Here is a 288,358-nt window from a genome sequence, read left to right on the forward strand (position 1 = left end):
GGTCTTATCGTTTGTGGGCGTGGGTTCTCGGCCTTCAGCCACCCCGTGGGTTCATGTGTACATTCCTGTGGTATAGCTTCGTCCTGTGGTTTCAACAAAAACATTAAACTGTAACTTAGAACTTGTTGCCCATCGGTGTTGATCCATAGAGGCATCTCCACCATCTTCCCGCTGGTCCGCAGGAAGCCGGTGGATGAGCACACTAAGCAGTCTTAGTCCATTTTGATTCGGTGGAGAATTCGACTCCTTTTGGCCTAGAAGCGCTACAGGGCCATCCAGGTGCAGAAGCCCTTCTATTCCCCTGTTTTCCAAGTATTATTTGGTCAGGGTTTAATTGAGTTTGAAGGTTTGAGTTCCTGCTTCTAATGCCCATTTCCTGTGATGCCAGTGACTATACAGGCACCATGAGGGCTGGAGCTTACTCTGTTACATTATGTTTTCTGCTGAGGCGTTTCTCTTGGAGCTGGCCCAGGCTGTGTTCGTCCATCCAGGAGTTCACGTCTTCCGGAGTCTCAAAAAACAAGGCCTCCCATTATACATTATTTTCATTGTTGCTGGGTAGAGGAGCATATATTTAATTCCTTGAGATTGCAGCCTTTCTTTCGTCGGTACATATTGCGCCCGCCGCCTTTGTACTTGTATCATGTAATCTGGGTATATCGCCAGGGTCGCTGAGTTTCTCCGAATCACCCCTCCTAGTCTTGAGAAGGTAAGTATCTTCTCTTGGTCTCGATGATTTAGTATTTTCGCTATGATAAGCCTTGGCGGGGTTCTTGGCAGAGGTTTCTTAATGGGAGCTCGGTGGGCTCTTTCTATTGTGAACCCCTTAAACAGTTCTCTGGGTCCTATTTCCTGGAGTGGTAGAATTTTGACATACTCTGTTGGGTCTTTTCCCTCCGTTCACTCTGGATGGCCGAGTATCCTGATGTTACTGCAGCGCGCTCTCCATTCTGCATCCTCCGTGCAGTCTTGAAATGTTTTTAATTGGGTGGTGAGCTCCTGGACAGCATTTTCCAGTATCTTCGTTTTGGAGGCCGTTTGCTTGAGAGACTGCTCTGTCTCTCCAACTCTGCCAGCAAGGTTATGAAGGTCTTGGTGCAGGAGACCCATGTCACTTCTCATTTCCCCTATGTGTGTTTCCATCGAGTTGCGCATGGCTGCAATTGCTGGGGTTCTGTCACTGTGCCAGCTTGGTGCTCTTCTTGTCGTGGAGGGTCTGTTGTAAGATCGGCTTTTTTCGCATAGGTAGCCATTGTTACTTGTCTAGGTTGTGCTGGCATTTGTTTCAGGTGTGCCAGCGTTTTTTTCTTCCTCCCCTTGGGCATTTGGGAGCTGTTATCTGGTCCATTCCGGGAGCGTGTCTTGGCTAAGTGGTCACTATCCTCTAGGGTTATGTGCTACTTGGATACCCCATTGTATACAGTCCACGGAATGGTGGCTTTTAATAGTCTCGGCACTAGAGTGTCAGGTCAACTCACTCCTTCCCAATGCTACGATTTCTGCGCAGGCCAATGTAGGGCTCTATTCCAGAAGTTGCTAGTTTCAGTTAGTGGGCCTGTGATGCCCTATTTGTTGCTTGGGGTTATGTTATGCTACTGTGCATGGGTTCTGCACCGGTGCAAACTCGGTGGTGTAAGAACTTCTGTGATTCTGCAGCGTGCCTGTGATGCCCTTCTGATGTTGGTTTTACTAGGCACAGCCAGCATTGTTGGAGGCCTTTGTGAGCTGCGTGTTGTCTGATTATACTTTATTTGATGTCACATAATCTGGCATGTCTATTGTCCATGGGGCCCCCAACAGCTGTCTCTGTGGTCACGACGCAGTTCTGAGTTCTGCCATGCTATATCTGCACCTTCAATGCCAGCTTGGGCAGTGGTGGGTGTGGGACACTCTGATCTCGACCTGGCCCGTGTCTGATAAATTGTTCTTAGCCATGATTTAAAGCTGTTGTTTGGCGCCTGCTTCTTATTGCAGCTGGGTTTGGTGCGCTCAGCTCTACTTACTGCTTGGTGTATACGGCATTCAGTTAAGTGGCCTGACTCGGTGCAACGGTTGTAAGGGTTCATGGAATTCTCTGGTTGTTGCGCAGTGGGTCTAGAAAGCCGCCGGGGTGTCACAACCTGTGCCACAGAACCCCACTGGCATGGTCACATGCCAGGTAGGGTTAACACTCGGGGTTCATTTAGGGCCCCAAGGGCATTACATTATCATCACAGACTCTCCTGGAGTCAGTCCTGGCGCCTTTGGCGCCAGGCTCATGTTCAGATTGGGACTTTTACTTGCAGGGAATACTTTTTCTGTGGAGGCCTGCAGCCAACATGGAGGCACCCACACAGTCTAGTTCCTAAGAACCAGACTATGCGGTGCAGTGTTTTAAGGTGTGGTAGCCCGGACTACTTTACTGGGACTACTTTACAGGGGGGCTATATAAACCACACCCAAGCTACAGAACGTGCTTCGCGTTATTCTGCAGCCAGCAGCCTGACGCTCATCGTGTTCGGAGACCAGGACCCGGCGATACTGAAATAGCGGACCTGCAGAGGAGACAAAAGAACATCATTAGCAGTCTCAGCTTACCTGCAACTTTCCATCCGTCGATTACTGCTGCTCACGGTCTTCCATCTAGTTGGCAACATCTTCAGGACATCACGCACGCACCAGAACAAAGCACCTGGAGGGAGAGAGAAAGAAGGACAACGTTAAACAGGTTACTCACGGCATTCACAGCAGTAACCATAAAGTCTTCAATCCGGAAATCTTTGCACGCCCAGAAAGACCATCGCGACCTGAAAAGGAATAAAGAACACAGGTTAGCCCAAAAAGACATTAGCGCACCGCACTTCACGCTTAACCTACCATCCATCATATTTGCACCAAGCGGCGCAACCTTCGAACCTCCGTACACCCAAGGGGGAAACAAATAAGGAAAGACATTAATAGCAAGAAAGAAAAGCAAAGACCTTTAGAGACTGCTATGATCAGACTTACCTCCTTTAAGACACTTGAATGGTTGGCACCAGTGAAGTTAACTCGGTCCCTTCAACCCGCAGAAAAACTACGCGCCCCTGTGCAGAAAGCAGGACGGAGAGCACACCAGACATCATAACAAGGTGAGGAGGGGGCCATCAGGTCGAGTCCAAGGGGCTGGTGGGAGGAAACGAAATCAAGTCCAGTCCTCCTGTATTTTCAGGCCCATCTGCCATAGAAGACATCACCCCGAATTGGGCACGTCCAGGGTGAATCCGGCAACCAGGGCATACGGGCGTCCCCGTGGATACCAGGTGAGCGTAACACAGGGCCCCACAGAGACTGTCCCAGCGAGCTCTCCCTCGAGACTATGCCGATCAGCTCTCAGACCTGGGGGCAGGGGGAACCATTGTTGCTGGTCCCCCTCTACTCCAAGGGGTTGCGTTGTGTTTGATAAGGCTGCTGGGGCTGGGCTGTGTTCAATGGGGGCTTGGGTCACCCCGTCGGTTTCAGCTGCACTTCTCTGCTGCTCGCTCTGGTGCTTACGGCTCTGTTGAGTCACACTAGTTACCAGTTTCCTCTGGTGTACAGTCCGCCCTACGCAGCGGTGCCACCCCCTTACCAGTCCTCCCTCAGCCAGGGGGGGTTACTTAGCACCGATCAGCCTCTCTTCGGCCTCCCGAACCGAATCGCTGGGTTGCAGCACTCCGGGGACAGAGTCCCGGGGTGCTCACTGACTTTCAGCTTGGCAACATTGCATGCCATTTTGCAAGTTCCTCAACAAATTCTTCCCCAGCCATTATTTTCTGTCAGCAAGCTCTGTTTCGGAGCGGGATTAAAACCTCAGCAGGCAGTCGGTCTGATGTACCCTCGGCAGGTGTTTTCACCTCAAGATATCATCAAATACACTGTTAAAAGGATCAATTTAGGGGATCTTGCAGGAGAGCTCAGAGAGGCATGTCTTCTCTACATGCCTGTTGGCCACGCCCCCCTGTTTGCTCATCCTTTAGCTTCAAACAATGTACCTTTCACAGAGGCTTTTGAATGGGCTACCGGACCATTCTGTTACTTAGTATCGCTGATCTTGCAGCTGTATTTTACTGTAAAGTTCATTTACGTGTGTGCCTTTCTTTGCGTCTCATCCACAAGGGTGCAGCCTTCGCTTGTGATATGATTTTGCTACTTCATTCACTTTAACACACACTGGTCTCTCGGGTTGCTTGCCAACTCACAGGTTGTGTGAGCTTCTTTCTTGTTTTGCATTTTCTGATTTCTGAGTCAAGGTTAGTAACACTGGTTTGACCTCGCTCCCCCCCACCTCTGACGTTCGCCCAGGAGGGTCGCTGGCCTTCTTCAAACAAAATGCAATATTCACTTGCGGGATCTGACCTTCTCCACGTGTCTTTTACAGTCTTTTGGAGGCAACAACCTCCAGTAGGGAAGCCTTGGGGTTTTCGGCCCGATGCTCTCGTCCCTTGGTCCGTTGCTCTGATCCAGTAGGTGTGCCTTCATCTCGGAGGTTCTGCTCGTTCTCATGTGCCGCATTGCTCAGATTGAGTCTCTAGGTGTTGCCTTTTATTCGTGTGAGGAGAGCTAATTGGTATCAGGTGTTTGCACTTAGGGCAAAGTGCCTGACTTGGCCTGATCCGATTAACAGGACATGTCCATTATGATGTGAAAGAGTTAGTCTGGTTACGCTCAGTCACCTTCTTCCTCGCCCCAGTGTTTGTGCAAAAAGAGGGGGGGAGTTGGGACTTCGGAAAATCCTAAAAAATAAAATGGGGTAGATTACCAAAAAAGGGGGGAATACCGGGTCTCACCAGCAGCTATCTCACCCCCACTCCCTAAAAACCCCTCACCCATGTTATCCTCCCACACTGGTCTACCGTCAGGAACTGGATCCAAAAGGAATGGCTGTGTCCTGGCCACCTGGATGACAAGTCCCCGAGGACTAGTGGGTGAGATACAATTTGGTTTCTCACAGTAGTCAATAAAGTAGATATAAAGGGATTTACTCTTATTGTTAAGGGTTGTTCTGAAGAAATACATTAGCGTCTAAAGACTTGTAACTGTTCCACATCCTTTTCTAAGACCTAGTTGCTGGTTTTTCAATATATTGTATTCTTTCACACTCTTATTAATAAAATATTAGCTGTGAAAAGATCTTTACACTTGCATCTAGCAAAGCTAGCAAGCGATAATTAGTTGGGGGGTCCCAAGAGATCCTGTTTTAAAAAATCAGTTCCAATATCACACTATTCCATCTTTTAGGTATTAACCCTGTTCTAATAATTTCAGAGTAGATCACCATTAACACGCAGGCCCATTTTGTAGGATGTTTTTTAAACAAGGCATTCTTAAATGTACAATTGTCTTCTCTATCTCATACTCTGTAATTACAAAAAAAAGATTTATCTTTAATTGCCTGATAATCCAATTTAACTTCAGGTAAGTAATTGATAATATATTTCCAAGATATAATCTTCCAATTCATCATTTTGAATAAGGTTAATTTCTCTTTTTGCCCGCTTTAAAGTGTTATATTTTTTTTAATATATGCCACCATTTGCGGGAATCCTTTTCCCTAAGGGCTCTGCGCATAGTCTTTCACTGATTGGAAGTTGTGGATCCTCTATGCAATCTATACCAATTTTTGAATTTCAATTTTTGTTTCTTAATATGATTTAGCCGCTGCGGTTTATCTCTGAGGCCTTTCTTTGTTACCCTTCTGTTTGCTCTTAGTTCTTTTCTCAAAAGGACTACAACTGGATCATACATTTTTGTCTGACTGCTGCCTTTTATTACCATTCTTTTCAGTTGTCTGCTTACAAACTGGTCATAATGCAAAGCCACAATATTATTATACTGTGCCCAATTAGTGAAATTAAGTGACTCATTATTAATTAGTAGTAGCAGAATGCTTTCACTAAATTTCTGCAGGCTGCTCTCAGACCATATCAAACAAATCCCTGCATTATTAACCCATAAATCGCCAGTCAAACATTCCTTCTGGTCCTGGGTGACTTTGGCTATACTAAATTCTAGTACTACATGATTGCTTAACCCATTTGAAATTGGGCTACATTTATTGCAACATGCAAAACCCGCAGAGTTGGTAAACACATAGTCGATCCATGAACACCTAATGCCATTAGACCAAGTATGCAAAATCCCCTCTTTATCTGTCACAATCAACTTGAACAATTGATAAGAATGAACAAAACTCAGCCAGGAATTTCTTATTTGTCATTAATTCAGATTCTTTTCAAACGAAAGCCCGGAAACCAAATATATATTTTTCCACGCAAACATCTTTAAAACATTTCATCTTGCTACCAACACCTGTGAATCTATGAAAATTAAGGTCTCCTATAATAGAAAACTGGTCACTGTCATGTTTAATAGACCAAGCCTCGACCAGTACTTCCACATGGCTAATAATCACCTCTGTTTTTACATCACAAGGCAGGTCGTAAATATTTACAAAATGTGAGGTGCAATCAGTATTCGCAGTGCTCCACTGAACACAAATTGCCTGGAACAAACTGGCTTTGCAGATGGCTCATTAATTTAGTGGATTTTAGATGTGAAGCAATTCCCATAATTAGACCGCTATAAGGTCAGCCAGTTGGATTTCTTTGAGCACGAATCTGATGTACTTCAGAGCCATCCAGATGAAAGTCATTAATTAACCATCTTTCCTGAAGAAGAAATATAGCTGCCAACATTAAATAGTTTATACCCTTAGGATTTTCCACGAAGGACCTAAAGCTCCCTGTATTCCAAGATCTAATAATCAGGTAGGTATCTTCCTTGTCCAGTCACTCAATTTCATCAATATCTGATTGAGCCATATTATGAACATTGCTTTTATGCAGTATTTCAGAGCCCAGACGCAGCGATGCACAAACCTTTGCCACAATATTATTAACCAATTCATCCGTAACAAGCAACACTGCAGGCCTAGATTTAATTTGACGAGTTTGCATCACCTAATCACCTGGACCTACAGATTTAATAAATTGGTAGCCCATATTTAGGAATCCACCAGATGGAGACATGATATCTTCTGTGAGTATTGGTGAAACTAAATGTAGCATAACCCAATTTGAATCACAGCGGTCATGCAGTAATTCAACCACCTCCCGGGAGGTGATTATTTCTAGGCACGGTACTTGATGTTACAATTCCAGTACATTACTGCGGTTCAGGTAACGGCTAGCCATGGTGGAATAGAGGTCCTGAATCCTTATACTTTTAGAAACTCCCCAGGGCAGTTTTAGCGAGCCTAAATCAAATGACACCTTATTCTCACTTCCCAATGGTGCATTTGGTAGTTGTAAGTCAAAGGGAAGGGGCACTTGATCATAATCTTTGTTTTCAATAGTTCTACTATTCGGGACTTCAACACGAACCAACTCCGTCCTAATTGTTTCTTGACTTTCTGGTCTTTTCATTATACTTTGTAGGCACAACTTCTATTCCTTGCATTACAGTTGGTATTTTCATGCATATTTGTAATGCTATGTTGCTTATCCTTTGACTTTTTACTATTACCATTCTGCTGCTTTTTCTTGTTTTTTGCAATCTGAGCAGTGGTTGTTATTATTTCAAAACCTTTCATTGTTTCCCGACAGGACATGTTTTTGGGAAAAGAAGACCCCAATGCCTGTGAGAGATGATCATATCCCTGCCACCTTTCCCTTCACTTCGTTTGGTGTTAAGACATTTTGTTTTCTGATTTTTTTTCATATACTGCACAGGTTTAATAGTTGGGACTAGCTTCCCCCTTTGGGTAGAACGGTACGGCAACATGGTGGCAATACTCACTGGGATCCCATCAGGCTGTTGATTTCTATTGGCACCATCCACCATCAATGAAACGTATGAAGGAAGAACAACAACAATCAGTTTGTTCTCGGTACAGCATATTACAGAGTGAGAATAGGGCCTTAAGTATGGTCAAACTTTCCGAATCAGGACAGAGACAGACATATGAAATCTCAGCATTAGTCAATGTGGAATTACGTCAAGGCGAGGACGCATAGACATTCTCCAAAATCTGCGTAAGCTCTGGTGTTTCGGTTCGGTTGGTGAACAGGATAGTGATTACATTTCTATTAGGTGTTACACCTTCCAAGGTCTTGTGTTGAACATTACCTGTAGAGGCTTCCTTATGCAAACTTAACAATAGTTTCGAAAGTGAGTTGTTTCCAACTCCAGGTCTGTAGGATCCAGGGGCACCGGCACTGCATTGGATGTTGATGGCACAGCATCTACAATATCCCTAGAGGCGCCCTTCAAAGTAGATTTTAGGAAGGCAGTTATCTTTCCTCTCACTGAGTTTTCTGGCTTATTAAGGTTACTATCGCGTTTCGTAGTTTCAGCCACCAGAAATTTGGTAGCGTGAGAGACTTTCTTGGCACTTTTTTTTCAGAGTGCGAGAACCCACAATCGACCGCAGGCCAACTGAGTGATCTTTACTGCGCAGTGAATATTTTCAGCAAACTGTTGGTATGGCCTTACACTCCTACCCAGTGGAAGCAGGTCAGAATTAAGCCGTGTACGATAATCAACAAACCGCCTCAGCCGTGAAATGATCAGGATCAGTTCCCATTCAACAGAGCATTTCAAAATTAAATATTAGTACCTTGTGACCGCAGCAGACCATAGCAGACAACGCTCCACTTGAACCCACTCTACTCCGCTCTGCGCTATTATGAGACTAATAAGAGTTGCAACAGCAGTGATCTGCAATGGGCTCTGCCTCCAGAAAATAGGGCAGAAGAGTTACTGCAGCAAAGATTCACCATGGCAGACGACGCTCCACTCGACCCCACTCCACTCCGCAGTATTATGAGGCTGGTAATGGTTCCAACAGCAGTGCCCTGCATTGGGCTCTGCGTCCAGCAAATAGGCAGACAAGTTACTGCAGCAAAGATTCACCACGGCAGACCACGCTCCCTCCGCTTTTAGTAGGCACACTATATCCATTGTTAATGTCATGTTTGCACCAAGGTGTCAAATCTGGATTAAGCGAAAATAAGGGGGACAATTGCCTTAGGAACGTTCTCACCTCTACCTGCTGCTGAGGAGACAGTTGAGCCACTTTGACATCCTCAACAGAGCCATCTGAACAACTGCCTTGGAAGAGATCAGGGAGGTGTTCAGATTCCTCTCCCCATGTTGCCTAGAGCAGAGCAGTCATTCCAATCCTAGGAATAAATGCCTTCAGCCTATTTACATGGAACACGTTAGGGGCTTGAACAGGCCTCCCAAAGTCCACTAAATTGTTTACCTCAACAAGTTGCTCCACAACTTTGTAAGGACTTTACCTTTTATCCTGCAGGGCCCTATGCCCAGTGGGATTCATGATTATGACTTCTTGGCCTGGGGGAAAATGTACAGGTGAAGCTTTCTGGTCATACCAATGTTTGACCAATGCCTGACCAGCCTTCAACATGTCACTGGCCTTAGCCATCAGTAAGGCCATCTTCTTTCTCAAATCCAGCACATAGTCCATCACATTTGTAGTGTCAGGAGGAGTGGGGAGCTCCCATCCTTATTTGATTGTAGCCAATGGTCTCCTGCTAGGGTGACCAAAGAGAATCTCAAAGGGATTGTAACCACCCCTTGTTGAGGGACCTCTCTGTAGGCAAAGAGTAAGCATGGTAGAAGGAGATTCGACTTTCTCCTCTGTAGCTCCTCAAGAGCTCCAATCATGTTTTTTACGCCTCTCAACTAGGCCATTTGTCTGTGGATGATAAGCTGAAGAAAACACAGAGCCCCCACACTCCTTCCACATGGTATGCATGTACGTGGACATAAAGTTGCTGCCTCTGTCAGACACAACCTCTTTAGGGAAGCCAACCCTGGTGAAAATGCCAAGCAATGCTTTAGCAACAGACCTGGCAGTTACTGTCTTAAGTGGGATGGCTTCAGGATATCTGTTGGCATGGTCAACTAACACCAAAATAAACCCGTTGCCAGAGGATATTGTAGGGTCAAGGGGACCAACAATTTCAATCTCTTCCTCCAAATGGTACACCTTCCACAGGGAGTGGTACCTATGGAGCCTGAATTGTTGCACCACGTTTCCAAGATGTCTGGCTAGTACCACAACTCCTGCAGTGACTTTCTATCTGGAGCCCCATCTTGGGCCAGTAGAAGTACATGGATAACTTCTCCTTGGTCTTCTTGATGTGCAAGGGGGACGGACCTAATGCTCCAGCTGCAGGAGGAAGGGTCTCACTAGAAGGGGACCACTAACCTCCTATGGTCTCCTTCAGTGTGCACTGTGGGCTCTTTATATAGGAGTCCACTTTCCCAATAAATTCTATATTTCCCAGAAGGTTCACCCTCAAGCTGGAAACAGGCCTGTCTCCTGAGGCCATCTAAAGAATGGCACTCACGTTGGCCCTTACTAAACTCAGCCCTGTCAAGACCACCTTCAGCAAGCAAGCTCTGCGGATCAGGATGGTCATGGGGTCCAGAATTTCAAGCAGTCCCTCTTCCTCGTCAGGTTCAGGGGCTTGGCCAACTGCCTCAGTGGTAGATGGGGGAATATTCTCTTTTGCCCTCTTTTTGATTTCCTTACTCCCTTAGCTTTGGGTTTCCCCTTTAGCTTTGGCTCAGCCTTGGAGTTGACCAGGGCAGGCTTCGTCTTAGACCTAGCACAGGCTCGTTCTGCTGTTTCTCCCACAAGACCGAAGTCTCTGAGATCTTTTTTTTAAATGTATTTATCTATTGCGTTTTAGTACACAAAATAGTTCTGCACAATACATTCTCAAACACTCACATTAAAGACCCATTTGAAAAATAAGTTTAAGGAAAGGTTAGCTAAAAAGGAACTATTCCTGTCAGGGCCCGTCCACTACACGTTCAAAATTCATCAATTCACATTTTTACATACACAACATAAAAACACACATTTGATCCATTGCATTATTACATGATCAGCCCATCATAAAAACATACACACTAAAAATGAAAGCTGTCATTTCATTACAAATGCTCATATTAGAACTATATCATGGTATCAAATCTAAATCCTCTGTGACACCAATCATCACCTCCTCGATTTCATCAAATACTAGCACCAAAAATGGCACCAAAGCTAAGGTGGGTGACAAGCGGGCAGTCGTCATAAGTCTGTGCCATACGTTTTTTACTATGATCACAGAGGAAGAACGTATTTATTTATGTATATGTTTATATAGCGCCGCCGCCCACGAGCATCAGAGCACATTCCATGTAGACAGGGACATAGAGACGAGACAACATAAATGGGGGGGGGGTGTCAGAAGCCAAGGATGGGTTAAGGAGGTGCTTTTATTTAAAAAGCAGAGTCTTGAGTTTTTTTCTGAAACATGAGTGGTTCATTTCTGATCTGAAGGTCATAGGTATTTCGTTCCATTTGGCGATGGCATTGGCTGAGAAAGCCTAGTCCCTTTGTCCTTTTGGCTGGAATGACATGTAGTAAACCTTTGTTTATTGATCTAAGGTTTCGGCTTGGTTCATACCACTTGAATTGTTTCCTAAGGTATGCTGGGGCATTTCCATATAGACAGTGGTGAACTAATGTCAGTGATTTGAATGTGATTCGATCTTCTATGGAATTAATAAAAGGTTGAACGGTTAATAGCCTTTTGTTCAGTGTCGACAGACACGACAGAACCAAATGCTCCAATGATTCCAGCACAGTGCTACACAATCTACATAGACATAGTCCCGTAGGAATGCCCACTTTTGGTCCCAGCACCTCCAGCGTAGGTAACAATCTCTCAGTTTAGCCGAGGGAAATGTTTTCAGATACAAACTTACCTCTGTCAAGGGTAGATACAGTATCTCATGCCCTTTGTACAGTTTCAGACGTCCGAGATTCTGGATGTCTGCTGATTGATCCCACCTTCTTTTCCACTAATTCATCAGAGTCGGAACTGTACAGGTTTAGCAAGCTCATGAACAGCTTGCATCTTTTCTTGAATCAACGTAGGAAGGGGATAGTTTCTCCTACCATCATGGCATTAAAGTAAAAGTCAATGGTCCTCATTATGGGTTTGGCGGCAGCCATGCCGCTATTGGCGGCATGGCTGCCTCCAAACCCGGGTCTGAGTTCCCTGAATGGGGAATTACCGGGCCATTCTGAGTTTGGAGGGCCCAGTAATTACTCCCTCAGGGAACCCGGGCCCGGACCTTCCCCAATCCCATTCGAGCCCCCATAGGGCTCAATGGAAATGGGAATGGGAGAGGGAGCTAACAACGGACCGTTGTTAGCTCCCTGGTCCCCTCGCGGGACTCGGTAACAACGCCTTGTTTTACCAGACGTCCTTACTGGGTCCCGCGAGGGGACCTCGTAATCAGGCAGAATGGGAATAACGGGTCCGCATCCATTAGCGGACCCCGTTAACCCATTACGCCTGACTCGTAATGAGGTCCAATGTGTGGTTTCTCCACCCTAATTAGTTTGAAGACGAGAGAAAGACTGCTCTTCATGAATTGTGCCCACCAAAACACTAAACCCAACTCAAATCTTATAACGCTCACTGGGACTGATCGAGGGAGGCCAGAACTTGTTTCAGCAACCTGCCTTCCAAAATGTCAAAAAATGTCCTATTCCGTATTATCATTAGTTCGCACCCATTCAAAATGGTAGCAGAGATCTTAGACCTGAACTCGATTAAGGGTAAGAACGCAGAGGTGCAAATTCTACTCTTGACAGATTTTGCCAGAGAAGACAAGCTCCCACGTTCTCTTCCATTTTCCATTCCTGTATTATTTGTTTTTGTTTAAAAGATATGGGAAAGCCCAGATATCGAATACAGTCCACCTTCGCCACTCTGTTACTTCATTGTACTGTCATTACATTGGATTTGGCAGGGTTTATTGTTAGCTGGTTCTGGAACAGATATTTCATTGCCCCAGACAAACACCTCTAAAGTCATGCGTGGGTGTAATCCATGAGGAGGAGGAGGTCGTCTTCATCCCAGCCGACGTTCCTTCCACCGTGGGGCATATCTCCCCCACCCCCCAGGTGTTATATGCCTCCCACAGATCCTCCAGGTACCAGTTGGAAAGGGTTGGAGCAACCACACACCCCTATCGACTCCCCTTTGATACCCCAATTCCCCTGGAGAAGTCTCTGAGATCATTTCCCAACACAACTCTCACCGGGACGTGCCTCTGAACACTCAAGGGTCTCCTAACTACTCCACCATTCACAGCTAGAGTTACTTGCATAACTTGGTACTTAGGAGGGGCTCCAACAGCCACCTTAGTGGGCATCAGAGGAGCTCTGTTGAGCTCCTCCGGGTTTACCAAAGTGGAATCCACTACAGTTCTGCTGGTCCCTAATGTCAGAGGTTTCTACACCATCTACCATGACACTATCCTTCTGATCCTATCTCATAGGTAAGGAATCAGAACAGAATGGTGCCCCTGTGAGTACTTCTTCCTCATCATGAGAGAAGGCTAGATTCATGGAGTGGACCCCCAAAGTTTTGCCCTTACATCGGGGGTCACCCTTGACATGACATGGTTAGTTGCTCCATAAGCCAAGCATGATCCACTTGGTTTTGGGACATATGGAGGGTTAGAATAACCAGAGTTATGCTTCGGATGATTAGTCCCACTAACATGTGCATGGTCATGTGACTTACCTTTAATAAACTTGCTGTGGCCCTGTTGGGAGGAAGATTTTTCAAATGACTCACCTTCTTTCTCTTTTTGCTTCGTTCTCTCTTCCTTCTTCCCAGAAGCAGGCTTGCCTTTATGGGACACCTTGTGGAACACCCTTAAATCTGCTGCATTGGCCAACTTCTTAGGATCTATCTCCTTATAGTCAGCCAAATGATGCTTAAGCTCAGGGGAATATGAGGCACAAATGTGTTCCAGGATAACCAAATTAATCATGCCTTCAAAAGGGTGACCTTATAACCTTCGACCCAACCAGTCAAGTTATTAAAAGATTCAGTAATATATGTGACCAAAGTACTACCTACTCTTTTCTTGTACTTCCTGAACCTTTTCAGGCATTGGGCAGAAGTGTTTCCAAACTTTAAGGTTAGGGTTTGCTTCAATGTTTCAAAATCTTTTCTGTCAGCCTCTGACATTTTCATAATGGCACTGCAGCCAGAGTGGGGTAATCGACTGAGCAACCATGCAATCTTATCAGCACCTACTACGTCTTGCACTTCACACGCATACTCAAACGCAGTCAGCCAGTTCATGATGTCATTTCTTCTCACCATATACACTGAGAAGATATTTAGGAAATCTAGTATGTGAGGAAGAACCATAAACATTCTCAGACCCTCTTAGGAGATGCTGGCACTTTAACTTGCAAAGCTCCAACGGATGTTCATATCTTTCTGTTTCTCCACCTTTTCGATCTACAATTTAGCCATGTTAAACTCAAGTTATTTTTCTCTCAGCCGAAGCTTTTGTCTCGAGCTCCAAAACAACCTGAGCCTCAGAGGAAACAGATGACACATTGGATTGAACATCATCCTCCTCATCCTCTCTCTCTATGATGGCAGCAACCGTCATATCATGACTGTTACTGGGAGCAGACCCAGTAACTTCTGCACTATCATAGGAGGGAAGAGGCACAATTCTACTGCCTTGCCAATCTACAGTCTTTCAGATCAATTCAGTTTTTGTACCAGAGTTAGGGATGCCTCTCTCAGTACACAGCCCTCTTAACATTTCTGATTTAGAAGCACCTAAAGAAATAGCAGTGATTGATTCAATTTTATAAGTTTAGCATGTGGTTTAAAATTACGAGCTAACAAAAGTCACTGTGTTACTGTGTAACTGAATTCCAGGTTCTACAACAGTATGCAACACCAAATTACCTCAGTTCTTATCCCACTGCTGTACACTAATATGTTAGACTGGATTTCTCAACTCTGCTCTGGTGAACAGATGTTTAGGAGGCCACCGTAGTTAGTTAAACACAGGACACTTCTGGGGAGATAGCCACACCAATTCACGCTAGCTTGGATAGCAGTCAAGGCTAGGTCTCAAGAGGAGTGACGGTGATCAGAGGTTTCTGATGAGCACACACAGTAAGACACCAAGGATTACTATGAGACTGAAGTATATGAAAATATACAATTTATTAGGCCCAAGAATAAACACAAGAGAAAAATGAACGCAAAGTAAAAACACCACTCATGTACACTTTGTAAAATATGTAGTCACTGGTGTCAATGCGGTAAAGTGCTAATCTCCGCAAATACCTGTAAGGGAAAAGGGCAGGAAATCTTTATAGCATAGACAATCTTCAGACACAGACAACCCTAACTTTATAAGTCCAGCCCTACGATGAATGGAGCCTTGTGCTCACTGTTCCATGCACGCGTAAAAGCACTTGGTCGTGCATAAAGCCACAGCGTACTTTCTCTATGGAGCTGGCAAAGTTAGAGACAGGATTATGAAGGGTGAAAACAGCTTTCAAGAGCAGGGGAGTATCTGCTGCTATGGACAAAGGTTTTCCCAAATTTCCAAGGATTTTATGAAGCGGGGGCTACCAAAGCCAAAGAGAGCATCACAAGGGATCCTCTGTGCATAAAATGCAATGGATCAACAAGGGGCCACCGGTAAGTGGTTTCAGTAGTCACCGCCCTTAGCTCTGTTTGGGTCCAAACTTGGCAGGTCTGGAGAGGGCCATCAGAGGTTTGGTTTCCTGCCCTCGGTTCGGCTTCAAAGTGCACAGGTACTGCGGGTACAGATGCAGGTCGGGTTTGCAGCTGGAGCTATATCTCTAATCTCGTTTGAAGAACGAAGAAAGCACTGATGCAGCTGGTCGCAGGGCACAAGATGGAATGACGGAAAACCACCTTCAGCGACCATCACTGATACAATTAGGTGAAAAAGGTGCTTTGCAGTGCAAGCTAGGATTCCCCAAAGTTTCGATGCAAACTCAATGCAACGACGCTGTTGGACAGCTGGACAGTCCACTGGATGGTCCAGGAAGGATCTATGTGATTATTGCGATGGCCGAAAATGTCGACTTTTTTTAAAACCCTTTACACCAGATATATATGTGGGGGGAGACCACCCGCAGCACCCCCATATTAATATTATATTCTATACCCCCCACATATATATGTGGTGTAAGGGGGGTAAAAAAAAGTCTGCATTTTCGGCCATCAGAATTTTGAGGGCGACATGTTGGTACGATTCCTCCAGGAACACCTTCGAACAAGGTCTTTTGCAGGGCAACCAGGAGGTGTCGAGAGTGATTATTCCCACCACTCTAAAGGTTTAAAGCACCTTCGCAGGTCTTATGAGATTGAGCACAAAGCAGGGCCGTACCGGGACAACAGCAGGATCAGGGTGCCAACCTTCTTCATCACGTTTCGGGATAGTCCTTTGTTCTGCTCGGCTCTTCCAGATACTTGGCTCTGTCCACAGGTCGATTGGGACCTTTTGCTGATCTGCTGATCTGCATTCAGGACCCATCCTCATATCCACAAGTCTGGCGAGTGAGAAGATCTGCCCGACTCATGTACTTCAGCAGTGGTCCAATCAGGGACCACTGCGGCTCTCATGCTCTCATGCACTCCAGACTTTCTGGCTTCCAGTCAACAAAAATCAGTGGATTTCTAGAACACGAGAACACAAGGACCCCATTTTGCGGTACTGTAAAGTGTTTTGTGTAAATGATAAAATGTTACCAAAAGTGGCAACAAAGTCTTAAGACTAAGAGAAACTGACAGCCAGAAGGACGTGTCAATTTCCCCGTAACAATGAGCAAAAGCCCAGTGGAGCATAGCTGAGGGCTGTGCTCCACTGGCAAAAATCAGGTCAGGATGCTGAAACAAAAGCAAAACGTTTGCACGGTCCACAAACATAGAGGGAAAGTTGCCTTTAGAGAAATCTTACGTAACAAGAGGTCAACCTGTAAATCCTTTGTTTTTTTTTAATTCCTTCTATACAATATGCTCTAAAAGGCACAATTTCCACCTGGGAATGGGTCGAGCCTGGTTGCTTGCTCATATTAGCAGAGAGGGGTGTCATTTTTGCCGCTTTTGTGAAACTCATAAGTTTGTTTGTTTATTTTATTTAGTATAGCGCTCCAGACCCAGGGGTATACGGGCGCTTTAAGGACAGGTTACATAGTTACAGTAAATGAGCAGTTATACAATTGTGGCGTTAAAATGCCAAAATATAATATGTACAGGCAGGTAGTAGTAAGCATTTCAAAGTATGTACAATATATACAATATATACAGTAGGTACTAAGCTTAGTCTATCTATTCACAGTATGTACAATATATGCGGATAGGACTGAGCTTATTTTATCTGAGGGTTGCCTTCTCCAGAGGCCAGCTAATGACTAATCTTCTGAACAATTGGAAGGATTTAGTCAATTTAATACTCAGTGGTAGGGTGTTCCAGAGTTGAGGGGCGAGGACGGAAAAGCTCGTGCCCCCCGCTCTTTTGGCAGAGAATCTGGGCACGGTGAGGCATTGAGTATTGGATGATCTGGTGCATCTTGTGTTGGGCTTAAGGGAGAGTTTATTGGTGAGGTACTGGGGGGCTAGGTGATTTAAGGCTTTATAGGTGAGGCAGAGGGTTTTCAGGTCGATTTTTTGTTGAATAGTTAACCATTTACAAGATAATCTTATGTGGGCGATGTGCTCTCTCCTGGGAATATTTAGTGCTGTTCTCAGCACATTATTCTGGAGGATCTGAAGTTTCTAGATTACAGCTTGGTTGGCACCAAGGTAGAGGCAGTTGCAATAGTCAAGCTTCAATTGTATGAGGGCCCTCGCCAGAATGAGGCAGCTGTTTGTGGACAGAAAAGGTCTGCAGGCCCTGATTAATTTCCCTGTGTAGGCGGTAGCTGAGGCAGTCATATTAACTTGTTTGGAGAGGTTAGTATTGGCGTCAAGGTAGAAGCCTAAGGTTTTCACATTATTCACAACTGGAATGATGTTGCCATCTATGAGGAATTTGGAGTAGTCAGGGCTGAGTTTCTGTAGGTTATTGGGGGACCCGACCAGAAGGAGCTCGGTCTTCTCATCATTCAGGCAGAGGCTGCGTGTGGCCATCCACGCCTGAATGATGGCAAAGATTTTGTTGATCCTGGTGGCGTTAGTGATGTAGTTGCCAGTGATGGTGAGGAGTATCTGGGTGTCATCTGCGTAGTTGGTGTAGGTGACACCCAGATGGTCCAGTTTGTCAAAGAGGGGTTTTGTAAAGATATTTTAGAGGGTAGGGGAGACGCAGGACCCTTGTGGGACACCGCATGTGTTGGGGATAGGGTCTGCTGCAGCCACAGATGAGAAAACCCTCATGGTTCTGTTGGCTAGGAAGGATTGTATCCATGTGACAGCAGAGGGTGAGAAGTGGGCAGCAGAAGAGAGGTGGTTGCAGAGTATTTTGTGGTCAACCAAGTCGAAGGCTGCTGAGAGGTCTAGGAGGAGTAGGATAGCTGCTTTGTTTTTGTCCTTGATGTCATCAATCTAACTTTTGAGGTCAACAAGGGCCGTTTCTGTTCCGTGTTGAGGACGAAAGCCAGATTGACGCAGGCCTAACAGTTGATTGGTCTCCAAGTAATCTTGGATTTGCAGGTAGGCGAATCTGTCGAGGATTTTTAACAGGAACGGGACAGTAGTGATGGGCCTGTAATTGGTAGGTATGGCCGGGTCGGGAGATTGTTTTTTTAGGAGGGGGAGGACCCAGGACTGTTTCAGGTTGTCAGGTACAGAATTGGTCGAGAAGGATAGGTTTACTAGTTTGGAGATGAAGGGGGCTAGGTCTCGTGCAGCATCTTTGATGATCTGGATGGGGCAGCTGTCCCCTTTACAATTATATGGTTTAAGGGAAGCTATAATTTTTTGGATTTCAGGTATAGTAACCGGTTTGAATGCTAAGCCGGAAGTGTTGTTGGTCGGACTAGTTGGTGTCGGAGTAGGTGTGCTAGGTATGAAGGCATTGTTGTTAGAGAGTTGTAGTCTTTTAGCCTCAATTTTGTTTTGGAGACCAGTAATTTTGTTGGCCAGGGTATTTTGGATACTGGTGCACCATGGCTTGTCCTTCACGCAGGTATCGGTAGGTGGGTTCGGGTTTTCTAATTCTTTCAGGATGGTGAATAGTTCTTTAGCAGAAGATTGGGCATTATCTATTCAAGTGTTATAGGCTTCTTTTTTAGTGTGGATTATCTCTTTCTTATAGAAGGAGGAAATGTTTTTAGATTGGATTTATTTTCTGCAGTGGGGTTAGTTTTCCATAAGGTTTCCATCTTGGCTTTCTTTTTTCTTATAATTTTAAGTTCTGGTGTGAACCAAGGGTTCAAGTGAGCTATGGATTTGCCTTTGCGTTCCTTTAGGGGTGCCACAGCATCAATGGCGCTGGTGAGGGCTTCATTGTACGAGTTGACTAGAAGGTTAAGGTCGGCAGTGGCAGGGAGTGTGTTTAGAAAGGGGAGGATCAGAGGCGTGAGGGTCTCCGCAGAGATATTGCGCTTGTTTCTAGTCCGGCAGGCTGGTGCATAGGGGCGCTGCTTGAGGTTAGGGTTTTTTAGGTGAATGTCGAAAGATATGAGGGAGTGGTCAGTCCATACAAGAGGTTTTGGGGCTTTTCAGGTGATATTGCAGTTGTGGGCTGTGACCCAGTCAATGGTTCTACCTTTCTGGTGGGTAGGTAGTGTAACGACTTGAGTGAAGTCGTGCTCGGATAAGGCGTTGGCCAAGGAGGCAGCTGGAAGGTCGTTCGGGTCATTAAATCCTAAATTGAAATCTCCTAGAATAATATTTTGGGAGTGGGGTTTGGAGTTCTCTGCTATGAGAGTTGTAATGTCTTCCTCGAAGGAGCCTGTGGAGCCTGGGGGCCTATATATTAGTTGCAAGGTAATGGTACTCCTAGGGGTGGTTTGTGCTTTGAGGGTAATGTGCTCGCAGGACTTTAGCGGGGGGGAGGTGATAGGTCTGAAGTCGAGTGAGGATTTGAAAATGATAACTACACCTCCACCACGAGCATTAGGTCTGTCTGCTCTGAAGATAGAATAGTTGTCAGGGATGGCAAGAGTGAGGTAGGGTCCTGCTGCTTCGTGTAACCAAGTTTCTGTGCTAGCAAGGAAATCGAGGTCTCTTGAGAGGATAATGTCAGCAATTTCGGTGGGGTGGGCTACTAGAGATCTAACATTGAGTAGTGCACCTTTTAGAGAAGTCGTGTTAGTAGTCTTAGCGCTATCCTTAGTGGTCTTAGTCATAGGTGTGGTGGGCAATTTGCTAGATGTGAAGGGGAGTCTGGCGCTGAGTCTGTTATTGCGGTCCTGGAGGGTGGGGTAGATTGTTGGGCAGTGATCTAATGGATTAGGGAGGAGAGGGTTGGAGGCAGTGTGGTCGGCATTAGTTGAGTTGGTACTGTTAGGTAGGTTGTTGGCTGGTCTGGCCTTGCTTTTAGCGATAAGTTGTTGGTGAGTGGTGTGTGTGAAAGGTGGAAGGGATGGGAGGAAGGGTGTGGGGCAGGGGAAGGGGTGGTGCCTAAGGCAGCCTAGTTTGGCTAGCCCATTGTTGCATGGTATGTAGCTATTATTGCTACAAGGAGTGTTACTGTTTATGATGCAGAAGGGGAACATGGTGAGTATGAGCCAAAGGAACATAATTGGATTTGAGCAAAGAGTGGGCAGTTTGGTTGTGGACACAGCAAGGTGGGCAGGGACTAGGTTCGAGCTATCTAGTGTGGTGCTAGTGGGGTACGGAGGAGGGCAGCTTCGATTAGAGTACAGCCATGGCTACAAACTAAGATCGCTGTTACAATGCAAGAAGGGCAGTTTTAGTAGTACAACCACAGGTAGGCACATGCTAAATGCAAGATTGTAGCTAGAGTGCAAAGGGCAATTCAAAGGATGCAGTCACAGGTAGGCTCAGGCTAAATGCGCAATTATGGCTAAGGGTGTAAAGGGCAATTCAAAGGATGCAGTCACAGGTAGGCACAAGCTAAATGCGAGATTATAGCTAGGGTTCGAAATGGCGGTGCAATGATGCAGCAGCAGACTTCAGTGTTTCAGTTAAGTGAGCTAATTCCAGGGGGTATGGACAAGTTGAGGCAGCGAGCAGGTTGGTATAGTATGGGTGTGAGATAGCACTGCTAGATACAGGCCAGTGGGCGGTGTGCGTATACAGGTGTCATGACAACAAAGTTTTGTGCAAGAAGCAAGGCTGTATGCGACGTGGGGATACAGGTGTACATAATAGTGGGTACTTGGGAGTCTCACCGTGCAAACGTTGGTACAGTCAGTGGAGGGTCATGCAGACGTAGGTGCTGTAAACTGGACGGAAGACAGAGCTTGGAGACCAAGGAGCAGCCCGCAGCATGGCACGCTCGGTCAGCTCAGTCAGCACCTGAGCCTTTCCACGATGCCTTCACACAGAGGCCGGCTCACACCTTCCCGGTTCCCTGATTGGCTATTTAGCAGTAGATGGAGCCAATCGGGGCTGGGAGGAGTGAGCTGAGATGAATGGGAGAGATGCAGGCATTCGAGGCGGCCATCTTGGAATGGCAAAGAGCCTCGTGTGTATGGCCAGGGCCAAATGCCTTTGGATGCTCAAAAAATAAAGATAGTAGCCTTTTTCTGATTAAGGTTGCTGGATTGCTGGATACTCCACGCGGATGTTCGGGATGATTTATTCCGAATAAATTGGCGCTTTCTCAGCACGCTGGCACTCACGATGGGAGAGGGTCCTGCCTTTTCAGATTGTGTCGGCCGTTGGGAGGTGCTCCAGGAGTATGGCCCAGAGCTTGCCGAGCTGACTCTGATGAGCAAGATAAAGTTGTGCCTGCTCAGTTATTGTAGCGGAGGAGGAGGAGGAAATCCAGCCTTCTTTCTCATGGCCAGAAGGAGGAGAGGAGCTGTAGATGGTGTCGACTGAATGGCCATCGGAGAAAATGCACAGTGTAGAGGTGCAGAATAGGAAATTCCTTGATCCTTCACCATCACCACACACATCCAAAGCTGACTCCACACTGGGGCTCACTGACTTCTTATTCACGAAAAATGTATTGGGTCGAATCCCATTGCTATCTCAGGTATCTCCACAGGCCAGTTGGAAGGGGGGCGGAGCAGTGTCACAGCACTCCGGCGCTCCCGCGCTGACTTTGCTGGCTGTGAGAACAACTCGCACAACTCTGCTACACTCCACAAGTAACCTCCAAGCCCCCTTCGCCCATGGTTAAAACCACCTTATTAAGAGTTTGGCAGAAATTCCAGGGAAATTACCATCACCTTGTCACTGATACCACCGCGCCGGTCAGGCGGAATTCCCACAAGAGTATTGGTGGCAGTACAGAGGGTTCAGGAAATGAGATTTGCCAGATTTACTACAGATATTAACTACACCTGTGTTGAAGCTACAATTTTTGGAGGTAAAGTGGAGGATTTGCTTCACGCTGGAGGCAAATATTGGTACCCCAAAACATGAAATAAGGAGTTCAGATAAAACGGGAAGTATTTCCGTTACCACCAAAAAAGTGGTGGTCAAGTAATTACCGCTAGAAATGTGCCACCCTTCCAAACACTTAATAATCCCCACAGTGTCTGCGTTCCTGCTTGAGAACATGAGAAAATGGCACTGCCGTATAGACTCTGATCACTTGTAAATGGACGAAACCACATGGCAGGACTCCCATTGGTTGATTGCCCCGAGGAAGGTGCTTTGCTGACATTACTGTTTATTCTTCTCTGCTGAAGATGCCCGTAAGTATAAGAATACATGCCCGTATCTTGATCGCTCACTTAGAATAAATCACCCATTTTGATGAGAGCTAGAGAGGAAAGCCGAGGTTTAATAGAACGTTTCACCTTTAGCTCACGTAAAGAATCGCCACGCTAGAAAAAAAAAAAAAGCGTGATCTTGCACTTTCCTCCCGGAGCAGGGAGAATTCCGTCTTCACTGCCAGTATTGTTGTGCGACTTACGATAGTGAGTGACGTCTTGCAGTGGTGCGTGCGGGGGCGGGTGGGGAATCAAGTTCAACACGATATAAGGCCAAGAATGGAGGGTTTCATTCATTCTCACGAGGACTGGCAGCGAGGGAGCTCTGCATTTCTCAGGGGGAATCCTGCGCTGCAGTGCGGCGGAGCCACCAGCACACCATGCGCAGCTCGGCTCCAGGTGCCAGCTACGCAGTCACCTGCCTGGGCTGCCTGTTTCTCTGCACCGTGGTGGAGCTGCGACCCCTGGAGGAGCAGGAGAAGAGGTTACAGCTCGAGGCGGTGAAAAAGGAAATATTAGACCGTCTGGGACTTCACAGACCTCCCATCGTCTGGCAGCGGCTTCATAAAGAAAACCTGCAGAGGATGTACAGAGTTTATGAGGAGAAGCTGGGCGAACTGAAAGGGAACGTCAGTAGAGAAGAGAAAAGCCTGGAGGCAGCAACAGAGAAGACGGTGCACCGCCTCACTCCGAAAGGTAAGCGGAACACTCTGACATGCTCGTGCAGCCGTTGAAGGGGATTGTTTGGCGCTAAATCCCGCCAATTAGAATGGCCACGGGTTAAACCTAGCATTCAACACTGATGTGTGCCGTTCATCTGAGCGCTTCCAATTGTGTCATATGTGGTAGCTGAGGCTGTCACTTCCCCAGAATACACAATTTTGCACAGGCGAGGTAGACCGGCTTTTAACCAAGATATCTGCTCCAAGCTAACTTAGCCTCTAGACCATATATCGCCCTTCTTAGATAAACAGTTTATACATTTCATAAATAATTGTGCAGAATGATCTGGTGAGACAGCTCACTGGTTGCATCCATTCCTGCGGGTCGCTGGCTTGCATTTTAGTAAGGTTGAGACAGTGCATCATTTAGCTTGGTAATATGAACATGAGCTATTCACGCGCCAAAGGACACATATGTTACGGATACTTGCCACATACAGGAGCATCATTGTTATAGTTGCGAAAAGGACCGTAACATTCGGCCGCTGCAACTCGGTATTAGCATAATTGACCTAAAAACATTTGACCTAAAACATTTTGATCGATTTTTTTGTAACCTTTTTTCGGTCAAATTCAATTAAATATATATATATATATATGGGGTTGGGTTAAGGGTATATATTAGGTTAAGGGGAAGTGTGGGGGTGGGGAGCGGGCAGGGGTGGACTGCAGGGCTCCCCCCCGAATTTTGGACCGAAAAAACGGTCAAATAAATTTGAGCAAATGTGATTAGGTCACATATTTTAGGTCAAATAGACCGAAACCTTAACAACATGTCAATGTCTTTTGGTTTGTGCTAGCAGAATGGGACTCAACTCTGGCCACTGAGAGGCCTGTAAAAGGTAATGAGACCAATTCAGGCCTAGGTGGAGAGTGGTTATATTCAAAGGGGGGTCGGGAAGGTTATTGGAGGAATCGTGGTTTCGGAACTGAGCAAGCTTGTTCCTGGAAGAGATTCGTTTTAATTTCCTCCCTGCAAGGTAGGAGTGACGGGGCAAGTATGGTGCATTTGATCAGTGGTGGCTGGTTTATTGGGGTGGCTGGGGGCAGTGCCCTACTTTCTTCAGCAGCTCCTATCAATATTCATGACTGACTTGGCAAACTGGTTAGGCTTGCATCTATCCCTCGTGGGAATGGTTAGAAAAAGTTGCATGTGGAGCCCAGCCTGCTGGGAAAGAACACTGCGCTCATCTCACACAGTCCAAGCACGCGTGCACCGCGAGGAGGCCGGCTGGGTCTAGGCTGCAGGGGCTCCAAAGGTGCTGAATCCCTCAAACATATGGGGGCAGTTTTTATGAGGCATGGGAAAGTGGCACAGGGTGACTTTCTGGAGGCAAGGTGAAAGTGGCATGAGCTAGGGTTCAGGAAAAAGAGCATGGGGCAATTTCCTGATGGCGGCTGGAAACAGGCATGGGAACCTTTCTTCGAGCAACGAGAAAGTAGCATGAGACCTTTTTGAGGACAAAGGAACGTTATTTGGAATAGTTATCTGGGGCCTTGTGAAAGTGGCATGGGGATGTTTTTCTCGGTGCAAATTTAAAGATGGCTGTGATAATTGCCAGGGGTAATGGGAACGTTATGGGAATTTTTGTGTAGGCACTGTGGAAGCTTGCTTAACTAGGAACACACCGGCAAATCAATGTTGATATTGGCATGTGCAAATTAGCGTTGCAAAGGGTTTAGCGGAGAGATAACTTTTATGGTGCTGTTGAAACATGAGTGGAATTATTCCAATGGCTGATATAGCACTGGTATATTTTATAGTATAGAAGAAAACAGTTCAAATTCACATTTTAATGGGAAGGAAAGGTGTAACACACAAAAGCTATATCATTAAGAAAAATATTTCATTATAGAAAAAAGACATAATTCTCTTTAAAACTGTGTTAAATACTACACAGATTAAGGAACAACCCTAAAACAAGGTTATCAAAAACAGGACGATCACATACACAACATCAATATAAAAATAAAAAAACAACCATATCACATTAACTAAAAAAACATTTACCATACAAATATCAGTGAAAAATTCATTTGTTGCAATCTACATATAACCCAACATGTTTCTGTCTGTTGACTCTTAGATGTCTGACATTCATCAGGGGTAGCTTTTCTTAAATTTCTACAGTGATCGTCCCCTCCAGTCCTGGTGGGCATGGATCTGAACGTGATCCTTAATGCAATCTATAAAAACATACAACCATATTAAAAACATACAACCATATTAAAAAATTGTGTGTGCACCAACATTTCCCAAGATTTACCTACTTTTAATGTCATATGTCAACATTACACAAACACGGAAGCCTGAATTAATAAAGCCACCCGTAGCTAGTCCCCATTCGGGAACCCTTAGCACCAAAATCTGCTGTTAACATATATACCTTGGGATCTGTGTATTCCAAGGATCCAATGTTGCCAATAATACAGTCACATCCAGCCGGATATCAGCCGCTTATATTAATAATCCTTTTCAATGGATTTGTGTAAGAACACACTAGAGAAGAAAACATAACGACACACTGTGTCACACTATAATCATACCGGAGTATAAAAAGTCAAAACACCCCCTAAGGAACATGCTTGCACATACCTTGCAAAATGCGGTAGCCAAATGTGTTCCCAAAAGAGAATAAACCTTTGAGGAGAATGATCAGTCTTTATTGTAAAACGGCTAATGTGTCAAGTTCTAACTCTTCAAACACAATCTGTGGAGATTAAATAGCACTGCTAAAACGGCATGACATTATTCCAGTGGAATTATAGAATCTAGCAAAACAATGTGCTTAAATTAGCCAAAACTATGATGTCTCTGGTGACATGGCAGTACATAAGTGACTGGGGGAATTTGAAACTGGCTCGGCTGCCCAGAACGTATCTTAGCATGTTTAAAATGTATAGGCTGGCCCATTTGTTTTCCTCCCCTCCCTTTCTGCACCCCTCTCCCTCAACTTTTGTTTTCTCTGACTCTACCAGAAATGTCGTCAGGCCTAGTACGGTAGTCGCCTGTCTGTTTCCATTCCCTTCGCACTCTCCCCCTCCCTTCCTTATCTATGGCTTAGCTCTTGCACTATCTGAAATGTCATCAGGCCGAGTACGATAATTAATTTCACATGCTTACTGTTCATGGCCTGTAAGAATGTCATTGTTTTTTCCCTTGGTCCCTCCCTTGCCTTGAAGCACTTTGAAAACACAATGTGTATAGGCGCTATATAAATAAACTATCATATCATAGGACGGAACTCTGGAATGTGTAAAAGCACTGTTGCACGTTTTTATCATTATTATGGTATTAATACGCGTGGGGCTAGCTTCGAGAAGCAACCGAGCACTTTTCAGAGATATACACCAACACAGATACATAATGGAGCACTTTGGAGAGGTGTACAAGATTACAGATGCATAACAGAGAGCTTTTTAGGGGTAACAACAGAACAGATGTACGCGGGGCTAGCATAGAGAGGGGCACAGAGGAGGGGTACAGCTGTACTGGTGGGCAGGGAGGAAAGGTGGGCAGGGAGGAAAGGAGCGGCAGCGTCTAGTGAGTCAGGTGGCGCGAGGGGTGACGGGATGGCCGTTTAAAGAGCCCCATAGCGGCTTAGCACATTGATGGCCTTGTTTTTCTCTACATCTTGAAATATTTGAACAATACAATCACGTATTGACAGCACCCTCTGATATTTAAGCATCTCTCAAATATATTGTGGAAGTGGATTTTAACTGGCAAGTGCTGGTGCCATCCTTATAACAGAAGTCCTGGTTATATTTTATCACTGAGTACAGCGGTCCGAAACCCTTGACCCCTGAGATGATTTAGGCTACAACTCCCAGCAGCCTAAGCCGCATAGTTCATTATGATGGATCATGGGAGTGGCAGTCCATAACATACAGAGAGCTTCAGGTTGAAGACCCCTGAACAAGCACATTAACAATGCTCTGTAATATATATATATATATATATATATATATATATAGCCGGTCAAGTGGCACAGCGAGTAGAGCGCTCGCTTTGACATCCGTGCAGAGCCTGCTAACGCAGGTTCGAATCCTGGCGGGGCCAATCTCAGCCTTTCATCCTTCCGAGGTCGATAAATGAGCACCACACACCGTGGGTAATAATAAGCAGCGCTCAGATACCTGAGGGTTTGTAGCGCTATATAAAAGCCTAATTATTATTATATATATATATATATATATATATATATATATATATATATATATATATATATATATATATCGAGTCTTAGAATGTACAGTTAGCATATTTATTACGTGGCACAATAATTAAAAACATATTTCATTTATGCTCAGATAAGATTGAATTAGTTTGTCCAGGTGTGCGGCTGGCACAGTATATTACGTGGCTTCTTTAGTGTGATCTGCACTGCATTGTGACAGTCCCGATACCTGAAGTATTGGAATATAGAAACGCAGATGTATCTCATGTGGTCCCCTTCCGGCTGTCTCTAAATCACAGGCCACTGTATTACATTTCACGCAACCATTTTGCTGTAAAATGCCAATGTCAACCCTTTATTTCCAAAATGTTCCTGTGAGGAAAGCCACCATCCGCACCTCTCTGGAGTGAGGGGTGGAAGGTGAAAGCAGGGCAAGCTCACTTTTTCTGCCGACTGGCTCTCTCCTATCTGAGCCCAATATTCAGAAGCCAGCTCTTTTGGCGTGCACCAGCCGACAATGTGTGTGAGATGTGTTTTCTGGATTTTCGGGTGCATTGTAGGTGAAGATTTGTGGTTTGAAGTGTGGCAAGACCCTGGCTTCTTGGGCTGGCCCTCGCGATGGGAGATTTTCTGCCAGGGTGTTGCGTTCCATTTAACAGGTCTTGGATGTGGTGCAGGTGATTTGGGTGCAGCCGCCGCGTGGGAGTGGTGTGTTTGAACTTTTCTGGTTCTTTGAGCCAGCATAGTGGATGCTTTTTAGAGTGCAAGGGTGGAGTCACAACACTGGCAAGTAGGACACTGCCTATGTCCAGTTGGAAGCGCAAACTGCAACATTAAGGTTCATGGATTTCATTTGATTTGTGCAAATTCTTAATGTGCCGTTTTTTACCACGCATGACCATCTATAAAGTGTTACCAATGCCCCAAAAAGTCACCTTCATATTCAAGTTTGAAAAGTAGAAGAAAAAAGCCTTCACCTTTTTCCTCAGAATTAATATACTTTTCTCAGCACAACATAATCCCATATTTAATGAATCACTTTGGAATCCGTTTTTGGCATACAAATAGCGACCCCATGGGAGGGACCAAAGGAACCAGTAAGAGGAGCGAATATAATAGCCCCCCATTACAACATCCAAAGGTCCGGATTGAGGTAATAGAACTCCTAAGGAGACACATGGAAAATAGGCAGATTTGGCACACAACCAGCACTCTCTGTGACCTATCGGCTACTTTATTGGTATTGTTTATTTGTAAAGCGCCTATGCACAAAGCAAGTTTTTCAAAGCGCTCAAGGAGGGAGGGAACAAGGGGAAAAAACATCAGTCATTCAAAGCCTTTGAATTTCTGAACGATACAACCAGGCATACTGTTCCAATCAAATAGATAGATTACTGAAACAGTTTAATAAATTACACAATGATAAATAAAAGAGGCAACACAATCCGCTTCCTTTAATGCTATGGCCGACCTATTTCTAAAACACATTTTACACAAATAATGGTGTCTCCTGAAACAAACTGTACAATTAAACCATACTTTAAACTATATAACTTATACAACCTTTCCTTCTCTCTTACAGTGGCTCTCAAGATCAAGACTGCAAGCAAAAGTCAGCTTCATGAAAATTACAAACATACAATAAACCTTGTATTTTCCAGGACTGTGACACTCCACCAGGAAATGAGTGTTGTCAGGGCTGAGCTCCAGCTGTACAAGCACTTTTTTACTGCACAAAGTCAAACAGCTAACAGAATATTCTACAGACCATCACCTGTAGTGAACATTTATAAGGTAATGGAGTCCAGTGTTGTGAACGGAGAACCAAAACATACACTTCTTGATTCCAAACCACTGGACGCTAAATCCTTAACTCTCAATGTTGTGACAGCTGTCCAACAGTGGATAGCAAGCTCTGAGGAAAGTTTGCAGCTGGAGTTGATGCTGGTCTCTGATATTCCACTAGTGCATAGCCTGCATAAGAAGCGGGCCGAAGCTCTCATACTGGAGGTTGAAACCCAGGAGATCATTAAATCAGTGGTTAGGAAGACCAGGGAGCTCCCAACACAAGAACAAGAAGACTGCAAAAAGAATGAGAAGCATTGTTGCCGCAAATCCTTACATATCTCCTTTAAAGAGATTGGCTGGTCTGACTGGGTCATCGCACCAGAGAGTTACACCATGTTCTTCTGTGATGGGTCATGCCCTCACAACTACAAACCTGCAAGCATGCATGCACAGATCAAATCTCGAATGCACCACCTGTCCAAAGGGGCCACACCAGGCCCATGTTGTGTTCCTGCCAGCTATGAACCTTTGGTGCTCATGCATTATAACAGTGAGCAAACTTTGACTCTAACACCTTTTGAGGACATGCTCGTAAAGAAGTGTCACTGTGCTTAGTAATATTTCTATATTAATAGGGCAACATGTGCATACTAATGTACTGAACTGATAGCTGTCGAATAATTTAGTAACAAAACAGTTTAGTAGCCTTCCCGTAGGAATAGGTGAAGGAATGTAAGGCCGCCTTAAAAAAAAATGTACAAGCCAGATTACTTTTGACAATATTTTTCTGGGAATTTCAACAGGTGAAATGCACACACCCCTGGGCCTGCTTGCATATGCTGGGGGCCTTTCAACTTTAACTTGCAACCATTTTACCGATGTTCCTGACTTTTGTCTGCCTCATTACAATATGACATTCTATCAAGATCTTGGTCCGGCAAAATCGGTGTACATTCAAATTCTAAAGACGTTCCTTCTGATTTTAGAACGGGTAAGTTGATAGCAGTGAAAATAGCCACCAGTCTGCCCGTATTCTGATGGAATAACCTATAACAAAAAAATAACACTGTTGATCTTAAAACCACTACTGCAGTAACTACACAACCATGACATCACAATGTTACTTTTAACATTAACAGGGTAATTCATGGATTATTTGCGCCGAAAAAAACGGGATTTGTGCGCCATTCTGCCCGCAAATTCCCATTTGTTAAACATGGATTTGCAGGCAGAATGGCGCACAAATCCCGTTTTTTTATCAGCGCAAATAATCCATGAATTACCCCCTAAGACTTTTGCATTACTGTTCTAAATTGCAAGAGGTATGGTAACTTTACCATCAAGAGACAGTAAAGTGTACTAATTAGCAACAGAGCAAACGTGCATATGTAATCATTAAGACAACACATCTTCATATTTGTGTTCTCATGCACTGTAGTGTCATAGTTTTAATACTAGTCATGGTGTTTCTATTACTATGTCAATGGTGGAGTTGACAAGGTCGTGCACCTAAATGTATCAGAGGGTCCATTAGCAGTGCAGTGTGGTTCAAAAACTGCAAGGTATGAAAAAGTCAAAGATAGAATATTCAACTGAAAAGGCGTTTTCTTAGTATTGTTTTAAGATATTAACAAATGATAATAATGGCTGGTTTATTACCATTTTACACAATGAAAATAATCCAAGAAAATGAGATGATACAAGTCTCATCTATCAACAAACGGTGGACTAGAAATGTTACCCTTGTTCTTTGCTGATTCACATAAACGAATACATCAACATAAGTGAATTTTATAATTTTTTCAGTACCATTGATCCCTCCTCCGATAGTTTTTGAACGGATGATATTCTGCCACTTCACTTTATGGCCACTGTGAGAACCACGCAAAAAAAAGGCCTGGCAGTGCTTCTGATTTTGTCAACTGAGTTTAATTGTTACTGGTATGTGCTCTTTATTGGACACCAACTTGCCTCTATGTTGCATTACGGGGGGAAAAGAACATAGGCACACTGTTGCCTGTGCCCTTGCTATTTTGACCTATCCAAAACATGGAATGCATTTTACCATCTTCTTGGACTATGCACTGTTAATATGTAGCACATCTGACCTGTAAAAAATATCACTGAAACCTGGGTTCGTTTTTCTACTATTATGCCTAAGCAAAGGTAGTAGGACACTCACAATGGTTGTTTCCAGTAGACCACCTCCATTCATCTCAGATATCTGCCTTTTACCCATTCTGTTAGTAGACTACTGATTTGTTTTAAAATATGAGTTATACATTTTGTAGACCTTTTGCAAGAAAAAACCTCGACCAAACCTTGTTAGTACACACGCGTAAGTAACAGAAAGAAAAGCCTTTTTTTTGCCAATTGTTGTCAGGTAATTGAATCCATATAGTTTGAAATGAATTGCATTGTGTGTTTTCACATGGCATCATAGTGCATGCACCTCTGCTTCATGATCAAGGGATAATCTGGAATTCTGTAGGAAAAGGATTAGGTCAAATCAATTCCATGGTTTTGATACCACTTGTGTGTTCCTCAAATGGAAATTGTTAATGCTTTGAAAATGTTAATGGAATAAAAATCTAATAATTAATTTCCCTTTTACGTTTTAGAATTATGCAGTGGAGTATGTGTGTTACCCCTTTCCACGTGCAAATAGCTGGGCTCAATCTGAGACAGTCTGCTTGCTTTACTCCTTATTTATTAGTATGATAAATCACCTTTCCTCCATTTTGACACTGTAATTTGTTGTAGAGACTAGAAGGGCCATGTTATAACTGACCAAGTTTAAAATCACCTTGAGCTACAAATAGCAAGAATTCAAACATCTTATATACCATTCTGTAATTTTCAGCAAAACAAACTTTTTGTATACAAATGTAGTTAAAGTCATTAGGTTTGTTTTCCCCAAAGATGCACTGAAAGTTTTGTTTTTGTTTATTAGTATGATGTAAGTGAAATATATTTTTTATGATTAGGATTTTATTTATACAGCATTTTATATTTATTGATAACTTATTGATGTTTATTTTATACTGCTGATAACTCTATTTTTATATGTTATGAAAGCGTTGTATGTTTATGTATTTTATTTTAATATATTTAAAAAGAGCAATAATTTTCGATAGATTCTGAAACATGCAGTTTAAATAAACTATTTTTGAACAAAATAATCTGTCAATTTCTTCATTCATATTTAGGTAAAACCTCCCCTAAATGTCTTTACATTTGAAATCCTGGTTTCTAGTTGTTTGAGGAATTGGAAAGTGGCCATATGAATTTTATGTTGATGCTTGAAGTTTCCACCACACTAACTCCAACAGTTCTATTTTCAGAATGTTGTTTGTTAAATGCTTACTCTAAAGAGCTGAACTCCTTAATTGTCTTCATAAAGTCCAAACTACGTTACACAGCTTTCAATTAGGTCATTTATCTTTTAATATTTTACAAGGAAGTATTTTCTTACTTGATACAGAAAACCTCTTCTGATCTTCCTCTATTGTATTGTTAGTAATCGAGAGGAATATAGAACGTCTGAATTCGTTTTCCCCACAAATGTGTCTCCATGCTCAGAGTTTTAACCTTGCTTTAGGAGATGTCACAGGAATTCTTTTTGTGGTACTGAAAAATGCACTATAAGTGGCTAGACATTTTTTATGGTGGATGTTATTTATAGGAGTGGTCCTGAGATGGAGAAGGACTAGTCTTATTGGTAGGAGGTGAACCAGTCAGGGTAGAGTCCCAGATGTGAAAACAAAGAGGAAGAAGCTGAGGAACGTTTAGAGTGGTGTGCAGCAGTGATGAAAGGTGGAGGCACACGTGAGTGCTTTTTCCATGGAGTGCCTGCTGCAGAACGTAGATTGAAAGGGGCTGGTTGCAGATTAATAGAATCCCATGAAAGTATCGGGAGTCATCTATATATCTAACATGACCCAGGGTAGAAGGGCATCCCAAGGTTTCCCATACCTGTCAACCACCTTCCTCAGATTCTCTCTTTGCGTTTGTCAGTCTGCTGATAGCATTAGAAGGTCTGGAGAGACTTGACCTTTCACAGTTACTTCATTATCAACATGATGCAGGGTATACATTATGTAACGTGGTCTGTCAAAATGTTTCTCAGAAAAACCAACACCACTAAACCAGGGAATTAAGCCCTTTAGTATATTCTCTGGAGTATTGAAACACAAGGAGTATGCCAATGGCGAATGAGTTGTGCAGTCCAAAATTACCAATATACACTGGAACCCACTCCTGAAGGGTTTGAGGAGTCCTACGGGACCTATGGATATCTCCTGTAATGTGCCAACATGTGTGAGGCCCTCTACTGAGAGAACAAAAAGACCAAACAACTAGATATATGGGATGGTGGCCACTCAATAGTTCTACACTTCTGTTCTAGCTCCCTGTGTCATGCCAGAGGAGACATTTTCATCTTGATTTCAATCTGATCCCATCCACAAAGACAGTCTGAAGCAAAATGATAGGAAGCTCTCCTCTGATGAAGAGTATCAACAGTTCCAGACACAAATGCTTTTACCTTGATGGATGTCATTGCTGAGATATTGTGGGGTGTCTCTCTAGGCATAGGGAGCAGGGGTTGACATCTGGATTACCATTACTAACTTGAGTGAAATTCCAAGTGTTGTAACATTTGCCAAAAATGTGTGAGTTCCTCTACTGGGAAAAACAAGGCATGGCTTATTGATGGCACTCTTTCTCAAAGGAGAATTGTTTAGAATGTTTGTGCTGGGTAAAGAATTACGACTGCAGCAATTGTAAATGTGCCTTTAGAATATCCATACTGATGATCTTTGGGCAGGTCCAACACCCTATCTTGATAATGTTATATAATGCAGGCCAAAAGAGGCAGCTCAAGATTGTGTGTCTCAGCTTCTACTAAGTGCTATGAGGTTAGATGGGCATGAGCCAGGTTGATCACAGCCCTTTGAAACAAACTGAATGTTGTCAGCTTGGTTATTCATCTCATTTATGGTGTGGTTCAACTCTATATAGGAGTCCTCTCTTCTCTATAAAGAAAAGCCACATTTTCTCCATTCCTTTTGGGTAGTGGCAAAGCCAGAGTACAGGGGTAGCCTATCTTATTTTGTGTTATCTTTCGGGCCCATCTGATTCTTTTTAACAGGCGACTGGTGGTAGATTCTGAGGGGGTGTCTGTAAACCCAATCCTCATTGTTGAAGACACAGGCTGCTGCCAAATCAATGCAATTATTTTGGGTGCAACATAAACGGTCATAACAGATCTTTGGGATCATTATTTATAGATCTGTTTAAATAAGGCACCAGCTGACATATTCTATTCGTAGGCACTGCTTAAATCTAGACTAGCAATGTAGAAATAGCAAAGGGAGGTTTGGAAAAGTGTCAAGCCTCTTAGCCTTTCCGACAAGCTTACCCTTCCTTGGCTCTAAACAACTCTGCCTCCTCTGTTAGCTGCTAGCTGCCTTCAGAGATTACTGCTATTGTTTGTCGACTTCATTGACCACTTCACTGTTGTTTTGGCTGTTCACCCATTCAGCCTTTCACGGATCACCTGTTAGTTGGATTCACCTTTGCCTTTTGCTGCTGATTTCCCCAACCTAAGTTCATCCTCCACCAATGGTCTATCTCACTTTTGTACTCTGCTTCTGTCCTCTGTCTATTTTTATTTTTCTGCCTTCCATTTCCTGCCCCCATTGTTTAAGTTCCCTTCAATCCAATCCCCCCACATTTTTGTTCTTTAGGTATGGTGTAAGTCCAAAGGCCTCATTATGAGTGTGCCGGTCCGGAAACAACGGTGCCGGTAAGCCTACGTTTGAGACTCAATTAGAATGGGCAATTACCAAATACGGGCGCCTGACTTCCCGACCTCTGGACTTGGAATAGCCCAGTGGCACCGGGAAGTCAGGTGGCAGTAATATTTTAATGGTCCGACGGCAAGGCCGCCAGTATCACCAGCAGGCTTACCGCCAGACCCATGTCTTGTGGCACTCTGCCCCTCCTCATACTGTCTACTCTCACATTTGCCAGTTGCAGCCACTCCCTTAGTGCCACTCTCACATTCGATCTTCCCTCGACTCTGCTGCTATCCTTTACACTATTCATCTTTGTCTATCCTGCTGACACTTCCCCTTGCCTCTTCAAGCATTCGTATTCCAACGCAACCCCCATGCTACCCTCCACTACTTTGATCTCTCCCTCACTCTGGAGTGCATCTCCACCCTACATGCCTTCTCACTGCACTCGTGTTTGGCTACACTACTCTGCTTGTCCTCTTCCCACCCTCTTCCCCTCTCACTTCTCACTTAGTATCAAGTTTTTTTCTTGTTCGTCTGATTTACGTTTTTAACCTCTGCCATATATCGATTGATGCCTGTCTCCTTATAATTTACTTATTTATTCAACCCTCTCTACCCTCATTTCTATCTCCCCTACCCAATTCAAGCATACTGTCCCTTCTTCACATCTAGCCTTTTTCTTTTCTGCCATCCTGGTTATTTTCCTTTACAGGTCTTGTAAATGTCCTCCTCCCATCCTACCCTTATTACCTTGTCTCAGTTCTCTCAACCACAACTCTCCCTCCTTCTGACTTTAATTCCATGGGTTCACTGTCTTCCAAGCTCACAACTGTTTTCCCTGTTTTTATGCTTTTCTAATGGTTGCTCCATCTTTTGTTTTCTAGTTTTCATTGTTGGTAAGCTCACATTACCACTTCCTAGACACTACTACCTTTCAATCCCCCGCCACCATGACTCTCCACTTCTCATCTACTATACCTATCCTCCACTTGGCCTCTGCCTCTTTCCAATGTCACACTAATACTTTTTATCTACACCCTCACTTCCACCTTCCTTCACCCCCACACTTCTTTCTGATTTTTCCCATCTGTGATTCTGCTCCTCTGACCATATTTTTGTGCCATACCCCATTCTCACCCATCCCTATTCTCCATCCTTATTCTCCCAATGATACCCAAAAGTACAGCACTTATTATCTATCACCTTTGGTACTGTCTGCCCATTTTAGCAATCTGTGCATCATGTGTAACCGCCCATATTCTCTAAACCTTGTTGCCCAGCCTATTTTAACCTTTCTTGTATCTGACATCTCTAAGCGCTACTGCTTCTGTGCTGTCCTCACTCACACTGTGTGATGTCTACCAATGTTATATTGCTCTGCAGCCTCCTCCATTTAATAACTCCACTCCCTCTCTCAATATGCTGTGTCTGTCCCCCGTCCACTCACTCCTCTTCTGTTGGGATGTAGGCAATCCAAATCCCTACCTGCGGTTCTTTCACATTGCTTCCCCTCTCTCTTCTCTCATTTTACTGGGGTCATGCCCCTCTCTTTCATTTCCCTCCTCTTCAGCTTCTCCTTGTGAACTTGTCTTCTCCTACCACACCTTCCTCCTTCCACCTTCTTGGGACTGAACCCATTGCCCTTGTCTCTCTGCTCTCTAGCTCCTTTTCAATGTTCATTATTATTATTATTATTATTATTATTATTATTATTATTATTATTATTATTATTATTATTAAGGTATATATCGAGCACAGACCTAGCTTTGGGAAGCAATGGAGCGCTTTACAATCACCGGCTGAAGAGAAACAAGGGAATGGGGATGTAACAACAGGGGAGGCAGGCCAGTTGACAGCAATGGGATCTAGAAGTAACCAGGGAAGGAAACTGTGGGAATCTGATCATCCAATCTCCCCTGTAGTGGGGAGCGGTTGGTGCATGGACCTAGATGTTAGGAAGGAGCCATTTCTTGAAGAGGAGGGTATTGAACTCCTTCCTGAACTGTAGACCTGAGGGGGTGGAGAGCCAGATGTCAATGGGGAGGAGGTTCCAGAGTCTTGGGGCGTGGACAGAGAAGGCCTGTCTCCTGTTTTTTCCTTTCTGCGCCAGCGGAGTTCTCAGTCTGCACACGTCCTTGCTGCTGGTAAATCGTAGGCCTCCGGAGATGCTGGGTTTCTCAGTGAGGTAGCTTGTGTACCTGAGGGTAAAAGCCTTGCATTTTTATATTTTTTTATTGCTTATGGTTATACAAAACCGTTGCAATATACAAACAATCATAGAATCGACAGATACAACATTTTGTTACAATGCAAATACAAAAGAGAAAAAAAAATGCAACTCATCCATTTTAAAATCACAACACATACAATACTAAGAACAAGGCAAATCAGATTAAATCAAGTAATACACTACAGATATAGCAATTAGATAAATGCAATACGGTGGCAGTACATTTCTGAATAGAGATGTCCAACGGAAGTTCATTACTTTTAAGTATCTTTGCCCAAAACCACTCAGTATTTAAAAAGCAATTGTCATGCACAAAACGGCTGAAAAAGTGATGGCATAGATCTACCAAGGCAAAGCATTCGTAATTAGGTGGAATAAAGATTCAACACTCAATGCACAGTATCTACAATCTCTCTCTGACCAAGGAATGCCCTGTCTTGCGACAGCAACTTCCTTAGTCGGGAGAAGATTGAATTTAAAACCTAAAATATCGAATCTATGTTTTCTGGGTAGATGTTGTATGAGGTAGGAAGGCAGAATATTAAAGGCTCTTATTTCATATTTTAAATGATAAAAAAGGCGATTATTCATAGCTATAGTCTGTTCCTAAGCCAGTCAGATTTGAAAAGAAGAATTTGCTATTAATTGATGGGACCATCAGGGCCAATGGATCTAAATGGTAGACTCTCAGAATTTTCAAGGAGTCCTGCACCCAATCTCTCAAAACCTTGCAGGAGCTTGTGAACAATACTGTACGCAATTCAAACATTTAACAGCCTTATAGATTATGCAGCAGGCTTTGAAGATGATGTGTGCTTGCAGGGGGAGCCAGTGCATTTCGATGAGGGTCGGGATGATGTGGTTGAATTTGCTGAGTCCTTTGAGTTGTGCTGCAGCCACTGTTGCTTCTACTCTTTTCAGTACAAACATTCAAGTGCTCATTTGCAATTGAGGTTTGACAATAGCAGGTTCCTACACAAACATGTCCTCTAGGCAGACTGTCATGGACATCCTCATTTTTGTCCATGGTTCAGCTACATGGGAATCACATATGTAGGTAAAACTCTTATGCTTAGAATACTGGAAAAACACGTGAAAGGACATACTCTTGACTGGATATCGGCTAAAACATGAATTTCCAATTTTCAACTATGATGAATTAGGATTGGACAGATCATTTGGCAACTGATTTCTAAATAACACTGGGCCTCATTACGACCCTGGCTGAATGTGTTAACGGGTGCCACTAATGGTGGCGAACCCGTTAAACCCATTCCGCCTCATTACGAGGTTCCCTCGCGGGACCCGATGTGGATGTCTGGTTTTACCAGACGTCCTTACCGGGTCCCGCGAGGGGACGAGGGAGCAAACAACTGGCCGGTCGTAATCGGCCCGTTGTTAGCTCACTGCACCCATTCCCATTGAGCCCTATGGGGGCTCAAATGGGAATGGTGAAGGTCCAGGCCTGGGTTCCCTGAAGGAGGAATTACTGGGCCCTCCAAACTCAGAATGGCCTGGTAATTCCCCATTCAGGGAACCCGGACACGGTTTTGGAGACAGCCATGCCGCTAAGAACGGCATGGCTACCTCCAAAGTCGTAATGAGGCCCACTGTCTGTGCCGTTTAGACAAAATACTCCCAAACCAGTTAAAAAAACCTCAATCTTTTGATGACATTAAATCTCAGCTTTTTCAATATTTTATTCAAAAAGAAATTCCGAATTTAAAACTTCCTGCTGTACAGACTCTAAAGTGGGTTGATTTATCATCTTCTCTTGGGAATGACTGATTCCACTGATACAATTAAAACCATATTAGTTAGATCTAAACCTTTCGTACACATCTGCAATACGCACCCAAAGGAAAGGAGACAAAGCACAGTAGATAGATCTGCCCTCACATGAACAAGAAGGAATACAAAACCGCACCAGTCCAAGCCCGAAACATCTTTTTTGTAGTGTAATGAGGCTGTTAACAATTCGAACAAACAAATCTTTGAAAATGGAAAGACTGCTAGAAATCATACCATAATTGGTTTCTAAAATATATGATTTTTTCATAACAAATGTGGCACAATTAATCTGCCATTAATGTCTCTTAACCTTCCTTGTTAACTCTTAGAATCCCTTGATCCTCAGCCCAATAACCCTTTGTTTGTTTTTGATGTACATCCTGTGACCTTATAATGCCTGACCCACCAATATTATCACGTACTGAGTACTCACCTTTCTTTTTTTAAGATAACTTTATTATGTTTAAAAAGATACACACATCAGTACATTAGATCCGTGTAAACTAACAGACCCAAGTGACATTATTACCAACACCAGGCCTAAATAACAATAACAGTTCAACTAGCATAACTTTATATCCAAGCAGAAACATGTATCACACAGACACAAAGAGTGGGTAGGAGTGGGTAGGAGTTTGCTAGGAGAGGGTTGTTATAAAGAGAGCCAACTCAAGGAGATGCAAATGCCTGGGAGTGAAATCATACATCCAGATCATCAAAGGAGCACCAGATTGATACATAGCCATGCATTCTTTTCAAGCCAGAGACTTTTTCTTACGCTGATAATCATAATTGACTGCACCCAGTCAAGGGCATCAGGCCAATTGTTATTTATCAAGTTTCACTGGATGTTGTTGTAAGATCCAATTCTGTCAGCAAATAAACTAGTATTGGGGTATGCTGGATCTGACAGTTCATCACTCAGTCTATCCCTGTGAGCGGTTTATTCCAAAAAGGTTAATCTTTTTCACAGTCCCAAAACATGTGGAAGCTTGTACCTGTCTTTCTTTTACCAGAGCTGCATAGACTAGGTGAGACAAGATTAGACTTCCACATTTTCCAGGGCGACTAGGAACTGTATAGCTTTGTCATGCGCTGTTAAACTGTTACTCCACCAATGAACAATTTGAGAACAGCAGACATACCATAGCATACTGGATTTGCCTTTCCTCTGCTTTTGTTTAGCCTCTATTAAGAGCCTCCTTTGCCGAACAGCCTCTTTGGATCACCTCATACATTACTGAGTCAAGCAGGCGTGGATACCCTTTGCCCAAGAAACCAACACACGATCCTGAAGTTCCTAGTAGCTACACATTGCCAACAGTCCTTTCTAAAACCTTCATTGCAGTCAAAATGAAGATGGTTTTTGAGTCAAACATCCCTTTAGGTGAACAGCAATCTTGATTTCACCAGGCCACTGAGACTGCTCTAGTCCATGTCCATGAACAGCTCCTTTGGAACTTGGATGATCACTTTGACTGTTGCCATACTTGATATGCTTGTTACTTTTGACATCTTCTATTTTAAGCATCAACGGAATCTTAGTTTTGACAGGTCACGTGTGGAATCAATGTTCAGCTGCATTAAGTGCTGGATGAATGACATCTGTTTTAGTTTAAATAGCTTCAAGAATGAGTTATTTCAAATGAATGTACATTGGAAAGAGAGATCTAATCAATTATTGCTCTCTGCTTTACACATGGACTCCAAACTACATCCCTTAGTTCCCCAAGCTAAGACCCTTGCGTAACGACTAAATTTAGTTTTAGCATTGAGTACAGATATGGGAGGGGTGAAGTGGGAATGGATGTTAAGACTTGTATGTGCAAGGGACACACGAAGGGAGACCAGATGTTTTCTGAGGCACAATTGAATGCTGAGATGCTCATGCTCTTGATGTGGGGGAGGAGAGAGTTATACTTGAAAAGTGCAAGGAGGATGAAGGAGTATAAGCGTTAGGCAAAGAAGGGTATGTGGGAGACAGAGATATAAAGTAAAGCTGAGGAAAGAAGAGCGTGAACTGAGAGATATCAAGAAAAATAAGAAATCAAATAAATGGGTGTTCAAGACCGTGGATAGAGTAAAAGTTTAGTAGGAGAAGACTGAAAAATGGGCTAGCATACATAGCCATCCAGATTAGAGGCTATCGACAGAGGGAGGGGAGCAAGGGCGGTGTGAGTTGAAATATAAATATCGTTATAAGCGGGGCAAAGAGGAAGAGCATGGGGCCTAGTTGGCAGCTTGAATAGTAGTCAAGTCTGCTAAGTGCAAGAGTAGAGATGAGAGCATTTAGGTGAAAGCAGAACACATTTTCATTAGATCGAGCCTTGCAGAGGTGGCATTGGAGTTAATTCATTGGTGGCATTACATTTGCCTAAGGTTCTGAGCATTTGGGGCCGCTGTCAAGAGGTTGGGGGGAAGTATATAGATGTGGGGACATGATGGGGCTGTATTAGAGAACGGTAGAATCATTACTTAAGCCTTCAATGGATTGAGCATTAGACAGTGGAGTGCCATTCTGTGATATATTGCAGTGAGCTCAGCAGATATGCATGTGGATAGTTCAGGGATCAAGTATGGAAAAGAGTAGAAGCTCTAGGTGCCATCCAGAAGAAAGTGGTAGAGGAAGCCTTGGTAGCAGAAGGACGTACCAAGAGAGCTGTGTATGTTATGTTATCTGGATTTGTAAACGGCTGAAGGCAAGAAAGCATTAAAGTACCATGAAATAAAGGATACCAGCTTCAAATGAAAGTAGAAAACTAACCAAATTAAAATCAATTCTTAAAATTGGTCTTACAACTATGTTTTTCAATTGTGTCATAAACTGATGGAAATGTGGTTGCTTTCCAAGAGCAGGAGGAAGCCTATTCCAGATGTGGGTCCTTCATACCACATACATTCTTCCATCAGCTGATTTGGGGTTCAACCTTGGGACAACAAAAAGGTCAGTGTCCACCAATATCAGGGTTTTAGTGGGATGATATGGAATAACCACCTTATTCAAATACAGAGGGTAACATCTGAAAGACACTTGAAAGTGAGTGAAATAATTTTGGATTCAAATCGAACCTTTAAATGGGATCCAATGTAAACTCGTAAAAAGGCATTATGTGGGGAAATGGTGTGATGGCTATAGTACAAGCCACATGATTCTGTAGTATTTGAAGTCTAGAAATTGAATTTTGAGTACAACCCGTGAGTAACTCATTATAATAGTCTAATTTGAACAAGCACTTTTGCATAATCATGTGGTCTTTACACCAGTTTATCCCGAATTGAGCTTTCCCATTTTTCTTATTGTATCATGTTAGTCTCTTGTCTTTTGTCTTCCCCTGTTAGTCCATTTTAGATTTCCTTGAGGTTTGTAGTTCTGTTTTATTTGCAGCAATCAAATGTTACATTTTTTTAATACTATATCATTTATCCCATATATATCTGCATCATATTGAAGATTTCTTTGCTGATCGTTGCTTTTCCTAATGCTAAGCAAATATCGATTTTTCATACACTATGCTTTCTTTTTGTCATTGCTAGTATACCTCTTTGCCGTGATGTGATTGTGGTACTTATGCGTGATTGCATTGAATATATTCTGTATTGATGAACTACTGATATTTCACCTTTCTATATGCTCAAACTCTAATACTTTAATAAACATTGGCAAACAAAGAAATACAAATAAATACATAATAGTCTAATGTGGCACTGATGATTGCTCTAGCAATGTATCCAAGGTGGTATTCTAATAGAGAGAGGGATACATTTTCCAGAACAAATGTAAATAATGCTTTGAGTAACTTATGAACAATGAATACGTGCAGACATATCTACTGAGGTGTCAAAAAAACTGCCAGTGTTTTAATGGGGGACTTTGGAAAGACCATATTGCCTATACTAATCTTTGATTGGCAGCTATTATATTTGCTTAATTTACAGAGTTTACATTCATTGTAATGTATATTTTTGTGGAATTTGGACATAACATATTGGGCCTCATTACGATCCAGGCGTTAAGGGTTAACGCCGTCGTTAACCCTTAGCGCCTATTCTGATTTTAACGGCTGCTTTTAGCAGCCGTTAAAATCCATGGCGCTAACCTGCCATGATGCTAATTACGCCACCGTAATTTACGGTGGCGTAATTAGCGCCTTCCCCACTCCCATTATGCCCTATGGGGCAAAAATGGGAATGGGGAAGGGAAAATGGGAAATGGGGATTTACCGCCCCACTCACCTTGGAATGGGGCGGTAAATCCGCCCTCCACCATGGTGTAAACGTAGTTTACACCATGGTGGTAAAGTTGGCGCAATTAGCGCCTGGGTTGTTATGACCCCCATTGTGTCCAATTTGTGTTGGAGGCCACTGTATTTGTCTCAGGTTGTCATAATAATGTTCCAGAATATCTGCGTATCATCAGCATAGCGGTGCTAGGTAACCTCTTGGTCTGCCAAAAAGTCTTGCACAGATTTAATATAAATGCTAAAAAGAAGAGGGGAGAGTGAATATCTCTGACACTCCCGGACCAATCTAGTTGTACAGATACAAAGGTCATTTAAGGTGAAGCAATGGAATCTATTAGACAAAAGGAAGAAAACAATATCTGGGCTATATCAGACACCCTGGCCCTGAGGAGTGTCTTTCCAATAAGACCTTGTGGTCCAGGGTGCAAAATGCATCTGAAAGAACCAACATAACCAGTGTCCTGGTGGTTATTTTTGTTACAATGGAGATGTTCTCTTAAAACCAAAGGGCTCGTTCTGTTCCTTCATTAGGTCAAAAGCCTGGTTGTCTGTTTCTGAGAGGACCATGGGACTCTATCAACCTGTGGAGTTGTTTTGTGGCCACTTATTCTAAGCAGGAATGGGGCATTGGTTATGGGAAAATAGTTGACGGGCAAGTTGGGATCAGAACTGGATTTCTTCAAAAGTGGTGAGATACAAGAGATTTAAAGTATATCAGATCTCACACCTTGCATGGAGTTGCTAATGAATGTGGTCAAGAAAATTAGCAGGACATAATGTTAAATATTAGAGAGCCAAGAGGGGAGGCCTTGGGGACACCCTCTTGTGGGGAGCAGGGGGGAATGGAAGTGCTTTTATTCCAAGAAATAGAATGATCGATCAGACATGCAAGAGACTATCCAGGTAAAGGCAGAGTCGGAGATGCTGACATTGAAGAGAGGGGATTGACAGCATCAGAGGCTGTTGAGAGATAGAGAAGAATGAGAATTGAAGATAGGTTTGAATGATGAGCATTAATGAGAAGATCTGAGGCATGGCTTGGTGCTATTCCCATGGAGTGTAGGCAGATTAGCCCAGATTGGAGTGTATCTCTGAGTTCAGTTACCACCTGATAGCTCCTAATATGACAACACCTATTCCAGAAACATCAAAAGCAATTAGAGAGTTATGCCACTGATGTGACACCATGCTGCATTGATCCTTTACAGAAGAGTTTCTAATGTTCTAATGTGTATGAGGGAAATTGACCTCCAGAGAGGCAACAGGTACTGATACATGGGGCCTCATTACAAGTGAGGCGGAACGGGTTAACGGGACCCGCTAAAGGAGAGGGACCCATTAAACCCGTTCCACCTCATTACAAGCTCCCCTCGCAGGACCCGTTAAGTAACGCTTGGTCAAACCAGGCAAGCTTACCGGGACCCGCGAGGGGAAGAGGGAGCAAACAACGGGCCGCTTGTAATCGGCCCGTTGTTTTCTCCCTCCCCATTCCCATTCAGCCCTATGGGGGCTGAAATGGGAATGGGGAAGGTCCGGGCCCGGGTTCCTGGAGGGAGGAATTACCAGGCCCTCCGAACTCGGAATGGCCCGGTAATTCCCCATTCTGGGAACCCGGAGCCGATTTTGGCAACAGCCAAAATCGTAATGAGGCCCATTGTCTTTGCAAGCCTGGGCAAAGAAAGAGGATCTCATGGGTCGCAGATCAGTACCTCAGTCCATGTGATCCAGGATTACCTCCTGGCTCTCATTGCTTCAACATTTATTGCCTGATGAGATTTGTAGTTTTTACAAACAGTGTTTCTTTAACTCACTTTAAAATGTTGCCTGCTACTGTGTTTGCATGCAAAAAATATTAAAGAAAATGTAAACATAATGCCTGCCTCAAGGTAATGAATACAATTGTGATTGTACTATATGTGCTTATTTTCTTTTATTTGGTATGGATACATCCTATAAATATATATTCACTAAGAATGTCAAATACCCATTTAAGCGACAAACCTCTGGAAATTCATATATATTCTCCTCCAGGATTTCATTGAAACAAACCACCACCTGAATGATGCACAGCATGGAAGTAGACCTTCTAGGAGTACATAGTTGGCTCTATGATTCATATGGGATGCAATTAAAAACAATGCAGATGTAAACTCTGAGAATGTGCTCACACATCAGTCACGAGATCCTTTCAAAAATACTGGAAGATAATGTTATTAAAGAAGCAGCTTTACATTGGATCACCTCCGTCCTGTTGGGTAGAAAAGAAATCATTATCTTTGGCTGCTACAATTCCTGGCCTCACCCACTCACCTGTGTTGTACCCAAAGGATCCACACTCTCACCACTACTTTTCAACATCTATATGACACCCCTACTAGACATCATCAATAGATCTGGTATATCATGATACACTGATGACACAAAAGTAATCTACAAATTTGTAAACCACTGGTCACCAAACACTACACACAGACATTAAAAACTGCCTTGTGCAGGTGGCCGCGTGGATGACAGCAAACAGACTAAAACTCAACTCTTGCAAAACAGAACTGATGCTCTGAAATTCTACGTGTTCTACTACACCACAATCCTCTGGCTTGATAAGATGGATCATTGCCGCCTTCTGTCAACCACAGTAAGTAACATTGGAACCACAAAAGAGAACACCCTCACTCTTGATCCACAGATTAGAGCCATTGTTAGAAGCTGTGAATGCAAGGCCACATTTTACCTTACTTAACATTCACCCGCAGGGCCATGGCCAGCATTTCTCTAATACTATCCAAACTAGACTATGCCAACAGCCTCTATCTCATACTCCCAGACTGCGTAATGACGATATTTCAAAAGGTTCTAAATGCAGCGGCAAAACTACTTCTCAGAATGAAGCGATTTGAAAATATCATGACAGCATTATGCATTCTCCACTGGCTACCCATCAAAATAAAGGGTTATTTTCAAAACATTGTGCATCACCCATCATTCATACCATTAAGGGGATCCTTCCTCCTTCAGAAGTAAGTTTTAAAACTGCACCCCTGCCCCCTTAGAACTCTTAGGTCCAGCAAGCTGCACTCTTACTAGTCCCCAACATGAACAAGAAACAGCAAGGTGGATCCTCTTTTTCAGTTCTGGCCACAAAACTGTGAAACACTGCACCCAAACCCCTCCACCTGGAAGTGAAGCGTCTGATTTTCAGAACACAGCTCAAGACTTTAGTTGTCAACCGACCAGTTTGAAAAATGAAAAATAATTCCAACCGTCTAAAGACTGATTTTTTTTGTTGATTTTTTTTGTTGCAATATTTCCATTGTAGTCACGATGGCAGAAACTTGGACCTCTTCAACATGAACGATTGCGAAACTCTTCTCTTACATCTGTGGGGAACCAAATTGATTGATGGATACTCTGACGCTTGACACTGGTCTGGATCTTGAATCTCAGTGAAATCTACAACCAAGGATCTGGAAGCAACCCACTAACTCCCCTCTCCTGATTCCATCCCCTTTCATCCCTCAGCATACTCATCACTACCCAAATCTTGCATCCTTGCACTACCCACACTCCTTCAGATGACCAACTAGATCTATTGCACTTAACAGACTCAACCCTATCCATGTTCATTCAATAACCTTTCTGTCAAGTTTTGCACTTCACAGTCGTACCAACCACAAAGAACATAGAGCTGTTCATATTGGCACACAGGTAATGGGTACTTCAGAGCTGCATCCATCAACACCAAAGGTGTCTGCATCTGCCTTCCTGCTATCCGACTAACACACCCATACAGAGTGCAACGAGGCCAACATTATTTGCAGAAGGGCGCTGCATAACACCACTTTACATTACACATAGGTCTGCATTACAAGATTCTGTGAACGATTAGGCCAGCCTGTTGATCTTTTCCTTTCTGTTACCTGCAGGACACAGGGGACTATCTGCTCTGGATGCTTTCATGGATTACACTTTCTTAAGTAATTCTTCTTCTGCGATAGGATGCAGGATCTCTAGTGCGGATCTCTAGTGCCGGCAGATTGATCATTGTTATTTTGTTGTTGAAAAGGGTTGCTAAGCAGCCAGCATTTGGGAGGGGCAGATGCTACTGGTGGTTTGGTGATGGCATGTCCTTTCTTTGCATATTTTGAAGAGTTAGGCGGATATGTTCAGGGCTGCTGAGATGCCGATAAGATGCCTGTGCTGACAAAGGCCACCTACAAGTCCTATCATGATTGTTCAAAGTATATAAACAATGCTACTTTGACCAACCTCTTCATTTCAAGTGGTCCCTCTTTGATTCCTCTTTCGTTTGTATTGATCACCCAAATCTGACACATGGAATGTTCTATCAGTTATGAAAACGTGGCTATTTGTACAAGCCACTTTAAAATTCAGATTATTTTCAGAATGTCTCTGGGCCTTTACTGTCTTCTTATTTTTGCCTCCGCGCAGCCCATGAAGTCTCTTTAACTGTGAGTTTCCTAAAAGACATGGGATGCACAGTGAAGCCGCTGGTGGGTGAGGATATGGTGCTTGTGCTGTTTGAACAGCAAAGCAAACAGGTGTTTCCAGGTCATGTTGTGAAATGTTTAGTCATATAATTGGTGAGCTTAGAAGTGGACTGGAGTAGACCGTTTTTGTTTTTACACTATATCATCAGTATTTATGTCGACGAAGCTGGTGAACTTGACAAAGCCATAGGCGGGGCAAAACGCCTAGGTGTGCCTTTCGACGTCATTCCTGTGCTGATAGTTTAAAAAATAATTATGTTTAAGACCATTTTCTCCATTTTGTAACAGGTAGACACACCCAGAGTGTATTTCTTGCTTCTATAGATTCAGTATGTATGTCTCTGTGAAGGAGCCAAAAGTTCGTTTCTATAGACGCAGTGGCGTGGCAGCCCTATTGTTAACCAACCAGAGCGGACTTTGTTTCCATGCACGCGGAATGTTGCGGTCGGAATCTACGCAGTAACTAATAGCCTGTTGATTTTGAATGCAAAGCTCCGTGAGAGGACCTGTTTTTCAAGCACTTTAAGGTCAATGCATCGATAGCGCTGCACTAGTGTTGCAAGATGGATTGCCTGGCAAAGTTGCCCACTGTACGAGGTTTTTGTAGTGGCATAAAACCTGTGTAAAACGTACACATTTACATCCTATTTCAGTACCACAGGTCATTTTCAACCAGCACGTCTAATGCATGTCAGTGATCATCAGCTCACACACTATAAGACTTTTGAGTGAATACACCAAGGCATTAGCTAGGTAAATATTTACAAGTGTAATAATCGGTCCGGTTCGATATTGCAGTGAGTAGAGCGCTCGCTTAGACATTCGTGCAGAGCCTGCGGGGCCAAACTCACAGGGTAATTCATAGAATTTCGCAGAAAAGTGTCGCAAGCGGCTGGCGCAGAGTGTCCGCGTGCGATTGTCTGCGCCAGGCACGTGCGCTAAAACCGATTTCCGCGCACAGCGTATTCATGGATTTTAGGCTCCCAAACCAGCCGTGGCGCAGAGTATCGCAGCGACCCTGCAGCAGCGCCAGTAACGCCCCCAAGAACGCCCTCGCGCAAGGAAAAGCCATCAAAATCGCTAAATCATCGCAAAGGGCTGCGCTAACCCTGGACCAGTTTACAGGGCTGCCAAACAAGGAACGCAAAGCGGGTAACGTTCATATCAGGGGTACGCGGGAAGTTTTACACGCGATTAGCCAGGGTACGTGTATTACAGGGTACGCGGGAAGTTTAACACGCGATTGGCCAGGGTACGTGTATTAGAGGGGTACGCGTGAAGTTTTACAAGCGATTAGCCAGGGCACGTGTATTACAGGGGTACGCGGGAATTATCACACGCGATTTGGCTGGGTAGGTGTATTACAGGGGTACACGGGAAGTTTTACACGCGATTTGGCTGGGTACGTGTATTACAGGGGTGCGCTGGAATTATCACACGCGATTTGGCCAGGTACGTGTATTACAGGGGTGCGCAGGAATTATCACACGCGATTTGGCTGGGTACGTGTATTACAGGGGTGCGTGGGAAGTTACACACGCGATTAGGCTGGGTGGGTCCTCACAGGTGTTCCCTGTACACCCTCCACGGCCCCTGCAGGCAGCCCACAAAACAGGGGACTACCCTGCACACCTGCTCATGTCTACCACCACCCCCACCCCCCAGCCACCAGGGGCAGCCTCCACCAGGCCCCCACCCATGTCTACCACCACCCCCACCCCCCAGCCACCAGGGGCAGCCTCCACCAGGCCCCCACCCATGTCTACCACCACCCCCGCCCCCCAGCCACCAGGGGCACCCTCCACCAGGCCCCCACTCATGTCTCCCACCACCCCCACCCCCCAGCAGTGCAGGGGCAGCCTCCACCAGGCCCCCACTCATGTCCCCTATCACCCCCACCCCCCAGCCACCAGGGGCAGCCTCCACCAGGCCCCCACTCATGTCTACCACCCCACCCCCACCCCCCAGCCACCAGGGGAAGCCTCCACCAGGCCCCCACCCATGTCTACCACGCTTCCCACCCCCCAGCAGTGCAGGGGCACCCTCCACCAGGCCCCCACTCATGTCTCCCAGCGTGCTACGTGTATTTCAGGGGTGCGCGGGAAGTCCCACTCGCGAATAGCCTGGGCGCGTGTATTTCAGGGGTGCGCGGGAAGTTCCACACGCGAATAGCCTGGGCGCATGCATTTCAGGGGTGCGCGGGAAGTTTTACACGCGACTTCAGCAGGGTACGTGTATTTCAGGTATGCGCGGGAATTCTCACGCGCGATTTGGCTTGGTACGTGTATTACAGGGGTGCGTGGGAAGTTACACACGCGATTAGGCTGGGTGGGTCCTCACAGGTGTTCCCTGTACACCCTCCACGGCCCCTGCAGGCAGCCCACAAAACAGGGGACTACCCTGCACACCTGCTCATGTACCCCTGCACCCCCACCCCCCAGCCACCAGGGGCAGCCTCCACCAGGCCCCCACCCATGTCTACCACCACCCCCACCCCCCAGCCACCAGGGGCAGCCTCCACCAGGCCCCCACTCATGTCTACCACCACCCCCGCCCCCCAGCCACCAGGGGCACCCTCCACCAGGCCCCCACTCATGTCTCCCACCACCCCCACCCCCCAGCAGTGCAGGGGCAGCCTCCACCAGGCCCCCACTCATGTCCCCTATCACCCCCACCCCCCAGCCACCAGGGGCAGCCTCCACCAGGCCCCCACTCATGTCTACCACCCCACCCCCACCCCCCAGCCACCAGGGGAAGCCTCCACCAGGCCCCCACTCATGTCTCCCTGCACCCCCATCCCCCAGCCACCAGGGGCAGCCTCCACCAGGCCCCCACTCATGTCTACCACCCCACCCCCACCCCCCAGCCACCAGGGGCAGCCTCCACCAGGCCCCCACTCATGTCTCCCTGCACCCCCATCCCCCAGCCACCAGGGGCAGCCTCCACCAGGCCCCCACTCATGTCTTCCACCCCACCCCCACCCCCCAGCCACCAGGGGCAGCCTCCACCAGGCCCCCACTCATGTCTCCCACCACCCCCACACCTCAGCCACCAGGGGCAGCCTCCACCAGGCCCCCACTCATGTCTACCACCCCACCCCCACCCCCCAGCCACCAGGGGAAGCCTCCACCAGGCGCCCACCCATGTCCCCGTGCACCCCCACCCCCCAGCCACCAGGGGAAGCCTCCACCAGGCCCCCACCCATGTATACCACCCTTCCTACCCCCCAGCAGTGCAGGGGCACCCTCCACCAGGCCCCCACTCATGTCTCCCAGCGTGCTACGTGTATTTCAGGGGTGCACGGGAAGTCCCACTCGCGAATAGCCTGGGCGCGTGTATTTCAGGGGTGCGCGGGAAGTTCCACACGCGAATAGCCTGGGCGCATGCATTTCAGGGGTGCGCGGGAAGTTTTACACGCGACTTCAGCAGGGTACGTGTATTTCAGGTATGCGCGGGAATTCTCACACGCGATTTGGCTTGGTACGTGTATTGCAGGGGTGCGTGGGAAGTTACACACGCGATTAGGCTGGGTGGGTCCTCACAGGTGTTCCCTGTACACCCTCCACGGCCCCTGCAGGCAGCCCACAAAACAGGGGACTACCCTGCACACCTTCTCATGTCACCCACCACCCCCACCCCCCACCATCCAGGGGCACCCTCCACCAGGCCCCCACTCATGCCCGACTCATGTCTCCCACCACCCCCACCCCCCAGCACTGTGGGGCACCTGCCAGCAGGCCCCAACCCATGTCACCCACCACCCCCACCCCCCAGCAGTGCAGGGGCAGCCTCCACCAGGCCCCCACCCATGTCTACCACCACCCCCACCCCCCAGCAGTGCAGGGGCAGCCCCCACCAGGCCCCCACTCATGTCCCCTATCACCCCCACCCCCCAGCAGTGCAGGGGCAGCAGGCAGTCAGGCAGCAGCAGGTGGGAGCGTGCTCGGGCTCTGGGGGGCAGTAGTTCGGCCTTCCGGGCAGGAGCGTGGTATTCCGTGTGCGTACGCGTGGCCAGCTTGGTACGGAGTGATTTTACACGTGAAATTCCTGCACGTCAGCGTGAAAACTGAGGAAAGGCCCTCAGCGCGTAAGCGCGTCTGTGACGTGACCCGCACAGGTGTTTCCCACACAGCACGTGATGACAGAGCACACGTGGAAAGACACTACGTCAGAGTGTAATCGCGTGTGATTGGTGGAAATGGCCCTACACGCAGCAGTGACAAAGCGTGTGATTGGTGGAAATGGCCCTACACGCAGAAGTGACAAAGCGTGTGATTGGTGGAAATGGCCCTACACGCAGAAGTGACAAAGCGTGTAATTGGTGGAAATGGCCCTACAGGCAGAAGTGACAAAGCATGTAATAGGTGGAAATGGCCCTAGCGCGTACACGCCGCGTAAGTGACGCTGGACGTGTGGGCCTGTATAAAAGGTACGTGTAGAACACGTTTTCCTTGTACGTGCTTTTCGTGGAGAGCGAGTGGGTGAATTCTGTACTTCTTGTCGTTATACACGCGATTTACTTCACGGCGTTTCTAGTTCGTATTCCCTGTTACCTCTGACAGCTTTTTCTCTTTTTTCTCTTTTACTGGTTTACCTGGGCCTGTTCCCTCAAACAGTGTTCCCTTCTACTGTTGTCCTGTCTCCTCAGACAGCGGACAAATCTTCTTTTGGCGGGGGTGTTGCCAACCAAACGTGCTCCTTTTACACGCTCGTTTACCTGGCAGATGGTGAGTCACGCACGTATCTAACATCTGTGCTAGCCCCGTGTGTAGCCTACCCCTTCAGAGGTCATTCTAGGCTGCGTGTGACACGCATACGTTCATTCTTGTGTTTCTGGGTGCCACAGCGTAGTGCAGGTTTTTCTTTCTGCACACGTGGTCTAGGAGGGGTTGCGTGCACATCATCTCCCTTTTTTGGGCCTCCTGTGCGTTGCGTGACCCGTCATCTTTCCCCAGGGGTTACATTCAGCCTTGCTAGAGCACTAGGGTACAATTACCATCTGGTACCCAACCCCTTTGACCCCCAATTGCCCAGGACAATAGTCTACATCCACTCCCATACGCACATTAACATCAGTGCCATGGCTGGGAGGCGAGGATTCCGTAAGGGTGGCAAAGGTGGAAGAGCCACAAGTGGTGGCCGTGGTGGATCCGGTAGGGGACGTGGTCGTAACTTGCAGGGTGAGCCTGTCCCCCCATGTGTGGAGGACCAGTCACGGGCACCCATAATCCCCCCCCCCTCCCATTGAGGCTGATGTGGCTGACACCATCCATGCTCAGCCCTTGTTGGACCAGCCCATTGTGGCACCAGACCTGGCTGACTCCATGGCTGACTTCCAGGTCAGCAGGGCTACGACACATGCGCTGGTGCACGTTGATGCCATCATGCCACGTGGATCTGGGGCAGCAAGGTCATCTGCTGCACCAAGGAGGCAGGGCGGAGAGGCTGCAGGGGCAGCTGCGGCTCCATCCACCCCAGCCCTCACACACCCAGCCAGGACAGTGTCGGTCCTAGTCCATGCTGCTGACATTCCCCCTGACACCATCACACTAGAGCTAATGCCTGCACCAACTCCCATGCTGAGTGTGCAATCCCACACTCCTGATACAGAGTCCACCAGGGCTCCTGCCCCTAGTGTCCAGAGCGGGGCAGGACACTCAGGATCACCACCACCTTCCAAGCGGAAGAGGAAGAGTGCTCGTCCGGCACAGGCTGATGCCCCAGACACGGCTACACAGTCCGGCCCGTCCAGGAAGCCCAGCTTCACGGATGACGAACTGAATGCACTTGTCGAGTATGTGTCCGGACATGACAACGAGATGGTCATTGTTGCAGGATCCAAGACCACACCTGCACAACGCCAGGCACACTGGCAGACCGTTGCGGACATCGTAAGTGCCCTTGGAATTGTGAGGCGCACAGCCAATGATTGCTATAAGCGCTGGAATGACCTAAAGCGCAGGGCAAAGAGTAAGCTGGCCTCAAGTCATGCCGCAACTCTAGTGACTGGAGGTGGGTCTCCAGTAGTAGACATGGAACTCACTCCACATGAGTCAGTCGCTGGGACCTACGTCACGGAGGAACAGATCCAAGGCGTGGGAGATCTGGCTGATTACGAGGCATTGTCCGGTGAGTGCACATGCATGTGTGTGTCATCCATGTGCATGGTGTGTGTGTGAGGGCTTCTGTTCGGGTGCCAGGTGAGAGTGTGTGCGCCTGAGTCGTATGGGTCAGCCATGTGCTTCATGCAATCCTTCCTGCGCAGCTGCATTTGGCCATAGCAGTATCCCTTCTGCCAACAGTAGACATCTAGCCCAACTGCACGCCAGTTGCCCTTGAAGTGTCACCTTGCCACAACATATTTGCTTCTTTTTCACTGTTCATTCAGTCAGTTTGTTTGCATTCCACCACTTTCACTAGGCATGTCGCTGTCCACTAGTCACATGTCTGACATGGGTATGGTAAAGTGGAGTGACTTTGTTACCTGGATATCATTTGTACACACATGTCCCTGTGCAATTGGACCATTTCAGACTGGCAGCTCCAGGTGAAAAATCTGACCTGTTAGAATTAGAAAAGCTATTACATGCGGGAACTGGACTGAATGAATAGGTGCTGCCCTCCTCTCCATCTTCACTCAATAGCAATGGTACATGCCATCTGTGTGATGGCATGTGTGTTTCACCTGCCAATCACAGGCCAATGTGTGATGCCACTGCCAGGCAGCATGCAGAAAATGTGTTCATCTTCCATCTTGGTGTCATCAGTGTGTGCCATTTGCCTGGACTTCATACGCAGTGAGGGTGCATGCATGGGAGGGTTTTAGTCATGTGGGACATGTGTCAATCAAGTACTGGTTCTCTTGCTTCTCAGCCCTCAATGTGTGCCATGGTGCTAATGCCTGTTTCCATTTCTTTGTTTTCATGTCTTTGCAGGGGAAGACGCACCTGATACTGCTGGGGTTGTGGAGATGGTGCAGACCCAGGAGGGGTCCGAGGGCCGACCAACCACCAGTGAGGGACGTGGTGTGGTGGTGGGGGAGAACCCACAAGTGCTGCAGGTCGTGCTCTCAAGGGGTGTCTCTGGCTGCACCTCCCCCGAGCTGTACTCAGGTGTTGATTCGGATAAGACCTACGTGCCGTCGCAGGTGAGTGTTCCAGGGAGGGATTCTGTTCTGTCTCACCCACCTGCACCAGGGTCAGAACCCTCCATGGGGATGTCAGTGTTGGCAGCTACGCCTTCGGTGGTTACGGATGCAGGGTCACACTCCGCGACATCTGATCCTGTTCCTGGGCCAGCAGATCAGAGGGGGAATGCAGTCCTGCAGCCTCAGGCAGTGCCGGCACAGCAAGGCGCAGTTCGCCTTGCCCCAGACAGGTGTGGTGCCCGCCGACGTGGTGGCCGTACGCCACCCGGCAATACCGCATGGGAGCAATCCATTTACGGTATGGCAACCCAACAGGCTGCATCATCCTAGATGATGGCTCAGGCCATGGATAGGGTGGCCACTTCCATTGTCCCCCCAGAAAGGCTGATGGAGCGACTAGAGCAGGCAACCGACTCCATCTGCCAGTCACACATGGAGGACATGTTGGGGTCCAACAGGGACAGGCGGGCGGCACTGGCGACTCTGCAGGAGGCCATCTCCATTGAGTCCCAGGGCCACAGGGAAGCCCTGAGGCAGGAGCTCCTTCACCTCAGGACGACTCTTGTTGAGCTTGAGGCTTCAACACACCAAAGGACAGAACAGCAGCTGGAGCGTCTCACCCGTACGCTCTCAGCTGAGATGCAGGCAACGAGGGCGGAGGTCCGGGCATCCCGTGAGTTGTTGCATGGGGACCTCCGCACACTCATCCTCCAGAACCAGACCTACCACACCCGCATGCTTGCAGCCATGGAGGAGCAGACTAGGGCCTTGCGTGGGCTGCCTCCCATAGTGCAACCACCTCCGGATGCAGCTGCACAGGGTGATAATAGCGACAGCAGTGATACTCCCACAATAGGGTAGCCGTGTGGGCCATGAGCCCATGGAGGTGTTTTATCTTCCCAGGATCCACGCAGGTGGGTTCTGGTGTGCATCCTGTCCTCGGACCTCCTGGGTGGCCTCCCCAACCCCCCCGGGCCCATCAATGGCCATTTTTGATTGTTTCTTATTTTTATTTTTATTTTAATTTCTTTTATTCCCAATTTTTTTGGGACGATCTGTTGGCTTCCGTGGTTCCTGTGGGCATACGCTGCATTGTGGCTGGGCACATGCAGGCTTGTAATGTATTTGGTTCAGATGCTTGGGTTTGAGTCACACACACCCCTCCTGTTTCCCGTTTCCATGGGCTTGTAAAGGGTGTGCCCAAGTGACAGTGAATTACACAGTGACGTTGGACTCCCATGAGCTGTGTGGGCAGTCTGTAGTCAATACTGTGTATACATTCCTAGTGCATATTGCTGTTGTGTTGTACACTGCATGTTGCATTGATGTGTAACTCTTCTTCTGTGTCTACCTCCCAATTTGCAGGTCCCTTCCTCATGTCCACACAAGGACCTCTAGTCTGGAGATGGGGTCCATGTTGGCAGCAGTGCACCTACAACTCTACATGGCGACAACACTGCACAGTTGGTAGTGGTGGGAGTGCAGGCATTTCCAGGTGGTGAGACTACTAATATGTAACATTTGTGATGTCATGTTAATGGTACTACGTGCTCAAGTATGTTGTTGGTCCGGCATTGCTGTGAGCATTTCAGGTGTTGCAGGTTTCTAATAGTGCCACTGTACATAGTGAGACTGATGTCATGTTGTGGGGATTACTTTGTTTACCTGCAATTAGCATGACATGGCACGGTGTGTCGTGTGGCGGTGCTGGGGTTGGGTTGGCTGACATGGCACTGTCCTCTTGTTGCATTTTGCAAGTGGGTATTCATTTTAGCTGCTTCAATGTGTAACTTCACAAAACTGCATTGGTGGTGTCTGTGTGGCTAGGGATGCACACATTGTGACACTTCCAGGTGAACAATCTCAGGCTGATATGGTTTTGACGGTTCATTCTCCAGACATTCAGGATCAGTGTCAGGTTGAGTCATCATTGATTGTCAGATGGAATGTGCCAGGGCAGTGTGCACTCCACAGGGGTGTGATTTCTATGTGAAGTAATTAGCCACTAGCTGTGTACGGGCTGCCTCCCCCCGTGCCCTTTCCCCTCCCATGCGCAGCGGCTGTGCATGTGGTTGGGGATGTGGGGCCACCACTATGTCCACGGCCAGGCCCCGGCGTGTTGCAACGTTGTGCAGGACACATGCTGCCACTATGATCCTGCACACTACTGGGGGAGCGTATAACAGCTGCCCACCAGAACGGTCAAGGGAGCGAAAGCGTGACTTTAGCACTCCGAATGTGCGCTCCACTATGCCCCTGGTTGTAATGTGGGCTGTGTTATATCTTACCTGGGGTGGCGTGGTGGGGTTCCGAATTGGCGTCATCATGTGGGGGCTGAGAGGGTAGGCACTGTCCCCTGTGGAGGTGGTGATTGGTATCATTGGTGGGGTTGTGACCTTGCTCAGTATCCAACATGCATGCATGTGCAGTGGCATACATACTCACCAAGCAGCCATGTATCGCCATGCCGCCCAGCTTCTAGGTCCCGGCTTAGGGTGGACATTCGGTAAATGAAGCTGTCGTGGGTGGAGCCGGGATAGTTGGCATATACTGAGGTGATGATTCCCTTGGCATTACATGCTACCTGCACGTTGATGGAATGCCAGTGCTTGCGGTTCCTATAGATGTGCTCAGATGCCCTGGGGGGACGTAGAGCCACATGGGTGCAGTCGATGGCACCTAGCACTTTGGGGAATCGTGCCACAGCGTAAAAATCCAGGGCGGCAGCATGCCTTTCTGCAGGTGTTCTGGGCAGGTATATGTGCCTGCGGACTGATGGCCGTGCAGTGATGATGTTCAAGACCTGGTGTAGGCAGCGTGACTGGGTGGCCTGTGACACCCCACCCACTATGGCACTTGTCCGCTGAAAGATCCAGTGGCTAAGAAGTGCAGTACATTGAGGACCTTCTCCAGGGGGCTGAGTGCTTGGGAGCACAGGGTGGGTGATGTGAGGTCATCCTCCCACTCACTCACCAGGTCCAGTATAATGTGTGGTGGAAACCTGTACCTCCCATACACCTGGTCATCAGGCATCCCGAAAAGGCTGGTTCTGGGTGTGAATATTCTGGCCCTGACTATCCTCCTCCTCCTCCTTTGGTAGCCCACTGCCACTGCTGCTAGGAACGGTATGTTCATCCTGGCGTCTGAGCTTGTTATTGTTAAAGTCCGCAAATTTATGCTTTGCGCGTCTTCGAGGCGAGCGTGTGACCCGCGCACCCCTGGAATCCAGTTCCCAGTCCAATAGCGTGTGGAAATTCACACGCACCACGGGATACAGCGTGTAACCCGCGCACCCCTGGAATCCAGTTCCCAGTCCAATAGCGTGTGGAAATTCACACGCACCACGGGATACAGCGTGTGACCCGCGCACCCCTGGAATCCAGTTCCCAGTCCAATAGCGTGTGGAAATTCACACGCACCACGGGATACAGCGTGTGACCCGCGCACCCCTGGAATCCAGTTCCCAGTCCAATAGCGTGTGGAAATTCACATGCACCACGGGATACAGCGTGTGACCCGCGCACCCCTGGAATCCAGTTCCCAGTCCAATAGCGTGTGGAAATTCACACGCACGACGGGATACAGGTTCGCTGACGTACTTGCGTGTGTAAGTGCCCGCGCACCCATTAAATACACGTACATAGGCCAATCGCGTGTACGCGCACTTTTGTCCAATTACACGCGATGACACTCTGACGTGCAGTATCTCCACGTGTGCCCCGTCATCACGTGCTGAGTGGGGAACACCCGTGCGGGTCACGTCACAGACGCGCTTACGCGCTGAGGGACTCTGGTCCAATAGAATAGCGTATGCGTGCTGACGCGCTTACGCGCTAAGGGCCTTTCCTCGGATTTCACACTGACGTGCAGGATTTTCACGTGCCAAATCACTCCGTATCAAGCTGGCCACGCGAAAACACACGGAAGACCACGCTCCTGCCCAGAAGGCCGAGTTACTGCCCCCCCGTGCCCCGAGCAGCCTCCCACGTGCCATCTGCTGCTGCCTGCCTGCCTGCCTGCTGCCACCGTGCCCTGCCATTTGGTGCCTGCACATCAGCCATCTGCAGGGGTCCAGTTGCTGTGTCCACCCCTGCTGGAACTGAAGACTCCCGACTGGGATTACATCACTCCACAGCCCAGCCCCAGGACCCAGTTGCCCACCCACACCTGCCTCTGGGGTTGCCATGTCGGGCACTTCCACATCTGGCACTAGTGGCAACCCCAGGCCAGAGGGGCAGAGGGGCACCAGCTTCACTGTCACCGAAGTTGGTGTCCTGGTGGAGCATGTCCTGGGGCAGTATGATGCCCTCTTTGGATCGTCCCGCGCCAGCAAGGAAGTACGGCAGAGGATCTGGGCCGACTGTGTGGTTGCCATCAACGCGGAGGGGGTGGCAACCCGCGACGTCCTGAAGATCAAGAAGCGCTGGGAGGACTTGAGGTCCAGGACCCTTGTGAAGGCCCGGCGCACCGTGGAGGGGGGCCGGGGCCGCATGAGTTCCATCCAGATGAGGGTCCTGGAACGCGTACGCCCAGCGCTCCACGCCCAGATCCTTGAGAGGGAGGCCCGTCTGGAGTTGAGCGGTAAGTGTCCATGCATTACTGTGTGAGACAGGGCATGTTGCGGTGTGCTGGTTCTATGATACTTGCCTGTATGTGTGCCATAGGCCATGTATGCATGTATGTGTGCAGGGACATCATGGTAATGCATGTGCGACCAGTGATGTGTGACCCACATGGTTGTTGCATGTGTTGAAATGCTGCATGGGGAGCCCTATGCAGATTTAGAACATGAGAGCATGCCAGTCTCTGTACCTGGACATGGGTGGGGGTGAGGGATGGGTGCTGATGCCAGGTACATATATGGTAGCCATGTCTGTGTGCCTGACCTGCGTGTCTTTGACTTGTGCATGCCATGGATGCATGACACATGTGTGTGACAATGCACAGATTCAGTAAAGCAGCCAAATTACCCTTGTATCCGCTGTGTTTGGTGTGTTTGGGGCCAGATGGATGTGACTGAGGTGAAGTGTGTGCATGTGATAGGCATGAGCCATGATGCATGTGAGTTACATATCATTGAATGTTTCAAGAGTCCATTGGACATGCATGGAAATGTCCATGGCATGCACCATGCCTGTTACTGTGTGTGTTTTGCCTGGACTGACCCATGTGTTGTGGAGGGACATGATGGAAGTGTACTTTGACAGTGGTGCTCATCTGCTATTGCTTCCTGTCTAGGGGACCATTGTACAGTGCCCTGATGCTTGTGTTCTTTGTCTCCCTCTACACAGCGGCTAGTGAAGAGGAGGGCGGAGACGGCGCTGTGGAGCAAGGCGGCGGGGATGCCCCCACGGCTGCAGCGGAAGGGGTGGGTGAGCCCCCACAGGGGCCTGCTACGGTGGGAGACGGTGAGGAGCCATCCAGGTTGGTGGTTTGCACAGAGGAGGAGGAGGCCGCCACTGGGGCACACATGGGGCCTGGTGGGGGCATCCCTGCTGGTGCAAGTGGTGCAGTCCAGGGCCAGGGGCAGGAGGCAGCACAGGTCACCATGGAGGGGCCTGTGCATGTCGCTGTCCCTGACCCTGTGAGTGCACCACCATGCACCAGCAGGGATGCCCCGTCCCAGGCCTGTCCGCAGGTAGAGGGGATGTCCATGTCACCTGACTCCCCTCCACCTGCGGACGTGGGAACCCCTGGCCGTGCGGAGAAGGTCCTGATTGGGGTCGCGATGCGCACGGCTGTGATTCGTGATGCCGTGCGTGCTTCCCGGGAGGAGCACGCACGGCATCACGAAGTGCACCGTGCCGACGTGGCCCAATTGGGATCGGCCATGTTCGGGGGTTTCCTGCATGTGTTGGCCAATGTGGCGGCCCTCTCCTCCTCTGTGCAGGCTATCCACCAGTCGTTCTCCTTGCCGTCTTCCAGCCCAGATGCCACCAGGGCCCCCTGTGGACCTGCCCCGACCAATGCAGCCAGCTCGGTGGGGATCCCATCCCTGCCACAGTCGGGAGTCAGAGATCCAGCAGGGGTGGACACCAGAGCAACTGGACCCCAGCAGATGGAGGATGTGACGGCATCATCGGGCAGGGCACGTGCACGACGGCGTCGGTGGTTTCCATCAGCCTGGATGCCGTCGTGCTGGCACAGGCAGTTGCGTCGGAGGCAGCAGCAGGCTCAACGTGGGAGGCATCATGGCTCGGGGCCATCAACATCAGGGGTGCAGGCATCGGCCGGAGGGCAGGAGAACCCTGGAATGGGAGTGGCTTCCGTGTGGGAGCGGTTGTGCCAGCGGATAGGTGCGGAGCGGCAGCGGGCAGAGGAGGAACGGCTCACGATGGTCAGGGCGGAGGACTCCATGCGGAGGGCGCTGAGGCGGGCTGAGTGCCTCGAGGGTCTTCGCAGGGAGTTTGAGCTTGACACTGCGTTATCCCTGCGGGACCTCGGGGCCAGGGAACATGCCCGCCTCCAAGCCATTGACCAGGAGTTCGATGATGCCCTGGCCCATGACAACAACCAGTGAGCCGTCCGAATAGCCCGCTGCCTTTGTATATAGTTGTATAGTTAGGGTTAGGTTTCCTTTGTTTTTTTGAATTTTTTTGGTAGCGATTGGACAATGCACCACTTTTTTGTATATAGTTCAGTTTTTAGTTAGTAGTCATAGTTAGGTTTAATTTGGTTGGGCTCATGGACCCAGGATGATCTTCTTCATGGTTCTTCGTTGGCTTATTTTTATTTTTCAGATTATTTTCTTGGACATTCATCTTGTTTTGTTTGATTTGCTTTGTGTTTTTTCTTATTTCATTTCCATTCTACTTGCTGTTCAATACATTATTTTTTTTATTCTTCAATGTGTCGTATCATCTCATTGCTTTCAGGCATGTCATGTTGGGTGTTTTGTCATTCACTTGCAGCCATTGTGTGTGACAGACATGTGTTCAATTGCATTATTGAAATTGGGGGTGTAACATGTAATTGCCTTTGATATGTGGGTGGGTGTGATAGTTGGTTGGGCCTTTTGGCAGGGGAGGATGGGCATTACGGACATGATTGGGGAATGTTGGGACCCAGGTGCAGGGGGGCATGGATTGTACATGGGTGGGGGCCTGCTGGCAGGTGCCCCACAGTGCTGGGGGGTTGGGGGTGGTGGGAGACATGAGTGGGGGCCTGGTGGAGGGTGCCCCTGGTGGCTGGGGGGTGGGGGTGGTGGGAGACATGGGTGGGGGCCTGCTGGCAGGTGCCCCACAGTGCTGGGGGGTGGGGGTGGTGGGAGACATGAGTGGGGGCCTGGTGGAGGGTGCCCCTGGTGGCTGGGGGGTGGGGGTGGTGGGAGACATGAGTTGGACATGAGTGGGGGCCTGGTGGAGGGTGCCCCTGGTGGCTGGGGGGTGGGGGTGGTGGGAGACATGAGTGGGGGCCTGGTGGAGGGTGCCCCTGGTGGCTGGGGGGTGGGGGTGGTGGGAGACATGAGTGGGGGCCTGGTGGAGGGTGCCCCTGGTGGCTGGGGGGTGGGGGTGGTGGGAGACATGAGTTGGACATGGGTGGGGGCCTGCTGGCAGGTGCCCCACAGTGCTGGGGGGTGGGGGTGGTGGGAGACATGAGTGGGGGCCTGGTGGAGGGTGCCCCTGGTGGCTGGATGGTGGGGGTGGTGGGTGACATGAGTGGGGGCCTGGTGGAGGGTGCCCCTGGTGGCTGGGGTGTGGGGGTGGTGGGAGACATGAGTGGGGGCCTGGTGGAGGGTGCCCCTGGTGGCTGGGGGGTGGGGGTGGTGGGAGACATGAGTGGGGGCCTGGTGGAGGGTGCCCCTGGTGGCTGGGGGGTGGGGGTGGTGGGAGACATGAGTGGGGGCCTGGTGGAGGGTGCCCCTGGTGGCTGGGGGGTGGGGGTGGTGGGAGACATGAGTGGGGGCCTGGTGGAGGGTGCCCCTGGTGGCTGGGGGGTGGGGGTGGTGGGTGACATGAGTCGGGGCCTGGTGGAGGGTGACCCTGCACTGCTGGGGTTTGGGGGTGGTGGGAGACATGAGTGGGGGCCTGGTGGAGGGTGCCCCTGGTGGCTGGGGGGTGGGGGTGGTGGGAGACATGAGTGGGGGCCTGGTGGAGGGTGCCCCTGGTGGCTGGGGGGTGGGGGTGGTGGGAGACATGAGTTGGACATGGGTGGGGGCCTGCTGGCAGGTGCCCCACAGTGCTGGGGGGTGGGGGTGGTGGGAGACATGAGTGGGGGCCTGGTGGAGGCTGCCCCTGCACTGCTGGGGTGTGGGGGTGGTGGGTGACATGAGTGGGGGCCTGGTGGAGGGTGCCCCTGGTGGCTGGGGGGTGGGGGTGGTGGGAGACATGAGTGGGGGCCTGGTGGAGGGTGCCCCTGGTGGCTGGGGGGTGGGGGTGGTGGGAGACATGAGTGGGGGCCTGGTGGAGGGTGCCCCTGGTGGCTGGGGGGTGGGGGTGGTGGGAGACATGAGTGGGGGCCTGGTGGAGGGTGCCCCTGGTGGCTGGGGGGTGGGGGTGGTGGGAGACATGAGTGGGGGCCTGGTGGAGGGTGCCCCTGGGGGGTGGGGGTGGTGGGAGACATGAGTGGGGGCCTGGTGGAGGGTGCCCCTGGTGGCTGGGGGGTGGGGGTGGTGGGAGACATGAGTGGGGGCCTGGTGGAGGGTGCCCCTGGTGGCTGGGGGGTGGGGGTGGTGGGAGACATGAGTGGGGGCCTGGTGGAGGGTGCCCCTGGTGGCTGGGGGGTGGGGGTGGTGGGAGACATGAGTGGGGGCCTGGTGGAGGGTGCCCCTGGTGGCTGGGGGGTGGGGGTGGTGGGAGACATGAGTGGGGGCCTGGTGGAGGGTGCCCCTGGTGGCTGGGGGGTGGGGGTGGTGGCTGACATGAGTGGGGGCCTGGTGGAGGGTGACCCTGCACTGCTGGGGTTTGGGGGTGGTGGGAGACATGAGTGGGGGCCTGGTGGAGGGTGCCCCTGGTGGCTGGGGGGTGGGGGTGGTGGGAGACATGAGTGGGGGCCTGGTGGAGGCTGCCCCTGGTGGCTGGGGGGTGGGGGTGGTGGGAGACATGAGTGGGGGCCTGGTGGAGGCTGCCCCTGCACTGCCGGGGGGTGGGGGTGCAAGGGGACATGAGTTGGTGTTCATTAGTTCAAGGAGACATGTGCCTTTGCTGGGGGGCATGCCCATGGTGGGTGGGCTGCCTGCGGGACATGACCAGGGATGCAGGGTAGTCCCCTGTGGTGTGGGCTGCCTGCAGGGGCCGTGGAGGGTGTACAGGGTACACCTGGGAGGACCCACACTGTCAAATCACATGTGGAACTTCCCGCGCACCCCTGAAATACACGCGCCCAGGCTATTCGCGTGTGGAACTTCCCGCGCACCCCTGAAATACACGCGCCCCCAGGCTATTCGCGTGTGGAACTTCCCGCGCACCCCTGAAATACACGCGCCCAGGCTATTCGCGTGTGGAACTTCCCGCGCACCCCTGAAATACACGCGCCCAGGCTATTCGCGTGTGGAACTTCACGCGCACCCCTGAAATACACGCGCCCTGGCTATTCGCGTGTGGAACTTCCCGCGCACCCCTGAAATACACGCGCCCAGGCTATTCGCGTGTGGAACTTCCCACGCACCCCTGAAATACACGCGCCCAGGCTATTCGCGTGTGGAACTTCCCGTGCACCCCTGAAATACACGCGCCCCCAGGCTATTCGCGTGTGGAACTTCCCGCGCACCCCTGAAATACACGCGCCCAGGCTATTCGCGTGTGGAACTTCCCGCGCACCCCTGAAATACACGCGCCCAGGCTATTCGCGTGTGGAACTTCCCGCGCACCCCTGAAATACACGCGCCCAGGCTATTCGCGTGTGGAACTTCACTCGCACCCCTGGAATACACGCGCCCCCAGGCTATTCGCGTGTGGAACTTCCCGCGCACCCCTGAAATACACGCGCCCAGGCTATTCGCGTGTGGAACTTCACGCGCACCCCTGAAATACACGTAGCCCGCTCCCCCAGACCAGATCGCGTGTGAAACTTCACGCGAACCCCTGAAATACACGTAGCCCGCTCCCCCAGACCCGATCGCGTGTGAAACTTCATGTGAACCCCTGAAATACACGTAGCCTGCTCCCCCAGGCCCGATCGCGTGAGGAACTTCACGCGAACCCCTGTAATACACGTAGCCCGCTCCCCCAGACCCGATCGCGTGTGAAACTTCACGCGAACCCCTGAAATACACGTAGCCCGCTCCCCCAGGCCCGATCGCGTGAATAACTTCACGCGAACCCCTGTGATGCACGTACCCTGCTGAAATCACGTGTTAGACTTCCCGCGCACCCCGGTATACACGCACACGTATTTTTAGTCAGCGGGTGTCCGTGTTTGTGGGTACCCCTTTGCACGTCATTTTTCCTGGAGGGCCACAGTATGGGACATTCATCATGGCAGTATATAGGTGCTATTTGTTGGCGCACCTTTTGGCGCACATTTCTTACAGCCGCAGAGACGCTACCGCCTGCTTTCTTGTGGCGGTCGTGTTTGTGCCTGTGCGCTGGTTTGAGCGTGCGCTTTTTTGCACTATTCTATTCCATGAATACGTGTTGTAGGCGAGCGTGTGGGCGTTCCGCGCACTTGTGCCCTGTACTTCCCCCGTGACGCCCACGTTTTGGCAAGTTGTTCCCCATTCCGAGTGTTACGCCCGTGTTCCGCCTACTTTTGTTGCGTGCGCCGCGCTATGTGCGAATTTCGCTGTGGCCTGTGCGATTTTCGCTGTGACCTGGCGCACGCTGTTAGATGGCCAGTGCGCCAACGTGCGCCGCGCACTTTTTTATCGCACATCCGCTGGTTTTCTCGCGCACGGCCTTCCATGAATCGGCGTGCGCTGCTTTTCGTGCGATTTTCGCAATTGCACTGCGATTTTCGCTATTCCACTGCGATTCGCACGTTTTTGCCCACTTGCGCCGCGCTAATTATTCCATGAATCGGCCTGTCAGTCTTTCATCCTTCCGACAGTCTTTCATCCTTCCGAGATCGATAATTGAACACCACCCACCGTAGGCAATAAGCAACGCTTAGATGCCTGAGAGCTTGTAGCGCTATACAAATGCTAAACTGTTATAATTATATAGGTCGAGTCGAACAGTCTTGAAATAGAAAACCCTGTGTCATAAACCGTTGCTAGCAATCTTAAATATGTAACCTTTTTTTTTTAAAACCTTTATTTTTGGTTTTTTTTTTTGAAAAACAAAACAACAACACACCCACATTAGGGTGGATTTAACTCTGCGCCATGTCCCGCCTCCCCCCTCCCTCTCCCCACCCCCTGCTCTCCCGCTCAGTCTTGTGACTCCTATAGATGTGCTGCCTTGTTCTGGTTACTTGAGACATGTGGACGATGCTGCTAGCTCTGTGTCTAAATATGTAACCTTTTGAAGAATGGCCAAGGGTGGATAGCTAAAAGGGTAAAGCGCTGGGCTCTGATATGAGGACAGCCTACATTTTCCAAGTTCAAAGGCTGATCCTCCAGATGTCGAAAAAGCACGCACTAACCAACACATAGAAGCTGGAGGAGTCTGGATTCGAGCGCTGGATAAGAACACGATGTTCTTATTATTATAATGGCACTCTGTTTATAGCAGAGAAAATGCCATCAGTTCTACAGTTCCAACTTCTAAGGCATGGGCATTGCTTTTCCGAAAGGTCCTTCCAGTAGGAAATATCCTTCCAACTCGCTGTCTGTAATTGAGGTGATCATACTAATCCCTAAATCCCTACCATGATGGCAGCAATTCAAGTTTGGTGGAAGGGTGCTTGGTGTTTATAAATCAAAAAGACTACACTGAGGTTACATGTGTAACTATTGCAAACCACAATGGCGCTATTATTACATTTCCTTTAAAATAATTCCTGGCCAGGAAAGCGTGACATCCAAACAGCAACCTCTTGGTTCGATCTGCTGCTTTTTGTGTTTTTGCCATTGGCTTTGCCCTTCCCTCTACCCTTCTCCGACTCCCGAGTATTTCTATTCCTTTTCCCAGTGCAGATATTATTTTCCTTCTGCTCTTTCTCTAATCAGGTGCTGGCCCTTGAGTGTTGCAATCGCAGATTCTTTCCCTGTGCTCTGATCTTTGTTGCGTTCTTTCACTGATCTTCCATGGAAGTGAGGATTTTTCCCCTCCCATATATTTGGAGTTTATCTTGCCCTTCTGTTTTTAGCACCTCATTGTCCACCTCATTATTTGTTGAATGTGACCCTCATTACCTTATTGACCATGGGGCACCCATGACTTACCATGATTACGCGTCTGCAGTTTGGATCCCATGTGCTGCTGCCTCAGTTGTGGTTCTCCCTCTCTCCCAGTTTCCCTGTGCTCCCTTATTTCCTTAGTTCCCGAGCTGTTCCTAGTTACTCAGGTTGCCACAGTACCTATATGAAACAGAATCAGGGTGCCCTAACCCCCAGGGTATGTCACTTGAGCCTCTTTAATAACCTGCAGTGGCCCATACTAGAAGTGGCCAACGGGTGTGTAGCGGGGAGGGCAGAGTAAGGTGTGTGCGCATGCAGTTTTGCTGTGTTACCTTATTATTTGCTTATTGTGCTAAGATATGATGCTTTGGGTATGTAGCTTTGCTATGCTATCCTTTCTATGCTATGTCCTGGTTTAAAGCACTACCCTTGCTTAGGTTTAGCATGCTACTGTTAACATAACACATGCTAGCTGTGTTATGTTATGTTCCCCCTTTTATGTTTGTTTAAGCTGGCGAAACATGGCGTCCTACTTCACTGCATTATACCATCCTGATAACTTGTAACAAAATTACACGTTTTTTTCTTGTTTTCTTTCATTTGTATTTTATGGATTAATTCGCCACTGAGTGCAGGAGTGAAGCTGAGTGTTTCGGTGCGTAGAGGAGAGTTGTGCTGCTGACTGCTGAACACAGTCTTTTTACCATTTATGCTGTTACTTAAGGGGTGGACCTTAAATTCACAGCTACTGGTGGAGCCTCGGCGGAGTGCAGCTGAGTGTTTAGGTGCACAGAGTAGAGCCGTTCTGCTGACTGCTGATCGCAGTCTTTTTACTGTTTCTGCTGTTACTTTGGAGGCATACCTTAAATTCATCACTACTGGCAGAGCCTCAGCGGAGTGCAGCTGAGTGTTTAGGTGCACAGAGTAGAGCCGTTCTGCTGACTGCTGATCACAGTCTTTTTACCGTTTCTGCTGTTACTTTGGAGGCGTAACTTAAATTCACCACTACTGGCAGAGCCTCAGCGGAGTGCAGCTGAGTGTTTAGGTGCACAGAGTAGATCCGTTCTGCTGACTGCTGATCGCAGTCTTTTTACCGTTTCTGCTGTTACTTTGGAGGCGTACCTTAATCACACCACTACTGGCAGAGCCTTGGTGGTGTGCAGCTGATGTTTCAGTGTTTGGATGGATGGGTGACCTAACTGCATATTGTTACTAGCCCCCTATCTTCCAGGATAAGCTGGTGGCTGTTCTATCTTCTCCACTATTTTCCACAACTACATAATAGGCTTACCAGAATGACGTTGCAAAGGAGACAGAAATGATAGCGTCTGAGGAGTGAAATCACACGACCAGGTAAGAGGCTGCGGGGCCCAATTAAACCCCATGACAAACTAAAAACTGCCCAAGAGTTCAAAAGGGCAGACAGGACATTAAAGAAACAAAGAAAGGTATTGACAACCTTGCTCGTCCCATTACAGGTTTTTCCAGCACTAAAGCCCCATCAGTTACTGTCACTTCAGAGCATATGGGAATCAACATGCAGAATGTTACACCCAGCAAAGAAACCATGAGTGAGACTTTACACTCTTTTACCATCGACAATGATGGTTCACTACTTAGGGGGTCATTACAAGTCGGGCGGTAAGGGATACCGGGCACTGGTAAGGAGACCGGTGCCGGTAATCCCTTACCGCCTGACTCCGAGGTCCCTTGGAGGGAACCGTAAAGGACGTGTGGTTAGACCACACGTTCTTTATGGGACCCGTTAAGGGACCTTGGAGCTAATAACGGGCCCGCAATTAGCGGGCCCGTTATTAGCACCTTCCCATTGAGCCCTATGGGGGCTCAAATGGGAATGGGGAATGGCTTTTGGAATGGGGACTTACCGGGTCCGCCTAGGGCGGAATATCCCGGTAAGTCCCCCCTCCACCAGACCGGACCCGGACCGATTTTGGAGGCAGCCATGGCGCTAATGGCGCCATGGCTGCCTCCAAGCTCTGAATGAGGCCCTTAATCTCTGTAATAACCTAAAAAGTAAATCATTGAGCCTACCTTATACAGACTTGCACCATATAAAGCAAACAAATGTATTGGCTAGTTCCAATTTGATGGGCTTGATATCAGACTCAGAGGGAACTGAATAGGAAACAGACGAAGAGCAAAATGATCAGTCCCTGAAAGAACCAGATGTGAATGATAAAGATAAATGTATTAATATCCATTCAACCATGCTGATTATGGCTGCCAAATTGAAGCCTTGTTTCAACTTTGTACAAGGCTGGCCGAAGATCAACAAGATATAAAATCATTATTAATCAGAATGGTGGATGTACAGGACCTATCAACGGCTATGTTCCTTTAACTGTGAACCCTAGTAGTCCCATTAATACCCACCACAAAGAGTCTACCATAATTGGAGAATTACTTTTTACCCAGTCCACAGAAATAAACACAATGATTGATAAGATGAAATCGAGATCTCCGACTAGAATGACAAAAACTACTGATGAGCAGGTGGTAGTATATGCTGCCAACGAACCTGATGCCATTGACAATCTCTGTCAGGAAATCTCGATGATGGAAAAATCTACACTGCAAAAATCTCTGAATTTCATCGGGAAAAAATACAATTTATCCTTGATGTGTACACTCATACCAACTCTACAAAGAGTGGAGTATGCTAATAACAACCTTACTGCAGATGATTGTACTGATATAGCTGATTTGTGTACCCCATTGAGAACATCTAATACGACCATCACACGACTCATGAGAAATGAGAAAATCAGACAGGTTGACCTTGAAGGTCCCCTAGAGAAGTGGGTTAGTAATTATACTGTCTCCGGAAGATCAGCACAACCTCTGCAACAGTCAGTCAATAATCTCCTAAAACGGTTTCAATCTAATGCTGATCCTAATGTGACCACTACCTCTATGGAAACAACTTCTCTAAAAATAAAGAGCTCAATCGAATTGAGCTCTTTGGGTACATCGGATATCAGCACTGAAAGGGATGACACTATTTGGAACAATGTATGCTTTTTTTCTGAACTTGAGGAACTCAATCCAACTAATGATAGGCCATTTTTAAATAGAACTTGAATATTTACCTTATGGAATTACATCCCCTGCCTTTCCATAATTAGGAATAAGGATATTTTAAGATTAGAATTACCCAAATGGGGAAGTGCTACCAATTGGGCACTGATGGAAGGCTCTCCAGCAGTTACTGCATTATAATATTCCAGCTCTGAGTTATTATTAAAGCTTGGCTATAACCTTGTAACAAAGAATAAAGAAACTCGGGGTCATCTTTGCTTCTCCGCCCACATCTCCGAGGTCTCTAAAAAGTCAAACCTCCTACTGCACCTCCTCAGAGGTACTCTACCTTTCCTCTCCTTCCCATAGAAGCTCCTGGTATCCCAAGCTCTGGTTCTCTCTAGGCTGGACTACGGTAACGACCTCTTTCTAAATCTACCTTCCTATACTCTCCGCCCTCTGAAACTAATTCAGAACAGGACTGCGAGACTTGTCCTTGGCCTTAAGCCCTGGGATCGTATCTCTCCAGCCTTGAATCTCTTCATTGGCTCCCAGTGGATTCAAGGATTAAATTCAAAACCCTCTGCATTATCCACAAGGCTTACTGGGGCCTTGGTCTAAAATACCTTCAGCTATCCCTCTGCAAATACCTCCCCTCTCGATCTCTCCGCTCCTCTACCTCTAATTCCCTCAGGGTCAGTCGTTTTTCTAAGAAACGAGCTGGGGACCGATCTCTTTCTTCGGCTTGGGCCTCCCTCTCGAACAGCCTCCCTACGACCCTAAAACTTGAGGAGAACCACCTCTGGTTCCGAAAGCACCTTAAGACCATCCTCTTTGCTTCTGCTTTCGCCCCCCTTTCCTCCACTGACTCTGGTCTCTCTTGGTACTGTGCACCTGGCCACCCTCTGTCGACCGGGCCCAGGCTCCTGCTTATCTTTTACACCCTCGTGCACTGCCTCCCGGCCATCCTTTGCACTGGGGTCTGTATCTGTACCCACACAGTCCCCCCTCTTCATCCCGTGCACTTACCTGACCTACCCTGTCTGGTTCCCTCAATTTAGCACTTGCTGGATGCACTACATTTTTCTTTATTTGCTGTTTTTATCATGTATCTATCAGTATTTATTTCTGCACTGGCCACTTTCTCCTCCCTCCCTTGCACTTTTTCCCCGCACACTCTCCCAAGCACTTACGCGTTCTCAATGTCACTGGGCCTAGTAAGATCGTTGTTTTGTTTTCTCCCCTGTTCCCCTCCCTTGCCTGGTCACGCTCTGAAACACATGTGTATGAGCGCAATATAAATGAAATATCAATATGAATATCATCCACAGGGCAAAATGAGCAGCTTTATAATATTGAGCCTCCCATTGTAAAACAGAAGGGTATGAATCATAAGCAACATTCTATGCAGAATGTCAATGATAATGCTAATAGAGGCTGGCCCACCTCTTGCACCAACTGACCTTGCAGCAATATAACTTCAATTAATTGGCTATGTTGGAATACAGGAGGGTATAACTCATTCATTAATTATTTGGAAGGGCAGGCCCTTATTGAATCCAGGTATGTCTTTTTGGTACAAGAAACATGGGCAGTTAATGATTTTATTGTTGATGGTTATACTGTTATTTGTCGCCATGCAATCATTGTACCTCGAGGCAGACCAAGGGGTGGGTTAGACATAGGAGCTCAATCCTTTTTATCTATCATTCCCTATTGCTTGGAAGTAAATTCCCCATATGTATTATCTGTTTTGTTACATACTGACATTTTGTGTTATAAATGTATATTTCCCACCCAGTGGGGATGAAGTTAATGAAATCTTACTTGTCATGAGCAATATATTCAATGCCTGGTATTCTGACCATCCTCGAGATAATATACTAATTGTGGGTGATCTGAATGCCCCCAACTTGGAGAGATGCAACGTTATGCAGAATGAATGGTCTGACTCCATGAGATACTCGCATCAATGGCGAGGAAATCCTAATTTAAATAGGAAGACATGGACAAATTGTATTAGTGAATCCACCCTGGATTAAGTAATCATTCACTAGGATTTGAGGATCAGATGTTACCCTCTAAGGATTTCATTCAACACTTGAAGTGACCATGCAGCACTGACATGGACACTGGCAATATCTAAGTATATGGCATAGCTCATTATAACGAGATGATTCATGTCAATTTTGCAAGGAACTCTATTACATGAAATAACAAATATCTGGAGAAGTTGAATTTGTTTGTAAAGGCTAATAGCACTTGGCTTAATACCTGGCTGCAGGATAATCATTGGAATGATGATAATTAAGACCCACCTTAAATTAAACGTATTGCAGGGTATGGGGAGAAATCTACATGATGGATGTTTTGATGGAAAGATTAAGGAGACCAAGAAGTTAAGAAGTTCTATCGACGACAATGCAGATCAAATGATAAAGATTTGTCACGTTCTAGAGAAGTGAGGAAGCATTTTAAAACCTTGGCAACAACGAGATAGAAAAAAACGGCAAAAAATGTATAAATCATCAAACAATAATGCTAATTAGACATACATCTTCAAATTACTGAATACACGGGATGAAAAAAGATTTTGGACCATGATTAGAATGAATAGTCTTTTCCTAAACAAAATGAAGACTAATACAATTGGCTTCTTAATTCAAATGGCATCACTGTAAATAACACATATGGTTATTTACCAGCTGGTAGTTTTCTAGAAGGATTTGACACTGATGGCCTTTGACAGCATGGGGATTGATCATACATTATTACATTTTATAACTGCTTTGTATACTGATACTACGGTTAGGATCAAAGTTACCAGAGAAGGTGCTCTAACGCCTGATATTAACACCAATACAGCCATTAAGCAGGGATGCGTACTGGCTCCCACATTATATAATTTATATGTTTTGGATATTGGCAATCTTAAAGCCAAAATTATGCAAACTATACTGAGGGTCCCATAGACCGTCCCAGTGGCGGCACTCTGAATGAAGCTCAGTATTTCATTGATTAGATCCATGTGGTTGACACAAAAATGCACTTTATATTTTACTATTCTATAGATCCTGATAGATGAAAAATAGATTTACGGACTCTTGGAAGGACAATATAATAAAAACAGCAATAATTCCTTTCTAGTGCACTTGAAAGAAACTGTCAATGAGTATCTTGAGCACCTTAATCTGAACATGGATGAGATATTAATCCGAATAGAATGATTATCCTAAAGAAAAAAGCCAAAGAGTATGATTGGTGTACGAACATTATCTATCTAACCGGATAATGTATAAGGAATATAATACACAAGCTTTTAGACAGGGGGGTCTTTGTTCCTATACACAAAATGTTGCTCCAATGAAATTAGAAGGTTTATTATATATCTTCAATACCATATTTTACCAACATATGAGCATACAGGGCGCTGGGCACGTATTCGCAGAGAAGAAAGGCTCTGTCTCCTATGTTGGATCAAAATAGAAACCTCTCGGCATATTCGTACCCAACGCAGACAATTGGAAATGGAGTATAGCCAAGGTCATGGTAACTTTGTAGCCAACATCTTACAAATTGAAGAAAATCAGTTCTGGGCTGCAATTATCTCGGCGGAATTTATTGTCATCTCAGGTGCCGCCTTCCATGTATGGAAGAAGGCTAATTCTATGACAAGACCGGAGGCGAGCATTATGCTTAAACTTCTTTAATTACTGCTAACCACAGCTTTTTAAATCTTCTTTTGTTTCAATGTATTTTTTTTTATAACTCGTATAAACAACAGTAAAAAAATGAAACATCATAGCCTTAACGCGGCTAAACTACATCCCCCATGAGGCTCTTCAATATGGTTGTCCAGTAGCCTCTCTCTCACTGTCCAATCAGGCATTCCCTTCTACTATAGGTCACTGCCTCTCTGGGTCCCTTCCTCTTCTTTTTTGCTGCACCACAGATAAGTGACACCAATTCTAGCAGTACCTTGCTATGCTGTGTTTTTATATTAATTGTCAAAACGTTAGGTTTATATATTTGTAAAGCGCGCGCGTACCTTTAGCGCAAGCATATTAGCATTCGAGTTCGAAACGCACATGTTCATTTCGCGGACAAGTTGGACTTTCAGGACGGCTGACTGCCGAGCCCGCGAGTGATCTCACTTGCTCTAGGGCTCGGCCAGTCAGCCGCGAACGAACACCGACGGAGATAAAGAGTATCGCGGGCAACGCGTAGTACGCGGTAAGCCCCACTCCCTTTAGAAGCAAGGGAAGTGCGTGCATGCGCATTACTGTATTCCTCTCACAGAGTTTTGTTCTCACACGGAGAAAGCTAACGGCAATTCTACGCTCCTGTTCTTCGCTCCCAAACGCGCGAAACTCGTTAATTTGGTAGCGAGTCGCCTGCGCACATCAGAGGCATTCAAGGCAAAGAGAACATTTCAACAAAAAAAAAAGAAAAAAAACAAAAAAGAAAACTAAAATATATTTTTCTGTTGCCAGCAACAAAAGAGGAGCTACAGTTCTCAAGCTGATAGCCATCATCTGTAAGGCACACATAATACCATGGCGTACAGCATGGATAATGAGGCTTGGGGTGAAGGGAGTGACAGAGAACCAGAGCAAGAGGTAGAATACATAGGAGAAGATATAGACCTCTCCGATAGCTTCAAGAAAGTGCTAGGTGACTCATTGGTTCAAGCCGTAGCACTAGGAGTCAAGCCTCTTCAAGACAGGCTATTAGTCCTGGAAGAAATACTGGGCAAGTAAGCTGGCACGCTCGACGACCCCGGTGAGGGAACCTCCACACAAGAGCCTCTGAGACAAGGTGAGAAGGGGAAGAAAGTGGCCCGGAAGAGGAAACGCTCTTCTACTCCCCCGGGCTCAGATACAGGGAAGCATAAGTCTCTAGAGGTGGCTGATGCTTTCAATAGGCTAAAAAGCACCTTCCTTACAAAGACAGCATTACCTCATCATCCTCAGAGCATTCGGATCAGGAACGGGGCGAGGATGATGATCAGAGCATAAGCAAAGTGAGCGTAGTCTCGCAGAAGAGTACAAGCGAGCCTAAAGCCAGCAGTGTGGAGGACCCTCTGGATGAAGAAGACATGTCAGACATGTTTGAACCTGACACAATAAGGCACCCCAGATCAACGGACTTGACCCCATCACCAAGAGTAGCCCTGTATATGTCCCAGAAAATGAGAAAGCCTATGGAGAAAGATATTAGATTCAGACTTAAAGCTGAGTGTCCGAGACCAGAGCTGACAGGCAAAGTAGCAGATACACCCGAGCTTGACACAAAAATGCTAACCTTCATAACGAAGGCAGGGAAGGACACCAGAAAAGGCATGCATAGGGCGTGGAAGACGTGCCAGGATAAACTGTTGGACCTAGCTGGACCCATAGCGAAGATAATGGATTTAGCCGAGAGGGCTAAAGACACTGGAGAGCCAGTCGACCCACTTATATTAGCAGGATGGGCGCAAAGAGCAGTCTGCAGGCTGGGCAACGCAAACTGTGCAATATCTTCAGAGTGACGCAGATCGACTTTACTGAAGATTGATAACAAACTAGGAGACCTGGCGTCTTACGAAGCCGGGGAAAGCGCCCAAGGGCTCCTGTTCGGAGACACATTTGTGAAAGAGATGAACTGATTCGTCGGGACATACACAGCGCTGGAGAAAGCGCAAGCCTCTATTAGGAAGGTATTCCCAGGGAGAGTTTTTTCAGGGGCCGGTCGATATAGAGGCCGCTCGACCGGCCGATTCAATAACAGAAGATCACAAGGCCCCAGAGCCCAGTATTGGGAGACCCGACAACAAGACGTCTTTCTCCCGAATAGAGGAAGAGGTTCTCGGGGGACGCGGATACTACCGACACCAGAACAATAACACAGGTGAGAGAACGTACAGCAACCTATCCTCCTGTGGGGAGCAGGACAATGCTTTATTTGCACAACTGGCACGATCTATCGTCAGATGCATGGGTCATTCAGACCGTACAAGGCTTCATTCTAGAGTTCATAGATCATCCAGTGCAAGATCGCCCCCTCACAGAATTCAAATGACACAGGCCGAAGAAGATTTATTAGACGCAGAGATCCAGGATCTTGCGCGGAAAAACGCGATAGAGAGGGCTACAGGGAGCGGCCAATCCTTCCTGAGCAATATGTTCCTAGTCCGTTGCAAGGACAAAGTTCGTCCAGTAATCAATCTGAAAGAACTCAACAGCTGGTTAGTGTACAAGCACTTCAAGATGGAGGGAATCCATCTACTAGGAGACTTACTCAGAAAGGGGGATTGTCTTGCGCGCTTAGATCTGAAAGACGCTTACCTCACAGTTCCGATAGCATCCCACTGTTGACCCTTTCTAAGATTCAGGTGGAGAGACAAACTCTGGCAATTCAGATGCCTACCGTTCGGTTTGGCATCAGCACCATGGGCGTTCACCAAGATTATGAGGCCCATCGCGACAGCACTTCGGGAACAAGGGTGTCGGATGATTGTCTACCTGGACGACATCCTATTTATGGCCGAAAACAAAGATTGCTTACTGAAACAGATTCAATGGGCGATAGAGCTAATTTCCAGCCTAGGATTCCTAGTGAACAAAGAGAAATCAGAGCTTACGCCGACCAAGCGGCTAGAGTTCTTGGGTTTCACTATAGATACAGAGAAAGCTACCCTGAAATTACCAACTCAAAAAATGAGAGCTATCAAGAAAGATCTGAGAACAGCACTCAAGAAACCGCTGATCTCTCTTCGTTATCTAGCCAGGATAGTAGGTCTTTTAGCAGCATCCACACAAGCAATATTTCCCGGCCCGTTACATTATCGAGCTCTTCAGAGGCTGAAGATCAAGTATCTAAGGAAAGGCTGGAGATACCATCGACTAGTTCCCTAGACGAAGAAAGCAAATCAGAACTCACCTGGTGGCTCCACAATATGGAAGCATGGAACGGCCGCGCCATCTTCGGAGACATACCAGGGTTAGTTATAGAGTCAGACGCCAGCAGGTCCGGCTGGCGACATAGAAACAGGCGGAAAATGGTCAAAACAAGAGTTGGAACTACATATCAATTGCCTAGAATTACTAGCGGGGTCTTTAGCAGTAAAAGTGTTTACCAGAGACAAAGCGCACTGCAGCATCCTTCTCAAGATGGACAATATATCTGCAGTAAGGTATATAAACAAGCTGGGAGGTACCAGGTCCAGGATGTTAGCGGAATTGGCAAAGGATTTCTGGCACGACTGCCTACAGAAGAAGATTACAGTCAAAGCAGAGTATGTCCCAGGGGCCCTGAACTCAGTGGCGGACTGGAACTCCCGACACCTAGTAGATTACAGCGACTGAAAACTACACAGAGACATATTCAAGAAGTTGGAAGCAAGATGGGGGCCCTTGCAGATGGACCTGTTCGCCTCAAGGCTAAACACACAACTGCTGGATTACTTCAGCTGGAATCTGGACCTGGGAGCCCAGGGGACGGATGCATTCATGCATCATTGGGGGTCACAGAGACACTATGCCTTTCCCCCCTTTGCGATGCTGGTGAGGCAAAAGTGCACAGAGACGAAGCTCAGATAGTGATGGTGACGCCAGAGTGGAAGTCGCAAGCCTGGTTTCCAGTTCTGATGGAACTTTCTACGGATTTTCCACAGAAGATTGCATACAGACAAGACCTGCTGACAGATCCAGCAGGAGCCCCTCACCCTCTGATAGAGGATCAGTCCTTAACACTGATAGCGTGCAGAATTTCAGGCATAGATGGCGCTTGCCAGGCCTTTCAGAAGACGCTACAAGGCTTATCAATCTATCATGGGCCCCATCTACGATCAGGAGCTATAATTCCGCGTGGCAAGCCTGGGACTTATGGTGCAGGGGGAGGAGTATATCTCCCATTTCAGCACCTGTAGTCCAAGTGGTGAATTTCCTAGCCAGCCTCCCGTCTACAGGGAGGGCGTTCAGGACTGTAGGAGTATATAGGTCAGCGATCTCTGCTGGACACTAGCTAGTGGACGGAACACCAGTAGGGGAACACCCAGCAGTGTCCCGATTGCTAAAGGGTGTAAAGATGAGCAAACCTCCTATGCCCAAGTACTCATCGTTATGGGATGTCCAAAAAGTCATGCATCTGTTCGAGCAGTGGCCGAGTAACAGCTTTCTGTCAGATAAACAGCTTTCAGGCAAGCTAGCTACACTCCTTTGCTTAGTGTCCTGTAGAAGAGTTTCAGACGTTAATGCCCTAGAGATAGACAGGAAGATGTATTACCCGGAAGGGATAGCCTTTACCATAGCGCAGCATACAAAGACCAATTCTAAAGTGATCTCATACCCATACTGGCCGAATAACAAGAAATTCTGTGTGGTGAATTGTATAAAGTGTTATGAAGCAGCGACAGCAGCGGTTAGACCGAAGGGGGTTAGCCAGTTGCTTATAGCACGTATAAAACCATACAAAGCAGTTACGTCAGCTACTATTGCTAGATGGGTGAAGGAAGGGATGGAATTGGCAGGTATAGACACGTCTAAATTTGGAGCGCACTCTACCAGAGGTGCCATGGCTTCACAAGCTTTTGCAGTCAGAGTTCCGCTGCAAGAGATCATGAAAGCAGCTGACTGGTCGAGCGATTCAGTCTTTAAGACTTTTTACTTCAAACCAGTATCCAATATAGCAGCCGCTGTTGTAGAAAGCTTTGAACAAGCATAATGCTCGCCTCCGGTCTTGTCATAGAATAAAAATTGCCCATGGGACTAGCGCAGGAAGTCTTGATTCTATTAAAGACACGGAGGCGAGCATTATCCCATCCTAAGGGAATACGGCTGTAAGAGGCATAGTAGGAACTGTAATACATCTCACAGCAAATTTATGTAAATGCTTGATTATAACATGTGATGAATCGTATTCCCCTCCCTAACGTGCACATTTCTCTTTTTGCATAGGAGAGGAGCAAAAGAATCACCAAGATTAGAGTGGACGAAGGCAGCATTGCTGCGTAGTTAGAATATACGGAGAGCCTACCAAGAATAGAAAGGACAGACTCAGTTGGATTATGCGAGAGTGCAGTTGGATTTTAGACATTTGTTCAGTAAAGGCGAGCTGCAAAAGAAGAGGAAGGGACCCAGAGAGGCAGTGACTTATAGTAGAAGGGAATGCCTGATTGGACAGTGAGAGAGAGGCTAATGGACTACCATATTGAAGAGCCTCATGGGGGATGTAGTTTAGCCGCGTTAAGGCTATGATGTTTCATTTTTTTTCTCTTGTTTATACGAGTTATAAAAAAAAATACATTGAAACAAAAGAAGATTTAAAAAGCTGTGGTTAGCAGTAATTAAAGAAGTTTAAGCATAATGCTTGCCTCCGTGTCTTTAATAGAATCAAGACTTCCTGCGCTAGTCGCATGGGCAATCTTTATTCTTGCATAATTCGCCAGTAGCGGAATTACACAAGTGGACATTACTTCTTGTCTACTCCACACTTTTCTTTCTCTTATTTTGTTGTGTGTATTGATCAAACATCGTGACTTTATAGGTGGATATTTATCCCAATTTTATCTGACGGTAGTCATTGTTTTTATCTGTTTTTATACATCACATGATCTTGTCTATTTTACTGTATCGGAATTCTGTTTTAAATCTTTTGTATGTAATAAGTTTGTATTAATTATCTGCATTTGCATTTTAAACATTTTGTGTAAAGGTTTGTATCAACCATAAAGACAAATAAATAAACAATAAAGTAATTAATTCACCACTTCTTTTTTTGTTTTTATTTTTGGGAAGAGGATGCCATTTTCCATTTATACTAGCCAGATAGTTTGTGTTATTTCTTATTTGCATTTTTATGTATTTATTCACCACTTCCTTTTCATTTTTTGGGACATGATGCCATTTTATATTTATACTAGTTGGTTATCTCATGTTATGCGGGGATATGTTATGTAATGTTTGTTATGTTGTTTTGCATTAATGTCTAATGTTGAAGCACCATGCAGCAGCCATAAGGTGGCATGTAGCAATCTATAAAACACCCAAATAAAAATAAAATCATATGATCTGTACTCGGGTCATGAAAAGGCACATGGAAATGTAATATCTTTCTTTTTTATTTATTATATTTGTATAATAGTTCAGAAACTGAACTTTTACAATAATAACATTTATAAACACATTTTACAAATACTTAAAACACATTTTCACATATATCATATTCAAGTTTCATTAAAAAAACAAAAAAACAAAAAAGAAAACGTGTTTGACTAAAATAATAAAACATCACATTAAAAGAAGGAAAATCAAGTCATTTTCAAATAATCCCACATCTCACTTGAAGGCCACAATACATGCACGTAACAAATCTAGTATCCTGCCATAATCTTCATGTTCTTACTCTGTGTTAATGGCAGTCTACACCAGCATCATCACTACAGATCTCCAGACCCTATGAAGGGCCAACAAAATGGTTATTGATGTAGGTTTTACATATAGGGCCCAGAACTCTTTGCTTTTAATATTGTCTAAATTGTGGACTAGATGACCCAATGTCACCATATACAAAGAGCCAAGGCTAGGACATTCCTGGCTGTTTCAAGGTTGGTAGGGATTTGACAGATCCTACAAAATCTAGCCTCATGGGGGATCATATTCCATGTACCGTAGATGGCAAGCACCGGCAGTTGATTCATACAGAGCCTAAAATAAAAATCCCTAGCACTAGTGTCAGGGCATCATTTTAGGTAGCTTTCAGGCTTCAAGTATTGATGGATCACTGTGCCACCCTCAAGTAGCTTTTTAGGGAACTAAGGTGATCATAATTTGACACACAATCATATTTCAGGACCAATTGCTTAAGAGCTCCTTTCAACACAACGGTGGAGCAGCGATCATAATCAGGGATCCATCCTACTTCATCGCATGGCTCTTGAAATAGCTGAGCATGCCGACAGCCCTTACCTCCCTCCAGTGCTAACTCATACCTGGAGCCCAATATACTTAATAGCGGACAGGAAGGAGAGGTTCTATCTTTTAACATTAGACAACCTCTTCGTATTAGTAACTGTGCTCTGAGGGACACAAGTCCCAGTTGCAAATTAATATATTCTATAGAGGCTGCCCTAGGTAAATAGAGTACATCTCTCCAGAACCTCCAGAACCTAGCTTCCACCCGATTTAGCCATTTCGGGTCTTTCATAGTACCGTCGGGCATAACCATTGATTATACAGCATTAACACACCAGATAGTGTGAAACCAGAGTGATCCCTTACAAACTTTCAGCAAACCCCTGTGATCTGTCTTGCCTCAGTAACCTTGGTGTCAATAATGTCAGCATACCCTTGCGCTCTGTACATCGCCAACCCCAGATACTTGTAGCTGTCCACATACTCGATTGTCCCCAAAGAGGATTCAGCTTCACCTAACAGATTTTCCTGGAGGACACCAGCATCCCCTCGGTCTTACCAAGGCTAACCGATAATTTAAACTCATTTGTATATGAATCCAGTTCCGCCAGCATCGCCTTGACACCTGTCACCAAATGATCAAGTATAACCAGATCATCAGCATATAACATGCCTCCGATCCTAATGTTACCGATCTTCAGTGCACAACCCGCTCTTGCTAGCAGCCTTGCCAATAATTCTGCAATATAGATGTCAAAAAGTGAGGGGGCTAGCATACCCCCTTGCTCGCCCCCCTTATTAATAGATGTTTTATCTGATAAAGTCCCCTGGTCATTCAATCTAATCCGAGAAGAGGTGTCCTCATGTAGTGCCATAAAGACATAAGTTCCAAAATGGCCTCTTTCCAAGAGTCTGGGATATTTTTGCTTCTGCACACCTTGATAAACAATATATGTAAGACCTCAGCCCAAACTAGGGGGGTGCTCTTTAATACCACTGAAGAGAGGCCATTCGGCCCCATGCTCTAGAGTTTTTTTAGTGTACGTAAATGCTGGCTGATGTTATGCCTTGTAAAATAAATGGGCCAACTAGACTCATATTGCTCAACATGAAAGTTAGCCCCCATATCTATGAATGCTTTGTTTGGACAGTCCAAAAATTCCTATGTAATAGAACATCCGAACTACAAAAAATGGGATTTGGCATATTTGAAACAGGTTTGCATGACCATCTATCGCGCAGTGTGCGTAAATCTACCTGACAAATGTATAAAAGTTCACCTAGTATAAAAGAGAAATATGGTGCAAAGAACCAAAAGAAAACGTCAATGCACAAATCCACGTACGCAGAACCAAACAGAGAAGATCGGGATGAAAGTCTAAACACAGTGCATGAACAAAAACAAACAAGAAAAAATAGCACTTTGTCCATCAACAGGCGGGAGTCAGAGACTCTTGAAAATATACAAATCAACAGAGAAAAGAACCAGAAGATACCAATTGAAAAAGCACACACGACAACTAGAACTACCACTCAAGAAGTACAGAGTAATCAGTCATTGGTGGGAACAGTAAGTAAACCTGAAAACAAACACGGCATTTGGTCCAAAGGCGCTCTCCTCTCACTTGAATAAATAGCAATGCGAGGCTGAAGACCTCACCCACCCAATGGATCGGCAAGAGGAATGTCTTCAGTTAACTTTAAAACTCTGTTCGTGGAACACATAAGTTATTCCCATCTAACAGTCCCAGGTGATGTAAATTTAGGAGCATACGACATCATATGTCTGCAGGAGACATGGCTTGTATACCAACCATCCCTAGATGGGTACAAAATCATGATTGCTCCAGCAGTCAAAGGCCACCTAGGTCACTCTTCCTCAGGCATCTTGACAGCTTGCCGAAATGGCTGTGGTCTGTCCTTGGACAAAATCCTGATTGCCATTCCATCTGTATTGGCCGTTACAGCAACTTGGGAACAAAAGTCTGATCTGACTGAAATTACCACCAGAAAGACACTTGTGATTATCAACACGTATTGGAATCCTGCATCCATTGACGCAGCAAAATTCATCACAATGCTGGAGCAGCTCATCGATGAGACACTGGCAACACTCATGACGCCCTACCTACTAATCTGTGGCGATTTAAATGCATCATGTCAAACGGAAAAGCCTAAGCAGGCAAAATCCAAGATATCACCGGCGGAGTGCCGAGGGAAAGCATGGCTAGTGATGACACAGTGAAGAGAGCTTCATAATTTGGACACAGTCTTCATGCAACATAACAGGCTCCCGACATGGGAACGTGCTGATGCGAGCGCAACTATCGACTATATTTTCGTCTCGAAACCATTCTTGCAGCTGACAACAGCTTTTGAGGTGTTGCAAACTAGCGCCAGCGATCACAATCTGCAGGAAATGTGCTGGACGATCCCTTTAAGAAAAAGGAAAAGATGACCATGCAAATTGAGGCAAACAGACAAGGCACACAAATCAAATTAAGTGCAAACGCAATTAAAGAGCGGACCTCAAAATATAAGACAAATGGGCAGAATGATGAAGAGAAGATAGTCGACTATCAACCGCTGCTGAGGCACACAAACAGCAAGCGACAAGCAGGAAGTCCTCTCAAACACCTAAAAATCATGCCTACGACAAAGAACAGGTTGAAAAGAGACGGGAGATTAGAAAAGACAAAAGAATCGCTCAGTCCCTACCAACGTTAAAGGCCGCCATAAAAATCAAGGAACTAACAAAAGCATATAAGGCATGGGTCAGATTCCATTGCGAGAAGCTCTATCAACAAGATGCGGAAGCAACTACCAAAACCTTAAGCACACACAATGCAAGAGACTTCTGGGCCCTGCAAAGATCCATCGATAAACCAATGGCCGACTCAATACCTAACAACATCGGGCAACACAATTGGGAAACCCATTATAAGTCTGTATTCCGTTCAATCTGCGAGGTGCGTAAAGAGGTCGTTCTAAAAGACAGTCCCGAGTGGATTAAGCTTGGAGACACTGAAGATATTGTAGAAGTAATCAAAAAGCTCAAAAACTCTAGGGCAGCCGGGGCCATATGGAATCACAAACTTCAAGCTAAAAATGCATCCTTCAGAATGGACAGCTCTCCTCAGCATAATCTTTCAAAGATGTGCAGAAACGAAGACACTTCCACCATCATGGACGTCGGCGATTGTGATCCCAATCTATAAAAAAGGGAATAAGAGTGACCCCTACAACGGTTGCCTCATTGCATTGCTCGACGCCATCGGGAAAGTGTATGAAACTTTACTGATGAAAACATTCCAAACATGGGCAGCATCGGCAAAGTGTAACAATCCTCTTCAAGCCGGATTCTTAAAAAACACTGGAACAGCAGGTAACATTCTCTTGCTCAGCATCTTGAAGAGCAAAGCTCTACAATATGGCCATTGTCTTTGTGTTGTTTTCATCGACTTCACACAGGCATTTGACCAAGTGAAAAGACACCGCCTCTGGCAGAAACTTCTAGATTGGAACTGTCCAAAGGAAATCTAAGCACCCATACAAGCACTTCATACAAAAACAACAATGAGAGTTTGTCTGAACCGACAAGAAGATTTATCAGCCGAGATCCCGACTTCACGCGGGTTCAAGCAAGGATGCCCGCTTGCAGCATTTATTTATTTATTTTAAATTTATAAAGCGCTCACACAGCCCGCAGGCATCGAGGCGCTGTTACAGGAATTGTTTTTTTTTCTTAGTTGCTTAATTGTGTATTATTTTTTTTTGTCTTAGTTATGTACTTATAACGCACTTAAACACCCAGAGGTTTCTAAGCGCGGACCCGGGGATCGAACCTGTTGTTGCTTTGTGTCGTCTTGCTTCCAAGACGCGCACGCTGCCGCTGAGCTATCCTCCCGGGCATCTCTCTTCCTAGTTTACATAGGAGACTTCCAGACCACAGAAGTGGCAATACGAGCATTTCCTCCAAAAATGAAAGGCAAAACTATCTTGCACCTACTGTATGCCGATGATCTCACACTATTTGATCAAACGCCTATCGGCTTACAGTGGCAACTGAACTTTCTTCTTTTCTATACGCAAGAAAATCACCTTGATATTAACAAAGATAAAACAAAGGTTATGCTACTCCAGAAACTAACCAGAAAAAAGAAAAACAACATAAACAAATGGTATCTGGCTGAAACCGAAACAGAGACAGTCCAGAGCTTTAAATATCTAGGAGTCACACTGGACATCTCTAAATGTGATATGGCAATGCAAGTGACTCGACAAGGCAAAATAAAAAAGCTGGCGGTGCAGGAAAAATTGATAGACAAAATAATTAGACGATACTCATTAATTCCCACTATCAACTTTTATAAAATGAAGGTTGTGCCCTCCGTGACATACTGGGTAGAGGCTATGCCTGCAATCCCGAGCGATTTCTGGCCTAAACTTGAAGCTGCCTTTTGGAGATCTGTTTTAGGCCTCCCCAACGCTACATCAGGAGCAGCTATTAGACGGGAGCTGAGTCTTCAGTCACTTCAATGCACGGTAAGCTGCAATTCCTTAATGTTATATAGGAAATGCAGAATGACAGATTGTAACACCATCTACAAAATGATCAACAAAGAAATGCAAGAAAAGCGATGTGACTTATTAACAAACTGGAAAAAGGGAAATTAACTGCTACTAGACGCAATTGTTAGCCATGAAGAAGAGTTTATACAGAACCTCATAAGGAAATTTCCAAATAGGGTGGCACGTGATCTGATCCTAAGAGCCAGGCTAAACCTTCTCGAAACAAACGAGATTCTATACATCAGAGGCCTTTCAATGTCAGCGAACTGCCGATTCTGCCTGGACACAACTTCCCAGCAAAAAGAAACTATATGGCATTTGTTACTCTCATGTACAGGAACTCAATAGATCAGACTACAATACTTAAATAAGTTGCTGGAAAAAGACATGCAATCAAATGAGGAAACCGGGTGGCACAGGCTGATTGGCGGAGACAGAACCAGCTGGCAGATCGCAACGACAAAGATTCTTGAGTATATTCTCAACAACCTGCTACAACGGAAATCGCTCTGTGAACCCTATACTTGGACACATTTACGAAAAAAGTAAGAAATGTTGAATAGAAGATATACCTCAACTGCACCTGATGTCACTTACTTCACTGTTCTTCGTTTTTTAAAAATCTCTAGTTGATTAAACAAAAAATAAAAAAAATAAAAAAAGAATGCTTTGTTTTTCACATGAGCAATCCAATCCCCCTCAGCAATGGGGTTCAAGATTTGATGTTTGGCAGGTGTCCTTGCCCCCGTTAGTATCCTCCACATGGCCGCCACCTTACAGGTCCTCAAGGTCTGAATCAGATGTTCCCAATTCACCCTCTTCCCCTCCCAGGATCTTCTTCACACCCAATTATGAAATTTGGTCTTCAAACTAGTTATTTCATAGACAACCATATCAGTGGGTTGGGGGTGTATTTAGGGGATTGATAGCCCATAGTTTTATTATTAGTAATTTTTTTGCCCTATTTATCTCTGGGTCATAGCCATGTCTGTGTACTTTCCTGATCATGGCCAAACTCTTACCTTTACATTTACCTGTGGTATTAGTATTAGCCTGGCATCACCCAACTCCCTTTTTAACAAGTCACATGCCTTCATCGCATTTTTATCAGAGTATTGGAGTCAATGACCTGGTAATGAGACTCTCATGTTAGTAGGCCCTTTTTATCCATGACAGGTTAACTCCAACCCCCATTCAACAGCGAGAGTCACGTGATCACTCACTATTTGTGAAGACCCAGTCATCCCAGCACCCTCTCAGCCAAAGGGTGGTTACATGCAATATAATCTATTGTGGCACAACTACTTCCCATCTGCCATGTTTGTTTCCCAGGTATGTCTCCCTTTACTCTACCATTTAGAACCACCTTGTCCCAGTCATTCAGGAACTTAGCCATTTTTTCCCTTTATGATTAACAGCTTTGAGCTCCATAGAATTGACACCAGAACCACCTTGTCAATGGGATGCTCACCAAGTCTAGCATTTAAGTCCCCTCTCACAACTATGCCTTCATTCGCATTACCAGTCACCCATGCAGTCAATACCTCATCAATCTATGCAAAAATTGTCTCAGTCTGCTGCATACCTGACGGGTCATATTCATTAACAAAAAGCGCCTTTTTTTTCTCTCACTCCCCCTCCCAGGTACCCTCAACGGTCAGCACCATCCCCTCTTTCTCCACGGGGGGAATTTGCATAGATACCAATGTATTGTTAACCCCAATCAACAAACCACCATAGGGGCGCCCCACTGGACCCTTCCCAGCCTCCATTTGATATATCTGAAACCCATCCAGTAAAAATTGATCCACCAGCCAGGTTTCTGTAGCATAAACACATTGGCCCTCATTACGACCCTGGCGGAAATCGAAAAACAATGGCGGAAATGCAATACCGCCATCGAATAGCGCTCGGTGCGATTATGACCCGTCACCGTAAAGTACGATGCCATTAGCGACACCGTAGTGAACGCCAACGCTAACTGCACCAAGTACGCGCACGCGCGCCATGCCAAACCGTAATTACCACCATGGCGCAACGGTACGCGAATTCTGACCCTAGCGGACATGTACCTAACGCCATCAAGCATGGCGGAAAGTACCATTCCGCCATGGTGAGAGGTACGGCATCGCGAACCAACCGTAAACGGCCCTACTGAGTGCCTGTACACCACTCCCTGGCCACATTGCACAACTCCTCGTAGGTGCAATGAAGTCACACAATGCAACCAGTGAAATGTACAAGTCACCCATGCATGCCAACGAACAAATGAATCTAGGGGCTCCAAGTGCCTTGTGAGTGGCCATCCATATTTGCCATGGCACCATTGCCGCACTGATGCAGCACAGGCATGTGAAGGTTCAAGTCCAGCAACATGAACTGAAATATGAGACAAACAAAAACAGGCCCCCCCATCGACTGACACCAGTGTAAGGCAACATTCAAAGCAGTATCCTGAGTGAGACTGCACCAGCCCTGTACTCCTGCCAGTAAACAAACCAACCATCAGCATAAGCATGTACCACACAAGTTGGCAGAGTGACTGAGCAGCCAGGCTCATCTCAAGAGGGGCCAATGGGAGCTGCAGGGCACAGATGGCACGAATACAGAAGCTATTCCAATGGACATGACCTCAGTCTCCCTCCAAGAAACGCACACAAACACAGGCACCTGTGACCAGCCATATTCTGATAATCACATCATTCCACCAATCCACCTGGCTGACCGGCATCTGTTACACAAAAGCTAATCCCCCGCCCCTGAGCATGACATCATTAAAACAGTCAAAATGGTAGCCCCTATCCCTGACCACACTGGGCTTCGTAGGCAAACGCGGCCAGTACAGTACCACGCAACTATACTCAGAAGCCGGAACCCAATGCAGATCTTCTCACAATACATCGCTCCACAAATAGGAATATGCTATATTACTTGCAAAGAAGAACGCTACACGGTTAATATCAGTATAGAAATTTAATGCACAACAAAATCACCAAGCCCATACAGCCATTAGGTCATGAACTCCAAAATATATTTCATTATTGTGGGCTGCATCCGCAATAAATGACCAGCTTCTTCTTGTGTGACGCCCTGTTTCTTCATGGTACACAGGGGCTACATTCACGTTCAAAAAGGCAACATGGAAGCGCCTAGAACCGCAGGGCCGTCCCATTAGGTAGGCACTAGTCCAGCTGAAAGGTCGATATGTTGCTCCTAGCCACTAGTACTGCGTAAGGGCATGTGGCCCATTGGCGATCGTCCCATAAGATCGTAATGGTGCTCCACTGATTAACACGAAGCAGCAGGTGTCGGGAGTAAAAGCCATCTGCAGGAGTGGCATACAGATGGCAGCGGCAAAAGGGGAGGAGATACCTGTCACCCAAATGAAATGAAAAAGAATAGTATGGGCATCAGAACTTCATTTGAATTACTCACTTCAATGATCACACTAAATCCACAGCCATATGCATGCTAGGCCACTCAAAAGGATTATTCCCACCCAAAAATCACTTGCGAATCATAACTATAAAAATCGAGGTGAAAACACTATTACAAACGAGTGTTTGTGTGCATGCGTCTGTCAAAACAGAATCCATTAGATGGGATCAGTAACGTGCATAGACACAAGTGTTTGAAGGCGCGTCGAGACAGGGAGGGTTCAACAAGGGCAGATAGACGATGGTCCCACTATGGCAGCTCTGCATCACATAGCGCAGGGGAGGTGGATAGATTCCAAAAAGCCCTGTACATGGCAAACTCTCCATTAAATCATCTGTCCATGCATCCATACATCATTCCCTCATCCCGGAATGAAAACGCCTGATTATTTACTCACATAACATGTGAAATTTCCATTGAGTCTGTGCGTAATGCAGTCTGCAAAATCCACTGTGCTCCAGCCCGGAATTCCAGTGTTGTGAAGTAACATGTATTTGGGAACGTCCTGCCTTATCGTCCACTACGCTATTGCGCATCCCATACTATTCATATCAATCATTGCATTCTCGCCATGGCCCCTGTCCCAAGGACATTAAACAATAAAACGTTATATTTGCAGTCAGACCTGTGGGCGTCTCCTCGCCGCTAGCTGAAAACCGAAAGCGCCGTCCTTCGAATTCCTCATTTGCAACATCACGTCGAAAAGGCATCTGTGACCGCTTGAAATCACAAATTCATCCATGTAGTGCGGCAGTGTGTGAAAATGGCAACTGGCTTCACTCACAAATGGGACGCCCCGCCCGTCGGTGAACCTCGGTACAGTGCTGCATGAGAGTCCACCGTTAATCGAGTACTACATTCCACTGACCCTTCACAAGTTTGTTCGCGACTGCAAAGATAGTATGTGAAACAATGGGACCATAGCAGAATGAACATATGAACCAATATTTCACTGCCATCGGGATCAAATACATGATTGTAATAGCAAGATGCCATGCGTCGAATTGCAGCGTTGTGTGCGGGACGTGCTCGCCCAAAGGGGATTGCAGCTTGCACAGGTGGAATGAATCACCACAGGTGGAGGCTATACAGCCTGAAAACACATAAATTGCACACCCAACCCCCTCCCACAACCACACCCACTCCAAAATGCTACCGGCAGGACTAGCGATGTTGGCCCTGGGGGACCTGATAGCACTGCAAGTACTCCAACTTCAAGAAGAAGACGAACACCAACTACTACAACAACCGGCCGCACAGAGGAGACGCAGGAGGAGGAGGAGGGCAAGGCAGGGCCAGCAAGGCCCGCCAGCACAGCCACTACCACCACGCAGGCAGCCCGCAATCCCACGCCTCCGAGCACATCCGTTCAACCTCACGGATGAGCAGATCCACACCCTCTACCGTTTGGACCGGGACACCATAACCGCCATTGTGGACATGACACAGGCTGACCTTGTCAGCATGATAGATAGCCCAACCGCCATCCCACCCCTACTGAAGGTGGTGTCTGTACTCCACTTCCTGGCCACAGGCACCTACCAGCACACAGTCGGACAGTTGCATGGCATTTCACAGCCAGTGTTCTCACGGACACTATTGCAAGTGCTCGATGCCCTCCTGAAGCACGCAGATGACTACATCTCTCTACCACGCTCGGAGCAGGAAATTACGAACACAAAAGTGGGATTCCATGCACTTGCCGGCATACCGGGTTGCATTGGTGCCATCGACTGCACCCATGTGGAATTGGTCGTCCCACATGCCATGGAGGCCCAGTACCGCAACCGAAAACAATTTCATTCTCTTAATGTACAAATGGTGTGTGACTCCAACAGGATCATTACACATTGTTGTGCCCGATTTCCTGGATCAACCCATGATTCTATGGTCTTGAGGAACTCTACAATACCACGCTACATGGAGCGACACGCAGGGAACAGATCCTGGCTACTCGGTGAGTCTCATTTCATGCATGATAATGTGGGGTATGTGATGCGCCAATGACCTGGCAGGAAGGGGGGGGTGCGTACGTAGCAATGTCATTCCACAAACATCCTTTATTGTCCACATACAGGTGATGCCAGGTATCCACTGAAGAGATGGCTCCTTACACCACTCCGGAACCCACAGAACCAGCATGAGGAGGACTACAACCATGCCCACTCACGTACCCGTGAAGTCATAGAACAGGCATTCGGCCTACTGAAGACTCGTTTCCGCTGCCTCAGCAGGTCTGGCGGGGCACTCCTGTACCGCCATGAGAAGGTTGCAAAGATGGTCATGGCATGTGTCATGCTACACAGCATGTGCGTACGTAGAAATGTGCCCATGCCCCCTGACGCAGAACTGCAAGCACCTGAAGATGGTCATGATGAGGGTGGGGATGTGGCAGCACCTCAAGGAGTCCGCGAGGCACAGGAGGGCCGTGACATTCGACAGATTCTCATAGATTCATGCTTCTAGCACTCACGCCTGGTGGCTGATACATGGACACGGGACTTGTGGCACTGTGTGTGTCTGGAACATGCACAATATGGACTGTACGCCTATAAAGGCCTCGTACACAAAGATCAATGTCCACACATCTCATTGGATGATCGTGTATTGTTTATAGCATATGTGAAATTATGTTACACACCCCATCGACCCGCCACACAAGTGAGCCCAACACACCCCCTCCACCCTCCTACCTCCCCCCCGAACACCAGTGTCCAAAGATGCTCATTGTCAGTGGGCAGACGCTATTGCAAGCCCCCTCTCCGGGTATCAGGGGCACCCCTGCCTGTGGAGCGCAGGTTCCTCCCAGATCTACGTTGGGGGCTGCCCTGGACGGAACTTGCAACGGATGATGTCTCTGCCTGCTCACGTCCATGCATGTCCCTAAGGGTTTGTGAGAGCTCAGTGAGCACACGGCGCACAGCGGCAAGTTCAGCACATACGTCTTTGGACGTCGCATGCAGTTCCCCCCTCAGGCTCTCGGTGCTTCTCTCCATTTGTACTCTCAGGCTCTCGGTGCTTCTCTCCATTTGTGCCCTTAGTGTCTCTGTACTTCTCTCCATTTCTGCCCTAAGTGTCTCAGTTGATGTTTCTATGGCTGCCTTAGTACCCCCACATTCATCAGCATGGTCCTTGAGGAGCGTGGCCAGTTGCTGCTGTTGCACGATCACCTGGTCGAGGGACTGTTGCCTCTGCTGTGCCATGGCCATTTGCGGTGGTGTCACAGAGGGGCTGGTCACCTCATGTTGCCTTGCCACAGGGCTTGTGGGGGATGGCCAGTCGTCGTCTTGTGGGTGCCCCTGCGTGGTATCCTCATGGTGTACGGGATGAAACAAACAGGGGGATTGAGACAGGTCATGGATGGATCCTACATCGACATCCCCGTTTTCTGTGTCGGAGCATGCTGACATTAATGCAGTGTCACCTATGGTGCTGCTGCCACCAGAAGCAGTGCCTTCTTTGGCATCCATTGGGGGGACCTGTGGTGGTGCTGTTGTGGGCATGCTGGCTGCTGGGGTGCCTGTTGAAGTTCCCTCCTGTGTGCTGCCACTTGATTTGTGCTGCTGCCGTGTCTTGATCCGTGCAGCTGAGGTGGAGGGTCTTTGGCCGTTGGTCTTGGCCCTCTTTGCAGGTGTGCTGGTAGGGGTGTCCTGGAGCTCATCGTTTGAATCGGACCCTGTGGTGGAGTAAAGGAGGGCGAGCGTTATTCATGGGTCTGTGGAAATTGGAATGGCAATGTATCACATGCATTGGGGTGGTACCTGAGGGTGATTTGGGTCAGGGCCTTGGAGGTGGTTTCATTTTTGTGTGGATTGAGGATGCAGTTGTTTTGCAGCCTGCAGTTAGGGTGTGCCTGCTGCACGTGTAGAGGGTGTTTTTAGGATTTTTAATTATTTATGTATTTAATGTGAGTTTTAAAGTGCGCTATCAGGCCAATGTATGTGGACGTTCTCCTGGACATGTGTTACTGTTGCACTATGTGGACACATGGTACTTCACATGATTGGACATTGTGGATTTAGCATTGTTTTATTTGGCCCACCTACCTGATTCTTCGGATGTCTGCACTCCTTTCTCCATCCCTCCGACTCCCTCTATACTCTCCATTCCAATGGTGGAGGCACAGATTTCTTCCCAGGGGGTCAACTTGATGGGTGATTCCGATCCTCCCCCGGTAGCTGTGGCAATGTTACGGTTGGCGGATAGTATGCTCCGTACGCGTACCCGCAAGTCGTCCCATCGCTTTCTGCATTGCTGTGGGTTGCGGGGTGCGGTCCCCACCGCACTTACCCGCTGTGCCACCAGGGCCCATATGGCCTTCTTGTTCGCAAGTGCCGTCCTGGTCATTTGCGTCGAGAAGACGACGGCAGCATTCTCCTTGAGGGTCTCTGTGAGCACGGTGAGTTCCTCACGGGAGAAGTGGACCTGCTGCTTGCGGTCGCACACTTTTTTTGCTACTTTTCCCATTTTTATTGCTTTCACTAGGGTGGATGACGGGTTGGGATGTGTCTCAGGGTAGTATTTTTTATGGTTGTGTGGGAATTCTGATTTTATAGGTGTACGGCGTGCTGTTTCCCGTTCCGGGACCATGTTTTTACTTCCGTTTCCGTATATTTACGGTCACCGTACTTTCCGATTGCCGCTCATTACGGTGACCGCTAAAATGGGTGGCGGAATTGCACCTAGGGCGCCGTACGACGGCGGTGAGGGGCGTTTTGGGGACATTTCCGCCATCGCGGACTTTGCACTTCCGCCATGGCGTAGTGCTCGTGCCCGATGGGTCAGAATTAGCCGCACTTTGCTCCGTCGTGCAATAGCGGAAACGCTATTTACGCTATGGCGGTCAGGTCAGTCACTTTCCGCCAGGGTCGTAATGAGGGCCATTGTGTTGTTCCAAAACCTTTAGGGAAGGGCCAGATTGTAAGAAATGGGAATGCCCATGGTATTCCATACTACCATGCCCAGAGATCATTGAACTTGATTTTCACTCCCGCAGACATGGCTTTCAGCCAATGCTATCCCTGCACATTATCAAATTCTGCCCCCTTTTGTATTGGATGAACAAATCCTAAGAGGAGCATTCAAATTATTTTTACATCTACACAAAGGTGTAAGCTTTTCTGGGTTGTGGGTTTATCTAAGGTATAGCCTAACAAAGACAAAGAGTCAGTCTGTTTGCGCAGTAGAGCAGCAGTTACCGGTAGGCCACAGTGAATAGAGGACTCACCATATAGCCCTCCTCTTAATGGCGCCACATAATCAAAATCTGCAGTACTAAGAATCTGTAAAGCCGGGATTTTAATGCATATTTTAAGCAACTTGCTTCTATTGATGTGTCATTTCTGGGAGCTGTTGCTTCTCGCACTAGTTACTTTGCGTGAATCGGGGGTCACAGGCTTTGGGATGGAGGACTGTGTTGGAACCAAGTCTGCTTCCTTCAACCTCGGCAGAATCGCACTTCCTTTCCCAGGTTGAGAATTTGCTCTCACCTCACATGTGGAACTAGGAGTCAAAGGCAGACCATTTACACACACACTGTCTTGATGCCCTTGGCTAGGTATTGATTGCGAAAGTAATTCAACTTCTGCCTGTTCCTTAATGAGCCAACTTGACAGTGTTCCACCACCGAATGAGGCACGCTTCATCCGTCTTGCTGCACATTTACTTTTGCGCTTAGTCAATTTGCATAGGTCCTTGTTAGAAATTACCGTAGAGTTTGATAATACATCATCCTCTGATGGCTCACTTGCCTTATATTCCTGGGATTTTTGTTATTCTTTTTCTGTTTATTCAATTCTCGTTTCTGCTTATGTGTAAGGTCATTCTCAGGTGATTGAATTAAAGACGTTGTGCATTCTTTATCTTGATCTAGGCTTTGAGAGGGGATTGATATAGGGTCATCATTTGATGGTATGACATTTGACCCCTCTTGGGGACCCCGCTGTCTTGTTTCATATGGAGCATGGCCCCCATACATTTTGCAAATCCCTCATGGAATAGTGAAATTTGTTCTGTTTGTTTCAGAATTTCATTGTGGGTACTTCCACATAGTTTAAGCAGAATTTTAACAGCAAAATTCAACACATCCCATGATACACCTACTTCAAGTTGAGTCAATTGTGCTCCCAAGATCACACTCTTGTTACCAATTACCCTCTCATCCATGGGAATTTGTCCCACACCTCCAGGCACCTGTGTAGATTCCGGGTGTTTGGATTTGAAATAGGGAACAATATTGGAGTGGTGGATAGCCTATCGCCTCTACTTTTGTCAGACTCTACACCCTGTTTTGGTAGAGGAGAGACAGTCCTTCTGGGTCAAAAGATGGGATCAATAGACAGGACAATGGGGTTGAAGGGCACAGGGGGAGGGAGGTGAGATGAAATGTCAAACTGATCTCCATCCGCAGTGGAGTGTAACACAGTCCTTGGACCAATTTCAACTGTGCCACCAATCACTCCCACAGAACACATCTGATAGCATAAGCGTAGAAGGGAGTTGTTATCTACATTCCCAAAACTACAGTCAAAGGAAGCTCCATTAAAACCGGCTCTTGTAGATGTATTCAATCTTGTTGCATCCTGTAGTGGGTCTGACAGCATTCTGGTAATTATGGCACTTTTAGCAGGAAAATACTTGGTGATGGAGCCCTTTGGAAGCAAAGGAGTTGTCTCCACCCTCTCATCAATTGCCCCATTTTTAAGCTGGTTGTCCCCCCTAGTTGGAGAGCTTGTTGTCGCAGTTCTTATATTCCCATATGGTTTATTGGTTTTTGTTATTCTTGGATTTCCCAAGGTGCAGATACGCTGTTTGTAGAGGGTCTTTCCAGACATCACTGCTCTCTGGAGAACTTTGCTAAGTACTTATATTAGCCTTGCTCCTAAGCCCACTATTCAGAAGTTCACAGGGCTAAGAGCACACACCCTATTTCTGCTTCCCCCCCTCAATAGTCCAAGATTTTGTTAGTATTCAATTGATTTAGGCAGCTGATACTATAACCGCTATTTCTAACAAAGGCGATCACCAGCTCACAGTTCAATCTGCAGGCTCAAAGGGGGCCGACCCCCAACAGTCACCACAGTGGATTTGTAAGTTTCATCAGTAGCTCAATGTTGTCCTTCAAAATCTATCACCTGTTAGTTTATTTGAGTGATACTTGCGCACAGATTGATACTGCAGACTCAAAGAGGAATATCGCCAAGAGTTGTCACATGGCTTCCAAATCAATAAGTCAATGCCGTCTGTCCAAAGCCATCGTCAGAATACAATGAATTGAATTCACAATGCAAACTAGAAATGTCAACAGGGAGCACTTGCTTGTTTTGAGGTGTGAAATGTCACAGTTCGCTATGGAGCTCGAGGGAGAGGGACAGCCAACTCCAGCATCCACGCCACACGAAACACAAAACACTCCACTCACTTCATGGAAGTGAGGCTTAAAAGTGATTCCTGGACGTAGCAGTGGCTGCAAGCCATGCCTCCACAAGGAAGCAGCAAAGGAAATGAAGAAAATCCTTGTTCGTCTCAGCCCGTCAACATCAGCTTCAAAACACTCTGTTCACTTCGCTCGCTCCACGGAAGTGATGCTTAAGAGTGATTCCTGGCCGTAACAGTGGCTGCAAGCTATGCCTCCACAAGGAAGCAGCAAAAGAAATGAAGAAAATACAGTAGCTTCGGGAGGACCACCATCTTTAATATCGGGCCAACTGACCACACAAGGAAATTGGGAGCTTAGCTCAGAACTGTAACTTTGAGGTCAATTGTTGCAAGTAGGAGTCATAATTGTCCATCTACAGCGAGTGTCAGGTGGCCGATACCATGATACCCAGATATCTTAAGTGTACTGGAGATCTCCTGAATCCTATGGAATTCAGCGATTGAGTAGTGGCCAGTGTAATGGGGAAAAGTTATGCTTTAGCCTCATTCATTTTGTACTCTGAGTATCGGGAAACCTCATGGATATCCTCCTTTAATGGAGCTAGGATCACCTCAGGGTCACGTACATATAGGAGTATCGTCCGCATAGAGTGAGATTTTCTGTGGAGGGCCATTTATTCTTATTTCTCTGTGGCCATGTATCTTCCTGATCAGTGCTGCCATTGGCTCGACAGTGAGGGCAAACAGCAACGGAGAGAAGGGCAACCCTGTCTAGTGGCCCTTCCAAGGCGAAATAGTGCTGACAGTTTGATTTGTTAAGACTCTTGCCCCTGGACTGGAATACAATAACCGGACAGAGTTCAGAAAATATGGGCCTACCCCGAAGCGCCTCAGCACCGAGAATAAATAGCACCACGAGACAGAATCAACAGCCTTTTCCGTGTCTAATGCGGCCACTGCTGCTCTCGCCTGGAGTTTCACCTGCATCATAACACAGAACAGGCGGCGTAAATTCGGTTGTATACGAATTGTTCGTTTTACAACTGTTCGAATTACAATTGACCTTTTCACAATTGACCGAATTGTGAAGGTCAATTGTAACATATATGTGGGGGGAATCCCCCCACAACCCCGACCCATCGCCAAACCCCCCAAAACCCCTATATATATATATATACCGTCATTTGTGAAAAGGTCAATTGTGACCCTTTAAATTCGGTCAATTGTTCATTCGAACAATTGTAAACTAACAATTTGGGTAATACCGTTGACCCAGACTCAACATCGATCATGACCTTCATTCCAACTGCTTTCTTTGCTGTCTTCTTGCACTGCACAATTACTATCTTGATCACACATAATCCAAACATGATCATTACCCGTAGTGCTCGAAGAAACTTGAAAATATTTTCCATCCATTGTCAGACCCATGAGAAGATCGATGCAAACCAGCTATCATTTCCAATATCTTCTGTCTCATCTTCCAACTTGATGTGCAAATTCGTTAATAATGTCAAGGTCCCATTCAGGCCTCTGGCAAGGTCCCATTCTCGTCATCATGAGAAGGTATGCATGCGCAACATGACTTCCCAATTTTGGCACAAACACCTCCATCCATTGTCGTAATCATGTCTAGGGCATACCTATTCTGGAGAGTCATGAGTCTTATGGCTCTCAATTCTTCCTTGATTGCGTTGAATCCCTTTATGGTAGTGTTGATCTTCTGCAGGGGCTCCCAGTGTGTGATTTGCAATCACTTTGCATTTGCCATCATCTGGATCCCTGGAATGAAGATAGTCGTGAATTCTGCAGCAGTCTGACTAAAAAACCTATGTTCATATGGAATAGAATCGAAGGCTTCTATTGACTTAGCTGAAAAGTAATTCTCCCTTCTTGTCCGATTGAGAAATCCAAATGATCTCCTCTTCCTCATGTGAGCATCTGCTTTTGGAAACTCTCCAATGGTAGGTCACTCTTTGGAATCACCAATGCTGGAACATGAATAAGTACTATGGAACACAGCCCAACCCAGTCTTTGGGCAACTTCATATAAGCTCTGGATTCGCAGGCCCAGTAGTGGTCCATTAACACTACTGTTCCAGCCTTCATTCAAGAATTCAACCACACTGCTGATTCATTCGGACCTTTCTCGTGCCATTGTTTCTGAAACACAGTGATGCATTTGCTAGAGGTACTATCTGCAACGGTCCTCCTTTATCATCGACCCATGTCAGCAATTTCACAATTGTCGGCCAATGATGCTTGCATTCATTCTCTGCTTGTCACACAATTGCTCCAGGTCGTCCGGTTAGTGCTAATGCATTACATACAATCAGGCCTTACACCAATCCTTCCGGAGTCAGCACTGTTCCCTTGATTTGCAGCTGACCTCTCTCCTTGCATCTTCATATTTCTTCGTGATTCGTTCCTTGACAATTGAGCATTTTGTTTTCTACTCTTCTGATTCCTGCTCCAGCCATTCCAAGCTGTTCATATCTCATCACTTGATTCCTTGTCTCTGATTTCTCTCTTGTCTTTAAATCTTGCACATAGTCATCTCTTGGAGATATTCTCAGTCACCCATACCAAGGATGCTGTTCGACCCTGGAACTGACCTCTCGTCTGGCAGAGTGCAAGATGCATCAGGGAGTGAGCTTTCTGGACTGCTACTTCTATAGCTATGAATATCTTAGAAGTTCCCATAGCATAAGGTATGAGAGCACAAACATAGAAACTCTCTTTGGATTTACTCTCTCCTACCCTTTTCATGTGCTGATACCACATGCTATTACCCAGGTTTGCTGTGCTGTCTAGATCATTGTTTAATTCATTATTATCATCCCTTGTTCTTCTCTTGTGTCTCCCTCTCCCAAAGTGAGTGCTTGCATAATACTCAAGAAGCATATCATTAATAGTCCTTTTTAAAGGGGAAGTCATAGGAATATTTGTTTTAGCAATAGATAACCCAACTCGAGCTACTGGTGTGAGGAAAATCACAAATGGTCTCGGTCTTTCAGTAATAGACAATTCTGCGTGAGTCACTGTAGTGGGAAGAATCAAAGGGACTTCTACTTTGCTTGGACCAATGAAATAAACAGTATGGATCAAAAGAACCAGAAAGCCAAAGATGAATGCTGAGCATGCATATATTGTACACCAATACATGAATCCCCACTATTTACGATTCTCTGAACGTCATTGGGCTTGCTCACTTTCCAAAACTGTACCATTGTCAACGTTCCTCATTATGCCTGTATATTGCTTGAATGGAAGGAAAAAAACGTTTTAATCAGGCAATTCTGGTATATCAGGTAGCTGCAGGATCTGTTCAACTATTGCCAAAGGTAGCCTCCTTATCGCAGCGACATTTTTTCGCTGCGATAAAAGTAGGTATGTTCACACTATGCCCAACACGAGCAGGATAAGCTCTAAGAATAGATGTGAAAACATTGATAAAGATTCTATGGGCATCATCGTTTGACAAAACCATATATTAATTTTGTTATATGAAAAGAATCAGTGTATTGTTCACGCTTCCAATCACATATCAGGTGGCATCGCTCAACCATATCCACAGCATGTCAACAACTTTCTAAAGTTACATTTTCAAAGATTCCTGCGGCTCAAGAACTGAGTTTGCACTCCTGCTATAATATCTATGAACAGTGTCTGGGGTGAGTCACAGTGCATTTATTCAATCAGCAACCTTAGCATCTTTATTCCTAGGCATCGACCGGGTCTGCATCTGCTGAACTTCTTCTGCTTGTCTCGCTTCTGAAGTCTGTAAGCACTGAACTTCTCCTCCTTGTCTTGATTCTGAATCGATTGTTGGGGGTGCATCGACCTCACCAGCATATTGCTTTTTGTTGTTCAAATGGATCCAAGAATGTCTATCCTTGGACTTTCACTGCTGAGCGAGTAACGTTCTGCATTAAATAAGGTCCACTAAACTGTGGCTTGTGCCACTTTCTGGTAAAATTCCATATTATAATTGCATCTCCAATACAAAGTCTAGGTACAGGTAGTAATTCTGAAATTCCGGTTGCTGAATGGTCTTCATCTGTGTCCTGAGATTACCTCCCTGGTGCTTGAGGTGATCTGAAATGACAGAGATATTAGAGATCATACATGTCAAATACATACATATAATTTGCTAACATTTCTGCAGTCTTCTGGGCATCAATTCTGCTCTTCAATGGAGGAGACAAAGGCATTTTCCTTCACCTCCCTGTCACTAACATGTAGGGTGTGAGGTGGTGATCTGACCCAGGCTGATTCCTTAATGAATTTAAGGCTTGGGGAAGGCAATATAGCCATCCCTTCTTCAATGTCAATTTAAGTTTTGTGATCCTCTCTTTAAGAAGACCGTTGAGTCTCTCATATATTCCATTCGCTTGTGGGTGATAGGCAGAAGAAAACGTGTGCTTAATATTCAATAATAGAGTAATCTGTTTAAATACTTCATTAACAAAACGGGGCACATTATCGGACCGCAGCACCTCACACACTCCCCATCTTGAAAAGATTTCTCTTACTAAAAACTTTGCTGTGCAAGTGGCATCAGGGTATGTACAGGGACCTGCTTTGATCCACCTGGAGAAGAGACACACCACCACTATCATATACCTGTATCCACTACATACTTGCAGCATATCAACATAGTCAATATGTAAATGCTGTAAAGGACCATTCGGTCAAGGAATCACTCCTTTAATCGTTCGCAGTGTATGCCCAGCAGTAAACCTTTGAGATACGATGCAATTTACTACATAAAATGCAACGTGTTCTAACAGGTTCGGTAGGAATCAATCCTCCACAATAGTTGTTGCGAGGCTCTCCCTAGTTACATGCGCAGGGTAGTGCAGCTGTTCAAGAGCTACCTTTAACAATGCCACTGGCATCACCAGCTTCCCAGTTCTGTTTTGACGCCATAATGCTTTGGAGGGGGATAAAGAACACCCCCTTTGTTTCCATAACTCTTGCTATTCCTGTGGTGCACTGCCCTGAATTTCCATCAACTGTGTTCACGGTAAATGATTAAACCCTTCATTCACTACCATAATCGTGACTACTTTCTCTTTTACATCAGGAGTATCAAAACTTGAAATATCTGGTGATTATGCAGACCTTTTGGCCTCTGCATCCGCGGCTTCATTCCCTTGAGAAATAAAGTCAGTTTGCTTAATATGTGCTCTGCATTTAACTATCGCTCTGGCTACTAGGATGTGTAGTGCCTTAATAAGCCTATCCAGTAATGATGTGTGCTGCACTGGAGTGCCATCTGCTTGGAGGTAGCCCCTCCTTTTCCAATGTGCTAATCCTGCATGCACGGTTGATGTCACATAGGCAGAGTCACTGTACACTGTCACTTCCTGCCCTGCATGATTTTCGAGCGCAACAATAAGCGCCACCAATTCTACCGCTTGCCGCTGCCGCTTGCGCGGAAAATTCTTGAACTTGCTACAACCTCAAACTAGCCATTTGCTCTATTTCTCACCACAGCTGTTCCAGAATTCCTTTCCCCACTAGTTTGATCAATTTTCATAGAACCATCAATAAAGAGCATCTCCTTCCCTGCTAACGCATTTTCCTTCAAGCATGGGATTTCGTCGAAGAATTCTTTGTAGTTCGCACAATCATGCACATGCTTGCCCTCTGCCACAGGCTCAGCTACAAACCTGGCAGGGTTCACTATTTTACATCTGACTATTTTAATCGCTAGATTTGATATGGTCACCTCATATGCTGAAGCTCTCTGAGATGTCAATGTACCCTTAGGTTTCTCCAAAATGGCAAATAAAGCATGATCCACAAATAGTGTCATAGAACACCCCATCACAATACTGGTAGACTTCTCTATTGAGAAACCGGCTGCTGCCAGCAACTGTTGGCAAGGAAAGTGCTCCTTCATAACTGGATCCAGAGTCCCACTATAATATGTCAAATGTTTCTAACCTAATGTGGTCCTCTGTGTAAATACTGCTGTCATAACTGTCCCATTCGTGTGCGAAAATGAAAATAACTCCTCCCTCCATTTCTTCAGACCATTTAATTTTCTCATTGTTTACCTGTGCTTCCTTCAGAGCTTGCAAAAGAGGTCTTGTCTATGAACGATAAACAAACACCCATGCTCTGACATAATTACATAGTCTCAAAATAAAATCTGTTGCATTTGCTTTAACGTTTGCGGTTTTGCTGTTTTCATGATTTCCTCAGCTCTCTCAGGTGTAACCCTCTTTCCTTCATGTGAGATCAACTGGCCTTTATACAACACATCTTCTTGACAATACTGTAACTTTCCTTTATCTATCTTATATCCTTTGTCTGCCAGGATAGTCATTAACTAGATCGAGTCTTGCCTGCACTCATCTTCTGTAGTGCTACAAATCAGAATGGTATCTACGTACTTTATCACAGCGCTCTTCAAATCAATCTTGCTTAGGTCCATCTGGAGGACCCTATTAAAGATCAATGGAGACTCACAGTACCCTTGAGGCAGCCTAGTATGTTTCAGTCGAGTCTGGAGGAACAAAAAGGAAGTCAAGTCTTGTGAGTCCTTGTGCATCAGGATTGAGAAAAGTGAATGGGATACTGCATAGTATCATAGCTGGATTAGGAACTAAAGGCAACTCTGCATCTACAATCTGGTTAACCGGTCTCATATCTTGTATGAATCTCTACAACCCCCCTTTGATTTCTTGATAGGATACAGCACAGTATTGCACAATGATTCTGATGGACCTTGTTCCAGCAGTGCTGAAATAGTCTTAAAAATCCCTTCATCCACCTCTCGAGACATAGGCCCTCATTACAACCTTGGCGGAGGACCACGGTGCTAATAGCACCATGGTCCATGCCGCTAAGGTTACGATTCCGCCATGGTGGATGGCGGAATTACCACCCCATTCCAAGGTGAGTGGGGCAGTAATTCCCCATTCCCCATTTGCCCTTCCCCATTCCCATTTTTGCCCCCATAGGGCATAATGGGAATGGGGAAGGCGCTAATTACGGCACCGTAAATTACGGTGCCGTAATTAGCTCCAAAGTCCCTTTGCGGGTTGGATTTTTAACGCCTGCTAAAAGCAGGCATTAAACACCAACCCGCAAAGGGACACTTGTAATCAGGCGTTAAGGGTTAACGGCGCCGACTGCGCCGTTAAACCCTTAACGCCTGAGTTGTAATGAGGGCCATAGAGTACTGTCTTGCTGGAGGTAAAATTGCTCCTGGGTTCAACTTTATCTTAAACTCCCCTATTCCCTTTAAAAGGCCTACGTGTAATGGGGAAAAGTTATGCTTTAGCCTCATTCATTTTGTACTCTGAGTATCGGGAAACCTCATGGATATCCTCCTTTAATGGAGCTAGGATCACCTCAGGGTCATGTACATATAGGAGTATCGTCCGCATAGAGTGAGATTTTCTGTGGAGGGCCATTTATTCTTATTTCTCTGTGGCCATGTATCTTCCTGATCAGTGCTGCCATTGGCACGACAGTGAGGGCAAACAGCAACGAAGAGAAGGGCAACCCTGTCTAGTGGCCCTTCCAAGGCGAAATAGTGCTGACAGTTTGATTTGTTAAGACTCTTGCCCCTGGACTGGAATACAATAACCGGACAGAGTTCAGAAAATATGGGCCTACCCCGAAGCGCCTCAGCACCGAGAATAAATAGCACCACGAGACAGAATCAACAGCCTTTTCCGTGTCTAATGCGGCCACTGCTGCTCTCGCCTGGAGTTTCACCTGCATCATAACACAGAACAGGCGGCGTAAATTCGGTTGTATACGAATTGTTTGTTTTACAACTGTTCGAATTACAATTGACCTTTTCACAATTGACCGAATTGTGAAGGTCAATTGTAACATATATGTGCGGGGAAACCTCCCACAACCCCCGACCAATCGCCAAACCCCCCAAAACCCCTATATATATATATATATATATATGTGTATATATATATATATATATATATATATATATATATACCGCCATTTGTGAAAAGGTCAATTGTGACCCTTTAAATTCGGTCAATTGTTCATTCGAACAATTGTAAATGAACAATTTGGGTAATACCGTAGACCCAGACTCAACATCGATCATGACCTTCATTCCTACTGCTTTCTTTGCTGTCTTCTTGCACTGCACAATTTTTATCTTGATCACACATAATCCAAACATGATCATTACCCGTAGTGCTCGAAGAAACTTGAAAATATTTTCCATCCATTGTCAGACCCATGAGAAGATCGATGCAAACCAGCTATCATTTCCAATATCTTCTGTCTCATCTTCCATCTTGATGTGCAAATTCGTTAATAATGTCAAGGTCCCATTCAGGCCTCTGGCAAGGTCCCATTCTCGTCATCATGAGAAGGTATGCATGTGCAACATGACTTCCCAATTTTGGCACAAACACCTCCATCCATTGTCGTAATCATGTCTAGGACATACCTATTCTGGAGAGTCATGAGTCTTATGGCTCTCAATTCTTCCTTGATCGCGTTGAATCCCTTTATGGTAGTGTTGATCTTCTGCAGGGGCTCCCAGTGTGTGATTTGCAATCACTTCGCATTCGCCATCATCTGGATCCCTGGAATGAAGATAGTCGTGAATTCTGCAGCAGTCTGAATAAAAAACCTATGTTCATATGGAATAGAATCGAAGGCTTCTATTGACTTAGCTGAAAAGTAATTCTCCCTTCTTGTCCGATTGAGAAATCCAAATGATCTCCTCTTCCTCATGTGAGCATCTGCTTTTGGAAACTCTCCAATGTTCAGGTCACTCTTTGGAATCACCGATGCTGGAACATGAATAAGTACTATGGAACACAGCCCAACCCAGTCTTTGGGCAACTTCATATAAGCTCGGGATTCGCAGGCCCAGTAGTGGTCCATTAACACTACTGTTCCAGCCTTCATTCAAGAATTCAACCACACTGCTGATTCATTCTGACCTTTCTCGTGCCATTGTTTCTGAAACACAGTGATGCATTTGCTAGAGGTATTATCTCCAACGGTCCTCCTTTATCATCGACCCATGTCAGCAATTTCACAATTGTCGGCCAATGATGCTTGCATTCATTCTCTGCTTGTCACACAATTGCTTCAGGCCGTCTGGTTAGTGCTAATGCATTACATACAATCAGGCCTTACACCCATCCTTCCGGAGTCAGCACTGTTCCCTTGATTTGCAGCTGACCTCTCTCCTTGCATCTTCATATTTCTTCGTGATTCATTCCTTGACAATTGAGCATTTTGTTTTCTACTCTTCTGATTCCTGCTCCAGCCATTCCAGGCTGTTCATATCTCATCACTTGATTCCTTGTCTCTGATTTCTCTCTTGTCTTTAAATCTTGCACATAGTCATCTCTTGCAAGATGCAACAGGCAGTGAGCTTTCTGGACTGCTACTTCTATAGCTATGAATATCTTAGAAGTTCCCATAGCATAAGGTATGAGAGCACAAACATAAACTCTCTTTGGATTTACTCTCTCCTACCTTTTTCATGTGCTGATACCACATGCTATTACCCAGGTTTGCTGTGCTGTCTAGATCATTGTTTAATTCATTATTATCATCCCTTGTGCTTCTCTTGTGTCTCCCTCTCCCAAAGTGAGTGCTTGCATAATACTCAAGAAGCATATCAGTAATAGTCCTTCCTAAAGGGGAAGTCATAGGAATATTTGTTTTAGCAATAGACAACCCAACTCGAGTTACTGGTGTGGGCAAAATCACAAATGGTCTCTGTCTTTCAGTAATAGACAATTCTGCGTGAGTCACTGTAGTGGGAAGAATCAAAGGGACTTCTACTTTGCTTGGACCAATGAAATAAACAGTATGGATCAAAAGAACCAGGAAGCCAAAGATGAATGCTGAGCATGCATATATTGTACACCAATACATGAATCCCCACTATTTACGATTCTCTGAACGTCATTGGGCTTGCTCACTTTCCAAAACTGTACCATTGTCAAAGTTCCTCATTATGCCTGTATATTGCTTGAATGGAAGGAAAAAAACGTTTTAATCAGGCAATTCTGGTATATCAGGTAGCTGCAGGATCTGTTCAACTATTGCCAAAGGTAGCCTCCTTATCGCAGCGACATTTTTTCGCTGCGATAAAAGTAGGTATGTTCACACTATGCCCAACACGAGCAGGATAAGCTCTAAGAATAGGTGTGAAAACAGTGATAAAGATTCTATGGGCATCATCGTTTGACAAAACCATATATTAATTTCGTTATATGAAAAGAATCAGTGTATTGTTCATGCTTCCAATCACATATCAGGTGGCATCGCTCAACCATATCCACAGCATGTCAACAACTTTCTAAAGTTACATTTTCAAAGATTCCTGCGGCTCAAGAACTGAGTTTGCACTCCTGCTATAATATCTATAAACAGTGTCTTGGGTGAGTCACAGTCCATTTATTCAATCAGCAACCTTAGCATCTTTCTTCCTAGGCATCGACCGGGTCTGCATCTGCTGAACTTCTTCTGCTTGTCTCGCGTCTGAAGTCTGTAAGCACTGAACTTCTCCTCCTTGTCTTGATTCTGAATCGATTGTTGGGGGTGCATCGGCCTCACCAACATATTGCTTTTTGTTGTTCAAATGGATCCAAGAATGTCTATCCTTGGACTTTCACTGCTGAGCGACTAACGTTCTGCATTATAAGGTCCACTAAACTGTGGCTTGTGCCACTTTCTGGTAAAATTCCATATTAGAATTGCATCTCCAATACAAAGTCTAGGTACAGGTAGTAATTCTGAAATTCCGGTTGCTGAATGGTCTTCATCTGTGTCCTGAGATTACCTCCCTGGTGCTTGAGTTGATCTGAAATGACAGAGATATTAGAGGTCATACATGTCAAATACATACATATAATTTGCTAACATTTCTGCAGTCTTCTGGGCATCAATTCTGCTCTTCAATGGAGGAGACAAAGGCATTTTCCTTCACCTCCCTGTCACTAACATGTAGGGTGTGAGGTGGTGATCTGACCCAGGCTGATTCCTTAATGAATTTAAGGCTTGGGGAAGGCAATATAGCCATCCCTTCTTCAATGTCAATTTAAGTTTTGTGATCCTCTCTTTAAGGAGACCATTGAGTCCCTCATATATGCCATTCGCTTGCGGGTGATAGGCCGAAGAAAACTTGTGCTTAATATTCAATAATAGAGTAATCTGTTTAAATACTTCATTAACAAAATGGGGCACATTATCGGACCGCAGCACCTCACACACTCCCCATCTTGAAAAGATTTCTCTTACTAAAAACTTTGCTGCGCAAGTGACATCAGGGTATGTACAGGGACCTGCTTTGATCCACCTGGAGAAGAGACACATCACCACTATCATATACCTGTATCCACTACTTACTTGCAGCATATCAACATAGTCAATATGTAAATGCTGTAAAGGACCATTCGGTCAAGGAATCACTCCTTTAATCGTTCGCAGTGTATGCCCAGCAGTAAACTTTTGAGATACGATGCAATTTACTACATAAAATGCAACGTGTTCTAACAGGTTTGGTAGGAATCAATCCTCCACAATAGTTGTTGCGAGGCTCTCCCTAGTTACATGCGCAGGGTAGTGCAGCTGTTCAAGAGCTACCTTTAACAATGCCACTGGCATCACCAGCTTCCCAGTTCTGTTTTGACGCCATAATGCTTTGGAGGGGGATAAAGAACACCCCCTTTGTTTCCATAACTCTTGCTATTCCTGTGGTGCACTGCCCTGAATTTCCATCAACTGTGTTCACGGTAAATGATTAAACCCTTCATTCACTACCATAATCGTGACTACTTTCTCTTTTACATCAGGAGTATCAAAACTTGAAATATCTGGTGATTATGCAGACCTTTTGGCCTCTGCATCCGCTGCTTCATTCCCTTGAGAAATAAAGTCAGTTTGCTTAATATGTGCTCTGCATTTAACTATCGCTCTGGCTACTGGGATGTGTAGTGCCTTAATAAGCCTATCCAGTAATGCTGTGTGCTGCACTGGAGTTCCATCTGTTTGGAGGTAGCCCCTCCTTTTCCAATGTGCTAATCCTGCATGCACGGTTGATGTCACATAGGCAGAGTCACTGTACACTGTCACTTCCTGCCCTGCATGATTTTCGAGCGCAACAATAAGCGCCACCAATTCTACCGCTTGCCGCTGCCGCTTGCGCGGAAAATTCTTGAACTTGCTACAACCTCAAACTCGCCATTTGCTCTATTTCTCACCACAGCTGTTCCAGAATTCCTTTCCCCACTAGTTTGATCAATTTTCATAGAACCATCAATAAAGAGCATCTCCTTCCCTGCTAACACATTTTCCTTCAAGCATGGGATTTTGTCGAAGAATTCTTTGTAGTTCGCACAATCATGCACATGCTTGCCCTCTGCCACAGGCTCAGCTACAAACCTGGCAGGGTTCACTATTTTACATCTGACTATTTTAATCGCTAGATTTGATATGATCACCTCATATGCTGAAGCTCTCTGAGATGTCAATGTACCCTTAGGTTTCTCCAAAATGGCAAATAAAATATGATCCACAAATAGTGTCATAGAACACCCCATCACAATACTGGTAGACTTCTCTATTGAAAAACCGGCTGCTGCCAGCAACTGTTGGCAAGGAAAGTGCTCCTTCATAACTGGATCCAGAGTCCCACTATAATATGTCAAATGTTTCTAACCTAATGTAGTCCTCTGTGTAAATACTGCTGTCATAACTGTCCCATTCGTGTGCGAAAATGAAAATAACTCCTCCCTCCATTTCTTCAGACCATTTAATTTTCTCATTGTTTACCTGTGCTTCCTTCAGAGCTTGCAAAAGAGGTTTTGTCTATGAACGATAATCAAACACCCATGCTCTGACATAATTACATAGTCTCAAAATAAAATCTTTTGCATTTGCTTTAACGTTTGCGGTTTTGCTGTTTTCATGATTTCCTCAGCTCTCTCAGGTGTAACCCTCTTTCCTTCATGTGAGATCAACTGGCCTTTATACAACACATCTTCTTGACAATACTGTAACTTTCCTTTATCTATCTTATATCCTTTGTCTGCCAGGATAGTCATTAACTAGATCGAGTCTTGCCTGCACTCATCTTCTGTAGTGCTACAAATCAGAATGTTATCTACGTACTTTATCACAGCGCTCTTCAAATCAATCTTGCTTAGGTCCATCTGGAGGACCCTATTAAAGATCAATGGAGACTCACAGTACCCTTGAGGCAGCCTAGTATGTTTCAGTCGAGTCTGGAGGAACAAAAAGGAAGTCAAGTCTTGTGAGTCCTTGTGCATCAGGATTGAGAAAAGTGAATGGGATACTGCATAGTATCATAGCTGGATTAGGAACTAAAGGCAACTCTGCCTCTACAATCTGGTTAATCGGTCTCATATCTTGTATGAATCTCTACAACCCCCCTTTGATTTCTTGATAGGATACAGCACAGTATTGCACAATGATTCTGACGGACCTTGTTCCAGCAGTGCTGAAATAGTCTTAAAAATCCCTTCATCCACCTCTCGAGACATAGGCCCTCATTACAACCTTGGCGGAGGACCATGGTGCTATTAGCACCATGGTCCATGCCGCTAAGGTTGCTATTAGCACCATGGTCCATGCCGCTAAGGTTACGATTCCGCCATGGTGGATGGCGGAATTACCACCCCATTCCAAGGTGAGTGGGGCAGTAATTCCCCATTCCCCATTTGCCCTTCCCCATTCCCATTTTTGCCCCCATAGGGCATAATGGGAATGGGGAAGGCGCTAATTACGGCACCGTAAATTACGGTGCCGTAATTAGCTCCAAAGTCCCTTTGCGGGTTGGATTTTTAACGCCTGCTAAAAGCAGGCATTAAACACCAACCCGCAAAGGGACACTTGTAATCAGGCGTTAAGGGTTAACGGCGCCGACTGCGCCGTTAAACCCTTAACGCCTGAGTTGTAATGAGGGCCATAGAGTACTGTCTTGCTCGAGGTAAAATTGCTCCTGGCTTCAACTTTATCTTAAACTCCCCTATTCCCTTTAAAAGGCCTACGTCATAGGGGCCTGTAGTCCATAAAGTGCTTGGCACTTCTTCCAAGTCTTCATCATAAAATGCTGGATGCTGCCGCACTATCGCCATTCGCTGTGGGATATCTCTTTTCTCTATTCTGAGCAAATATGTAATTCTCATCTCGAATATTATACTTCATCATGTGTCGCATCATCTCTAAAAATATCATCCTCTTGACATCAGTCAGTCTACACTTCACCCTTTCCAGTATAAATCACTGTCCTGCATGGCCTACCCTCGTCATATGTTCCTTCGAGCATTGCCATTTCCCCTCGTACTATGGCTGGATTTGACTATAAGGGAATAATCTGTCCCCCCTTTTCGTCCGTGGGTATCTGTGGCTTGAACAAAAATTCATAAGGTATTCTCATAGTCTTTCCCACGAGGGCGAGTAACCATGTCAACAGAATGCGCACCCCATTAAGACAAACTTCTGGCTCTAGTGGCATTCCTCGCAGAGCCAATTTCCCTGTAAATGGCAATATAAATTTGCCCACGTTCATAAAATGGATCCCTGGAGTAGAGCACACTCACACTTCATCAGTAAAAGAAATAGTCATGTTAACCTTCGTCATTAGATCTTGTCCTAGAATATTAACTGGTGTCTGCCTTGAGTATAATAATGGGACGGACATGTCACATGGAGAATGGTAATTGGTCAGTAAAAGGAACTCGACTCCTAGCTCCAGAGAATCCCTGAGCTTTCATGGCAATCGCCGACATTGGGTATTTTCCCTCTCATATACATGAACGAGTAGCTCCAGTGTCTTCTAGAAAAGAAAAAGATTTGCCTCCTATCGTCACAATCCTTGGTTCCTCTTGGGGGTCAGGTGTCACTGATAGTACTGAACATATCAAGTCGCCCTTTGAGCTGTGCTATTGTGAATACATGCATACCTCTGTACCTGTGAAAGGACTTCCCCCCACCACAGTGACACCCCCGATTCTAGGTGTCAATAATTGTCTTGTGTTTGCGTTCTGCTGTATCTTTATGAGTGCATGCTGCGAATACCCTTGTGGTAGGTTCAATGGTGCTTGCTGTAGCTGCAATGCTTTTTGTATTTGCGGCACTTGTGCTTGATACACTGTCTGATCTTGGGAAAACCGATCCCTAGCTTGCAAGCTATATACTGGAGGATAAGCTGTCCGTCCTCTTTAGAATTGCCCATTCTGTACATACCTGTCATGCAGAGGTGTACTTTGCTGAACCTCCTCCTCAGCTTGCTCTTCCGAAGAACTGTCTCTGGCCTCTGTCAGCTTCTTGTTTTGGATTTGTCTGGAATCTGGGGTCTTCTTTTCCTTGGGCTTTTTCTCCCTCTTCTCGTGTAAATAGGGTCAAGCTCCCTCGGAGGCCACGTCGACTGGAATAAGCCCCAAGCCACCGAAAACCCCGAGGAACTATCCCCCCAATTCCAGGGAAAAAGCCAGTGGGCACCAAAAAAACCCTGGGAGGTGTTGCAGATGTAACTTCAGATGATTATGCAGTCCTGTTGATGAATAAGCATGTATCTTCTGAAACAACTTCTGTTGTCCTAGAGAGATGTCTTCCCCTTGGAGAGCTAAATCGTCTTCGAATCTTCTTGCCAGAAGGCACGAGTACCAAATAGGAAGGCAGGCAGACATAGGAAATAAAGTCTCTGGGCGTAATGGCGAGGAAATTCCTTGTGTAAGATACAGAGACCCAGGGAAGGTATTCTTTTCTATAGAACAGTCCTCTTCCTGGTGGTCCGTACCTGGCCAGGAAGCTTGTGGTCACAGGAGTAAGTCCAAGAGGGCACAAGATCCTTGCCCCAAATTGAGGAATGTCGGTTATACCAGAGGAGAAACAAAGAATAACTGGTTGTCCTGTATACAGCCTGGGACTTCCTGGACATGCCGTCAATGTTCCTCTAAGGTTGGAGAAAACACCAAGATGTCGTCTAAATAAAAACTATCGAAAGGTATGAAAGGTTTGTGAAGATCTTGTCCACGAATCGTTGGAACACTGCTGGTGCACGGCATTACTCGGTATTCATACAGACCTAGTGGAGTCCTGAAAGCCGTCTTCCACTCGTTGCCCTTTTTTATCCTCAGTAGGTGGTAGGCCCCCCTGAGGTCCAGCTTTGTGAAGATGTTGGAACCTTGTGCAGCTTCCAAAATGTCACTGATAAGGGGCATTGGGTACCGGTCTCGGACGATCACTTGGTTCAAGCCGCGATAGTCAATACACGGTCTGAGTTCAGCCGTTTCCTTTTTCGGTATGAAGAAGAGAGATGCACCTCCTGATGATTTGGATTCCTGGATGAGACCATTCTCTTTGTTAATCTCTAGGTCGTCCTTCAGTTCCTTGCGTTCTGGCAAAGAGAGGGGATACATGTGACCAAAAGGTACTACAGCATCCAGAACCACGTTGATCACGCAGTCCTCTGGTCGGTAAGGCAGCAGGAGTCGGGGTATCTTATCCTCGAACACTTCAGTAAAATCCTGATATGGAATGGGTACTGACAAGACAGTCTTATTGGGAAGAGATGAGGTCTCCCCAGCATGTACCACTTGACCGACACAACTCAAGCAGTGTTGTTGGCAATAGCTGGAATCAAAGCTGAACTTGTTGGATGTCCAGTTGATGTTGGGATTATGTTTGCATAGCCATGGTATCCTGAGAATGACTGGAAAATGGGCTGCCCGTATAATGTCAAATACCAAGGTCTCTTGGTGCTATCCCAACTGTACATGCATCAGAAGGGTTTCCATGACGATAGGTCCAGACGAGAGGGGCGTCCCATCCACACCTTGCACAGGAACTGGCCTCCGCTTGGCCTGAAGGGGCCGCTTGTGTGTTCCTTGGCCAATGCGATATCTGCAAAATTGCCAGTGGCCCCACAGTCCAGCATGGCAAGGGCTTCAATGGACTTGGAAGAAGAAAGTCACAAAAGAGCGCTGAACACCATCAGTCTGGTATCTTCGGCTACTTTTACTGGTCTGGTGTGGTTGCAAGGGTTGCCGTTGTTTCCTCTGAAATCTCCCTTGCATAAAACCGGGGCTGGCATTTCCCTTTTGCCTAGAAGGTGCCTCCGGGCAGTTTCTGAGGAGATGCTTCGAACAACCACAGTACACACATAAACCTAAATCCTTGCGCCTCTTGCGTTCTTCAGGCGTCAATGGTCCTCGGGTGGTTCCGACTTGAATCGGCTCATGAGAAGGTTGGACTTCCTTGGTGGATGGTGAGGGAATGCTCACAGATGGGTACATACGATTGCCTCTTCTTTCCTGATGTTGCTCACCCAAACGATATTCAATCTACAACGCTAAGGTTACCAGCTCTGAAAGAGATAGAGATGGGTTGGGCACAGGAAGAGAGGAGTTCCCGCCCGTGACCGGAACAACAGGACAGAACTGGCAGAGAGAGAGAGACAGAAGGAGTGCGAGGTTCATGGATATTAGAAAACAGGGACACAACGAGAAGAACAGTGCAGAGCCCACAGTAATATGCCTGGGTAAGATGGAAGGAAGCGGAGCGGGAAGTAAGCAGGAGTGGAGAGAGAGAGGATAGAAAGCAGCGGAAGCGCTGGGAACACAAAGGACTCAGCAGAAGCGGGAACCAAGAGGAAGGTTCTGCACAGAGTAAAGAAAGAAACGAGAGAGGAAATAAACGGGCGAGCAACAGGCTGACAAGGAAATCCCACGCCGGCCAGGAGGAAACACTGGGTACTGGTAGAGAGGAACTGTGTAGAGACACAGCAGCGAAGAACCTAAGGAAGTGATGGATACAACGCACCGTTCCTACAGAACTGGGTGCTCAGAAACAGGAGGTGGCCATCTCGGTTGAGGACTAGATCGAGTCCTAAGCAACGCAGAATGTGGAGTTAGAATCTCCACCTTTGCCAGAGTTTCCAGGGCCCAATCCTGACAGTATACCCCCTCTCCCTTGGCGGACCCCCAGGTTTACAAATGAAGTCTGTGGAATCGACTGATCAATTCAGGTGCATGGATGTGGCTTCTGGGTTCCCAGGTTCTCTCGGAGACAGAGTATCCCTTACAGTGCACTAAATGCTGTAATGTACCTCTTCCATACCTGGAATCCACTAGACAAGATACTTCATATTCCTCTGGTTCCTGTGGCTTAGACGTAACAAGCCTGCATACCTTTCTTTTGAAGGGATATTCTTTATGCTCCTTGAGGAGCGAGGAGTGAAAAACAGGATGCACTCCGCGGAGACTAGCGGGCAAGTGTACCAGACTGCCACTCAGGGTTTTGTTTGATTCTATCGTCCGCCCACCTCTTGTACCCTTGGCAGCTAGCCTCCAGTGATCGAATGGCCTCAGTATGCACCGTCTTCAGATTACTGAGGAGGCTATCAATCGCCGGGTTGCTGGTGGTCATGAAGTCTGCCCATGGAATGTGTTATGGGTGGTAACCATAGGTACAGAAAAAACAGGCTCATCCTGGTTGCGGTGTCCATAGAGTTTTTATAGGTGAATTCTGCCTCGGGCAGTAGGGTTGGCCAGTCATCCTGCTCCCAGTTGCAAAAACATCTGATATATTGTTCTAGGCTGGCATTGAGCTCTCGGTCTGTCCATTGCTTTGGGGATGATACCCCGACGAGAGTGCTCACTGTATGCCAAGTTGATGGCACAATGAAGACCAGAACTTAGACGTGAACTGGGTACCTCTATCGGAGACAAGCGTCTTCAGGAGCCCATGCAACCTAACAATGTCTCGTAAGAACACTGAGGCAGTTTCTGCGGCTGAAGGAAGACTGGGGAGTGCCGAGAAGTGCACCAGTTTGCTGTAGGTGCCTGTGGTCACCATTATGATCGTCATTCCACAGGAAGGAGGGAGGTCAACCACGAAATCAGTGGAGATGGGTTCCCAGGGATGAGATGGCAAGGCATCTTGTTGGAGCAGACCTGAGGGTTTGCCTGTTACCGATTTGTTCGCTGCGCAAACCGGGCATGATTCTACATATCGTTAGACATCTTTCTCCAATGACGGCCACCAAAAGTTTCGGGGCACCAAATCTTGAGCCTTCTTGAGTCCTTTATGACCCGCCAAGGGTAGGTAGTGACACCATGACATGACCCGAACCCGCAGAGGTTCTGTAGGAAGATACAAAGCGTTGCCATGGTAATACAGTCCATCCTTGCTGTTACATTGCTGTCTGGGATCGTTAGAGAATGAGGCCCCCAGGTTTTCCTCTAGGAGTTCTTGGAGAAAGGTCAGAGCACCCGAAACGATCTTGATCTTGGGTAGGAGTTTCTCCTTGCCTTGGTAGGCTCTGGTGTCTTCTCCGAGGCTTCTGGACAGAGCGTCGGCTACCAGGTTTTCAGACCCTGGTATGTATGTAATCTGTTAATCAAACTGGGAAAATAAATACGCCTGTCAGGCATGACGAGAATTAGTACATTCCATCTGTTGGAGCACTCGCAAGTTCAGATGATCAGTTCGAACTAGAAAGCTTTGGATGGCTCCTTGGAGTAGGTGTCTCCACTCCTCACAGGCCTGCTTTATGGCTAGGAGCTCCTTCTCAAGGCTGAGTAATTGCACTCGATAGCAGTTAAGGTCCTTGAATAATATGCCACTGGGTGTTCCAAACCATCCTTCGCTTTCTGGAGCAGTACAGCTCCTAAACCCCCACCAGAACCATCCTTCTCTACAATGAACTGCCGACCCTGGACGGGTTGGACTAATACAGGTGCCGTGGTGAACAACGTCTGGAGCTGTTGGAAAGCCTCACGTGCTGTTTGATCAAATTCGTACCTAACCCCCTTCTTTAACAGGGCGGTGATGGGTAGAACAATGTTGGAAAATCCAGCTATAAAGCGTCTGTAAAAATTGGCTAACCGCAGGAACCTCTGTATCTCTTTAACGTTCTGGGGTTCTCACCACTGCAGAATGGCCTTTACCTTTCCTGGATCCATGCGGATTCCTTCCCTGGACAATATGTAGCCCAAGTGGGAGACTGAGTTGGCCTCGATTTGACACTTTTCAGGCTTCACGAATAACTGGTTGTCCTGTAGAAGGCCTCGGACTTCCTGGACATGCCGTCAATGTTCCTCTAAGGTCGGAGAAAAAAACAAGATGTCGTCTAAATAAAAACTACTGAGAGGTATAAAAGGTCTGTGAAGATCTTGTCCACGAATCGTTGGAACATTGCTGGTGCATTAACCAACCCCGAACGGCATTACTCGGTATTCGTACAGACCTAGTGGAGTCCTGAAAGCCGTCTTCCACTCGTTGCCCTTTTTTATCGTCAGTAGGTGGAAGGCCCCCCTGAGGTCCAGCTTTGTGAAGATGTTGGAACCTTGCACAGCTTCCAAAATGTCACTGATAAGGGGCATTGGGTACCGGTCTCAGACGATCACTTGGTTCAAGCCGCGATAGTCAATACACGGTCTGAGTTCAGCCATGTCCTTCTTCGGTATGAAGAAGAGAGATGCACCTCCTGATGATTTGGATTCCTGGATGAGACCATTCTCCTTGTTAATCTCTAGGTAGTCCTTCAGTTCCTTGCGTTCTGGCAGAGAGACGGGATACATGTGACCAAAAGGTACTGCAGCATCCAGAACCACGTTGATCGTGCAGTCCTCTGGTCGGTGAGGCAGCAGGAGTCAGGGTATCTTATCCTCGAACACTTCAGTAAAATCCTGGTATGGAATGGGTACTGACAAGACAGTCTTATTGGGAAGAGATGAGGTCTCCCCAGCATCTACCACTTGACTGGCACAACTCAAGCAGTGTTGTTGGCAATAGCTGGAATCAAAGCAGAACTTATTGGATGCCCAGTTGATGTTGGGATTATGTTTGCGTAGCCAAGGTATCCTGAGAATGACTGGAAAATGGACTGCCCGTATAATGTCAAACACCAATGTCTCTTGGTGCTCTCCCAACTGTACATGCATCGGAAGGGTTTCCATGACGATAGGTCCGGACGAGAGGGGCGTCCCATCCACACCTTCCACAGGAACTGGCCTCCGCTTGGCCTGAAGGGGCCACTTGTGTGTTTCTTGGCCCATGCGATATCTGCAAAATTGCCAGTGGCCCCACAGTCCAGCATGGCAAGGGCTTCAATGGACTTGGAAGAAGAAAGTCGCAAAAGAGCGCTGAACACATTCAGTCTGGTATCTTCGGCTACTTTTACTGGTTTGGTGTGGTTGCAAGGGTTGCTGTTGTTTCCCCGAAATCTCCCTTGCATAAGACCAGGGGCTGGCATTTCCCTTACGCCTAGGAGGTGCCTCCGGGCAGTTTCTGAGGAGATGCTTCGAACAACCACAGTGCATACATAAACCTAAATCCTTGCGCCTCTTCAGGCGTCAATGGTCATAGGGTGGTTCCGACTTGGATCGGCTCATCAGAAGGTTGGACTTCCTTGGTGGATGGTGAGGGAATGCTCACAGGTGGGTACATACGATTGCCTCTTCTTTCCTGACGTTGCTCACCCAAACGGTATTCAATCTGCAACGCTAAGGTTACCAGGTCTGAAAGAGATAGAGATGGCTTGGGCACAGGAAGAGCGGAGTTCCTTCCTGTGACTGGAACAACAGGACAGAACAGGCAGAGGGAGGCAGAAGGAGCGCGAGGTTCGTGGATACGAGAAAACAGGAACAGAATGAGAACAGTGCAGAGCCAACAGTAATATGCCTGGGTAAGATGGAACGAAGCAGAGTGGGAAGTAAGTGGGAGTGGAGAGAAAGAGGATAGAAAGCAGCGGAAGCACTGGGAACACAAAGAACTCAGCGGAAGCGGGGACCAAGAGGAAGGTTCTGCACGGAGTAAACAAATAAACGAGAGAGGAAATAATCAGGCGAGCAACAGGCTGACAGGAAAACAAGGACATTCTGAGGAAACACTGGGTACTGGTAGAGAGGAACTCGGTAGCGACACAGCAGCGAAGAACCTAAGGAAGTGACGGATACAATGCACCGTTCCTTGGAATGGTGCATTGATAAACAGGAGGCGGCCATCTCGGTCGGTTGAGGACTAGACTGAGTCCTAAGCAAAGCAGAACGTGGAGTTAGAATTTCCACCTTTGCCAGAGTTTCCAGGGCTGAATCCTGACAATACCCTTGGCTTCCGCATGCGCGTGCAATGTGCCCTGTCATCCCACAAATCCAACATACAGGAGGAGCCCTTCTGACTATTCCCCCTTGGTTAAACCCTCCTTACGTATTCTGATTATCATTAGACATATTCCGAAAACTATCATGGTTATTCTGAAATCTACCCCTTCCTCTGTAGCCCATTCCTCTGCCTCATGGCACAAACCCATTACCTCCTTGATGCATTTTGTGCTGATTATTCGCCTGCTATGTGCCCTCTGTTTGCTATATTTCCAGTCCTTCACACTTGTCAATACTACCCCTTCTATGGCACACTTTGACAATGTCTTCTGAACTAACTTGGATTCCTCAGGTTTACTAGCATCTTCCTTCTTCCTATTCGTCTCTTGTAACAGCTGACAGTGATGCACTATAGTCAACTATATCTCTGCCCATGGCTTCACTTCCATTCCCACTAGTTTCTTGAGTTGCCGATGTACCTGATCGGGCAACCCCTGACATAAAATGTGGTAAAAAACTGCCATTGTTTTTCCCAACGGCTCTCGAGTTTCAAGGGTCCACTGTTCCTAAATGTCCTGAATGTAAGCAAGCAAATCCACATCTTCTTTCATTTTACGTGTCATAATATCACCGTATCTGATGTGTCAGGATACTGCACTCTGAGAGCTCTCCAGATGTCTGCCTACAATTATTGAATGGTGCGCCATTGTGCGCTGTGTTCTGTGCCGTGACACTTGAATAGCCTGCTCTGGTCCATATGTCCTTAGCTCTTTCTCCAAGAATGGCTGCTATGAGACCCTTAATGTCCCCTATTGCCCATGTATTTCCCCCCTGTCATTGTCTCCAATTCATAAATCCCTTTCCCTGCACCCGCCATTAAACTAGGCAGTTTGCACCTTAAATTATCTCTATCCATGTGTGGCCATGGATTATACTGTGGTCTGTCCCCTCCTTTCTCCAAAAAAGGGAACTGTGTGAATCCTAACCCGCAATCAAATCAGCTCCCATCGTCTGCTTAGCCATAGTGGGGACAATGGTCCTGATCTCCTTCTACCTGGCAATGACCTCTGCCTGCTCACATATGGCGGCGACTCTACTTTCTCGCTATACAATCGTCCTTTAGGACACTCTCAATATGCTACAGGATCTGGCGTCCTTTCCTTGGGTTGCTGTAAATCTGACCATCTGGATTCCTTGTCTGTCTGCAAACATCTATTGGGCTGCATGCACCTCCTCCCTCTTCCACTCGGAAGATTTCTCTCTCTTCGTCTGACATATCTAGTCCCCAGCTGGTATGGCTCTCGTCCCCTTCACCTTTGTCTAATGCCAGCCTGTCTAAGGACAAGGTTCTATGCTGAACACTAAACAGGCCTCTTTCTTCGCTTCATGATTGGAAGACCAGGGATCTATATCCTTTCCCTTGGTTTCCCGATTTGCTACCTTCTCTCAAGTCTTGATAGGCCTTATCAATCCTATCTCCAATGCTCCCTATGAGAAAATTGTTTTCTAGGGCTACTCTAGATGGCCCTGGCATTGCCTCCTTTAACAGAAGAAACGCCTCTATATTGCTCCATGATATTACTGGACTTGGGTCCATGAACTCCTTCTGAATGCAATCAATATCGCACTCCCGCTGTCTCCTTTTCCACTCCAATTCTTTATCTAATTCTCTTTACTTTCTCATTTCTCATCTAACTCTTTCCTCTTCTTGCCTTTTCTCCTCTCTTCTTTCATTCGCTCTATGCTCTTCCTCTTCCCTGTGTCTCTGCATCCTTACATCACTTAATTTCTACACTTCTTCCTCTTCTCTTTTCCTTTCCTACCTCTCTCGTTCTTTTGATTGCTCTCTGTCTGTTGTCATACATTCTTTGCTCCTCTGCCCTTTCTTCCTTCTTTTGCTGCTCTTCCTGATACATCTGTTCTTGCCTCTGTCTGCTCTTTCTTTTATGTAAATCCTCTTTCAATCTCTTTTCTCGCTCCCTGTCTTTCTTGTCTTGTTCGTCTTGATCTTCCCTTTGCCTGACTTCCTCGATACTTTTCCCATCGAGCATAAGCAATATCTGTCCTCCCATCCATTCGTTTTGTATGAGCATTGCCTTGTCTGCTTTATCCTTCTCTCCTTTCCATCTCTTAATCTCTCCGTCTATGTCTGTTGTCATATTCGATCACTCACTTTTCACCTCTTTGTTTTGCACAACCTTAATGATCTCCTCCTTTCTTTTGGTCTCTTCTGGTCTATCGTCACTGCTATAAGCAGGCAGTTTATATATCGGATTACTATACCCAATCGCCGCCTTCAGTTCCTTTAACAGATACAATCCTACGTCTTCTGTTGTTTCACCATTCACTTCAGGAAAGGTAAGGGGAGCAGAAGGCTCAACACCTTCCCCCCTACACTGAGTAAGCATCCACTCCTCTGGTGGTGGATCTTCTCTCTCCCCTTGGTACATTTTTTCAGAGCTCTAAAATAGCTAACCTCTTTTCCAATTGTTTTTCCCTGTGTACGCAGCGTGCACATATGTGGTAATGTGTTGCAATACCACTTTTGACAGCGATCCCCCTTGTGGCCATGACATAAAAATGTTGTCTGCTGTGTCCTTTACCCACTCTGCACTTTACTTCTTAAGCTTAGGCATGTGTTTTGGCAACCTTTTACACAGATGCATCAGTGGAGAATATCTTCCATTGTGACAAGTATCAATTGACTGTCAATACTTACCAGCGTTTACAAAGGTACGTTTATAAAAATAACAAATATGAGCGTGCTCCAACACTCGATGCTCAAATTCTCTGTTTCTCAATAACCTCAACCTACTTTTTGGTAGGCGCTGACAAAGTGCCTCATTACAAGTTTGGCAGTAGCCTTGCCGATAAAACCGCCAGGCTGCTGCCAAACTTGCAGTTTTTTCCAGCACCTTCAGGGCAGAAAGGCACCCGCGATCACAACTCATAGTTTGTCGGTCCGGGATTTACGGTGCCATCATGCTTACCGCTACCGTAGTTCCCGGACCGGCAAACTTATAATGAGGCCCAATGACTTTAAAATAGGCAATAACTTTTAATCTTAACTTCAACTTTACACAATTTATTCTTTTCGCTCTTTGACACCTTTTAAAAAAAAAACACATAGACAGACGACAAACTAGTCCACTCATTTACATTTACACCATGGTACTCCTTTTCTCCGTCTTGCCCCTAAAAATACTCTGGGCCTCATCACGACCTCGGCGGTAGTGGTGGCGCTATTAGCGCGGCGGCTATTAGCGCGACCGCCATAGCCCCCGGCACTAATAGCACGGGATCACGAGTTGGGCGGACGGGAAGTCCCCATTCCCCATTGATCCCATTCGGGAATGCCCCATTCCCCATTGGGCTCAATGGGGAAATTTTGCGCTCATACCGCCGGCAGATTTAAGGGTTACCGCCGAGGTCGTGATGAGGCCCTCTGACTAGAGTTAAACTCCTAACATAAACCTGTTTATGCGCAGCCTAGTTTGCCCCGACTGGAGTGTGAGACAAGTTCTTCTAAAACTCTTCGAGTTAGGAATCCTGGGCCTTAACTCTTAAAACGCTCCTGTTTCACTTTTAAAACACTCTTTGTTTACAAAAAAATGCACTTCGTTTACTCTTTTAAAATCAACCCCGTTACTTTTCATACTATCACAATCCCATCCCCACAGTTTGCCATTCCACTCAGTCTACTCACCATTCACTCGTTCTGCTTGAGGTCTTCGGTATTGGCTCCCCTCTCCAATCAACCACTTTTGCCTTCCGTCTGTGAAGCTCCTTTGAAAACCAGGAGGGATTTCATCAAAGATGGGCCCGTCCCAGTTATATGAATTTTTCTTGCAAGAATTCTATATCGGCCGCTCTCCACAGGAAGCCCTGTGATCTTCCGGCTAGATGGCAAAGGCTGCTCGATCGTCCGAAATTCTGGAGTTCTACTTAATCGATGGACTGTTAACCATCCTCTGCTACCACGTGAGCCGTCAGGTCCTTTTTAAATGAGGAAGCGTGTCACTACATGGATGGGGGTGCATAATAACTCTTACACCAATGACCAAATCGACTCAGGAAATTGGCAAACAAAAGCTGTTTTATTGTCATTTGTTTAAAACAGGTAGTACAACAGACATCAACAGATGTCTCACAGCATAATCTCAATGCATCACATGAAAAAACATCCTCATATAATAAAAAATTGTCATAAGTGACATCATACTACGTGGCAAACTAAGAAAACTCATTTGGGATTGTGATAGGTCTCCGGGGTACATCTAAGTATACTTTCTGTAGGGGATTGGATTGTGATTGGATTCTACAGTCAGGTGGACAATTTATGCCGACCCCTTGTGCAAGACATCTTCAATATTTGTTAGATAAAAGACACATCATTGGCTCTCAAACTATAGGGCTCTTTAAATCATGGCCCTCTATAATTGGTTGGCACGCTTGTACCCTTCTGAAATATTTGACTAGCTGGCAGCACGTAAAATGGTACCCCAGGTGCCGGTGGGTGGACTTGATCATGCCTCCCCACCCAATTAGCCCACCATCCATCATCACTCATGCCGTCTGCCATTCGAATTGTCTTTGAACTAGGCCTTGCAAAGTATCACTGCTCCTGAGAATAGAAGGGAGTGCGAAGAGTTTCTTATCTTCAAGTCTCGATGCAGCTTGCCCATTTTCAATTTCCATCCATCCCACGTGACAGGAGACAGCTTTTGAGCTCCTTTCTTCACATTTAATGATATTAGATTAATAAAACTTGGCACTCAAAGTGTTTCCGTCACACCTTAACAGGAGCTTGCCTTGTTTTTCAAGTTCTTTGTATCTCTTGAATATTACCACTTAATGTGCAGGAATGAAGATTAAACGTGCGAAGAGCACTGAAGAAAATGAAAATCGCTTTATACCTGTACTGATGCTGTACCACAAGTAGACTAAGTAATCATAAGGCTGGCTATACGTAGTGAATAGACTGCAGGCGGCGCCACCAATATATATATACTCACATTGTGGGAGAGCCTGATTTTTAACAGCTTACATTTGATTTTTTTGCAGCGTTGTTTACTATTAACAAGAATAATATATATATATATATATATATATATATATATATATATATATATGTATATATATATATATATGTATATATATATATATATATATATATATATATATATATATATATATATATATATATATATATGTGTAAGAAAGTGTGGCACAGCAAAGAAAGACGGCTGCCGATGAGGGAAGATTCGAGAAGGCTTGTCTGGCCCAGTGTCAAGGCTTGAGGCAGCCAAGAAACTGGTTATCTATTCAAGGAGATATAATGAGTGCCAAGTCTAATTCATTTAATAGTATTAAATGCGAGGAAGGAGCTAAAACACGGTCTCCTGTCAAATGGTGTCGATGGAAATAGACTTTGGGCAAGCCACATCGAGACTGGAGATAATACTGATCTCACACTCCCCTTTATTCTCAGGCACAGTGATACTTTGCAAGGCCGAGTTCAAAGACGATTCAAATGGCAGACAGCAGGAGTGATGATGGATGGTGGGCTAATTAGGTGGGAAGGCATGGTCAAGTCCACCCACACGCACCTGGGGTACCTGCTTCTGTGCTGCTAGCAAGTGGAATATTCCGAAAGGGTACAAGCGTGACAAGCAATTATAGAGGGCCACGTAGTAAAGAGCCCTATAGTTTGAAAGCCAATGAAATGTTGTGTATTTTATGACAGCGAAGATTACTTGCACTAGGGCTGGGCATAAGTTGTCCACCTGAAGCTAGAGATCCAATCACGATCCTATACCCCATAGAAAGATTATCTAGATGTTCCCCTTAAGCCTATCACAACCCCAAGTATGTTTTCTTATTTTGCCACGTAGTATGACATCAGTGATGATGGGATTTTGTTATAAATATGTGTTTTAATGTGAAATGTTGAGAGACTTGAGCGAAGGTCCCTTGATGTCCGTTGTACTCCCTGTTTTAGACAAGTCAAATAAAACATTTAAGTTTTGCCAACTTCCTGATTCGGTCTTATTATTGGTGTAAGAGTAACTTCTGCATCCCCATCAATCCAATAAATTGTTACCTCGCTTGAAGGGCCTATGGGTTCACGTGGTAGCAGAGGCTGATTAGAGTACTCATCGACCAGTAGGTTTCCAGTATTCTGGACGATGGGACACCTTCCACCATATAGCTGTAAGATCGCAAAGTTTCATGTGGAGAGTGGTCGATATAGAAAACTTGCAAGAAGATCAATATAGGTGAGACGGGTCCCTCTTTGACGAAATCCCTCCTGGTTTCCACAAGCGATGAGTGGACGGAAGGCGATGGTGGTCGGTTGGAGGACGGGACGATACGGAAGGCCTTGAGCTGAAGAGCGAATGGTGAGTAGATTGAGGGGATTGGTAAAATAAGGGATTGGATTGTGGTAATGTACAAAAGTAACGGGGGGTAGGTTAAAATAACGGGGCGCGTTATAGTAAAAACGAGGAGCGTTTGTAGACCCCGGGTTTCCTACCTGAAAGGCAATCTAGAAGGAGTAATTTCAAAACCCTAATCGGGGATAACTAGGCGGAACATAAACAGGTTTCAAAATCCAATGAGTGTATTTTAGGGGCTAGGGGAAAAGCAGTCAGTACAATGATATATATATATATACGGTAGTGGCTGTGTAGTTATGGTTAAGTTGCTGTTTCCATAGGAAGAGAACTTTTTGGGCGGCTTATAACTTCGCTCTCCCTGGACGAATACTCACCAAACTTTGCAAAAAAAGTATATGGGCCACTCTGAATTTATTTGCAAAATTTGGTGAGGATTCGTCCGGGGGAGAAAAGTTATAGGGGGGGGGGTCCCAAAACGTCTTTTTTCCCATAGTCTGAATGGGGGAAAAACTTTGCGCACGGCTACAGGCCAAACCGCTGGACGGATTTTCAGCAACTTTGCGGCACGGCCAGGGGCTTGGTCCTAAAAGCGTGCCTTTGCAATTTTGGTGACAATCCGTGCAGTACTTTTCTTTAAAATGACCAAACAATAGGTCTCAAAAAATTTGTGATATCTATGTCCGCTCCGCGGTCACACTTCCCTGTTCGCTCCACGGACAACATACCGATTGGCTAAGGAGTTGGAGTCATGACAGCGGACACACGACATCTCTGCCGATTGGCTGCAGTGAGCCGTGTTCTGCGTCAGATTGTTTGGATGCGCCCGACATCTTGGATCCGCCGACAGCGCAGCAGCGACCATCAGCAAAATGCTATTTGGAAAACTGTTTTGCTGTGTCAGAGTGCTTGGGGAGGTTCAGACAGTAAGATATGAATTAAAAAATGTATTTATTCAGGCGGTTGGTGTTAATGATGTATTCCCTATGCCCGCCTTGTTCGGGATGTTTGTAAGTACAGAAAATGAGGGGTCTCATAAGGGTAGTATTTCAGTCCGTGCTGTGCGCAGGCAACTTGAAACTGTTCTACGGACACTCGTGGTGTTAGCGAACATTGAAAATGCTGTAATTAAATTATTTTTTTCTATGGGTGTGCTATTGATTTGTACGCCGCCATGGGTGTGACGTGCTGCAGTGGTTGTGGCCAGGGCCTAGAGTCTTGGATGCATGGCCGTAGGCCGTAGGCCGAAGGCCATACTTCCAAGACTGTAGACCCTGGCCACAACCACTGCAGCATGTCACAGCAATGGATACACCTGTAGTATTGCTTATCGATCAGATGGTTGTGGGGAGTGTGTAGAGTCTTGGGTGGATGGCCGAAGACCATGCACCCAAGAACAAAGCACTGGAGGTATAAGCCACTGTACACCCATACATTGTAATATGTATGGACATACAGCTAGGAGTCTAGCCTGTGGCACAACCACAGAAGCATACCACACCTATAGATACACCCGTACTACCGCACATCACTCAAGTGGTTGTAGGGAGGGCCTGCAGTCTTGAATGAATGGCTGAAGGCCATGCACCCAAGAACAAACTTATAAGCTCTAAAGTTATAAGCCAACATGGGTTTTATATAGTGCGGTGGTTGTGGGCAGGAGGTAGACTTTTGGGTGCATGACTGCAGGCTGTAGGCCATACACCCAAGAGTGTAGTCCCTACCCACAAGCACTGCAGGATATCATATTCATACATCACACCCATACATTCGATTATGTATCTGGTAGGTGTGGGCAGGGGCTAGAGTCCTGGGTACAAATTGAGTACAGGCTACAGTTATAATGTTTCATTGTATGGGTGTGCTAATGATTTACAAGCGACCATGGGTGTAATATGCTGCGGTGGTTGTGGCTAGGGCCTAGAGTCTTGGATGCATGTCCGTAGGCCGTAGGCCATACTTCCAAAACTCTAGGCCCTGGCCACAACCACTTCAGCATGTCACAGCAATGGATACACCTGTAGTATTGCTTATGGATCAGATGGTTGTGGAGAGTGTGTAGAGACTTGGGTGGATGGCCAAAGGCCATGCACCCAAGATCAAAGTTATAAGCAATACAGTTATAAGCTACTGCACACCCATACATTGCAATATCTATGGACACATCCATTGCATCATACCACACCTATAGAAACACCCGTAGTATCGCACATCACTCAGGTGGTTGTGATGGAGGGCCTGCACTCTTGGGTGCCAATGGCCATGCACCCAAGAACAAAGTTAGAACTTCTTAACTTATAAGCCAGCATGGGTTTTATATAGTGCAGTGGTTGTGGGCAGGATGTAGACTTTTGGGTGCATGGCTGCAGGCTGTATGCCATACACCCAAGCGTGTACACCCTGCCCACAACCACTGCAGCATATCATATTCATACATCACACCTATACAATCGATTATGTATCTGGTAGGTGTGGGCAGGGCCTAGAGTCCTGGGTAGAAATTTAGTACATGCTACAGTTACAATGTTTCATTCTATGGGTGTGCTTCTGATTTATAAGTGACCATGGGTGTAATATGCTACGGTGGTTGTGGCCAGGGCCTGGAGTCTTGGGTACATGGCCGTACGCCGTAGGCCATACTTCCAAGACTCTAGGCCCTGGCCACAACCACTGCAGCATGTCACAGCAATGGATACACCTGTAGTATTGCTTATGGATCAGATGGTTGTGGAGAGTGTGTAGAGACTTGGGTGGATGGCCAAAGGCCATGCACCCAAGATCAAAGTTATAAGCAATACAGTTATAAGCTACTGCACACCCATACATTGCAATATCTATGGACATACAGCTAAGAGTCTAGACTCTGGCCACATCCACTGCAGCATACCACACCTATAGATACACCCGTAGTATCGCACATCACTCAGGTGGTTGTGGTGGAGGGCCTGCACTCTTGGGTGCATGGCCCATGGCCATGCACCCAAGAACAAAGTTAGAACCTCTTAACTTATAAGCCAACATGGGGTTTATATAGTGCAGTGGTTGTGGGCAGGATGTAGACTTTTGGGTGCATGGCTGCAGGCTGTATGCCATACACCCAAGCGTGTACACCCTGCCCACAACCACTGCAGCATATCACATTCATACATCACACCTATACAATCGATTATGTATCTGGTAGGTGTGGGCAAGGCCTAGAGTCCTGGGTAGAAATTGAGTACATGCCACAGTTCCAATGTTTCATTCTATGGGTGTGCTACTGAATAGTGACCATGGGTGTAATATGTTGCGGTGGTTGTGGCCAGGGCCTGGAGACTTGGGTGCATGGCCATACGCCGTAGGCCATACTTCCAAGACTCTAGGCCCTGGCCACAACCACTGCAGCATGTCACAGCAATGGATACAACTGTAGTATTCATTATCGACCAGATGGTTGTGGGGAGTGTGTAGGGTATTGGGTGCATGGCCGAAGGCCATGCACCCAAGAACAAAGTTATAAGCACTGGAGTTATAAGCCACTTCACACCCATACATTGAAATATGTATGGACATACACCTAAGACTTTAGGGCCTGGCCACAACCACTGCAGCATATCACAGCTATAGATACACCCGTAGTATTGAACATCACTCAGGTGGCTGTGGGGAGGGCCTGCAGTCCTGGGTGCATGGCCGAAGGCCATGCACCCAACAGCACATTTATACGTAGTGTAGTTACAAGCCACAATGTGTGTGATCTGGTGTGGTAGTTGTGGCCAGGACGTAGAGTCTTTGGTGCATGGCCAAAGGCCATGCACCCAAGAACAAAGTTATAAGTACTGCAGTTATAAGCCACTATGGATTTTATATACTGCATACCCATACATTGAAAGATCTATGGCCTTACACTCAAGACTGTAGCCTGTGGCCACAACTACTGCAGCATATTACAGGTATAGGTACACTCGTACTATCAAACATCATTCAGGTGGTTGTGGGGAGGGTGTAGCGTTTTGGGTGCAAGGCCAAAGGCCATGCTCCCAAAACCAACTTTATACATAGTGAAATTAGAAGCCACAATGGGTGCCATATGCTGTGGTGGTTCTGGCCAGGACCCAGAGTCTTGGAGTCATAAGCAGTGAGGTTATAAGTGAACATGGGTGTGCTGTGGTGTGGTGGTTGTGTGCACGACCTAGCGTCTTGGGTGCATGGCTGCAGATCGTGCACCCAAGAGGAAACTTATAAGTAGTGAAATTACAAGCACCATGGTTTTCATATGCTGCGATGGTTGTGGGTAGGACCTATAGTCTTGGTTGCTTGGCCGTAGGGTGTAGGTGGTAGGTTATACATCGAAGACGCTAGGCCCAGCCTATAGCCACTGCACCATATTACTGCCATAGATTAGATGTGTACATTCGAATATGTATGACATGACTGTAATTATACTTACTGTTTACTTTGTTCAGAATCCATATATGCCTTACATGACTTTAGTACTTGGCGGAAATATCCTTTTTTAATTTCTGTGATAAAAAGAAAAAAGCATGTTAGTGTTTGCATTTTATGAAGACTTATTACATTGTAAAATAGACGGTTTAGCTTTTTTTTTACCCTCATATTTAGTTTCCAAACCAGTGTACTGTGCATTTTGCTCAGTTTCTGTGTTTGTTTTTGAAATCCTTGGGTCTGGGGGAAAGAAATACTTGTTGGATTAAAAAAAAACCTTTATTTGCTATGCTAAAAACTATTTCTTTGTTTTCTTTGAGTGTTTCCTTGTTCTTTCTGATTAATGTTATGTCTGTTGCCTTGTTGGAGATTTTTAATAACAGTTAGATACCTGTTGGCATATTCTAACTGTGCATTTGTTGTTACGGATCTGTGGTATTCATTTATCTGTGTCGTTGTTGTACACTCTTGGGCAGTTAGATACCTGATAGCGTATTCTAACTGTTTATAGTCTTTTACTTGATTTTTTGGTAATGTTGAAGTACACATTAGTTATTCAATTTTGGCTTTAAGAAGATTAAATACGCATTTGTAAGATTAGCTGGCAATCTCTGCTTTAGAGTAATAGTGCTCTCATTACATTGCAACCATCCATGTTTCGTTTTAATGTATGCAGTGTAGTGACCTGCATTAGTTGTAGCTTCTGCGTGGTAGATTATACCTATTGTTGTAAAGGTTTTCTTTCCAAGTCACACTTGACCGTGTGTGAATCCAGTCAGCTTGCAGTTGTTTTTGGTATCATCTGTATTATAACGTAGAAGCATAAGTATTATGGAGTTACTATGTGTTTGTATCAGTAATGTGGAGCGATTGTCTAAATTGCACATAGTACATAATCTGCCATGGTTTGCATTCTGTACAAGTTGCGGAAAAATGGAACGGATTTGCAATTAGGTATGGATACATACACAAATCGCTCATTTGGGATTGGTTCCTGTATCACATTGTTACAGAGAGTGCATGTATGTTTCCACATGTATGAAATCTGTATGATTTCATTTATTGGTATGCTTTTGTTTTCCAGTACTTGTAGTAAATACATTAGACATTCTTGTGGATCTTCTTGTGAGTTTATAGTGAATCTCACCATTCCAGCACAGTAGTCCAATTCTTGTCTTATTCCGTGAACACTGTACGTGTTGTCAGGATTGTTGGTTGCGTTTCTATGAAGGACTAACATTTGAAAACACAATTGGTCTGTACTGTGTAAGTAAATATTGTTAACAATTGGTGGCAATTGAAATAGAATATTCATTGCTACATTTGCATAGCAACTTACACCACTTTCATTTTAAAATTTGAATGGAGCAGATAGTTCTGTATCTGAGTGCTTTTTTCAGAGTTTCAGTTCCTTCTTTGAAGAAGTACCTGGTTTAATTTCCCTAATAGGTTCTTCTTTGCTTGTGGTAATTGATGAATTTTTAGCTTCTTTTGTTTTCTTTGAAGGATTTGCCGTCAGATTCTGTTGCATTTCTGTTTGAATTAGTTTTCTTTTACCACGCTTTACTTTTTCTGGAACAGGATATTGTTTCAGATGGGGGGTGTACAGTGAAGGCAGTCTATTGTAGTCTACAATGCAAGGAATATCAGCGTTCAGTTTACTTGCATCAAAGTTGATTAAAAATAGACCATGGAGTGTACGTAAGCATGATAGTAGCTCATGCCTTCTTTAAAGACTGTGTTTCCTATATCTATCAATGCTTTTCTAGGGTAAGACCTTGGGATTTATGAATGGTGACTGCATATGCAAGAGTTACAGAAAATTGTTCTCTACGTACATACATGTCTTCGAAGAGAAGGAATCGAGCAGTTGAGCGCCATATACTTTTCACTTCTGAAAGTTTGTCAAAGCAAATACCGAAAAACTGAATGTTGTTGTCACGTGGGTATGTTTGAAAGCCAACAACTGTACCCAGTGCCCCATTAACTAGCCCTTGTTCCACGTCAAGGTTACGTGTTTGTGTCCTAAGGTTTTAAAAATAGGTTCACCTTTCACTGGTGTCAATTGTAGAAGATCTCCGAAAACGATAATGTGTTTCCCTTCAAAGAGTTCTTCGTAGTTTGTTTTAAGTACTTCTTGCAATCTGAGGTGAATCAAAGCCAACATTAGGTTGGAGACCATGCTCACTTCATCTATTAGTAGCATTTTCATTAGTTTTAATACTCTGCGTAGTTCCATTGCAGCTCCTGCAGAAAGGTTGTAATAGTCTAATTTGTTTTGGTGTTCTACTGGAAGGAGTAGTAATCGGTGTAACGTGACACTGCCTATGTTGTAGGCAGCTAAACCTGTGGGGGCAGTTACAACAGCTGACAGTTTGTTGTTTGTCAATTGTTGAAGGAACTTGCTGATGATTTTGATTAAGAATGTTTTTCCTGACCCAGCTTCAGAACTGACGTATAGCAGTATAGGTTTGTAATTTTGGCAGGTACATTCTTTATTTTCGTGCTGTACACCATGTGCAATTTTGTTAAAATGGTGCCCTGATCTTTGTTAAGTTTTGCTTGTTGTACAGTTAAGTCTTCTATATCTTCTTGATAGTGACATATGGTGTTTTCCACTTCTGTCATAGCTAATTCTGCCTCATTTGCTATTAGTGGCTGTCCTAGTGGTTCTTGGCTTCCAGTTACAGAAGGTTGACTACTGTCGGAAGAGTCCTTATCTAGTTGGCCTGAAGTTCTTCTTCGTGTTGATGTTCATTGTGCAACATTGTTTTGTAGTGCGTAAAGTTCACATCGGTGATAGCGCTTTCATTTGCTTTAAAAGCATCTTCATAGCAGTCATAATTATCTAGTATGTCTTCCTCTTTTATCCATGGTTTAAAAAGTTGTAGCAGAGACATGTAATATAGTTCTTTCTGTTGAGGAGTTTTTAATGACAATTTGACATGATTAATTAAGCTTAGTTTGTTAAGTTTGACTAAGCTGCCTTCACAATCTGTCACTCTATATCTAAATTCGCTTTCATTGGGTTTTATATTATTTTTGTATGCAAAGTTTTGAGCTATGTGGTATAGACAAATGCTTTCCAAAGTGCTACTCCTTTTTCGGATAGTATGTGTCCAGTAAATTGTTTTTTTTAAAAATGTCTTGGCTGTTGGGATCATTTCTGCCAATTGTTTCTATGTCCTCATATGATTTGAGAACTCTTTTTCTAGATTTAGCAGGACCACGACTTAGCCATACTATGTTGTCTGATTTTCCAAAACAAAGCAGTAACGGTTAAATGATCTGCCGCTTCGTAGGCGCCATATTTCTCTATGAGAGAGCATTTTTATGCCTAGGCTGTACAATTTCTGAGATAGTGTTTTGTCTGATGATAGGTCCTCCCAGAGGTCTTCAAGCTCTGTTTTTTCTGCTTTTGTTAAGTAGGCTGTAACATATCGTGCAACAGCAGTGGAATTGTCTGCAATGTACTGCACATCTATGTTTGCATTCCATGAGAGGGCAATGATCGCATTGTAATCATTGATATATTTTGATTCTTCTGTTCTTTTTATGTAATACGTGTTCTTAGGTGATTTACCTTTAACACTACGTTGAACTGAAAACATGAAGTTGTTCACTTAACCTGTTTCTGTAACTGGTCTATGGAAACCAAAGCAGCATTTGGTGTAGTATTATTTGCAATGACAATATTTGCCACATTTGTGTATTTGAAATTGTAAAATCTGCCCATGCAGGTCATTATGTGTCCGCTTTGAAGGGATTTCACAAGTGACATATTTTTGGATGAACTGCAAAACAGTGGCATCACTGTTGTGACCAAATTTAGGTGCACCTTTGATCCATAAAAGCATGTGAATATGTGGTGCTCCTCTCGATTGGTATTCTTTTCTCCAAAAGAAGTGTTGCACTTCTCCGAATGGGAGGAACAGTTTTATTGCAAATAAAGTGTAGGATGGCAATGAAACGATGATGGAAATATATTGACATATTAACTGGATATATAGAGCAAAGTTCTCCAGGTGTTAATATATCTATGTTGGTTTTGTTGTTGTTTGATATGCATAGGAACTCATGTAAATCTTCCCATGCATATTCTGCACAACTTAGTGTAACAAACCAAGTCGGTGGTCCAAGGTTTCTGATCATACAACGTATGTCTCCGTGCCGTCGGAACCAGTATTCTTTTGTACCACGCATGTTTGCAAACAGATTTGTTATACTTGATTGTAAAACCTCATCTTTTTCTTGTACTTTTTGTATTAATTGTGTAGCTGACATATTTTGAAAGTGGGTTTCAGACTTTGCCACAAATCCCTTTCACTAATTCAGAGAGAGGTAATTTTGCTGTTTTTGATTGAAGGCGTATTATTGCTTGAAATGGGTGAACTGTTTGAATTATGATTCTCTCATACAAATTGAGTTGCTGCAGGGGTTTTGGTAGTGGGAACCATTCCAAATGATTTGTGATAGCACGTCAAAGGGGTTTGGTTGTTGTCCGGTTTTGTACTGCAGTAACTGCAACATATTAGAGGTTCACTTATTTGGTATTTGTTTTCCGCTAAAAGGTAGAGAGCTAATTCAAACCATTTGGAATCTTCATTGTCTTCTATTTTGTATGCCATATCTATATTTTTTGTGTATCTTTTGTAAAACGTTCTGCAGCAACACACACACACATGGTTTGGTACTTCAGCCGATGACATTTAAATTTTAGTATTTCTTTTTTCTATGTGTGTAATAGAAGTTTGCTATGTGCAGAATTGTTGCTAGTCTGTTCAAAAACAATTGCATTTTGTAAGTGGCTTTCACTTCCAAAATATTTTCTCTGGATACGGTCGATTTCTTCTTGTAGGTATTTGGGTGTACCATGCAGAAGAGTGTTATTTAAATTGGCTAAATCTGAAGCTGGACTTTTAGCAAAGTATATTTTATACACTAGATTTCTTACATTTGAATGATGTATTTTTATCCTTTTGGAAGGTGCTTTTGCAAATAGGTCCTGAAATGCAGGCTAATGAATGTCCTTGTCATCCTGTGCATTTGTGCACTGGACAGATATCCATATTTTGCAGCACTTTCATTTTAATTTTGTCTTTACCTTTCACATACTGATTGTGGAACTGACATAAAGATTTGAAAGATTTGTTAGGAATGGCACACATTGACGTGCACGGCCATTTGTATACTGGACGGTCTGGTTCAGTCGATTCGAGAGGTAATTCTGAGTTTTCAGGGGATACTTTTCTAAGCAGTGTTTCTTGTTCCATGATGGTATTATTGATTTTTTCATACGCTCGTCCACTGCTATGGATGGCAATTGTGTTTGTTTGATTTTGTGTTTATGCTTCTTCATTAAAATATGGTTCTGTGGTTGTTGTGTGACTCCATTCACCTCTACAAATATGTAAGAAGTTATTTTTGTTGACATTCCGTTTATTGCTAAGTTTCTTTTGTAGTTTGGTACTTAGTTGTGTTAGTGGTTTCATCCTATTTAACACTAATATAAACAACTTCCTTTTGAGAAGGATTTGAGAAGGATTGCACTGTCCACAAGAGCTTGCAGGATTAATTTTCTACGGTAGGTTTAAAGGGTTGAGGATGATTTCGGTCCTCTTCTTAATAGATTCTGAAGGACACTGTGGTGAAACATTTTTCCTAAAATACTTTTTTTACTATGGGTTATTGTTACTATATCAGAATTAATAGGAGCATTGCTAGCAGTACCGGTAGCCAATTTTTTGTGAAGAGTTTTGTGATTCGTGCCACATTTTGATGGAGGAGGTAAAGTTTCGGTAGTTGAAGCTTCCTTTGTTTCGCTAAATGACTGTGTTAGCTGTTTTGTTCCAACGTTCTCTACAAAGTCTGCTACAGATGGATGCTTAGTTTGGACACTTTTATTTTTATTTGCTCTATTTCTGCGTTCCTTTCTACGGACCTGCTTTTTGGTATGCATTTTTTGGGAAATGTGGAAAAAAAGAAGGCATGGTTTGGTCTGTTGTACAATGTATGTGTGCTGTGTGCATGCGTGCATGAGTTTGATGGGGAAGCTCTTTGTGGTGGTGTGTGAATGTGCATTGGTCGATTACAATGATTTGGGAAGGCTATTTTTCTGTTTGTATACTACTACAATGTGCTTCAGATGAGAGTACAAAGTGAGCTAGTGGTGAGGAGAAGCATTAATAGTGAACGTAATGGTATAAAATTGAAACAGCTATTTGTTTTCTAGTACTAACATTCTAAGGCTTCTGTATGTTATTTGAGTTCCAAAAACACAGGGATTTGTGAGCCATGCTGCCTGTTATTCTTTGTTTAATAAATGGGGATTTGTGGGTAGAATGGTTCAGAAATCAATGTTTGTTTTGGTGCGCAAATTAAATAAATAACCAACACACACAGTCTCTTTGAGGAATAGTTAGAATATATAGGTAGTAGGGTACTTACTTTTTTTTGCAGAATGACCAGGTTTCTTCGGATATGTTGTTTGCAGTGTAGATGCTGTTGATTTTCAGGAGAGTAGTCTTCAATGCGATTGTAAAAAGAAGAAGTTAGTAACTTTGTGTGTTCAAAGCAGTGATGTTACTGTACACATTAATTTGCATCTTTCGTCGGAGTATTCGCCTTTGATATTTCAACACAGTGCATGTGTGCATTTCACTTTACTATGTACTGCCTTTGGATGTTATTTGCAGTATGTTTTTTTTAAACTCTGTTATCCATAGCAGATAGGTTTGTAAGTGATAGGTCATTATAGTAGATGGGAAAAATGTCCCTACTTTCATATTATAAGTACAAATCCAAAAAATCGGGAGACCCTCAGAGGGAGATGTCACCACAGCAATTGGGAGCGTTTTTTTTTCTCATACGATCGCATTGGAAGTAGCATTAATGTAGGCGGTACACAGTAAAAAATGGTGACATTTTCTAATGGAAAATCGAGTTTCGTGCTAAATAGGGAGGGTTGTAATGTATGTATAGGTTATGTGGGAGACAGTAAGAAGTAGTGCGGTTTGTCAATGAAAAATCGGACATCTTTCACTTAAAGGGGGAGCGTTGGTATGTATTGGCTATGCAGATTTAGTGGTATTAATTTGTTTAAATGAAATCATAATGGTTCCACATGTTCTTTGATTAAAATATGCATAGCTGTACTTTATACTCATGCATGTGCGCATACATGGAGATGTATGTAGAAATCTGCGACACTTGCACAGTGTTTTTCAAAGTAGGTGCTTTGCAATGATATGCAACTTGCATTCAGATTGATCAATAGTGTATTTGAAGTGCGAAATTTTGATGACAGAATTAGATGTAGCGATGTTGAATGTGATTGGTGGATGGTTGTGTGACTGCTTAGCTGTGTCCAATGGGGGAATGGATTTGCGAGTGATATGGAAAGGGTAGAAGGACTGGCTAAGAGTTATGTGCTGCAAGTAGACAACGCTTGTCTGTGGGTAGGGCGTGTCCCATATGGGGTTCTACAGCAAATCCAGTATGGAAAGGGGATTGTAGGCATAAGCCAATCAGATGTTCACATTGTTCTTTTATGTTGAAAGACAGTGTGTATAATGAAGATGGCAGGGGTGAAGCGGGACAGGGTTTTGGTGCTTGGAGATGTTTTTGTCCATGGTTTACATCACTATGCCGAAAGTATACATGTGGCACACAATTTTGATATGAGAGGAGTGGAGGTGGTGTGGAGCGCTGAGACCGATCGCAATGTTGCGGCAATTCTCCAAGTTTGCAGAGAAATGCGTAGAATGATCACTCCCCATGTGGTACTTTTGCACTACGGTGCTTGCCATTTGGGCTACGTGAGTTCACATACTTTGTTGGAAGATTTGGAACATTTGGTTCAAGCAGTCATGAACATCTTTCCAACTGCAAAAGTAATTTTTCCTGGGTTACTCGCTAGAGAGAAATGGGAGAACAGTTCTGTTTTCTGTCCTGATCAAAGTATTGGGAGGTGTAACATCAATCGTGGCATGCATGCTTTCATGTTACGAGCTGGTATGTTTTTCTGCAGCCACGAGAACATTGTTCCCAGTAATGCAGCTTATTTTGAAGCGGATGGTGTTGCATTATCTTCTTTGGGAAATGCCATGTTCTTTTGGAATGTACGGCTTGCTTTGGAGAAAGTTCTGTAATGGTTGTAGGAGTAAAGTAAGAAGAAATAATATAAAAAAAATACAAAATAACAGGTGTCTGTCAGGCATCTGCCCCCCAAAAAAAGGCTCTTTTCAGAGCCCACCTTAAACGGGAAAAGGGGAATAATATTATAATATTTAAATGTACAGTCGTCACGCTCTGATCATCTACGTGTCCGCGAAGATGGCGGTAGTTTGCAGGCAGCGCGTATTACCAAAGGGGATTCTGGGGTGGAGATGCATGCAAATGAGAATGTGCGAAGGTAGGAATTGGTCAGTAAAGTTCAGTGGGTGTGTTCTGAACAGAGAGATTTAGTGAGAACGTCTTTTTCCTGAAAGGAGAACAGACAGCTATGGCTCTGTGTGCTCGAAAACCGATTATCTGGATTTTGGGAGACTCGTGGATGCATTGGCTGAAGGTGCATGCAGAACGTTGTGGTACATCTGCAGATCTTGCATTTCCTCATGTGGAAGTGCACTGGCATGGCGTACGTGGAATGAGGTGGCTGGACTTGGTACCTCTCTGTGCTACTTTACAGACATAGCGTCATCCTGATATACTTATCATTCATTGCGGAGGAAACAGTTTAGGCCATGTCTCTGGAATTTCTTTGCAATTTGCAATGAAGGAAGGACTTGCGAATGTCACGGACATGTTTCCGAATTGCCAAATCGTTTTTTCCCTTATTGCACAAAGACAAATATGGCTGCGTTCTTCTGCATTTGGTCCACAAATAGAGAAAGTGAGGCGCAATGTCAATAAGGCTGTTTGTGCCTTTCTAAGAGATGTTGGCATGTCCTCATTCCACAATGAAAACATTTTGTTTCGCAGCACTTTTATTTTTCGCAGAGATGGAGTCCATCTCACATATGCTGGCAATCAGATTTTTCTTCGCAATGTACAAAATGCATTGCGATCTTTTTTGGATTCATAGTCACCTATTTGACAATCCATTTTTTCTAATGTACAGTTTTTGAAATACACAAAACACCACCGAAAGGCTCTTTTCAGAGCCACCACTTACTCCCAGCGAAAAGTGCATTGATTTTGCTCCACTTACACCCTCCATTTTTGTGCGTCCTATGACTGTCCGAAGAATTTTTGAAAAATGCACGGTAGCCTACAACGGTCACTTGATAGTTCTATTGTTAAATGAGAAAGGCGGCTCTGAAAAGAGCCTTTTTTGTAATTGTTGTTATTTTTCACTTTACTGCTTTTGAGCACACGACACACTAGGAGTGGAGGGCAAAGGAGGGTACGGAAGGTCACCACCCACGGGGATAAGAAAGGACAGGTGGAGAGAGAAAGATATAGGGTGGGCTTTACTGAGGTAGGGAGCAGTTCTTCTGGTGCTCTGTTACCGTAGCCTCAAAAGCACTTCCAAGACTCTCCCCCCTGCAGAGTACTGCATCGCAGTACATACACAATATTGTGACCCTCAAAAGGTAAGGGTCAACAGCATTGCGAATGGCTTGTGAGGCAGCTGGAGGGATGCACTCCCCCACAGGAGTGTCTCTTGTGGTGAGAGGATCGGGCACGGAGGATGCTGTGGAGGAGCTCAATCTACTACGTTCTTCACATGGCATCACCTTGCGAATGTCCGCACTGTGGAACGAAGTTAGGTGTCGCTTCATGGTTGTCGTACCAAAGCTGTATGTACCAGGTCTCCCGCGACTCAGCACCAACTGGCACTGGTTACACCTGACCAGGTTCGCACATGCTTTTGGTACGTTCCCAAAAACGGAAAACAACCGCCACACCCACGACTCCCGACGAGTGCTTGTAGTGCGGAGTTCCTCCACCTCATTCTCTTCTTCCTCTTCTTCCTCGATCTCTACATCCTCACCCGTATTTCCCTCAGCAGGCCCTTGGGGAGGTGGTGGCGGTGGAGGGTTTGGGGGTGGTGCTGAGGCTAATGAAGCAACAGTAGCCATGGATGCCATAAGGATTAGTTGGCTAATGGTCGCTACAGCAGTAAAGGCAGTACAACTCAATCTGCTATAGCCAGAAGCACAATGAAGATGAGCTCAGGGGTGTGGCCATTTATAAGGGTGGAGGGGTGTGGCTCATGACCATATTGATCCCTCAAAAGCATTCTAAACAATATGTTCAAAGGTAGAGCCATTGTATGGGACATGTGAAATAGTGATTTTATACTGTAAAATAATTTCCCATGTTTGCATAATTTCTTTTGCAATGTTGCGGAAGCAGACAAAGTGTGCAAATTAGTCCACATGCTCAGCATGGGTGCGGTCACATGATGACATCCTGAACACATCCGCGAGGGAAATGGGTGCCCGCTGGACAGCAAATGCAGAGTAACGGACGTGCGCATGCGCACAAGTGTTCTACAGACAGTGTTCGGGTCCTGAAACTAATTAAAAGTGCGACACAAGTGAGACGGACAGTTAGGGACAGGCACGATGTTTGCAGTACTTATGGGTGTAGTGCGCATGTGTGTACATGATCTGCTGACTGTATGTCCAGGTACAGTGTCCTTAGGACACCTCTATTTTGTTTGACTACGGACATGCCGGCCACCGCGCCTGTTCTACGGATGGTTCCATCTTGGCTGCGGACGGTACGGACAGGTATAGTGTCCTTAGGACACTCCCATTTTGCTCATTTGCAAACATCCCGGACACCTGGTGTGTTCTAAGAACATGTTTTATCTCGTTTGTGAGCGGTACGGAGAGGTATAATGTCCTTATGACGCCCCAATCTGTTCATTTACGCACAACTTGAAAAGATGGTGCGTTCTAAGATCAGTTCTATCTGGGTTGCCATTGGTACGGGTAGATGTATTGCCGTTAGAACATCCATATTCTATTGCTTACGGCTAGGTCGAACAGGCGCGCTGTCCGCGGACATTTTAACTCTTTTAAAAAAATGTTTTTTGCTCAAAGCCCTTCCACTACAACTAACAGAAAAAAATTTCAATACACACACACACACATCAATCAAGCGAAATACAGGGGGAAGCAGATACTGAAACAAATATAGGGGAATTATGGTTTAACACGGGCTGGTTGTGAGGGGATGATTTGTGAGGGGATGAAGGGATGGATGTTTCATCAAAACGTTTATTATCTTCTTGAAGGTTTGGGGATGGTTCACTGGGAAATGGAGAAGTGGGGCAGGTACAGATGGGACAGTGATATCGTATTTTTCCTCTCACAAATTCCTCCACAAATTCCCTTAAAATGTTAAAATTGTCATTTAGTATGTCCATTTTCAATTCTACCCTTTTTAGCCTGTCTCCCTCTGTGTCCTTTGTTGGCGTTTCTTCTTCTTTTACCTGGTCTGTTAAAAATAAATATATATATGTTAAATGCCCATAACATACTGACCATTAATTTGCTTATGCAGAATACTTTGTACCATTATTATTGCTATCCCCGGACATTTCCCCATGCAGATAATTCTCCTCCAGCCACTCCAAAGTACTGCACATTTCTGTGTCAAAACAACAGAAAGAAATTTTTTTTTCTGCCCCACATACAAAAAAAGTACACACACACATATAAGAAACATGAAGTTCACTTACTATTTTGTTGTAATTTCTCTTTGTTGTACTGTGTGTGTCTACTGTCGCTCCTGGCTGCACAGTTTCTGTGAGGTAATTACGCTGGAGGCATACCTTTTTTTGTTATGGTATAATACATTTCATTCTACATGGTCATTAAATGCATGGTTATTGTTTCAGACGTTTAGGTTTATCTATTTACTTATTAGTACTTATAATGTCTTTATGTGTCCTTTTTCAAAGTTGTACATTTTTTATATAACACAATAGTACAATTTCTGATACCCCCCCGACTGTTTGGGTACTGTTGACCTTGTCCGTGCCCGTCCACAGACAGGCGCTAAGTCCGTGCCTTTCAAATATCATTAGCGAGGGGGTTCAGTATGTTCTATGTTACATGTATATAAAGTAAGGACATTATACTACATATCTCCCAAAATCACATGATGAAAGTGTATATTTAGCAAAAAACCTTTATTAACGAGATGTTATGATTAAGTTCCTCTTCAAAAAACCTGTGAAATTCAGTTAAAAAAAAACTTTGTTAAAGGGATGTTTTGGTTAATTTGCCCTACTAAAAACCTGTAAAATTCACTAAAAAAAACTTTGTTAAGGGGACGTTATGGTTAAGTTGCCCTACTAAAAACCTGTGTAATTCACTAAAAAAACTTTACACACGTGACATTATGGTTCAAAGTAAAACCGAAAAAACCCTGAAATTGCAACCATAACTCGCGCCACCACCTTGCACTGCTAAAACTAACACCCAGGACATCAAAGATGACATCACAAATATCATTGATGACATCACTGATGACATCACATGTCCAGCCCCTTCTTTTTTGTTCACTGCCATATCTAGGCCAGGTGATTTTATTTACTGGCAGTCAGAAACTTAACATTCAAAAGGTATTACATTTATAGATGTTGCTATTCTCACATGTTCTTACACTACTTTCCTTAGAATTTACTCGCATCTTATGATGTACATATATAGGGGAAGAAGCAGGCCTGAAACACAGCAATAATTTTTATGCGTGAATACAATCATGTAGATTATACACAGTTGCTAATGATACTGCCTCTTGTTTGCTTACGTTACTCTCCACATATAAGCCCCATATGTGTATGCATTGTAGTCTATTCATGTTTTGTGTGTATGAGTAGAAATATGTAGTAAGTGATGCATTATTACCTACTTGTTTCACAGTACGGAAAAGTCTGATACAGAACCATTCACCATTTCATTATATAGCTTTGGAAAATTACAAATATTGCACCTCTATGGTGTATGCTGCAGCCAATACCTACATTTCTGTATGAGTAGGTTCCTGTACTAGAAAGAACACTGCAATGGAATGTTCTTTAGAACACTACATTGCGTAATGAATTATGTAGTTTATTACATATCTCCTGATAATCCCTAATACATTTTGCCAACATTACATTCACAAACCCTTGTATGAAAAGTAAATGCAAATGTGATGTCATCAGTGATGTCATCAAAGATATTTGTGATGTCATCTTTGATGTCCTGAGTGTTAGTTTTAGCAGTGCAAGGTGGTGGCGCGAGTTATGGTTGCTTAGCCTACCATAACTGGTGAATTTCAGGGGGTTTTCGGTTTTACTTTGAACCATAATGTCACGTGTGTAAAGGTTTTTTTGTGAATTGCACAGGTTTTTATTTTTAGTAGGGCAAATTAACCATAACGTCCCCTTAACAAAGTTTTTTTTAGTGATATATATATATATATATATATATATATATATATATATATATATATATATATATATATATGTGAAATATTGTAATTTAAAAAATGTGTCGAAGAGCACCAGGAATACACTGTGTAAAGTGAAATAGAGATAAAAGTTATTACTTTTTTTAGTCATTATTGGTGCCGACAGAAAAGTAAGTTGAGTTAATTGAGAAATAAAGACTTTGAGTGGCCAAAGTTGAAGCACGCTCATATTTGTTGTTTTTCTGAAATGTATCTGTGTAAACAATGGTAATTATTGATAGTCAATTGAGACTCGTCACAATGGGAGCTATTACTCCACTGGTGCACCTGTGCAAGATGCTGTCAAACAATATAGTGCGGAATGGGTAAAAGGCACATCAGATACAATGTTCATGCCATGGGCACAAGGGGGATCACTATCAAAAGCGGTATTGTAACACATGATCACATACTTGCACGCTGAGTACACAGGGAAGAAATTGGAAAAGAGGTAAGCTATTTTAGAGCTGTGAAAGATGTATCAGGAAGAGAGAGAGGATCTGCCACCTGATTGGATGCTTAATCAGTGTAAGGAGGAAGGTGTTGAGCCTTCTCCCCTTACCTCGCCAGAGTTAAATGACGATAGTGCAGAAAACCCAGGATTGTATCCGTTAATGGAACTAAAAGCAGTGACATGTTATAGTAACCTGATACATAAACCGCCTGCTTACAGCAGTGACAATAGTCAAGAAGAGACTAGAAGAAAGGAGGAGATCTTTAACATCTTACAGAATAAAGAGGAGAAAAGTGAGCGACAAAATGTAACCACAGAAATAGAATGAGAGATTAAGAGATCGAAAGGAGAAAAAGATAAAGCTGACGAGGTAACGCTCATACAGAAGGAATGGATGAGAGGACAGATATTGGCAAATTTGATGGGAAAGGTATTGATGAAGTTAGGCAAAGGTAAGAAAAAGATGAGAAGGATATAAAAGACAAGGAACGAGAATAGCGATTGAAAGAGGATGAACATAAGAGAAAGAGCAGGCAGAGGCGAGAACAGATGTATCAGGAAGAACATCAAAAGAAGGAAGAAAGGGCAGAGGAGCCAAGGAAATATGAGAACAGAAAGAGAACAATCGAAGAACGCAATAGGCAAGAAAGGAAGAGAGAAAAGCGGAAGCACAGAGATTAAGTGATAAAAGAATACAAAGACGGAAGGAAGAAAAAGAGCGTAGAACGAATGAAAAAAGGGAAGAGAAAAGACAAGAAGCGGAAAGAGTTAGATGGGAAGCAAGAAAGTGAAGAGAATTAGGTGAAGAAAAGGAGCGAAAAAGGAGACAAAGGGAGCGCGATATTGTTCGCATTCAGAAAGAGTTAATGGAACCAAGTCCAGTAATATCATGGGGCAATATAGAGTAGTTCCTTCCGCCACAGGCAGCAGCGTCAGGGCGGTCTAGGGTAACCCTAGAGGAAAATGTTGACGTAGGGAGCATCGGAGATAGGATTGAAAAAGCCTATCAAGACTTGAGAGATGGAAGCAAATCGGGAAGCTGAGGGAAGGGAGAGCAGTACCTGGTCTTCCAATCTTGAAGCGAAGAAAGAGACCCATTAAGTCTCAAGCATAGAGCCTTGTCCTTAGACAGACTGACTTTAGATAAGGGTGAAAGAGAAGACAACCATACTAGTTGGGGACTAGATTGTCAGACAAAGTACAAGAAACCCTCCATGGGGAAGAGGGAGGGGGTGGATGAGGTTCTGAGGGATGTATGCAGACAGACAAGGAATTAGGTAGTCTGGTCGAGAGCAGCCTAAAGATAGGATACCTGATCCTATAACGTATCCAGAGCAACCTAAAGGACGATTGCATTGCGAGAAGGGAGAGTCACCACCATATGGGAGCAGGCTGAGGTCTTCGCCAGGTAGAAGGCGATCAGGAACCATTGTCCCCACTATGGATAGGCAGATGATGGGAGCCAATTGCGGGTTGGGATTCACACAGCTCCCTTTATTTGAGAAAGGAGGGGCCAAACCACAGTATATTCCTTGACCACAGATGGATAAGGATAATTTGAGGTGTAAACTTCCCAGTTCAACAGCGTGTGTGGGAAAATGTATCTATGAGTTAGAGAAAATGACACGGGGAAATACGTTAGCAATAGGGGGCATTACGGGTCTCCTAGCAGCCATTCTTGCAGAAAGGGCTGATGACATTTGGACGATAGCAGGATACTCATATGTCACGACACAGAACACAGCGCACGATGGAGCACCATTTAACAATTGTAGAGCAGATGTCTGGAGAGCTCTCAGTGTACAGTATCCTGATATGTCAGATATGGGTGCAATTATGGCACATAAAATGAAAGATGACAAAGATCTGCTTGCTTACATTCAAAGTATTCAGGAACAGTGGACGCTTCAACCACGTTAGCCGTGGGGAAAATCATTGGCAGTATTTTACCACATTTTATGTCAGGGATTTCCAGAACAGGTACAGAGACACAAGAAATTAGTGGGAATGAAAGTGAAGCCATGGGCAGACATACAGTTGACTATAGTTCATCACTGTCGACTTTTGCAAGAGAAAAATAGGAAGAAAGCAGATGCTAAAAAGCTTGAGGAAGCCAAGTTAGTTCAGAAGAAATTGTCAAAGTATGCCATAGAAGGGGCGGTGTTGACAAGCAAGGAAGGAATGGGAATGCCACACACAGTGGGTGCATCACAGGTGAATAATCAAACCCAAATGGATCTAGGAGGGAATGGGTTTATGCCACAAAGCAGAGGAATAGACTACAGAAGAAGGGGTGGTTTTCAGAATAACCAAGGCGTTTTTCAGAACATGCAGAGTGATAATCAGAATGTGCAAGGAGGATTTAATCAAGGGGGACAAATCAGAAGAGCTCCTCCTTTATGTTGGATATGTGGGGTGGCAGGGCACATTGTGCGCACATGTGGAAATGCAAGGGTATGTACAGAATGGGCAATTTTCAAGAGGGGGACAGCTTATACTCCAGCATATAGCTCACAAGCTAGGGATAGATGGGTTTGCCAAGGATTAAACAGAGTATCAAGCACAAGCTACGCAAATGCAACATGCATTGCAGCCACAGAAAGCACCGTTGAATCCCCCACAAGGGCAGTCACAGCACGCAGCGATGCAGATGCAGCAAAAAGCAAACACGGGACAGCTACTGACACCTAGAGTAGGGGGGGTGTCACTGTGGTAGGAGGAAGCCCTTTCACGGGTACAGGGATCAGTATGTATCCACAATAGGACAGCTCACAGGACGCCTTGATGTGTACAGTACTATCGGTGACACCAGAATGGTGATAGTACGACAATGCCCAGCATTTTTTGATGAAGATTTGGAATTAGTGCCAAACTCTTTATGGACTACAGGCCCCTATGACATAGGCCTATTGAAGGGTGTAGGGGAGGTTAAGATTAAGCTGAAGCAGGAGCAATTTTACCTCAAGAAAGACAGTACCCGATGTCTCGAGAGGCCGCTGAGGGTATTTTTAAGACTATATTAGCCCTGAAGGAGCAAGGTATTTTAGTAACGTCAGAGTCACCGTGTAATACCGCAGTGTATCCTATAACAAAATCGAAGGGAGGGTCATGGAGATTCATACAAGGCATGAGACTGATTAACCATGATATTTTACGGTGATTGACTTGGAAAATGCATTTTTCTCAATCCCGTTGCATAAGGACTTCCAAGATCTTACGTCTTTTATGTTTCGCCACACTAAACTGAAGAGCATTTTGTTTGCCCCAAGGGTGGGAGTGTCCATCAATCTTTACCAGGGTCCTTCAGATGGACCTAAGCAATGTTGATTTGAAAAGCATTGTGATGCAGTACGTAGATGATATTTGGGTTTGTAGCACAACACACGATGAGTGCAAACAAGACTCGATTCAGTTAATGACTATCCTAGCAGACAAAGGATATAAGGTGGACAAAGAGAAGTTGCAATATTGTCAAGAAGAAGTGTTGAATTAGGCCAGTTGATCTCACAAGGGGGAAAAAGGGTTAAACCTGAAATAGCTGAGGCGATCATGAAAACAGTAAAACCGCACACGGTAAAACACATGCAACAGTTTTTGGGATTATGCAACTATGTTAGAATATGGGTGTTTGATTATAGTTCATATAAAAGTGTCAGGCTGAGACCAGATGAGCCTGTCCGTGGAAGCTGCTGAACCCTGACAGTCCCTCCAGAGTGTAGCGCACTGAGCCAATTAACCACAGCCGAGCACTGTACACTCCTGGGGGAAAGGGAAGAGGATAAAATAAAACAGATTGCCTCTGTTGACTTCTGACTGATATGCAGGAGGAAAGAAAAGAAAATGCATGCCTCAATACAACTGTACATCTACTAAGATGCCCCCCTTTTCCAAAACCAAATCATCAACAGTTAGTTTAACCATACCTGGAACGCCTCTTCTGACTGCCCAGAGGATGATATTGCATAAAGGAAACTTCACTCCTGGACGGGATTAGTATTGCTATAGCAACCTCACAGTCTTCCTTAAAGATCAGTCACACATGCGTTTCAGTCTAGAAATACGGATACCTCTACTTTGAGACCGCAAACGCATTATGGTGGCCGTGGACCAACCGCCTCATGCACGATACGACAGAATATAGGTTTTCGAGTTTGCCAATGAACGGCCATTTTGATGTAGCAAGAATCGCCATTTTGTTTCCTAACCATTGCTCATTGCTTTCTGTTCCTATTGCTTCGCAGTATATTTTCCGCTTTACTGCTCGACTGTGGAACATTGTTGTCTGTATGTGAAAAGGACAAGGGCGCAGGGCCGTGAGGATAACAAGAGTTCGCTGAAACACAAACGTAGGCAGCGCCAGGAAGAATGCCCGGCTCCCTCCCGAATGTAGGCTTGAAGCAGAGCTGCAGGGCATTTAATCATTTCACAGCTGCCAGCCAGTCTCGTTTTATGGTAGAATATGTTAGAATAATACCGCTAAAGGCTTGAATTATGCTGTTCTAACGGCCCCCCTTTGCTGAGCCCGCTAGAGCATGTTGGCTCCCAGGACACGAATAGCACCTGATAGATAGCAAGGTCCGGAATGCAACTCCCCCCGTATGTAGTTTGTTTCCAAGAACAGAAGCGCCGTGTTCTATTCAATAACCAAAAGATGCCTTCACACTCACAAATTGCAAATTGTTACTAGATGTGTGAAGGTGTCATAGTGGTCGGAGATGTCCATCATCACACCAAGTTCAAAGAAACCCAATAAAGGGGGGGTGTTAAACATGTCATAGCTGATTGTTTGATATGCATTTTGTATATATGGAACTGATGTACGTAATTCACTCTCTTCCGTCCCTCGACGTCTTGAGATACACTTTGCGGTGCGTGAGACTGAGTTGGCCAACTGAGACTTTTGCTTTGCAATAAAACCCTAACTTTGGGAATACAACCTTGTGTCTGGCGTCTCTATCGTGTGTGGTGACCCGCCTTGTTTCCATAGACGTCACGGTCCCCTAGGGGCCCCTTTCATGCGAGAAGCCATACTGTAGTGAGAAATTACTTGACACTTGCTGCAGCAAATTATGTACCCAGTGTAATTTGAAATGAAACTTTCCTTCACTTTACCACAGGTTCTTCAGAACCAAAATTGTCTTGAAAATATTGTTTTGTTCTCTTTCAGCAGATAATGTCAGCCATTAAAAGTTTATGACTTTTAAAAATTACTCCTTCACTCCACCTAGCAACCCTCAGCCGCTGCTTCAAAATGACCTGTATGGGTTGCCCTGGCACGTCCAGACTTTCACAATGTCTACTCTTTACACCGTGTCTCCAGTTATGTCACTGCCCACGTGCACTGAAAGTCTCCAAGGTTAGTAGCAAAGACGCTGGGGTCGCGCACAGTGGGTCTCCTTAGTAACAGCTGAGGAGTCACTGCGCACGCGCGAGCAAAGAAACCACAGGTGCAGTTCTTGAAAATTATCTCTGCGCATTGAATAAACAGTCTTTGCTCTCACTGTTACGAGAACTTCTATTACTGCGCACACATCTTCTCGCTGGCGTGTAACAGCACGGTACATCTAAGCCACCTTGAATCCTACACAATAACGTGGCTTGAAAGCTTCCAAAGAGGGAAGGTCGCCTGAGCGTTACCAAGTAACGGAGCATAACACGGAGCGGGTGCCTTTCCCTAGCACAATGTTCGTTGAGCAAAAAGTAAATAAAAGTTTGTTAGGGTTGGCTCTTATACTTGCATGTGTGCTGAGCCAGGATTGATGTCACCATCAGAATGTATGCTGTGAGTCTGGAGTGTGAGATTAGAATGTTTGGGGTTGAATGGGTTCTAACCCAGGCAGTTAGATGATGTGAGCCTGGGTGGTGGGAGCCAGTGGGCTCCTGTCCCTTTCCTCTTTATCTCCTAATGACTTGTTGACATCTGATCCTGTAACCTAAGAAGCTAATAAAGTAACCACTATGCGTACCTGGCCTGTGTATCCTGAGTGTCCCTTGGAGTGAACCCTATGACCAAGAGCCGGTCATAACAATTGGCGACGAGGATGGTCCAAGGTATGGTGAAGGAGGACCTTGGAGTGGACACCAAGTGAAGCAAAAGGAGATGCAGGTACCTGTGTGATGTCATGTGAGAGAGGAGAAGAGACTCTGCTGCGGGGGGTGCAGGCAAGAGGACAAGTGAATGAAAGGAGAGAGGGAGAGCCCACTGCCCCCCATAGACTGTTTGCGCCCACCACCCAGGGCTGTTTGAGCCAGTCCACCAGGCTGGAAGGGACAGCCTGTCAGAGGAGACTCCTGGGAAGAAGGTAGAGTGCCCTGTTTGAGGCCAGGAGTCATTAGAGGCTGTCCAAGAGTCTGGAGAAATGGAAAGCACCCAGGGCTGGAAGGGACAGCCTGTCAGAGGAGACCCCTGGGAAGAAGGTAGAGTGCCCTCTTTGAGGCCAGGAGTCATTAGAGGCTGTCCAAGAGTCTGGAGAAATGGAAATCACCCAGGGCTGAAAGGGACAGCCTGTCAGAGGAGACCCCTGGGAAGAAGGGAGAGTGTCCTGTTTGAGGCCAGGAGTCATTAGAGGCTGTCCAAGAGTCTGGAGAAATGGAAAGCACCCAGGGCTGTTTGAGTCAGCCACCAAGTACTGCTTTAGTCAGCCCCCAGGGCTGTTGGAGGCGGCCACCCAGGGGTGTCAGAAGCAACCTGCCCCACGGAGCCTGGGGCAAGGATGGCCTGTTGGAGTCTGCCAGGAACAGGCCCCCTGGTACATGAGGAGACATTGGCAGGGTTGCATGAGGCTGCCCAAGTGTGCCACCATTTCCTGAGTGACTAATGCCAGCATTATTTAAAAAGGGGAAGTGTAATTTCCATGCCAAGTAAGCGTAATTGTGCCTTTTATGCACCTGGAGGCTAAAGGTTTTAATGAGAATAGACGCTATGCTGATTTGGTCTGAGGTGGGGACCATGCAATGAGAAAAGGGTTACTGTTTGGGTTTGGGTATGATAGTAGTTTTTGGGGATGATTAGTTTATGCTTGCAGAAGAAATTTTGGAGTTTCATTTAAAAGTAAAATGTCATAATGGATTGAGCAACGATGTGGCAAGTAGTGACTGAAGAGTACTGTTCTGCATTAGTAGTGAATTAACATGAGAAGTATTAGTGAGAATGATGTTGCACTGAGAATAGGAGATGCATTTTATTTTAGATGTAACCATTTTGAGGCATTGCAGGTTGGTTTTAGAGTTGGCCCCAGTTGGCAACATGGACGTTTAGGTCTCATTTAAAGTCGGTTTCCACATTTGTGTTGTGACAGGGGTTGTGTGTGAGTGGCACATATGAGGTTGATTGAGGTGGACAATCAAAGGGTGTTGATCCTATTATGCTTAGTATAACGTTTTGAGGCATTTTAGCATATTAGGTTGCCTGTTTAATGGCGACATGGACTTTTAGAAAATGTGACTTGGATGTACTATGTTTCAATGTTCTGATCATCCTAACACTATGTTTTGCTTGTGTGTATGTGGTGTGAGATTTGTGATCTTAAAGCACAATAAGAGTGATGTTGGTCATTAATGGTTACCACAATCTTTGAGTCATTTCAGCATTTAGAGTTGCCCATGCTTTGGCAACATGGACTTTTAGGAAATGAGATCTGAAATTTATAATGTGATTATTGATATGTCATTGCAATGCTTACTATAACCATTTTTGAGGCATTGTAGGTGTAATGTTTTGTTTGTGCGTGCATGGATGTGCAACCCATGATGACTGCCAGAGTGACTGCAGCGCTCCTTAGCAGTTAGCATTCTATGCCGGGGTTGTCTGTATTTTGAACATCCTGTGTTTGTGTGTGTGTTGTAGCAGTATGTGAATGTTTTAGTGTTGGTGCATGACCAGTGTTGGGTTTTGAAATCTTTTATTGTTTTTGGAATATGTTTTAATTGATGTACATGACCAGGGTTGGTCAGGGGACTCTGCGGAGTTGGAGGTGTTTGGTGTTTTGAGGCCCTGCGGGGTTAGTGATGTTACTAGTGGTAGGCTAGTATAGAAGCTAGTTGGAACTTTGATTAATTGGTTAGTGACTCTGAGGGGTCCAGAGGTACCTAGTAGGAGACTAGTACCATAAGCTTTGTAAAGCTGTGTTTTTGTGATGATTGGTGGCTCTGAGGAGTTCACATGAAACCTAGTGAAGCTTTTATGTTGTTTTGGATTGTGGCTCTGCGGAGCAGTCCAGAGGCATCTAGCAGGGGACTAGTGCCTGAAGCTGTGTGAAGCTTCTATGTTGTTTTTGAAGGTGTCTAGCTCTGCGGAGTTTACTCGAAGCTGTGTGAAGCTTTGATGTTTTTGGTGACCCTGGAGTTGTTAAGGTCCAGGGATTGCTTGGAATTCTGGAGATGCAAGTTACATTGCATTTAGTGTTTTCTTTTAACTTTAGGTGACTTTTGGAATTGTTCTTGAGTCCGCTCTTGATTAATTTCAGAAGCCTGGCAACGTTTCATCTGCAGCTGTGTTCACTTTGGGGTGTTTATTTGGTTTTGAAGGGCTCATTTGTCTGGCCAACATTTGTAGCGTTATGCTGGTGGTGGTTGTTTAGTGACAGCTGGTTGCGTTTCTTTATTGGTGTGATGAGGTGAGTGACTGGTGATTAGGTGTGTCTGTGTTGCTTTAATTTTGGAATGGATTTGACAGCGGCATGAGTTGTGACTGTGGTTTCTTGGTGACCCAGGTAGATTGTTGGGTTGTTAGTAAGTATCTTGCGCAGTTATGACAGTACCTGTTTTTTTCCCGGTTTTGGGAGTTAGTACTCGGAAGTGGCAGTCCGAGGTTCCTTTGTGGCAGAGAGGAACGGAAGGAACTTTGTGTTTGGTTGGTCTTGGTAGTGTTGTGGTTTGTTTGCCGATGTGGGGGTTAGTGCTCGAAAGTGGCAGTTCGAGGTTCCTTTGTGGCAGGCGGGAACGGAAGGCGATTTGTGATGTTTTGATTGGTTGGGAATGTTAGTTGTGGCGGCTGGGACTGTCTTAGGATGTTAGTTACGCCTGTTTGTTCAATCTCTGGGGTTAGCGGAACTCTGCTGAGAGTGAGGTGTGTCTTGCTGTTGTGAAAGTGTGTGTTGTTCTTTATGCAAGAGGAGGAGGTGTTAGGGTTGCTTTCTCTAAGTGTGTGTTTGAGGTGTGTTTGTTTGTTGTAGGAAAGGAGGTGTTAGGGTTGGCTCTTATACTTGCATATGTGCTGAGCCAGGATTGATGTCACCATCAGAATGTATAATAAGCAAAAAAATCAGGATGACGAGATCCAGACCAAGTTCTGTGTGTGTGTGTTTATTCGCATCAACACAGAGAGTTTTTCAAGTAATCAAAACAATTTATTTTACAGATCTTTCGATAAGCACGAAAGGTACAATGTGAACGGACAAGGTTTAGTGATGAGAAGTGATAACACATATGTGTGTAGACCTCAAAACTGCAGAGGCCAAAACTTCAATCAAAAACAGATTTCCCACAGTTGGAAGGGGTAACAACCCTAGTAGGCAGGGAAAGGTGTGCTCTTAGACTTGCGTCAGTCCAAGGCATGATTAACACATGGTGCACACAACACAATTTACATAAAACGTACACAAGGGGGGTGGAGTTGTGACACAGGGATCGACACGGGGTGTGTTTCGGCCAAAAAAGGGGCTAGAATTGCGCCTGTCTTTGCGCTGGCCTTCGTCAGGAGATGCACCTATAGCGGTGCTGTCCGTTGTGTCTGTGAATAAAAACATATTGGTGAGGATCTCGGGAGTCAATTTACTAAGTACTAATTAGTATTTAATACGGGCAAAGTGGTGCCAAAGAGGTACACCATGTGGTGTCTCTTGAGAACAGCGTACCTGCTATTGTGGTAGCCGGAGGCTGTTATGAGGGTCATCCATGATAAATGCAGGATTGACGGTGCACGAATGGCATTTGTTCTGTCGGCTGTCTCGGTGGACGGGCCGATTCGTCTCAGGGTCCCGTGCAACTGATGTAGGCCGGGATAAGTCCTGAATCTGAGAAAGGACATAAAACGCGGGTAATGAAAACCCGGCTGCGTATAAAGGATAAAAACCCATTGGGTGAAGGTGGTCCGAAAAAGGGCTCTGACCCCACTGGTGTGGTGGTGGTGCGGTGCTTGAGGCTGCATTAACAAGACACCTGGGCTCTTTGCTCCTGGGTGTGCCGAGGTGAGTGATGGTCGGCTCGGCAACGTGACTAAGGTGGCCCTGGGATGACAGAGGTGTTTATTGTGAATATACATCTGTCCAGGTGAAAGCTATGCCGGGCACGGGATTATTGGTCGTGGGCTGCGTGTCGGTGCCTAGAATGGAAATTATCAGGAAAGGGGAGACTCGCTGTCGCAGGGGTGCGGTGAAGAGCTGGAGTGGGTAGCTTACCGCAGTGAGCTGCGCAACGTAGTACCAGGACCTCTGGACGCCGTAGTTGTTGTGAGGAAGACAGTGGTGCCTTATTAGCTAAACTGGGCCGGACAGGGACCAATCCAAAATGGCGGAGGGCCTGGACGCGTGGGCCAATCGCGAGGGGCTGGTCGAGTGGGTCGCGATTGCGTGGTGTGGTGGGAAATGTAGTTCCCTAATGCCCCCAGAATGGCGGCATAGCGTGGAGTGATGTAATGACAGGGACGGGTCATGTTCTATAGATGGAAAAAAGGTGTTTGGTTAGAAATGTTTCCATTCGACAGTTATGTTCAAGCCATTTCGTACTGTGTCCAATTTGTGTACCCATTTTTGTTCGAGTCTAGTGAGAGCCAAATTGATATCTCCACCCCGGCGTTGTGGCTGGAGTTGTTGGACCACCGTCCAGAACAACTGATCGTGGGTGTGTTTTGCCTTGGCGAAATGTTCAACTAGTGGCTTATCTTCGACTTGGTTTTTGATACAGGACCTGTGTTCGTTAATCCTTTGTTTGATTGGTCTGATGGTTTTGCCAATGTAGACCAATTGACAGGGGCACTTAATGGCGTAGATAATGAACCTACTTTCGCAGTTCGTATGGCTGTTCAATTTCCAAGTGAGATTATTGTGGACAAAAGTTTTGCTGTTTTTGGTGAAGCGACATGCGACACATTGTCCACAGCTGAAGTGTCCCACCACGGGTGGGAGATTCCACAAGGTGGAGGTAGGTCTGTTTGGTTCCAAGTAGGTGTGTACCAGTGTGTCTCTGAGGTTTTTGTTTTTCTTGAAAGCGAATAAAGGTTTTTTGGCTAGGCTCCCATCGTTTTTGATCAGATGCCAATGTTTATTGATGGTGTTCTTTATGAGATTGCTGATTGGGTTATATGTGGTGACACAGACAACCCTGTTGATGGGATCTTTTTCTCTCGTGGTTAGGCAGACCGAGCGATCCGTGTTGGCTGCTCTTTTCTTGGCGCTCCTGATGGATTTTCTAGGGTAGCCCCTTTCTCCGAGACGTTTTTGTAGTTGTTGCGCATGGTATTTGAATTTTTCTGTGTCGGAGCAGTTCCTGCGGATGCGAAGGAATTGGCTGTACGGGAGATTATACTTCAATCTTTGAGGGTGGTAGCTCGAGAAGTGGAGCAGAGTGTTTCTGTCCGTGGGTTTTCTAAAGAGTTCCGTTTTCAATTTCTCTCCGGATCTATAGATGTGAAGATCTAAAAAGTTGATGGATTGGTAGTCCCACTCGATGGTGAACTTAATGTGGTTGTTGCGTGTGTTGATCCATTGGTGGAAGGCTAAAAGTGTATCTTTGCTTCCTTCCCAGACTAGTAGTACGTCGTCAATGTAGCGGCGCCAGATCTTGATGTGTGTTCTGTATGGGTTGTCGTTGTGATAGATATGATCCTCTTCATACTGAGCCATGTATAGGTTGGCGACGTCCGGGGCGAAAGTGGCCCCCATGCTTACGCCTTTGATTTGTTGGTATAATTGTTGGCCAAAAAGGAAGAAGTTTTCGCCCATCGCAATGCGGATGCATTCGAGCAGGAAGTTAGTAGGTACGGAGGAGACGTCTGTCCTTTTTTCGAGGCAGATGGCCAGGGCTTGTAATCCTTCCAGCTGTGGGATCGAGGTGTATAGTGCCTCGACATCCATGGTGACCAGTATGGAGTCTGTCGAGAGCTGTATGGTATCTAGGACCTTGATGGTTTCCGTGCTATCTCTGAGGTAGGATGCCATTTTTCCGATGAAGGGTTTCATAAAGAAGTCTGTGTACAGGGATAAAGGTTCCAGTAGTGAGTCACATGCGGAGACTATGGGTCTCCCTGGTGGTTTCGTAGCATGTTTGTGTATTTTCGGTAAGATGTAAAAAGCCGGAGTCCTTGGATGGGTTTTGTTGAGGAACGCCCGTTCTTCTTGGCAGATCCAGCCCTCGTCTTCGGCGTGTTTGGTGAGGTTGAGGATCTCTTCCTGAAGGCGTTCTGTGGGGTCTCTGTTCAACATTTTGTATGAAGTTTGGTCGTTGAGGAGTCGTTGGCACTCTTGGTTATAGTCTGTGGTATTCATGATAACGATGCCCCCTCCCTTATCTGCTGGCTTTATAGTGATAGTGGTGTCTTGGTGAAGGTCCTTCAGGGACTTTCTCTCCGCTCGTTTCAGGTTGTCCTGATAGAAGTTGTTCTTTCTGATGCCGATATTCACGGTGTTCATGACCATTTTTTCAAATGTTTCGAATTCACTAGGGATCGTATGAGGTGGAGGCATGAAGATGGATTTCGGTTTAAAACCTGTCGTATTCTCCTTGTCTCTCTCAGGTGCTGGAGTGCCGTTGTATGCTCTGTCCTGTTTGTGGGGTAAATGTACCTCGAAGAAGTATTTTAATCTCAAAGTTCGAAAGAAACGTCTGAGTTCTGCTTCTGTGGCGAACGGGTCTGCTTTGGTGGCTGGAACAAAGGATAGACCTTTTTCCAGAAGGGTCTGTTCTGTATGGGCCAGTGGTCTAGTGGATAAATTAAAGATGGGGATGGGTGCTAAGGCTGGTTCGAGTACCACTGGCGGGTCCTCATATACTGCCCCGTTTGTGGGCGTCTCTTCATCAGAATGTATGCTGTGAGTCTGGAGTGTGAGATTAGAATGTTTGGGGTTGAATGGGTTCTAACCCAGGCAGTTAGATGATGTGAGCCTGGGTGGTGGGAGCCAGTGGGCTCCTGTCCCTTTCCTCTTTATCTCCTAATGACTTGTTGACATCTGATCCTGTAACCTAAGAAGCTAATAAAGTAACCACTATGCGTACCTGGCCTGTGTATCCTGAGTGTCCCTTGGAGTGAACCCTATGACCAAGAGCCGGTCATAACAAAGTTGAACTAACAAAACTTCAAATAGACCTTTTTTCAGCTTACACAAACTCTACTATGAGGCAACCTCATTCATAGGTTACCAGAAAATTAGATTCTCTCTGGACTTAATCAAAACTTGTTAACAGTCACTTAGCTTCTTATCTTGCTAGAAAACCTGTAGACACCTTCTGCCATCCAAACTCCTCGTATTCTTCCTGGAAACAATTTCTGCTCTTTCCCAGCCACCAAAAAGCCCAATCAGGCCTAGAGTTCCAGAGCTCCAAAAATACATGCCCTCTCAGCTGGGCTGTTGATGATGAAAGGCAGTTTAGAATGTCCTTTGTCTGTCATTTATCCATTCCAGCCAATCAGGGTGCCTGCAGAGAACCTCCATATTGGCTTGAGGATTTATCCACACACTGCATTAGAAAGGCTAAGGCCAAACCAATCTCAGAGAAAGATACTACACACACACAATCCACACAATCCCAAAAACTAGAAACCAGAACCTGACAGGTTTTGAAGGCTCTGAGGAAAGCACAAGTGAATAAGGAAAAAATATAATGGACTGAGGAAATGGAGGAAGGGTTTGAAGAACTGAAAAAAGCAATTTGTACAGCTCCAGTTTTAGGAATTCCCAACTATGACGAGGAGTTATTTTTATTTTCACACACAAATGGGACAGTCATGCCAGCAGTACTTACACAGAGAACTACATTATAGTAGAATCCTCTGGCTTATTATAGTGGGATTCTGGAGTCAATTGAGAAGTCTACCAGTATTTGGATGGGGTGCTATGATATGATATGATAGGCTATTTATAACACGCTTAATACCCAGAGGTGTCTAAGTGCGGGCCCGGGGTTTGAACCTGTGTTGCTCCATGTCTTCTTGCTTCCAATGTGAGCATTTTGCCCCTGAGCTATCCTCCTGAGACCTGTGTTCTATGACATTATTTGTTGAGTATGCTTTGTTTGTCATTTTGGAGAAACCTAAGGGTACATTGACATCACAGAGAGTTTACGCATATGAGCTAGTTATATCGAGTCCAGCAAACAAAATAGTCAGGTGTAAAATAATGAACCCTGACACATTTGTAGCTGAGCCTGTGGCTGAGGTTGAGCATGTGAATGACTGCACTAACTACAAGGAATTTTTATGATGACATCCCACATGTAAAGGAAAATGTGTTAGCAGGTGGGGAGATTTTCTTTATTGATGGTTCTTCAAAAATCGATCAAACTAGTTGGGAAAGGCATTCTGGTTCAGCTGTGGTAAGGCACAGATCCAATGGTGAATTTGAACTGATAGCAAGTGCAAGTCTTTGGGCCTCATTCCGAGTTTGGAGGTAGCCATGGTGCTATTAGCGCCATGGCTACCCCCTTACCGCATACCGGGTCCGGGTTCCCTGAATGGGGACTTACCGGGTCATTCCAACCTTGGAGGACCTGGTATTTCCCCATTCAGGGAAGCCATCCCCATTCCCATTCGAGCCCCCAATGGGCTGTGAGATGAGAGCAGTGAAAGAGTTGATGGCAATAGATATTGATGAAGACAATGATGTCCACGATAGCATGCAAGACTCAGACATAAGTACTTCAGATTCATCATCACTAGAGGAGGTTTCAATAAATAGATGAGACGTTTGGCATACGGCCAAAGGAGGGTTTGTCAGTCTAGAAATACGGATACCTATACTTTGAGACCGCAAACGCATTTTGGTGGCGGTGGACCAACCGTCTTATGCACGATACGACAGAATATAGGTTTTCGAGTTTGCCAATGAACGGCCATTTTGATGTGGCAAGAATCGCCATTTTGTTTTCTAACCATTGCTCATTGCTTTCTGTTCCTATTGCTTCACAGTATATTTTCCACTTACACTGCTCGACTGTGGAACATTGTTGTCTGTATGTGAAAAAGACAAGGCCGCAGGGCCGTGAGGATAACAAGAGTTCACTGAAACACAAACGTAGGCAGCGCCAGGAAGAATGCCTGGGTCCCTCCCAAATGTAGCCTTGAAGCAGAGCTGCAGGGCATTTAATCATTTCACAGCTGCCAGCCAGTCTCGTTTTATGGTAGAATATGTTAGAATAATACCGCTAAAGGCTTGAATTATGCTGTTCTAACGGCCCCCCTTTGCTGAGCCCACTAGAGCATGTAGGCTCCCAGGACGCAAATAGCACCTGATAGATAGCAAGGTCCGAATGCAACTCCCCCCCGTATGTAGTCTGCTTCCAAGAACAGAAGCGCCGTGATCTATTCAATAACCGAAAGATGCCTTCGCACTCACAAATTGCAAATTGTTACTAGAATAGATGTTTGAAGGTGTCATAGTGGTCGGAGATGTCCATCATCACACCAAGTTCAAAGAAACCCAATAAAGGGTGGGGGGTGTTAAACATTTCATAGCTGATTGTTTGATATGCATTTTGTATATATGGAACTGATGTACGTAATTCACTCTCTTGCGTCCCTCGAGGTCTAGAGATGCACGTCGCGGGGCGTGAGACCGAGTTGGCCAACTGAGACTTTTGCTTTGCAATAAAACCCTAACTTTGGGAATACAACCTTGTGTCTGGCGACTCTATCGTGTGTGGTGACCCGCCTTGTTTCCATAGACGTCAGGGTCCCCTGGGGGCCCCTTTCATGCGAGAAGCCATACTGTAGTGAGAAACTACTTGACACTTGCTGCAGCAAATTATGTACCCAGTGTAATTTGAAATGAAACTTTCCTTCAGGTTCTTCAGAACCAAATTTGTCTTGAAAATATTGTTTTGTTCTCTTTCAGCAGATAATGTCAGCCATTAAAAGTTTATGACTTTTAAAAACTACTCCTTCACTCCACCTAGCAACCCTCAGCCGCTGCTTCAAAATAACCTGTATGGGTTGCCCTGGCACGTCCAGATTTTCACAATGTCTACTCTTTACACCATGTCTCCAGTTATGTCACTGCCCACGTGCACTGAAAGTCTCCAAGGTTAGTAGCAAAGATGCTGCAGTCGCGCACAGTGGGTCTCCTTAGTAACAGCTGAGGAGTCACTGCGCACGCGCGAACAAAGAAACCACAGGTGCAGTTCTTGAAAATTATCGCTGCGCATTGAATAAACAGTCTTTGCTCTCACTGTTACGAGAACTTCTATTACTGCGCACACATCTTCTCGCTGGCGTGTACCAACACGGTACATCTAAGCCACCTTGAATCCTACACAATAACGTGGCTTGAAAGCTTCAAAAGAGGGAAGGTCGCCCGAGCGTTACCTAGTAACGGAGCATAACACGGAGCGGGTGCCTTTCCCTAGCACAATGTTCGTTGAGCAAAAAGTAAATAAAAGTTGAACTAACAAAACTTCAATTAGACCTTTTTTCAGCTTACACAAACTCTACTATGAGGCAACCTCATTCATAGGTTACCAGAAAATTAGATTCTCTCTGGACTTAATAAAAACCTGTTAACAGTCACTTAGCTTCTTATTTTGCTAGGAAACCTGTAGACACCTTCTGCCATCCAAACTCCTCGTAATCTTCCTGGAAACAATTTCTGCTCTTTCCCAGCCACCAAAAAGCCCAATCAGGCCTAGAGTTCAAGAGCTCCAAAAATACATGCCCTCTCAGCTGGGCTGTTGATGATGAAAGGCAGTTTAGAATGTCCTTTGTCTGTCATTTATCATTCCAGCCAATCAGGGTGCCTGCAGAGAACCTCCATCTTGGCTTGAGGATTTATCCACACATTGCATTGGAAAGGTTAAGGCCAAACCAATCTCAGAGAAAGATACTACACACACACAATCCACACAATCCCAAAAACTAGAAAGCAGAACCTGACAGGTTTTGCAGGCTCTGAAGAAAGCACAAGTGAATAAGGAAAAAATATAATGGACTGAGGAAATGGAGGAAGGGTTTGAAGAACTGAAAAAAGCAATTTGTACAGCTCCAGTTTTAGGAATTCCCAACTATGACGAGGAGTTATTTTTATTTTCACACACAAATGGGACAGTCATGCCAGCAGTACTTACACAGAGAACTACATTATGGTAGAATCCTCTGGCTTATTATAGTGGGATTCTGGAGTCAATTGAGAAGTCTACTAGTATTTTGATGGGGGTGCTATGATATTATATGATAGGCTATTTATAACACGCTTAATACCCAGAGGTGTCTAAGTGCGGGCCCGGGGTTTGAACCTGTGTTGCTCCATGTTTTCTTGCTTCCAATGTGAGCATTTTGCCCCTGAGCTATCCTCCCGAGACCTGTGTTCTATGACATTATTTGTTGAGCATGCTTTGTTTGCCATTTTGGAGAAACCTAAGGGTACATTGACATCACAGAGAGTTTACGCATATGAGCTAGTTATATCGAGTCCAGCAAACAAAATAGTCAGGTGTAAAATAATGAACCCTGACACATTTGTAGCTGAGCCTGTGGCTGAGGTTGAGCATGTGCATGACTGCACTAACTACAAGGAATTTTTATGATGACATCCCACATGTAAAGGAAAATGTGTTAGCAGGTGGGGAGATTTTCTTTATTGATGGTTCTTCAAAAATCGATCAAACTAGTTGGGAAAGGCATTCTGGTTCAGCTGTGGAAAGGCACAGATCCAATGGTGAATTTGAACTGATAGCAAGTGCAAGACTTTGGGCCTCATTCCGAGTTTGGAGGTAGCCATGGTTCTATTAGCACCATGGCTACCCCCTTACCGCATACCGGGTCCGGGTTCCCTGAATGGGGACTTACCGGGTCATTCCAACCTTGGAGGACCTGGTATTTCCCCATTCAGGGAAGCCATCCCCATTCCCATTCGAGCCCCCATAGGGCTCAATGGGAATGGGGAGCGAGCTAATAACGGGCCCGTCCTTTAGCCTGGTCCATTAGCGGGATGCGCTAAAGGACCTCGGAATGCGGCGGTAAGGTGTTAACGGCACCGGCATCCTTACCAGTGCCGTTAACCTCTTACCGTAGCACTTGGAATGAGGCCCTATGTCTCACTTTTCAGCGCAAGCAGCAGAATTGGTTGCGCTTATTGTCGCGCTTGAGAAACACACAGGGCAGGAAGTGACGTGTTCAGTGATTCCGCCTATGTGATGTCAACCATGCATGCATGAGTGGATGGCGCTCCAGTGCAACACGCAGAATTATTGGACAGGCTTGTTAAGGCACTACAAATCCCAGTAGCCATTGCAATAGTTAAATGTGCAGCACACACTAAGCAAACTGACTTTGGGCCTCATTACGACTGCCTCCAAAATCATGTCCGGGTCCGGTCTTGTGGAGAGGGGACTTACCGGGACATTCCGCCCTAGGCGGACCTGGTAAATCCCCATTCCAAATGCCATTCCCCGTTCCCATTTGAGCCCCCAGGGGGCTCAATGGGAAGGGGGAAGGCGCTAATAATGGGCCCGCTAATTGTGGGCCCGTTATTAGCTCCAAGGTCCCTTAATGGGTCACGTAAAGAACGTGTGGTCAGACCACATGTCCTTTGCGGTTCCTGCTAAGGGACCTTGGAATTGGACAGTAAGGGATTACCAGCACTGGTCTCCTTATCGGTGCCCGGTATCTCTTACTGCCCACCTCGGAATGAGGCCCTTTTTCTCTTGGGGGAATGAAGCCACAGACAAAGAGGCCAAGAGGGTTCCATATTCATCGGATATTTCAAGTTTTGATACTGCAGATGTAAAGGAGAAAGTAGCCATGATAATGACAGTAAATGTAGGGTTTAAACTTGTGTCACAAACACAGTTGATGGAAGTTCAAGGCAGTACGCCACAGGAAGAGCAGGAATTGTGGAAATGAAGGGGCTGTTCTTTGTCCCCCTCTGAAGCATTATGGCAACAGGACAGCACTGGAAAGCCGGTGATGCCAGTAGCATTGTTAAAGATAGCGCTTGAACAGCTGCACTACTTGCATGTAACTAGGGAAAGCCTCGCAGCAGCTATTGCGGAGGACTGGTTGATACGGAACCTGTTAGAACACATTGTATTTTATGTAGTAAATTGCATCATATGTCAAAAGTTTACCGCTGGGCATACACTGCGAAAAATCAGAGGAGTGATTCCTCAAACAAATTGTCCTTTTCAGCATTTACATATCGATTATGTGGATATGCTGCAAGTATGTAGTAGATACAGGTATATGATAGTGGTGGGGTGTCCCTTTTCCAGATGGATCGAAGCATTGGGAGTATGTGAGGTGCTGAGATCCGACAATTGGCCCCATTTTGTTTATGAAGTATTTGAACAGATTAGTCTATTGCTTAGTATAAAACACAAGTTTTCTTCTGCTTATCACCCGCAAGCGAATGAAATATTTGAGAGACTCAATGGTCTCCTTAAAGAGAGAATTGCAAAATTAAAATTGACACGGAAGAAGGGATAGGCTGTAATGCCTTCCCCTTGCATTATATGCATTAAGGAATCAGCCTGGGTCAAACCACCACCTCACACCCCACAAACTAATGACAGGGAGGCGAATGATAACGCCTTTGTCTCCTCCATCCATGAGTAGAAGTGGTGCCAAGAAGACTGCAGAAATGTTAGGAAATGAGTTATGTGCTTATTTGACATGTATGACTGATAGTATCTCTGTCATTTCAGATCATCTGAAGACCAAGGGGGGTCGGTCTCAGGACACAGATGAAGACCATTCAGTAACCAGAATTCAAGAGCTAATTCCTGTACCTCGAGTTTTTATTGGAGATTCAGTTTTAGTGCATACTTTCACCCAGAAGTGGCACAAGCCTTGCTTTAGTGGTCCTTTTATTATAGAGAACAATACTCCCTCAGCAGTAAAAGTCCAAGAGAGACACGCCTGGTTCCACTTGAATGATGTAAAGCCATGAGCTGGTGAGACTGACACACACCCAACGATCGGTTCGGAAGCAAGGCAAGAAGAAGTTCAGCATGTGCAGACCCAATAGATGACGAGGAAGAAGGACGCTAAAATTACTGATTAAATAAATGCAAGTGTGCATTTGGACTGTGGCTCACCCCAGACACTCTTTATAGAAATTATAGTAAGGGTTTGAACTAAGTTCTTGAGTCACAGGAATCTTTAAATTGGACTTTAGAAAGTATTGAAGTACTAAATTTGCCAAACCTGGAGTCGAATTTGACGACTGGAAACGTGAGCAGTTTCCAGGCTTGTTCCTCACTGAGTTTCTCTTTGATTAATTCAAATGGTTTTAACAGATGCTGATGGCCATAGGCTGCTTCTCGCTATTTTTGTTCACATACTTCCAGCTTATGCTGCTCTTGTTGGGCATAGTACTAATATATGTGTTTTTCTGCAAGATCCTAAAAATGGCCCTGAAATTCGGAGGCTGCTTATGGTGATAGTTGAACAGATCCTACAGAGACCTGCCCATTTAACAAGGTTGCCTGATTAAAAAGGTTTTTTCCTTCCTTAAAGCAGTACACAGGCACAATGTGGAAAGTCTACAATGGTATACTTTTGGAAAGTTAAGTTCAATGTGTGAAGAATCGTAAATGGTGGGGATTGATGTATTGGTGCATAATGTATGCATGCTCAGCATTTATTATTGTCTTCCTGATTTTGTCGATCCATACTGTTTAATTCATTGGTCCAAGCAAGATAGAAGTCCCTTTGTTTCTTTCAACTCCAGTGATTCTCACAGATGTATCTATTACTGAAAGCACAAGGCCATTTGTCATTGTCCCCACACCAGTGGCGGGTGTGTGGCCACCCATTTCTATGACAAGTGTTCCTATGATTCCCCCTGTAAACTTCATGAGCAGTATGCATGCACCCTCCCTGCAAGAGGGAGACACAGGAGAAGCACAAGGCAAGACGATTATGAGTTAAATAATTATCGAGACAGCAGAGCGCACTTGGGTAATGCCATGTGGTTTCAGCACATGAAAAAGGTGGGAGAGAGCACGTCCAAGGCGAGATGCTATGTTAGTGCTCGGATACCTTATGCCATGGGGAATTCCAAGATATGTATAGCTATAGAAGTAGCAGTTCAGAAAGCTCATTGCCTGATGCACCTTGCACACTGCCATACGAGAGGTCAGTTCCATGGTCGAACAGCATCCTCGGTATGGGTGACCGAGAAGACAGCTCCAGAAGAAGATGATTATGTGCAAGATTTAGAGACAAGAAAGAGAGCCCAGAGATCAGATGATAAGATATGAACAGCCTGGAATGAATGGAGCAGGAATCAGATGGGAAGTAAACAAAAAGCTCAATTGTCAAGGAAAGGACGCTGAAAAAATACAAAGATGCAAGGAGTGAGGCCAGCTGCAGATCAAGGGAACAGTACTTACTCCAAAGGGATGGAAGGAAGGCCTGATTGTGTGCAAAGCACCAACACTAACCGGATGACCTGAAGCAATTTTGTGGCATGCAGAAAATGAATGCAAGCATCATTGGCTCAACATTGCAAAGTTACTGACATGGGTCAATGAAAAAGGAGTACCGTTGCAGATAGTACCTCTAGCAAATGTATCCTTGTGTTTCAGAAAACATAGCACCAGGAAGGTTGGACTGAATCAGCAGTGCGGCTGAATTTTCTAGGTATCACGAATGAAGGATGAAACAGTAGTAATAATAGACCACTACTGGGCCTGCAGATCCAGAGCATATATGAAGTTGCCCATAGATTGGGGAGGGCTGTGTTCCATAGTTCTCATTCATGTTCCAGCATTGGTGATTCTAAAGAGTGACCTGAGCATTGGAGGGTTTCCAAAGGCAGATGCTCACCTGAGGAAGAAGAGATCAGTTGGATTCTCCATCGAACAAAGGAGAACTACTTTTCAGCTAAGTCCATAGAAGCCTTTGATTCGATTCCGTATGAACACAGGTTGTTCAGTCAGACAGCTGCAGTATTCACGACTATCTTCATGCCAGGAATTCAGACATTGGTAAATGCCAAATGGTTACAGATTACCAGATGGGAACTTCTGCAGATGATTAATACTACCATAAAGGGATTCAACGCTATCGAGGTAGAGTTGAGAGCTATAAGACTGATGACCCCTCCAGAATAGATATGTCCTGGACATGATTACAGCTATGGATGGAGGTGTTTGTGCAGAATCGGAGAATCATGATGCACATTAATACCTTCTCACGACGATGAGAATGGCAACTTGACAGGGGCCATAATGATGCTGACGAATTTGCACATCAAAATGCAAGATGAGATAGAAGATATTGCAGATGACAGCTGGTTTGCATCGATCTTCTCATGGGTTCCACAATGGATGGCGAATATTTTGAAGTTCCTCAGAGCACTATTGGTGATGATCTTGTTCGGATTCTGTGTGATTGGAATAATAATCACACAGTGCAAGAAGACAGCAAAGAAGGCAGCTGGAATGAAGATCATGATCAATGTGGAGTCTGGGGTCTGGACTCGAAGAGCTGACAGATGAAGAAGTCAGCAAATATACAGAAGTGAGCATTCTAGCACCTGAGAGAACGAAGTTCCTGTATCCGAGAAACAACAAGAAGTATGTGGGAAGATGGATCTACTGCAGTCCGAATGGACAATGTAGTCACATGACTTGGAGTGTTGATGAAGATGTAAAATCAGCAGGATCTCTGAAAGGAGTAATGAAGATATGGACTCCAAAGAAGCATTTTTTCAGACGAGGATGTCTAGATGTGAAGACTTGGAGAGTGGCCGATGAATCAACCAGAGGGGGGAGTGTAGAGGAGGAGCCAAATTCCTCTACTAGAAGTTCTGCCCCTATTCTTCCTATATGTTGGAAGCTGGAAATTGCGACATGCACAACGCTGATAATGGTACCTATCCCACGAAGAATCCTCAAAACTGGGTATCCATTGAGAAAGCCTCACATGATGTATCCGCAGAGCAATGACAGTCTTTTAAAGGAGGCTCCTGAAGAAGTGTGAAGTGATAAAGGCAAGAGACTGGTGACATTGCATGAAGCAGGGATGACGCACCAAGAAGAGATGCCAAGGAAGAAAAAATATAAACCTTATAGAATCTGACGACAAAGTGAAGAGTTGAGTAACATTTCATGTGCAGGAATGAAGATTGCACGTGTGAAGAGCACTGAAGAAAATGAAAATCACTTTATAACTATACAGATGCTGTAATGCAAGTAGACTAAGCAATCATAAGGCTGGCATAGTGAATAGACTGCAGTCGGTGCCACCAATATATATATATATGTATAGAATCTGTATATTCCACATCGTAAATTAGCAAACTAAGACCCCACAAACAGAAAAGGGATGAAAGTGTGGTGCAGCAAAGAAAGACGGCTGACGATGAGAGAAGATTCAAGAAGGCTGCCTTGACCAGTTTCAAGGGTTGTGGCAGCCAAGAAACCCGTTATCTATTCGAGAAGATGCAATGAACGTGAGAAGCGAGGCAAGCTCCTGTTTGAGGTGCAATGGATAAACACTATGAGTGCCAAGTCTAATTCATTTAATAGAATTTAATGCAAGGAAGGAGCCAAAACACGGTCTCCTGTCCAGTGGTGTAGATGGCAATAGACTTTGGGCAAGCCACATCGAAACTGGAGATATGACTGTGCTCACACTCCCCTTTATTCTCAGGCACAGTGATACTTTGCAAGGCCAAGATCAAAGATAATTGAATGGCAGACAGCAGGAGTGATGATGGATGGTGGGCTAATTAGGTGGGAAGGCATGATCAAGTACACCCACAAGCATCTGGGGTACCAGCTTGCGTGCTGCTAGCAAGTGGAATATTCCAGAAAGGTACAAGCATGCCAACCAATTATAGAGGGACATGTAGTAAAGGGCCCTATAGTTTGGAAGCCAACGAAACATCATATTTTTTATGACAGAGAAGATGACTTTCACTTGGGTTGGGCATAAGTTGTCCACCTGACGGTAGAGGTCCAATCACGATCCTATCACGATCCTATCCCTCATAGAAAGTATACCTAGATGTTCCCCTTAAGCCTATCACAACCCGAAGTAGGTTTTCTTATTTTGCCACATAGTATGACATCACTGATGACGAGTTATTGTTATAAATGTGTTTTTCATGTGAAACTTTGAGGAACTTGAGCAAATGTCCATTGATGTCTGTTGTACTCCCTGTTTTAGTCAATTGCAAATAAAACAGCTAAGTTTTGCCAACTTCCTGAGTCAGTCTTATTATTGGTCTAAGAGTAACTTGCTACCTCGCTTAAAGGGCCTACAGTTTCAGGGTTCTATTCTGATCCTCAGATTTGAGGAGGGATAGGGATGGAGGCCTCCACATAGTTCATGACCTCAGTAGGATTCTCGAAAAAATTTGCCCTCCCAGCATGCTGTATCCAAAGTTTTGCAGCAAATATCAAAGCGTAAGGGACCCAACGCAATCTCAACTGTCTTTTGACCGGGTCATATGTCCTCCTCTGAGCCTGTATCCCCGCTGCAAAATTGGGATAGATGTGCACATTGGTCGCCTCATATTGTAGCGTTCCTTGCTCTCCCACAAGCCTCACGATAAGGTCTCTATCCCTGTATTTTAGCAGGCTTGCGATGATAGTGCAGGGGGCAGCCCCAGGTTTTGGGATAGGGGCCAGGGAACAATGGGCTCTCTTGACTAAGAATTGTTCAGAGAATGAGGCCGTAGCGAACAGGGATTTGAGAAGGGTCTCCACAAATACCTCCATTGGGCCTTTACAGGCGGATTCCGGGATCCCAACAATACACACGTTATTTCCCCTGGATCTTGACTCTAAATCATCACATTTGCCCTTTATCTTGGACAGCTCTAATTTCAGGTACGTTATATTGCGGTCGTGTTGGTCTACTTTTTCCTCTGTTACACTAATTTGGGCTTTTGCCTCATTTATTCGTCCACTCTCCTTCTCAAGCTTTGTTTTGAGAGACCCCATTGTCGTAACTATGTCATTCAGCTTGACATTTATGGACATAAAGCCAGCCTGCACTGTTGTTAGTAGCTGGTCCTCTCTAGCATTGTCAACCCGAGGTAGATGCACTTCAGCATCAGAATGTGTCGACGTATTTGCCACTGGGGTTTGTGAGCTGGTAAAAGAGTCAATCAGGCCTTTCTTCCTGCCCCCTGCGCCTTTTGTCATTTTCCCACATTCCCAGCCGGGGGATGTTGTGCTCTGTTTGGGAGGGAATTCTTTAGTGTCGCCCTATGAGCCAGGCGGTAACGTCATAGGGGCGGCTTGTACTGCAAGGGCACCTACAACAGTATTGTAGACTCTGGGTTACCTCTCCTTTAGATTGAGATAAAAACTGTGTACTGGATGTCACCCAAGTAGCTCTCTGGGACAGGTTTGGGGTGGGTTGGTGTGTCATGGTTATGACTGGTCCCCAGGTCTTTATGTACTGCCAAACCAACCGGCTCCTTTTTGATTTTGGTACTGATAGTGTTCCTAGGTAAAGCATGCCCACTCTTCCACAACACTATGGGGGCACCCCCGCCACATGCATTGTCGCTACAGGATCTATTTAGTAATTAGGGGCATCAGGTGAAGTACATATCTGGTTCAGCTGCAGTAAGGGGGAGATCAAGGGGGCAGGCAGTTGTCACATTTTTGCACCCCAGCGTCACACACCAGACATTGCTGAGTGGGGCCCGCCCGCTCCAAGGTGACAGTGCACTGCCCTTGTTGTTATACCGCATCACTGTGGAGATGCTGTACCATGCCTGTACCATGTAACTAAGTTATTGCAAGTAACAGCGCCTCAATGCTCCTGGGCTGCTTGCGCGCTATATGAATGTAAATAAATAAATAAATGATGTGGTGCCCAGTTCCTTTTGCCGACTTTAATGAGGCCAGTCAGTAGCATATAGTATATCGTATATCTGAATATTCATGCTTCCAGGAAGGGATAATTGTTTGTGGACAGTGGCTTCAGTCGACGGGGCATGCTCAGACCACATCCATGCCATGGCGGGGGCCGAGTGTCCCGCCTGTGTTGGAGCCAGAAGGTGCAATGGGGAGCTGCACCCCACTGCTGTGATGTTCGACACCACCGGCTCGGGTCGGCACAGCCGCAACGTATCTTTATCCTCATTGCCCAGCAGGCTCACAGTCGTGACATTCCCTGGATCTCATCCAGAAATCTTCTGTCCACCACTGGGGTATCCTGTATATATAGGGGCCCAAGCAGGCAAGGAAGGGAGAAACATGTCCACAGAGAAGAAGACTGTAGCCAACCCAGAATGCGTGGCAGGGCGCTGGAGTGGGTACCGTGTGGGCGTCCTAGATGTTGTAGATGCTCAGTTTACTTCCTCTCACCGCCTCTTCCAGCCAGCCCTTCAGCACCGAGGATGTGCAACCCCGAGCGGGGGGCAGCTGCATTGGGTCCCGTCACTGATGGATCCGGTCCGGTGTGCCTCACAGTGTGCCCACAGCAGCCCTCAGGATGGCATGCAGGCTACATGTGGCACACCAGCCGCTCCGACAGTCTCTGTGTCCAACAGTCTGTCCTGGATGACCGATGGCTCGGACCCGCCTGCCCTCCTTATGCCTTGCTGCTGATGTATGCAGTTACCAGCGTAGCAACTGCACAGACGCCTCAGAGTCACACTCAGAGATGCATAGCAGACGGCTCTGCCCCCAGCAGGCAGCTTGAGCCACACACTCACATCTCCTGTCGACCCGCTCAGCACGGAAGTCTATTGCGGATTCCGGCCACTCCTCACTCCGGTCTGTTTAATTTCTCTGACGCAGCAGCACCATATGGCTAGATGTTTCTCCAGGTGCATCAGAATGCCAGCCTCTTTGTACATCCGTGTATATCTGTACTTTAATGGCACAATGCAGAATACAATTATAAAAGGATTTTTCCCGGAGCGGAGCCTTGCAGGTAAGCAGCCATTTTGTCACTGCTCAACAGTGCCCCTACAGGCATTTATTTTTGACCAGTCAGTTTTCCTGGGACTCATTTTGAAGCTGTTCTGTATATGTGAATGCTTTTAGTCCTCCCTTGGTGGGAGGTTCTTCGGCCGGCCAGTTGGTGCACACTTTTAACAGAGTAAACGTGTCAGAAGACAGTGCGTCCCATAGTAAATGTTTAGATCAGCACATGTAGGGTGGTGGCAGTATACAATGACCCGAAGTTCTTCGTGGAACTTGACAAATTCTTCCTGTATCTTTGGGATGTTTAGAACAATATTAAATAAGTCAGTGGCACTCCAGGGTGCGCGTACAGTGATTATAGTTTCCCCTCCTGTAGGGAGCTGTCTAAGCTTATAGGCGCCTGTGCTGGTATTTGTGCGAGAAGCTGGAAGCCCATCAAATGTTCATGCAGTGGTGGATGATGGTGACTGAAAGAGGCAGGACATCTGGGATTGTCGTTCAGCTGGCATTGGGCTAGTTATAGAGTTCATTGGGATGGACTGGAGATAGGTTGGTGGTTAGGTAGAATCTGTGCTTTCAGGCTGGTGGTCAGGTGCCACATTTAAAATGGCTGGATTGTAAGAGTCCAGAATGTCTTCTGGAGATTGCTTCAGTGGTGGCCCCTATCGGATGATGGCATATAGGCAGTGGTACCCTGTTTTTCTGGATTGGACTTGCTTGTTGGAGTGGTCAGTCTTTGGGTCTTGACCTGCTCCCGGAGCTTCTCTTTGGTATCTCTGGGGCTCATGGGTCTTTCATTTGGACTTTCTCTTCATAGCTCCGGTGTATCAGTCTAGGTTACTATACCGTTGCTGTTGCTGCTTTGCACAGGATTATTATCTTGCCTAAATGGAATGTGCCTTCCTAAGGAAAATGTCTAGGTGACTCATTCTGCATATATTTGTGCCATTTATCCAATGAAATCTCTTCACTGGCTCCCCGTGGCTGCAAGGATCAAGTTCAAGACCCTCTGCAATATCCACAAGGCTTTATGGGGCCTGGGACTGCTCTACCTCCAACTTTCTCTTCCAAAACATCTTCCTTCTCGAACTCTCCGCTCATCCACCACCAACTCTCTGAGGGTCAGTCCCTTTTCCAAGCAGAGAGTTGGTGGCAGATCTATCTCCTCGGCTGGTGTCTCCTTCTGGAACAGCCTCCCTGCTTCTCTCAAACTTGAGCAGAACCGCCACTGGTTCCGGAAGCAACTCAAGACCTTTCTTTTCACTTCCGCTTTCTCTCTTCCTCTCCCCTGCTGATGAACCTGACTGCCCTGCGCGCTGGTCACCTGGTTGCCATATGAACTCAAGCCCAGGGTCTTGCATGTCCAGTTGCCCTTGCACTGCCTCCGGGCTCCCCGGAATTTAAGGGTCTGTATCTGCAACTCTACAGTCCCTTCTCTGTGCACTTATGAGCCACCGCTTGCTGCACTTGTGAGATAATTGCACATCCTCCTACCTCTCTCCCCTGGCTCTTCTCCGTTTTTCTCTTCCCCGCACTTGCGTGATCTGAATGACACAAGGCCTTGTAAGATCGTTATTTTGTCCTCCCTTTATTTCCCCCTCCTTGGCTCGTCGCGCCTAGAAACACTTGTGTACCGGCTCGTTATAAATGTCACATCATATCATATCATCCAGAAACTTTCAGGCTTTGGGGGAGTAGTGTGTAAACATAAATTGAGTTGAACTTTCTTAAGGAGGAAATGGAACTTCTCTAGATTGACTTGAACCCATTCTCGCAGACCAGGTCTGTGCCTAACTTCATCTGTGCCTGAGCACTATTGTGTTCCAGGGTTGATTTAGCTGGCTCAGGTCATAGCTGACTGCTCTGCCGTGTCTATCCAGGGGCCTGACCACTGCTCCTCCCCACTTATAGGAATTTCATGGACACTCACTGGGGTCGGTCGAATTCAGATGACTGTCATTTGCAGTTGTTGCCCTGCTTTATGACACTCATAGTGCAGAGCGGTGTTCAGCTTCCTCAGATACACGGGTAAGAATGGGTCGAAGACAAGACAATTAAATGGTGGAAACCAAGCCTGTTTCCGCTCCCGTACTTGGATAGAGGAGAATGTGAATGTGTATAAAGTTGGGGTGGCATGCAGAGGGTTACAATAATGTGGATCGGGCTTGACAGGACAATCACAGGGCTCTCATCCCATATATTTTCTTCCCATTTACACATTTAAGGTTCTCTGATCCCAGCCCCTGGTTTTATCCTACTGACCTGCACAGCGGTCTCATGTCATCTTGAGTCAATACAGAGCATGGATACACTGCTTTTTACTCTTAATCACAACATGTGTAGGCAGGGTACCTTCCTTCTTCTGTCCTTGGACAACGGACAGTTTCCAAATGTCAGACTACCAGAAACAAACATTTCCCCAACCAATTTCACACAATATTACACAGGGCATAACACTGCAATTACCTACCTTCACCAACTCATGATTTTTCAGTCTACTCTCCTTCCGTGTATGCTATGTCTACTCCCAGTAATCCACAGGCGTGCCTGTTAGCTCTCCCCACCAATGGAATCATCTCTCTCAGGCCCACGGGGAACGCTGAGTGTCGCATCTGGTGGCCCTTGAGTTTGGTCGCAGGGCAGCAGGAATCTGACATCGCAGGCACCAATCTTGTCGTGGAAAAAGGAACCACAGACAATTCTGGTGGATTGGTGAATGGTTTTATTAGCAATAGAAAAGAACCACAACAACTGCCCTCATTGTGCTGGGTTACATACTGGAAGGGACCCATGCATTTCTATGGAGAGGGAGGTGTAGACATGAGACAGAAACATTGTTGCCGGTGGAAGGACAGTGTCTCAGCAGACAGGTCTCAGGCAGTGGATGCGTCCTGATGCTCAGGACAATACAGTAATTCATGCAAGGTAAACTACTTCTACGGTTCTCGCATGGTTGGAGTAGGCAAGCCTGCTTACTATGCAACGGCTTCTGTTTGCTAAAGCCGCCTTGCTTAGGAAAGCAGCAGCCTAAATCACACTTACTTATGCCAAATGGGAACACGTCTGATGCGACAGTGGTGGCAATGAGCCCTGCTACGCCACGCACTAGGTGATGACCCTGTCGAGGTCAGGCCATGAGCAGTAGAACAAAGGCCTCATCGCACAATGGCAAGCAGGCACTTGTTAAACATGGCAGTTTGCATTAGCAGCGCAGTATTACAATACAACCAGGGCCAGAGAAGTCTATTAAAATATTCAAAACACGGATTTTCCCTCAGATAGTGTATTTTTATTTTATTTTGTTTTGCTATTTTGCCTTCTATTAAGATTCCTGAGTGCATCAGGAGTCCTCTGCCAGAGTCTGTGGGTTTTATTGGACACTGTCCAATATCAATTATTGGGGGTTTGTTGATGTTGGTGGCAGGTTTAAAGGGCGTTTAGGGTGTGGAGGAGGAGTTGCTGAAAATCTATACGCTCTAGCATTGGAAAAATAAAGTTTCCCCACGGCACGCATATAAACAAAGAGCTATAAACTGTGCTGCAATTAAGGGAAAGAGTGTGGCCACCTATTAACATATAGCAGCGTTCTGTTGCAGCAGATGGAATACTGCTTTTCACAGTGCAGAGGGGAGACCCTGTGCTGAAGAGCACATGTGATCATCAATCCAAGGTAAGAAGGAACTTGACCAGTTGCTTTTCAATAATTCATCAGGTGCCATTGAGATGGATTGCGTTTTCAGTGAGATAGTGGTTTCAGGAAAAATGAACAGCCTCATTTAAATCTTGCAATGCTTTAGTTTCTTGGTTCTTGATCTCATCTCACTCCCTCCAAAAACAAGGCACGTGAGCTCAGTGGGTTGCCCTCCGACTACACAGATCTGTGTGCAAGTGCCATTCACAGGTTTCACTCTCAGCAAGGCCAACTCAGCCAGTCATCATTCTGAGTTTGATAAATTGAAGAGCACCATCAAAAGCTGGATGAGGTATGCAAGCAACTATTACTATAGTACTTAGAAGCAGGAAGAATCCAGCATCAAATGCTTTATAAAACATAACATCATTATGTCTTTTATTCAAACTGATGCTGTCTGCTGTCATGTTAGTAGGATGTCTTACAGCTTGGTAATGCGATCTTCATTTGAACTACAAATATATATGCTGGAAAAGCCCATGGACAAGCTTTCCGTAATTTTCTGAAACATGATTAGTATATATCTGTGGAATATCCCTTTCTTATCTCCTAGGAGCCAGCAGACCTGGTGGACTTTGAAACAAAGGGTGTGTATGTTCTGGCCTTGGGCTGCCGTTTTGCTCTGCTACTGTCTCCAAGAGAACGTCTGCGTATTTATTTTGCTGCTGCTGTCCTTCAGTGACTGGACATTCATTCCATAATCAGGTGACATACGTTAAGAGCACCATTGTGGCTCAGAGCCAAATACCAGGCTTTAGATAAAAGGTTAAAAGCATCCAAGGATGGGTCATGTCTAGGGTGCAATTTAGCATAGGGCCAGCTCTGTCACATACTATTCCATCTTAACTGCGCTGCAGTGCTGCTTCTGCATGTCTAGCAAGTTTACACACACATACTGCCGTTCAGGATGAGCCTGGGGTTGAGATCGGCTGATATGGTCGTCTGATTCGGACAGGAACCTGAAAGCCTGCGTGCAGATGTTGCCTAATATTAGTACCCGTCGAGGGCAAATTAGAATGGAAGGACCAATATGATTGACCCCCGTCGGGGCATTATCCAAGCCGGGAATCCCTAGATTCCATGCCTTAGTCCCTGGCGGGGGGCGTGGCAGCCCCTCAGCCAATGAGGAGGCTCGAAGCGGGGCCATCCCCGCTCCGAGCCTCCACACGGCTGGAGGCCACCTTCGTCCCCCACTGGGGATTCAGGTATGTTTTTTTTATCTTCCTCCCCACCCTCCCACCCCCACTTACCTTCTGCCTACTTTGTCCCCGGTGGGTGACGATGGCAGCCTCCAGCCGTCTGCAGACTCGAAGCGGGGACATCCCCTTTCCGAGTCTCCACACCACTGGAGGCTTCCATCGTCCCACGGCGGGGAGCCAGGTATGTTTCTTTTCTTATTTGTTTTACCTCCCTCCCTTCTGCCCTACCAAACCCACTTACCTTCTTCTCTGTCGTCTTTCAGGAACAGACGCGCTGGGAACAGTTCTGTTCCCAGCGCATCTGCACCGATGGCCGCCATGGAAAGGGAAAACAGACCCCGTTTTCCCTTTCCCGTCCGGCACACATTTTCTTGGTCGTTTTTCTATTTTTTTTTTTGTCCAAAAACTGTGCAGCGTTTCGGGACAAAAAAAATGCTTTCAGTGCCCCGGTCACACAGATCTTGTGGGCCGGGGTACTAATAGCTATATGCCCCTCGCGGCGAGGGCATTGCCGACTCAGGTGATGCTCCGGGGCCTTCTTTAACTATGGGCCCCAGGGCATTACCTGAGTGGGTAATGCCCCCGCCGCTCTGGGCATATAATATAGCATATTTCCATAGGCCTGGCTCAGCTCTGGTTCGGCTCTACCTATGAATTTCTTTGCTTGCCCACCACTAGAGTGGGTGATTGGGAGTAGGGGATTCTCCTTATATCTACATAACTTCAGAGTTTATGGCAAGGGCATCTTGTGTCTCAGAAGGAGATAGATGTGGAGTTGTGCTGGCGGTTGGGGCTTGAGAGAGGTTGAAGCAGCAGACTGGAGCTTGGAATTCTGGAGAAGCAAGATGGTGGGAAGGGTTCACACTGTTAGTGGTTTCTGAGGGGCTGGAAAGATGGGGCACCCTCATCTATAGTATGAACGAGCCTAAGAAATTGCACCTTGTAATTTACAAGAGAATCCAACCTCAAAACCTTATGAAAATCATGAGGGCATTTCTTTGACGACGTACTGTTGTGTAATTTATTTAAGAGAGGATGGATACTATGTTTTCCGCTCCCGCTGTACTGGTCTCCAATGTTAGTACCTTGAAGAGGCAGCTATTTTAATGTCTTCCCAAGCTGGAACCTCAACAAACCACGAGGGAGCAGTTATATTAAGGGTGATAAGAAACTATTTCTCCACATCATAAGAAGCCCAGAACTACATTATTTGATGTTCGTCATCGGACGGACGGTGTCAAAGTCAAGAATTCAGAGACGAGTCCTCTGCCTGTCAACAGCAGATCCCATGCCGCCCAGCCGTCCTGATGGCCAATAGGATGGACCGAGCATGACTTTAGATGGAGTTTCCACCTATCAGGGTTTGTTGCAGGTTCATCAGCCTTAAGAGCCAGTCTCAGCCAAGGAGGAGCCCTGATGGTCAGACATCTGTTCTCGAGTCCATTGACAGAGTCTCAACTTTAAAGCACTAGAAGCACATGCCAGAGAACTCAAACTTAACAAAGAGCTTGCTGGCCCTGAACAGCTGGGCCATTTCCCACAAAACTCAACCCCACATGGCACCGCTTCAACCCATGAACATTCGGTGTTGTGGTTAACTGTAAGAAAAAACGAGTTTACAAGTGTATCATTTCTAAATTCTAATAAGCCAACCACCTTTTTATCCAGTGTAGTTGTTGGCTCGGGTATTAGAAAATGGAGGGGGGCTATGACGGGTGACAACACTGAGTTTTTATTAGTGGGGGGGCGTGGTAAATAAGCCACAAAAAAATAGACAAGGTGCGACTTGATACACGTAATGCCCCAAGTACCTACCAACCGGGAACTTACTTCATGAAAATGACTTTCCCCAATACATTGTTTAATTTCATCACCAAACCTTTACACCCAACCCAGCCATAAAAACTACTATATGCTTTCAAATTTGAAGATAACGTGCACATCACACCTTTCCTGGTATGTGAAACTCATTAAAGGCATTTGCTTAAGCCCACAGATAAGCAAGTGTTACTGTGACGATGTGCTCGGGCATTCAAAGCATGCTTGGGGATGAACAAAGCCAAATAGGTGACTAATAGAATGTTCACTTCCAAAGAGCTTAACTATGAGGCTGGCAATCATTACTCAGATCCTGCTCTATTTCTGGACGCAGGCGCATCGGGGCATGCGAAAGGAAGGATTCCCCTCAGTCTAGCAAGTTAGACTAACCTGGAGTCCTGCTGATAGCAACTGTCGAATTCTTTGAATAGCAAAAGTAGCATCTTGTTCTTTCTTATTCTGCTGTAATGTGGCGGATTCCCCTTCGGTGATACTAAATTATACTGATACAAAACAGCAAGGAGTGGAAAGTAAAAAAGCACTCAAGCGCACGCATTCCACACATTACTAGTCAAACTTTGAAGATTTCAGAGTAACGTAGCCACTATCAGTCACATGGTAGAATGTTTGCTTTGTTTTATTAAACGTTTTTAAAAATGGGGGAAGTACTACGCATGAAAAGTGCACTGCCTTTTTACAAATGTTGAAAGGCTGATACATTAAAACATGCTAGCTGTTCCCAACGTACCATATCCAGCGCGCACTCTCTCTGTGATCTTTTTCTCTCTCTGTCACTCTCTCGCTCACTTAATTTGACTTTATGTCGTTGCTGTGAGTGTCGCGTTACCAGGTATGTATTTGCTAGAGTCACCCCAGCTGTGGCTGCGATCAGTGCAATCAGAGAAAAAACTGATAACTTGCAGGGGGTATGGGTTTGTGAAATGGGATATATGTCAACATACAATATGCCACCTCTTGACGTTATCCTCCAGAGCTCCTCCACGTTGCATGCTCGCAACTTAAACCCACTTGAGTTTGGGTAAAAAAACTCACTAAAATGGCGAGTTCTAAATCGCTTACTACGGATTTAAGACTTCTATGGAATCTGAAGCCCAAAGTTACTGTGGAGAAGGAATTAGATCAAACCAATGCTGAAATTCAATTACTTTCACCAACGAAAAAGCAGAATGTGACATTACTGCAAATTAATCGAAAATGTGAGAACAATACCCGTGGATTAACAGGTGATGAAATCTTACCCTGCTCTTCTTTAACAGGCATAATACCAAACAGTCTGATGACTAAATCCCATAACACGACCAAGCTCAATACAAATGATGCAAATTTACTAACTATGGCACTTATACACAAAGCAACTGACAGACCAAAACTGCTATAGTTTTCAAAACTATATAACAAAAACTGTTGAATTAAAAGGAATTCATGACACAAGAATAACTTAACATAAATGATCAAACTATACCACCTCAAGGGGAAATCAACTGGCAGAATGATACTGACAACTATAAAACAAATGAGAAAATTACACAAGTTCAAAAAATTGCTCCAAATCCAGAGGTAAATGGTGGGCAAGCTGAACTACAGCAAACTTCTAAAGTAGTATATGACACTGAAATGGATTCGCCAACCAGGCATAACTCTAATTTATCTCACATATTATACCCGACGCGTGGTGATTCCTTCAATAACGCAACAATGATTTCGGACACTTCATTTGCGAAACCTACCCACAGATCATCTTTTGGGATAAAACAGTTTAGCAATCCGGGATATGCAATAACTCTTACTGCTATGAACAATGGCTTATATAGTATTAGAAAATTATATGAATCACTAGAGATAAAAATGCAATAGGAGATTAGCGCAACAAAGTTGATTGCAACCAAACTTGAATCAATAAATAGTCTTCAAACAACACAAAAACATGGAAACAAAGTTAAATGAACAAAATGCAATATTATATAACATACTGGCTAAATGCGATAATTGGACAACAATGAATCTGGAGCAAACTCAGATTAGGCTGAATTAGAAGCAGACAAAAAATATGCTTGATATAATTTCAAATGTGCCAGAACATATTAGCATGCCTTCCATTGAGAATATTGGAAATTGGAAATTAAGTATCTAATGCCTGAAGAATATGAAAACTCTTTAATTCCTATAAAATCAAACTCAATAAGGAAAAATGAATTTAGACATCTGGACACCTGGAGAGATCATTGCAAATCAATCACGGAAATGGCAGATATTGAGAGCACTTATAGCAAATGCTGATAGAGCAAAACAAAAGCTGTTGGATATGGATTGGATAAACACTCTGACCCTATGCAAAACCTATAAGGTATGTAAGATCTCTAATCTTCGTTTGAAAAGCTGGTAACAAATACCTAAGTATCTGCAAAAATATCCTGACACAAACTATGTAGCAAAAATAACGAGAATGCAGTCAACTTATGGCGCACAAGAGCAATGCTTGCTCGACGAAACAAGGAAAACGCTGCCGATGACAAATGTAGATTTAGCAATACAGAATGTAATACAGAAACTCTGGAACATCTACTGGTACACCTAACAAGCCTTCTTGAAATATGCAAAAAATACTATGAATCCGTTTCCGAGACTATCGAAATATGACTAAATTTCAAGCATGGCAAATGATAATTAATGCTGATCATTTATCTATGAATATAGCTACGATAAGGTTTCTAGATAGAATGAATTTGTAAAAAAAAACAAAAGATGATTTTAAATTGTGAGAAATGCAAATAGAATTGCTTCATCTAAGATTGATTTTAATCATTGATTTTAATAATCTGAAACTTGAGATTCATAAGCAAGAGCAAGATGTATACCAGAATAAGATTTTAAAATGTCATAATGTGAAAATTGTGAAAGGTTTAATTTATAACCAAAACACAATAATAAAAAAAAAAATAATAATAATGGTATTGATCATTATCAGTTGAAATGCTGAAAATAAAAAAAAACACCCACACGCCTCTCTCACCAACACACCTCACATGTCTCACCAATTCCCCATCATCACTTGTATTCTCAAACCTCACTCTCAGTCATTCACATACTCACATGCTCTGTCACAGTGCCAAGTCACAATTTGCACTCTCTGGTCCCTGCCAAACTCCAAATCATATTCCCAAATCACACATTATGCTCCCCAATTCCTCCCACAGTATACAGTCCTTCATTCTCTTATGCTAATTCTGCATCTTGCATCCTTTCTCTCATTCTACCACACTCTTCCCTCATCCTTTCTCCCAATCTGCAGCTTATTGCCTGTTTCCAGCCAACCCCTCTCTTCTTTTGGCCCACTGCTACCCGTGATCCCACGCTCCCTCCACTTTCTGTACGTCAGCTCCCTCTCTGATTTCTGGCCCACCACCCCACTTCAACCTCTCTGCTCTCTTGCCCACTGCTTCCCCATTGGACCCACTGCTCTCCCTCTGATTTCTTGCCTACCACACCACAGCTCATCCATCACTCTCCCTCTATCTCCTTTCCCTCTCATATTGTGACCATTTTAAGATTTTGGAAAACTGTAGATTTTGGCCCAGATCCTCAAAGAATGGGGCATGTAAAAATAGAGCAGAGCATGTGCTATTTGTAGATAACCCATTTTTGGAAATGAGCAGGTCACTTATTCTCAAAGGTGACCTGCCAATTTCCCATGGGGCTGAGCTGTAGCGCAAATGATGTGCTGGCCAGCCACCTTGAATACGTTTGTGTTGGAAGCGCTCTCCTGACAATGGTCTACATGTGCCCCATGCATTTCACCATGATAGGCCATTAAGGGGCCTGCCACCTCAAAATGCAACCCAAAAAAACCACATTTCTATCCCATTTGGGGAAAGAAATGTAAGTGAGACAGCCGCTGTCACACTTAAAAAAAAAGTTTTGCAAAGGGGTGAAAAAGGCCATCTGAATGGGCATATATAAGAAGTGCCCATTCCGATGTCTTTTATGGGCTGGGCTTCTCTTTTTTTTGCTCAAGTGATGAGATATGTTTGCACATTTCATTTCTTGAGTCAGAAAAAGTGTTGAGAAACTGGAAAGTTGGATCTTTTTAAAAAAAAAATCGGTTTTGCAATTGCTGCTGGTGTTTTTGCAAGAAAAACCTCCAGTTTATGCATTTCTTAAATGGCCGTTTTTCACAGCATTTTGCTATAAGCTGGAGCATGTGACTAAGTATAAAATGCACACTGGGCTTTGTGATGATTTAATTTTCACAACGCTCACCCTAACATCAAAGTGCTTGTAACCATGGGCCATGCATACTGATTCGAACATCATCTGGATTTGGATACAAGGGTAAAATGGTTGTAATACCTGTCACTCTATAGAAGGCACAATCACACTCTTGTACAAGCAGAAAGGAGACCGAGAGGACCTAAAGAACTGGAGGCCCATCTCTCCCCTGAATGTGGACTACAAGATCCTCACAAAAGTGATGGCTAACTGGCTGAGGAATGTGATCGGGAAGATAAACCACCCTGACCAGTCCTGCAGGATACCCGGTTGCCAGATCAGGGACACGATTGAGTAAGGCAAGGACTAAAGGGTTTCAACGGCTCTGGTCAGCCTGGATCAGGAAAAGGTGTCTAACCAAGTCTCCAGTGAATTCATGGATCCTGGGGCCTGTGGGCAGGGTCACCACCAAGGGATGGCCAAGGGGACCACGCCTACCTTATAAAATTGCTGTCTCCCCTCCCCCACCGGCCCATTCAGTTATGTGTGTTTGTTTTGTTGTGCCACCCCAAGATTTCCATTGTGGCCACCCCTATGAAAAGTATTCTGGGGAAGCCAATGCCTGCGGGTCATGGGCTGGGGGATGTCTTCTGTGGCACGGTGAAGGTAATGTATAAAGATATCTACAGTACTGCTATGGTTAAGGGTTGGAAGACCACCTCCTTCCCAGTGCAGTCAGGGGTCAGGCAAGGTTGTCCACTCTCACCTCTTCTCTTTGTTTGTGTTATAAAGCTCCTGACGGAACATATTAGGCAGAACAAGGCCATCAGAGGTATCAAGGTACCAGGAAGCAATGGCAAGGCCGAGGTGAAGTGCCCCCTCTACATGTACGACGTCTCAGTCTTCTGCACATGAGGGCCCTGGTGAAGACCTGCAAGAACTTTGGCAAAGCTTCCTGGGCCAAGATCAACTGCAAAAAGTCATAGGCCATGCTTTTCAGAGATTAGAACACCGCACATGAGCCACTGCCCTTCCCCATCAGACCAGTCCATATGAAGATCCTGAAAGTGTGGTTAGGATATGGAGGCACTTCAGCAAGGTCATGGGACGAACGAGTGGTGAAGTTCAAGCAGAAGCTGGGACTCTGGAGCCTGCGGACGCTGACTATCGAGGTCAAGACATTGGGCCTCATTACGAGGTTGGAGGTAACGGCAAGAAAATCTGGCACCCGCAAATGAGCAATTACTGGGTATTCTGGCCCCGCCGGACCCAGTAAATGCCCTTTCGTGGGGGCCAGTGCCGGTAGGACCCATGTGCTGGTAGATGTCATCAATGATATTTGTGATGTCATCTTTGATGTCATGGGTGTTAGTCCTTGCAGTTCACAGTGGTAATGCGAGTTATGGTTGCTTAGTTTACCATAACTGGCACATTTCTGGTTTTTTTTGGTTTTACCTGTAACCATAACGTCCCTACAACAATGTTTTTCCATTGAATTGCATAGATTTTTACTAGTGCAACTTAACCATAACATCCCTTTAACAACGTTTTTTGTCAGTGAATTGCATAGGTTTTTAGTAGGGCACTGTAACCAGAACCTTGCTTTAGCATAGTGTTTTCAGTAAAGGTGATAGTTTTTCAGTAGTGCAACTTAACCATAATGTCCCTTGAATAATGTGTTTTGTCAATGAATCGCATAGGTTTTTAATAAGGCACTGTAACCATAATGTTCCTTTATCATAGTTTTTTCAGTTAAGGTGATAGGGTTTTAGTAGCGCAACTTAACCATAATGTCCCTTTAATAAGGTTTTTTCTTCACTGAATTTAATAGGTTTTTAACAGGATACTCTTATTTTGTATATATTTACCGTACAGCATACTGAAGCCGGTGGCACCATACTATTAGCCACAGTGATAGTGAACAGTGTGTCTGTTCGTGGACATCGGGTGGCATCCAACCTGCTGAGAAAGAGAGGGGTGGTCATACAAAGTGGTACCATGCAGAAAAGACAAGAAACATATACAAAAAGCAGCAAGTGCGTGAATGGTAAGGGAAAATGCAATAGGTGCACAAGGTCGGTACTTTTGAAACAAGCAGCGCATAGGCATAGGGTATGCACCATAATGGAATGCACCAACAAGAGAAGTAACATCTGAATTCAACAATCTTACCGCACACCTGCCAACAAAGGACAAAGAGGCAGAGTTATGGACGCCAACTACTGAGAGCAGAACGTGAGTGCAACGTACTAAGTACACTAAAGTTTATGTTATAATTGCTCAGGTCCTGTAGTGTGCAAAAGTAGGAAAGCATAATATTTTCTTTTTATGTGCAGCAACGGCAACCACCCTAGAATGGCTGGAAGAGAATGTTCTGCATGAAAAAATGAATTGGGACAATAACCCCATTGGTAGGCACCGCAGTGTCAGAAGGGAAAGAATTACTGCAAGTGCAAGCACCCTAGAAAGGCTGGAGGAGATTTTCCTGCATGACGAAATGAGTGACCACAGTAACCTCATAGGTAGGGAATGCAGTGCGAAAAGTAAAACAATTACTATATATTGCTTCATGTATACTAAAAACCTTTGTTTTTCTTTAACTGAACATACGGGAATACAAAGAAGTACACCAGAAGCGGCACCTCTTTCACAGCAACATACAGCCACAAAAACTGAAGGAAACACTGTAAATATGGAAGTAGACTGCCTGTACGCCAAAATGGATGAATTTTGCCGCCTTGAATAATTTTGCATAAGAACATATTATGGATAAAATAAAATACCACTGCCCACCTGCACATGGCCACCTTGCCCATTTCCCATCACCCCATCCCCGCAAATTGCATGTCATGAGAGACTCTTCAATGAGACCTCAATCCCTTCCTCCGCTCACCACCAACTTGTAGAAATGCCGAAATCCCCAGTATATGTATCCTTTTCTGGTCCCCCTCCTAATCGTGGCTATGCATGTGTGCAAATAAAGGTTGATATGTAAATTGTTACTGAATTTATATTTGCCTTTTCCTTTGTTATAAGAAGCCCATTGTAACTCTGAAAGACACATCACTAAATGATTTGGCAACAGTACAGCCAAAGAAATTGAAATCAGCTCATACTACATCAACTACCAAAAGCACAGACAAAAGGAGTAAAAAAGACAAGACATCCCCAACTCCACACACACAAAAAAGTGCCTCTTCAAACACACCACGTACCCGTCCATCAGAGTACGCAGACACAGAAGGAACTTGTCCATTCACATTTTCTAATACAACAGGTGTTCATTGCTATGCAAATGTCACAATAAATGTTCTATTCCAAAGGCCAGCAATTGTGGAAAGCATTTATTTAGATGGCGCAGACCAGTTGTGTTTACAAATGCTCGTCCTTCACAGAAACGCTGACAACATTTACAGTGCCTCAGGAGTAAGGCACGAATTGGACTACTGTGCTGGAATGGTAAAATTCACGTTAAACCGACAAGAAGATCCACAGGAATTTCTAAAGTACTTACTACAAATACTGGAAAGGAAAAACATACTCATAAATTAAATCTTTCACATTTCCTACATGTGGAAACAAACATGCAGACTATGCAACCACCTCATTCAGAGGCAGGTCCCGAACAAATGCTTTGTGTATATATCAATACCTAACTGTAAGTCCATTCCATTTCAGCAACTGGAGCCCAATGCAAACTATAGCATATTGTGTGCATGGTGCAATCTGATAATCGGTCGATGCTACATATACTCTAACATAGTCAATATATAATTGTAATGCTCTTAAGATACAATGCAGACAGGACCAAAAATAACTTCAAATTTACTGACTTCACACATGGCCAGGTATCACTTGACAAGAAAACCTTCACAACAGTAGCCATAATCTACCGCACAGGTGACACAACCAGTGGAGGTCACTATACCGCATACATTAGAAAGCAATGCTCATGGTGGAAATGCAATGATACTTCCATCATTCCAAAGCAGAGATTACCTGCAAAACTTGCAAATGCGTACTTAATATTCTGGAAGCCAAAATGTAGTCTTTGATGTACAAAACTACTATACCTTACTCCCCAGCACCAACCAGTACCCAAGTAAAGGCACAAATAAAGAATTACCTTCCACACTGTCGCCCTAAAGCATGTTAGCATACAGAATGCATTCAAGAAATGCATTAAAGTATGTGTTGAATACTTTTATCCACAATGAACCCAATGAGTACACTAAGACAAACAATATGTGTACACAAATGACAGTAGCACTATTTTCCACATGATACTTAAAAGGGAAAGTATTAAGTATGAGGGTTCAAAACTATCCTCATGAACCCCTGAAACCACCAAGTATGCAAATGAGTCACTTCCTCTCTAAGGATACGCATACAAATGCTATACATATGGAACTATCACTACGTAAACCCATACTGGTACACCGCCACTTCAGAATGAACACAGATGTCAAATTAGCAACAGGAATGCACAAGCTTGTAAACCTACCTTACAAGAATGGGACACTGTAAACATTAAAATACGCCACCTGGTATGTAACTTAATCCAGAATACTCCAATGTTATTTGCAGCATTACAGCAACCCAACTCAACCTTCAACAACCACTGTGATACAAGCATATCCACAAACACTTCCAAAGTATGAGCAGTTACAGTACGCCAACAGGTACGTAACTACTGTCACAATTCTGCAGTAGCACAGTACAATGCCACAATACTTGCAAAACTGTAACACTTTCCTCTGTTTACTGCAGGAGTGCCTGGTCTGGACTGTTCTGACGCATTGCCCCCTCACTCTGGTTAACTGTGCACTGATGAATACCCCAGCCACTCTCTTCCCAGTGGTCTGCCGGTGGCTTAACCTCCAGATTACCGTGAGGCTGGGAGGGGCCTGGGTGATCTTGGTTCCTGTGGAAAATGGTGCTCAGGGGGTCTGGATAACCTAAAGGTAAGTGTATGTATTTAGTATTGGTTTCTATTGCTTTATCTCCCTCCTCCCGTCCCTCCCCTTCCCTGAGGTAGCTGGCTGGCTGGTGCATTGCGGATTTTGCTCACTGTAATGAACTGAGTACTGAAGGACAATGATAGCTGCTAGGTATCCGACTACAGTTACTTCACTGAAGACTAGTGGTCCAGACCAGCTGCGACCCACTGGATACGGATGATGAGCAGGTACATTCTGGTGAGGCCTTATTCTAGATCTTGGCCGCTTCTCAATGGAAAACATAGCTTGAATGTACAATGTCTTTGTTGAATGCTAATAGTCTCTTTATTTTGTCACTTCTAGGCGACACCGGCAATCTGTCTGGACTCCGAGCAGAGTGAAGAAGCTGGAACTTGTATGAAAGTGAGTCCAAGTTAAACCGGGTACAGGAACTTCAGTCTCTTACTATTGTCGTTTTCTGATTTCAGGTTCCCAGGAGCTGTGATTACAGTGGACTGCAGACAAAGGACCGGAGATACCGGGTTACCAGGATGGGACGCCACAAGTCTACCGAGGTCAAGGTAAGGATCAAGACCAAACATGAAGCAGGTGCCCGCCAGGGCAAGTCGTTTTTCAATTCCGGGTGAGAATGCTGCAAACTCGCGTAGGTGCCGATCGCACGTGCAAAATAAACAGGAGCAGTAAGTGTAACACTGCACTGTTAGGAAGCAGCCAAAACGCTAAGCACTGGGTGTGGTCCGGGGAGTGGTTTTATAACCCTGACCACGCCCTGTCAGCATTAGACCACAGAGAATGTCAAATCCATGTAACTATCCGGTGCCATCTTGGGTTCCACAGCGGGTTCCTCTTTGGCAGCCATGTTGGGATGAGTTCCCACCTTGTTCCATATACGATTGTGCCAGCCAGCCATCCAACAAACCCATCGTCTTCCTACACTGTCATGGGAGGAGATCCTCCTGGCCCTGACCCATCTGCCTTTTACCCGCACTGGAATAATGACAGCACTCCCCTACAAGGCCCTCTCAAGTAGGGCCGACCCAGGTCCTGGCTTCATGGGATGATCATGGTGGTAACGGGCTAACAAACGGGGTGCATGAATGTTTTCTACTGGTTCCCAAGTCAGGTAATGTAATTTTCATCTAATAATCTTGGAATCTAAGATGTCCCATACCTTGTACTCTTTCTCCCCATTTAGAATTTCTATTGGAGGAGGATAAGACATGGAGTTTCATGTGCCGGGGTGTACTGGTATAAGTAACGATGCATGGAAGACAGGGTGGATCTTCAATGATGGGGTAGTCCCAGTTTAAGTGCAACAGGGTTAATGATGGCTGTTATGGGGTACAGACCAATGAATTTAGGGTGAAACCTTTTGGGGCCTTTTAACCAAATATGTTTGGTGGAAAGCCAGACTTGGTCACCGACTTGATACACTGGTACAGTTCTTATTTTCTTATCAGCGACATGTTTCTGAGCAGCTTTGGTATCGTGCAGGGTTCTGGTGGTTTTTCTTAAAGTTTCTCTGATACTAGTATGCAAAGACCTTACAGCTGGCATTTCCAAAGCAGTTGTGGGACCGAGAGCTGTGGTATGTGGATCTCTTCCAAGTAGAAGGGTGCAAAACCTGTAGCACTTTGAATACTGTTGTTGTATGCATATTCCACTGCCCAGAGCAGATTAATCCAACTGTCCACCTGGGTAAACATACAGCGCAGGTATTGCTCAAGCGGTTGGTTAGTTCTCTCCATCTGGCCATCGGTTTGTGGTTGATGGCTGGTGGATAGTTTGATTTTAATTTGAGCCTTATCACAACAACACTTACAAAATGTTGATATATATTGACTCTCTGGGTCCAAGATGATGGAGGATGGAAACCAGTGCACTGCTACAATGTTTGTTAGGAAGACTTGAGAAAGAGGCCCTGCACTTGGTAAGCCTTTCAGCGTGATAAAATGGGCCATCTTGATTAGGAGGTGTACTACTACCAGGATGGTATTATACCTGTTAGAAGGAGGGAATTCGGTAATAAGGTCCAGTTATATGGTATGCCATGGAACAGGTGGTATGGACAATGGTCTAAGTAACGCTGATGGTTTAGTTTTTGAAGTCTTGTTGCGGGATCACACATCACAAGTCTTTACATATTAGATGACGTTCTTTCGCCACTCAGGCCACCAAAAGTGTTTCAGATTTTTCAGCAGGGTTTTGGTGATTGCAAGATGGCCAGCGGTTAAAGCATCATAGCAGATGTGTAAAACTTTCTCTTGCATGGTCGGCTCCGGTAAGCACAGGCGCCCTAGAAACTAAAGTAGGCCACCTTGTATGGTTTGTTGAGGATCTTGGGACACCCAAACCTGTAACTGTTTTGGTGTTAGATATTGCCTAATTTAATACAGCTGATCTAAAGGAGGCACTGTTGAACTTGTCAATCCCAACAATTTACTTTCTGGGACTACATAAGCATCTATTCCCTCCAGATTCCATCCGATGCGGGATAGGGCATCCGCCTTTCCGTTTTTGACTCCAGGATGGAAGGTCATGACAAAGTCATATTCTGAAAAGAACTGGGCCCATCTAAGCTGATGGGGAGTGCGCGCCTGTGCTGTTTGCAGATATTGTTGATGGCGATGGTCGGTGTAGACAGTAACTGCATGTTTTGCGCCTAACAGATGATGACGCCATTCTTTGAAAGCAGCTTTAATGGCAAGCAACTCTTTGTCACTTATTGTATAGTTCAGTTCCGCAGGGGAGAGTTTCTTGGACCAAAACACCACAATATGTAATTGATTAGAGGTTGGATCTCGTTTTGACAATGCAGCTCCCATCGTCACGCTGGACGCATTAGTTTCACCTATGAATGGAAGTTCAGGATCTGGGTATTTCAAAATCAGCTCTGAGGTACATGTGCCTTCAGTTCTTCAAACACTTGTTCAGCTTCATCGGTCCACATGAAGGTTTTTTGCCTTTTCAGTAATGACTTGATGGGGTGTGCAATGTTCGAAAAGTGGTGTATGAATCGCCTATAAAAGTTAGAGAATCCTAACAAACTTTGCACGTTTTTCACAGACATACGCAAAGGCCACTTTAAGATTGCTTCCACCTTGCGATTGTCCATTTGGATGCCGTGCAGTGTTAAGAAGATTCCTAAGAACTCCACTGTGGTCACATGAAAGTAACATTTCTCCAACTTTGCATACAAACGGTGTTCATTGAGTCTTGCTAGGACAGCTTTAACGTGAAGCACATGTTCTTCTTTGGTGGCTGAGTAGGTCAATATATCATCGATATAGACCATGACACAAAAATCCAGGAGTTCTTGTAAAACGTCTGTCATAAAGAACTGAAAGGCCGCTGGTGCATTACAAAGGCCAAAGAGCATGACTGTATATTCCAATAACCCAAATTTGGTGCGAAAAGCAGTTTTCCACTCATCCCCCTCCTTTATGCGGACTAAATGGTAAGCCCCGCGCAAATCCAATTTGGTATATATCTTTGCCTCTTGAACTTGGTCCAACAATACTGGAATCAAAGGTAGAGGGTACCTATTGTTCACTGTTATCTTGTTCAGTCCCCTATCATCGAAGGAAGTTTTGAGGTCCCCTTCCTTTTTTGGTATGAAAAAGAGAGCTGAAGAAGCTGGGGCCTTGGAGGGTTGAAAAATCAGTTTGCCAAGAACTGGTACAAGTACTCTCGCAAGTGCTGCTTTTCTTTTTCCGTAAGAGCATAAATGCGGCTACATGGAACCTGCGAGCCTGGCATCAAATTGATTTGGCAGTCATATGGCTGGTGAGGAGCAAGGGGATTGGCTTGTTCGTTTTGAAACACAACTTCGAATTCTTTGTATATTGAAGGTCGTTTTTTCTCTCCATTGGGCTGTATCATGCTACCCAACTTTTGTGTTGTAAATGTTGGCTCCTTGGCCACAGCCGGAACAAAGTGGAAACAGGTGCGAAGGCACTTAGGTGGAAAGATTACCGTATGCGTTTTCCAGTTAATAACAGGATTGTGGTACTCCAACCAAGGCATGCCGAGTATAAGTTGGAAGTGGTAGGCATTAACCAGGTCAAAGGTTATACGCTCTCGGTGGTCATCTCTGCTCAATAGCTCGACCTCTTCCGTACACTGCGTTATGGTCCAGATGACAATGGTGAACCATCTGTAACACCCACCTGGTATCCACGGGGTCGTCACTCTGTTTTGACCTCTTACGACCTCAAACCCTTTCCTGGAGTCTACTCGACTGGAGACTGGGCCTGAAACACAGGATTGGTAGAGTTTAACTCCCAATTGTCTCTGTGTGCTTGAACCTCTTCTTCCCCGGGGTCTAACCCTTTGCTTTGATCCACAGCTCACCTTGTTTTCTTGGAAAGTGTGCTCTCCGTCCTGCTTTCAGCGCAGGGGCGCGTTGATTGATGCGGGCTCGTTGCTGCCTAGTTATTTCACTGGCAAGAGTCTGACTGGTAAGTATAATGAGTCTTTTGAACGGTTCCTAACTTCGTTCCTTTCCTTCCTTAGATGATGGCCACGTGCTGCTGAGATGAGTAGTGCTGAAGGTGAGTGAGAACACGATGCGTGAGGTGACCCTTTCGGATTTGTATTGAACTGAGTTCTTTTTCTGTGTCTTTAGGTGCCATGACGTTTTCAGCGTGGAGGCCGGTTATGAAGAAGAAATGCGGTGAGTAAGTGTGGTATGCAGTGCCTCTAGATGTTTCCACGCTAACCTGGAGTGTCTTTTCCCTCTTGCAGATGGATGAGAAGTTCCGGAGACAGCGTTCCCCCAGAGAGGCTGGGATTCAGGTAAGCGTTTGAAGCTCGTACAGTCTTTAAAAATAAGCAAAGATTTGCTGAATGCTTACTAATGCCTTTTTTCTGTTGTTTTCCCTTTTCCTTAGGAAGCGGCGTGCCGGGATGGGAATGATACCGCTGAAGATGCCTGCAGAACAGAAGGAGTGATGAATGATTGGCAGAAGCGCCGCAAGGTAAGGCTGTTGCTAACGGTGTTCTTGTTCTTGCAGGAGCTGAGCGCAGAAGAAAGATGCAGGCCTACTGGAGACCGATCCGAACACAGTGAGTGTCACGCTGCAGGTGCAGAAAACGCAAAGCATGTTTTTCAGCCTGGGCGTGGCTGAAATAGTCTCTGGGTATCCCAGGTGTCTCTGGGCTGAACCACACCCGAAAGACTAGACTGCACATGCAGTTCTGGGAACCGAAATATGTGGGGGCATCCATCTTGTCCTCATCAATGCACTACAAGTCCAATCCCCAATGTTATCCTATGGGAGTGAGTGAGTCTGGTGCCACAAGCGCCAAGTCTGACTCCAAGTGGGTCTTTGGAGGGATGGAGAGGCCCTTGAGGGCCATGTAGGTGATTGTGGCCTTGCTCCAGCCTGACATCTTGGAGGGCTGGGGACATGAGGGGCAGGAATCATGACAGCACTCCCCCCCAAGGCTCCTCTCAAGGTGGCTCTTCTGTCTGGTCCTGGTTTGCTTGGATGGTTTTGATGAAATCGTCTAAGCAAGCAAGGTGCATGGATGTTTTCACAAGGCTCCCATGCCCTGTCTTGTGGACCATACCCCTTCCAGTCTACTAAGTAGTATAATTTGGATCTGATGTACTTTGTATCCAGGATGTCCTTGACTTTGAATTCTGGCTCCCCGGCGACTACTACTGGCTGCAGTGGCATTGCTACCCGGGTCCCAGGTTGAACAGGTTTAAGAAGAGACACGTGGAACACAGGATGAATCTGCATGTTTGACGGCAATGCTAGTCTGACCGCCACAGGATTTATCACGGAGGTGACGGTGAATGGACCCAGGTATCTTGGACGGAAAGTTCGGGTTCCTTTAATGGACACGTGTTTAGACGCCAGCCAGACTTTGTCTCCCACTTGGTAGTTGGGGGCCTTTGCTCAGTATTGTCAGGTTTATTGACCCACGTTCAAGTTATTAGGCTGCAACATTTGGTGCTGTGGGCTTAGAAAATCCAAGATGGCTGAAAAGCCCACATTTGCGCCAGAATCCAGGAAAACCGAGCAGTTTTTGCGCACACCAAAATGGTCGCCTGACCTGCCACCCACCAGTGCGAGCGTGATGGGCCAGAAGCGCCATGAGCGAAATCAGTGCAAAGGAATATGGTGCTGTTCAAAATCTGTTTTAGTTAATGTCAAAAATTGCTAAAATCATGGGCACAGAACCACCGGACAAAAAAATTCAACTTCTGGTTGGGTGTTCTACATTACTCTACTGCAGAATCCACATTAATACAATGTTAGCAAGGATCATATGCTATCAAGTAAAATCCCTTTTTTGAAATGTATTAATTCAAGACAGCTCCCAAAAATGGGTGCAGTACCGGCGCTTGACACTAACCGGCGCTAGCGATCTAAACTCTGACAGGAGACCGGTATTTCAGGAGCTGAAAAGGAACGTGAGTTAGCTGGAAACTTCAAAGCCTTGCTGGTCAATGGGAAGCCTTCACGCCTCAGAACTCCTCACAAGAAGGCAGTCTGATTCAATTAAAAGTTCAAGAGGCCTCTGTCCATGGGAAGCCTAGACACCTGCTCTTACCAGCAACAGCACAGGAGATCACATGGTCGTGTTAATCAGATGCAGAGTGGCACCCTGGTCTGCTGACCTCAGGCAACACAATGGACTCTTTCTACTGAATAGGATATGCTGATTTGAGGTGTAATTGTCAAAAGTTACTCTGGGGGAAGGAAAGACACTTGATCTCTGAGTCAAGCCAAGTTCCCGGGGGCGGGGACAAGCAAATGGGTGTACGGAAGGAGAGGCAAATGTATGTTTTATTAAATTGCTTATAAAATATTGTATGAAGCTGACAAAAATGTACAATTTGGAGATTCTTAATATGAAAAATATACCTTCAATTTGAGACTAAACTCAACTCCGTACGATGTTCTGAGACCGAACCCCGGGATTGATGAATATTGTGGGTACTGTGTTTATGCTAGAAACATGATAACTTATAGTAATATGCTCAGGGAGGAAGTGTACCTCCGTGGAAGATTTGATGAAAAACCAACATGGCAAAACCCACTAAAAGCGCAAAATGTTGTCGTTTCTGAACCCAAGCTCGCAGGAACCTGGGGCTTGAACAGAGAACTGTATTTAATTAATCTGGGATGTGTACATGTATTCTTAACAACTTGTGTACTTTGGAAACATGTTTGATTATGAAAAATTGGGTTCTCAGTAAAAGCAAAGGGGCGTTTCTTCAATAGATTGTAAAATGTAGCAACACTCTGACTCACAACTCTGTTCTCCAGTGAGAGCACAGAAAATCCTTTAACCTATCAGGATACTCAGAGGGTTGGGCATAGAAAGGCAGCCTTCCCACCCACTTTCAAACATAAAAAGAGCCACTGAGACCCAGGTAGACTGCTCTTTCTACTTTCTTGCGAAGCACTTTGCCGGACCAGACAATATCCAGAAGGACCATTTCCAGAACTTAGACTCCAGATAGATTCTCAGCTGGCCTTACAATTTTGCAAACTGATTTACCCCAGACTTCCAAGGGGCACATCAGAATAAAACAGCTGGGCTGTGCTGTTTGATTCTAGCCAAGAACTCTGTGCCAGAACCAGACCGCTGTGCAGTGTCAAGAACTTTTGCCAGAACCAGAGAACCAGACCCAGAAAGCAGAGCTGCATCCAGAACCGCAGACCAGACCCAGACCAGACCGCGGTGCAGTGCCGATAGAAGACCCAGACCAGATCGCTGTGAGCAGAACCAGTGCCAGAGACCGTTCGGGGCGAGTGAAGTCTAAACCTGTTGACCAGATCTTCACGGCCTAGTTCAAATTTATAGTGTGAGTATCCAGCCAGAACTGTGCAAACCAATCTCTTAGTTTAAAATAATCAAATTCAAACCGTTTCCAACTATTTAGAACTGCATCATAGAAATCGTGTGTTCATTCTGTGATTTCGAAGCTGTGAAAGTGTCATTTGTCATTCTGAGCTTTACTTTATTTCTGAGAATCTACCTCCACTAAATCGTCCGTATCTTTTGAACCGCACTTCCTAGGAACGAGATTTAACTTTCATTTTAAAGCAAAGATCTTAGGCATCCCAACTCCTTATAGTTTTTCCATAATCGCGATCAACGCACTCAGAAAAAGTGCCGCGAATTGCAACTAGTTCAATTTCACCACTTGTAAAAAGATAGCTGCTTCTTGCTTTCCATTGCTGAAATTCGTTTTCAACCTGATGATCATTCCTGAATAATCGCTAGTGTTGACCTGAACTAATTCAAAGTAGCTGTCACATAACCTGAATCTCCTATAGGGAATTAAAATCATTGTTAGCATATTTTCACTTTTTTGCAAATCACATTTAAAAGTATTTTTGCCTGTGTTTTAAAATCATCCCTGTTGCTCTAAGCTTGCTAGGGGGGAACTGAATTGGTATTGCATTTGATTGTATTCCTGAAAATTGTGTGCTCCCCTTCCATCTCCTTATATTGCGTAGGGGGGGGAGTGAATTGTCAAAAGAAAAAGTGATCATATTATCTCTTGTGGAAACCATCTCAGTTAATTCTGTGCTGCATTCTTTTCCATCATTGCATTTCCTTGAAACCATAAAAGCATTCTCAGCTACCTTATCCTCTATATACCAACTCCTAAGTAATGTAAAAGTGTGCTAGTGTAATATTATCCATTGTTGATCACTGTCATATTCATAAGTGTGCTATCAAATATTAATTTATTTATAAAAGTGTGATATATATCTTGTTTAATTTTTCAATAAATCTTTTAATTTGCAAAACAAACCTACTTCTTGGCTCAGTGAGGTCAGGGGGATTCAAAGATAGGGGCGTTATATAAGGGTTTATCATCCAGATTATAACTTGTCATAAAAATATATAAATAAGGGCTTCCCTTGGACATCCCAGACCAGGCATTTACTTAGTTGGAGAGCTGAATTGAAGTCACTTAACAGAGTGGGGGCTCGAGCTGGGACGTCTAGATTAGAACTACCACTTGTGCAGCATAATACAGTGTGCTGACAGGATACATAAATCCTGTTGGATCACCACGCTGTGTTAACACTGTAAAAGCACCCCTCAAAAGAAGGACGCTCTAAGGAGCCGGCCTGTTTTGCAAAATAAAATACTAACTTCTGGAACTCAGGAAGGAAATCAATTTCCAGAATGACGACCTTGGTAGATATCAAAATAGCCAGAGAGCACCTCTTACATAAGGTATTTGTGAGAGGCGAATGGACGGAACAGGACCAGACAGTGTGGTTGCAGGCAATCGCACCCCAGATCACTGCAACAGGGTCAGACATATGGAGAGATCAGGGTCCATTACATGTGGCCCTGAGTGAACTATATATGGCCCCTAAATCCAAAGATGAGCACGCCAAGATTGTCAGGATAGCGGCATATTTATATTTATATATGTGAGCCATACAGGACAAATGTGCTGAAGGCCAAGATCTGGCAAATAGGCAACAGATGGCATTAGAGAAGACCCAATCTGACCTGGTCTCTTATGAGCAGAGGCTGCACAGGAGCCAGGAGTCAGAAAATGAGAGTAGACAGTATCTCATTAAAATTAAAGAGGATATGGGTATCCTGCAACAGGAAAAGTCTGACCAGGATACCAGATTTCTGGCCTTGCCGAAGGAGTACCAAGAAGGTTTGGACGCCCTACTGCAGAGCCAGAAAAAGCTGGAGCAACAACTGGACTTCAATAGGGTATGCACAGAGCAGGTAGTCACCCTGCAAAGCCACCTAGGTAGGGAGAAGGCAGAGAGCAACAAACTGATTCTGAAAGACCTAGATACCCAGACAGAATTTGAGGAAGAGCGCCAGAAAGCTGGTGCCCTTCAAAGGCAGAGGGACGACCTGGCGGCACAGAGGCAGGCTCTTAGTCAGGAAAGGGACACCTAAGGCCAGGAAGTCTGTCACTTAAAAAGAAAAATGGAAGAAAATCACCTGGCCCTCCAGGGACTGGGTGACCTTCAAAAAGAGCATCAAAACTTGTTGGAGCACACCAGGAGGGTGGAAGATGCTCTGGCAAGAAAGGAGGATGCCAGTAGGGATGGGACTCAGGAGGTAACCCTCCTACAGCAAAGACTGGCCCAGTATTCCAGGACAAACCAGGAAGCACAGAGAGAGAATGAGGCTCTCTGCCAGGACAATGATAGCCTCCAGGAACAGGTAGCCATGCAGGAGAGACTGATAGAGTCTAGTAAGGCCTTGACTGAGGAACTGAAAGCACAGGCTCTTGCATGGCAACAGGGAGCAGGGGCTGATAGAGATGGGGTTCGCTGGGAAAGGGAAACACCTGAGCATAACCTCAGGAGCCCCAGAGGCCTTCATCTCTCCCAGTCCCTGTACTCTGCCCTGGCGCACATGAGCACAGGGCCACAGGGATGGCAGATTACTATCCAGCCAAAAGTATGGGGCTCATAGGCCAGTACCACCCAGGAATGGATAGGCGGGCATCCAGCTATGGGCACCCAAGTACAGTGCAATTTAGTGGGGAACCCGAGGAGAGTAAGCCCACTAAGATAATCCTGAAAACCTCTGCCCAGTTAGGGGGGGTACCCATCAAATCCTGGCAGCAAGGCGGGATCTGAAGACTCCTCTGAGAGTCACAGAACACAGGAGACTAGGTCCCCACATTCTGCCAGCCATTCCCAGGCTCGCAGAATCTGGGAAAACCTGGAAGATCAGACGGGCATCTCAGGGAGCAGTGCTTCTGAGTCAGAGGATGAATGGACCAGGGTTACCCGAACCAAAAAGGCCAATAAGGCAAAAAAGGCCTTGTTGTTGTTGTTTGTTGTTGTTTATTTATTTAGTATAGCGCGCAAAACCCAGGGGTAACAGGGCGCAACAGAGGTCAGGAAGATAGGATTGCATAAAAACTTGGTTACAGAATAAGATAGGCATGAGAAAAAGAGCATTGCATTTACAGTTACATTGTGTGGGATGTGCATATATACATATAATTGAGCGAAAGCTTACAGGTTTACATATTAATACTGTGCATAGGGGCAGTTCGGTTGCATTTACATATTTACAAATTTAAGGCTGTACATGGTAGTCAGGTTATAGCACTGGCATGATCAGATTAGATGGCAGGGTTAGTCGTGAGGATCATTGGCCCGCAGCCAAGTGAGGGTGTTTCGCCTGAAGCTAAAGTAGGATTGGTCAGTCCTAATGTGGAGTGGGAGGGCGTTCCAGTGTTGGGCTGCCAGGACAGGGAAGCTGCTGCCGCCGGTTTTCTTTTGTCTGAAATTGGGTACTTGCAGGCAGTAGGAATTGATCGATCTGGTGGGGCGGGAGGACGTTTTTTTCTTTATTCTGGATGCGAGATAGGGGGGGGCTGTGTTGTTTAAGCATTTGTGGGTGAGTGATGCCGTTTTGAGGGAGATGCGGTCATGGATTTTAAGCCATTTGTGTTCTCTTCTTTTGTTGGAGATGTGTTCCTTAGAGGGTAGGTTGAGGGCTGTTCTGAGAGCGTTGTTTTGTAGTGTCTGTAGTTTGTTGGTTATGCATTTGTTGGCTCCTAGGTACATGGCGTTGCAATAGTCCAGTCTGGATAGTATTAGGGCGTTGGCTATGATGATGCAGCTAGCTTGGGTGAGGAAGGCTCTACTTGCCCTAATTAGCTTACATGTGTAGGCGGTGGAGGATGCTAGTGAGTTGACTTGTTTTTTTAGTGACATGGTTGCATCAAGGTGAAAGCCTAGTGTTTTCACTGTTTTGGCCACTGTGATGGTATTGCCATCAATGTTGAAGGCCTTGTAGTTAGAACTGAGTTTTTTGAGATTGGTATTGGATCCGAGGAGCAGGATTTCGGTTTTCTCATCATTTAGACATAGACCGTGTGTGGCCATCCATGCCTGAATGATGAGATATATTTTGTTTACCAAGGCCGTATCTGAAGCGTAGTTGCCTGAAAGGGGTATGAGGATCTGGGTGTCATCTGCATAATTGGTATATGAGACACCCAGTCTGTCCAGCTTGTCAAATAGGGGCTTGGTAAAGATGTTGTAGAGGGTGGGAGAGACGCAGGAGCCTTGGGGCACCCCACAGGTTATTTTAATGGGGTCTGCTGAGGCTAGGGTGGAGAAGACCCTCATAGTTCGGTTGTCCAGGAATGATTGGATCCAGGCTATAGCCTCTTTCGAGAAGTGGGCTGCTGAGGCCAGGTGTTCGCACAGGACTGCGTGATCCACCAGGTCAAATGCTGCCGACAGATCGAGGAGTAGTAACATGGCAGTGTTCCCTTTGTCGTTAATCTCATTGATCTGGGTTTTAAGATCGATTAAGGCTGTCTCGGTGCCGTGCTCCGGTCTGAAGCCTGATTGGTGGGTGCCTAGTAGTTTGTGAGTTTCAAGATATTGCTGAATCTGCAGGTATGCTACTCTATCTATTATCTTTAACAGGAATGGCACCGTGGTGATGGGCCTGTAATTGGTGGGGATAGCGGGGTCTAGGGTTTGCTTCTTGAGGAGAGGCAGGACCCAAGATTCTTTGAGGTTGCTTGGTATGGTGTTGGAGGAGAAAGATGCGTTGATCAGCTTGGTTATAAAGGGGGCTAGATCCCTAGCAGCATCCTTGATTATCTGGGGAGGGCAGTTGTCGCCTTTGCAGTTAGATGGTTTAAGTGAGGCTATAATTTTTTCTGTTTCTGGGATAGATATTTTGGTAAATCTGAAGAGATTATGGCCTGGGCGGTTGGCTGTTTTATCGTGGTTGCTGGGAGATGTTTCATTGGTGGTGAGAGAGTCTTTTTTCAGAGCGATTTTGGTTTGGAGACTTTTAATTTTATTAGTTAGTGCGTTTTGGACGCTGGTGCACCATACTTTATCCTTAATTATATTGTCTGGTGGGGGTATCGGGGATTCTAGTTCCCTTAATATAGCAAATAGTTCTCTGGTGTTGGAGCTCGATTTTTCGATTCTTTCATTGAATAGTTTCTTTTTGGTGAGTAGGATTTCTTTTTTGTAGTTGTTTGCACAAAGTTTGAGTTGTGATTTGTTCTCTTCTGTGGGGGAGTTGCGCCATTGGCTTTCAAGTTTCCTTTTGTGCAGTCTAAGTTCTTTCAGATGTGGGGTGAACCAGGTGTTCAGGTGGGCTTGCTGTTTGCTTTTTTGCAGTTTTAGAGGGGCAATGATGTCTAGTCCTTTTTTTATGGTATTGTTATAGTTTTCTACTAGGAGTTCTGGTTTTAGATTATCGGGGAGAGCATTGAGGGTTGGCAGTAGTAGTGGTAGGAGGTTGTCGGGGGTTATGTTTTTTTTTGCTCTAGTGGGTAGTGGTGGTGCCATGATTTTTCCTTTGATGACTTCTTTATTGAGAGATAAGGTGAAGTCAATGAGGTAATGGTCTGTCCAGTGCTGGGGAGTGGTTTTGGTAATGACGGTGTCGCAGTTTAGAGTGGCGATCCAGTCCAAGGTCCTACCTTTATTATGGGTGGGGGTGAGCACTCTTTGGATTAGGCCGTGTTCATCTAGCATGTTGGCTATGGCTTGTGCTGATTTGTCGTCAGGGTCGTTTAGTCCTAGATTCAAGTCGCCTAGCAATAATATTTGGGTGGTGTCTTTTATGTTGTTGGCTAGGAGGCTGGATAGGTCTGCTTCGAATGAGCCAATGGGGCCGGGTGGCCTATATATTAGAAGGATGGTTAAGGTGCGACAGTTGGAGATGGGTAGTTTGGCTGCTAGGAGTTCGCAGGATTTGAGAGGTGCTTGAGGCAGTGGTCTTAGCTCGAGGTTTGTTTTAGCTATGATGGCTAGGCCGCCTCCTCTGTTGTTGGGCCTGTCCATTCTGATTATTTGGTAATTTTCTGGAATGGCTATTGAGAGTGCTGGGCCTGCTGCTTCGTGCAGCCATGATTCAGTGATAGCTAGGAGGTCGAGGTTGTTTGAGGATAAGGTGTCTGCTATTTCTGTGGCGTGGGCCATTATTGATCTGGCGTTGATCAACGCTCCGGATATAGTGGTAGTGTTGGGTGTATCCTGGATTGTTATAGGGATAAGTTTGGGTAGGGTGGAGTTGTAGCAGGGTGTGATGTGGCTCGGGTGGATTTTGGTGTGTTGCAGGGTGGGTCTCTTGTTGTGGTAGATGGGCTCGTAGAGACGGGGTAGTCTGGCTCGTAGTCTAGTGTTTCTTTCTAGGGTTGGACAGGGTGCATTTTCTGCAGGGTACATGGTTATGGTGGCAATGAAGGTGGTAAGGTGTAATATATGTATGAGGAGATACAGTAGGGTGGTTGTTTGGCTCTTGCTGAGGTACATTGTACGGTTTGGCATGTGTAGTTAGGCAGGGGGTTTACCTGAATTCGCAACTCAGGCTAAGAATGGCATGTGCAAGTAGATGCAAGTAGGCAAGGGGTTCACCTAAGAACAGTAATCACATTTAGGTTGAAAAATGGCATGCGCAAGCAAGTGGTCCGTTAGCGACCATAAGGCACAACACAGTTCAAGTGGTCCGTTAGCGACCATAAGGCACAACACAGTTCAAGTGGTCCGTTAGCGACCATAAGGCACAACACAGTTCAAGTGGTCCGTTAGCGACCATAAGGCACAACACAGTTCAAGTGGTCCGTTAGCGACCATAAGGCACAACACAGTTCAAGTGGTCCGTTAGCGACCATAAGGCACAACACAGTTCAAGTGGTCCGTTAGCGACCATAAGGCACAACACAGTTCAAGTGGTCCGTTAGCGACCATAAGGCACAACACAGTTCAAGTGGTCCGTTAGCGACCATAAGGCACAACACAGTTCAAGTGGTCCGTTAGCGACCATAAGGCACAACACAGTTCAAGTGGTCTGTTAGCGACCATAAGGCACAACACAGTTCAAGTGGTCCGTTAGCGACCATAAGGCACAACACAGTTCAAGTAATCCGTTAGCGACCATAAGGCACAACACAGTTCAAGCCTTGCTTAAGGACCCCTTAAAACAGATTAAGGCAATAAGGAGTGTCATCACCCCTTATCACAAGAACGCCAAGTATTCTGTTTGGGAACACTTGGAGCTTTATGAGCAAATGATGGAGACTTTCCATTTGAAGGACAGCAGTAGCTGCATCCAGTATGTAAAATGGACATTCTCCCCAGAATGCTCCAGTTTCTTTGCGGGGCTGGAGGACCAAAACCATTCAAGATGGTCCACATATAGGGCGGCCATCTTGAAACATTTTTCTGTTCACCGGAATCCCCAAGAGGCTCGCAAGGCAGCCTACAATTTGCAATGTGGGGAGGATCAGGCCCAACAAGAATTTGTGCAGGAATTGAAGCGTGCCTTTGCGCAGACTACCAAAAGGGTGCGCACGGACAGTAAAGAGTTTGTAAATACTTTTTTCCATGCCTTACCCAAATACAGAATGACCCAGCTAGTGAGAGATTTTCACGAGAAAAGGTCACTAGACTGGGTACCCCGATCCATGAGGTGCAGAAGCCCATAGAAAATAAAAATAACACCCAGAAAAGCCCCAAATCAACCAGTACCCCTGCTGCTGCTAAGGTGGCAAAGGTAAAGGTTGCCCCCATTTTAGATTTGGACCTGCCTGCACAGAATAACTCTAAGCCCAGAAGGCCCTCGGGCCAGTCACAAACAGAGAGTCAAGGAGGTAGTCCCACAAATGGGATCCCTCATTCCCCTGATTATGTAAGTCCCCGTTAGAAGGGAAACCGACCCATCCTGGTTTATGTGTGGACTCCTCCAGCCCACGGGGGGGATCCAGCCAAGCACCTAACCCAGGGTACTTCCCTCCTAACTTCCCACAGTAGGGCGGAAATTCCCCAAATACTGGGCAGAACTTTTTTCCCAGGTATCCACCCAATTTCCAACCCCAAAATCATCCATCCTTCTTTCCCCAATTCCCTGAGCCCAGACAACCTAATCCGGGAGAGGGGAGGCCAAGGGTGGAGGGGTACCCAAATCTTCCCAACCCGGGGTACTACCAGAGAAGGGATAGCTACCTTTCCCTGGATTAGCCCAGGGGAGAAAACAGAACCCCGTATCAGCCTGAGCGGTTTTCAGAGTTAGTGTGCCAGGTCCGAAATATGGCACGGGTTCTGGGTCACATGCTGAGGGCTCAACAGAACCCTCAGATGAGCATGCCAGCGCCGAATGCCCCAAAATCTGGGCCTGGTGCTCCAGAACAATGACGGGGGCAGCACCCTGATAACCCACCGGTTCCCAAGGAGGAGGCACAAGGGGAAGGGGGGTGTAAAACCTTGGCGGAAGCTTCCTTCCCCACTTGTAAACAGCCCCTGGAAACCCAGGAACCAGAAACAAAATCTCCTACGCCTGAAAGTCTGCCACCCAAGGAGCAGAGAGGATGTAGGAGAAACAAAGGACCCAAACAGACCCATTTTGTGGAGGAGGTACAGATCTTCCAATTTGAGGGAGAGGGATCCTTGGAGGATCCTGGGAAAAGGATATTCTCCTTCAGAGATGGGGGAATTCCTCCCAAAGAAAAATAGGTCCCAAGGGATCCAAATCCAGACTGGGTAGATATGGGGACTGAGCTAGCGCCGCCCATCATCTCATCCCAGAACCAACAGCATCACAATCCCCTGGTTCAAACCCATCCTGGTGACTGCCTCCAAAAAGGGGGGGCGGCCTAGAACGGGAACCAGGGGAACCCACAACGGCTCTGATTTCCAGTTGCCAACTTTTTCTTGCAGATTCCCATGACTCTCCAGAGAATTCTGGCCAAATCTCTTCTCTCGCAATGTCCAAAACTAAACAATTAGCCCACCAGTTGTCCAAAAATGTGCATTATCTGTGCCCCCTTGAGGAGAAGGATGGAAGATACTATGCCCCGGTACAAGTGCAAAGGCAGGGTACAATTTTGGCACTGGTGGACACTGGATCCCAAGCTACTCTTCTGTCCAGAAGGGCCTTTGATGTACTAAATGCAGGAAGGGGGGAGAATTACCGTATTCCTCTCACCTCTCTTCCTGGACAACTTCAGAACTTTGACGGGAAGGAAATTCCCATCGTGGGGACTGCGGATTTGGACATTAAAATTGGGCGACACAAGGTGAAACACCCGGTCATAGTAGTGACTCCAGAGGACACCGCTTGTTTACTAGGGAAATACCTCCTGAGAAGGTTGTCACCCTAATAGATTGCGTAAACAAGGTCCTCTGGACCCAGACTAGCCGACCAATAAAATTAAAACAGAGTGTCAACCATGTTAGTTTAAACAGCACATGCCACATGGTTGAACAAAAATCTGACCAAGTAGAAGTTCACTTCCAGAACAACCAAATTCCAGATGTGACAGTAATAGCAGTAGGACAACAGACTGGTGATGGGGGGTCCTCTCTATTTCTGAAAATCAACCTTCCTTCCAGTTTAAGGTGGTATTCCACACTGGAAGGAAACACTCTGAAATTCTTTACTAATCCACAATCAGACATTCCCACTCCAATAGTCCAGAAAGATGTGAAATCAGCTCAGAGCCTGGCTGATATTCAGCAAATTGGAGAGCAGTTGTTCATCCCTGTTCAGTTAAATGATGGGAAGGCCTCTGTTCTCGCCTGAGTGTGTGTGAACAACGGTAAGAGCTTCATCAGCGAAGCCATGTTCCGCCAACTCCCAAAAGATCCAGCCATTCCCACATTCAAACTGACAAATGGGAAACGGATCAGGAAACACCCAATTCCAAACATCTCCTGCCAAGCAAGTGTATGCTCAAAATCTCCATTGGCAACAAGAGCATAGTCCATAATTGTTGGGTCGTGTGAGATGTCACTGCCGCCTTTTACTTAGGCAGCGACATTCTCAATCGCTTTGCCATTAATTTGGACCTAATAAACTTCAAAGCTTAGTCCCAATTAGCGGATAATCCCATGGGCTTTGACGATCCAGAAAAAGCATTTAGTTCAGCTCAATTGCTAGCTTACGCAGTTGAAATTCAGATTAAAGAGGAAGTCACCATCCCAGAAAGGACCCGACAATTCTCCCTGGAAGTGAAAGTTAAAAGAGGACAAAAATTGAAAAACCCTGATGCTTATATTCATCTAAATGCTTCTCTCCAACAGCAAGGGTTGGGGGTAAACCCAACACCATTAGTCAATATAGAACATGACACCATTCCAATAGAGGTGGATAACAGCGACTTAAAGAGGATTACTCTAGCCGCAGGCACCATTATTGGAATGGCGGTTGATGACCGACATTTTTCCATTGATTTAGGAAATTAACTGTTAGGACCAATCCCCAAGGACTGTTTTGACAGTGACAGTGATGACAACACAACACCAGACGGGATCTTTACCCGGCATGGGGGGAACTTCCTAGTGTACACTTCCTGCCCTTATGGTAAGGAAGATGTGACTTATGACTTCAGAAGGGATGAGGTGATTTTCCAGGTCCATGAGGGCTGCCTTTCCCACCTGAAGCCTCGAGTCCAAATCAGCACCCTGACCAGGGACTTATCCACCCAGCTGGAAGAGGCCGCTGAGATAGCAAAACCAGAAGTCTTTCCAGGCTTCAGGCAGATGGTGGAAGAGAGAGTCAACCTAGCTTATGCCTGTGTGACTCTGGAACAGAAGCAAAAGTTTAAACAAGTTTTCTTGGATTTCCAAGATCTCTTTGCGGTAGACTCATATGACTGTGGTCGCACCGACATCCACACAACAACAATTCCCATGGACCCTGGCATGACTCCAGTGTTTGTGAAGCAATATCGCTTGCCTCTCGCATCCATGGAGTCCCTTACTGAAATAAGTAGTCCCGGGGTATAATCCGTCCAGTACACAGTCGCCCATGCCATAGAAATGTCTGAAGTCATCACCACTGAAGACTACGACTTCTTAGCCATAACATAAACTTGGCTGCACGAGGCATCAGGCCCAGCACTATCCTTAGCTGTCCCTGACAACTACACTATCCTCAGAACAGATAGATGTAGAGCCTGAGGTGGTGGACTAGCCATCATCGCCAAAACCAAGCTTGATATGAGACTTACTCCCTCACCAACTATTGAATCTTGCGAGACAATGTCTACTAAAACTCCCATAGGTAACTCTCAAACTCTTAACCTCCACTTGATATATAGATCTCCTGGTCCTATGAAGACCTTCATATAAGACTTATCTACCATCCTCTCAGAAAACCTCAAAGGCACCACCCAAGCAATACTACTCGGCGACCTTAATATTGGCTTCAATGATATCAATGACCCACAAGCCATAGCAGCATCCAACATCCTGACGGACCTGGGCTACACCCAAAGAGTGCTTGAGCCTACGCATATCAAACGGAGAACCCTAGATTGGATTGCTGACCATAACTGTAAAATCTCCACCCCCACTATCTCACCTCAAATATGGACAGATCACCATTTAATCTCATTTTCCTTGGACACTACAACCCCTAAACTGCAACAACCTTGTGCACCACCTGCACTTACCAGAAACAAAAAAAATATGACACTAGACAAACTACTTCCCGTACCCTGCCCACGCTGAACGCTCTACCTAACAACCTAAACCCGAGTGACCTAGTGGAAGAATTTAATAACATCATGAACAAAACCCTTGATGACATCGCTCCACTCAAGCTGAGAAACAGTAAACCACAGAGCCACCTGAATAACTGGTTTACCCCGCTCCTAAAAAATCTTAGATTAGAAAAAAGGAAATGGGAAAATTTGTGGAAAGTTCACCCCACTCCGGAAAATAAACTCAAATTAATTAACATTTCATCTCAATACAAAAAAGAAATCATCTCAGCCAAACAAGAGACCTATAACAACAGAATTACACAAGCCAATTCAAGTACAAAATAATTGTTCTCCATACTTAGAGAACTGGAAAATCCTATAACGCCCCAAGATAACTGCATTAAAAATAAAAAATGGTGCTCTGAAATTCAGCATGCATTATCTAACAAAGTCCTAAACCTCCAAAAGAAAATAGAACTAAAACGAGAGACCTTAGCCTCTGCCACACTACTCTCCACCAAAATAGTTTCCAACCCTAAACCAACCACCCAATTCTACTTCTCCAAAGTCTCTATATTAGAGGTGGAGAAAGTAATACTTGGTCTAAAACCGTCCAACTGCAAAGGAGATGTTTGCCCGGCACAACTTATCAAAGATGCCGCACGAGACCTAGCACCTTTCATCACAAAGCTGATTAATGCCTCATTCACCTCGGGCACCATCCCGAGCAATCTAAAAGAGTCCTGGGTGCTCCCTCTCCTTAAAAAGGCACCATTAGACCCGGCTATACCCACTAATTACAGACCGATTACTACTGTACCGTTCCTCTTGAAGATTCTGGATAAGGTGGCATACATCCAAATTCAGAACTTCCTGGAACAAAACCAACTACTAGGCTCCCGTCAATCTGGCTTCCGTCCACTGCACGGCACAGAAATGGCATTGATTGACCTAAAAGCCCAAATAGACAAAGTACGAGACTCTGGAAAACCAGCTCTTCTCCTGCTATTAGACTTATCTGCTGCATTTGACCTTGTGGATCATAAAGTCTTGTGTGACTACTTAGACACAGCAGCACACTTCTCCACTGAGGCTATAGCGTGGATCCAATCATTCCTTAGTGACCGTACTATGAGGTTCTTTTCACCTACAGCAGCTGCAAATCCCATCACCTGCGGCGTGCCACACGGATCCTGTGTTTCACCAACGCTATACAACATTTTCACTAAGCCCTTGTTTGATGATTTGGACCATCTGGGTATCACGTGTACTAACTACGCTGACGATACCCAGATCCTCCTCCCACTTACAGGGAAATATGAAAAGGACTTAGCTCTAATGAACAAAATTTACAGCATCGTTCAGGCATGGATGGCAAGTAGCCAAAGAAGTAAAAACGTTAGGTATTCACCTGGACTTCACCTTATCATTCTCCAAACAGGTAAACTCTCCAGCCTCATCAACAGCTTACATATGTAAACTAATCAGAGCAGGTAAACAATTCCTATCCCAGCACAGTTGCTTAACATTAGCCAGAGCCCTAATCATCTCCAAACTAGACTACTGCAATGCTTTGTACATAGGAGCCACCAAATCTACTATCAACAAAATTCAGATACAGCAAAACAATTCCCTCCGAGCTGCATTGAACATTCCCAAGAGAGAACACATCTCAGAAACTAAAAGGAAGTACAAATGGCTCTCCACCAACGAGAAAATTAGACTCAAAACCGCATCTCTCACATACAAATCACTTCATAATAAAGGCCCACAATATTTAAAGGACAGATTCACCAGAGCACATTCCACAAAACAAACCAGACTAGCCAACCAACCGCCTCCAAGTACCCCGATTTAAACTTGCCACCATAGGCGGAGCTAGCTTCCCAGTCAAAGCGGCCCAATTATGGAATGAACTACCCATCACTGTGAGGCTAGAACAATCTTTCTCCAAATTCAGGCGAAATGTGATCAACTGGTTGACGACAACAAATGCTAAATGAATGTATGAATTGGTTCCTACTTGACTGCTACCTGTACTACATGCCTGTAACCAATGACTAATGTAACCTGTAAAATGTAACTTACTGTAACTTGTAACCGTTCTCTAAGCTGTACACTTTCTTATCTTTTGCGCCCTTATATCCCAGGGTCGGGTGCGCATAATAAATTATAAACAAACAAACAAACAGCACCTTCAATAATCCAGTGCTGGGAATATTGAAGCCAAATGGCCAGTGGAGACTCTGCGCTGACCTTAGGGAGCTCAACAAAGGGGTTCATACTTCCCGATGGCCTCTTCCCTACATTGACCAAGGGCTGGCCCAGATCCAGGGGTCACAGGTATTCACTGAAATAGACCTGACCAATGGATACTGGACCGTGCCTGTCAGTAGGGAGGACCAATACAAACTGGCTTTTACCTTTGGGGGCCAGCAGTACGCCTGGACCCGGACTCCCTTCTGAAATCTCAACTCCGGCAATGAATTCAACATTTTCCTACACAAGGCCATGCCTGACCTGGGTGCGAGGGGTAACCTGGCTTATGTAGATGATGTCCTCATCAAAAGTTCATCTGTGGAGGAACATATAGCGGAGATCCGTTATGTTCTGACACAGTTGAGGGCCACCGGAGAAAAACCTTCCTTTCAGAAAGCACAGTGGTGTAGAACCCGTGTTAATTTCTTGGGGCATGAGATTACTCCTCAGGGTCTCTGTCCCCAGGAAAAGAAAGTGGAAGCACTTCAGAAACTGAAAGACCCCACAACTCTGCGGGAACTAAGGAGCCTCCTTGGACTGACTAATTACAGCAGAAAGTTCATTGAGGGCTACGCAGAGATCACCAGACCCTTGATTCATCTCTTGAATGGTGGGGTCAAGTGGGAATGGGGTCCATAACAATCCGAGGCAGTAAGACAGCTCAAAAGAAGCCTCTCACAAGCGCCCTGCCTAGCTTACCCTGTCAGAAACAAGGAGTTTTTCTTGGAGACAGGGTTCTCTAATACATGCTTGACTGCAGTATATATATACAAGGTCAATAAAGTAATCTCCTATGTGAGCAAAACTTTATCCTCTGTGGAGGAAAAATTCAACAATTGTGAGAAGGCACTCCTGGCAACGGTGTGGGCATTGAAGAATTACTGCCCGCTTATCGAGGGGAAACACATCATAGTGGAGACTCCACACAAGCCTCTGCAATATCTCCAAAGTGACAGAATCCGGGCCGGAAATGTGAGTAATTCCCGAATTACTTCCTGGATTCTGTCAATGCAAGGCTTTCCTGTGGAGGTCAGATATGGCCAAAACAAGAAGAGTCCCCTCGCGCAAGGTCTGGCTGACTTGCATGATTGTGCCAGAGAAAACTGTCTTGAGGACAAAAGTCTAAAAACCAAGGACAACATGGAGGCATACCTTAATTACCCACAGAAAGTCTTTGAAGAAGACAAGTGTGAGGGAATGCCCACTGCCTATGTGGACGGATGCTCTTACCATGTTGACAACAACGGGGAGAAAGAACTGGTGTCCGGCGTAGGGAATGCATTGGTGAATGAGTCCCCAGAACCCTCCGCTGGATACAAGATTGGTCCCCGAAGTAGTCAGGTGACAGAGTTGATGGCAGTGCATCAAGCCATCCTCACTGCTGTCCAACATCAACTCCATGAACTGGTCATAATCACAGATTCAGACTATGTACGGAACGGGTTCGTGCAGCACCTGGTTAAATGGAAATCCAGAGGAATGTTATGTGCTAATAACAAACCCTTGAAACATGGGAAATTAATTAAAAACATTGATGATCTGGTCACCGGGAATGGGATGACCATCTACTGGAAGAAGATCAAGGGTCATACCAAAGTAGAGGGACCAGACACAACTGCAAATGACTTAGCTGATCAGCTGGCTAAAACCGGGGCCATCCAAGGGAATCTAATAGAGATTGAGTCCCTATTGGGGGAAATCCAGGTCACTGCTATCACTAGGTCCCAGACAAATGCTCACAATGATCTTTCAACTGCACAATGGAGTAAGGAGACCCCAGATGCTGATTTGATCATGGCTCAGAAGGGGGATCCAATAATTGGTAAGTTTTATCAACACATTGAGGACCCTGAGAACTTTCGCCTGACGGATACCAATTACATTGGGAAAGAGGACCTTAGAGTGTTGATGAAATGTCCAAAAATGTTCCGAATCCAAGACGGTTTGTTGGTAATCCCAAGCTGGCTATGATCAGTGGGTGGTTCCTACTTCGTTCCGAAGCCTGATGTTAAGTCACGCCCATGATGTGGCCACCGCCGGTCATAGGGGGTTTCATACAACACTTGATATCTTAAGAGAGGTTGCATACTGGCCACACATGGGGCAGGACCTCGACCAATACTTGAAGGGGTGTCTTGTGTGTGCACAATTTCAGCCAACAGCCCTCACACACCGTGCGCCTCTCCAAAAGAGGGGGATGACACTGCCATGGTCAGATTTGCAAGTCGACTACATAGGGCCCGTGATTCGCTCCTCTAGGGGGAATAAGCACATGTTGATGGTGATATGCTTATTCACTAAATGGGTGGAATGTCTCCCGGCCCCAAACTGCAAGGGAGAAACAGCAGCTGCCCTGATGATCAACCACATCTTTTCGCGTTTTGGTCTACCCCAAAGGAGTCAAACAGTGGTAGCCATTTCACTAGCGAAGTAATGACAAAGATGTGGGAAATACTGGGGGTTAAAAGGAAGCTACACATTGCTTACGGACCAGCTTCTTCTGGTGCAGAAGAACGTTACAACCAAACCATTGTGAGCATATTAAAAAAGTTTGTGGCAGATTCTGGGCCAAGTTGGGATATCCGATTACCTCTGGTCCTAATGGCCATCAGATCTACCCCTTCACCTGCAACTAAAATGTCACCGTTTGAGCTGATGACTGGACGCAGGATGGTGCTTCCCCAGCATTTGCTCTACAGGACCCAAGAGCAAACATTGATCAATGCCTCCACAACTCATGAGTATGTTAAAAATTTAAGGAAACACCTTCAACATGCTTTTGCCTATGCTCAGCGAAACCTAGAAATATCAGCCAATAGCATGAAGACTCATTATGATTTAAAGACTACTAGGAAAGAATACGATGTGGGAGACCGGGTCTATCTATACAATTTCCAAAGGAACCAGGCCAAACAGCGGAAATTTCTGCCTACATGGAAGGGGCCTTTTGAAATTGTAGACAAGATCTCACCAGTCGCCTACAAGATCCGCATCCCTAAAGGCAGTTTGGCGGAAGGGGAAGACAAGTGGGTCCATATAAATCAGCTAAAGTGTTGCCATCCCAGGCACACTCTGCAGCAACTGGAGGAGTCCTCTGCAATCCCAGAGGGGGCCGCTCCAGAGTAATACAAGTCAACCCTAAAATATTCCACATATAGCCTATAAAATTTAATGCAAAGGTCTCCTGATGTATAAAATGTATATGTTCGCCCCACCATTAATAGTGGTGGAGAAATGTCTATGAATATGTTTCTGCCGCTTTTGCTTTGTCATCCTAGGAGAGATGAAACCATGGAGACTGACCAAGGAGGACGACCCGGGGATCGGGAGCAAAGATCCGAGGGGCCCGGGGTACCGCCAATACTCCCATCAGGACAGGCGAGGAGAACCGATCGATCCACCCTGATGGAGGAAAAGATGCTGAACTTTGCCATCTGCAGAATCGGATGAAGATGATGCGAACATCCCAGCGTGTGGCTTAAAACATCCTGTGCACCCGACTCCCCCTCGACTCGAAATTAAAGTGCAGTCGGGCAGGGGGGCTTGTCAGGTGTATCGACCCATGTTCAAGTTATTATGCTGCAACATTTGATGCTGTGGGCTTAGAAAATCCAAGATGGCAGAAAAGCTGACATTTGCACCAGAATCCAGGAAAACGCGCAATTTTTGCGCACACCAAAATGGTCGCCTGACCTGCCACCCACCAGTGCGAGCGTGATGGGCCAAAAGCGCCATGAGCGAAATCAGTGCAAAGGAATATGGTGTTGTTCAAAATCTGTTTTAGTTAATTTCAAAAATTGCTAAAATCATGGGCACAGAACCACCGGACAAAAAAATCCAACTTCTGGTTGGGTGTTCTACATTACTCTACTGCAGAATCCACATTAATACAATGTTAGCAAGGATCATATGCTATCAAGTAAAATCCCCTTTTTGAGATGTATTAATTCAAGACAGCTCCCAAAAATGGGTGCAGTACCGGCGCTAGCGATCTAAACTCTGACAGGAGACCAGTATTTCAGGAGCTGAAAAGGAACCTGAGTTAGCTGGAAACTTCAAAGCCTTGCTGGTCAATGGGAAGCCTTCAAACCTCAGAACTCCTCACAAGAAGGCATTCTGATTCAATTAAAAGTTCAAGAGGCCTCTGTCCATGGGAAGCCTAGACACCTGCTCTTACCAGCAACAGCACAGGAGATCACATGGTCGTGTTAATCAGATGCAGAGTGGCACCCTGGTCTGCTGACCTCAGTCAACACAATAGACTCTTTCTACTGAATAGGATATGCTGATTTGAGGTGTAATTGTCAACAGTTGCTCTGGGGGAAGGAAAGACATTTGATCTCTGAGTCAAGCCAAGTTCCCGGGGGTGGGGACAAGCAAATGGGTGTACGGAAGGAGAGGCAAATGTATGTTTTATGAAATTGCTTATAAAATATTGTATGAGGCTGACAAAAATTTACAATTTGGAGATTCTTAATATGAAGAATTTACCTACAATTTGAGACTAAACTCAACTCTGTACGATGTTCTGAGACCGAACCCCAGGATTTATTAATATTGTGGTTACGGTTTTTATGCTAGAAACATGATAACTTATAGTAATATGCTCAGGGAGGGGGTGTACCTCCGTGGAAGATTTGATGAAAAACCAACATGGCAAATCCCACTAAAAGTGCAAAATGTTGTCGTTTCTGAACCCAAGCTCGCAGGAACATGGGGCTTGAACAGAGAACTGTATTTAATTAATCTGGGATGTGTACAGATATTCCTAACAACTTGTGTACCTTGGAAACATGTTTGATTATGAAAAATTGGGTTCTCAGTAAAAGCCATGGGGCGTTTCTTCAATAGATTGTAAAATGTAGCAACATTCTGACTCAAAACTCTGTTCTCCAGTGAGAGCACAGAAAATCCTTTAACCTATCTGGATCCTCAGAGTGTTGGGCATAGAAAGTCAGCCTTCCCACCCACTTTCAAAAGACATAAAAAGAGCCACTGAGGCCCAGGTAGACTGCTCTTTCCACTTTCTTGCAAAGCACTTTGCCGGACCAGACAATATCCAGAAAGACCATATCCAGAACGTAGACTCCAGATAGATTCCAGAACTTTGAAGCAGAAGGCCTACTGCAAGCTAAAAGTATTCTCAGCTGGCCTTACAATTTTGCAAACTGATTTACCCCAGACTTCCAAGGGGCACATCAGAATAAAACAGCCGGGCACTGCTGTTTGATTCTAGCCAAGAACTCTGTGCCAGAACCAGACCGCTGTGCAGTGTCAAGAACTTTTGCCAGAATCAGAGAACCAGACCCAGAAAGCAGAGCTGTATCCAGAACCGCAGACCAGACCCAGACCAGACCGCGATGCAGTGCCGATAGCAGACCCAGACCAGATCGCTGTGAGCAGAACCAGTGCCAGAGACCGTCTGGGGCGAGTGAAGTCTAAACCTGTTGACCAGATCTTGACGGCCTAGTTAAAATTTATAGTGTGAGTATCCAGCCAGAACTGTGAAAACCAATCTCTTAGTTTAAAATAAGCTAATTCAAACCATTTCCACCTATTTAGAACTACATCATAGAAATCGTGTGTTCATTCTGTGATTTCAAAGCTGTGAAAGTGTCATTTGTCATTCTGAGCTTTACTTTATTTCTGAGAATCTACCTCCACTAAATCGTCCGTATCTTTTGAACCGCACGTCCTAGGAACAGGATTTAACTTTCATATTAAAGCTAAGATCCTAGGCATCCCAACTCCTTATAGTTTTTCCGTAATCGCGATTGACGCACTCAGAAAAAGTGCTGCAAATTGCAACTAGTTCAATTTCACCACTTGTAAAAACATAGCTGCTTCTTGCTTTCCATTGCTGAAATTCGTTTTCAACCTGATAATTATTCCTGAATAATTGCTAGTGTTAACCTGAACTAATTCAAAGTAGCTGTCACATACCCTGAATCTCCTATAGGGAATTAAAATCATTTTTAGCATATTTTCACTTCTTTGCCAATCACATTTAAAAGTATGTTTGCCTGTGTTTTAAAATCATCCCTGTTGCTCTAAGCTTGCTAGGGGGGAACTGAATTGGTATTGCATTTGATTGTATTCCTGAAAATTGTGTGCTCCTCTTCCATCTCCTTATATTGCATAGGGGGGGAGTGAATTGTCAAAAGAAAAAGTGATCATATTATCTCTTGTGGAAACCATCTCAGTTATTTCTGTGCTGCATTCTTTTCCATCATTCCATTTCCTTGAAACCATAAAAGCATTCTCAGCTACCTTATCCTCTCTATACCAACTCCTAAGTAATTAAAAAGTTTGCTAGTGTATTATTATCCATTGTTGATCACTGTCATATTCATAAGTGTGCTATCAAATATTAATTTATTTATAAAAGTGTGATATATATCTTGTTTAATTTTTCAATAAATCTTTTAATTTGCAAAACAAACCTACTTCTTGGCTCAGTGAGGTCAAAGAGAGGGGCGTTATATAAGGGTTTATCATCCAGATTATAACTTGTCATAAAAATCTATAAATAATGGCTTCTCTTGGACATCCCAGACCAGGCATTGACTTAGTTGGAGTGCTGAATTGAAGTCACTTAACAGTATTGATCAGCAAACTTCTTTTGGCGATTCTTAGCTTGAAGTAGGTGTTCAGCTGTCCTTTTAAAGGTTTGAAAAATGGTTGTGTGCAAGGTTTTGACTGCTGGCATTTCCAGGGTTGTAGTAAAATCCAACTCAGAAGTACGTGGGTGCCTGCCATACATGGTATAAAAGGGTGTCTGCCCAGTGCTGGTGTGTAGGGAATTATTATAAGCCTATTCATCTATCCATAATAGGTCGAACTAGCTTCCTTCAGCTTGGTGTAACATGCAACGCAGATATTGCTTGAGCGTCTGATTTGTCCTCTGAGTTTGACCATCCGTTTGCGGATGGTGACTGGTGGATAGCCGGATGTCAATCTGGGCCATAGAGCAGCATTTTCTCCAGAAGTTAGATACAAATTGAGTACCTCGGTCTGAGACCAAAACTGAAGGAAACCCATGGAGCCGTACGATGCCTTCAAGAAATACCTTTGCCAGAGTGGAAGCATTTGGGAGCCCCTTAAGAGGAATGAAATGTGGCATTTTTGAAAATAGGTCCACGACCAGAAGAATAGTCGTAAACCCTTGACTGGATGGTAGGTCAGTAATAAAATCGAGGGACAACGTGTGCCAGGGTGCTGGTGGGATTTCCAATGGTTGTAATAGCCCAGCCGGTTTCTGCTTGGATGACTTGTTTTGAGCACACACTCCACAAGGTAGCATGAATTGGATAATATCTTTACGCCACGTGGGCCACCAATAATTTCGTTTTACCTTGGCTAGGCTTTTAGCGATTCCGGGGTGGCCCTCTATCAAGGAATCCTGATAACCGGACATGACTTGTTCTCGTAGTTCTTGGTTTGGTAAGAATAAACAATTCCTGATGTAGGGCAACTGATATTTTATCATGTAATGTTCTCCTTGTGCACTCCACGCTTGAAATTGCTCCGGACTCAGCGGTTTTTGGATTTCTTCTTGTAATTCTTTCTGAGTTATGGTTGCTGTGATTCCTAGGAGCTTGTCACTCGGGATGATTGCTATTGGGTCAGGGGTCTGATACCTTTGCTCTTCCACCCCCATACGGGAAAGGGCATCGGCCACCCGTTTTTCAACCCTGGTCGAAATGTAATCACGTAGTCATATTCAGCAAAAAAAAGAGCCCAACGTAGTTGTCGTAAGGATTGGGCCTTTGCTGTTTTTAGGTACTGGAGGTTCCGGTGGTCAGTTATTATGGTGATTGTGTGCCTGGCGCCCAAGAGGTAGTGCCGCCATGCCTTAAAGGCTGACTTAATGGCCAGGATTTCTTTGTCTGTGATAGCATAATTGAGTTCAGGGGGTGTGAATTTACATGACCAGAAGGCAAGAGGGTGTAACTGGCCCGTTTCGGGGTCCTTTTGTGAGCGGACGACTCCCATAGCCATGCTTGAGGTGTCTGTTTCCACCAGGTATGGGAGTTCAGGGCGAGGGCGGCGTAAGATAGGGGCAGATGTGAATCTTGCTTTGAGTTCCTGGAAAGCTTCCTCAGCTTCTGTTGTCCACTGGAACTTTTTTTTGCTTTTCCTTAGCAATGACATGATGAAAGATGCAGGCCTACTGGAGACCGATCCGAACACGGTGAGTGTCATGCTGCAGTTGCAGAAAACGCAAAGCATGTTTCTCAGCCTGGGCGTAGCTTAAATAGTCTCTGGGTATCCCAGGTGTCTCTGGGCTGAACCACACCCAAAAGACTAGACTGCACATGCAGTTCTGGGAACCGAAATATGTGGGGGCACCCATCTTGTCCCCATCAATGCACTACAAGTCCAATTCCCAATGTTATCCTATGGGAGTGAGTGAGTCTGGTGCCACAAGCGCCAAGTCTGACTCCAAGTGGGTCTTTGGAGGGACAGAGAGGCCCTTGAGGGCCATGTAGGTGATTGTGGCCTGGCTCCAGCCTGACATCTTGGAGGGCTGGGGACATGAGGGGCAGGAATCATGACACCATCTACCGAGACTATGTCGTCCACCTTCTTCCTTCGTTGCCCCGGTATGCCGATTCTATGCACCACTTTCATATCTATGTAATTACTGATTGCACCACAGTCGATATAGGCTTCCAAAGCATACATCTTTTGGGGTTGTTCCGGTCTGATAAGGACGACGGGTACTGTAAATTGTGAGACCGTGGTTGATTCCTCCTCCCTCAGAAGCCGATCCCTACCCTTGTCGAGTCTTGGAGTTTTCTGATGGTGGAGTGGGACCTTTTGGGTTCACTGGGACCACCTCTGCTGCTCCCAAGGGTGGTTTGCTTGGTTTAATACAGTCCTTCAGAAAGTGGCCTGCTTTGCCACAATATAAGCACAACTGTTGCTGGCAACGTCTCTCTCTTTCTTCCTTGGATAGTGGCCCCCTCACACTACCCAACTGCATGGGCTCCAGAATATTCTCCTGAGCACTGGCTTCCGTTTCACGTGGTTGGATGTATAAGCGTCTATTCTCCGACCAGGCGCGATCTGTCTTTCTCTCCTGTAATCAGTGGTTTAGCTGTACTACTAAATATATGTATTCTGAGCATCGTTCTGGCTGATTTACCACTTGCGCCAACACATCTTTAAGTTCCCCACGCAGACCCCGATAGAAAAGGATGGTTCTTTTTTTCTTTGGGCCAATTGGTTTCAGCGATGAGTCGCTTAAATGCAGTGATGTATACTAGTAATTCCTGTGGTGCCTGCCGTAAGGCCAACTCCCCATGTAATGCTTGCCCCTGGCTTCTGTGAACGAAGAGTTTGTCTAACTCCCGTTGGAATTCACCAAAATTATGCAGGATGGGGTCATCTCGATTCACTAAATGCACGGACCAATTACTGCCACCCAAATATGACAACACAAAAGCTACCTTGATTTGCTCTGTAGGAAAGGCACCTGGCCGACACAAAAAATGTAATCTACACTGGTTCATAAAAATGCATACCTTTTTGGGTCCCCTAGAAAAGGTTCAGGAGGGGCCAAGAGAACAGTAGTTGGGGTGATTACATCGATATGAGGCAGCCCAGCTATGGTCCCTTCAGATGAATCAGATAATAGCACCTGGCCTGCCTGCGCTACCGATAGGCGTTTGGCCAGGTCATCGGTTCTTTCTCTATTAAATACTACTTCCCTTCTCACAGAGTTTGTTTCTGAACGGTCTGCGTGCACCTCTGCTTGCAAGTCCCCCAAAAGGGCTGCTAGCTGGTCTACCCCTGATTCCATGACACTCAGGCAGGCCTTGTGATGTGTGCTCAGTGTTCTGTAATGCTTACGTCTGGTGCCCTACAGGAGTGCCTGGTCTGGACTGGTCTGACGCATTGCCCCCTCACTCGGGTTAACTCTGCACTGAAGAATACCCGAGCCAATCTCTTCCCCAGCGAGATGGCTTAACCTCAAAAGGACCGTGAGACTGAGAGGGACCTTGATGAACTTGGTTCCTCTGGAAAATGGTGTTTGGGGGGTCTGGATAAAATAAAGGTAGGTGTATGTATGTAGTATTGGTTTCTATTGCTTTCTCTCCCACCTCCCGTCTCTCCCCTTCCCTGAGGTAGGTGGCTGGCGGGAACATCGCAGCTTTTTCTCACCGTAATGAGTTGAGGACTGAAGGCCAAGGTTAGCCAGTAGGTATCGGGCTCAAGTTACTTCACTGAAGGCTAGTTGTCCAGATTGGCTGCGACGCACTGGATACAGATTTTGAGCAGGTAAGTTCTTGTGAGGCGTTTTTCTAGATCTTGGCCACTTCTCAATGTAAAACATAGCTTGTATACACAATGGGCCTCATTACACGGATGGCGGTAGGGATTTACCGGTACCGGTAAAATACTGGTACCGGTAAATCCCTACCGCCTTACTACGAGGTCCCTTAGCGGGTTGGTGCTTTAACGCCTGCTTTTTGCAGGCGTTAAAAACCAACCCGCTAAGGGACCTCGGAGCTAATTACTGCACCGCAAAATTGCGGTGCCGTAATTAGCGCCTTCCCCATTCCCATAGAGCCCTATGGGGCAGAAATGGGAATGGGGAAGGGCAATGGCGGAAGGGGGATTTACCGCCCCTCCAACCTTGGAATGGGGCGGTAAATCCCCTTTCCGCCAAGGCGGTGCCGGTATTTTACCGGCATGAGCCATGGCGCTAATAGCGCCATGGCTCACCGCCTACCGTGTAATGAGGCCCAATGTCTTTGTTTATGCGTTGAATATTAATAGTCTCTTTGTTTCTTGACTTCTAGGCGAAACACTGAGAAGCTGTCTGGACTCAGAACAGAGCGAAGAAGCTGGAACTTCTATGCAAGTGAGTCCAAGTTAAACTGGGTACGGGAACTGGGAGGTACGTGTATTTCAGTCTCTTACTATTGTCGTTTTCTGATTTCAGGTTCCCAGGAGCTTTGATTAGTGTCGACTGCAGACAAAGCTCCGGAGAAACCAGATTACCAGGATGGGACGCCACAAGTCTACCGAGGTCAAAGTAAGGATCAAGACCGAAAACGAAGCAGGAGCCCGCAAAGGCAAGTAGTTCAATTCCGAGTGAGAATGCTGCAAATTCATGTAGGTGCAAAATAAGCAGGAGCGGTAAGGGTAACACTGCTTTGTTAGGAAGCAGATGAAATGCTAAGTGCAAGCTGTGGTCCGGGCGTGGTTTTATAGCCACAGACTTCACCCTCTCAGCACTAGACCACTAAGGATGTCAAATCCATGTATCTATCCGGTGCCATCTTGGGTTCCACAGCGGGTTCCTGTATGGCAGCCATTTTGGGATGGTTTGCCGCCTTGTTCCAATGCGCCTCTTGCAGCCAGCCATCAAACAAACCCATTGTCTCCCTACACTGTCATGGGGGGGAGATCCTCCTGGCCCTGACCTATCTGCCTTCTACCCTCACTGGAATCATGACAAAAATACCAGCAGCAACCAAACCCTTAAAGATACAGTGCTACAAAAAGGAAGCAGGTAAATATTTATAAAACAGCAACTGGTATACAACGCCAACCATCCTACCAACATGTATATGCCAGAAATCGTAAACCATTACATTCCTCCTACTTCAAGAGCACACCTTAAAAATTACTGTAACCAGTGCAAACGTTACGGTAAATCATTGTACACCATAGCTGCAAAGAAATTTGGAAGGGTTTTCTTTAATCCACCCTGGTTTTTTTTTCCCCCACAGACCCAATGATTATGCAAACAAACACAGGAACTGCGCACATTGCACAGTACATTGGTTCACAGCATAGTACTTATGAAGTACTAGTTACAAAGATCCACAAAGTAAATTAATATATGCAATGGTGTGGACTGCAAAGTAATGAAATACCTGCTCCAACATGTTTTGTTCTCTTTTCCCACAGATAATTAAACGAGTACTACAACATTTCACATTCCATGCACAAAACACAGCACAGGCCCTCCACAATCCAAACAGTAATTATGAAATTATTGTTATCATACTTCTCTGCAATATCCACAGTGCAATGTGTGCACTTATTTCTGCAATGCACATAGTAATGCCACATTTTACAATGTACACCTATAAAACAGTACGCAGCTTTCGCCTACGCTCTACATGCTTCACTACACCCAGTACAGTGTAGGGGCTCCAGCCATGCACTCAATATTGTAGACCCTGCCCACAACTACCGCTGCACTGAACAACTATGCATACAAACATATATCCACGTACCAGAAACCCCACACATAACACAGCCACCTACCCCCTAGCCATTGCAGTTGACATTGCCTGGCATTTCTTCCACACAATAGATAACCTGTTTCCTGTGTACACTGTTCACCTAAGCCTACAATAAGTGGACACACTGCAAACCCACAGTGACCTTGCCTCCTCCCATTCCACTGGCACCGTTTAGGGCATTAGATCATCTTCATTGTTATGTACACCATTTCCAAAGAAGGTATACAACACAGATTTCACTGCAGCACATGGTACACAGCTCGGCAGCCACATTGCAAATACTGCGTTACTCCTTAAACTGTCAAACTTCTGATTCCTTTTCCTATTATGTAAAGGAAACACCATTTCAACACCATACCCCCCTTACAATGTTTGAAGGAGGAACTAAGTAATTCCTTTTCTTTGAACAACTACAGTCCCAAACATGTTCATACCACAATACACCAAACTGCATACGATGGCCAAGCCACCCACGTATGCTGATCCAGCGCACACACAGTCTGCCATAGTCCACGGTTGCCACTGCACATATAAATGTTCCTTAGGGACTGTAAATGCACATTTTATTTAGGTTGCCATCTGTGCATTCAGTGCAGCATGTGTACGGCACCATCATTTCTCCTTATACGTCATACTAACTTCACCGTAATGACACTACCAACATTCGGAAATGCATGGTACAATCGAAACACGTTCCCGCCTGGATCATTTTTTTCCCGGAATCATCTCCAGAGGGCAAAACCTAACATACCTCTCGTTCAACAGGACAAATGCTCATTCTAAAACAGCCTTGAGTGGAAAGCATGATTAGCGCCAAGGGCAGGCATTGTATGGAATTGTATAAAAAAAAGGAAAGATAACTTACATTGCAGTTGCTCTGACCATGTGCCTCAGAGGTAGTCTGCAACAATTCAGCACGCCGTACACTCCAACTGTCGTCCACCCAATACAAGCATGGAGTTTGCCGAAAGTTATGTAAGTACAACTTTACATCAGATGTGTGTTAGGATTACAAATGTATTAGGCTGCAGTTCTGTATACATAATTATGAATTTGCTTTACTGCACACTTTCTCTGTGTGCATTGTACGGAGGTTTGTAATGGCAGTAAGCATACACTGTTACAGTGCAATGTCTCCACCATTCCTCGTACATTGCAACTGTGATTGTACTTCGTTTTCTTGCCATTTCTATATTGCATTTTTTAGCAAAACAACTCCGGCATTCTCCTGCAATTCAAGGGAACCCCCATGATGGTTCTTTTTTCCTTTCGACACACACAGAGACATTGGGGGTCATTACGAGGTAGGAGGTAACCATGCCGCTTTTAGCGGCATGGCTTCCCCCTTACTGTGTACCGGGGCTGGGTTCCTTAAATGAGGAATTACCGGGCCATTCCGACCTTGGAGGGCCCAGCAATTCCTCATTCAAAGAACCCGGACCTGGTACATCCCCATTCCCATTCGAGCCCCCATAGGGCTGAATGGTAATGGGGAGAACGCTAACAACAGGCCTGTTAATAACGGGCCCGTTGTTAGCATGCTGGTCTGCTCGCGGGACCGACTAAGGACGCCTGGTAAAACCAGTCCTTAGCGGGTTCCCACAAGCAGACCTCGTAATAGGGCAGTAAGGGGTTGACGGCTCCGGCACCTTTACTGGTGCTGTTAACCCCTTACCGCCTACCCCGTAATGACCTTCATTGTGCCGTGGGTCTAACAACAGTTGCTAGCACTGTCATTTGTTATAAAGATGAAACACATGGAAGGAGCGTCTGGTGACAACGTTTCAAAGTCATTTCGCTTCTGTGGATCTGTACAAGAACAGTATCACCTACAAAGCAGAGAGCAAGACAGTGGGTTAACATATGACGCTACTCAATAACAAACAGAACAGAATCCATGAGGCATCCACCAATTACGACATCCTTCCTGCAAACTCTTGCCCTGTACGCTGCCACTAATAACGGCTACTTACATGTATTCTTATTCCTGTTTCTTCTTAGATATGTTGCACCTTACTGCGCGTGCCACCAAGCATATCAAGAATACCATAAGCAATGTGTTTTTCGTCGCTGTTATCTGGGCCGACCGATATGGCTCTGTATGTCCATTTGTGGTTCCGGCAAGACGAACCAACCTGCAAACGTTTGTGATATAAGGCATCACAGAGGCAACAGCTGCTACCTTATCTACCTTGCAAATAAAATGTCTTCTTCGACACGACCCACCAAGGACCATAAATGACTCTTCTTCCACTTTCCCAGATGACAAAAGAAGTACAGAAGTGCTCAGATGGCATTGCACACGGGATTTTGTTTGCAAAATAAAAGCACTGCGATTGCAGCCACCTTACACGTTCTCATGATTATTCTGTAGCAAAATAAAGCTCTTGCAACAATTCAGCCATATGCTCTGTTTGCGCATGTCTGCTTTTGCTTATGTTGTTCTTTTCTAATGGAAGTGATGCACACATTAGAATTGCACACAATACGAATGGAAACCGCATTTGTTGGGCAGCTGAACAAGTACGCAGAAGAAAGCTAACAGTGAGATGGCCTGTCGTCCTGTATATAGCAGGACTTAACAGTGTAGATGGTTTTGTCTGGTGCAAATGCATGTGGGTCGATCTGTACATTATCCATACTTTAAATGTGTGCTGCTTAGTAACTCGTGTCATGTCGCAAGGTCTTTCTTCCCTCTCAAAGCACAGGGTATGATCAGGGGCACACTATACCAAACAGAAATGATGGCATTTCCGTCTGTGAATGCCAACAAGTCCAATGACATACATCATATGCAAGTGCAGGCAATGCAGGCCACCTCTTGTGGTGTACCAACTTCAAAATGTCCTCCACACCCATTCTGTAATGGTGACCACACATAGGAGAGATACATAGTTCCAAGAGTGTACGCTGGAGTCACATATCAGTATAGGACTGGACCCAAAGAAGGCAACATTCTGAAACCTGCTTCCAACCAGTGGCCAGACTGTTAGTTCTAAGGGCCCTAGCCATGCACACAAGGCAGAAGGGGCTTGCCACTCCCAACACAACATAGTACACCGAATGGAAATATCCCAATATCATCTGCAATAATCTCCCCATCCCCAATGGGCTCTGTGCAGCTACCCGACAATGATTTTTATATGAGTAGCTGCATAAATGGTCCATATCTCAAAAGTGTGATGGTAACAAAATCCTTACATGTCCCAATGGCTTACTACACTCCCTGAAGCAAGGCTCTGTTCACGGCCACACCATTTCAAAGGGAAATAGTGGCACGTCTCACCACTGCTGCTGTAAGAAGTGTAACATGTCCTCCATAATGATTGTGCAAATGTGAGTACCTTAGGAAAGTTACATATTTAAAAGTCTGTGGGATGTAAGAAGGTATGGTTATAATAAGTTATCCAAATAAGCCATGGCAAAAGAAATGCACGCTTGTTGAGTATTTCCTTGATTTTGTTTCTGATCTGTTGGTGGTAATAAAGCTAACACTTCCACCTTTTTTGTGTGAGTGTTATTGTTTTAGGTTCCAGTAGTGACGATGTCCTTGGAATGATGCTACATTTTGCTGTACGATTCGATTTGTCATACTGTGCTAGATCAATGCTGTTTCTTCTAACACAACCTCTACATATGATATTTGTTCATCATGTGTGGAGGAGGACAGCATTTGGCATGTAGACCTGTGTTTTCCAGATGCTGTTTGTCAGTACAGAATATTAGCACATGGACATTGTTATTGTCCTCCACTCAGGCAAGCAGAATATTAAGCGTGCACTTATCACTGTTGGTATTGACTGCATCCTGAACATTCTGACTTCGAAAGTATTCAGATAAACAGTAATGCAATTTCCAGGCAAGATGTCTTTCAACAAGACACTTCCTCTCTCTGGGAAGAGCTGTTTTTCTTACTACAACATCCTGTTTAATATACCAAACAAAGCTAAAACATGGTAAAATGCATTCATTTCCTTAAAGAGAAACCGTTTTACTTTTACACAACTCCTAATGCATGCTCATGTTACTCCCAGTCCAATTAAACCAAGTTTGCAATTGAAATACTTAAATTAGGACGACAACCTTGTTATTGAAGTACCAGGAAAAAAGATCACATTTAATTTACTGAGTTTGTCAATTTCTTTTCTTAGTGTTTAACTAACGTTTTTACTTCATCACCAAAACTCCAAATTATGATTTGCTTGTACCACTATATACTAATTGCCTCAAAGACCATGGGAGGTGTCATTATCTCTTGGAATAATGACCCTTCCCCAATAATAACCCTTCCTTCAATCTATTGGGCAATAATATATAACTCATTATTTTCAATATGTAATTCAAGATCGAAGAAGGCACATTTTTCAATAATTGAATTAAAGGTTAGAATCAACTTGTACTGATTGCTGTTCCACTAACATACATAGTTGATTAAAGTCCTTTCCTCTCCATTATGTATGAATAGTACTCCAGATAAAACCACCACTGAAACATAAAAACAATAAAATCAAACAAAAAAGAAGAATTGCTTGCTTTATTACCACAAGAGCTAAGAAACTAACATAATACGGAAAATACTCCAGGTGAAATACTCACGCTTGGAAGAAAATAAATGAATTTACAGGAGTGAAATGAAATTAGATTTTGGAATGCTGCTAAATAATATTTTTATAATTCAACTTAATATAAAGAAGTCAATTCTATGATTATAAAACAAATAAGACACATGTATTTAATGATGTTTAGAATATGATGCCTAAAATGATTGGACAGATTACGAACATTCACCATATTTAGACACTATAAGTGACTCAAATTAACAGAATCTATATAAATATGTGATACAAATAAAGTGCAGTGGTAAGAAATTCACCTCAAACAATGCAATGAAGTTGATACTGTGAATAATGATACGTGTACAAAGACAGGTAATATTTTAAGGATAGTAATTTAAGAGTAATGTGTAGGCATATTTTGGTTCCGAGCCCACATTTAAGTATCCAATCTGATATCCATAAAGTTTGGTGATCAGAGAACACCTAATATCATATTTAATCAGAGATATTATTCGGAGATAAAGATATACAATGTTTAACTCCATTTCACTACACCTCTATTTAGCATTCTGAACATGCTAATTATTTTTTGTATTGGTCATACTGTATTGGATTTACAGTATGACTAATAAAATATCCCTATCAAATTCCATATACTTTTTGCATTCATTTTAGACACAACAGCCTTTACCAAATCTAACAGAAGAACCTGCATCGGCATTCAAACACATGTAGAGGACATACCAAATAGGGCATAAAGAGGTGATGGTTAACGTATAAGAGCAACACACACATTTTTCCAACAAACAAAGGAATAAAAGTTCAAATATGCTCAATGTACACCTAAATAGAAGTACTACTGAGCATAGAACTGTGTGAGAAGAGAATAGTCTTGTTTAAATACATTTTTTTAAATAAACTTTATTATTTCACACAGGTACATCGGACAACATATATATACTAATTACACAACTTGTACATTGCTTTCAAATAGAATAACATATCACAACATTTCTTCCCCTTTAGCTTTATCAGCGAGTTACTGTTTATATCTGGCCCATATGTTCTTAGGTCTCGTGGCTATTTGCAATCAATCAATATATATTTCTTCATTGTCATTTGTCCAGATCATGGGCCTCATTACGACCCTGGCGGAACGGGTTAAACGGCGCCATAAAAGGCTGCAGCGCCGTTCAACCCGTTGCGCCACATTACAAGGTCCCCTCGCGGGACACGTTAAGCATGCCTGGGAAAACCAGGCGTGCATACCGGGTCCCGCGAGGGGAAGAGGGAGCAAACAACGGGCCATCTCGTAATGGCCCGTTGTTTACTCCCTCTCCCATTCCCATTCAGCCCTATGGGGGCTGAATGGGAATGGGGATGAACCGTGTCCGTGTCCTCGAGTGAGGAATTACCAGGCCATCCGAACCCGGAATGGTCGGGTAAGTCCTCATCACGAGGACACGGATGCGGTTTTGCCGGCAGCCATGCCGCCAATAGCGGCATGGCTACCGGCATACCTCGTAATGAGGCCCCATGTCTCTGTACCAGTCACTCTTAGTGGGGTGACATTTGCTTTTCCATTGCAGCAGTATCTCCCTTTTGGCCAGTAATAGACTTACATTCAATAATTTCCACCAGGTTGGGTTCATCTTCCCTGTGGCCGCCAATAAACATATCGTCGGTGACCATTCAATAGGTTGTTCCGACATGTCATCCAGTGCATTGCAAACTTCTGCCCAATAGTCCTTCAGTTGTGTCCATGACCAGAACATACGGAAAGTGTCAGCCTCTTCACAATGACATCTAGGACATAGGCCTTCTGTTGTGAGATATATTTGTTTCAGTTTGGCTGGAGTGTAGTGTAGCATGTGTACAACCTTATAGTGAATCAGTTTATATCAGGTATTGCACAATATGTATTTTGTTAAGGTGCATATTTGTGTCCATTGGTTGTCACTGATCGAGTGTCCCAGGTCCTGCTCCCACTTTTCTTTGGCACTATGTGTCGCAGGTGGGTGGGTTTGAATGATGGTCTTGTATAGTTTAGATGCTGATATCTTCCCCTTCCCGGCTGTGAACATATATCCCAAACCCAGGTTTATCGCTGGCTCTGATGGAAATTCGGTCCATTTACGATGGCAGACCTCATCTGCATGTAATGCAACTTATGTTTCGGCGTGTCTCCTACTGTGTCTTTAAGGGTTTCCCATGTCACAAAGAATTTATCTTGGAACAATTGCCCCCATTTCCATAACTCCTCTAGCGCCCAATTGTGTCGCTACTTCTTTGTCCAGAGTGGGTGGTATATAATGAGTGCCCCAGATTGGCATGCTTGGATGATACAGTGTGTCTGTGCCATGTATGTCAACAAATTTAGCCCAGGCTGTGGTTGTGACCTTTGTCGGATTAATAGTATTGTAGCATTTAGGACGTGACGTCGACAGGCTGTGGAGTAGTATGGCTGATTTCGGTATTGGGGATTCATTCAATGTTTCCTTAGGGTCGAGGAAATCTGTCGCCCATTGTGCTGCATAGTGTGCTTGAGCTGCCAGATAGTAGATTTCAAAATCTGGTGCCGTTAAGCCTCCCTGTGGGTATTGGTTGGTGAGGACCCTCCATCTCAATCTAGAGTGCCCGCCCCATACCCTATTTTTGTGAATAATTCCCTGCCTGTCCATACTGGCAAGGTGCTAAGTAAATAGAGATGTTTACGAAGAATTATCATTTTTACAAGGGCGATTCTCCCTAGCATTGATATTGGTAGGGCGCTGCAACGTGTCATTTTGACACATAAAGCGTCAGCGAGGGCGTTGTAATTCAGTGCATGGGAGAACTGCGCTGTCCTGGCCACGTTTACCCCCAAATATTTGACATGTAACGGACTCCAAAGAAGGCCATGAAGGTCGGATGGTTTGACAATTGCCTCAGTGAGTGGAAACATTTCTGATTTGGCACGGTTCAGTTTCAGGCAGAAGTACCAAACATTTTGACCACTGAAAGGACCTTACCGAGGGTGTGCCTAGGGTTTTTTAAGTATAGCAAAATATCATCAGCGTACAGCGTAATAATCTCAAGCTTACCCTCCAGCAGCAACCGTATTTGCCATATTGAGCCCTGAGTATATCAGACAGGGGTTCTATCACTAATGCAAATAAAAGGGCGGACAGTGGACAGCCTTGACGGATGCTCCCTAGTAGTTCCAGTAGCTCTGATAATGTGCCATTTATACTTATCCTAGCATAGGGGTGTGTATATGGAACCTTGACCCATTTAATAAAGTTTGTTTGTTGTCTGTTTGTTTGTTTTTATTATTTATAATGCGCGAGCGTACCCGGGGGTATCAGGGAGCAGCCTTTACAAGAATTTTCGAAACTTAGTTACAATACAAGAATATACATAATACAAGAATGAAGTACAACAATGTTATATACAAATCAGTAGTAGGCCAGCAGGCATTTATATACAGGTAAGCAGGAGGCACACAGGCAGGTAAGTAGGAAGGCATACATGGTTACAGTTTGTGCGGGTGGCGCTGGGCACTTCAAAGTATTAGTGGGTCTCGAGTTTCAACCATGAGATTACCAATGAGCGGAAATTCTGGTAAGGCATGTCAATTCTAAGGTTAGGAGGCAAGGAATTCCACAACAAAGCAGCTTTTACTGGGAAGCTGTTGCCCCCTATCGTGGCCCGCTTGTAGTAAGGAACAGATAGACAGTTTTTGTATGCGGTTCTGGTAGGTCTTAATGAGGACTGTCGGTGGAATCTGTTGATCAGGTAAGTTGGGGCGGCATTGTTCAAAGACTTGTGAGTGAGTGATGCCGTTTTTAATAACATTTTATCTTTAGTGGCTAGCCAATTGTTCTGTGGCTGAGATTTGTAATGTGTTCCCTTCTGGAAATGCCCAGAGCTGCTCTTAGAGCATTGTTCTGAAGGTTTTGCAATTTACTGGTAGTAGCCTTAATAGATCCCAGATATAGGGCATTGCAGTAGTCAAGGCGAGACAAAATAAGAGCTCTGGCGAGTGTCAGGCAACTAGAATCTGACAGGAAGGGTTTAGCTGCGCGGATTAATTTGCATGTATAGGCCGTGGAGTATGCAAGAGAGCTCACTTGTCCATTGAAGGAAAAATTTGGAATCTAGGTAGAAACCCAGTGTTTTGACCTCCTGTCCAACTTTAATGTTGTTTCCGTCAATCATGAAGGAATTGTAGTCCGGGACGAGTTTCTTTATATTGAGTGTGGTACCTAGGATGATGAGTTCTGTTTTATCATCATTCAGGCATAGTCCGTGAGTGGCCATCCATGACTGGATGATGATGTACACCCTATTTTACAAGGCCAAATCCTTTCCATAATCTCCAGAAAGCGGAAGGAGGATCTGAGTATCATCTGCGTAATTAGTGTAGGTGATACCGAGATGATCCAAATCATCGAAAAGGGGCTTGGTAAATATGTTGTATAGTGTGGGGGAGACACAGGAGCCCTGAGGAACACTGCAGGTGATGGGTATGAGGTCTGCTGCAGCCGTGGGAGAGAAGACCATCATGGTCCTACCATTGAGGAAGGATGTGATCCATGTGATGGCCACCGTTGAGAAATGAGCTGCAGTGTGGAGGTGTGAGCATAGGACAGAGTGATCGACCAGGTCGTATGCTGCAGATAGTTCAAGGAGTAGGAGTAAGGCAGCTTACCCATTGTCTCTGATCGAATCTATCTGGGCTTTCAGGTCAATGAGAGCGGTTTCAGTCCCATCTTGGGGCCGGAACCCAGACTGTCTAGATCCCAGGAGGTTATGTTCTTCTAGGTGCTTCTGTATTTGTACATAAGCAACCTTGTCCAGAATTTTTAGGAGAAAGGGAACGGTCATTATGGGTCGGTAGTTTGTGGGTATGGTAGGGTCGAGAGTGGGTTTTTTCAATAATGGGAGTACCCAGGATTGTTTTAAGTTAGTAGGGATGGATCCAGTGGCAAAGGAGGCATTGATCAATTTTGTGATGAAAGGGGAGAGGTCTCGGGCAGCATCTTTGATGAGCTGAGCAGGGCACAGGTCTCCCTGGCAATTGGACAGTTTCAGAGATAGGATGATTTTTTCCACTTCCAAAATATTGACTTTGGCGAACTGGAAACGGGCTAGGTCGGTGTTCATGGGTTTGTCGAGAATTTTTGAGTTGGGAATGTTATTCGGGGAAGCTCTTTTGCTGGAGATTTTACTTTGGAGAGTCACAGTCTTATTTGCTAGGGCATTTTGAATGTCTGCACACCAGCTTTTGTCTTTAGTGCAATTGTCAGGGGGTGCTATGGGGGTTTCTATTTCTTTGAGGATTGAAAAGAGTTCTTTCATGTTGGATTTGGCTTGGGATATACGGGAGTCAAATGAAGTACGTTTGGCCAGGTATATTTCTTTTTTATACAGTGCAGCTAGTTTGGAAAGTTTGAGTTTGTTTGAGTCTGAAGGGGATTTTTTCCAAATGGCCTCGCAACTTCTTTTTTGCTGCCTTAGGTTTTTGAGGAATGGGGTATACCATTTATTGAGGTGTGTTTTTGGTTTGCTAGATCTGGGTTTGAGTGGGGCGATGCGGTCCAACGCGGTGGCCATAATCTTGTTATATTCTTCGACCAGGGACTCAGGGTTCAGGTCGTCTGGCTATGTGTTGAGAGTGGGGAGTAGATTAGGGATAAGTCTTTCTGCTGTCATGTTTTTCTTGTTTCTGGTAAGGGTAGGTGGGGCCTTGATAGTAGGTGGGGGTGGTGGTCTATCAGTGGAGAGCATTAATGATATCAAATGGTGGTCAGTCCAGGCTAAAGGTGAGATGTTTGTAATATTCGCTAGGCAATTGTGGTCAGCCACCCAGTCAAGAGTTCTGCCTTTCGAGTGTGTTGGTAACGTGCATCTTTGCGCGAAGCCTAATTCAGATAGAGTGTTGGCTATAATGCTGGCAGGGTGGTCTTCCGGATCATTGTAACCCAAATTGAGGTCACCTAGGGTGAGTGCTTGAGTGGAGCTTTTAAGGTTGCTGGATAGGATAGAGTTGAGGTCTTCATCGAAGGTACCAATGGGGCCTGGTGGGCGGTAGATCAAATAGATGTTGAGGGTTTGGGTGTTAGTGAGAGGTATTTTCACTGCTAATGTTTCACAGGAGGGCGCATCTATGGAAGTGGCTAGTCTCATGGTAAGACTGCACTTATGGATAATGGCGACGCCACCTCCTCTCGAGTTGGGTCGGTCTTGTCTCAAAATAGTGTAATGGTCTGGGATTGCCAGCATGAGCATAGGGCCTGCTCTTGGGTGTAACCAGGTTTCGGTGATGGCGAGGAAGTCAAGGTCTTCTAACAGTATTAAGTCTGCGATTTCTATGGCATGGGCTACCAACGATCTGGCGTTTATCAGAGCTCCCTTAATCTTAGGACTAACTATGTTTTTGGAAGTGGAGTCTATCCTTTCTGAGGTAGTAGTATGGCGCTTGTCCTGTAAGAGTTCAGGAGTAACCAAGTTCAAGGAGTTATGAAAAGGTGACGAGTAGGAAGGTTTTTGTAGTGGGTTACTGAGTTGTGTGGCGAGATTAGGTCAGAGTGGTTGCGTTCTACGGTTTTGTCTGTTAGGTAATGAACGGGCCAGAGGCTCGTGGATTTTGGCTGGCTAGCCTGGCTCTAAGTCCAAGATTCCTTTCTATAGTGGTGCGAGGGTGACTGGAGGGTGGTAGTACCTGAATGTCATTTAAATCTAAATAAGATACATGGTTATTAAATCTAGGTAAAGCTGGCATGTTAGGCAGTTGTGGGGCCATCTTAGTGGGTAGTGCAATAGTGAGGCTGATCAGGATATAGGCCAGCAGGTGGGTAGTAAGTAGACACATACTAGATAATAGCATCAAGCTATGGCAGTTAATCTGAATTGCAGGAGTAAGCAACTACAGTCCGAATGATGCAGTTTAGGTAAAATGCATAGAAAACACCTAAAGATGAGATGAGGCAGTATGGCAGAAATGTGAGATGGATGCCTCGCATCAGGATTAGGCTGTTTGGCTGGAATGCATGGGTAAGCACCTAGATTCACATGTGGCCGAATTGGCAAGAATGCAAGGATAATCACCTAGATTCAGATACTAGGTGAAAGGTACATGGGCTTAAATCTAGCAGATATTGCGGTAGAGGCTAAGGATTAAGCAATTACGCTGGCTAGGGTAATAAATGGTCACATACTGTGGCCACATTGTCCATACAACACAAACCTAGTGAGCTAAAATACTTCAGTCTGGTAGATCACGCTAGTTAATGTGAGGAGGACAGAGATATGGCAAGGCTAATGACTAAATGTTCACGTAGGTTAGAGTAATAACAGGGTCACCTACTGTGGCAGCATTATCTGTACATCGCATACATTGTAAGCAAGAATACTTCCGTCTAGTAAATGATCACATTTGATAAATATCGAAAATTGCAAAGCAACAAGGCTGGTAACTGAGTATTGCACACGTACACACGTAGTACAAACGTAGTGGCAGATAGAGTGTTTTCAAAGTGCATCCTTGGTAGATTGTAGTAGGATAGGAGGCTAGTGGAAGGGTTTACAAGTAGATAGTTAGATGACATTCAGCATGTCTCTGCTGGTGAGTAGATTGCTCAAGTTGATAGGGTCGAAGTGTGAGGCGGCAAGACTAGTGGCATAGAGTTAACGCAGGTTATAATATTCATACAGTAATGAGAACACTTTATAAAGATTGAAGGCAGCTCGTGTGAGCAGGCGTGAGCGCAGGATAGCAAACGACTCTCGCAACTGCGGCACAATTAATTAGATTTTATAGATTAGAGATAAAGCTGGGCGGGTGCGGTAGCAAGTACTCTAAATATCGTGGGGGAGAGACTCCGGGGCTTGTGGTATTGTACGCTTGTGGCCTAACATGTAACACATTATATGCGGCATAAGCGAGGACAAAATAAATTGCTAGCACATGCGCCAAGCAGAGCTAGTCATAGTAATACAGGAATAAGTAAATGTCTAGATAAGGGAGCAATGTACGATAGTACCGTGAGGAGGATTGTCCGCACCAGCGTAACACGACGACACGCCGGTGACGCTCGGTCAGCTCAGTCAGGGGGTAGGCCTTCTCTCGCATTGGTCGGCTCTCGCCTGTCGGTGATAGGTGGGCAGCTATGATGTTGCCAGTATCCAATCCAAAGGAAGCATTAGGTCGTATGCAGTCAGGCATACACTCCGGACAAAGTCAGGCGTGGCCAGCACAAAGCACGGCGGCCATCTTGGAAAAACGAACTTCGGTAGTTACAAGCTGCACATGGGCAGTCTGCACGTGGGATTAGCAGGGAAATGAGGTAGGAAGCTTGCAGGAATATTGCAGGCAGCGTACTTCAGGTTACTTTCAAATTTAGAAGGATTTTGGGAGAGGCAAACCGTGATGTTGATAGGGGCTCTAAGGCAGCTGGTAATGTGCCTGGAGCTTACCTCAGCATCCCGGCATCTCGAGGGCGACTGCAGCTGCTCCGGCAGCATGCATCAAAGGTGTTGGAGCTCCTGCTTGTGTTGGGCTAAAGTTAGGGCCAAACCCATAGTTCTGTAGGACCCTGAATAATAAAGGCCAGTATACCGTGTTGAAGGCCTTTTGCATATCTAATGAGATTGCCACTGCTTGTAGTTCTTCGGGTATCGCTGTCAGAATCTTGTGGCAGCGCCTAATATTCATTGCCATGGATCTGCTCGTTATGAATCCCGCTTGGTCCTCATGGACCATGTAAGGCATAGGTGGCGTTAGTCGTGTGGCCAGGATCTTTGCGAAAATCTTAGCATCAGTGTTTATAAATGATAGTGGCCTGTAAGAGCCACAGTCTTTGGGGGGTTTCCCTGGCTTGAGCAGCAGGGTAATGACCGCTTCTCTGGTGGTTGCAGGTAGCTCCCTTTTTTCTAGGGCTTCTGTCCAGACGGCAAGTAGTTTGGGAACAAGGAGTTGGGAGAACTCTTTGTAGAATTCTACACCTCGGCCATCGGTGCCTGGCGCTTTCCCATTGGGCAGTGCCTTAATGGCTTCAGATATCTCTACTTCAGTGATCAGGGTTTCTAAAGCCTCCCTAGTGGCGTCTGATAGAAGTGTAGTTGGTATCTGGGTTAAGTATTGATCTATTTCTGGATCTGTGGCGATGCTCTGTGGTGCATATAGGTGTTTATAGAAGTCATAGAACGCCCCCTCAATCTCTAATTGGTCCGTGGTCACGGTTCCATCATTCTGTGTTATACATGGAATATTCATTTGCCCACGTTCCCCTCATACCATCCTGGCCAGCAATCTACCTGGTGTTCACACTCCCAATATCGCTGCGCTGCTGCGGGCCAATCGAAGTAGCGGATCTCATGGTCAGCTGCTTCCCTAAATTTGTCCATCTTGGTTTTAATGTCTAGCCCCAGTTGTGTAGACGGTGCTTGTGTATACAGATTTTGTTTATTGGTGATGTCTTCTTCCTGCCACGCTAGATCCCTACGGATGTCCTTCAGGACACCAAATTCGGTTGACATAGCGGTGCCTCTGATGCACACCTTGAACGCCTGCCATAATACCGCTTGGCTAGTCACTGAACCTTCATTAATTTCAAAGTATTCCTGAATATGTTGGGCTAGCGATCACTTGTAGACCTGGTCTTGTAGTTCCGCTGATTTGAACCTCCAGGGGGGTCTGTTTATTTTAATCTCCGGGATTTGCAATGATATCTGGATGGGTGAGTGGTCTGAGTATGTCCTGGGATAAATATGAATATTAGTAATCCAGCCTAGTACCTCGTGAGATTATAGCCATAAGTCTATTCTGGAGTGCACATTGTGTACTCAAGAGTAGAACGTGTATGCCCGTTTGGTGCCATTTAACAAGCACCATACATCCCTGAGGCCCAGATCAGCCAAGTGGGTGAGTATCATTTGGTCTGCTTTAGTCAGTGCCCTCGGCTGATCCGATGTGCGGTCTAGATATATATCGAGAATGGTTTTTATGTCGCCTCCACACAACAAACGAGCCGTGGGGAATTTTGCAAGTTTCCCAAACAGTGAAGAGTAAAAGTCAGGGTCGTCTATATTTGGCCCGTAAATGTTTAGCAACAGCACCTCTCTGTCTTGGAGGGTGCCATGCATCAGGACATACCTGCCCTCAGGGTCACTATCTTTGTTGAGGCATGTAAATGGAATGGATTTATGTGTCAGGGTTACTACTCCCCTTGCACGGCTTGAATCCGATGTGTAGTAATGATGCGGTCCCCAGTTAGGGGCGCGCTTTCCGGTTTACGGCTGTAATAAGTGTGTTTCCTGCAGGAATACTATCTTAGGACCTAGCCTAGTGATGTACGCCATCATTTTCCTTCTCTTTATTTGGTACCCCAGCCCTTGGACATTCCAGCTTAACATTGTGATATTCTCTTTGTTTATCCTAGCCATCATCCCGTGACTTCATTAGGTGATGTGTAATATGTTCTTTCCTTGCTATGCATATGTCAGTATCCTTTTCCAGTACATGTGTGCTGTAACTCCCTCTTTCCCCAATTGGTTTCCCAACAAACATTTCCTGTCTCCCTCAACCTCCCTCATAGTTACCCAAACTTTAACTATTCCCCTCTGCACATCCCCTTTCCCTCCCATAACTTTGATGTGCACCTGCAACAGGGGGGTTCTGCTGCGACATTCCAGGCCGGACGCTTAATGTTAATTTCCTTCCCGTCCAGTGCTGCTTACTCGTTGCTCAATCCCATATTGAATGTTCGGAGTACACTCATTACTATTACCGATCAGTCCATTCTGAACTGTTGATACCAATTGTACAACCATATAGGGGTACCTCTGCCCTCTCCCCATTGTTCTCTCATCTTGCTGTGTAATCATGAGTGCATGGCGTTTCAGGCGTCATCCTCATTCATTGGCTGGTGAGTCGGCAGTGGGATATTGGCCTCAACGAAGCTTGCCGCCTCTTCAGGGAATGTAAAGAAATAGGTCTTATTTTGGTATTGTAGCCCTAACCTGGCTAAGTACTGCATTGCATAGGGAATGTGACGTTCATGCAATAGTTTCTTGACCCTGGTGAATGAGCGTCATTCTTGCTGTACTGCCAGGGTGTAATCAGGGAATATGCGGATAGTGTTGGTCTCCCATCTCAGTTCTTGTTTCTCTCTTGCCGTTTTCAATACCAAGTCTCTGTCTCTATAGTTCATCATACGTGCTATGATGGGCCTCGGGTAGGCTCCTAGCCTGGGTCTTGGTGCCAATGATCTGTGTGCTTGCTCCACTATGAACATGGTGACCAGCTGGGGTCACCCAGAAGGTCTCGTAGTAGTTTCTCTACAGCCAGCTCCATGGGACCCTTCAAGGCTTCTTCTGACATACTGATTATGCGTATGTTATTGCGTCGGGATCTGGCTTACAAATCCTCAAACTTTATTTTGACCGTTCCCAGTTCTTTCACCATTGTTGTCACAGTGTTTTTTAGTGCTTCCAGTGTGTCCTCCGTGTTACTGATTCGGGTCTCGGCTTCCGTGATACGACTTGTAGTCTTGTCTAGTTGTGACTTAATGGAAGCTACATTGGTTGTAATCCCATCCAATTTCTCGTTGAGGGAGGAGAACCCCTGCTGCATAGCTGCAAAGACTGCCTGCGGGTCCATTGCTGTTGTTGGTGCGGCTGGCTGTGTTTGCGGTGTTTGTTCTGTTGACATAGTGGTCTCAGTTGCCTTCTTTGTCGCCGTTGTGAATTTGTCTATAGCGCCTTTCCCTTTCTTCGGACCTGGTCCCTTGGGCATCGTCCTTTAGTAGCTCTGGGCCTGGTATTGTGTCTGTCTCTCTTCGCCGTGGTCCGTTATGCAATGCCGGGGTCTCATTGACTATCTTGTGACCAGTAACTTCTTAGATGAGATGGGGTGTTGGCGTCAAGGAGTCATCCTTGCCTACTCCTCGGGGGGTGGTTCTGCGGCTAATATTCCCCAAACTGCACATAGATTGTATGCTCCTTCTTGCCAGCCGTGTTCACCCTCCGTTGTGATGTGGTCAAGTGTGATGTAGTACATGTTGTGACCACCGTCGTATGGGCTATGGTTGTAACGTGCAGAATCCCTACCCAAGACAATGCGAGTTGTCCACTGTCTATCTTGGTTGTTGCGTAGGTGTGGCTGGGCCCAGATGGTCTAGGTCGTGATTAATTGCGCCTTGTTGATATCCGGTTCCCCCTTCTCTGCGATCTATCCTGAAGATGTAACTAAAAGTTATCAGAGGGAGAGGGGGGTTGCTTCAGGCTTCCTTGCCCCACTGATGTGGATTTGGTTGTTTAGCTCCTGGTATTACTGAATCGGAGCTGGGGAGGCCATCCCAAGCGCTTTGGTGTGCAAGCCTGTCCTTATGGTACGACCGGATATAGTCATTGGGCCTCATTACGACCCTGGCGCTAGTGGGTTAACGGCGCGGTAAAAGGCTGCAGCGGCGTTAACCCATTAGCACCTTACTACGAGGTCCCTTTGCGGGACCCGACCTGAACAGCTGGTCTAGACCAGCCATTAAAGTAGGGACCCGCAAAGGGACCTTGGTGCTAAGTACGGTACCGCAATTTGCGGTACCGTACTTAGCGCCTTCCCCAGTCCCATTGAGCCCTATGGGGCAAAAATGGGAATGGGGAAGGGCCAATGTTCAATGGGGAATTACCGCCCCGCCAACCTTGGAATGGGGTGGTAATTCCCCATTGAACATTGGCAAACTCGTTACGATACCAGCACCAACCATGGTGCTAATAGCGCCATGGTTTAGCGCCAGTATCGTAATGAGGCCCATTGATTCATATTAGGAGCGCCTCTTTTTTATGGCCATAAGCATCCTCCTTGGGCCCTATGGTGCATTGGGTGGCGGCCGTTGCTGTAGTGTTTTGGACTGCCGTACTGTTAATGGTAAGGATCAGCTGTCGCTGAGTTGCTTGGTTGACAATATCACTATGGGCGTTGTGTTGGAGTAGAGTGTAGGCGTGTGGTGCCCAGCTCACTGTTATTCTGTGTTTCCTGGGCTGCAGCAGTGTTCACGACATGGGGGTGCCAAACTTTAGGGTTGTCAGGTTTTGCTCTTGATAGTTCTCTTGTCGCACGTATCATGCTTGCCAGGGCCCTTGATTATTATAGTAGTGACACCGTTCCAATGTCACGTATATGGGAACCGTCCGTGATACTGGCCGATGTGCCTGGGTTCACTGTTCTCACTTGATGGGCCGAGGCGAGGGAGGCGGCCAGCCGGCCACCGCGCAGCGCGGGAAGACTCAGGGCCGGGCTGGTAACACTTGCAGCCCGCCGCCCTCTCTCCTTACCGTTGTCTGGGTCGCCCCAAGCGCAGAAGAGTTGAGGTCCATGTCTCCACGGGGTGGGTGAATATGCTGGATCAGCAGGCGCTCGACATGGAACGGAGCACCCACAACCTTCCCGTGTGTTGAGGCCCAGGCCTCAGAGCTCAGCTTGCCTTGCCGAGTCCGCCTGCAACTGGGCTCCTCCTCTTGTACATCGGCTGGAAAGGGCGGGCGGACTCGCTGCTCTTACGCATGTGTTTAACATGGCGTAGCTTCTAAAATAAGCTGCTGACACAAACCAAACTTGCACACTATGTTCTTGGATTCTTGATGAGTGCGTCCACCAGTTTGCAGGCAGAACTGGCACATTTTAGTGGATTTACGGATATTTCAGCTCGGAATGTCACAGGAGCTCACACAGGAGCAGCCATCTCGCCGTGTGAGCAACAGCGCCTCTTGTTTAAATACATTTTGGTTGATTCACTATTAATGAGTCCAAGATCATGTTTTGTAAGAATGCACTAAAATAATTTATATGTATTCATTAGTTGTTCCCTCTCGCAAGGAGGTCTAGTTGTAAGAAATGTGACACACTGGCCCCTAGAGTAGCGCGCAATCAGCTCTGGAATGGGGCCACTCAAGTATATTGCAGGTGGATCAGAAGATCAGAAAGTGAACAATCTTATTGGTGAATCTTACGGCGATCTGTCATTGGATCTAGTTCAGCACAGTACGGAAGCCAAGAACCCTTTCAGTGATGGACAATGGGAGAGGGAAGCTATGTTTTGTGATGTGCTTAGAACCTGGTTATCATCGAACACTTCGTAAGACTGTTTCACACTCCTTTTTCATTTCAAGTGCAGTGATCACTGTTACCAATTTAGTCTGTAAATGCGCCACCCCCTAGAGGACTGTCAAGAAGAGGGGCAATTGTTATTAATACCAACCAAATTCGGTTTGCAGAGTGCTACTTATTTCTGAAGAATGTTGTGAAAATGGTTTGGAAATGTCAAATAAGTAAGCAGAGCATCAAAGTGCTACATAAAATATAAATTTCAATTTAAGTTTAAAACATGTAGCGGAGGAGCAGAACATATTAAGAAGAAAATACCACTAGGAAACTCATAGAACAAAAGTAAAACCCAGAAGATGAACAGACTAACAGTGCTACGTTCCGCTAAACTACAGACAAAAGGTTGTCCTTTTAAGTTGCTGTCGTCAGCTAGAACGCCAATGCAAGATGGCAGGTAGCATGAAGATGTCAATTTCCGACACTTGTAGAGGAACAAGGACCAAACAGACAGCATATCCTGCCAAAACTGCACAAACAGACACAAACAGGTTTCACTTACGAGCTTTGCTCCGACACCAGTCTTTTGTGCTAAAGGTCATGCAGAGATGATGTAAGAACTCCTGCAACTCTAAAAAAATGGGAAATGTTTTTCCAAATCTATGGAGTCCTAGTTCCCCTCACAGACCAGAGAGTATTACTCCATGATAACTTTATTTGAACGTTTATGCACCAAAATGTAGGTGTTCGATTTCCAAAGAAAGGCTGTTTTTGTTTCCCATTAAAATTGTTTTGGGGTTCGAAGAACAAAATACTGATAGTGAAATGTTTTTGTACTTGTGATCTGGATACCCATGCTTACTTATTTTTACCTTCTGAATTTAAAAGAGCTGCAACGTCGAGATGGCATCTTTGCTTAGCCACTTCCTTGTGGTGAAATGTCTCCGGAATACAGATGATATAAAGCCTCCTGCCCAGTCATTGTATGACCAATTATATGAGTATTTTTAGAATCTACAGGGTCATGAAACAAAGTGACCTGGACAGTCAAGTGAGGAATTTGGGATGGTATGTGAGTGAAGAAAACGGCTGGAAAAACCTACACAGACGATGCCTCTATCAGTTTATGCTGCCTTCACCAGGCAGCTGTATATATTTGCCAAAGGATGTGAAGAAGGAACATTGAATGAAACCCGTACAGCTATCCTCTGAGACTTTGTTAAATCTGTAAGGCAAGACCTCCAGACAACCAGACAATAAAAACACACTCCTCTAAGGAAAAAGGCTTGGTGCAACTTTTTGCAAGGAAAACAGGATTTAATTTGTATGCAAAAAGGAAAAAGGTGACAGAAAGTCCTGTAGAACCAAACTGACACAGAGCTCTCTGTTAGTTCAAAGCAGGTACAAGGGTTTTAAGGAAGGATATCGCTGCTCATGACGCAAAAAGTATACAGTGTTATCCCCCACCCTCATTGATTACCACCTATATACATACTACCAGTCCTCTATAGTCCCTTGGCCTATTGGCCATGTTACAATCTACCCCTACCTTCTAACAGGTTGTCCCCATAATCCATCAATTTAGTTCCCGGCTATTGGATTTGTGAATTACCTGGGGAGTTACCTGCCCTATCGACATAATCATCTGGTGTGAACCTGGCATTAGCATGAGCTCAGTGGACAACTTTGAGGTCGAATTGACCCTTTGAAATAATAGTGTGCTTCTCTTGATACCAGACACAGTTCCCCACCCATGCCTCCCCGGCACAGATATTTGTTGTCATCACCTCTTGCTCCACATATCACAAATCACAGGATATTCTGCTGCTAGCACCCCCCTTATCAGTAGCCCACCCCCAGGCTCACCCACATTAATCAGGCCAATTCTGAAAGATTTATGTAGTCTATTTTCCAGCCACATGGCAGTTCAAATAGGATGGCCCTGTTCCGGGGGGCGCAAGTCCCCATAATCTTGACCAAGCATTTTGGCAGCTCGAGACCTCTAACCTGGCTCCAATGTGTTTGTACTTCAGGACAGGCACACCCATACCCTTGCTCTGCCGTTCACATTCCATTCTGGTTTCGGAGGCCTACAGCTTGATGCAATTAAACCATTATCTCTTTGGCGTGAATGCCACTATTATCAGCTGTACTACTGGGGCTTGAGAAAAGAAATATGGTTCAAACTCTTCATTGCCATGCTGCTACAGGGAATACAAAATGCTAGGCCTCACTTCCAATATGGCAATGCTTCAATATTTCCCAAACCCTGTCCCTGTGTCTACATCAGAATTGTTACATATCAAATTATACTACTGCTACACAATGCCTACCGTGCCCTATACCAGGGCCTACCAGTGCTTCTATAACTACTGTAAAACAAATGCATTTGTTATTCCCACTTGCGATCTATACCCCCCTGCAACCCAGAGCATTCGCTTTTTCATACGCTAAATAGATTTTCCTAAGCCTAAATCTCTTCGGTTGTCATGGGAGCTGTATGTTCATCCCAACATTTCCCACTTTCGTTAATCCACCATTAACTAACCCAGCAGTTTTCCTTCTTATAGAATCATCATCTTTGGGCACCAATACCCTACACAAATCGCGTGAACTTCCTCCATCTTGTCTTATTTTTCTGGGGTACAGGTAAGGTAAAGGGAATCACTATCCCCAGCTAAGCCACCCCAGTGCTCTAGATAGTTTTCCTGGTCCGGAGGAGGTGAAGTTAATGTCTCCGGGGGGTTAAAGAATTGTATAGGCTTAATCGCATTTATTCTTGTTCACTTCCTCCAAGCAGTAAGGACTGCACAGACTCTTTGATTTCCCATTAGCAAAGTACGTTATCTAGTATTGCTGTGCTACTGATTTTCTGTAGTCAGCACAGACTACATTACCCAAGTTGCCTAGCAACTTCTTATTTACCCCAGCGGCGCGTCAGCGACCGTGCATGAACGAGGCCGGTTTTCGCCGGTTCACGCCGAATCGCGCTGTTGTGGCTTGTTCCTTTCTGTTCACTCTAATGGATGTGGCTGCCTTTGCCGCTCCTCGCAGGAGCAGGGCGAATAATATTCTACAGAAATATCTGAAGATGGGCCTGACACTGGCATGCAAGGTACCTCTGCAGACACTGATTCTGGCGCTCATCTAACTGCATGATGTTGATATAAAAGGCACTACATGTTGTAGATATCCCTCTAGTGACCTTTCTCTTGCACATTCTGCCACAGGCTATAGGCATTCCGCTATTTACATCTCAACAGGTACAGTTTCTGAGGGTTTTCGCAGGGAAATGATCACCGTTCAGAACTGCTTTTTGTCAGAAAATTGAATTCAGGTACCATCCAACCATGCTAATATTTTAGTGGAACTTGTTATACTGGGAAATACTTGTTTTGCGTTTGAGGAAGAGGGTAACAACCATATGATAGTTTCTTCCCCTACAGTTTTTAACACTGTGATTCAGGACACTGCCACTCATAAGATCAAATGTCCCATAAAAGTACATGCTCCTCAATACAAGGTCCTCATTAAACATTCAATCGAGGTAGCTGACCACATCAGTTTGCACATAATAGATGTGTGCACAATCACTGAATCGTGTCTGCATGATGCAGCAGGTTCAGCATTAACACGTGTAGTACCTGAAGGGTTTAACATCTTAAGAGCTGATCAAGTGAATCGGTAAGGTAGTGGTGTCGCCTTGACCTCTAATAAGTCCTTTCAGATGCAGCTAATAGACAACATTGCAATACCAGACTGCAATGTAATATGGGTTAAACTAGAAATTAATCCCAATGCGACCCTGAATATCTTTCTTTTATACAGGCCCCCCCAATAATATGCCCGATTTTCTGACAAACCTTTGCGATATGATTTCACCTAGCCTCAAACCAAGATCAAGAACCTTATTATGAGTGACTTTAATCTCGGCTTTCTGGACAATTCAGATACCCACTCTCGTCTACTTAAAACCACACTACTCGAAATGGTTTTTCATCAACACATTACATCATCACCTACCCATGACCATGGAAGGACACTGGACTGGGATCTTACTCAAAACCTTACCCTAGCAGATGCAAGCTGTAATCCCTGCCCCTGGTCGGATCACTATCTCCTGGAATGGAGTCTGCTGCTACCCATCTACTAAAAAAATAGGCCTGAAAAGGGCTGGACCACTTATAGGAATCTTCGCAAGCTCACTGCTGCCAATATGTCCCTGTTTATTGCACCTATGACTAACAATCTGCCTTACCTGAATACTTCCAAGGAATTGGCTGCAGAATATTTCAGTGCTCTTGAGAATGCTATTAATTGCCTGGCCCCAATGAAGATACGCTTAGCAACAATTGAGCATAATAAAAAGTTGTTTTCCACAGGTATGCAGTCATTGAAAACTACTAAAATGAAAGCCCTAAAACAATGGAATAGAATTTATTCAACGGCAGACAAAAATACTTATTCTACTGCAACCAGAGCATACAAAGTAGCAATCTCCAATGCAAAAAAATGCTTCTATCATCAGAAAATTGCAGGAACATCCTCCAGCTCTAGAGAACTCTTCAGAATTATTAAAGAGCTTGAGGACCGCTGTGCTCCCACAGTGCAAGTCACTAAAGATTCCACATGGTGCCTATGCATTGAAGACACCATGATAAACAGACTGCTGAACATTCAAAAAGATATTGCAGCCAAGGGAGAATCTGGCATAATGGCTGACATGGATTCAGCACCATCAAGGGACAATGGTCAATGCCCAAGATTTGAGTTTCAATTTAGCGAACAATACCTGGCTGAAGGCCTAAAAAAACTTCAATCTACAAACTGTAAGGGGGACATATGTCCAGCTCTCACTATCAAGCCTTACGCCCCGCAACTGGTCCCTGTAATTACACCATTTAGAAGCTCATCCTTTAGGGAAAATTCCATACCCACTGACATCAGGCAAGCTTGGATTTCCCCTTTAATCAAGAAACCCTCACTGGATGCTAGCATACCAAGTAATTACCGGCCAATTACTAATGTGCCTTACCTGTTAAGAATTCTAGATAAGGTGGTGCAGCTTCAAATTGAGGAGTGCCTGCAGAGTCATGATATTTTAGAACAGAAACAATCAGGGTTCCGGTGGGCAAACATCCCTCAGTCTACCCTCCTCGATTTGAAAACTAATTTATGCTGTTGGACCTGTCCGCAACGTTTAACCTAGTCGATCACTCCACACTTACAGACAGATTATATGACACAGCATACTTCTCTACTGCAGCTGCAAGTTGGGTTAAGTCATTTCTATCAGATCGGAATGCCAGAGTCTTCTTTCAGGAGGCTAGGGCAGATGAGTTCCTGGTTAATTGCAGTGTTCCACAGTGCTATTATGTGTCCCCTACCCTCTTTAACATCTTTACGCTCCCATTATTAAATTAGTTGGATGCAGCAGGCGTAATTCATGCAAATTATACTGATGACACACAGTGCCTTGTCCCGCTTAGTGGGGACTTTGCTGGTACCATCAATCGCACATATGTTCTGATTCAAACCTTGATGCGAGTAAATAAGCTTGCGCTCAATGATTCCAAAACTGAACTCATGGTTGTGGGGACAACACCACAAGGTACGTCCGAAATACCTGCAATTTAATATTGCAGGCTGCATAATCAAGACCCGGTCCAAAGTTAAAACTCTAAGAGTAACTCTGGACCTGGTGTTTTCCATGAAAGCACAGGTTAACAGCTTGTTCTCCAGCACATTTTACCACCTGATTATTGGCCCAGCTTCATCCTTTTCTTAATAACACCAACTGTGCCACTAATACTTGTGCTTTTATGGGGGCCAATTTGGACTATTGTGCTAGTCTCCTGCTCGGCATTGTTAAGGGAGAGGTTTGTTGGCTCCAAGTCATCCAAAGTAATCCTGTACGTATCATGCAAGGGCTGCAAAGAAGATACCATGCTCCAACAACCAGAAGAGCCCTGCATTGGCTCCAAGTGAGCAGCAGGATTCTGTTTCATGTCCACTGCATCACACATCGATGCCTGTTTGGGCATGGGCCCAGGTATTTGTCCAATAGCATCTCCTGTTTGCCAGCTCATAGAACACTATGTTCTAATAACACATTTTCTTTCTTGCCACACCACAGATCAAACTTGCATAAGTAGCACTTGGGTCCTACCCACATGTAGGCCCACGACTGTGGAGTGCTCTCCCCTCAGATTTGAGAGCATGTGCATCATTCACCAGCTTTAAGCAAGGACTGAAAACTATCCTATTCTGCTAACTTCCATTTCCACTACCCGTTTCTACCTCGGCATCTAGTCTGTTCTGTTCAGCACCTTTATGCTTCTGGGCACATGTCTCGCGCTATACAAATAAAAATAAAAAATACAGCTGCAGGGTGTTCAATTCTCACCATGGGTGGCCTATCTGGACGGTCTGTTTGTGTGTACTGGTGCTTTATGATAGGAGGAGCTCCATCTACCCTTATTGAGACCATCATCATGGCACTGTTTGGTAGAGTCTTGTTGCAACCTTGAAAACCCATGTGGCTATTCACAATATTAGCAACAGGAACACCATGATAGGGACCAATATCTTTACCATGTTAGAGGTCATTAATGTGAGGTGGACAACTGCTTGTATTTTTCTCAGTATTTGACATTTTATTTCAAAAGAAAAATGCAAATACAACTTAACTGAGATTACTCTGCCAGGGGATTCCCTACCTAGTCTCGCATCTAAGGGATAATATCCTAGCATACACAAAATTGGCACTCACACTTAACAACAAAACAATCAAACAAAGCATAAACAACATAAAGCAAAGATTACCAAATAACCAGTGTCTTGGATGATTTCTATTTGTCCTGGGTAGATCTCATTCTACCAAGAATGTCCAAAGTCAATTTCTCTCAAGGAAATATAAAGTTTTAAATCAGTTCTTGAAATGATCCAAAGAAACAAAAGTTCATTCAAACAAAATCTACTGGAATCAGTTCCTTCTTCGTTCATTGAAAAGTTCCCCCTCCCAAGTTCCACAAAGAAAACAGCTCCAAAAGCAATCCTGGATAACCTCCTTCCAGGATAGAATGGATAGTGTCAAAACAAAAGAAATACCACTTCTGATTTAAGAACAACTCTTCTTTTGTAACTTCTGCAACGTCTTGAAAACAATTTGTCAGGATGCTTCTTCAAAGGGGGTTGCTCTTTCATTGGCAACTCCCTTCTGCAAATGATACTGTGAAAGCAGGCCACTTTGTCTTAAAGTGTTTTACTGCTTCAACTACATTCAAAAGAGGTTCTGACAAAATTATAGACAACCACAGTTCAGCTGCTTTTGCTATGACTTGATACTTTGAAAATATAAAAGGCAACTTTGACAAGACTCTTCAACTTCTTCAGGTAGGCATGGCACTCTTCTTTCCTGTACCACAAGAAGGGCAGCCTCTTTGCCACTTCTGTCTACAGCTACCACAAAATCTGCCTTGGCTTCTAGACTGCTTCTCTCTCTCAGGTCCAACAATCTCTGCTTCACAGATTGTTGATTAGTTATCTTTAGCAAGCACCCAGCTCCTTTCCCCTGCTTTATGTACACCTAGATTCCACTAGTTCCCGGGTGCCAAATTGAAAAAACTGGACCCCCAATATAGCGTCTTCTTGAAGGCAATATGATCTTGGTCTGAGATTGTGTAAAAACCTTGAGAGTCTTTTTTGATCCACAATTGACCTTTAAGAAGCACGTCTCCTACCTAAGCTTCTCTTGTGCGTATATGACACATTTACTCTGGAAGATTCATCATTACCTTTCGGAAAATAATAGAGCTCTGATTGCAGGAGCAACGATAAACACAAAGTTAGATTACTGCAACAGCCTGTTGGTGGGGACTACCCAGAGCAACATTAAAAAGCTCGAAGTAATTCAGAATGCCGTCTGTGGTATGAACCAAAAGAGCTCATATTTCGCAGGCCCGTCGGAAGCTGCATTGGCTCCCTGTAGAGCAGAGAATACATTTTAAGGCAACAATCCTGGTGTATAAAAGCTTGGTTGGTGATACACCATGTACTTATCTGCACAAATTAAGCACCCTGGACTCAAATAAGGATGAACTATTGGTCCAACCACACTGTACATTAAAAATGATTGGCAGATCCAGTTTCAATTCCTGGGCACCCGTTAAATGGAACGTCTTGCTGTACTCACTTAGGCTTGTACCAGCAATGACACAATTATAAAAGAAATTGAAAGCATTTATTTTTGACAAAGGAATTGATTAATAACATGAGATTATCCTTGACCTTTCTTCCTCCTCGCTGTTTTGTGTTGTATGTCGTGAGTGCTCTGAGGCCTTAGGGTGTGTTAGCGCAATATACAAATTCTATCAAATAGAGTAGTTATCCCAATGCTGTATTGCCACTCTTCCAGCCATAGATAACCTTGCCACCCTTGTAGCAGAGGACTCTGGGTTTATAACAGCTTCAACAACTTCAAAAACTCAGCGTTAAGATTTTATTTGGGCTGGTCTTACCTTAGAAAGGATTTCTCTACTGGCTTGAGTAATGTGTATTCTTCTCATGATTTCAGCAACTTCTACAACTATTACATCTTTGTTCTGAATGTTACAAGAGTCAGGTCTCACTTCAGGAATTAATTTAGGAATACAAGATCTCACCTTGATTACAAACTTCAACTTGTAAACTTGCATTCCCTTTTATTCAGGCAGTGTTCTGCTTTCACGTGGATCAGAAAACACTGTGGGCCTCATTACGACCCAGGCGGTAAGTTACCGCCTGGGCCGTGACTTTACCACCATGGCGTAAACTACGTTTACGCCATGGTGGTTGGCGGACTTACCGCCCCATTCCGACCTTGGTGGGGGGGTAAGTCCCCAATCCCCATTTACCCTTCCCCATTCCCATTTTTGCCCCATAGGGCATAATGGGAGTGGGGAAGGCGTTAATTACGCCACCGTAAATTACGGTGGCGTAATTAACTCCATGGTCCCTTAGCGCCATGGATTTTAACACCTGCTAAAAGCAGGTGTTAAATCCGCCATGGCGCTAAGGGACCTCGTACTCAGGCGGTAAGGGTCGGCGCTGTTTACGCTGCCGTAAACCCCTTACCGCCTGAGTTGTAATGAGGCCCTGTGTCTTAGATGCAACCTTTCTTTGATGTGAAATATTCTTGAACACTTTGGGAAAGTCAGCTACTACTTCTTTAAACATTACCAACAACGTTCTCCTGTTAATATGAGACACGTGACCTCTCCCGTAATGATTGTTATGCAACGATAGGAAAAGAAAGATGTTCTTCTTACGCAACTACTTTAACTGATGCTGATTATGCGTGTGATACAATTCCCTTTATTATCAACGATATCCCACAACTGCAAACAATTTCACTTGCTTTAAATTCATCTGGTAACAGTTACCGGCAAGCAGTTTTATGTGATTTGCAGTATGGAGCTTCAATCACTGTCTCCATAATCACAGCGGTTGTGGGCAGCTTCCACTTATTTGCTTCCGCTACTACTGCTACAGGTTCTCTTGGGACCCACACCCCTCTGCAGTACAGGTGTCTCAGATCCGGCCTCTGCAATGGAGATACTTCTTTTCTCCAGCTTCCCTCTGCTTGCTTCTGCACATGGGCCTCGGGTAAACACACGACTTCAGCTCTGCATTCACAGCAATTAGGCGCACCTGGAAAGACTGCCAGCTTCTCTCAGTCTCTTCCAATGCAGCCACAGCCAAACAGGGTTTGTAAGCACAGGACCAACTCAGAGCCGGCAGGTTTAATCTGCTTTTCCTTCACTCCGGTGTCCTTTCTATGGTCACACTTCCTAGTGAAATGTCAGCCTTGTGCTCTGCTTCTTCTTCTGCTACTGCTTCCAACTTTCCAGCTCCTGCTCCAAATACTTTCTACTGCTCCTTTCTGCTGCAACCTTTTATGCCCCTCAGGTAGGTTAATTGGCCTCAGATGCAGGTCCTTAGCACTAATTGTCTGTCCTTGCCAAAGGATTTTAGACATGCCTGCCTGTCCTTTACCTCTACATCTTCTTTGCCACAGTCCCTGAGGGATTCTGGGGCATCTAGTAATTTTTAAAGGAATTCATTTTTTTTACTTTCCTTGGTTGGCAAAAGGCCATCAGAAGGGGAGGGTTATGGGGAAAGTTAAAAAGGGGTTCCCCCCAGTCTTCCTGGTCTGATTCCCCTCTATGTGATGCTGCAGTACACCCCCAGGGTCAGAATCAGAGAGCACCTGCGTTCCCAATGCCACATGAGAATGGTCCCAGACCAGTTTCCTGGGGGGAAATCCCATTGAATTCTCCTCAACCACTATTCCTAGCCCAGGAGAATATGACACGAAACCAGCCCTCAGCTTCCACTTCTGCTTCAGTTTCCATACCAGTCTTCAACTTGTGTAGGGCCCCTATTATGTGGGACAAGGACCCATTGTCTGCATCATCTGGGGGATATATGTGTGCAACATAACAATCTGATCTTCTTGCACATGCCCCCTTCTATGGCCATCAATAATTTCAAGACGTATTCTGTAGGGTCATTAGATGTATAGCTCGTAGATCACTTTTTATCAAATTCAGACCCTGCACATTCACCAACTGGATAATTTCCCACTGCACTATCTGCAACCACTTAGAATTGGCTGCAGCCTAGATACATGGCACCAGAAGTAAGGCAAAGAACATTTCTGTCTATAATAAGAGGTGATATTTGTCTGGAATTGCTTTCAGCGGTTTGGAGGTATCTTTTGACAGGTAATTCAACCTCTTCTGTCTTCTTATGATTGAGTGCTTCTTTCTTTTTACTTGCGGGGTTAGGGTAGCTCTGCTCTTGATGTTTTTGCTAGAGACAAGTGTGCATCAGGAACCACTAAGAATGCGTAATACAGGGTCGTTAGTGATCAGGTTCCTCTCCGTGATGGTGGGAAATGCGTGTATGCTTGCTAGCCACATACCCAGAATATGTCCATAAGAGCAGCTGTTCCTTTGCTAAAATCAGGGATGAAAAATGTATGTTTGCACTTCCTGTTAATGCCATTTCTTTGAAAACAAAACTCTTTTTCTGCTGCTGCATGTATCTTTACTGGAGTCTTGTTTGCTTCGATCCAATTTAGCTCTGACACGTACGTGCCCCATATGGCAAGACAGTTGTTGCTCATGTTCCATATTATTTCTTCATCAAACCCTGCCAACCCCCTGCTGCACAGTATACTATTGCTGCCTAACAGTTGTTACTTCTGAGTAGGCCACAATGTCTGGCACTGGAAGATATGCTGCTGTTTTGGCTGCTTCATCTGCTGGCTTGTTGCCAAGGGAAATTGGGTCTGTGTTGTTAGACCACTGTGACCAGTGTAGACCGTGAGAGAGCATACATCATCCTGTTTAGTAGGGGTACATGTTGCACTGGGGGCCCATCAGCCCTCCGAATACCCGCAGCAGGATAATTCTGAATGCACAGTGGTGGTGAGATATGCTGAATCAGTGTATATTGTCACTTGGTACCCTTGGAATGCCTCAAGCGCTTAAATTAGGGCAATGAGCTCTGTGGCTTGGGCAGAGTAGTACATGGGCAATCTCTTCTGAATCAATACTGCCTACTCTCCATCTGCTAGGTGGACCACTGCCACCCTGTGTGCCTCTTGGTCATGTCCTGGTCAATAGTTGCTGAACCATCAACAAAGAATACTTCCCCCTCTTCAAGAACACAGTCCATTGCTTTAGGTATGTCATCCTCGGGCCCTCATAGGTAACACAGTCATGCACCTCGTTCCCCCCAATAATTGGTTCAGTGAAAAACGTGGCTGGGTTAACGGTCTTTCACCTGACAATGCAAATGGATGAGCTTGATAAAATCACTTTGTATGCTGGTGCCCTCTGTGTCGTCAATGTGGATTTGGACATCACAAGAATGCCACATATAAGGTTACTGAGCACCCCATAGTAATAGTGGCAGATCTTTCAATGGCACAGACAGCCACCACCAGATCCTGTTCACATGGAAACTGTCCCTGCATCACTGAGTCCAACATTTCATTATAATAGACCAAGGGCTTGTGACCCATTGTGCTTTTTTGTGTCAGCACTGCTGTCATCATCTGACTATCTGAATGGGATTACAAATAAAACTCCTGCATGTAGTCGGGGGTTGCTAAAAAAGGGGCATTGCTGATAACATATTTGAGCTCCTGGAAGCATGTGGCCATTGCTTCTGTCCATGTAATGAGACTTTTTGTCTTGTGGGATCCCTTTAGTCCTTGAAATAATGGCCTTGTGTATGTGGTGTAGTTGGTGATTCAGGCCCTATAGTAATTGCACAACTCTAGGAACTTCTGCATATATTTAACTGTCACTGGCTGGGGTGCTGTGCATTGCAGCTGCACACCTGGGAGTTACTCTCTTACCATCAACAGAAATTAGTTGTCCTAAATATAGCACTTCCTTTAAGCAGTATTTTATTTTGGCCCTTGCCACCTTGTACCCTTTATCAATTGCAACAGTGTGATGGAGTCCTCCCTACACTGCTGTTCGTTTTCACTGCATACCATTAGATCGTCAACATATTGGATTATGATACTGGGCGTGTGTATGTTCCCTAAGTCTGCATGGAACACCCTGTTGAAAATACTGGGGGACTCACATTACCCCTGTGGGAGCCGGGTTTACTGGAACATCATCCCACGATAGATGAGCACTGTGAAGCATAGGGACTCGGGATGCAATGGGATGGAGGAAAAGGTATTCTATAAATCAATGAAAGTGAAGTGACAGCTATGTTACAAAGTATGGTTGCTTGGTTTGCTACAACAGGAAATTCATCTTGTACTATACTGTTTAAGGGCATAGATCCTGAATCATCCTCCAAATAGACCCCTTTGATTTTTTGACAGGCTATATGGCTGCATTACATGGGGACTCTGAGGTCACTATAATGCCCTGGTGTAGTAGGGCTGTGATGGTGTAGAATATTCCCTCATCCGACTCCTTGGACAGAGACTGCTTTACTCTGGGCAATATTGCTTCTGGTTTGAGGGTATAATCCTATATCCTGAGGGTTATTCATCCATAAACGGTCTGGTACCTGTGCTAAATCGCCCTGGGCAAATGATGGCATACTTCCAGCTAACATGAAGGAACATGGGACATTGCGATATTGAATCATTAATTCACATGGACCACATACGTCCAATATCATTTTCCTGTCTTTGTCAGCATCCTCAAACAGTTGGCCATCTGAAACCCCCCTCAATGTTTGGGATGGGTCAATACACAGGACCGTGCCCCACTCACCTCCTCCCGTATCAGTCCCTATAAATACTATTTTGTCACCTGCAACCACTTCCCCTTCCAAGTCAAATGTGAGGTTCATCCCTGCTTTATGGTTTTGGGACAGTGCTAGTCAAAACAAGAATTCAGATGGCACCCTACACTGCCTTTTTCCACACCTGGCAAAATTATAACCCACACATGGGGGCACAGGTACTCCTCGGGTTGCTCCTCTCTTCCCAATGCATGCACAATGACCATTGCACTTACACAACAAATACCTGAGGTTGAACACAGTACACCTTCTGCTGTGAATGATATTGTTGTGTTTAATTTGCTTAGCACATCCTTCCCCAACGAATTCACAGGGGATGTGGCTGAGAAAAACAATGATGCTCATACTTCTCTGTTACTTACCTTAATGGGTGATTTGTCCCTAAATAAAGCTGATTTTATTGGTCCAGAGAACCCTTGCATGTCCATAACTTCACTGATAAGAGGAAATGCACATCCCTAATACATGACTTTGTTGCTCCAGTGTCTACCATGAAAATTAATGATTAATGTCCTATCTCCATTTCCACCAATGGTTCCTCTTCTGTGTTGGCTGTGACTGACAGGACTGGAACACTAAAGCTCTCTGTGGGCTGTGCTAATCTGGATAGGTATTCATCTCTGGAAATGTGAAGGGATTCCCCCCTAGCACACTGGCCCCCTGATAATTACTGTTATTTTGCACCTGAGGGACCAGTGGAAGTGCCAGGTCTGGCATAAAGTGGTGTGCTGTTGGATGTTGGTGTGGGCATCTGCGGGTACTGGGGCTGGGTGGGGCCATGGACAGTGCACCATTGGGAACATTTAAAGGTGTCATGGTGTTTGGCTGGGGGTAAGGGGTGTGTCCTACTTGCGTGTATGGGAGAATGTGTGGGTCATATGCAGCTGCTTGTTTGCTCCTACACTCCCGTGAAAAATTGTCCATCATCCCGCACGTCCAACCAGTGTTATATTTAGGTGTTCTGCTGCCCTAAGCCCAACTAACTGCATGCACACCACCCCAAACATACTCACTCTTTGCCAGACTCTGCACATTCACCTTATTCCATGCCTTAACCAGACCCTGCCACTTTGGCCACACTATCGCTCTTCATCATCATCTTCACCCAGCTTGGGTCTATAACAACATAAGGATGCTTTTAAGGCTGAGGGATTCAAAATGTATTGCGTCCACTCTAATTCAAGCCTGTTATCTTCAATTGCATGTTAGTTGAACGAGTGTTTTCTGATCTCTGCTGCCCAGGATTTGGAGAAGAAAGGATGCTCTACTGTTGAGTGAAATATATCTACCTGTTGAGACCAATTGTGTTATTTTGGTAAGGTAAGAGAACCATCTCTTAGAGGAAGAGATCAGAACATATGCTCTCTTCCAACTGGACATACATGAGAGAGGAATGAAATGAGGAATTTCGGCTTCAGTGGCAATAGCTGGTTTCTTGTGAGTTGACTGCTGTCACCTCAAGAGAAGCAACTAGACCAGTCTGTAATATGAATGTTTCAAGCAACATAGATAAACATTTCTACATGTGCTCTTGTAAAATGGTAAACGTTAAATATGAAATATAGGCAGGTGGTACAGGAAAATATTAAAGACATTTTGATAAAAAATAAATTAATTCTTCTCACGGTTCTAATGAGACATTGCTGCTCTTGTGTTAGCAAGGGGCATAGCAGGGCTGCTGCAGCCCATTCACCTCCAATCTCCTGTCCTGGAACACCTTTAAAGGATAGTAAAGTCACAAGTTACATTTGGAAACTGCTTAGTCATAAAGACTTCTGTGGAGTAAAGACAGAGGGAGATGGTCCTAGGAGCCATTGGCTGGATATTCCCATGGTGGAGTAATGGATAAGCATAACCCTGGGCATTCACAGTGGGTAGGAACAGTATTCTCATGACTGTGTAGTGAAGGCTTCTTTTATAAACAATTTAGTACATACGGTGTATATCAATACCCAACAACCTAGGAGTGAAATTGACTAATGGGTGGAGCTTTCCAGCACATTACCTTTGTTGGTGTGGGTAAGGCTATGGGGCTTTCCAGCTTGTGTTTTTGTTTCGTTAACTCCTTAAAGTGGATGTAGTATGCACTACGTTCGGAACCTTTTAAGACTTGTGGGCTATAGATATAGATTTCCTGCTCTCGTCTAAGGTACTGATTCCTGGTAAAAGTCCCATCTTGTATTTAATAACAATAGCCTTAACTAATTCAAGTAAAGGTACTTACAAACATAACTGCTATGTGTTGTGGCATACTTTGCAATTGTTCTCCTGGCAGTACTAAGCGTGCTGCTGAGCGCCATGAAAAATCAACAGGGCTGCCAAGTGCATGCTTAACACTAGACAGCTTCTATAAATATGGCTTAACTATATCTTGTAAGGACACTTCAGAAGTTTCTTCTTTATAGCTTTTAAACACTGTGTGTACCTTTGGCACCCTGTATTTTTTCTCTCTCACTCTTCTTTCGTTGTGTGTCTCATTTTGCACGGTTTTTTATTCAATTGTACATTTAGATTTTCTAGAAGTTAAAATGACAATCTTTTTCATGGGTGTTTTTTTGAGTGATCACAGACCTCTGAAATGTGGGGCAGGTGAAGGACTGTAATACTTGCTTCTGAACATACTTGTAGTGCCCACCATTGGCAATGTTCTGATTAAATTAAGCATAAGCATGTGTATAGTAATGTAAACTGATGCATCATTTATAACCTTAACTTTTCTGGATGGTAAATCCTAATTTTTGCAATGTCTTAAAAAATGCATGTCATGTGTATTTGAACAGTAAAATGATTGCTCAACGGGGTGTGTGTGTGTGTGTGTGTATGAAAGAATTGCAGTGAGAATGGTGAGTTGTAGCAATACAAACAATGAGTTTCTCGATGATTTGCATATCAGGGGGCATTTTGGGAACATACATTTCCACAGAACCTTGTGTCTTCCATATATGTCCATGGGAGTAGTATGACTGAATCACTACATACATTGGGCATACTGGGTTGGTACACATTTCCTTTTTACCCCACAAAAGTCATCCTAACAAAGCGTTTGTGATAATCAAGCATATACAAAATGTTTGAACAGCAAGTGGCTTGTTTGTCACATGACTGCTAATAGCTGATGTTAGTTCTTCTCCGTAGAAAGACCATTAGCCTCACATTGTGAGAAAGGGAATGTAGTCACCAGCCAGACTCACAGAGCCAAAAATAAATTACTGTATTTTGTTAATAAACAGCTATGAAAATGCAAAATGTCACCCCGGGCCTTGCCGGCCTCATTGTAAATGCATCACTGGGTCCAACAATGCCCCGTATTCCCATCACTCCAAAAGCAACTCTGCCCCCCTAAATCTGGAAATCCCCCCCTTCCTCTAGGATACCCTCCTTGGCGTCCTCCCTGGTATTGCCTCTGATACATCATGTTCCAATCATACCCTCCTCCTCACGCGGGGGCTGCTCGTACCTCTCCTGGTATTGCCCTCTGCTACGTCTGCCCTCCTTGTGGCACAGTTACAACCACTCCCTCCACCGTCAACTTTGCTAGCTTGTTCTGTCCTAGTGTTGCTTCCTCTTTCTGTGCTATCTCTGCCATTTCCTTTGCCTTCTCTCTTACCCTTTTGCAATGGTGTACAATTATTGACTGCATATCCGCCCACCACTGTGCGCACCCCTTTGCTTCTATCCCTACCATGTTAACTAGCACCTTCTGCACTTCCTTGGGGTGGCCTTCTTTACCATGATTCCCCTGTTTCTGCCCTCCATGTCTCCTGTGTTTGCAATACATACTGGGCCAGGTCCCCATCATCCTGCTTACTTAGCTCCTTTATTGACTGGAGATCTGGCGTATCAGGGCAGACACAGTTGAGCCCTGAAGTTATTAAAATGAGTCCCATCATGGCTGTCACCCCCTATCCGTACCCCTGGATACCCTGCCTAACCCGAATGTCATCTGCCCGGTCTCCTAACTGCAGCCAACCAGCTCTTCATGTCGCCCACAGCTAGGGTAATACCTGCAATCTGTTTCTAGAAGGCATATTTGCCTGCACCTGCGGTAGGATTTAGTAACACCTTAATCAAATTGTTCCTTTTCATGTGTGGCAAAGGCTGTGGCACACTCTCAACCAGGACCCCCACAAACATTCAACCCGTGGCGATATCATGGGTGGGGTCTCATCCCTCCCTGCTCCTCCTCTGTGTCCTACTCTTCCTCTTCTACAAATGCAGCAATATCGGCATCGGATCAAACCGATCGGTAATCCAAACTCCCAGCCCGTGGCCTTCCTCCCCGTTGCCTTTGGAATGCTGTCCTTTACCTTCTGTCTCCGCATGCACATCTCTAATTGCTGTACTATCAATTCTAAACAAGTTGTCCCCTGCTTGCCACTCATCCGTTCCAACTGGGGCTCTCAGCCCATCTCCTCGGTTCAACTTCAACCTTGATAACTCTTCTTCTATCTTCCTTAACACTTCCTCTAAATTCTTCTGTGGTCTCCTTTCTCGTTCCGCAGATGCTTGAACTCGGGCGGCTGCAGATGCTATGGGGTTTGAGATATTCTCATACTGGGAAGGTGCTGAAGCAGGAGGGGCAGTGGAAGGCTATGAGATGCATGAAATGTGTGTGTACCCTGCCAGTGCACATGTGGAATAACACCCTACTGGGGGAGGCTGCACTGTACGTTCTGTGTTCGGTAAGATGGGGCACCCCTGGGTATTCGGGACAATGGGCGCAGTAGGAGCCAGGACACACATTGCTGGCGGCCCGCTCACTGCTTTCATAGGGTCAGGGGAAACAGCCTCCAAATCCTCCACCTTTCTCCATAGTTCTAAAAACCACTTTCTGTTCTTCAATCCCTCCCCTCATCTCAGCCACCCACTCTCGATGATACTACATAATTTTTTCCTGATTCAAAAGGAGGACCGTGCACATATACTCCAATGGAGTCATCTGCTCCATTTCAACGGTCCCTACTCGCCTGTAACATTCTTAATCAATCAAGGCTCCAATCCAGCGGTGCCTTAACGTCCCTTTCCCCAACCCTTTTCCATTTCAGTCACCCTCTCTCCACTCGTCACTCTTCACACACTGGCCCTTCATTTCCCCCACACTCCTACAATCCACACATTCTTACACTAACCATACACACCTCACTGTCGTCCCACAAAGTCATATAAAACAAAGCGGCCCCCACCTTGGTCCACACTGCCACAATAAAAACATCAATAAGAAACTACTATTCGTCCTCACGCCCCCTTTACATCCGGCGGAGGGATGCCAGGCCTGCTCTATATATTGGGCCTCTACCCTTATTCCTCTGTGTTTTCTCCTTAGTTCTGCAGCGCTGCCTTCTCCACCTAATCGGAGAGGATTCCATTACTCTCTTATCCTTTAACCTTAATATATATATACATATATAATGCCACGTGGCCATTCCACTCCACATCCACTTCGCCACACACACACAAACACACAGACTCAACATGCTCACACCCCGTCCCCTTATTTTCTCCTACAAAAGGTGCACTTACACTGTCTTGTTGTATAGGCACCTTATACATGTCCAATAAATAAATAAATAAATCTATGTGCTCTCTGAGTTCCTCTGCCATGGGGACCAATCAACGGCTTGTACAATCTGGGAGCGGTGCCACACTCCAAAGAGCAGACAGGAATTCAGGCAACACGGCTCCTGTAAAACTCTCCATTTTGGGCACGGGGGACTGGTCACTACAGGTGGGTGTGCACCCTGCAGATGTGTGGCCAGGAATCCTACGTCATCACGTAAGGTCTGGGATAATGTTGGGGGTCACCAAATTTCTATGGTAAGACCTCTAGTCAACCAGAAAATAAATAATACACCTCTATGGTAAAAATCTTGGTGTACCTCTTTGCAAGAAAAACAAGATTTATTTTGTATACAAAAAGGAAAAAGTGTCAGATGTTCCTGTAGAACCAAACTGACACAGACCTCACTGTTAGTTCAAACCAAGTACAAGGATTTTAAGGATGGAAATTGTCAATCATGACGCCAACAGTATACAGTGTTCTCCCCCCCACCCTCATTGGCTACCACCTATTCACATACTACCAGTTCCCTAAAGTCCCTTGGCCAATTGGCAACATCCTAATCTACCCCTGCCCTCTAACACGTGGTCCCCCTACTCTGTCACCTTAGTTCCCAGCTACCGGATTGGCAAATTACCTGGGAAATTAACCGCGCCATCGGCCCAATCACACGGTGTGCAACTTGTCATTAGCACAGTGAACAACCTGGAGGTCAAATTGGCCTTTTGAAATAATAGTGCGCTTCTCTTGATACCAGACAAGCGGGTGCCACAGCCATGTCTCCCCGGCGCAGGACTAGGTTTATTGGCAACAACCTTGCTCCACGTATCAGAACTCACGGGATGTTATGCTCCTTGCACCCCCATTATCAGTAGCCCATCCCCTGGCTGCCCTGAGCACCACATTAATCAGCCCAGTTCTGAGGGATTTATCTACTCTATTTTCCAGCCGCCTAGCAGTTGAAATGGGATGGCCATTTTTCCAGTGAGTTTTAATTCCCTAAACCTAGACTGAACATTTTTGGCAGCTCGAGACCTCTACCCTGGCTCCCATGGGTTTGTCTTTTTGGACAGGCACAGCTCTACCCTTTCTCTGCCATTCACATTGCGTTCTGGATTTGCAGGCCACCAGCTTGCTACAATGAAACCATTATATGTTTGGAGTGATTGCCACTATTCTGAGCTTTACTACTGGGGCTTGAGAAAAGAAATATGGTTCAAACTCTTCATTGCCATGCTGCTACACCTCCAACAGGGAATACAAAATGCTAGGCCTCACTTGCAATATGGTGATGCTTCAATATTTCCCACATCCAGGCCCTGTGTCTACATCATCATTGCTACATATCATATTACCCTACTGCTACAAAATATCAACCGTGCCCTATTCCTGCGCCTACCTGTGCTACTATAGCTACTGTAAAACACATGCATTTGTTGTTCCCGCTTGCAATCTCCCCTCCAGCAGTCGCTCACGTTCACTTTCCCGTGCCCGAATCGCTTGGGCGTGCATGGGAGCTGTCCGTACACCCCAACAAATCTTTGGCCAACTCATCGACAGGAAGCCATGATTGAGGGATATGCGCCCTGCCGTATACACCACTTATTCTTTCTTGGTATCCTGTTTAGGGCCTTAGCCGTCATGCATTTTCGTTCTGGCATTATTTGGGTCTAGAAATTGAACAGAAAAGTAATGTGTTTGCACTGTGGCTTCTCGTGCAAGCTCGCTGTTATTAGGCACTAACTGGCCTAGAGTAGGCATACACTACTGGGCTACGAGACCCAACAATGTCAAACCCACTAAGGGCATCGGTCAGTGTCTTGTCTACAGCGCTGCGATGTGGCAAAAGTGTGATTGAGAAGCGCTATAAAAAAGTTTTTATTGTTATAACATACCTCAACGTGCGCTTTATTTTTCAGTCATGCAAGATTATATATCACTTGTCAAAAGCTTGGGATGTTTCTAGCTCAGAATATTAGGATTGTTTCCCCCCATTAGATATATGCAGTAACACAATCCTGGTGCTTTGGTGTATTTTTAGAGCTCATGCTTTCATTTGTAGTTTGAAAAAGCTGACGTGCTCATACAAAGTCCTGTGAGCGACCAGAGCGCCCGTCGCGAGCACTGAACCGAAGCCTTCTACACGACATGAGTACGATCAAGTCCTCTGAGATGGCACGCGACAGCGACTCAGCTTGTTTGTCCTTGTAGCCATAAACCCCTGGGCTGAAATAATGCCTTTGGCCTTGTAATTCAGGATGTTTTCCGCTTGGAAGTGCTTATTCTGCTGAATGTTTGAGTTGCCATGGTCTGCTTTTTAAATGCAAAGCTTGACTCGTCACGTAGTGACTGACTGATGGGGATCAGGGTCCGAGGTATCGTTCTAAGGGTCAGTACTGAAGTCACTCATTGCATTATTAAGCAAAGGCTTGAAAAACACGTTTCTCCGGTTACATCTGCTCCACTAGCCTCTGACCTCAAACTAAGGGTGCACCAGCTTAGAGTCCATAAAACCAAGCTCATCTCACAATTATAAGGTCAAGGATTATTCCTGCGCCTGTGGATTGCTAACAAAATGTGTCACATCTCGTTCACCATATACAGGGACTCCAAGTCACATTTATCAATTAATGTATTAAGGCCCGTGACATTTAGCTGGGATTTAAGGAATATGCTCATTTGGGGGCACCATACACACACATAGAAAATCATGAGTGCATGAAGTTGGTTCCTGCGTCTTTAGAAGTTGGTTCCTGCGTCTTTAATGACACTGTATGTTTCAAGACTTTGGAAGCATCAATTGCAGCTTCTACAACTGGATAAGAGGTCAGTAGAATAGCCAGAGAGATCCACACAATCCTTGATTGAATCAGGCCTTTGACTAGCCTGGAGCTGGACTGGGACAACAACTAGGACTGGGACGAATTGACTTCTGCCCTGCAGTAGTACAAGGATGAGTAGAGACTAAAGCTCCTACTCATGCCTCACACTGCCACAAACCAAGAGTGAACCCAATCAAACAGGTGAAAAGGGAACAGTTATATAAAGATATATGTCCTTTGCCATTTGTGGTAGCGTGTGCCGAGGGAAGGCAACAGTCTCAAGAGTTGTGTGAATGTGATTCAGTAGCGACTTCAACATATATATTTACTGTGATCAAGCCAAGGGTGCGTGGTGAAACGCGCTAGGCCCCCTGCTGACTCATGCTACTGGGAAACTTGAAACTTGCTTTTAAACTGTCATGATGAAATAAAGGTTGTTCCATTTAACAACCTTGGCCGTTTTATGGCTGATCCTTTCCACGGAATTTGTCTTTGAAAATCCACAGACTGGGAGTGCTGCTCGCATGAATGGCATTGCAATTGCTATTTACATCTTGGATATATATATACACTACAAAAAAAACTTTGTTGAGGGGATGTTATGGTTAAGTTGCACTAGGAAAAACCTATGCAGTTCCCTAAAAAAAATGTTTTTCGCCCTCCCCATTATGGTTCAAATTAAAACCGAAAAACCCCTGAAATTCGCCAGTTATGGCAGACTGAGCCCCCATACTTGCCATCACCACTGCGCACTGCTAACAGTCACACCCAGAACATGAAAGCTGTATCTCAAATGTAACTGATGACATTACTGACCAAATCACATGTTTAGCCCCTTTGTTTTCGTTCCCTGCTCTATATATATATGTGCATTCAGTAAAAAAAAATTGTTAAAGGGATGTTATACTTCACAGTGAAACCAAAAAACACTGCACATTCCCCCATTATGGTAAACTCAGCAATCATAACTCGCAGCATCTACGTGCATTGCTAAAACTAACACCCAGGACATCAAAGATGACATCACAAATATCATTGATGACATCACTGATGACAGTGGACAGTGGTGATAGTGGAGAAGTACATTGTATATTCTTGTACGAACTTGAAAATGGAACATTTCTGGCACATAACTCCACAAGGCAAGCGTGCAACAAAATATAAGCAAGAGTGCATACCGACATATCTGGATCATTAACCCCCATTCCTCCCCAAAGAGTGGGGGATGAATGCCATAAGCAATCGTGATTTTACAGCAGTAACCCATGCTACCAAGAAAGAGGATTTTTTTCTTCAACCGGAACGCCTCTGGCGTTCCTGGCTGAAGAAAACAAATCCTTTTTCAAGATGACCACCATAGAAAGGGAAGATGGGTGTTGGATAGAAACCCTTCTTCGCTTTCCATTGCAGGCTACAGAAAGCAAAAATGAAACTGTGTGACCGTAAAGGCAGCACCGCATTGGTGTTCCTGTTACGCTCAACTGGTATTCACAGGGACACCACCCAGCCGGGTTACTCGCTGGTATGTTTCTCAGCTTTGCCCTGATGTGGTCTGCGGGGAAGGTTCTGCCTGAAAATACAGGAGGACTGTGTTCAAGACTGACCGACTGGGGTAAGTATCCTCCCTCCACCCCCGTATGATTTCAGTCCCTCTGACGCCCTCTCCTCACCTTGTGGACGATTTAGGCGTGCTCTCCGTCCTGCCTTCTTTTCAGGGGTGCGTTGTCTTTCATGGGCGAGTGCAGTCCAGTTACTTCACTGACGCCGGCCCGTTTGATATTGTTCAGGTAGGTCTTATTGCCGTTCTTTAGTTTTGTTGCTATCCTGCATGCCTTTCTTTGTTTAAAATGTCTCTTTTTTCTCCCTTAGGTATGCGGAGCTTCAGCGCGTCGAACTGGCTTGGATGAGCCCCGCTGGTAAATGATGGCGCGTTAAGGGCGCTATGATGCGGTAAGTAAGCGCTATGCGCAGCGCTGCAAAGTCTTGCCTTTGCTAACCTGTGTTTTCCTTCCTTGTAGGTCGCAGTGTTCTTCAGTGCGAGTGGAATGTCCGGAGTTGTGCCAGCCGAGAGGTGACAAGCCTTTTGAGCAGTTCGTAATTTGTAAATGTCTCTACTGCTTTCTTTAATGTTGCCTCTATCTTCCTCTTTCAGTTCGTTCTGTCCGGGAGGCGTGCAGATACGAGGAAGCTGTTCTCAGTAGCTGCGAGTGTTTAAAGATGAAGACTACAGGTAAGATGCTGCTGCTAATGATGTTCCTTTTGTCTCCTTGCAGGTTCTGCTTCTCCAAGATTCGAGGGAGTAGCTGGACACGGTGAGCGTCGCGTTGCAAGCTGCAAAGTAACACGAAGCGTGTTGTCTTGCTCGGGTGTGGTTTAAATAGCCCCAACAAAATAGTCCAGGTAAAGTAGTCCCTAGGCTACCACACCAAAACACTAGACCGCATAGCTTGGTTCTTAGGAACCAAGCTATGTGGATGCCTCCATGTTGGCTGACAATACAATAAAGTAGTTCCCAAGCACATTGTTTTTCATGGTGCATGAGCCTGGTGCCATAGGTGCCAGGACTGGCCCCATGAGGGCTTTTGAAGAGGATGCCAGGCTCTAGGGGCCCGAGTCCTGACTCCACCTGGCCAATGGGTTTACCAGAGGGGGTTTTGGGCGAGGGTCGTGACAGCACTCTCCCCTAAGGCCCCTCCCATGGTGTTCCTTCTGTCTGGCCCAGGTTTGGTTGGGAAGTTCCGATGGAATTTCCTGATTAGACGTGGTGCGTGGATATTCTCACTGGGCTCCCAGGATCTATCTTGTGGTCCAACCCTTTCCAATCAACGAGATAATATAGCTTGGTCCTAGAGTATTTAGAGTCCAAGATATCTTGGACTTCGAATTCTGGTTCTCCGTCAACAAGTATGGGCTTCGGTGGTGTCCCAATCCGTGTGCCGGGTTGCATTGGTTTCAGGAGGGACACATGGAATACTGGGTGGATGTGTAGATTAGTTGGTAAATCTAGTTTCACGGCTGCTGGGTTGATAATTGCATTAATGTTATAGGGTCCTAATAATCTGGGATGAAAGGTCCGGGTTCCCTTGATGGGTACGAATTTAGCGGCTAACCAAACTTTGTCTCCTACTTGATAATCAGGGGCCTTTTTTGGGTGTTGGTCGGTGAATCTCTTTTGTTTTTCTTTGGCATGAATAAGGTGTTCCTTTGCCCTTTTGAAAGCCTGAGTAATGGTTGTGTTTAGAGTCTTTACCGCTGGCCTTTCCAAGCTGGCTGGAAGGTCTAGTTCAGAGGTACGTGGATGTCTGCCATAAAGGGTATAGAAGGGCGTTTGTCCCGTGCTTGAATGCAAAGAATTGTTATATGCATATTCGGCTATCCATAGTGGTCTTTCCAATTCCTTTGTTCGTGGTGCAGCATGCACCGTAAATATTGCTCGAGTGTCTGATTGGTTCTCTCGGTTTGGCCGTCCGTTTGGGGATGGTGACTGGTAGATAGCCGAACGTCGATCTGCGCCATTGCACAACATTTTTTCCAGAAGTTTGAAACAAACTGGCTGCCTCAATCAGAGACCAGAACCGAAGGGAAGCTATGTAGCTTAAACACGCCCTTCAGGAACACTTTTGCTAAAGTGGCTGTGTCTGGGAGGCCTTTGAGAGGAATAAAATGGGCCATCTTCGAGAATAAGTCCCCAACTACAAGGATGGTGTTGAACCCTTGGCTTGGAGGTAGATCAGTGATGAAGTCAAGGGAAAGAGTGTGCCATGGAACTGGAGGAATGTCCAATGGTTGTAGGAGACCGGATGGTTTTTGTTTCTGTGATTTATTTTGTGCACAGACACCGCTAGACTGAATATACTGAATGATGTCCTTACGCCAGGTAGGCCACCAAAAGTTCTCTTTCACCTTAGCTAGGGTTTTGGCGATCCCAGGATGCCCTTCGATCAGTGAATCGTGATAGTTTGAAATAATATGCTGTTGTAATTCCTTCTTGGGTACATATAGGCGATCCCTAAAAAAGGGTAGATGGTCCTTGATGGTATATTGTTCTCCTTGAGTTTGCCATGCGAGGTAGGCATCCGGATTCATTGTCCGTTGGATTTCTTTTCGTAGTTCTGCTTGTGTTAAGGCTGTCATGATACCCAAGAGTTTGTCTTCAGGTATAATAGGTACTGGGTCTGGAGTTGTATATACTATTTCATCCATGCCCATGCGAGATAAGGCATCCGCCTTTCCGTTTCTGACTCCTGGTCGAAATGTGATTACATAGTCATATTCGGCGAAGAAAAGGGCCCACCGTAATTGGTGCGAGGACTGGGCCTTGGCTGTTTTGAGATATTGCAGGTTTCGGTGGTCTGTGATGACTATAATGGTGTGTCTGGCCCCCAGAAGGTAGTGCCTCCAGGCTTTAAAGGCGGATTTGATAGCCAGGAGTTCCTTGTCCGTGATGGCAAAATTAATCTGTGGAGGTGAGGACTTTTTCGACCAGAAGGCCACAGGATGTAGCTGGCCGGTTTCTGGGTCTCTCTGTGAAAGGACAGCCCCCATTGAGAGACTGGACGCACCACTTTCAACGACATAAGGGAGGTCTGGACGAGGATGTCGCAGGATTGGAGTGGAGGTAAACCTTTGTTTAAGTTCCTGAAAGGCTTCTTCTCCTTCTTCGGTCCAAGTAAACTTTTTACTGTTTTTTCATGATAGTACTGTGATTGGGTGCACAACCTGAGAGAAGTCTGGGATGACCCAGCGGTAGAAGTTCGCAAAGCCCAGCATGCTTTGAACCCCTTTCAGAGACATCGGTGAAGGCCATTTCAGAATGGCATCTACCTTGTGCACGTCCATTCTGATGCCTCCTGGAGTAAAGATAAAACCAAGAAATTCTACTTCTGTGACGTGAAAAAAGCATTTTTCAAGCTTTGCAAACAAGCGATGTTGACGGAGCTTGGTGAGGACTGAACACACGTGCCTGACATGATCTTGTTCCGAGGCTGAGTATACTAAAATGGTGTCTCTGTACACTAAGGCACACACATCAATTAACTCCCTTAGGATGTAATTCATGAAATACTGAAATGCCGCAGGAGCATTGCATAACCCGAAGGCCATGACTTGATATTCAAACAAGCCATGCTTAGTACGGAAGGCGGTTTTCCATTCATCTCCTTTTCTGACTCGGACCAGGTGGTACGCTCCTCGAAGGTCCAATTTGGTATAAATCAGGGCATCTTTAACTTAGTCTAGCATCTCAGGGAAAAGTGGCAAGGGGTAGCGGTTCTTCACAGTGATCTGGTTCAATGCGCGGTAGTCGATACAGGTTCTCAAGTCTCCTTCCTTTTTCGGTACGAAGAACAAAGGACTGGCTGCGGGGGACTTCGAAGGACGGATAAATCCGTTTGCAACGTACTGGTCTAAATAGGATTTCAAATGAAGATTTTGTGGTTCTGTGAGAGCGTAGATCCTGCCGCAAGGGATTTGTGCACCAGGAACAAGGTCGATGTGACAGTCATAGGGCCTGTGCGGCGGCAAAGTATTGGTTTGGTCCTTTCAGAAAACATCCTGGAAATCATGGTATTCACTTGGCAAGGTATTAGTTGCCCCCAGGGTTGATACTGTCGCTCCGGGAGTCATGGGGATACTGACGTCTGGTTTCTCCTCTTGGTAATAGCAGGCAGGGGAGCAGTCACCGGGGAAGGTTAATTTTCGTGCCTGCCAGTCTATCAAAGGGTTGTGATCAACCAACCATGGCATTCCTAGTATTAGCCTGAACTGAGGTGCCTTGATGAGATCAAATGGAATACACTCCCGATGTCCGTCCTGGCACAGTAAGGTTACCCTGGCTGTGCACTGGGTTACTGGCCTGGAAGCAATTTCTGTCCCATCTACAGTGGTTACCTTGTCCATAGTTGGCTTAGAACACAAAGGAATCCCCATCTCTGCTGCCAGTTCTTGATCAATATAATTTCCAACTGCTCCGCTATCGATGTATGCTTCAACGGCATGCATTCTTGATGACTGTTGGTGGTTAATTAAGATCACTGGTATTGCAAAGTGTGAGGTCAGCAACTCTTTCTTCTCACTCGACAAACGGACCTCTACGTTTGTCGAGCTTGGTAGTTTTCCGATTCCTTAGCTTTTTCCTTCTCTGTGGCCCCGACTGTTCTTCTTGGACTGTTTTACTGGACAGTCCTTCAGGAAATGTCCTGGTTTCCCACAATACAAACAAAGCTGTTGTTGTCTTCTTTTGTCCCGCTCTTGTTTTGCTAATGGAGGCCGTATCCCTCCAATCTGCATGGGTTCTACAGCATTTTCAGGTACACGGGGTGTGCTTTCCCTTGGTCGAACATACACAGTCCGAGGGTCCGTCTTAGACTGGTCTGCCTTTCGGTCCTGCAACCGGTGGTCTAGCTGCACAACCAGATTTATGAATTCTGCACAGTCTCTGGGTGGATCAACCACCTGGGCTAAGACGTCCTTTAATTTGCCTCGTAAGCCTCGATAGAATAATGTGGTTCTTTTGTTTTCTGGCCACCTAGCTTCGGCAACCAGTCTGTTGAAGGTAGCAATGTACGTTAACAAGTCTTGATTCCCCTGTCGGAGAGACAAGAGTTCATTGTCTACTGCTTTTTCCTGGGTATGGCAAGCAAAAAGTTTTTCCATTTCTCTCTGGAACCCCCCAAAGTCATGTAATAGAGGATCATCATGGGTTACCAATGGCACCGACCAATCTGCTGTACTACCACTCAGGTATGACAAGACAAAAGCTACCCGAGCTTGGTCGTTTGGAAATGCTCCAGGCCTACAAAGAAAATGTAGGCGGCACTGATTGATGAATGCTGCATACTTCCGTGGGTCGCCTGAGAACCTTTCTGGTGGTGCCAGGGGCACTGTTACAGGTAGCGTGATCTGTACTGGAGTGGGTGGTATGGCGGGGTTTTGCATCGTTGGATTGCTTCCAGGTATATAACCTTGAACCTTACTTATATAAAGACTGTGTTTTCACAAATACAGTGTGTGGACATTGCTTTGTGGGTGCTTGGGGGCTACATTGTACTTAAGAACCATCCTGCATTACCTCCTAAGAGCTAGGCCTTGATTGCTTGCCCACGTTTACCAAATAGAGAATCTTGGCTGGGGTCCTCTGTGTCACTCCTCTGCCATATAGAGAGCAGGAGTACAGACACCCCCTTCCGGTCTTTACATGCACCAGGTTCAGACTTAATGGGCCCTCTGCAAAGGAGTTTACCCTCCCAATAAATCCGGAAAGACCTAGGCACTTCACCTTCTGGCTGGGTCTGGGCCTGTTTCCTCAGACCCTTGAGAGAGTGGCACTCTCTCTGACCCTTACAGAAGTCACCCCTAGTGGGCCCCCATTCAGCCACCAGGCATTGATGGTCGGGGTGATCCTCTGGGTTGAGCACCTCTCCTGCAGGAGGGTCTTCTCTCTCTTCTCCCTCAGGAATTGAGTCTGGGTTTACCACTGGACACAGCCCATCCGGAACATGAATCCCAGTGGGTGCTGCTGAAGCAGGAAGCGAAGGAGCCCTCTTCACAGAGGTGGCCTTCTTGTTCTTCCTTCTTGCCTGGGGTTTCCCCATTAGCTTGGGTACCTGACTAGCAGCCAGACCTGGTGCGAGCTTCGACCTAGTGACTGCAGCAGCAGTCAGGGGGAGACCATCGGAGATCAACCTCAACTCCACTAGATCATTGCCTAACAAAATGTTACCAGGTACATTGTCCTGAACCAGGACAGGAAGCTTTGCTGTCTTGTCACCAATCATGATTGTGACTAGGGCTACAGGAGATAATTTGGGAGGCCCACCAGCTAACCTGGTGGTTCTCAGAGGAGCACCTACATAGTCCTCCTGCGTGAGCAGGGTCCAGCCCACCACTGTCTTACTTGCACCAGTGTCTCTCAATCCGGTAGAAGGCTGGCCATTTAAGAGGACACTTCTCAAAAACCTATGGGTGTTCTGTGGGATTGTATCCAGTACTTTTACATACATATTATTCCCAGGCCCCAAGGGACACTAGGGAAATTTCTGCAGGAACACTGAATGTGATTCCTGCAGAGGAGGCGAGGACGGTGGCCTCCACCTCAGGCATGGGGTAAGGGTAGGCCAGGCTGACAGCCTGGACTCCAAGTGCCTTACCTTTAATAATGGGGTCACCCTTCTTGTGGTCCAGAGCCCCTCAGTCCCAACAAGCGCCAGCGATGCGGGGTATGGTACTGGAGCCACTGGGAGCCTGCTTTGTAGCTGGAGGACCACTACTCTTACTCACACCCAAATAGGACTTATCCCCACTAGATTGTTCGGTCTTAGGAGAGGAAGGTTTTGGTTCACTCAACTGTGACTGCTTTTGGGACTACTCAGACTTCTGAAAGGCCCCCTTCTCTTTGTCCTTGTCCTTCCCGCTGGGTTCCTTAAGGGCCACCCGGTGGGAGACCCACTTGTCAGCCAGCCTGGCCAGCATAAAAGGATCTAAAATGTTCTGGTCAGCAACATACTGCTACAGCTCTGGTGAACAGGCTTCAGAAAAATGCTCAAAAAAACTAAAGGTGGGACAATTCAACAAACGTTTTCACTTTGTAACCATCAATCAACCTCATCATGTTCATATGTGCAGCACTCACCCAGTCAACCCAAGACACATTCTCTCTTTTCTTATATTCCCTGAACCTTTTAAGGTATTGGGTAGGTGTCTTGCCAAACTTGGCAATCAAAGCAGATATCAGGCACTCATAATGACCACTTTCTTCTACACTCAGTTTCAGAATACAGTCATAACCAGTCACTCTACTTAACAAACACTTAGCCCAATCTCTTTTATCTGCATCATGGATTCCACAAGCCATTTCAAACGCTTCAATCCATTGGAGAATATAAGAACCCTCCACATACACACCAACCAAATCTTTCATGAACTTGTTGGCAGGGGACCTGACACTCTCAAATAGTTTTGCTGATGTCTCCCCTCTAGCTTTCTCTAAGTGGATTCTTTGACATTCAGTGTCCCTATCTTTGATCATTACTTGCTGTGAAAATGCCTCTTACTTAAATTCAGCTTCTGTTTCCAACTTTGTATATTCAAAGGCTTTTCATCCTTAATATTTCAAGTTCCAAGGGATTCCCCGAAGAAACATTGTTGGGTTTCGGAATAGAGGCAGCAGGAGTGGTGGCACTCCCAAAAACATATTGAGTAACAACCCCAGGGGCAGGGGCCTCAAGGTTTGCATCCCCGCCTCTTTCCGGAGATTCACAATCAGTCTGGTAGTCCACTATGGCAGCTATCAGCTCAGCCCTAGACTTATCTTCAAAGTCTTAGACCCTGGCTTCACAAGCACTCTAGAGAGCCTCTAAGCGCATCCTAGTCAATTTAGCATTTGCAATTGAATCCATTGCTTGTAATGTAGTTATCTAGTACACAATTAAACCTCAAATTAACAAAGTGTAGATATTTTGTAAGTGGCAAGGTTACACAATGATTCTTAAAACAATTAGCATCCCACCGCTACCACCAGTATAAAGACTGGAGGGGGTTTCTGTACGCCTGCCCTCTATATGGCAGAGTAGAAGCACAGAGAACCCCAGCCAAGATTCTCTATGCGGTAGCGAAGGACGAGCATTCAAGGCTTAAGCTGTCAGGAGGTGATGCGGACTGGTTCTTAAGTACAGTGTAGTCCCCAAGCCTCCACAAAGGAATGTCCACACACTATGTTAGTGATAACACAGTTCTTTATATAAATACGGTTCAAGTTATATACACACAATAACACACTTTGTGCTCTGGCAATACTATAATGATAAATGTACAATTTCTATGTGGTACCACCATCACTCTTTGATTCCATTAAAATGCACCGACTGCTGACAGTTTCAAATGGCATACAAATCCATAGCTGTCATGGGTACCAGGCAGGTAGTTGGGGCAAGGTGGGTGGAGGCTTGGCAGGCTTGCATAGGCACACAAAAAGCCCATAGCAGATACCTCCACTTAATTCCTTCCTAGTGTTTGTAGGAACTTCCTGGTTACCACTTCCTGTTGCCAAACAGGAAGTGCATGACAATTCATGAGCTCTCTAGTGTTTGGGTGTGGCTGGCTATATAAGCCACACCCAAGATTCTTCCAGTGCTTCGTGTTGTTTACTGTGAGCTGCATCAGCAACACACTTGCCGTGCTCTGGATCAGCCAGCTTCTGCTTACCTGCTCCGGAACATCCTACTCTGTTTACCTGCTCCAGAACCTCCCGCTTCAGCTTACCTGCTCCGGATCACCCTGCTTTGGCTTACCTGCTCTGGAAATTTCTGCTTCCGCTTACAGGTACTCCGTGCTTTTTTCCATGCCGCAGCTATCTCTGGTCAAGAGGGGACTTTAACACCGGCATCAGAAGAACAGCGTTAGCATGCGCACTTCAAAAACGCTGCCGATTGCGGCAAAGGAAATCAACAGCAAAGCCTTGTTCTTTTAGCTGGGCTTCAAGGTAAGCATCAAGTTTCGACTTCAGCTTCTGAACAATTTCCATCAGTGAGAGGTCCCCAGATATAGTGTTTGGTCTCTCATTCACTTTGCTGGGTCACACTCAGGCAACCAATCCTTCAGAAGGGCATTCATGCCGGCAGGCAGCCAGTCAGGCTCACAGTGTATTCAGGCTATTCTTCTCCATCCAGACACTCACAAGGAATGTGGATTTGGACAAGTACCCAGCCATTCAGCACTCCACCCTGCATTCATACCAGTTTTGGGCAGGGCTGTCTCAGTCTGTGTGTCACATACCAGAAACCAGACACCCATAACATGAAATGCATATTGGTCACACACTCCATTCACCCAAGTTCCATCCCACGGGCATACCCACAACATACAGTCATTGGGAAGGCTCCAGCAAGTCTGGCCTGGACTTCCCCACAATACCATATATGAAACTTCCACCCAGCAGCCAGTCACGGGAAGGGACAGTGTCAGGGCTTCCCATGACTTTTGGGAAAACAAGGTAACAGGCAATAGAAAGCACGAGGCCACAGGGCCATCTTGTCTTCTATCAGGAATCAATTGATTCCAATGGCAGGGCATGGGCATCCCAAAATGGAGGATACTCCGTGTACCTGTCAAATTCAGCATGGAGATGCCACCAGCCCATACCCTGCTCTGGCGGCCACACACAGGTGCCCAATAACATACACTAGGGATTGTACACCCATCCATGGGTGCCATAAGGGTATCCCAAGGGTCTGCTCACTAAACCAAAAAGAGGAAGAACTGCACTGCCAGGATTCCCACCTGGACTCCTGTGCAGAAAATAACACAGGAAACACATGATAAAAGGACTTCAGGACAAGGAAAGGGAGGCCCTGTCCCTCCAATGCATTTCCAGCATCACAATGATCATCACCAACAGGGCTCCAAGAAAACCGAAGATAACCCCTATCCATTGTGGAAACCATGAGAAGATTGATGCAAACCAGCTGTCATCAGCAATGTCTTCTACTTCATCTTCCATCTTGACGTGTAAGTTTGTGAGCATTGTTATGGCCTCTGTCAAGGTCCCATTTTCATCATCGTGAGAAAGTATGAATGTGCAACACAATTCTCCGATTTTGGCACAAACACCAACATCCATAGCTGCAATCATATCCAGGACATATCTATTCTGTGAAGTCATCAGTCTTATGGCTCTCAGCTTGTCCTTGATAGCATTAAATCCCTTTTTGGTAGTGTTTATCGTCTGCATGTGCTCCCATCTCCTTATCTGTAACCATCTGGCATTTGCCATCGTCTGGATCCCTGGCATGAAGATTGTCATGAATAACGCTGAAGGCTGGCTGAACAACTTGTGCGCATACGGAATGTCATTGAAAGCTTCTATTGATTTAGCTGAGAGGTAGTTCTCCCTCGTTGTTCGATTGAGGAATCCAACTGACCTCCTCTTTTCAGGTAAGCATCCGCTTTTGGAAATTCTCCAATGCCCAGGTCACTCTTCGTATCATTGATGCTGGAACATGAACAATCACTATAGAACATAGTCGGCCAAGAGTCTCTGGGCAGCTTCATGTATGCTCTGGATCCCCGGGCCCAGTAGTGGTCCATTATCACTACTGTTCCATCCATCATTCCTGGTCCATCGTATATTCAACCGCACTGCTAGTTCTCTTCAACTTTTCTTGTGCCATTTTTTCTGAAGCATAGCTCTGCACTAGCTAGAGGCACTATCTGCAATGGGCCTCCTTTATCTTCAACCCATGTCAGCAATTTTGCAAGCTTTGGCCATAGACGTTTGCCTCCTTTTTCCACATGATCTATAACTGGTTTGTGATGTCCGGTTACTGCCACAGCTCTGCATATGACTGTGCCTTCTTCCCAGCCATCTGGAGAAAGTACTGTTCCCCCGATCTGCATCTGTCCTCTCTCCTTGCATCTTAGTATTTATTCATCAGTTTTCCCTTGGCAATTGAGCTTCTTATTTATCTCCCGTCTGATTCCTGCTCCCTTCATTCCAGGCTGCTCATATCTTATCACATGATCTCTGGTGTGTGCTCTTGGTCTTGTCTTTAAATCTCGAACATAATCATCTTCTTCTGGAGCTGACCATTCCTTCACCCATACCAAGGGTGCTGTTCGACCCTGGAACTGACCTCTTGTTTTGCAGAGTACAATGTGAGTCAGGCAATGAGTTGTCTTGACATCTATTTCTATAGCTATGAATATCTTGGACTTCCCCATAGCATAAGGTAGGGGAGCACAAACAGAGCAATCCTCCTCAGAGGTCCTTTTTCCTACCTCTTTCATGTGTTGATACCACATGTTTTCCCCCAAATGTGCTGTACTGTCTAGATAATTATTTTACTCATAATCATCTTCCCTTGCACCTCTCTTAGGTCTCATTCTTGCAAGGAGAATATGTGCATAATGTTCATGGAGTATATCAGTAATCATCTTTCCTACAGGGGGAATAATAGGAACACTTTCTTAAAACCGAATTTTTTTCTATGATGTTATCATGAGAATAAGCCATTGCATTTAGTTTGCCATGGATTTGTTCATGCATTCATTTATGCATTCATCTAGAAATAGGCCATATTAACAGTATGGGTTTGCTTAAGCTATAATGGTTCCATACTTGCTGAAAGCCATGTGATTTATGCACACTTGTCATTTTAGTTTAGCACAAGTAGTGCTTTTAGGTGCTTCTAGGCGCTAGAGAAATGAATCTGCTCTGTCTTCTGTCCATTTCTGATGGGTTTCTGCCGTGCACAGAAGAACTGTTTTCGTAAGGACACACATGTGAAATTGTTTTGATAACATTTCAGTCTTTGGCAGACAATCAGCTATTTTCGAAACAACCTTGGCTGACTGCAGAGCTAGAGAGAGAATGTGTTTTTTTTTCGGTCTGCAAGAGAATGTTTTAGCTGAGCAAGAGAATGCTTTGCTTAGGAATTCGGAGACGAGACTGCTGTCTTGTGTAATATTAGTGATAAATTGTTCTTAGGAGAGAGACATGTCACCCTGACTGGTACAGTCCCTGCCATGCCAAATGTCTACACGCATGAAATATAGAAGTCTAGGTAGGCAGACATGCCGTCTCCTATGTAAACGCTTACTGTGCACAAGTGGGAGTGTGTCACAGCACCACAATGCTAATGTGTAACTCTGGGGTCTCTGTTGAGTAGATTCTGTCTGTCAGCAGCAGCATCAGAATGCAGGTGCATTAGACTGCAGAGGCTGATTGAGTAGATGCAGGGTGTCGGAAAATTCAGATGGCAGATGGCAAATGCAGGCGAGGGGACTAAGAGTGTTAGGCTGGAGACTCTCATCACAGTCTTAGATAACTGGCTGTGAGGGGACATAGAAATGCTGAGAGTTAGTAGAGGGGGTTTTGCTATTTGCTAATGCTAGAGAGAGCATTGCTAGAGATGCAGTAGGTTAGGCTCAGCTGGTCTGAGAGCATTGCTAGGAGAAGCCACAGGGGCTGGGCTGGTTGCACATATGCTTAGAGAGTGCTGATTTGCTTGCTTATGTAGTGATTTGCTGTCATTTTGTCATGCAACGCAAGGCATGAATAAAGATGCAATTTTGCTTTGAATTGAACCGATTACTGTGTATTGTGAAATCTCATATGTTTGTTTTGTTTGTCCCATAGCATAGCCATTTTGCTCAGATTTCTCAACTTGTCAGAGAAATGGGTGACCTTACATGTGTCACTGGCGTAGGGATAATCATATATGGCCTTGGTCTCTTTGCAACAGCTATTTCTGCATTGGTCACTCGAGTGCAAAGAATCAAGGGGACTCCTCCTTTCTGGCTCCAGCAAGGTAAGCAGTGTGGATTAGCAAAAACAATGATAGATGCTGAGCACGTGTATATTATGCACCAATATATGACACCCCATCACTGGTGTCTTTCCACACGTCGTCGAGTCTGCTCACTTTCTGGAACTGCATTATTCTCAACAGTCTACATTGTGCCTGTGTACTACTTTTAAAGAAGGAACAAAACCTTTTAATCAGGCAGCCTTGTTAGATGCTCAGGTAGCTGCCAAATCTGCTAAATTATCACTGCAAGCAATTTTCTAATCGCAGGGCCATTCTTGGGATCCTGCACAAAAGTACGTATGTCAGTGCTACGCCCAACAAGAGCAGGGTAAAGTCTGAGTATAAAAACGAAGACAGCTAGAAGGAGCCTTTGGATATCGACATCAGATAGAACCATGGATCTACCAAAGAGAAACTTTGCTGATGCATTTGCACGCAATATATGCAAACATTCTGCCAATGTAAGAAGACATTTTCATGCTGCCCGTGCCTATGTGTGCTAGTATACAAGCATAAGAACACTGACTATGGTTTTGCTCTTAATGTCACTAATCATGCCATGCCACATAAAAACACATCTCCATACTGGCAGTGAGCATGACAGCTGAGGGTGTGCACTCGTGTGGGCTTTTTTGATATTTTTTTAAGAAAATTGAATGATGGTAGATGAACCTCAAGAAATGTATGGGGCTAATCTGCACACATTTTCCAATGCTCACTGCACGGAAAAAACATTGACCGATGTACTCTGGGTGAGCACAGCCTACAGGTGCTGCCCCCGTCCTAATTAGTTGGAATGTGACAGCCTGGAGTACATGAAAGCACCTCAGGTAGAGGAGGGCCAAACCTTCCTCCAGTCATGGCCAGTCTAATTAAATAACAAAGGCTCCATGGATCCGCCATGTTCATTGTCAGTCCTGTTAGTGGCAGTGCATACTGATGAGAGTTATTTGAAGCAGAACTAACAAAGGACAGGAATACCAACACTCATTTGAGATGCATCTGTGTCAATCTGATACCAGCTCCCACCCTAAAGATCAATGACAGCGAGCTGTCATGTCTGGCACAAGTCTTTACAGTAGGCAACCCCCACAGGGAGACCCCATTCAGAGGGTAGGAGTATGTGATTTGTGGAAGACAGAAACTGTCTTCTCACCACAACTTCAAGGAAAACCTGCACTTTGATCAGGAATCATAGAGAGCTCAATTAACCAGAGAACCCTTTTATCCACAACAGACAGGAAGACAGGTGGGACTTAGTAGCACATATTGTCACTCCTTTATGTTTCCTGTTGCAAAGCACTCTGGTTATGACCTCATGCATAACAGAAGATTGTTGATGGGGACCCAGGATTGGTTCATTAAGGTAGGCTTTGCCTGCACCAATCACTGGGGCCCTTTTGTCTTTAAAAGAGGGTTGAAACCCTCTGTTTGCAGATCATCTGAAGACTTTGCAAGGAGTAACAAGAAGGACTCACTTGGACCCTGGCTGAAGATACAGTCTGCCTTACAGTTTCTGCCAGTGAAGGAAGGCCAGGATTTCCAAGACAGAAGCAAGATCCCTCCCCTAAACATCTCCCATGAAACAGAGCAAGATACTGAATCCAGAGGACCATCTAGCAGCTCCAGAACTGGTACCCGGCCAGCGCTCGGCATACCCTGTTATTTATTTATTTTATTTTTTGTTATTTGCCACATGCCCATAGGCCTCAGGGCGCACCTATAACAAGGACAAACAAACAAGCAACATGAATCAGAGATACAGAATGTAGAGGGGAGTCAGAGGTTTAGCCAATATTTTGGCAGAACAAGTGTGTTTTCACTGCTTTCTTAAAGCTGGTCAGAGATTGATAGTTCTAATTGCTAGTGGGAGTGCATTCCATTCTCTGGGAGCCAGTACAGGAAATCTGCTACCACCAAATGTAGTCAAATTTAGCCTTGAATCAAAGCTGTTTAAATTTAAAATTGTCACTAGAGCGAAGAGATCGACCGGGATGGTCAATGAGCAGTTGTTTCACCAGATCGGTAGGTTCTGTGGTGGGCCAGCATTTATACGCAAATGATAGGATCTTATGTGAGATCCTATGCATAACAGTTAACCAGTGCAGTGCCTTTATGGGGTCATGATCCTGTTTGCTTAGACCAAAATCTGTACGTATTCCGCTGTTCTGGGCAACTTGCAGGGACTGTATGTTGGATTTAGTTGTCCCTCACAGGAGACTATTACAGTAATCAAGCCACGAGTTCACCAAAGCTGTGGCAAGGATGGATCTGTTTTTGAGGGAGATGTAGGGCCTAATTTAATTCAGAGGGTTTACCATGCATCCACAAGATGCCCGAGTATGGGAAACATCAGTCTTCATATTTATCAAAATATACACCTAGTGTTTAACGGAGACTGACACCTGGATCTGGCTATTTGCGATGTTCAAGCTTTTATAATAGTCATTAAGGTTATTCAGTCATTAACCGGCAGTCATAATAAGTAGCTCCATCTTATTGTCATTTGAGGCCATCCATGACTGAATAGCTGCACAAACCACATTAAGGGCCTCAGAGTCTTGTACATAGTTTCCAGAAAGTTCAAAGACCACCTGGGTGTCGTCCGCATAGTTGGTATAACAGAAACCCAGGTGATCTAATAGGTCAAAAAGTGCTATGATGTAAATGTTAAAAGGTGAAAGTGATATGAAGGTATCCTGTCGAACTCCAGCATTGATAATGACGGGGCATGATTGAGCATGCTCCACTGTCACTCTTGACACGTGCGAACCAAAAAAGGATGCTATCCAATCTGAAGCCTTGTGAGAGCAGCCCACCAGGCCCTTCAACCTGTCGACAAGGATGGAATGGTCAAATAGGTCAGAGGCTGCAGAGAGATCCAGAAGCATTAATAGGGCCGGATGACCTTTTTCAACGTTACTAGACAGGGTGGTTTTTAGATGCCGTGCCGGAATCCAGACTGGTACATGCCCAAGATGTTATTCTGTTCCAATTCCAAGAAATCCTAAAATTGGAGATAGGGCACTTTGTCCAATATCTGCAGTAAAAAGGGGACATTCGCAATGGGCCGATAGTTGCTGGCTAAGCAGGGATTGAGGGAACTCTTTTTCAAACATTATTGAGAGAACCAAGCTTCCTAGGTGGGAAGTGCCAGACAGTCTCTGAACCAAAAGAAGGAAAAGGCTTTGGGCTGTCTGCTTCTCAGGACGACAAGATCCCAGTGAAGAAGCTAGGAGGAGGACACTGACAAGCATCAATCAGCATCCGCCTGAAAGGACATTTTGGAGACAGTCAAGCCCCTCGAGCTGCAACTGACTGCACCACGGACTGTTGTCACAGCGCAGTTGCTCACGCCGTCCGAGACACCTCGACCAGTGCTTCAGACCAGCCAAGCAGCACTGAGACAATGATTCCTGACCACGAGCCGCAATGTAGGCCAGCCTGCAGCCCTCCGTCCAGCCTCACTCGCCGAATTGTTTGCCGCCTGATACCCGCAGCTGTCTCATGTCTTGGACTCTGTCGCAGAAGCTGCAAAGCAGCCTGAAGCTGACTCGACCCTGTCGAGCACCAAGAACTTCTATGAGCACAAGGTACATTGTGGCTCTGTCCCCCTGGTTCTTCTCTGAAAGTGCCCTAGTGACATTTTACAACCCCTTGCTACCTTTGTGCAGAGACCAAGTATCCTTGAACATTACGATTGATTACTTTACCGACTACCCCTCCTCAGTATTCAGAGTGCATCCCCTTTCATTTTTGAAACAGTCTGTCCTCTGTACTTCTTTATACGGTGGTTTGTATGTTGTAATGTGCTAGAACTGTCTGTTGTAATAATAATAATAAAGTAGATATTGTTATACAACCTTGACTGGACAGTCCCTTTTATCATTGGGTAATAATTGTATTTTCTCTGTGTTGCAGCTAACCAACAATCCACGACCTTGTGGAGATAAGCCTGCTGTTCCATCCACGTTACCAAAATTAGAATAGGAGGTTTATAATTTACTTGTGTTTCCAATACGTTCGGATCCCTTCTGGTGTACTAGAGGTGTGGGGTTTATTGATGTTTTAGAAACCGATATTCATCCCTTGATCACTGGTGCCCCGGAAGTTGATTCATCCCATCAGCATCCCCGCGTAAGAATGGTCACATTGGCTTAGCTCATAGTGCCAATAATAATGCCATGCCACTTCAGGAAAACATGTCCGTGCTGTAGCTATAACCATTAAACAAGTATCCCCATTTAAAAACACTCAGTTTGGCTTTGCTCATAATGCAAGTAATAAGGATGAGACACTTCAAGAACAAAAGTCCATGTCATGGCTCTGCCTGTTAGATCAGTATCTTGACTGAAGATTACTCAGTTTAGCTTTGCTTATAATGCCAGTAACATACAGACAGTCTGTGCCCATGTAGGCTTGTAACCCCATGTAAGAACACTCACTTTGAGTTTGCTCTTAAGCCCACTAATAATGCCAAAACACAACCTCTACCTTTTAATCCAATGGATCTTTGGCAAGCAGTGTCCTGCAGCAGAGGACACAGCAACGTAGGCCTTTAACCCAGAGTCACCCTCAGCACCCGAGCCACCACTAAATGCACTCCTAAGAGATATTTCTTCTCACCCACAGATACACATCCCAAAGAGCTACAGAAATCCATGTTCAACACTAGCCAAGGACCAGTATGTCTATCACTTGCAACGCTTCAGTCTAGAAAGCCCAATCGATGGGGCTGGACAGCATTGAACAAGCAAAAGTGGGCAACACGCACAATAAGAGAAGGATGTTGTTACAAGGGGAGCTCTACAGCCTGTTTATCCTGCGAGTATCCAGAGAGAAACTGCAGTAGACTGGATTAGTCTTCTTTGAGTCCACTAAGAGCACCCTCATGAGCAGTGGCAGCTGGTGAATTGTTTAATTGGAGGAACTTGATAATTTCCCATAAACTGTGCAGGTGTTTCAGAGGAAAGTGATGGAGCCCCAAACCACCTCAGGGTTCCAGGGGGTTAGACCCAATAGAATATGTTTAAATAATGGGTTAAAATGGTGCATCAATGTAAAATTTGGTAAAAGGTAACACAATTTATAATAATATTTTAGGGTAACCTATGAAAACATCCAATACATTCCAAGTCACCAACAGTGTCCAGGAGCATTTTTCAATGCATTTTTAAGATGTTGGCTGTGACCAATTTTGTCCATGTCTCAGGAGGATAGCTCAGGGGCAACGTGCTTGCCTTGGAAGCAAGACAATACGGAGCACCACAGGTTCGATCCATGTTCTCTGCACTAATATGTGGCAGTAGACCCACATAAGAAAATACTCATGTGTGCTTTGCTCATAATGTTGATAATGATGCATTATGAAGACATGCCCAGGCTAGCTATTGCGCTATTTGCCACCAGCCCCACTTAAGAACATACTCCTGTTGGCGTTGCCCATAATTTAAAGAAACATGAAAATTCTATTTTAAGAAAACATCTCCATATTGGCTGCAACAATGTATGCCAGTATGCCCACATAATAACACTCATGTTGGATTTGAACATAATGGCAGTACGAAAATGTCACGCCACTGTAAGCAAGCATGTCCATACTGACTACATTAATGTAGGCCAGTATGCCTAGTAAAGAACACTAATCATGTTGGCTTTTCCCATAATGCAAATAATAAATCCTGCGCCTATGTAAGAAAACAAGATCATGCTAGTACGCCAGTATCCCCACTTTAAACAGTCACTTTGGCTTTGACCATTATGCCAGGCAAGTATGTTGTGCCCCACACTTCCCCTTTCGCAGGACCGATCCATGCTCCTTTGATATTGGGTAGTCCTTACCATGACACCACATACACACACATTCTTTCACCGGCTCACCAGCCTCCCCACATTTACACATGCACTCATTCTTACTTGCTCACATTCACGCTCCCAGCCCCCCAGCCCCCCAACCCCCGATGAGCATACACAGACAGACATGCACATACACATGCGAAAACACCTAATTTTAAAAAAAACAGGCACTGTTCCCGACCAGAGGCGTTGCTAGGGGGTGCTGAGGGGGCTATAGCCCCGCGTAGAATCTCACGGGCTACAACCAAAATGCTAGCTAGCCACGAGTCCCGACAATCCCGTCATTAGTGTAGACCCAGATCTTTTCCAGACCTAGCAACACCCCTGCCGTGGGCACTGCAGTACTGCCCTATTCAGGAAGCAGGAACTCTAAGCGCACTCTACTTGTTGATTGGTAACCTCTTTTTGATCCCGGCTTCAGGGTCTCAAGAAACACTCTCAACTCACCTCCAGCTCAGCTCCAGTAGTCACTGCAAGGATTGCAATGTCTAGTTACTTATGTGGGGTGTGTAATCAGGAAGGGGCTCTAACAAGGGGGTTGGCCTAAGTTCTGGGTGTGGCCTAAAGAGGGCGTAACCTGACACACACCCGTATATATTACCATGTCCCATTACATTACAGAGATACTTGTCCTGCCCTGGTTTCAACTTTGTATCTTGGGGCTTATAGTCATGAGTGCACATTGCTTTATTCAAACAATAAAAAACAACAGCCATCTTGTTTCAATGGGCACTCATGTTACATTACATTGCATTACATTACATCAACAGTGTTGCAAGAGTCTTTGTGTGACACAACCCTGGAGGAGTAAATCAGCATACACAAGCATTTTCCACAAGGACCAATCTTGGACTTTATTTTAATCAGCCTCTTTAATTCACCCCTCTCCCAGACCCTATAATGTCCCCGGATCCCAGAAGCAAGCAGCGCATGTGACAACTCTCTGCCCAAGATGAGATTCAGCCTATGGGCATCATCCGCCCCATGACGGAGGCACCTCCACCCATCAACCAATACTCTCATTATGCAGGATGAGGGCGAATGGTTAGCGCGATGCGCTCACCGATGCGCTCACCGTGGCTTGTCATCCGTTGCTCTGTTCAATTTAAGTAAGACCATTTCCCATTGCCTATTTTGAGACATGTCCCCATGCATATGTAGTAGCGCATTGAGTTCGGCCCTCCCCTACTTATCTGAATCTTGAAGCCAACCCAGGGAGCTCGGTTTATGCAGAGCTTTCCAGGCCTCAGCGATAGGCCTAATCCCCAGTACTAAGGCCAAGCTCAATATTCTCCCTGAACCCGTTCTTCTGGATTTATGAGAGTGAACCACCAATAAATATGCTTTGGATGTCGGTGTAGCATTATCCAATTCCAGGAATTCTAATTGATTGCCGACATCCTCCCGCTACAGTGAAAGTGTTGGTCAGCTGCACATCATATGATGCAAGTCCACATTTAAGAGCTGACAATTAGGATAACAATGGTCGGTGCTAGAAAACATGTACGACAACCTCTGGGGAGTCAAATATACCCTGTGCCATATATTCAGTTGTATTAGTCTAAACTGCTGATTCTGTGACACTATTGTCGGGTTGCTGGGTATCATTTGGCATTCTGTATCGTCAAAAGCGCAACCCAATTCCTTCTCCCATGCCCCCTGGATTTTAAGGTTAGCCTGGGATACTCTGTCTATAAGATCATCATAAAGGAATGATATTTTCCTCGTCATAAAGGAATGATATTTTCCTCCCACTATCACTACAGTCACAAAGCGTGCTAAGAGAAGGATCCTGCATGGGTTCGTCTATAAGTCAGACCAGTTCACCTGGGCCGTACATAGTAGAGCCATATTAGTTAAAAACAGACCCGCTGCAATGCCGTGGGTAGCCTCGAGCACCTCTTAACATATCAGGCACCCCCTTCAAAAACATTACCCCACGTTGCAATATCATCATGGAGAATTGTCGGAGATATCCTGAGGCCAGTGTCCAATGTTATGTTTGGTGAATATGTTTTTTTTTTTCGACCCCTGTCTGGTACAGGCATGATTTCACACCTCTGTATGCCCGTCCTAATCAGTAATGTAGTCCCCACTTTGTTCCACATCCCTCCACCGCGCTTCATTCATCATGTGTGGTGCAACCGAACCTCTCAATGGTCTTGCCTCAAATGTGTCATCGTCCGCAAGCCATGCTGCCACACGTTGTAGCTGCGAAGCTAGTAAAAACCGTTCAAAGTGCGGTACAATTAAACCATCTCAAGTAGTAGGCTTACGCACAGTCTGCAATGCTATTCTGTGTCTATTACGTCCCCATATACGGCTCTTGAATGTGGTGTCTAACATAGCGAAGAATTTCCGTGGGATCATGTATGGGATATTAGCAAAGAAATACAAAAATAGATTGGAGGACTATTGCCTTAATTTTTGTAACCTTTCCCATCATTGGAAGCGGGAGTCAAGGGGGCATCTTGTGACCTTTGAACCTGCTCTGCGCCCTGAGCAGGCGGGTGCTGTGGATCGGGTTACTGATGCACCAGGGCACAAGTGTGCTATGCTTTTGGAGTTGCGACAAAGGGGATCTGGTTATCCGCATCATTTTATGTACTAATACAAATTAAAAAAGCCAGGGCTTTGCACCCTTCACACCGCCACCCAAGAATGCAAAATAAAACCCAGCACTGACCGAGCATCTCCCGAATGGAATGGTGCATGTTTGCAAATAATGCATCCATTGACCCTGCCAACAAGGATTTTGAGTCACTCAGCATGCGATGCACTACTGAACGTGTGTGTCCGCTGTTGGAAGCTGGTAAACAGTTTACTTTACAGCTGTCTAATTAAAGCAAAGGCTATCTAGACATGCAGGGCGTGAAGGTGCACTAGTGCTATTTCCAAGGCCAAGGCTCCCCGGCAGCAGCATTATCATTTCAAGGTCGATTGCAGCTACTCAGCCTTGAAAGTTTTCCTGGACAGCCGAGAGATTACGATTGCCAAGTTTTCTTTTCCAATTCCCTGATGAAGTTAAAAACATTACATGCCTCCTGTTTCTAAAATACCCCAAATTATAAGTTGGGATCGCGCGGGATACATAGAAAGTACTGTATGGGTTAAAGAACCCATATTTGCTCATTGCAGTCCTTTCTTTGTAGAACATGCTGTTATGATATGATAAGTCATTTATAACGCGCTTGTATAAAAGTGTTTCTAGTGTTACTGCAAAAATCACATGACATCTCAACTCCTATGCAGCCGATATTTTAAAAATAGAAAGGTACTCATAAGAAGCCCACAGTCCTTGCTTTATTTAACCATTTCACATAATAGTTTTCTTCCAAAAAGCACTGCAAAATTTGACCTTTTCATCTGGCTATGTTAAGATGTAAAAATCAAGGCAATGGGTTTAGATGCACCTCATGGCTTCCTCTAAAGGGTCATGCGTAATATGGGCTCCCACCGTTCCTCATTTCTCAGGACTCTCAGGGAATGCCGGCTGAGAGTCCTGTTTTTTAAACGAAAAATGTATGTATAAGGCCATCAATGTTCAACATTACATATCATCCATGCATATTAGGTGGAGCCGAGAGGTGGCAGTTCATCACAGGCAGCATGACAATCCAATACCTTAAAAGCAAAACAAAACCTTAGCGTCACAGGTGGGAGGAGGAAGAGGGCCATGGGAGTCCGCCAGCGAGTTGGCGGAAAGAAGGTTGCAGGTGCGCCTATGAGGAGGATCTCAGTCTTGTCTTGCTGGCATTCAGGCAGAGATCATTAGTTGCACACCACTCTTGTATAGCAGACAGACAATCAGGGATGAGAGAAGGAGAAGATGAGGCAGAGGGGAGCCTGAAGGAAAGCTGGGTGTTACCCGCATAGCACCGGAAGCTGGAGCAGAGAGCAGCAATGCATTGGGCAAAAGGTGCCAGGTATAGGTTGAACAAGGAGAGAGGTTAGACCCTTGGGGGACAGTGCAGGTGGGGAGAGAGAGGAGAGGAAGGACCCAAGTTGGACCTGGGAGGATCGGTCAGAGAGGAAAGTAGTCAGCCAGGCAAGAGCCTGGTCAGTGATACCCAGGTTGTCACGCAGCTGGTTGAGCAGGATGGCATGCTTGACTGTGTCAAAGGCAGAGGTGAGATCGAGTAGGATGAGGACAGAGGGGAGATTAGGGTCAAGGTTAGAGAGCAAGTCTTCACGAATGTTCAGGAGAGCAGTTTCCATGCTTCTAGCTGCTCTGAAGCCAGATTGATGGTCATGGAGACAGCCAATCGATTCAGTGTGGAGGTTAAACTGGGAGATGGCCAGCTTTTCCAGGAGTTTGTCCAGTAATGGAGTGATAGAGATTGGGTGTTAACTAGCCAGAAGGGAGGGGTCAGCTGAGGGTTTCATGAGAAGAGGATGCACAAGAGAGTGCTTCAGAGAGATGGGTGAGCAGTGGTCCAGAGATGAATATCGGTTTCTAAACCATCAATCAGCCCCACACCTCTAGTACACCAGACAGACAGAGACTGTTGTAGTAATAATAAAGAAATGTTTGCACAACCTTGACTGGACAGTCCCTTTTATCATTGGGTAATAATTGTATTTTTACTGTGTTGCAGCTAACCAACAGTCCACGACCTTGTGGAGATAAGCCTGACATTCCGTCCCTGTTACCAAAATTGGACAAGGAGGTGTATAATTTACTTGTGCTTCCGTCAGTTTAGATTCCTTCTGGTGTACTAGAGGTGTGGGGCTGATTGATGGTTTAGAAACCGATATTCATCTCTGGACCACTGCTCACCCAGAAGTTGATTAGTCATAATGGTGGCAAGCGGTCAGATCAGTTGGTGCCTTGCATGCAGCTTAGTCACCCAATGATAAAAGTATTGTTGCAGGCCACGTTTAGTCACTGCTAGGTATTAGTAATAGTGATGGAGCTTGACATAGAGACTGAAAAAGGCATGACAAACGATGTCCTGGGCGTCTTATGTCAAGAGACGGGACTTCCTCACAGGACTAAGGTTAATAAACCTGAGTTGCTGAACAGCCTCCAAGCTTGAGTAGAAGCGAGGGCAGCTGGGGAGAAGATCCCAGAGGACGGGCTAGGCCATGGGTACCCGAACGGACAAGACATTCCAGAGGGGAAAATAACAAGGATGACTGCATGAGCAGTGTTTCTCACCAATCATGCCGCTGGGGGCAAGTGTGGTTTCTCAAAACTCAAGAGTGTCAGTGAGGACAGGGACTTAAGCAGCATTCCACAGGTCGCAGGCCTCAGCGCAGTCTCTAAGTGGCCCAGTAATTATCCCGGCTGTTAATGAGGTAGCGGCTAGAAAGCTCCTGCTCGAGGAGAGGAGACTAGTGCTAGAGGAACAGAAACAGCAGGACAAGGTCTCCATAGTACTGCGCAAGCTGGCACTTGAAGGGCAAAAGGAGGCCAGCAGATCCGCCTCTAGCGAAAGCAGCAGTAATGGCTCAAACCAGAATGCCCGGAATAAGCCCCGGCAGCAAATCCCCAAAGACTTAGTGCAGGCTTATGAAGTGGGGAAGTATATTTTTTACTGGTTGTCTAGCACTTGAGCTGGCTTTCCAGCTACCGAAGGGGGCTGAGGTACTGTGGGGTGCAGCCCTGATGAGTCGCTTACCGGGGACTGATGCAATTCTTCAGTTAACTACTGAGGAAAGGGCCGTTTATGAGAGCATTAAGGCAGCCCTCCTCAGGAAGTTCTGTAAAACCTGAGAACAGTATCTCAAGAGCTTCAGAGAGCTCAGAAAGAAAAGTGGGCAGACATTTGAATAGTTCATACACTTGTTGAAATATCTGATTTGGTTCATGGCTGTTAACAGAGTTGACACATTTAAAGGGATGTACAATTTGATTGCATGTGAGCATGTATTGAAAATTTGTGAGGTTGACCTACATGAACAACTTGTGGACAAGACTATCACTGACCCTCCGGAGCTTGCAAAGGCTTCCGACAGGTTAGTGAGTACTAAAGTCCAGAAAAAAGCTCAGGTGAGTACACCCAAACCGGAAGAGAACTGGGCGGACAAAAAAGTAAACAAGGATGGGAAGGACAAAGTGCCAACACAATCCTATTCGATATCAGGTCCCCAAAAGAACGAAGGGAAATCCCAAAACTCTAGTTCAGCTGTGTGCACCAAAAAGAAGAGCGCAGGCACTCCTAGCACTGGGACACCTGCGTTCTCACCACCCAAAGGCTGTTTCATGTGCAAGGAGCTGGGCCATAGGAAAGGGGATCCTGCTGGCAAGGGCTTGCGCAAGCAAGCCATAGTGAATGTTGGACTCATGGATGAGGCCATCATTAGTGTGGGCCTCTTAGAGGAAGACTTCCCACTAGGCCAGGGAGTGGCCCAATGTGGATTGGTTACACTGAGTGGGAACGGTACCAGGGCTCCAGGAGAGACCCCAGTTCCCAATAATACACAACTCTATCTAGAACATGTGTATTTCAATGGACACAAAACTCCTACGGTCCGAGACACCGCGGCTAGCGTCACTGCTGTCACCCAGCAGTGGGTACAGCCAGGCCAGTATATTGATGGGCCTGACTGTAGCATAAATGGATTTGATGTAAAGAGTAAGTGCCGTTGGCCATAGTAGAGTTCAACTGGTGAGGTGAAATGACTTAGCACTGTGTAGCAGTGAAAGAGTCCATCCCTGCCCCATGTTTGTTGGGTAATGATCTTCTTTATCTCGAGATAGTTGCAGCGGCTTCCCGATTTAGAGCCATAGAGATAGCCAGATTGAACACTCTCAGAGCCTTAGAGCCTGGAGTTCTTCCAGAGGACTTGTTGTTTGTTTGTTTGTTTATTGATTTATAAAGTGCACCACACCCTGAGGTATCTGGGTGCATTACAAGACAGCTTAGATGCAGAAATGGATACATACAATATAATCATGGCAAAAAAAAGAAGAGTTACATACAGTATATACAACAAAAGCAAATGAATACTATGAGCGAAGTCGAGGCGAAGGGATAACAATAAGGCATATACAGAAAGAATTTACAGAGGTCAACGGACAAGTGCATATTCAGGAGCAAAAGAGGTAGGTCTCACCAGGTGCTCTAACCACTCAGGTGAGGGGTGTCGTTCATAGATAGCCATTTTTTGGTGTTGGTCCTAAAGCTTAGGAAGGTCTGATCGGTACGCAGATGCAGAGGGAGGGCATTCCAGTCTTGGGCTGCTTGAACAGGGAAGCTGGTGCCACCTGCTCTTTTCAGGTTAAACCGTGGAACTACAATACAGAAGGAGTTGATGGACCTCATTGGTCGAGAGGATGTTTTTTGGATGATTTTATCTCTTAATTACTGTGGAGCAGCATTATTAAGACAGTTATGCATGATCGAGACTCATTTAGAGTAAATCCTGACCTTAATTGATAGCCAGTTGTGATTCCTTCTGGTTTTAGAGATATGGGGCCTCATTACGACCCAGGCGGTAAGTTACCGCCTGGGC

At 45.4% G+C, this 288,358-nt stretch overlaps 1 protein-coding gene across 1 annotated transcript; it reads left to right on the top strand.

The window, feature by feature from the left end:
• Positions 1–22,952: 22,952 nt before the first annotated feature.
• On the top strand, positions 22,953–30,629 carry GDF15 (growth differentiation factor 15). The gene is made up of 2 exons (XM_069649270.1): positions 22,953–23,392; positions 29,182–30,629. The coding sequence occupies exons 1-2, from the start codon at positions 23,077–23,079 to the stop codon at positions 30,000–30,002; spliced, it is 1,137 nt and encodes a 378-aa protein (XP_069505371.1). The 5' UTR covers positions 22,953–23,076; the 3' UTR covers positions 30,003–30,629.
• The last annotated feature ends 257,729 nt before the right edge of the window (positions 30,630–288,358 follow it).

Source organism: Ambystoma mexicanum, chromosome 1p (genome assembly GCF_040938575.1).
Source record: "Ambystoma mexicanum isolate Mex_15411 chromosome 1p, UKY_AmexF1_1, whole genome shotgun sequence".
NCBI classification, from domain to species: Eukaryota; Metazoa; Chordata; class Amphibia; order Caudata; family Ambystomatidae; genus Ambystoma; species Ambystoma mexicanum.

Bases quoted from the DNA above. Each gene is read 5' to 3' on its own strand.
- GDF15 (XM_069649270.1), top strand. From the start codon at position 23,077: ATGCGCAGCTCGGCTCCAGGTGCCAGCTACGCAGTCACCTGCCTGGGC. The intron at 23,393-29,181 runs GTAAGCGGAACA...TCTCTCTTACAG, and splicing joins GCACCGCCTCACTCCGAAAG to TGGCTCTCAAGATCAAGACT.